Raw genomic sequence first — 288,358 nt, 5'->3', positions numbered from 1 at the left:
CAGACCCCCAGCAGCACTGAAGACAGGTTCCGAGAGAACGCAGGCTGCAGGACACGACAAGATCCCCAAGGCATACGTGGCAAGCTCAGGCAATTTATCCAGATTGGAAGCCTAAAATGAGCAGGGCTCAAGTTGCACAGTAATGGCATCGACGTTTCCTTGCATATACTCATATATCTGTGTGTCCTCCTCTTTTTCCTTGTCCAGCTGTTTTGTTTTCGCATGAGTATATGTCCTTGTCACTTTCCCATGTGTTTGTGTTGTGTTGTGAGTTGTTTGTCACCTTTTGGACACCTTTGAGGGTGTTTTCTAGGTGTTTTTATGTGTTTGTGATTACCTGCCATTGTTTCCTATGCAGTTCGAGTTCGGTTCGTCGAACGTTCGACGAGCCGAACTCGAACGGGACCTCCGTTCGGCGAACCGACCTCGAGCCGAACCGGGACCGGTTCGCTCATCTCTAGTAACGTGTGTCGCAGGTGCTTGCATAGACAACTGTGATCTCAGGATTATGAAGCATACGAGCCACCTCCTCTGCTGGATTTATCGTGCCAGAACCGATAAACCTTGTGATGAGCCGACTTGTTGATGAGCCTATATTTTGCCTGGACGTCCACCTCTTGGCTTCTGAATGAATGGATTGACTTAATTTCATATTCATCCTCATAACTTTATAATTGATGAGCTGGATGATGACTTTTTCTCTATTGTTGGGAAAGTTATAAACAGTATGACACCATGGTCATTGAGACAGGACATGATGTCATTGGATTGATGTAGACAGGAGGACTCTACTGAGATAGATGAGACTACATGCATGATTACTATCATGTTACATGTTATGTATGGGTTAAATAAGTCACATCTTGCTTTATCACAGCAGTTATTTGCCTGGTATATTATTTTCCGGTGTGGTAAAAGTGTTGATTGAACATTGTCACCCATGCAATTGAAGCCTTAAGGCCCCGTCACACACAGATAAATCTTTGGCAGATCTGTGGTTGCAGTGAAAATGTGGCGCCCCTGACCTGGTCAGGCACCACTGAGTACTGCACCCATGCTGGGGACAGTACAAAACAGGTAATCCAGAAGGCTGACCGAGGTGTGACTACACAGGCGCATAGTGATCAGGTCTCACACATGTACCTTTGGGAGGACCCCTGGGGATCCCAGGAGGGGGCGAAGCCTCCATCTCCACTCAAGGGGTGTGGTAGAGAGCCTGGTTGCTAGGTGGCGTAGGCAGGCACAAAGGGAAAAGAGGAAGGAGGAGGAAAGGGGAGTCTGAAGCAGAGTGTGGAGGAGTGAGGAGCATGGAAGTGGAGCTCAGATAGGAGCAGCAGCGCAGGTCCCACGAGTGAGCCGGTTTAGTGTGCAGCTCAGGGAAAGCAGACGTGAGGAGCAGACCCTGGAGCTGTTGCAGTCTAACAGCGTCCGCGCAGTGACTACTGACAGGGGAGAACGGTCACCTAGTGGTGCCGTCCGAAATCCACACAAGGCTACAGAGAGAGCAACGGAGTGGAGAGTAAGAGGACTGCTAGGGAGGTACCAGGCCTGCAGGGGTAACAGGTCCCAGTGCAGGGATAGATTCACCTTTCCCTTGCCAAACCTGCTTGAGGGGGCACTTTACACCCCCAAGACAACACCACAGAGTCCGCAGCCACGTAGCAAAGCGAGGGCCCATAGTTCACAGGAGGCAAGCAGCCGGAGTGACCTGGTCCAGGCTACAAGCAAACGGGCCGAAACGAGGGGAGCAGCAACTTCCCTGGGTGACCCCCATAGGGACTGCAAGTCGGGGTTACCACAAACAACAGAGGGCTAAGGAAGGCGAGTCAGTAGCCACCCTCATAAGTCAGCCTGAAGGACGCCTGGTTCCAGCCTGGTTCATCCCAGCTACGCCCGGGTTACTCACCCTGCCATCAACAGTGAGTAAAACCCCTGAAAGACATTCTGCTTGTGTTGAGTTATTCTGCGCCTTGTGGTTCCACACACTTACACAGGGCCCTGGGGCTTGCCTCACTCTCAGGAGGCTATCACAACTGACTGCACCCACCATCAGCCCCAGGCATCCCTTAATCTGCAGTGGCGGTCTCCACTGACCGCAATTCTGAGAGTGGCGTCACGACAATCCTAAAAGAAGGTTTCCTACCTGTGACCAGACTGTTCCATCCACGTGGAGTCCCTGAAGGTAATGCACCGACACAACACTTGTGGGGCTTCACAAAATCATGGACATATTGTTCCATTTGTACACAGCCACAAACCTGGCACTGATTGTCCACAATTTCACTGCAACCACAGATCTGCCGCAGATGTCTCTGTGTGTGACAGGGCCTTTAGTTGATAGTAATATATTTTCAGTAAGAAATACTAGGAAATACTAGTTAGCTTTGTCTTGAGCCTGGACTCTGAGGCCCAAGGCTTTAAGTTCGTAATTGCTACATGATGAATATAAAATAAATAGTTAAAGATCAGCCTGATGTGTCGTGTCCTCTGCACATGGTTGAGAATATTGCAAATACATCTAGTATCAAATTCATTACCATGTGCCGTATTAGAGACAATTAGTCACCATGACAGCTTGAAAAATTCCAGCTGGACCCAAGAGAGTGGGAGAAGTATATACTTTGGTAGTAGTAATATGTCATGCAGTATTTCTCTAGCACTCCACCAGCATGGAGCCATCCTTCATAGAAATGAGTAATCTGTGGACTTGATTAGAAAGCAGCTTGTAGGATATCACCTCCTGATATAATTTCTGCTTGCACAATATTTTCACATATACATTTCTTAAAGCACATTTCTTGAGATAAAAAATAAAAAATGGAGTCTTTAAGAATGCATTTTCTAATGCAGAACTGGAACTAGCACTGGAAATCTAAAGGCCACTTTACACACAGCGACATCACTAGCGATGTCGCTGGTGCAAGCACCCGCCCCCATCGGTTGTGCGTCACGGGCAAATCGCTTCCCGTGGTGCACAACATCGCTAACACCCGTCACACATACTTACCTTCCTAGTGACGTCACTGTAGCCGGCGAACCGCCTCCTTTCTAAGGGGGCGGTTCATGCGGCGTCACTAAGCGGCCACCCAATAGAAGCGGAGGGGCGGAGATGAGCGGCCGTAACATCCCGCCCACCTCCTTCCTCATTGCCAGCGGCCGCAGGTACGGTGTTATTCGTCGTTCCTGCGGTATCACACGTAGTGATGTGTGCTGCCGCAGGAACAACGGACAACCTGTGTCCTGCAACAGCAACGATATTTGGGATTAGAATGACGTGTCAACGATCAACGATTACGTGAGTAATTTTGATCGTTAGCAGTCGTTCGTGTGTTTCACACGCAACGACGTCGCTAACGAGGCCGGTTGTGCGTTACGAATTCTGTGACCCCAACGATATCTCGTTAGCGATGTTGTTGCGTGTAAAGCCCCCTTTAGTCTTAAGGCTGCTTTACACGCTGTGTGCGTCACGGGCAAATCGCTGCCCGTGGCGGACAATATCGGTATTGCGCGTCATACGCACATACCTTACTAACGACGTCGCTGTGGCCGGCGAACAACCTCTTTTCTAAGGGTGAGGTTCGTGCGGCGCCACAGCGACGTCACACAGCGGGCCACCAATAGAAGCGGATGGGCGGGGAGCAGCGCATTATCGACACTCCCACCTCGTTGCCGGAGGACGCAGGAACGCTATTGTTCATCATTCCCGCGGTGTCACACGTAGCGATGTGTGCTGTCTCAGGAACGACAAACAACCAGCGTCCAAGAAGATCAATGATATTTGGGAATAGAACAACGTGTCAACAATCAATGATATTTGAGGTTCCTCGGATCATTAGCGGTCGCTCGTAAGAGTCACACGCAACGATGTCGCTAACGATGCCGGTTGTGCGTCACGAATTCCGTGAGCCCAGCGATATCTCGTTAGCGATGTCGTTGCGTGTAACGGTGCCTTTAGGCCATGTGAGTATTAGGTGAGTTTTTTACCTCAACATTTGTAAGACAAAATCAGGAGGGGTAAAAAATTTAGAAGTAGTGTTCGTGTTTCTATTATACTTTTTCTCTGATTGTTCCACTCCTGGTCATATCTTACATTAACTGAGATACAAAACTCTCTAAATACTCGTGTGCAGTGCACGAGGCGCTATAGAAACATGAGCACCACTTCTGTATTTATTACCCACTCCTGGTTCTAGCTTAGAGATACTGAGGGGAAAAACTCACCAAATACTCAATGTCTGCTTGTAGCCTAATTGAAACATGGGCACCACTTCTGTATTTATTACGCACTCCTGGTTTTGGATTACAAATTCTGAGGTAAAAAACTCACCAAATTCTCAATGTATGCATGTGGCCTTATCGAAACACAGAACCACTTCTGTATTTATTACCCCCTCCTTGTTTTGGCTTACAAATACTGAGGTAAAAACCCACCAAATACTCATTGTGTGCACGTGGCCTTATAGAGACACGAGCACCACTTCTGTATTTTTTTACCGACTCCTGGTTTTGGCTTATAAATACTGAAGTAAAAACCCACCAAATACTCACCATGTGTATGTGTGATGCCCTGGCAAAACCAGGTAGTCACAGATAGGCCCCCGCATAACACCATCCCTCACCTAGGTGACATACAGCCTAGTGACCCCCCCTTTAGGGAAAGATAGGTATACCAGTGGGCGGGAATAGGTGGCTGGACACGCCCACCCCGGGGTCTAGACAGCCCGGGGCGGGAAAACAAGCAGATAGTTTCTGTAGTTCAAGTTGAGAGGAGTGTGGGCTGGAGCTAGGTGTAGCTCCAGCAGAGGAAGTTCAAGTTGAAAAGTGCCAGTGTTAGAACCCTGGTGCCTTTGGCTAGGTGGCAGAAGGTGGTCTCCGTCAGCAGGAGATGGGAAGATGGCTCAGCAGAGGTGGACCGGGACAGGTTTGTAGCCCGCCGATACCGACATGGAGAACTGACCCGGAAACCGTAGCACAGAGGGGGTACTCGGAACCCTGAAGCCAGGACCGAAACCAGCAGCCTAGCTAATTAACCGACTGAGGGCAGGATTATAGGTCCTGTCCCACCCAAATTCCCTACAAGAAGACAACAGCCCACCGATAAGGATAGGGCCACCGCCAGGGCCCATAGATCCCACGGGCCAGCGTCTGCGGGCACAGCTCCTTAGGCCACAACCAGCCGGGAGCGGACTCCTAAGTTCCAGACCAGGCAGTCCACCATACACAAAACAAGTGCAGAGGAAAAGGACAGTGACCACCAGCCCGGGTGGGGGACCTGAATGCAACCGGCCGCGGCGGCCGGCCACCAGCACCTTGGTTTACCAAAAGACTCGTGTGATTCATTTACTGTGAGTAACCAAACATTCCCCTGCTTGCTCGGGCGCGCCGGCCCTTGCCGTCGCTATACCCTGCACAAAGACACTGGGCCCCGGGGCAACCATCCCTACCCAAGGAGGGGTTAACATCCAGCTGCCACTACATCTCTCCCCGGGTGCCCCACAACAGCAGCGGTGGTGTCCTACCTCACCACACACCGTGGGTGGTGTCTCGAACTTAATACGGCCTAGCCTGTACATCTACGTCCACCCTTTTTATTCGGCGTGTCCGCGAGACCCCTGGGTCCGGAGGATCCCTCGAGCCACAGACACACACAGTGGGTCCGGACCCGAGCAGTGGCGGCTGCTGGCACAGGGGCGGCACACACCGAAACTTGGCGTCACAAACAGGATTCAAACCCATCCACCTACCTGGTGGAAGTGCGCCTTGAATTGGACAGTCAGTGGTGATCAGTTGAGAAATTTTCAGAAGTCGCCATTTTTGCCGCCATTTTTAGGCGCGAAAACTGCAGCCCAGCGTCTTCTTCACCGAGAAAGGGCGCAAAGCTAAAGCCCCGCCCCCTGGGAACACGACCGGAAGGTGAACCCTGAGGTCGTACAACGAAACTAACGAGCCGCTCGAGAGAGTGCCGGCAAGAGACCAAGGGGGAGAAGCGGAAAGATGTCCGCGCCTAACCCCGATGGTGGAGTGGTGCCGGCCGCTGGAGCGGCGGCGCCTGCAGATGTGGCAGATGACGGAAATGTGATGGCTCCTGCTTTGGTCGCAGGAGTGGGGGGAGCCGTGGCTCCGGCAGTCACCCACTTAATGCCGATCTCCTTGTCCTACGTGCCCAGTGCTGCCTGGCTACCCCAGTATGATGGGAAACCTGATGCCCTGCAGGTATTCAAGAAGAAAATATGTACTAAAATATGTACTATTCTTGATTTGTATGCCATGACTGGCAAGCAGCGCGCATCTGTGGTACTCGGGCAGCTGACCGGCGCCGCTGAGCAGGAGGTGGAGACTCGGGCGGACGCTGATCGGGTCTCGGTAATCGCCATTATTGACAAACTACAGGTTGCTTTTGAAACCCGTACCGAAGCGGAGTTGCAGATGCATTTCTATAACTGCCGACAGCGCCCGCAGGACAGTATCTGAGACTACGCCTTGAGACTGCAGACAGCCCTACGCACTCTGAAGCAGGTGGACCCTATTAGTGAGACTGAGAGCAACAAAATGCTGGTAGAGCAGTTCCTGCAGGGGCATGGGTCCGCTGAAGATCGTAAACAGCTACGGCTGTGGTCTCTAGAACACTCGGACTTGAGCTTTGCAGTTCTAAAAGACCGGGCCATTAAAGCACTACAGATGGTCGATGCTGGTGCCCCCGACCCGCCATCCTGGCCGTCTGACACCACTCCCGTCTTGGTAGCAGCCCCTTTGTTGGCCCTGCCGGCCCCCCACAGCGGCGGCCGGAACTCTGAAGGACCTGTCGTCGCAAGTCCAGCGCCTGAGTGATGACGTCGCCAGGATCCTCGCCACCTTACAGCTACCATCAAAAGCCAAGCCAGCGGAGAAGATACAGCACGCCGACAGCCCGGAAGATGTCCCTTGGATGCAACGGAGGAGGAACAATGACAAACGGTATGGACCACCCGTCTGCTACAAGTGCAACAAGACTGGTCACTACTCCCGCCGGTGTCCTTTAAACGAGCAACCCCTGCGGCCAAGGGCCAATCCTCAGGAATAGATCCTCAAGGCCCAGCTGATTGGCGTGATCGATACGTTGGAGGTCGCCCCATCATCTCCCTTGCTGTGGACGGTATCCCAACCTTCGCCCTTCTTGACACCGGTTCGCAGGTAACGACTATACCCTATATACTGTACAAACGTTATTGGTCTGACAGTGAGCTCACCCCCCCGGATGCCAGTTTGACCATCATTGCGGCCAACAGCCTCCCTATGACCCAAGTGGGGTTTAAGGAGGTGACCTTGAAGGTGGGGCGAGTGGAGCTGAAACATCAAGGACTGATTGTAGTATAGAATGATCCCAGAGACCGCAACCCAAAAATGGTCCTAGGGAGCAACGTGATTGAGAAGTGCTGCACCTATTGCAGCAACTGTCTGCCACAGCAGGAGGAGGCCAGCAGAGGGCTCTGCAACATGAGATCCAGGCTCTCCTTCAGCGGCAGCAGGTGAACATGTCAAGTGGAGAGATTGGTGGCGTGCGAGTGACGGATGTAGCGCTTCTAGAGGTGCCTCCGCGAATTGAGATGATGATTTGGTGTCGGGCAGCAGTGGGTCCTCGTGGACAGGATTAGCCGGCAGTGGTGGAGCCTCTGCCTTCTGAGCATTGGCCCACAGTAATGGCAGCCAGAGGGGGTGATTGATGTCAAGAAAGGAAGAGTGCCCGTGAGAGCGATGAACTGCGGAAAGAAAGAGGTTAGGCTACCCCGTTACTACACCATTGCTAAATTATGCACTGTAGATGCAGACGTCATCCACGTAGCCACCTCCACTATCACCGCATCCCAGCCAGGCAGTGATACCCCACCAGAACATGTAGGCACCAAATCCACACATGCACATCACAAGGGAGGGATGTACCAGGTAGTGCAAGAGTATGAGCAGGTATTTAGTAAACACCCGTTAGATTTTGGGCGGATCAAAGGGGTCCAGCATCATATTCCCACTGGCACACATCCACCTATCAAAGAGAGGTACAGGCCGATTCTACCTGCACATTATCAGTGCGCCAAAGACATGTTGAGGAACATGAAGGAGGCAGGGGTCATCCGTGATAGTTGCAGTCCCTGGGCAGCTCCGTTGGTCCTGGTGAAGAAGAAGGACAGCACCATGAGAATGTGTGTGGATTACCGGAAGATTAACCAGATAATGCTAATTATTTCTCTACCCTTGATCTCACTAGTGGAAACTGGCAGGTGTCGGTTGCGGAAGAAGATCGCGAGAAGACTGCGTTTGCTACCCCGATGGGTTTCTGCGAGTTCAACAGCATGCCTTTTGGGTTGTGTAACGCCCCAGGAACCTTCCAGAGGCTCATGGAGTGCTGCTTGGGACACCGCAACTTTGAGACAGTCCTACTGTACCTGGATGACGTTATCGTCTACTCTAAGGGGTACTTTGCACGTTGCGACATCGCTAGCATCGGCTAGCGATGCCAAGCGCGATAGTACCCGCCCCCGTTGCACATGCGATATCTTGTGATAGCTGCCGTAGCGAACATTATCACTACGGCAGCTTCACAGGCACTTACCTGCCCTGCGACGTCGCTCTGGCCGGCAACCCGCCTCCTTCCTACGGGGGCGGGTTGTTTGGCGTCACAGCGACGTCACACGGCAGGCGGCCAATAGAAGCGTAGGGGCGGAGATAAGCGGGACGTAAACATCCCGCCCATCTCCTTCCTTCCGCATAGCCGGTGGAGGCAGGTAAGATGTTCCTCGCTCCTGTGGCTTCACACACAGCGATGTGTGCTGCTGCAGGAACGAGGAACAACATCGTATCTCCTATTGGTGCGACATTATGAAAATGACCGACGCTACACAGATCACCGATTTACGACGCTTTTGCGATCGTTTATCGGCACATCTAGGCTTTACACGTTACGACGTCGTTACTGGCGCCGGATGTGCGTCACTTTCGATTTGACCCCGACGATATCGCAGTAGCGATGTCGCAACGTGCAAAGTACCCCTAAGACGTATGAGGCCCATCTAGAACACCTCGCTGAAATGTTTGAAGCCCTCTCCAAATACAAGATGAAATTGAAACCCTCTAAGTGCCATCTGCTGAAGCCCAGAGTGCAGTACCTCGGGCATGTGGTGAGTACCGAAGGTGTGGCCCCGGATCCTGAGAAGATCACAGCCATCCAGAGTTGGCCGCAGCCTACCACAGTTAGAGAAGTGAGGCAGTTCCTGGGCTTGGTGGGTTAGTACCGTCGCTTCATCAAGGAATACACCAAGATGGCAGCCCCCATGCAAGACCTCCTAGTGGGGCAGACTAAGACTGGCAGAACTCCATTCGCCTGGGGTGAAAAGCACGAAGAATCCTTTCAGTAATTTGAAGTTGGCCCTAACCAGAGAAGAAATTCTGGCCTACCCCGACTATGGCCTCCTGTTCATCCTCTATACCGTCGCCAGCAATGTGGGCCTGGGTATTGTCCTGTCCCAGATGCAAGATGGCAGGGAAAAGGTAATTGCTTATGCAAGCAGGACGCTCCGGCCAACAGAAAGGAAAACCGAAAATTACAGCTCCTTCAAATTGTAGTTCTTGGCACTTGTCTAGGCGATAACGGAGAGGTTTAAGCATTACCTGGCATCAGCAAGGTTCACATACGGACAACAACCCTCTGACGCACTTGGACACGGCAAAGCTGGGGGCCCTGGAACAATGTTGTGTAGCCCGGCTAGCCAACTATGACTTCACTATCAAGTACAGAGCCGGCCGCAAGAATACCAATGCGGATGCCTTGTCCCGGATGCTGCACCTACCTGATGGAGGGTTGGATGAAGATGAGCTGGAATAAATTGAGCTACCCGCGTTCCATCAGCCAAAGGACGAAAAACCTTATGTTGGCCAGCAGCAGGCAAACTTTGACCCGTTACCCCGCCATGGGTGGCAAGAAGCCCAAGATCAGGAGCCCGTGGTCCGGCTAGTCAAGATGATGATTTCCCTTTTCCAAGATGCTTCCAGATTAGCGCCTACTGCCCCCTCAGAAGCACAGTGGCTATGGATAGAAAGTGACCGCCTATATTTGCAGCAGGGCAAGCTGTACAGGGTGCTAATCAACCCATAGACGCACGAGAAGATCTACCAGCTTGTGGTGCCACAGGCATACGTACCTGTGGTCCTCAAGGCTTATCATGACGGCGCTGGACATTTTGGCTAGAAGAAGTTGGAGATGCTGTTGAGAGAACGCTTCTATTAGAGCGGGATGAGGGAGTCCATAGAGGTTTGGTGCAGAGAGTGTGGTCCCTGTGCGCTGAGAAGACAGGAGAAGACAGGACGAAACCAGTCAGAAGGCCCCGTTACAGCCGATTGTCACCCGTCAGCTGTTGGAGCTCGTCACCTTGGACCATGTCAAGCTCACACCTAGCCGGAGCGGCTACATGAACGCCCTGACCATCTGACCATCGTAGACCATTATTCCAGGTTCATGGTGGTGGTTCCCATTAAAGATTTAACAGTCCGCACTACAGCAAGGGTCTTCCAGGCATACTTCTTCCGGCCACATGGTTACCCGGAGAAGGTGCTTACAGATCAGGGCCCTGCCTTCAAAGCAGAGATTTTCCAAGAGTTCTGCAACTTGTATGGGTGCAAGAAGATCCGGACCACGCCCTATCATGCTCAGACTAACGGAATGTGGGAGAAAATGAATCACTTGGTCCTCAATCTCTTCAAAACTTTGTCCCTGGAAGAAAGAGACTTGTGGCCTGAGAAGCTGCCTGACCTGATGGACATGTACAATAATATCCCCTGCAGCTGCACTAAGTGCACGCCTGCATACCTGATGAGGGCCCGGCCCGGAAAGTTACCGGTGGTTCTAGAATTGGACGTTGAAATACCTGAAACCATTCCCCCCACTGCCAATTGGGACGCCAAGCACCAGAAACAGTACCGGCAGATTCAGGAATATGTACAGAGGAACCTGCACAAGAGCAGAGAGAAGCAGGAGCAGCGTTTTAACAGACGAGCCTGGGCTGCCCCCTTTGGATCCGGAAATACGGTACTGAATAGAGATGAGCGATGTTTGAGACGAACGATTCGCCAATTTCATGTTCATGTTTCATGTGATTTTGGGGGGTGTTCGAGTCGTTCGACGAACTCGAACAATTTGCTAAAAGTTCGTTAGTTCGAGTTACGTTCGAGAACGGTTCGCTCACCAAAAGCATGTCTTTTCACAGTAAGTATGAGCGCACGTTGCGTATCTGCATGCGTCCTGCGTCCCCAGCACAATCCCTCTCTCTTTCCTACTCACCGATCACGGGCGCCTCGCTGCACGGCTGTCACAAATCTCCAGCGGCTTTTCCTCTTTTGAAAATGGCTGCCGCTTCATTATTCAATCAGGTATTCTGTGCCTTCCCCGCCCACCGGCGCCCATGATTGGTTGCAGTCAGACATGCTCCCACGATGAGTGACAGCTGTCTGACTGCAACCAATCACAGCCGCTGGTGGGCGGGTCTATATCGTTATAGGGAGCCCACCACCCCAACAATATCACCCAGCAGCCGTCAGGAATTGCCGCATCCATTAGATGCGACAGTCCCGGGACTCTACACAGCTCATCCCGAATTGCCTGGTGCGGTGGCAATCGAGGTAATAACGGGGTTAATCATGACAAGCGTCTCCCCGAGACACCTTACATGATTAACCTGCAAGTGAAAGTAAAGAAACACACACAGCGAAAAATCCTTTATTTGGAATAAAAGACAAAAAAAACCCTCATTTACCTTTTTATTAATCCCCAAAGAACAATCCAGGTCCAAAGTAATCCACACGACACTGTCAGCTCTGCTACATGAAGATGACAGGGAGCCCCGTAGAACACGAGCGCTTTGTGTACTCTCCACACAGCACCTGAAGTTAACCGCGCTGTCAGGGACTTCACTCTGCAATACAGACGTCAAGATAACCAAATCTTAATATGTTTCCCATTAGAGGCAGTGGCTCAATGTGTAGAGCTACTGCCTAGGAAGCATTAGTTCATGAGTTCAAGTCCCGGCTGCCCCGGTAAAGAATTTAATTTATTTTAAATTATAATTATTATTTATTTAGAATTATAATTTAACTTAATTTAATTTAATTATGCATTGAGGGGAGGAGCCAAACATCAGCTGTGAGCCGCGGGCCACACCTCTAAAATCGAAGCAGTTCACGGAATGAGGCTGCATTGCTTTCTCCTCGCTCTCTCCTCTCTCTCTTCTCTCTCTCTTCTCTCTCTCTCTCTTTCTCTCTCTTGTTTTCTCTTTCTCTTGTTCTCTCTCTCTCTTGTTCTCTCTCTTTCTCTCTCTCTTTCTCTCTCTTTCTCTCTTTTTCTCTCTCTCCTATCTCTCTTCTCTCCTCCCTCTCTTCTCTCTCTTTCTCTCTCTCTTTCTCCCTCTCTTATTCTCTCTCTCTTGTTTTCTCTCTCTCTTTCTCTCTTTTTCTCTCTTTCTCTCTCTCTCCTCTCTCTCTTCTCTCTCTCTCTCTCCCTCTCTCTTCTCTCTCCTCTCTCTCTTCTCTCCTCTTCTCTCCTCTTCTCTCTCTCTCTCTCCCTCTCTCTCTTCTCTCCTCTTCTCTCCTCTTCTCTCTCTCTTCTCTCTCTCTCTCGTCTCTCTCTCTCCCTCTCTCTCTTCTCTTTTCTCTCTCTTTTCTCTCTCTCAGACCTGGCGATGATCAGCTGATGCTGTCACCTGACGGAATCAGCTGACACTAAAAGTCGAGCGGTGAGGCCGGCTTTTTAACGCCCGGCCGGCTAAACTATCAGCTGCTGCTGTCGGACAGGAGTCTGCACAGAAGTGTGTAGTTTTGGGGGGTTTTTTGCACTGATGCATCAGCTGATTGTATAAAAGCCATTTATACAATCAGCTGCTGTGTCATGTGATTCAGGCCCTTGAACCTGACACATCATCTGATAGCTTTGCCTTCCAGCAAACCGATCAGATGATATTGGATCCGGATTGGACGGCGCGGACCCTTGACCCAGGATTACGGCGGAGGGGGGTTCTTTATTTCAATAAAGATGGAGTCACTAATTGTGTTGTGTTTTATTTATAATAAAAATATTTTTCTGTGTGTTGTGTTTTTTTTTATCTGTATATGATAGTTTGATGGTTCCTTGATGTCCTGATGAAGGGGATAGTCAGTCCCTGAAACGCGTTGACCTGACTCGTATTATAAATAAAGAAATGGAATAATCAACATTTGTCATCTGGTGATAATGCGGCACACTATCCATCTCTCTCCTGATTATAGTACGTCCAATGTAGGTCACCATCTTGTATATGCAGGTATCAGACCATTAAATGTCAATCTCTGGCAACTGCATTCAAAGAGCACGAACAGGTAAGCGAGCCATATTACTCGTTCTGTAGCTGTCATGATGGTACTCCTATAAAGACCAGCCTTTAACTAGCATTGAAAGGGAACTGTGATTTTTACTACATATACGGCAATAATGTGGTATTGCATTATATAATATAAGCGATCAAATTATCACAGGTTCAAGTCTCTAAAGGGACTAAAAAAAAAAGTAAAAAAACACTTTGAACATTTAAAAAAAATCTACAAAATTTAATCACCCACTTTTATTCCTCATGAAAAATAAACAAGTATACAAAATAGACATCCATAAATATAAAATTAATTAAGACAATTAGTGACCATATAAAACCCCCAAAAACATTACAATGTCGGGCCTGAGAGTTTTAAGGTGTCCCAACACTGCAAAAAAAATGCAATAATATCTTATCCCAAAATTGTATCAATTGTATCAATAAAAATATCTGCTTGCCACGCAAAATCCAAGCTCCTCGCATTGCTCCATCAAAATGGACATCATTATGGGTCTAGGAACTTGCCAACACAAAGGAAAAATGTTCTTTACAAAATTTATATTTTTTCTTCCCACCAATTAAGGGGAACCTTTAATGATGAAAACAGCATCTGATGGCAGAATTTTAGAGAGTAGGAGAAGCTGATCACACTGATGTAAATTTTTGTGGGAAAAGTTTAATTAAATTTGCATTTTATTAATTGAAGTGTCTAGTTTTTGTATAAGCCAGCAGGCTGTGATTGACTGATTTCAGTGATTGACAGTCTTCCATGTATGACTGTGCATCCGGAGATAGCTGTCAATCGCTCATAAGGATCACCCACATACAAACACCAGAGATTTCAATGAATAAAATGCAACTTAAGCTGGATTCACGTGATGGTATTGTGCCGCCCCTGCAGCGGACCGAACCGCTCGGATTCGGGGGTGGTGATTTCTCGTGGCTCGAGGGTCTCCGGACCCGGGGGCAAGGGGCCACACTCAAATGGAAACGGGGGTATTTACAGGGGATTGGTATAGTTCGTGACGCCACTCGTGGTGTACGGTAATCGGGAGTACCGCCGCTGCCGTTGGGAGTACTCGGAGTGATGGCGTGGGGCAGCAAGATGACGTTACCCTCCACGGGTACGGGAAGGACCCAAGACTCTGGATGGTGGTGTGGGGTGCAAGGGGAGCGCAGGCTCTCTGGTTACAGGGGTCAGTCGGGTACTCATTCAGCAAGAAAGCAGCGCTGACAACAGGGTAAACCAAGTCTCTGACTGCCGCTGTCTCCTGAGGGGAGCTCGTCCGGGTCCCGTCCCCTGCAGCACTGCCTGGTGGTCCGTGGCCTGCCTCCTGGCACAAAATTTAGATTGTCCGTTGTGGCCTGGTAGCTTGGAGCTTTCCGGGCCCCGCTCCCCACTGTGGCTAAGTGAAGGAGCCTGCTCTCAGGAACTCACGCTTGGGATTTCAGTGGGCCGCTTGCTAGGAAAGCCCTATCCTCCTCGTTGCACTAGTGCCCCCGATCTCTGAGCTTCGTGGGAACAGTCCATAAAGGCCCTGTCCTCATTAGGTTAATTGCTGGGTCGCCTGAAGCTTCTCCCTGACCTAGGGTCCGTGTACCTCTAAGTGCCTTCAGTCCCGGACCGGTGATAGGACCAGGCTGCTGACCGTCCTCCTTGACGGGTTCCAGGCACCTAGCCTCAATCCCCTACGACCGGGGGTCCGACTCCTCTAGGTGCAGACCACCATGTGCGACCTAGTCTGCTTCTCCCCTGGGTGCTCCAACTCCCAGCTTCCTCAGAGCTCCTCACAGCTCGAGGGTTACTACTCGACTACTCTGACACCTCCCACCTCCCTGCCTGACCCCTAGGTGGGCAGCTCTATTCCTGCTTAAGCAGCCCACTGGTGTGCCTGACAGGTGTGGTGCAAGGTGTATCTAGGATTTGTGAATGCTGGTGGAGGCAGTACTGCAGGATAGAGACCCAGACCCATGGGGGGTTTGAGCCCTGCACGGAGAGTGCAGATTGTGCAGAACCCTGTGACGACCCGAATAGTCTAGGGCGTCACAGTATGGCAAGTGCATCGGATGCAATATGCTAATGACCCTCAGCTCCCACTGTGCTGTCAGTGTGAGCTGAGTGTCATCCTCCGATCAGATCACAACTGCGGATTAGAGGGAGGGGTTAATCCCCCATCTCCTCCATTGTCAGTCTGTGCGTATATTGCACTGCACTCAGATGTCATCTGAGTGCAGTCTGATGTTTCACTTGCACCCATAGACTTGTATGGGTGCGAGTGACAAGACTCTCGCTGACAATCAAAGCATACTGTGACTTTTCCCTCATCCAGAATCTGGATGAGAAAAAAACTGACCATCTCCTCTCCCTCATTGACTAACATTGGACCGAGTGCAATGCGAGAATTTCTCGCATTGCACTCGTCCGAGTAATACGCTCGTGTGAGCGTACCCTTACACTGAATCTTTTTCGACAATCGAATATACTATTCTGCTCTCCTTCCCCTGAATACCATGCTGTCCATAAATTGGACTGCATGTACAACTTGACAGGTTCCCTTGAAATATATATTTACAAAATATAGACAGGTTTAGTATCACTTTAATCCTACCAATCTGGAAAATCATAATGTGTTACAAATCCACTATTTACTATGTCATAGGGAAACCCAGTCAGTGACAGCTCAGCTGCCGAGTAGATGGCAGGGGTGTGCTGCGCTATCAGTATTGTGAATGGGATAAGTCAAACAGACTGGGGTGTGCTGACTATCCTCATGCTATTCATAGTTTCATAGTTTTTAAGGTTGAAGGGAGACTCTAAGTCCATCTAGTTCAACCCGTAGCCTAACATGTTGATCCAGAGGAAGGCAAAAAAAACACCAATGTGTCAAATAAGCTCCAATGGGGAAAAAAATTCCTTCCTGACTCCAGATCCGGCAATCAGACTAGTTCCCTGGATCAATACCCTGTCATAAAATCTAATATACATAACTGGTAATATTATATTTTTCAAGAAAGGCATCCAGGCTCTGCTTAAATGTTAGTAGTGAATCACTCATTACAACATCATGCGGCAGAGAGTTCCATAGTCTCACTGCTCGTACAGTAAAGAATCCTCGTCTGTGGTTATGATTAAACCTTCTTTCCTCAAGACGTAGCGGATGCCCCTGTGTTACAGTCGCAGGCCTAGGTGTAAAGAGATCTTTGGAAAGGTCTCTGTACTGTCCCCTCATATGTTTATACATTGTGATTAGATCCCCCCTAAGCCTTTGTTTTTCCAAACTAAATAACCCCAAGTTTAATAACCTGTCTTGGTGTTGCAGCCCACCCATTCCTCTAATAATCTTGGTCGCTCTTCTATCTACCTGTAAAATTATGCTATTTATAACCTTCTATACTTTTGCTATCAAGAAAAGCATCCATTCCTCTCTTAAATTCATTCAGTGAGTTGGCCATCACCACTTCCTCAGGAAGAGAGTTCCAGAGCCTCACTGCTCTTACCGTGAAGAACCCTCTTCTATGCTGATGTAGGAATTTTCTTTCCTCCAATCGAAGAGAATGCCCCCTTGTTCTTGTCATAGTTCTTGGTACAAACAGATCATGGGAGAGATCTCTATATGGCCCTCTGATATATTTGTACATGTTTATTAGGTGTCCCCTAAGTCTTCTCTTTTCTAGAGTAAATAGACCTAATTTTGATAACCTTTCCATGTATTGTAATGCACCCATTCCATTTATTATTTTAGTAGCCCGCCTCTGAACCCTTTCAAGTTCAGTAATGTCTTTCTTGAGCACCGGCGCCCAAAATTGCACACAATACTCCAAGTGTGGTCTGACGAATGATTTGTACAGAGGGAGAATGATGTTTTCATCTCATGCCCCCAGACCTCTTCTAATGCATCCCATCACCCTATTTGCTTTGTTGGCTGCTGCCTGACACTGGGCACTCAAATTTAGCTTCTTATTGACTAAGATGCCTAAGTCTTTTTCCATGTCTGATTTCCCCAGCAGTTTCCCATTTAGTAAGTAATCGTAGCATCTGTTTCTCCTTCCCAATTGCATAACCTTACACTTATCTGTGTTAAACCTCATTTGCCATTTTTCAGCCCAATTCTCCAATTTACTCAAATCCATCTGTAGTTGCAAACTGTCCTCCTTTGTTTTAACTACCTTACATAGTTTTGTATCATCTGCAAATACTGATATTTTACTCTGTAAACCATCCACCAGATCATTAATAAATATATTAAATAGTAGGGGGCCCAATACAGACCCCTGTGGCACCCCACTAGTAACCCTGGCCCAATCTGAGTATGCGCCATTAATAATAACTCTTTGTTTTCTACCACGAAGCCAGCTACCTACCCATCTACACACATTTTCCCCGAGCCCAAGCTTTCTCATTTTACTTAGCAGTCTTTTATGTGGGACAGTGTCAAATGCTTTACCGAAGTCGAGATAAATGACATCCAATGATTCTCCTCGGTCCATGTGAGAGCTTACATCCTCATAGAAGCTGATCAGGTTAGTTTGACAGGAGCGATCCTTCATAAATCCATGTTGATATGGAGTTAAACAATTATTAACATTGAGACATTCCATAATAGTATCCCTTAAAAACCCTTCAAACCTTTTACCCACAACAGATGTTAAGCTTACCGGCCTATAGTTTCCAGGTTCCCTTTTACACCCTTTTTTGAATATTGGTACCACATTTGCTAGCCGCCAATCCAGTGGAACAGACCCAGTTTCTATAGAGTCTTTAAATATAAGGAATAGAGGCCTGTCTATCACATTACTTAACTCCCTTAATACCCGAGGGTGAATGCCATCAGGGCCTGGTGATTTGTCAATTTTAATGTTACTAAGTCGGTTCAGCACTTCTTCCTGGGTTAGGCAGGTCATACTTAATGAAGCGTTTACATGATCACTCTGCATTTCCCGTGGCATATGCTTTTCCTGTGTGAACACAGTTGAGAAAAAAGTATTTAAAACATTTGCTTTTCCCACATCGCTTTCTATGATTTTACCCTCATTGTTCTTTAAAGGGCCAACACCATCAATTTTAATCTTTTTTCTGTTTATATAATTAAAGAATAGTTTGGGATTTGTTTTGCTTTCCTTAGCAATAAGTCTCTCAGTTTCTACTTTTGCTAAATGTATTTGTTTTTTACACATTTTATTTTTTTCTCTATATATTTTTAATGCTTCCTCGCTGCCTTCTTGTTTTAGCTTTTTAAATGCCTTTTTCTTATTATTCATTGCCCCTTTTACATCCTTATTTAGCCACATTGGTTTTCTCCTGTTCCTAGCCCTTTTATTTCTGTATGGTATGGCTTGCTCGCAGTGGGTGTTTAATACCGATTTAAAAATTTCCCACTTATTTTCTGTGCTCCCATTTTTGAGGACATTGTCCCAATCAATTTGGCGAAGGTCTTCTCTAAGCTGATCAAACTTTGCTTTCCTGAAATTCAGCGTTTTTGTAACCCCCCTCCAAGGCACCTTACTGAAGGACAAGTGGAATTGTATTATATTGTGGTCACTATTCCCGAGGTGCCCATCCACTCGTACGTCTGTTATTCTATCTGGCCTGTTGCTTAAAATTAAGTCCAGAAGGGCTGCCCCTCTAGTTGGGCCCGGCACAAGTTGGGACAGATAATTATCCTTAGTTACTGACAGAAACCGGTTTCCTTTCTGAGATACGCAGGTTTCAGTTTCCCAGTCTATATCGTGGCAGTTGAAGTCCCCCATAATAATCACGTCATTGTGATTTGCTGCTTTGTCTATTTGTTTCAATAATACATTTTCAGTAGTTTCTGTTATATTTGGTGGCTTATAACAAACCCCTATGAGGATTTTATTAGTTTTCCCTCCTTGTATCTCCACCCATAGAGACTCCACCTCTTCATTTCCCTCTTGAATATCTTCTCTTAGTCTGGGCTTTAAACTGGACTTTATATATAGACAGACTGCACCCCCTTTCCTTTTTTTACGATCCCTCCTAAACAATTCATATCCTTGCAGGTTAGCCGCCCAGTCATAACTGTCATCTAACCATGTCTCAGTTATTCCTACTATGTCGTATTTTTCCTCATACATTACCAGCTCCAGTTCCTCCATCTTATTGGTCAGGCTTCTTGCATTGGTCAGCATGCAGGAAAGAAGTTTTGCTCCCCTTTTCTTTGCTTCCTTCTTAGTACCCTGTCTTGGGTCCTCTTTACGGCATCTAGTATCCTTGATTAGTTTGTCCTTCTGCTGCATGTTCTTGTCTGCTGTTTTTTCTCCCATCCCCTCTTCTTCTAGTTTAAAGCCCTCCTGATGAGTGTGGCAAGCCTTCTGGCGAACGTGTGTTTCCCAGGTTTTGTGAGGTGTATCCCGTCTCTTGTGAGAAGTCCATCGTAGAGGTAATTCACTCCATGGTCCAAGAATCCAAATCCTTGCTGCCTGCACCATCGTCGTAGCCAGTTGTTCAAATCTAGTATCCTATTCCATCTTCTGACACCATGGCCATCGACTGGGAGGATTGATGAGAAAACAACCTGTACGTTCCGTTCCTTTATTTTCTTCCCCAGAATTTCAAAGTCTTCACAAATAGTTGGTAGATCATTTCTTGCCATGTCGTTTGTTCCTACATGTATCAATAGGAACGGGTATTCGTCCTTGGATCCGAGGATAGTTGGTATCCTGTTGGCCACATCCTTGATTTTTGCTCCCGGGAGGCAGCATACTTCTCGTGCGGTTATGTCCGGCCTGTAGATAGTTGCCTCCATGCCTCTTAGTAGTGAGTCGCCCATAACTACCACTCTTCTTTTCTTTCTGGACGCACTGCTTGTTGCTCCTGAGTGTTTTTGAGTGTCTTTTGTTTCTGCTTTTGTTGACAAAGTAACTTCTTTTGATGATACTGTGTCTTCTCCTGAGCTGTGCCATTTTCGTTCTCCAGCATGAGGGCTTCATATTGGTTGCTAAGCTGTGTGGGTGGTGAGGACCACTTGATACGCTGGCTTCTTTTGGTCACATGTGTCCACTTTTCAGCCTCTGTATGTGTTCTGAAGCTTTTCTCACTTTCCATATCCTGAATGGTTGCTTCTGCCTCGTCCAAGAAGTCCTCATGTTCTTTAATTAACTTCAAAGTTGCTATTCTTTCTTCCAGTCCCTGCACCTTTTCCTCTAAGAGGGCAACAAGTTTGCACTTTTGACAGGTGAAGTTGGATTTTTTGTGCGGCAGATCCGTAAACATGTAGCATGTGTTGCAGGTGACCATGTGAATTTTCTTCTCTTCCATATTGCTGATGTAGCGTATAATAGGCGAAAGGTTTATTCAAGATTGACCTGCAGTCAAAACAGGCCTGGCCTGCTGGGCTTCCTAACCCGTTTGGGGTAATTGCCTGGCGATTCAGCAGGTTTACAGTAGTCAGGTGATTGCCAGTCATAGCTTTGCTCAATGGCGTGCTTTTGTGTTATGTCATTCTAATCTCTTGCTGCCTGACCTCGGGCCCTTGCCATTGACTATTCATTTGCCTAGCCTTTTTTGTTTCTATCCATTAACATTTTGCACTTCTGATCTGGACTGTGACCAGGTTTTTCTTTTGCCTTGCCCCTCTGCCTTTGATGTATACTCTTTGTTTTTGAGCTCACATTTCTTGACTCCCCGCCACACATGTCTATGAATAGTGACTAACCAGCGTAACAGTACGGACATTTTTACAGCATAATGAACTCCATAAAAAAATCTAAACAACAATTGCAGAATTGCTTTTTTCTGCACAATATAACGGCACTTGTATAGTGTTATTCAAAACTACAACTCATCATGGAAAAAGGCCCTCCTGTGGTGACGTGTCCAGAAAAATATAAATGTTATGGCTCTTGGAAGAAGGGGGAATGGCTCAGTGAGAAAGACGTTAATAATCCATTTGGAATCGTTTTTTTTACATATGAAAAAAATATTCATGGGGGTTTTTCAAAGCTTCTTTTATTAACGTCTGTGTGAAAAATGGACATCATTCAGATGGCACACACAGCATCCAAATGCCATCAGTTTTTTTTTCATGGACCCAATGATTTGATGCTTGAATTTGATCTGCAAATCGGATCAAAGGGGATATGATTGTGTTTTTTGGGGTGGGCTGGCTGGGTGTTGGGAAACCAGTCTGAAAAAAACAGATGTGAGCAGCTGCAATGACTATTAATGGTAAGAACAGAAGCACAGCACTACGTGACACATGGACGTCTGAATGAAGCCTAAAGGGTGCTTTACACGCTGCGACATCGCTAACGATATATTGTCGGGGTCACGTCGTTAGTGACGCACATCCGGCGCCGTTAGCGACATCGCAGCGTGTGAAACCAAGGAGCGACGATCAACGAGCGCAAAAACGTGAAAAATCGTTGCTCGTTGACACGTCGGTCCCTTTCCAAATATCGTTGCTGCTGCAGGTACGATGTTGTTTGTCGTTCCTGCGGCAGCACACATCGCTATGTGTTACGCCGCAGGAACGACAAACATCTCCTTACCTGCGTCCACCGGCAATGAGGAAGGAAGGAGGTGGGCGGGATGTTCCTTCCGCTCATCTCCGCCCCTCCTCTGCTATTGGACGGCTGCCGTGTGACGTCGCTGTGACGCCGCACGAACCGCTCCCTTAGAAAGGAGGCGGATCGCCAGCCAGAGCGACGTCGCAGGGAAAGTAAGTCCATGTGACGGGTGTTAGCGATGTTGTGTGCCACGGGCAGCGATTTGCCCATGACGCACAACCGACGGGGGCGGGTACGCTCGCTAGGATATCGGTACCGATATTGCAGCGTGCAAGGTACCCTTAAGGCTACCAGTAGCATGTGGCATTGGTATGAATTGCCATTGTTTTACAATTTGGTTATTTAGCCACATAGTCTAAACTGTATAAATAACCTATAAAACAATGTGTCTACAGCACGCAATTCTCAACCATGCTGCAATCTCGTACAACGCGTATAGGCAACTAATATAACTCTACAAAATACCACTTTCAAGTGAGCCATAGGAATCATTAGGGCAGTGCCACAAATGATCTTGTATCTGAGAAATCCAAATCTGCCAAATGCGATCAATCAGAAAAACTCTCCTGTTACTGGGAAGGGAAGAGTTGGTTGGTATTTCATGTGCTGGAAAGTGCAATACTGAATACTTCCCACTGAACTTGATGGCTTCTTATACACTTTTCTCAGTGACTGAAAGGAAATAAATAACCTGATTGATGTCCCCTGTATTCTGGTGCCTACAGTTATCATAGGCCTCATTTACATTAATAAAAAGTTAACATGAAAAGGTCACAGGTAACACAAAATATACAGAAATAGATTGATTGGCCTGTATATGCCAGCCTTTAAACACAACATAGTCACGGAAATTAGAACATAATGCTGTCTGAAGTTTCAGCTCTGCAGCTGCAATATTTGGAAAGTCCACATCATAAATCTTACCTTTTCAATTCATTTTTCTAGGTAGCAAACTGTGATGTTTGGTAAATATTTTGTCATATGTTGGACGGGTGCTGTCAAGTCAGAATGCAATGTACAGTGACAGCAAGGTGCCTGCCACAATAAAGTAACAAGCAACGTTCCTTCTACTACTTAAATAAGCAATTATAGATAGTTCTCTGTACTTTTACTTGCAGTGGCAACAGGAAAAGAACTGCAGATTATTGATGGGCGCACGCGGACTGTAAAAGTCTGGATCTGCACGGTTTCAAATGTACCCGAGTGCCGGACCCAAGTGACTTGTGGTCACAGTTGGAGGACTGTGAGAACCTCCTGCTGTTATTACAAATCACCTGTGTGACATCACCGCTGATCGCGTGGCTCTCACTCAGTCTCTGCCTAAACTTCACGGCAGGCGGTCATGTTCTATGGCCGTTCGGTTTCAATTCAAATATAGCAGAGCTGGAATCATCATGGAATCTCATGTGGATTGCGTTGGACCTGAAGGGATATTATAGGGTTAATAAAGTGGTGAAAGAGTGGGTTTTTTGTCTTTTATTTCAAATAAAAGATTTTTTCGGTCTTTGTGTTTTTCTCTTTTCACTTACAGATTGGTAATGGTCAGGTCTCATAGATGCCTCCCATTGCTAATCTAGGGCTTAGTTGCAGCTGTGAGCTGACATTAACCCCTAATAACCCCAATTGCCTTCACACCAGAGCAATAGGGAAGAGCCAGGAAAAGTGCCGGGCTTGTCACATCTAATGGATGCAACATTCTTGGGCGGATGCAGGTTGCTATTTTTAGGCTGATTGTGGCCCAATAAGCATGGGTTTCCCCAGCCTGAGAATACCAGCCCCCAGCTGTCAGGAGGGACCGCTCATTGGGGAGGACCGCATGTTGTTTTTTTAAATTATTTATTAAAATAATTAAAAAAAAATAGCCATATGTGGTTTCTCCTATTGTGATATACAGCCAAGATAAGTACATGGCTGGGGGCTGCAGCCTGCAGCCGTATGTTTTATCTGTGCTGGGTATCATAATATGGGGGGACCCTGCGCCAAATGTTTTATTTATTTATTTGTTTTTATACCACAATAGTGACCCGCAGACAGCGCCTGTTATTGGTTGCTTTCAGACGCTGCCACACAGGCTGGGGGTGTGTCTGACTGCAACCAATCAAAGATGCCAGGATGGCCGGTGGGCAGTGAAAGCAGTGCAAATGGATGAGCAATAATGAGCAGCCCCGGAAGTGAATGAGCGGCCTGGAAGCAGCCACACCAGAACCTCGGTAAGTATAAAGCACTTGCTCCAATCCCCCTATCCTTTCTACCACCGTTTTTAACTCCCAGATTCTGGTCCCCATAGACTGATATGGGGACCGGCGATCGGCCAGATAACTGGGACTAATCCTATGCCAGAATCAGGATTTTTTTTAATCCGGACAGACCCGCTGATTCCGGTTATCTGCAAGTCCGCCCATCACTACTGCAGGTGCAAAGCGAACTTATAGGCAATATTTCATGAGTCTGATTTTAGATGTATTATTGAAAGGGAACCTGTCAGCTGATACATGCTGACCAATCCATGGGCAGCATGGATTGGGCACCATATAGTTTTGTGACCAGCTCTAGTATTTCATGGAGCTCGTTGGATGTCACAACTCTCTACAACTCTATAAAAGCCTCATTTTGGCCTCGTCCTGGCTCTCGTAAACTTGTATTGAGAGCTTGTGACTTAACTTCTAACTTCCGGACAGTCAGAAGTTTTGGACACAAGATGGCGCCACGGGAACAGAGCCGTGTCGCTAAAAGGTGAAACTGCCTAAGGCTTCTGCCACACTCACGTGAAATTCACGCACGTGCCGAGAGACACGTATTTTCCCTGCGTGTTGCGTGCAGGTAAGTATGTGTCTCTGGTACGTGCGTGACACGTGTGTTCTACGTGTGCTATCCGCGATAGCACACGTAGAATCGGTAATTATTATACTCACCTGGTCCTTCCTGCTGTCCGCGCTGCTGTCCGTGGTGCTGATCCTCGGTCTCCAGCCCTCCCGTCTCCCCGCTGCTGCTGCTGCCAGGCAGTGAAGTGAATATTCAATGAGAATAATGAGCGGCGGTCGGCAGCAAGAGGCAGCAGCGGCAGAGACAGGAGGGCTGGAGAAGGTGAGTTAATGTTTTGTTTTTTTTTCACTGACATGTGTGTTTTCTCCGGCGCGTGTCACACGGGACCGCATCCACACTACACCCGTGTGGTACGGGTGCAGGCCGTGTGACACCCGTGCTGCCGGTGAAAAAACGGACATGTCAGCGCTTTGAAAATCGCACACACGTACAAACGCACACGGACACACGTTCCGTGTGGTTTTACGTGTGTGTGCCTGCTACCATAGGGTGGCATTGCTGTACGTGTCCCCGTGTCTCCGGTACGTGTAAAAAATGCCAAACACGTACCGGAGGCACGGATGTGTGGCACTAGCCAAAGGGTGAGTAAAAGACATGGAAAAGAGAACTTAGATTAATAACACCACTCCGGCACTAAAATAAAAAAAACTGTGAAGGCTTCTCCCTACCCGCTGCCCTGGAGTGACATGTGTCGGCCTATACACATAAATAGGCAGATATTTATCAATCCAAGGCAGCGACTAGTCTACAAACATACCCAGCTGAGATCAAACAGCCAGTGCCTCATACATGCTGTCCATGTATCAGCTGTCAGGTTCCCTTTAAAGGAAAACGTAGAGACTGTATACAAGGGGCTACACTATTGCTTTCCATGCCTATGGTCGAAAGCAATCCTCATTACATATCAACCTCATTACATATCAGGGAGACATTCTTTCCTAAAATAAATGTTGCCATTTACGTAGGCCCTGCTTATAGTAAAGTGGCTGTCCACTTCAAACAAACACTTAAAGTGAATCTGTCATCAGTATTCAAATACCCCCCAAACTGTTTATATGGGACATAGCTATTTCAAGTCCAGCAACACCTTTACATGGCCAGTCTGTTCCTCCTTTTCTGAGAAATTAGCATTTGTGTTCATACGTAAATGAGGCTGTAAATATGAAGCTTCTGTCACTCCAGCTCTATTCTCCACCTAGTGCTGCTTCCTCCTGCTTGCATGATGGCTTCTTTACATGAAGTCATGCACCATAGATGCTGTCACTCAAGCAGGAAAATGTGGCACTGCACAGGAAATAGAGCTGGAGTGACGGATACTTCAGATCTACAGATCGCTCTTAAGATTCGTTGCATATCAATTGAAAGGCTGATGATTCAGCAATGAATGAATGGACGCTCTATGTAGAGATATTGCTGGACTTGTCTTTGAAAGAGCTACAAGTGTGACGCCCTGGCAAAACCAGGTAGTCACAAATAGGCCCCTGCATAACACCTTGCCTCACTAGGAAACACACAGCCAACCAGTAATCCCTAGTCACCCCCTTTAGGGAAAGACGGACACACCAGTGGGCGTGACCAGGCGGTTGGGACATGCCCACCCAGGAGTCCAGACAGCCCGGGGTGGGAAAACAGATGAGGCAGTTTGTCATAGAGTTCAGTTTGGAGAGGAGTGTGGGCTGGTGCTAGGGGTAGCTCCAGCAGTCAAGTCCAAGTTGAACAGTGCCAGGGTAGGAGCCCTGGTGTCTTGGCTAGGAGGCAGACGGTGGTGTCCTTCAACAGGGGATGGGAAGACGGCTCGGTGGAACCGAGGTGGACCGGGCCAGGATTGTAACACGCCGGTACCGACACGGGGAACCGACCCGGAAACCGTAGCACAAAGTGGGGTACTCGGACCCTGAAGTCAGGAACCATAAACAAGGGGAACTGGTTAATTAACCGATTGAGGCCAGGACATGAGGTCCTTTCCCACCCAGAGTCCCTCATAGAAGACAACAGCCCACCGATTAGGGATAAGAGATCACGGCCAGGGCCCATAGATCACACGGGCCCGCGTCTGCGGGCACGCTCCTTAGGCCACATCCAGCCGGGAGTGGACTCCTGAGTTTTATACTGAGAAAGTCCACCTTACACAACGGTGCAGCCGGGTGGGGGGACCAGAACGCAACCGGCCGTGGCACCGGCCACCACCGCCTTAGTTTACCAGAGACTTGTATGTTTTACTAACAGTGAGTACACCAGCACCCCCTGCGGTCGTCATCTTCCCTGCACCAGAGCCACCGGGTCCCGGGGCCACCATCCCTGCCCACGGAGGGGTTAATAACTTGCTGCACAACATCTCCCCCAGGTGCCCCGTAACAGCAGCGGTGGTGTCCCACCTCACCACACACCGTGGGTGGTGTCACGAACCTATTACGGCCTAGCCCGTACATCTACGTCCCCCATTTTATTCGGCGTGTCCACGAGACCCCCGGATCCGGAGATCCTCGAGCCACTACCCCTGAAGGTCCGGATCCGAGCAGCGTTGGCTGCTGGCACGGGGGCGGCACACCCCGAAACTTGGCGTCACAACCAGGATAATTACCCATCCACTTACCTTCTGGAAGTGCGCCTTGTATTGGACAGTCAGCGGTGATCTGCTGCCAAATTTTCGGAAGTCACCATTTTGGTCACCATTTTGGCGCGAAAAACTACAGCCCAGCGTCTTCTTCCCGCAGAAAGGGCACAAAAGCCGAAGCCCCGCCCCCTGGGAACGCGGACGGAAAGCGAAGCTGGAAGTCGCAAAACGAAACTAGCAGGCCTGAAAGAAGAGTGCCGGCAAAAGACCGAGGGGGAGGACTGAGCGGCATGTAACTAGCGCTGTGAAGTGCAGGGACGCCAGGACTATGAAGAAACCCGTTCCTGGACACCAACGCGGCAGGATGTGTCGGAAGATCCAGGCCCAAGCCCACTTCATGCTGGCGAAGTGGACGTCAGAGATGAAGGGCCTGGCTGCAGCTGTCCGGGCGCTCGAAGTGTAGATGATCTTGGAGGAGCGGGTAAGCAGTGACCCACGCCCCTATGTTCCCCAGGAACCGGCCATCCTGGTTGAGGGACCCAGCCTGCTCCCGTCCACCACGCCATCTCCCTCGTTGCCCGTGTCCGCAGCCAACGCCCCGACCGACCCGCTGCCCCAGTCCGTGGCAGCGGAGCCCGTACCATCTACAGGGGAGGATCCAGCTGCTGGGCCCCAGGCCTTACCGCCGCCATCGCTCCGGCACCGCTGACGACATCCCATCTGGCCCCGAGCCTGGACGCAGCGGTGATGACGACGGCTACGGCAATCCGCCCAGCCGCAACGGAGGCAGCACTGATGCTCCCAGATACCTTGTCCCGGCTGAAGACCAGTGGCAAGGTGCTCGCGGAAGGGAGGCGCAGGCTGTTGAGCATGGGATCCCACGGCAGTGTGTGAGGTCGGTTGTAGCCAGCGCCATGGGTTCCCCAGGAAGTCTGGCTCCTGAGCGGGAAGGAAAGCACAGAAACCGTGCCCCAGGCTTGGAGCGGCAGCAACAGCAGCTGCGTAATGAGATTGCTGCCCGAAGAAAGTGTAAAGCGAATATGCATGTCCACACTTATAAGTGTTAGGTAGTGGTTCCCGGCTACCAACAAGTTGAGGTTCCCCATTGGGACCGTCTAATTTACCGTTTGCCATTAAAAAGTTTGAAAACCAAAGACAATGGCTGAGAACTTGCAGGCCAACCCATAAACTTTTGGGCCTTGAAAATAGTCCCCAGACCGACCTTTTCACCAAGCCGCAGTATCTGGAGAGGCTAATTGGAGGACGGGCCTGCGGTAGAGTAGGCCGAGGCCCTGTCACCAATGAAACTGGTGACTACCCTCCGGGTCAGGGGTCCCCTGGATGTGGGGCCCTTGAAAGGACTGCCGGGTAAGGAACTTTTTACCCGTCCTGTTTGGTCAGCTCCCGGACCTAGCCTGGACTTGGGCAAGGGGTGACAACCTGTGTTTTAGAGGTGGCACCAGGGCTAGGTTGTTTTGGGTGGGGAAAGTGAAAACGACCCGGTCCGTCACGTCTCGGTTATGTATGTGCAACGTTTAAGTAACATGCCTCCCATAAGGGAAGAAAAACAAAAATATTCTTGAAATGTAAATATGTTATTATATTTGTAAAATGTTTACCCGTTTTACCTCTTTGCAGTAAGAAAAAAAAATAAACCGGTGGTAGTCGGACAGCCCGCGGATTGTCTGTGTTTACCAAGGGGGAGTGTGACGCCCTGGAAAAAAGAGGTAGTCACAAATAGGCCCCTGCGTAACACCTTCCCTCACTAGGAAACACACAGCCAACCAGTAAACCCTAGTCACCCCCCTTAGGGAAAGACGGACACACCAGTGGGCGTGAGCAGGCGAGTGGGACACACCCACCCAGGGGTCCAGATAGCCCGGCGCAGGAAAACAGATAAGGCAGTTTGTCTTAGAGTTCAGTTTGGAGAGGAGTGTGGGCTGGAGCTACGGGTAGCTCCAGCAGTCAAGTCCAAGTTGAACGGTGCCAGGGAAGGAGCCCTGGTGCCTTGGCTAGGAGGCAGACGGTGGTCTCCGTCAACAGAAGACAGGAAGACGGCTCGGTGGAACCGAGGTGGACCGGGCCAGGGTTGTAGCCCGCCGGTACCAACACGGGGAACCGACCTGGAAACTGTAGCACACAGGGGGGTACTCGGACCCTGAAGTCAGGAACTAGAAACAAGTGGAACTGGTTAATTAACCGATTGAGGCCAGGACTAGAGGTCCTTTCCCACCCAAAGTCCCTCTGTTACGGGGGCTGTCGGATAATAAGGGAATGGAAGGCTATCCGACAGTCAGGGTCCACCGTGCAGAGTTCTGCTGCAGAGTAGGGCAGAGGATAGGGGAAACCTGTACCACCAAAGCACACACTGTCACCAAGGCCAATAGCGGTGTATACTGTTTAAGTCACAGCGACTACCTTATTAGCATAACATAGGAGTGGAGATGCAAAAGAGTGAGGAATACAACATAAAAGTTCAAAGAAGTCTCACACTCTGTGAGCGTGAAAGCACCTGTCTCAGTTAACAGTCACAGAGACTAAGTGTAGTGTGTGCAATATGGCACCTACCTATGTCCGCTCCACTTGTGGTGCAAGGATACGGACAGCAGCAATGCTGCTAGCTTAAAACTCCTGCCTATGACCGCTCCCCTAGTGTGCGAGGATACGGACTGCTGCAGGAGGCAACGTAGTGGAGCATTACCCTAGAAGGCAACGACCACCTAACCTACCTATGTCTGCTCCACTAAGATGCGAGGACACGGACAACAGTATGCTGAAAGGTACAGGAGTGCTACCCTACCGATAGCGCTCACCTCAGAGTAGAACCACAAGGCCCAGTCAGACCATGTGCAGCAAGCACCTGCCTATGTCCGCTCCACTAAGGTGCGAGGATACGGACCACAGCATAAGCTGCAAGGTACAAGAGCGTTACCCTACCGATAACGCTCACCTAGATAGACAATAGGTGCCGCAAGTGACATGCACAGAGCGTCTACTCCTATGCAGGAACCAAGAGGACTGAGCGTCGAGCAGCGTGCGTCAGGGTCTTATATAGACTCTGTGCCTCATCCAAGATGGAGGACACCAGCCAATCCGCTGCGAGAATCGTCAGCAATGATGTCACGCTGGCCTATCACAAAGCAAAGCGTCATAAGCATATGACCAGCGGCCAATCGGCTGAGAATGTGTCAGAGACATGTGACCTCGTGTCAGCAATGATGTCACCCGCACATTTGCAGTGGCTCCAAGATAGGACTTAGTCTCCAGCGCTCGCACATGCTCAGTAGCATAGAATCAGAACATAGTCTCCAGCGCCACACAGACCTGGGACGAAGATATAGCATAGCCAGACCACAGCAAAGGATAAGGAGACACGCAGATCCCCAGAAACGGGAACCGTAACACCCTCATAGAAGACAACAGCCCACCGATTAGGGATAAGAGGTCACCCACCGCCAGGACCCATAGATCCCACGGGCCAGCGTCTGCGGGCATGGCTCCTTAGGCCACATCCAGCCGGGAGTGGACTCCTGAGTTTTATACTGGGAAACTCCAACTTACACAACGGTGCAGGAAAAGGATAGAGACCACCAGCCGGGTGGGGGGACCAGAACGCAACCGGCCGCAGCACCGGCCACCACCACCTTGGTTTACCAGAGACTTGTGTGTTTTACTAACAGTGAGTACACCAGCACCCACTGCAGTCGTCATCTCCCCTGCACCAGTGCCACCGGGTCCCGGGGCCACCATCCCTGCCCATGGAGGGGTTAACAACTTGCTGCACAACATCTCCCCCGGGTGCCCTGTAACAGCAGCGGTGGTGTCCCACCTCACCACACACCATGGTTGGCGTCACGAACCTATTACGGCCTAGCCCTAAATCTATATCCCCCATATAGGGCATGTCAGTGTTTTACTGAATGCACCCTGACTGCTGTGCCCTGGTAGTAAGGGGTTAAGTTCCCTCTCATGTCCGATTCTCCCTCCTCCCCTTCCAGGGGTGTTATCCAATGGGAATGTTCCCATGATCCCACTCTTTCCCCTATAAATATTCCCCCTCTTCCTGGTTCCGGTCTCTCCTCACCTTGTGAGATCCGGACACTGCTGTCATTCCCGGTGAGAGATGGCTGACATGCTGGACAAGGCTGTCAGGGACAGAATCAGGATGGAGGGTGACGCGTGGCTTGCTGCTATTACAGGTGAGCAGCGTTCCCCTCCTCCTGAGGCTCAGACGCAAACTCCGGCCGGCAGGCGGCCTGCTCGTCTAAGCCGCCCGCCTGAGCATCTGAGTCACACATTGCGCACGTGTGTCGCCCTGGACAAGCCAGGGGACACAGGTAACAACACACACACACCCCCACCCCCAGCAGTTCACAGCAGACATCCCCAAAGTGACCTGCTTTCTGCCTCAGACTGACACACCAGGTGGGCGGAGTGAGGAGATGGGGACGCCCACCCTGGAGTGAGCTGACGAGAGGCAGGAAACAAGCCCAGTCTAGTCCTAGGAGAGGAAGAGTGAAGGTCTGCAGAGAGGCAGACAGAGCCAGGGGCCTAGGTTGGAGCCTAGGGCCTCGTAGAGAGAGTCCGGCAGACGCTAGGTGCCGTCTGCAGGGAGCCGGGGAGACAGCTGGTGGAACCGCAGGTAGCCGGGGCTGGGAAGTGGCCCCCCGGTACGGAGTCGGGGAGCCAGCTGGAAGCCGGAGTGCAGGAGAGGGGTGCACGGAGGTGGAAGAAAGGACTTACACCATCAAACTGGGTCAGGGGAGAAACAACAACCGCAGCCGTCTGAGGGTACCCGTCCATCCAGCCGAGTGTTTTACTAAGAACTGTGTCAGTGTCTCAGGCTGAGTGAGTACCACAGTGCCGCAAGGCACAGCGCTGCCCCCGCGTCCCTGCACCCACCAGGCCCTGCATCTAACCCCATCACCGGGCCCCGGGATCACCAACCCCTACCCACGGAGGGGCAACCCAACATCTCGCTGCCACACACCATCGTTCCCGGGCCTATAGAGCAGCGGTGGTGAAATCACCACAACCGTGGGTGGCGCCACGGACAATAAACTATCCCCACACCAAACAACCCCCTTTCACTCACGGGCGAGGAGTGCCGCTCGAGAACCCCCGGGATCCGGCCCATAGCTCGAGCCACCACTGAGCAGCAGCCGCCGGACCTGAGCAGAAGGGGTGAGCGTAGTGTGCTGACACCCTCCTCCCCGCCCGCGACACACGCGCGCGGGGCGGGTGCGCGCCCCACGTGCGCGCGAATCACGTGCGCGCCGTGCACGTTCCCCCACTCAGTAACGCCCACACGCCCGACCACAGTAATACACGCGGCGGCCGCAGGCCTCTCCTGTCCTACAGGCAAAGCGGCGCCGCTGTAATTAATAAATCAAATCCCTGCGCTCCGGAGGCAAGGCTTAACCCCATCCTTGCTGCTTCAGCCCAACACTCCACATGTATTAGCGCCCCCACACACGGCCATGGGAGGAAATAATAGCTGCAGATCCTCCTCAGCAGAGGAGTCTGCTATTAGTGTGCCATCATCTACTCTCTTACCTCTCCTGCCACACTGCACTAATGGAGAAGCAGGCAGGGTGGGGGCAGCTGCTCCCTCAACTACATGTTATCTCCCCAGTTGTCTCTTTAACACTTGGACATGAGTGGGGGAATGACTTTGCCCCCTGCGGTGGCAGCAGTGATGGCTCTGTCTCCTGCAGCAGCTGCAGTGATGGCTTTGCCGCTTGCTGCACCTGCAGCTACTGTTGGGATGGCTTTGCATCCTGTTGCTCCGCAGGTGCTGGCATTGCCCCTGGCGGCACCAGAGGGGATAGCCTTGCCTCACGCATCACATACAGTGTCGGCCTTGCCCCTGGAGCTGCAGAACCTACCCAGGGTCCTCCCTGTCCACGATGCAGCGGATGCTGGAAGCACGGCCCATGGTAGGCGACGCCTGGGCGCGGAAACCGCTCCGCTGCCTCTGACTCCTCTGACTCCTCACATTCCCGCAGCCTATATAGACGCAGGCGATCCAGTAGGGATCGCGATCGCCGCTCTGCCTATTCTTAGCGACGGTCCACATCCTCTCGCGGAAGCCGTCGGTCTCAGTCATCAGGATGGCGTTCGCCATCAACCACGGCTGATTCATCCGACGACTCCAGGACATCCAGCTGGCACTCTCGTCGCAGATCACGCCGCCAGAGAGATGCCGAACCCTATGTGGTTCAACCACATGCCACTGGATCGGTAGCGGCTCAACATATATCGGTGAATCCCACAGATGCTCCAGCGGTCGGTGAGTACAATTATTCTGGGGCTTGGGGAGGTGCCGATACTACAGCTATGTCATTAAAAGCTCTGTTAGCCCATTTAAATACCCCGAATAATAAAAAAAAATTAAAAAAAATCATTCTAGGTTAACCCTTTATTAATCTGAAATCAACCTGAAAAGAGATACGAGCCCGCTCCTAGGGCTGATATACATAATGATACATTCTTTCGCGGTATCCCCCCCCCCCCTTAGGCTCTCACCTTGACCCAGAGACTGTAAAAAAAAAAAAAAAAAACCCCAGGGTTGCTATTAAAACTATTAATAATTGGCTGCAAGCCTTTTTTCGTGTTAGGGTGTGCATGGGTCAGAAACATCCTGACCGTTGTCCTGAGCTTTTTATATATGTTGACTCCATATATAACGCGTACAAGGCGCACAGCGGGCTGCGTGGTGGCGTTATGACGAAGATTTCAGGCGTCGTCTGGCCCATCAACCGCACTTAGGGTGGGGGGGGTTAAAGCTACAGACTCCTGGTTGCGCTAAAGTCCCCTTTCATGTCGCGGCCCCTGGCAGCTCTGCCGGTTCCAATTCAGTGGCCGTGCGTAGACCCAGCGGCACTGCCGATTCTTTGGTCTCTGTAGATGTTAGCTTGAATGCTCTACCTGCGGAGGCCCTTTGGCAAAATTGCCAACAAAGTCGTCAAATTCACCTGAAAATCGAGACACCAGTGAGCGTATCAGAGACGGGGCCGTGGCTTGATCGGTACCTCAATAAAGAGGCGGCAACTCAGCTGCGCTTCAGCTTCACTTTTGGATTCTTTACCTCCTTTTTAACCTTAACAGACAACCCGTTTTTGTCCGGAATCTAAAGTCGGCGACGGAACTCCATGAGGTTTTGCTTGATAAACTAAACAGCGAGTTAGATAAACGCAGGTTTAAGGGACCATTTAAGGTGATACCTTTTTACAACTTTCGGGTGTCTCCGTTTGGGGTCATTCCTAAGAAGGAAACAGGAAAATTCCGTCTAATTCATCACCTGTCTCACCCGAAAGGTTCATTCGTCAACGATGGTATACTTGAATTGGACACGTCAGTCACGTAGGTCTCTTTTGACAAAGCTGTGGGTTAAGTTTAGCAAGCGGGTCCGGGGGCGCTGATGGCCAAGTCAGATATTGTGTCAGCTTTTCGCCTCTTCCCGGTCCACCCTGATTGCTACCAGTTGTTGGGATGTTTTGTAGACGGTTGTTATGACTACGATACGTGCCTTCCTATGAGATGCTCAATCTCTTGTTCCTATTTTGAGCTATTTAGTTCTTTTTTGGAATAGGTTGTACAAGTTGAATCCAGTTCTCAATCTGTTACTCATTATCTTGATGACTTCTTTTTGCAGGCCCCCAAGATTCCACTCACTGCCACTTTCTATTACATACGTTTTGCAGCTTGACGTCCAGATTCAGTGTCCCATTGTCAAAGGAAAAAAACAGTCTGTCCTTTGCCGGTCCTTTCTTTTCTTGGTATTGAGATAGATTCAAACGCGATGGTTTTTTCGTCTCCCAGATGACAAGGTATTGAAACTGCGCTCACTGATCATGGGGTTTTGTTCGGTCCGTAGAGTGACCCTCCGTCAGATGCAATCTTTCTTGGGCCTTCTAGTATTGCCTGTCTCGTCATGCCAATGCGTCGAGTTTTTCCTGGAGGTTATCACTGGCTACAAAAGGCGTTTGACTTCCCCATCTCCGTACCAGGATTACATTCCGCCTATGGGATGATTTGTTCATTTGGAACGATTTTCTATCCAGGTACAATAGGCAAACTTGTTGCTAGGATAACTTTGTCTCCAATGAAGAGCTATCACTCTTTTCCGACGCATCTGGATCGTTGGGTTTTGGTGTTATTTCCGGTGTTCAATGGTGTGCTGAGCATTGGCCCCAATCTTGGCACGCCAATGGTCTCGTGTCCAATCTAACTCTCCTCGATTTATTCCCCATTGTGACAGCTGTCCCGATCTCGGGCCCGTCCTTCAGAAATAAACGGATTTTATTCTGGACTGACAACACGAGGGTGGTGCACGCAAAAAATCACCTGACTTCATCCTCTTTGCCAGTTATAAAATTACTAAAATTTTTGTGCTTCAAGTTTTGAGCTCAATATTTGGTTCAGGGCTCGCTATGTGCCTGGCGGGTGCAACACTATCGCCGACTCACTTTATCGTTTTCAATATCAGAAGTTCCGACAGCTCTGTCCTTGCGCCCAAACAGAGGGAATATCAAGCCCACACAGCATATGGGATCTGTTGGAATGCAGCTGATGCCGTTGGTGACGTCTTCAGGGGCCCCGGCTGGCTTACGGTAAGGCATGGGCGGAATGGTTAGTGTTTTCGCAGCAAATTACACTGTTTTGGATGTTACCTGCCAGTACCTGTATCACCTGTACTGGCTGTCGGGGCTTGCTTTCCATTTCAAACTACGAGGTTGGCTGGACATTACTAAATTTTTTATAATCCAACAAGCAGTTAAGGCGTGGGGCAGGGGGCAGCCTAGAAGGGAGCGCAGAAGGCCAGTTTCTTTTAGCCTTCTTCCTTGTATCATCGGACACATCTCCGCCGTTTGTCCTCCTCCTTTCGAGTCTGCTCTTTTCTCTGCTTCTTTTGCTATAGCCTTTTTGGCGCGTTGCACATTGGTGAGTTGCTTTCTCCTGTTGGAGGCACCCATGGGGGCCTTCGGCACGACGACATCACATCGGGTAATGGGGCTTTAAGGATAAGAATTCGGCAATCTAAGACTGATCAAACCGGGAATGGCTGCTGGATATTTTTGTTTCTATTCCTGGCCCAGTGTGCCCTGTTAGACTGATCCGTAACTACATCGCTTTGCACCATGGTAACTCTTCATTCTAGTCCATGAAGACGGTTCCCCCTCTGACGAGATTCCAATTCTTAGCGGTTTTCGTAAATGTTTAACGTTTCTGGGTCTGCCCGCCAGCGAGTTTGGTACTCACTCCTTTGGATAGGGGGCGGTGACTGAGGCCGCTTGGGCGGGATTGCTCAATGCATAGGCCGGTGGTGTTCCGCATGTTTTGCGAAATGTATTAGTCCGGAATTATTGCTTCTTTAATCAATGATTTACACAGGTTTGCCTTATTGTATACGTGTCACTAACAGTTTTTTCCTTTTAGGAGCAGCTAAGTCTGTAATTTGGTTACTGGGCCACTCCTATATTTGGCTTTCGTGGCTTCGAGGTGAATTGGAGAGGCATCAGGGGTCTCATATGGGCTCAAGTTATACCTGAAGTTGTGGAGATTGCCAGGTCTGCCTTAACTCCAGTGGTCCTCGTCATTCCCGCCGGGTGAAATGACCTCGGTTCCCGCCGCAAGATGGTATTGAGCAGGCTTTGTTCTTTATGGGTGGGGGTCGGAGCACAGTCTAGGGCCTCTGCTCCTCCGTGGCGGTTTTGAGCCAAATAGTTGTTCGATTACAAAAGCTAAAGTGCGCCGGAAGTCCGGCCTGGCACAAAGTTTCGTTTGAAAGTATTGATTAATAATGGTTAATTGTGCTGTGACCGACCTCCATCCACAATAAAAGATGAGAGTTGTTTAATTTTGATAAAGCTCTCCTAATAAAGTTTGGATTTTGGTTAATTTGGTCTCGGAGTGGTTAATCGGACATGGGAGGGTCTTGTTTGCGGGGTGTGGGTCTCAGCAGTCTTTTATTCGGCGTGTCCGTGAGACTCTCAGGTCCGGAGACCTTCGAGCCACCACCCCTGACGGTCCGGATCCGAGCAGCGTCGGCTGCTGGCACGGGGGCGGCACACATGCACATATATATAGTTTGAGGGGGGAAATCCGGCTGACAAATTTCCTTTAAGATTAAGGCTGTGTGCGCACGCTGCGTTCTGCCGTGACAAATATTCTGCAGCGTTTTGTCACTGCATGCGTGTTTCAAAATGCAGCCGAAAAGCTGCGTTTTGGATGCAATGCGAATGCCGAATGGATGCAGAATTCATGCGTTCTGGATGCTTGCTCTACCATAGACAGAGTGGGAAAAGCATCCAAAACGCACAAAAGAATTGACATATTGCTTTTTAGAACGCAGAGATTTTGTCAAACATTTGGCATCCAAAACGCTGCATTCTAAAACGCAACGTTCGCGTGGATTTTCCTAAATTCTTATTGACTTTGCTGGGGACGCAGAACGCATGCGTTTACGCTGCAGTTTAAAACGCTGCGTAAATGCATGAAAAAAACGCAACGTGCGCACACAGCCTAAAAAGGAAACCTGCATATTGAGAAAACCAAATCACTTAAGCCCCGATTCATCAAACTTTTTGAGTAAAAAGATTTGAAACGTTGGAACTTTTTTGTGCAACGCGAGGGCCAATATTCCTGCTATCGCACCACCCAAGAATACCCCAAAACCCCAGGAAAATCTACTTTGGATGGAGTTTTCCTAAACTCTTTTTTGATGTGGTTAAAGGGATTGTACCAGTATAATGGGGACTGCCAGAAAAAGTGACCTTGGCATGAGCTTGAATTACAAAAAATGGCTTCCGTGAATTCAGTTGGCACTGTACGATACTTTATCTTCTCCGCAGCGGTATTAGGACCAGCCATCTGCTTCCCTCAACGACTTCAGTACACAAGCAAACCTTGTAATGAAAAGCAGTTGTCCAAACGACACAGTCCGTTACTCATGTTAAAATGTATAACGTATATTTATAGTCAAAGACCTAAAGGTCCACTAGTTAAAAGAGCGACCTCAGTGTGCGTACCCAGAGATTATCACATAACGGATATGTCAGCCTCTCTTTACACTTTTCTGTCCAGATGTAGTTTTTCTTCCCCTTGTGATCAGCCCAGGACAAGTGATCCCTGCATGAGAAGGTCTGCAGATTGTATTTGTTGGGATCAATACTTGAATGCACATAGCTCTATAAACACGAGCCCTCAGCATGTAGAATAAATGAGCAAATATTGATTTTCCTTCAGCATGTTGGGGTGTTTGCAACTCCTTCACATCAGTCCATGGTTTCTGCTTTGTAAAAACAGATCCTTTTTATCAAAACATTTACCCTGCTGGCTGGTGCTAAACCTGCGCTCTACAGCAATCGCTGCCTCGGAATTGTTTTCACTAGCAAACCACCAGCCAGGACTATTATGCTTTGCTCTAGCGGCCTCTGCTGGATAAGCTGGAATTCAACAGTTTATTTTATACTGCAATACTATACTAATCTTTATTTTTCTAGCACCAACATATTTTGCAGTAATTTATAATTCAGTGTGTACGTGTACATATAGAATCATATACAGAAACACGTGACACTCCAGCAGGCCTAAACTGGCAATTTCCCAAGCCGGGCATATGCCCAGTGGGCCAGTGCACTCCACTACAAAGTGGGCCACTGGCCATTTAAAACCTCTACTTGTTTTCACAGCTTTGCTACTGCGCATACAGTGTTGCTTCTTTGTGTGACATTGATGAGTACCAGCATGAGGACCGTCGCATTGTGGGCAAAGTGCCCACTCCTCCTATACAGTAGACACTGGTGAGACTATAGAGTCTTCTTCTCCATCTTCCTGTCTATCTCCCTGGTCTAGATGAGCCTGTATATGAAAAACATTTTTTCTATACAGCAGTGGCAGCCTGCTATAAAATGTATATAGACGGTTGTATATAGATTATAGGTAGCTGCAACTGCTGTATATACATTATAGGAGGCTGAAACTGCTGTATATACTATTTATAGGGGGCTGTGACTGCTGACAGCTTCCTATAAAATGTATATTTACTTATTTTACTCACTTATATAGCACTACTAATTCAACAGTACTTTATAGACAAGATCATCACTGTCCCTATTGGGGCTCATAATCTAACTTCCTTATCAGTATGTCTTTGGCGTGTGGGCAGAAACCAGAGTACCCGCATGAAAGCCACGAAAACATGGGGAGAACATACTAACTCCTTGCAGATGTTGTCCTCGGTGGGATTTAAACCCAGAACCCCAGCGGTGCAAAGGCGCATTTTTCCTCCCAAAAATTTTGGGAGGAAAATGAAGGGTGCATCTTATAAGCCGAATGTAGCTTACCGAAGGGTGGTGGAGAATGGTCACAGGAGGCAGGGGCAATGCTGCGGGCTGTACACTGTGCTGTGGGCAGTGTGATGCAGGCTGTGCAGTGTGTTGCGGGTCATGTGCTCGTGCTCGCTGCGGGCGGTGAGGCAGGGGCCATCCCAAAATGTCAGCGGTGTGGGCTTTAAATAATGGCATCTGGAGTTGGCACGTGCCTTTATGGAGCTTTTTGCTCGAGATCTCATCTGCGTATGGGCCGCCTCCGGACCATTGATCTCCCAGCAGCGCACATAAGAAAAATGGCGCCCGGAGGTGGCATGTGCACAGATGAGATTTTGGCTTGTCATGTACCGCCCGTAGCATCACCCTACTCCACCACCACCCCTGCCTCCTGTGACCCTGCTCCACCACCGCTGGTGCCCCCCATGGTAAAACACCATCAGTTTATAAAACTGACCCTTTTTTTACTTTTTTTTTTCTCTAAATTTGGGGTGCATCTTATAAAACGAACATTAAAGTATATATAGCAGTCAGTGTGTCCTATAAAATGTATGTACAGCAGTTGTGGCCTCTTATACAAAGTATATACAGTAGTCGCAGGCTCCAATAATGTATATGCAGCAGTCACAGCTCCTATACTATATGCAGCAGTCACAGCCTCTTGTATATATAGCTGTGAAAGCCTCCTATTGTCACGCTTGGAATGAGAGAAGTCTGATTACATGGCGTGACAGTTGCGATCAGACCTATGGATGTGTGGCACACTACAAAAACACTATGTACAAATGGGGCACTGAGGACACTTTAACAACGCTAGGCATTGGCACTTTGGAGGGGACGATGGGAAACCTTCTGCACTCAACTGCAGCTGTACCTTGCACTTCCTAGTTAGCCCTATACAGGTTGTTTCAACCTATCACTGAGCAGGATACCTTGAACCCTAGCAAGCCCTACAATTAACCCTGGCTTGTGAGCTGGCCGGTGAAGAACACTAGTCCCATCACTGCACTAATACAACATGAAGAACATGGGAGACAAATGGGGAAAAATTATACAAACACCAAATCCTTGGCTCCAGCCAGACTCCGAGGCAGCAGAGGGATTGGCTCAAGTCAGAACTCCAACAGCTTCAACTGCTGTATAAATATTAAAGGATGCTACAACTGCTGTATATACAGTGCCTACAAGTAGTATTCAACCCCCTGCAGATTTAGCAGGTTTGATAAGATGCAAATAAGTTAGAGCCTGCAAACTTCAAACAAGAGCAGGATTTATTAACAGATGTACTATATAGTACATTGCAGAGTCAGATAGCATTAGGCACCCTCATGTAGTATACAGCCCCTATATACCACAGTGCAGAGCCAGATAGCATTAGGCACCCTCATATAGTACACAACACCTATATAGCACAGTGCAGAGCCAGATAACATTAGGTATCCTCATGTAGTACACAGACCTATATAGTACAGTGCAGACCCAGACAGCACAGTGCAGAGCCAGATAGCAGTAGGCACCCTCATGTAGAATACAGTGATTAATACTCAGTGGCGTAACTAGAGTTTGATGGGCCCTGGTGAAAAATTTGGACCGGGCCCCCCCTCCACGTACACCGACACTTAGGGTACGGAATAATGACACTGACACTTGGGATACAGGATAATGATGCTGACACTTGGCTCTTACCCTCAGCACCCAGGTTTCCCATGATCTGAAATCCATCTTGTCCTCAGCACCCAGCTTCCCCATATCAGAGCATGGGATAGCTGGGTGCTGAGAAATGTACAGCAGAGCATAGGAAAGCTGAGTGCTGAGGGAAAGAGCCTTTTTCCCTCAGGACAAAACATTTCCATCCCATACTTGTATCTTTGTCCCCCCTCGTATATACAGTTAGGTCCAGAAATATTTGCACAGTGACACAATTTTCGCGAGTTGGGCTCTGCATGCCACCACATTGGATTTGAAATGAAACCTCTACAACAGAATTCAAGTGCAGATTGTAATGTTTAATTTGAAGGTTTGAACAAAAATATCTGATAGAAATTGTAGGAATTGTACACATTTCTTTACAAACACTCCACATTTTAGGAGGTCAAAAGTAATTGGACAAATAAACCAAATCCAAACAAAATATTTTTATTTTCAATATTTTGTTGCGAATCCTTTGGAGGCAATCACTGCCTTAAGTCTGGAACCCATGGACATCACCAAACGCTGGGTTTCCTCCTTCTTAATGCTTTGCCAGGCCTTTACAGCCGCAGCCTTCAGGTCTTGCTTGTTTGTGGGTCTTTCTGTCTTAAGTCTGGATTTGAGCAAGTGAAATGCATGCTCAATTGGGTTAAGATCTGGTGATTGACTTGGCCATTGCAGAATGTTCCACTTTTTTGCACTCATGAACTCCTGGGTAGCTTTGGCTGTATGCTTGGGGTCATTGTCCATCTGTACTATGAAGCGCCGTCCGATCAACTTTGCGGCATTTGGCTGAATCTGGGCTGAAAGTATATCCCTGTACACTTCAGAATTCATCCGGCTACTCTTGTCTGCTGTTATGTCATCAATAAACACAAGTGACCCAGTGCCATTGAAAGCCATGCATGCCCATGCCATCATGTTGCCTCCACCATGTTTTACAGAGGATGTGGTGTGCCTTGGATCATGTGCCGTTCCCTTTCCTCTCCAAACTTTTTTCTTCCCATCATTCTGGTACAGGTTGATCTTTGTCTCATCTGTCCATAGAATACTTTTCCAGAACTGAGCTAGCTTCATGAGGTGTTTTTCAGCAAATTTAACTCTGACCTGTCTATTTTTGGAATTGATGAATGGTTTGCATCTAGATGTGAACCCTTTGTATTTACTTTCATGGAGTCTTCTCTTTACTGTTGACTTAGAGACAGATACACCTACTTCACTGAGAGTGTTCTGGACTTCAGTTGATGTTGTGAACGGGTTCTTCTTCACCAAAGAAAGTATGCGTCGATCATCCACCACTGTTGTCATCCGTGGACGCCCAGGCCTTTTTGAGTTCCCAAGCTCACCAGTCAATTCCTTTTTTCTCAGAATGTACCCGACTGTTGATTTTGCTACTCCAAGCATGTCTGCTATCTCTCTGATGGATTTTTCTTTTTTTTCAGCCTCAGGATGTTCTGCTTCACCTCAATTGAGAGTTCCTTAGACCGCATGTTGTCTGGTCACAGCAACAGCTTCCAAATGCAAAACCACACACCTGTAATCAACCCCAGACCTTTTAACTACTTCATTGATTACAGGTTAACGAGGGAGACGCCTTCAGAGTTAATTGCAGCCTTTAGAGTCCCTTGTCCAATTACTTTTGGTCCCTTGAAAAAGAGGAGGCTATGCATTACAGAGCTATGATTCCTAAACCCTTTCTCCGATTTGGATGTGAAAACTCTCATATTGCAGCTGGGAGTGTGCACTTTCAGCCCATATTATATATATAATTGTATTTCTGAACATGTTTTTGTAAACAGCTAAAATAACAAAACTTGTGTCACTGTCCAAATATTCCTGGCCCTGACTGTAGTTCTCCAAATACTATAATGGCCCCCACATAGCCTTCCGTATAATATAAAGGGTCTCACATAACCCTTGATATATTAGAATGCACCCCCATAGTTCTCCATGTATTACAATGCATTTCCCCAAAGTTCTCCATGTATTATAATTCACCCCATAGTTCTCCATATATTATACTGCACCACATAGTCCTCCATATATTATACTGCACAACATAGGCCTCCAGTTTTATAACACACACCCATAGTCCATGTATAAGGTAGCCTCCATATTCCTCCATATATTATAATGTAGCCCCCATAGTCCTAAATGTATTATAATGTAGCGCCATAAATCATATTGTATTATGCAGCCCCATACTCCTCCATGTATAATGCACCCCTATATTCCATGTATAAGGTGTCCTTCATTTTATATTATGCAGCCCCATACTCCTCCATGTATAATGCACCCCTAGTCCATGTATAAGGTGTCCTTCATGTTTATTACGTAGTCCCATAGACCTCCATGTATCATGCAGCTAGCACCCCCAGGCCTCCATGTGTCATGCAGCCAGCAAAATAAAAAAACAAGTACCTCTCTTCTCCTTCCGACCCCTGCGACCGCGGTAGTTACTCCCCTGCCCCCATATCTCACACACCCTGCTCCCCATACAGCCTGCACCCCCCAGATCACACACTACACCCCCATATGTCACACACCCTGCTCCCCATACAGCCTGCACCCCCCAGATCACACACACTACACCCCCATATTTCACACACCCTGCTCCCCATACAGCCTGCACCCCCCAGATCACACACACTACACCCCCATATCTCACACACCCTGCTCCCCATACAGCCTGCACCCCCCAGATCACACACACTACACCCCCATATCTCACACACCCTGCTCCCCATACAGCCTGCACCCCCCAGATCACACACACTACACCCCCATATCTCACACACCCTGCTCCCCATACAGCCTGCACCCCCCAGATCACACACACTACACCCCCATATCTCACACACCCTGCTCCCCATACAGCCTGCACCCCCCAGAATACATACACTACACCCCCATATCTCACACACCCTGCTCCCCATACAGCCTGCACCGCCCAGATCACACACACTACACCCCCATATGTCACACACCCTGCTCCCCATACAGCCTGCACCCCCCAGATCACATACACTACACCCCCATATCTCACACACCCTGCTCCCCATACAGCCTGCACCCCCATATCATACACACTACACCCCCACATCTCACACAGCTTGCACCCCCCAGATCACACACACTACACCCCCATATCTCACACACCCTGCCCACATATCTCACCCTGCCTGTACCCCAACTTACCCCTCTCAAACACTCTGCACCCCTTCACATCCTTCTGTCACAGTCTGCAGCCCTCATATGCCACTCACCCTGCAGCCCCCTTCCCCTCATGTCCCCTCTTTTCTTATTACCAGTCATGTGTCCAAATCTCCGTCAGGATTCAGCATCTCTTGCTTTCTGCCGGCAATCCTGTGTCTCCCCCCACACAGTCACATGGGTGTGACATCATTGCAGGTCCTGCAGGATGGATTATTCCATCTTCTGTATAGGTCAGGAGAAAGGGCTGGTGGGCCTCTTCAGGTCAAGGGCCCCTCTACTGACACTGGGCTCCCCTGACTCACAGGCCGGCCACTACACAGCGGCACTACACATAGGGGCCCGGCAGCCGGCTCTGCCCGGGGGGGGGGCGGTGACAGCATGGCCACCGGGCCCCCCTGAGTAGCGGTGCGCCACTCCTGCCACCGTGAGTGGGCCCCCCCGGCAGCTCAGGGCCCCGGCATTTGACCGGGTTTGCCGGGTGCTGGCGCCGGCCCTGGCCACAGCCCACTATAATATATCCAGCAGTCACAGCGTTCTATAATATATATACAGCAGTTACAGTCTCCTATAATGTATATACAGCAGTTGCAGTGTCTTACAAAATTAATATGCAGTAATTGTAGCCTCCTATTAAATGAATATACAGCAGTCGCAGCCTCCTATAAAATGTGTGTATATATAGCAGTCACAGCCTCCTATCTATATATATAATTGCCTTATTCTGTCTGTCTGTCTGTCTGTCTGTCTTGCTCCAAAATTGTGTCCTTACGGTGACACAAAGCTGATTGGCCGCTGAGCTCGCCATGACCCCGCCCCCCCGCACGGATTGGCGGCTCGCCTCGCCTCGGCTCCGCCCCCCCTAGGATTGGTCGCTCGCCTCGGCCTGGCCCCGCCCTCCGCATGGATTGCCCGCTCGCCTCGGCCCCTCCGCACGCATCGCCAGACATAACCTTGCGCTGCTGGGATCGTGACGGAGCCGGTGAACGCTGGTAACCATTATACACATCGGGTAACTAAGGTCCCTTGGTTACCCGTTACCAGTGTACACCGGCTCCTTCACGATCCCAGCAGCGCCAGACATAACCTTGCGATGCTCTGATCGTGACGGAGCCGGTGAACGCTGGTAACCATTATACACATCGGGTAACTAAGGTCCCTTGGTTACCCGATGTGTATCATAGTTACCAGTGTACACCGGCTCCTTCACGATCCCAGCAGCGCCAGACATAACCTTGCGATGCTGGGATCTTGACGGAGCCGGTGAACGCTGGTAACCATTATACACATCGGGTAACTAAGGTCCCTTAGTTACCCGATGTGTATCATAGTTACCAGCGTACACCGGCTCCCGGTACACATGTGCAGGGAGCCGGCATTATACTCCTCTCCCCCCAGGACTACTCCTCCTATTATAGTCCTCCTAATATACTCCTCTCTGAGTATAATAGGAGAACTATTATAGCATGGGGGATGGAGCACGATGGGGTGCGCAGCATGGGGGATGTAGCACGATGAGGGGTGCGCAGCATGGGGGATAGAGCACGATGGGGAGTGCGCAGCATGGGGGATGTAGCACGATGGGGGGGGTGCGCAGCATGGGGGATGTAGCACGATGGGGAGTGCGCAGCATGGGGGATGGAGCACGATGGGGAGTGTGCAGCATGGGGGATGGAGCACGATGGGGGGTGCGCAGCATGGGGGATGGAGCACGATGGGGGGTGCGCAACATGGGGAAAGAAGCACGATGGGGAGTGTGCAGCATGGAGGATGGCGCACAATGGGGAGTGCACAGCATGGGGGATAGAGCACGATGGGGAGTGCGCAGCATGGAGGATGGAGCACGATGGGGGTGCGCAGCATGGGGGATGGAGCACGATGGGGAGTGCGCAGCATGGGGGATGGAGCACGATGGGGGGTGCGCAGCATGGGGGATGGAGCACGATGAGGGGGTGCGCAGCATGGGGGATGGAGCACGATGGGGGGTGCGCAGCATGGGGGATGGAGCACAATGGGGGGTGCGCAGCATGGGGGATGGAGCACGATGGGGGGTGCGCAGCATGGGGGATGGAGCACAATGGGGGGTGCGCAGCATGGGGGATGGAGCACGATGGGGGGTGCACAGCATGGGGGATGGAGCACGATGGGGAGTGCGCAGCATGGAGGATGGAGCACGATGGGGAGTGCGCAGCATGGAGGATGGAGCACGATGGGGAGTGCGCAGCAAGGGGGATGGATCACGATGGGGGTGCGCAGCATCGGGGATGGAGCACGATGGGGAGTGCGCAGCATGGGGGATGGAGCACAATGGGGGGTGCGCAGCATCGGGGATGGAGCACGATGGGGAATGCGCAGCATAGGGGATGGAGCACGATGGGGGTTGGGCAGCATAGGGGATGGAGCACGATGAGGGGTGCGCAGCATGGGGGATGGAGCACGATGGGGGGTGCGCAGCATGGGGGATGGAGCACGATGGGGGGTGCGCAGCATGGGGGATGGAGCACGATGGGGGGTGCGCAGCATGGGGGATGGAGCACAATGGGGGGTGCGCAGCATGGGGGATGGAGCACGATGGGGGGTGCACAGCATGGGGGATGGAGCACGATGGGGAGTGCGCAGCATGGAGGATGGAGCACGATGGGGAGTGCGCAGCATGGAGGATGGAGCACGATGGGGAGTGCGCAGCATGGGGGATGGATCACGATGGGGGTGCGCAGCATCGGGGATGGAGCACGATGGGGAGTGCGCAGCATGGGGGATGGAGCACAATGGGGGGTGCGCAGCATCGGGGATGGAGCACGATGGGGAATGCGCAGCATAGGGGATGGAGCACGATGGGGGTTGGGCAGCATAGGGGATGGAGCATGATGGGGGTTGGGCAGCATGGGGGATGGGGCACGATGGGGGATGCGCAGCGTGGGGGATGGAGCACGATGGGAGGTGCACACCTCCCCCCAACACACACACACACAACACACCACACACACACTGGGAACCTCAAACACCGCCCTACACAGACACCCACACACACAAACAACGCCGCACACACACAACACCCAACACACAAACACCGCGGCATACATAAATATACGCACATACCGCACAACACACACATTGCACAAAACATACCTCCCCCCAAAACACACCACACCCACACAAACCGCGCAACACACACACACAACGCGACAGACACACAGCGCTCCACAAACAACGCAACACACGCAACACACATACAACACCGCTCTCACCCCCCGCCACACCCAGACAACACCCAGAACATGTACAGCGCCCTACACAAACACTTGGTAACTACACACAACAACATCTATATATATATATATATATATATATATATATAACAAAAATCATACATGAACTACACAATACGTAAATTCTAGAATACCCGATGCGTAGAATCGGGCCACCTTCTAGTAATATATAAATGTTTCATGGCTTTTAGACAGCCAATGAACATGTAGGGATTGCCTGCCATACACGGTAATGCTTTAGCCATGTTGGATACTGACATTACTGTGATTGGCCGGTCGCATAGCGTCATTGGGTCTTATATAGGACCCGGTGACATGATCCTCGGCACACTGTCCTCTGGAAATAGTTCAGGGAGAGTTGATCTAGAATCAGAGCTTAGATTACAGTTGGCATATAGGCAGTGTTCAATTGCTAGTGCAGTGATTGTATACCACTGCTGCGGCATTAAAATAAAAGTTATTTTCAGGGCTACATACTGTCCTTTTTCTAGTAAAACCACTGTTACCTGCATTCAGTGTAAGGATAGCTGGTGGAGGAAGGATAATTTTGGATTAGAGGCATATAGGCAGTTTATAGCCTTACAGTCTTTCTATAGGTATGTTGCTGCTGCAACCTAAAAACAAAAGTACTTTTCAGGGCTTCATGTGTTCTTGTCCCTATTAATACCGGAACATTTTCATTCATATATTATATACCTAATTTTAAATAGAGCAACATCTGCGGTAATGGACAGGAAAGTGGGTGTGCTACTGATAGTGCATGCAAAGACCAAGATCATGGGACAGGTGAACCTATGCCTGCTGCAGAAGAACAAAAAACCCGCTAATCCACGAGACCTAGATCCTGTTCCACTTTGTAGGTGGTGTGGGACACTACTCTTGAAGACAGAACATGACAAACAGGTGGTTAGCTGGATGGCTGGTAATGCTTCCACTATGTTTCCCAGCACCACCCTTTCTTCCACATGGTCTAGTCTCACTAGCCAAGAGTCTGGACTAGATAGTCCTCAAGCTGATCCTCCTTTCTCCCACCATGGCGAGACAAGTGATCCCACATTCGGACACTCAAAGGAGCTCTTTACATTTGTGTGTAGTGATACCCAAATATTTCAGCAGCCATGGTCACAAGAAGACGACATTGGTGAACGGCAATTAGCGTCTCAAGAGGTAGATGATGATGAGACACAGTTGCCAGCAAGTGATGTTAAGTCAACACATCAGGATGACCAGAGTGTGAAAGTGGAAGGCGAGGTGGTGGACGATGAATTCACTGACCCAACCTTTGAAGGTGCCATGCAGAAGCTCAGAGGTGGAGATATCCGCAGCATTGCAACAGCCTGGATGAGGCAGTGGGGTGGACAGAGGGAGAAGGGGGACAACTTTTCCTCCGAGCACCCACAAGTTCCCAGGCAAAGAGTTAGGCGTTCCCCAGTCTGGAGCTTTTTTTTAGAAAAGTGAGCGGCAGCCATCCCTCGGTATGCGGTCCCTAGCTGCCACTGTTTTCCCAGTGTGCAGTCCCTGCATTTCATCAGCATGTATCCCATAACATCACCTACGCCCTGACCAACGCAATTACTGGGAAGGTCCACTTAACAACTGACATGTGGACAAGTGCTTGTTGCCAGGGACACTACATTTCGTTGATGGCAAACTGGGTGAACCTTGTGGAGGCTTGGACCAAGTCGAACTCTGGGACATTATATGTACTACCAACGCCAAGGATTGCGGGCCCTAGTTCCACCAGGGTATCCTACACCTCCTACATTAGTTCCTATACCCCCTCCTCCTCCATCTCCAAATTATCATCATGGAGCACGTCATCCATATAATTAGCAAGCTGGAAGCACTGCAGCACTGCCTCGGTGAAGTGGCAACAGGTTCTGCTTCTCTTTAGGTGACAAACAGCACACTGCTGCAGAGTTGTGGATAGCTATAACAGACCAGACAGATGTGTGGCTCTTGCTGCTGAACCTATAACCAGGGATGATCGTGTGTTAAAATGTGGCGCCCTGGACTAGCCAGGTCGTCACAGATAACACTCAAACACCCCCACCCCCCATTAGACAGTGACACCAGCCAGACAAAAACCCTTGTTGCCTCCCTCCAGTGTCTGATGTCCACACCAGGTGGGGCGGAGCCAAGCGGTTGGCCCCACCCACCGAGGAGTTCACAGGCCTGGAGGCGGGAAAAAAACAGTTTAGTCCAGGAGGTGGAAGTGAGAGGAGTAAACACTTGGGTGTCTGGGTTTGTGGCCCAGGCACTGACAGCAAGGTTGGCAGACGGTGGTGGCCGTCTGCAGGAGTGGTGAAGGAACGCGGAACCATAGGACCGGGGTCGGGCGTTGGCCCGCCGGTACCGACCGGGGAGCGAAGTGAAGCCAGAACACACAGGCAGGGCCATCGGACCCCGACCAGGCTTGGAGCCGCCGACAATAGTCAAATCCGAATGTGACCGGAACCCCAGGGGTTTCCTAACAACCAAAGACCCGATAGAAGGCAACAGCCCACAACGTGAGGGTATACAGCTACCGCCTAAGGCTAGAGACCCAAGGGCCAGCGCCTGTGGGCAAACGGGCTCCTCCGCCATCCATCCACCGGGGAGCAGACTACCGTTGGGGATCCATAGTAGTCAATCAGTTACATCAAGGTGCAGGGAAAGACAGCCGCCATCACCTGTCCGGGGAGAGACACTGCAACCGGCTGCGGGACCCGTCCATCCAGCCGTTTGGTTTACCGAGGACTTTGTGCATCTCTTACTGAGTGAATACACCCGTGCCATCCGGCACTGCGCCGCACTGTCCCTGCAACCCTGCACCTCACCAACCCAGCCTCCTCGTCACATCACCGGGCCCCGGGACCACCGACCCCTACCCACGGAGGGGGAAAACAACATCCCAGCTGCTCCCTACCATCGCTCCCGGGATCCCCGTCACCAGCAGCGGTGGTGCCCATCTTCACCACGACCCGTGGGTGGCGTCACGGACTAAATCCCCCAAACCAACCACCCTTTTCATTCATGGGCGAGGAGCGCCGCTTGAGTCCCCGGAACCGGCCCACCACTCGAGCCACCGAGCAGCAGCAGCAGCGCCGGACCCGAGCGTTAGCGAGCGAACGCAGCGGCGGCGTCATCCCCGCCCGCGACAAAAATTGCCATAACCTGGTGGCGGCTCTGAAGCTTGGCAAGCTCAAACATGTACCATGTCTGCCCCACATGCTCAACTTAGTGGTTCAGCAGTTTCTGAAATTCTACCCAGATTTGCCTGAGGTCCTTGTAAAGGTAAGCGACTTGTGCATAAATTTCAGTAAGTCAACTACAGCTGTGCCAGTCTGGCAGTGCTGCAGCAGCACTTGCAAGTGGCAGGTCACCGACTAATGTGCAACGTGACAACACACTAGAAATCCACATTACACATGTTGGCAATGCTTTGAGAGCAGCAGAGGGCAATTACCATATGCCCGTCAGTATTCCAGTCAGCTCCTGCACATAAGAACTGATAAATGGGCATAAATGTCTGACATATGTGAGGTTCTACAAATCTTTGAGAATCAACCAAGGTGGTGAGTGGTGATGACACCATAATCAGTGTAATCATCTTGCTTTTGTGTCTACTCAAACACTTGCTGCTCACAATTAGAGGAAGATTTGCATTTGGACCAGGTGACGATGGAGGAAGAAATTACACAAGGTGATACTACCCAACTCAGCCTTATCTCATCTTCAAATGGGAAATTGGGTCATAATGAAGAGGAGGAGGCTGAGGAGGAGGAGGAATAGGAGATGGTTGCCTGCGCTACACAGTGTAGTACATACACCAGCTTCAACCAGTCTGTTCAGAATGGATGGCCTGAAGAGAAGGAGCAGGAGGCGGAGAGGGAGGAGGATGAGATGGAGAGTCATCCTCCTAGTGGGGACAGGAAAGTATTGCCTGGCACACATGGCTGACTTAATGTCTCACTGCCTTTCAAATGATGCTCGCAATATATGCATGTTGGCCAATACTGAATACTGGTTGTTCACTCCCATGCTACAAGGAGAACTTTCCATATCTCCTTCCTGTGATGGAGAGGGTTTCTAAAATGGTGCAATACCAGAAGGCCCTATTCAAACAATTTGTACAAAAATTAACATCTGACAATGCTGACGGCAGAGGTCATAATTCCTTGGCCAACCAAGGAGAGATGAGTGAGACAACAGGGGCAGGGGAACACTACCAAATGCCTGGAACAGTTACATTAGACCCTCCCACAGTGCAGGTTCTGATATGCGAGGTAGTCTGACAAAGAGGGAAAATTTGGGGAAGATGGCAAAGGAGTACTTAACCAACCATAACAGTGTCTTCCATGATTCCTTTGCCATTAACGTTTTGTCAGAGTAGTTTTTTAGTGCGACCAAGGTCATAATAACTGTTAGGCGCATCCGCCTATCAATTGAAAATGCTGACAGGCTGACTCTTATCAAAATGATCTCCTCAGCCCCACCAGATGACAGCAGTTTAACCTAAAGACAATTCAAATGATCCTTTTTTTTCTAGTGTATTCCCATGTACCCCTTCCCCCCAAAAAAAAGATTATACGGTTCATGGTTTCTTCTTTTTCTTGTCTTCCTCCTCGTCCTGCACAATATCAACAGGGTCAATATATGGCCCTTGTTCAAAATTTTTAGAGGGTCATCAGGCAGCCCTCGCTCAAAATTTTAAAAAGATAAACAGGTGGCCCTCACTCAAACTTTTTAAAGGGTGTGTATGATGCATTCATTTAAAATGTTTTCAAGATGTGTGTGAGGCCTACCTCTACAATTCTCTTACATATATTGGGGTATACCCCCTAGGGATAAATGTTTTTCAGCCCTTGCAACAAGTGCACAGGCTTTACTAGTTTAGGAATCCCACTCCGTAAAAATGGGGAAATGGGAAGACACATTTTGATTTAATTAGTAAGGGAAGTGGGGGTGTTCAATCCTCCTCCCTCACAACATCCAGAGTTGAAGAATGGATTTATTCTCTGCATGTATCATTCACCTGTCCTTTTATTAATGCTGCATTTACACATCCATGTGTCACACTCCTAGTATGAATCATGATACATGGACTGTCCGCGGGTCCTATGATCTGAACTTGAATGCCTCATATATGCAGAAGTTGGGGTCAAGAGACCTGCAGCCAGTCATGGATGTGTGAATGTTGAATTAGAATTGGATGCATGCACATTTCTTCAGAAGTTTAAGAAAACTGCAAAATATTCAATGGATAAGATGACAGAAGTGCAAAGTAGAAGTTAAAGACCTTGGATACTCCCTTGAAACTATGAGACTGTGTTCAAACATTGCATAGCCACTCCATCCATGACCTCTGAGATCCGGTGATGTCACGTCAACTTCCAGTTGACCTAACATCACCAAAGCGGGCCCTAGTCTCTGTGAGTGACTGGGCTGTGGGCGGAGTTTCACCGCTCATCACAGCCCAACATCTCGCGCACTCTCTACTTTGCTGCAGAGTGCAGCAATCAGGAGAGATGCTGGGCTGTGACAAGCAGTGAAACTCCGCCCACAGCCAAGTCACTCAGGGAGACTGGGGCCAGCCTCAGTGATGTCGGGTCAACTGGAAGTTGACGTGACATTACCGGATCTCAAAGGTCACGGAGCCCGGGGGTCACTTGATGGGGATGAGCGGACCGCAATAGCGCCGCTCAGAGGCAGAAAGTACTACATAAGGAATTTGACAAAAGCCTTCCCTATGAGTTTTACAGTGATGTGGCCACTAATGCTTAGTTGTCAACCACCCCTTTTAGATCTCTGGTGTGGCGCACGGAGGAGCATGTAACTCGTCAGATGCTCTTGATTCATGAAGAGGTGTGTGCCATGAATCAGCAGCATCTGGCTCCATCACACCCCTCAGCAAGATGAATGAGAAAATCTTGGTCTTGATAAATCTTGGCCTGCATCTTTCCCTCTGTAATTTTTGGGGAGCAGATAGTCTGTTACATTTAAGTTCAAGCAAACTGGATGTGATTTGAAAACTCATGCCCTCTATGCATGTAAAGATGCATATAAGCGTCTAAGGCAGACCTGGGCAAGGGGCGGCCCGCGGGCCACATCCGGCCCGCCTACTCTCTGTGACCGGCCCGCCTGGCTCAGGGCGTCCTTGCTGGCCGGTCACTGATGAGGGCAATCTGACCTGTTGTCCGGAGCTCCAGGCTCCGGGAGGCCCGTGGTCAGATTGCCCTCATCACACGCTGCGTGCCGGGTAGGAAACAGAGGACAGATCCTGCAGCTCCGCACAGTCAGTGGAACGCAGGAATCTCTCCTCTGTTCCCTGCGGCAGCTTTCTCTGTGACACACGCGCGCCCTGATATCATCAGTACGGTGCGCGTGTGTCATTTGAAAAGTTCCCGCCCGGCAGCAGAAGACGCTGCAGCAGCCGGGGCCGCACGGAGAGAAGCAGCGGCTCCTAGGAATACAGCGTCGGTGCAGCCTGGGCATCTGAAAGAGAAGCCGCTCAGCGGGGAACTCGTACGGAGGTGCCTGAGGAGGGGACAATAAGAAGACAGGTGAGTGGTTACTAGTAACCTGCGGGGGCAATGGGGGGGTAACTGTTGATAAATATTTGGGGTGTAGGGGTGCAGTATATGGGAATGTAGTTTTACAGGTGTGGTATATGGAGGGAGGGTGTAGTGGTGTACTATATAGTGGTGTAGTGGTGTAGTATAATACAGGTGTATATAGGGGTGTAGTGGTGTAGTATAATACAGGTGTATATAGGGGTGTAGTGGTGTAGTATATTACAGGTGTATATAGGGGTGTAGTGGTGTAGTATAATACAGGTGTATATAGGGGTGTAGTATAATACAGGTGTATAAAGGGGTGTAGTATAATACAGGTGTGGTATATGGGGGGGTGTAGTGGTGTACTATATAGTGGTGTAGTGGTGTAGTATATTACAGGTGTATATAGTGGTGTAGTATAATACAGGTGTATATAGGGGTGTAGTATATCACAGGTGTATATAGGGGTGTAGTGGTGTAGTATAATACAGGTGTAAATAGGGGTGTAGTGGTGTAGTATAATACAGATGTATATAGGGGTGTAGGGGTGTAGTATAATACAGGTGTATATAGGGGTGTAGTGGTGTAGTATAATACAGGTGTATATAGGGGTGTAGTATAATACAGGTGTATATAGGGGTGTAGGGGTGTAGTATATGGGAATGTAGTTTTACAGGTGTGGTATATGGGGGGTGTAGTGGTGTACTATATAGTGGTGTAGTATAATACAGGTGTATAGGGGTGTAGTGGTGTAGTATAATACAGGTGTATATAGGGGTGTAGTGGTGTAGTATATTACAGGTGTATATAGTGGTGTAGTGGTGTAGTATAATACAGGTGTATATAGGGGTGTAGTGGTGTAGTATAATACAGGTGTGGTATATGGGGGGTGTAGTGGTGTACTATATAGTGGTGTAGTGGTGTAGTATATTACAGGTGTATATAGTGGTGTAGTATAATACAGGTGTATATAGGGGTGTAATGGTGTAGTATAATACAGGTGTATATAGTGGTGTAGTATAATACAGGTGTATATAGTGGTGTAGTGGTGTAGTATAATACAGGTGTATATAGGGGTGTAGTATATTACAGGTGTATATAGGGGTGTAGTATAATACAGGTGTAAATAGGGGTGTAGTGGTGTAGTATAATACAGGTGTAAATAGGGGTGTAGTGGTGTAGTATAATACAGGTGTATATAGTGGTGTAGTATAATACAGGTGTATATAGTGGTGTAGTGGTGTAGTATAATACAGGTGTATATAGGGGTGTAATGGTGTAGTATAATACAGGTGTATATAGTGGTGTAGTATAATACAGGTGTATATAGTGGTGTAGTATAATACAGGTGTATATAGGGGGTGTAGTATATTACAGGTGTATATAGGGTGTAGTATAATACAGGTGTAAATAGGGGTGTAGTGGTGTAGTATAATACAGGTGTATATAGGGGTGTAGTGGTGTAGTATATTACAGGTGTATATAGTGGTGTAGTGGTGTAGTATAATACAGGTGTATATAGGGGTGTAGTGGTGTAGTATAATACAGGTGTATATATAGTGGTGTAGTATAATACAGGTGTATATAGTGGTGTAGTGGTGTAGTATAATACAGGTGTAAATAGGGGTGTAGTGGTGTAAGTATAATACAGGTGTATATAGGGGTGTAGTGGTGTAGTATATTACAGGTGTATATAGTGGTGTAGTGGTGTAGTATAATACAGGTGTATATAGGGGGTGTAGTGGTGTAGTATAATACAGGTGTATATAGTGGTGTAGTATAATACAGGTGTATATAGTGGTGTAGTGGTGTAGTATAATACAGGTGTATATAAGGGGTGTAATGGTGTAGTATAATACAGGTGTATATAGTGGTGTAGTATAATACAGGTGTATATAGTGGTGTAGTATAATACAGGTGTATATAGGGGTGTAGTATATTACAGGTGTATATAGGGGTGTAGTATAATACAGGTGTATATAGGGGTGTAGTGGTGTAGTATAATACAGGTGTATATAGGGGTGTAGTGGTGTAGTATATTACAGGTGTATATAGTGGTGTAGTGGTGTAGTATAATACAGGTGTATATAGGGGTGTAGTGGTGTAGTATAATACAGGTGTATATAGGGGTGTAATGGTGTAGTATAATACAGGTGTATATAGGGGTGTAGTGGTGTAGTATATTACAGGTGTATATAGTGGTGTAGTGGTGTAGTATAATACAGGTGTATATAGGGGTGTAGTGGTGTAGTATAATACAGGTGTATATAGTGGGTGTAGTATAATACAGGTGTATATAGTGGTGTAGTGGTGTAGTATAATACAGGTGTATATAGGGGTGTAATGGTGTAGTATAATACAGGTGTATATAGTGGTGTAGTATAATACAGGTGTATATAGTGGTGTAGTGGTGTAGTATAATACAGGTGTATATAGGGGTGTAGTATATTACAGGTGTATATAGGGGTGTAGTATAATACAGGTGTATATAGGGGTGTAGTGGTGTAGTATAATACAGGTGTATATAGGGGTGTAGTGGTGTAGTATATTACAGGTGTATATAGTGGTGTAGTGGTGTAGTATAATACAGGTGTATATAGGGGTGTAGTGGTGTAGTATAATACAGGTGTATATAGGGGTGTAATGGTGTAGTATAATACAGGTGTATATAGGGGTGTAGTGGTGTAGTATATTACAGGTGTATATAGTGGTGTAGTGGTGTAGTATAATACAGGTGTATATAGGGGTGTAGTATAATACAGGTGTAAATAGGGGTGTAGTGGTGTAGTATAATACAGATGTATATAGGGGTGTAGGGTGTAGTATAATACAGGTGTATATAGGGGTGTAGTGGTGTAGTATAATACAGGTGTATATAGGGGTGTAGTATAATACAGGTGTATATAGGAATGTAGGGGTGTAGTATATGGGAATGTAGTTTTACAGGTGTGGTATATGGGGGGGTGTAGTGGTGTACTATATAGTGGTGTAGTATAATACAGGTGTATATAGGGGTGTAGTGGGTGTAGTATAATACAGGTGTATATAGGGGTGTAGTGGTGTAGTATATTACAGGTGTATATAGTGGTGTAGTGGTGTAGTATAATACAGGTGTATATAGGGGTGTAGTGGTGTAGTATAATACAGGTGTGGTATATGGGGGGGTGTAGTGGTGTACTATATAGTGGTGTAGTGGTGTAGTATATTACAGGTGTATATAGTGGTGTAGTATAATACAGGTGTATATAGGGGTGTAATGGTGTAGTATAATACAGGTGTATATAGTGGTGTAGTATAATACAGGTGTATATAGTGGTGTAGTGGTGTAGTATAATACAGGTGTATATAGGGGTGTAGTATATTACAGGTGTAATAGGGGTGTAGTATAATACAGGTGTAAATAGGGGTGTAGTGGTGTAGTATAATACAGGTGTAAATAGGGGTGTAGGGGTGTAGTATAATACAGGTGTATATAGTTGGTGTAGTATTAATACAGGTGTATATAGTGGTGTAGTATAATACAGGTGTATATAGGGGTGTAATGGGTATGTAGTATAATACAGGTGTATATAGTGGTGTAGTATAATACAGGTGTATATAGTGGTGTAGTATAATACAGGTGTATATAGGGGTGTAGTATATTACAGGTGTATATAGGGGTGTAGTATAATACAGGTGTAAATAGGGGTGTAGTGGTGTAGTATAATACAGGTGTATATAGGGGTTGTAGTGGTGTAGTATATTACAGGTGTATATAGTGGTGTAGTGATGTAGTATAATACAGGTGTATATAGGGGTGTAGTGGGTAGTATAATACAGGTGTATATAGTGGTGTAGTATAATACAGGTGTATATAGTGGTGTAGTGGTGTAGTATAATACAGGTGTATATAGGGGTGTAATGGTGTGTAGTATAATACAGGTGTATATAGTTGGTGTAGTATAATACAGGTGTATATAGTGGTGTAGTATAATACAGGTGTATATAGGGGTGTAGTATATTACAGGTGTATATAGGGGGTGTAGTATAATACAGGTGTATATAGGGGTGTAGTGGTGTAGTATAATACAGGTGTATATAGGAGGTGTAGTGGTGTAGTATATTACAGGTGTATATAGTGGTGTAGTGGTGTAGTATAATACAGGTGTATATAGGGGTGTAGTGGTGTAGTATAATACAGGTGTATATAGGGGTGAAATGGTGTAGTATAATACAGGTGTATATAGGGGGTGTAGTGGTGTAGTATATTACAGGTGTATATAGTGGTGTAGTGGTGTAGTATAATACAGGTGTATATAGGGGTGTAGTGGTGTAGTATAATACAGGTGTATATAGTGGTGTAGTATAATACAGGTGTATATAGTGGTGTAGTGGTGTAGTATTAATACAGGTGTATATAGGGGTGTATGGTGTAGTATAATACAGGTGTATATAGTGGTGTAGTATAATACAGGTGTATATAGTGGTGTAGTGGTGTAGTATAATACAGGTGTATATAGGGGTGTAGTATATTACAGGTGTATATAGGGGTTGTAGTATAATACAGGTGTATATAGGGGTGTAATGGTGTAGTATAATACAGGTGTATATAGGGGTGTAGTATATCACAGGTGTATATAGGGGTGTAGTATAATACAGGTGTATATAGGGGTGTAGTGGTGTAGTATAATACAGGTGTATATAGGGGTGTAGTGGTGTAGTATATTACAGGTGTATATAGTGGTGTAGTGGTGTAGTATAATACAGGTGTATATAGGGGTGTAGTGGTGTAGTATAATACAGGTGTATATAGGGGTGTAATGGTGTAGTATAATACAGGTGTATATAGGGTGTAGTGGTGTAGTATATTACAGGTGTATATAGTGGTGTCGTGGTGTAGTATAATACAGGTGTATATAGGGGTGTAGTGGTGTAGTATAATACAGGTGTATATAGTGGTGTAGTATAATACAGGTGTATATAGTGGTGTAGTGGTGTAGTATAATACAGGTGTATATAGGGGTGTAATGGTGTAGTATAATACAGGTGTATATAGTGGTGTAGTATAATACAGGTGTATATAGTGGTGTAGTGGTGTAGTGTAATACAGGTGTATATAGGGGTGTAGTATATTACAGGTGTATATAGGGGTGTAGTATAATACAGGTGTATATAGGGGTGTAGTGGTGTAGTATATTACAGGTGTATATAGTGGTGTAGTGGTGTAGTATAATACAGGTGTATATAGGGGTGTAGTGGTGTAGTATAATACAGGTGTATATAGGGGTGTAATGGTGTAGTATAATACAGGTGTATATAGGGGTGTAGTGGTGTAGTATATTACAGGTGTATATAGTGGTGTAGTGGTGTAGTATAATACAGGTGTATATAGGGGTGTAGTGGTGTAGTATAATACAGGTGTATATAGTGGTGTAGTATAATACAGGTGTATATAGTGGTGTAGTGGTGTAGTATAATACAGGTGTATATAGGGGTGTAATGGTGTAGTATAATACAGGTGTATATAGTGGTGTAGTATAATACAGGTGTATATAGTGGTGTAGTGGTGTAGTATAATACAGGTGTATATAGGGGTGTAGTATATTACAGGTGTATATAGGGGTGTAGTATAATACAGGTGTATATAGGGGTGTAGTGGTGTAGTATAATACAGGTGTATATAGGGGTGTAGTGGTGTAGTATATTACAGGTGTATATAGTGGTGTAGTATAATACAGGTGTATATAGGGGTGTAGTGGTGTAGTATAATACAGGTGTATATAGGGGTGTAGTGGTGTAGTATAATACAGGTGTATATAGGGGTGTAGTGGTGTAGTATATTACAGGTGTATATAGTGGTGTAGTGGTGTAGTATAATACAGGTGTATATAGGGGTGTAGTGGTGTAGTATAATACAGGTGTATATAGGGGTGTAATGGTGTAGTATAATACAGGTGTATATAGTGGTGTAGTATAATACAGGTGTATATAGGGGTGTAGTGGTGTAGTATAATACAGGTGTAAATAGGGGTGTAGTGGTGTAGTATAATACAGATGTATATAGGGGTGTAGGGGTGTAGTATAATACAGGTGTATATAGGGGTGTAATGGTGTAGTATAATAAAGGTGTATATAGTGGTGTAGTATAATACAGGTGTATATACGGGTGTAGTGGTGTAGTATAATATAGATGTATATAGGGGTGTAGGGGTGTAGTATAATACAGGTGTATATAGGGGTGTAGTGGTGTAGTATAATACAGGTGTATATAGGGGTGTAGTATAATACAGGTGTATATAGGGGTGTAGGGGTGTAGTATATGGGAATGTAGTTTTACAGGTGTGGTATATGGGGGGTGTAGTGGTGTACTATATAGTGGTGTAGTATAATACAGGTGTATATAGAGGTGTAGTGGTGTAGTATAATACAGTTGTATATAGGGGTGTAGTGGTGTAGTATGTTACAGGTGTATATAGTGGTGTAGTATAATACAGGTGTATATAGGGGTGTAGTGGTGTAGTATAATACAGGTGTGGTATATGGGGGGTGTAGTGGTGTACTATATAGTGGTGTAGTGGTGTAGTATATTACAGGTGTATATAGTGGTGTAGTATAATACAGGTGTATATAGGGGTGTAATGGTGTAGTATAATACAGGTGTATATAGTGGTGTAGTATAATACAGGTGTATATAGTGGTGTAGTGGTGTAGTATAATACAGGTGTATATAGGGGTGTAGTATATTACAGGTGTATATAGGGGTGTATTATAATACAGGTGTAAATAGGGGTGTAGTGGTGTAGTATAATACAGGTGTAAATAGGGGTGTAGTGGTGTAGTATAATACAGGTGTATATACGGGTGTAGTGGTGTAGTATAATACAGGTGTATATAGGGGTGTAGGGGTGTAGTATAATACAGGTGTATATAGGGGTGTAGTGGTGTAGTATAATACAGGTGTATATACGGGTGTAGTGGTGTAGTATAATACAGGTGTATATACGGGTGTAGTGGTATATTATAATACAGGTGTAAATAGGGGTGTAGTGGTGTAGTATAATACAGGTGTATATAGGGGTGTAGGGGTGTAGTATAATACAGGTGTATATAGGGATGTAGTGGTGTAGTATAATACAGGTGTATATAGGGGTGTAGTATAATACAGGTGTATATAGGGGTGTAGTGGTGTAGTATAATACAGGTGTATATAGGGGTGTAGGGGTGTAGTATAATACAGGTGTATATTGGGGTGTAGTATAATGTATAATACAGGTGTATATAGGGGTTTAGTATAATACAGGTGTATATAGGGGTGTAGTGGTGTAGTATATAGTGGTATATTATATAGAGGTGTAGTTTATTACAGGTGTAGTGTATAGGGATGCATATTACAGGTGTAGTATGTGGTGGGTGTAGTGATGTAGTATATGGGGATTGTGTGTATGTATGTATACATTGTGTGTATGTGTATATATATTATATACACACAGTATATATGCGTGTGTATATATAATATATATATATATATAGACAGAGAGTAGAACCGAGTTAATTATATTTGTCCGGTCCTCTAAAACCATCCCAAATTCTCATGCGGCCCCATGGGAAAATTAATTGCCCACCCCTGGTCTAAGGGGAGCCTGAAACAGTATATGTAAACATGCTAGCAATTCTGCACGACAATTCATATTAACCAAAATATCGCATCATATCTGCAACAAAAATGCACCATAAGGTGAAAACACAAACAAAATGCATTTTTGTGCATTTTGGAGCAGAGAATAATGCAAGCTGGGCCATTTTAGCAGCTTTATTGTCTTTCTCCGAAACCAATTGAGCATTCTATTGGCTGTGTGTTTGGAATCATGTATTGCTGAAATGTCCACCCTCGTTTCAGCTTCATCATCCTTGTAGATGGCATCAGATTTTTATCAAGAATGTCTTGGTGCATTTGTCCATCCTTCCTTCAATAATATGAAGTCTGCCAGTGCCATCAGCTGAAAAACAGTGCCACACTATGATGTTCCCACCTCCAAACTTCAATGTTGGTATGGTGATTTTGGGGTGATATGCAGTTGTGACGCCCTGGCCTATCAGGTCGTCACAGGGTATTGTGCAATCTGCCCTTCTGCATGATATCCACCTCCTCCTTGGTTACGGGTCCCTGACCTTTGGTGTTGCTACCAGTGGACAGCCTGAAGGGAATGGGGTTGGCCACTTGGGGGGTTGATTAAGGGGAGGTCAGGAGTGTCAGGAGACAGTGAGTTGAGGAGAGACTCTCAAGAGGAGAGGTCACAAGTGAGTTGTGAAGTGACTCTCGAGAGGAGAGGTCAGGAGCTGGGCTCTTTTAAACTACTAGGTGGCAGACGTTGGTCTGGGCCTGGTAGGAGCTGGACCCCGGTCGCAGGGGATCGTGACAAGGGGCACGGACTGTCGAGGAGGGCAGCCGGCGGCCTTGTGCCATCACCGGACAGGGGCCAGGGCACAATGGGTTACGTGGACCCTAGGCCAGGAAGTAGCTTCAGGCGTCCTGGTATTTCACCCGACGAGGACGGAGCCTTTAAGATCCGTTCTCCACCCGCTCCAAAATCGAGGTACTAGCGCAACGAGGGGCAGAGGACTTTCCCACTGCATAGTCCAGAAAATCCCAAGCGTGAACCCTGAGAGCAAGCTCACTCCGTTAGCCATACGGGTGAGTGGGACCCGTTTAGTTTTAAGCTAAAAGGGACCAACTACAGATAGGAGGTGCCAAGATCCAGGCGTGCTCTCTCCCTGCTGCAGTGGCATCAAGAACTTTTGATTTATCACGGTTGTCAGCGTTATTGGACTGAGTAAGTACGCAATTTACCCTTACCGGCCTGACGGCACCTCCCCGCCACTATCACCGAGTCCCAGGGTATCCCCCCTACCCGTGGAGAGGTTCAACACCTAGCTGCCCACACCATCGCCACCGAGTTCTCCCAGCTGCAGCGGTAGTACCCTTACCACACACCACGGGTGGCGTCACGAACTTTCCACACCATCCCCTGTACATAGCCCCCCTTTATTTGAGTGGCCGCACGACCTCCGGGTCTGGAGACCCCTCGAGCCACCGCGGATCCGGATCCAAGCAGCCTTAGCAGCAGCTAACGTGGGGGCGGCACACAATGCCTTTTGGTCACCAAATATGGTGTATTACTGCATCCAAAGGGTTAAATTTTGGTCTCATCTCACCAGATTATATTCTCCCAGTATTTCACAGGCTTTTCTAACTGTTGATGATCAAACGTTAAACGCACTGAACATGCTTTTGTTCAGCAGTGGAGTCTTGCATGGTGAGTGTGCATACAGGCCATGAAGGCTGAGTGTATTACTTACTGTTTTCTGTTAAACAATTGTACCTATTGAATCAAAGTCTTCTGTAGCTCTCCACAGGTGGTTCTTGGCTCTTAAACAACTCCTCTGATAATTATATTCGCTACGGTGTCTGAAATATTGTGGGGAGCACCTAGTCGTGACAGGTTTATGGTGAAATGATGTTCTTTCTACTTTCAGAAGATGGTCCCAACAGTGCTTACTGCCACCTTTAGTAGTTTGGAAATTCTGCTGTAACCAATGCCATCTCTATGTTTTGCAAAGGTTGCAAAGGTCTTGAGACAGCTCACTGGTTTTATCCATCATGAGATATTTCTTGTGTGGCACCTTGATATTATTTTTCACTATGTGGCACAATTGCTTTCTAATTACTAATAGATTTCAATGACTTTCCATTGCTTTTTGCATCTCTCTTTCTTCATGTGTTTAGTACTTTTACCCTCTGTTATTTTTCATTATTACATATAATTAAATTTATGACTTCTATAGTTTGATTACTTTGCCTGTGGTAATTGGATTGGTTGTTACCGAAACTTGGTGAGAAATTCATGTCAATAGCATCTTTTGAAATGTATTTACTTAGAAAATTGGTGGTTTCAATACTTAGGGGTACTTTGCACCGAGCGATGCCGAGCGCGATAGTACCACCCCGTCGCACATGCGATATCTTGTGATAGCTGCCGTAGCGAACATTATCGCTACGGCAGCTTCACACGCACTTACCTGCCCTGCGACGTCGCTCTGGCCGGCAACCCGCCTCCTTCCTAAGGGGGCGGGTCGTTCGGCGTCACAGCGACGTTACACGGCAGGCGGCCAATAGAAGCGGAGGGGCGGAGATGAGCAGGACATAAACATCCCGCCCACCTCCTTCCTTCCGTATAGCTGGTGGAGGCAGGTAAGGAGATGTTCTTCGCTCCTGCGGCTTCACACACAGCGATGTGTGCTGCCGCAGGAACGAGGAACAACATCGTATCTCCTATTGGTGCGACATTATGAAAATGACAGACGCTACACAGATCACCGATTTTCGCCGCTTTTGCGATCATTTATCGGCGCATCTAGTCTTTACACGTTGCGACGTAGTTACCGGCGTCACTTTCGATTTGACCCCGACGATATCGCAGAAGCGATGTCGCAGCGTGCAAAGTACCCCTTAGTCACCCGCTGTAGCTACTTTAGATAGGTATCTTATCCATGACTTGTTTTCTGGCTATAGTATGCTTACTCTATGGGTTAATAAAGAGAACGTGACTGTTACCGCTCAGATAATGGCAGTCTGTATTGTACACAGTCCTGTCTGGTATGTGATCACATAGCACAATTTAGATTTACAGCCACAACTACATTCTTAATACGTAAGGTAAGCAGAAGCACTGCAAGCACACCAACAGATGAGGAATGCCTGGACGCAGACAGATGTTCTCGTGTGTTACGTCAATGACCTTCATGCAGCAGAGCTGTGTACACTTTATCAGGCATAATTTACTTTCTTACAAACCGTGTATTTTGTCTGGTCCCAGGCTTTTTCGGAGTAACAGAGACAATATAAAACAAGGCTCAATGAAAAAAGTAAATTCAGACTCAACCTTGAGAAGTATTTATTAAATCGCCAGCTATTAAAGGGGTTAGAAAAATATTAGGATTTGGGCACAACTTGATCATAGCTCAATATTAAGACTAATTTGTTTAGTACAGTGCTTAGTTTGTAGTCATACCTACTTTCTTATATCCCTTATTTTATATTGACAACATCTTATTAAAATCCAGATTACAAAGCCATTCAACTTGTTAGCTTAGGAAGAGGAGTGTAACTCAAAAAGTCCAACTATTTACAGTTCATGCTTAAAAGCGTTTGCGAGTGTTGACATTACATGGAGTCTTCTATCTATTTCATGATCCAGATGATTATATAGAAGAACACAGTATTTCATGTGTTTGGTTACATGATAGCATGCGGTTGCCATACCCATACATAGGTTATGTTTAAATCACAGATCCAATCATTTGTATAGGTGCTGAGATCCTCATAGGAGTAGCTTAGCTATGTGTAATTTCCTAGTGATGTCCTCCGGAGCATTCCTTGCGCAGCTATTCTCAGCAGGTGGTTGGAAGGTACGTAGCCCCTTCGTCCTTTTACTTCCACCAAGCTCCACTCTGGATTTCCATCCTTGTCATGTGGTTGCAGAACTGTCACTGGCTCCCCCTCGGTAATGCTGACCTCGTACTGGTGGCGAGCCGTAAATGTATACCCTGCAACAATCTAAAGGAAGAATATTGAATAATAATTAAAATTTGGTGATAATGGATATTTTGTACAATTGTTAAACACATTCTTGTCTTATTACATGTAGATATTGTTGGAAAATAATAAATTACTATTGTCTTCGATGACTCTAAAAATACAAAGAACATCCAGTTGTAATCAAAATTATTCAAAAGGGTTTATTTATTTTATTCCCTTATATGTCACCATTAATTTCACAGCAAGGACATCATCGCTGTCCCCATTGGGGCTCACAATATAAATTCCCTATCAGTATGTCTTTACAGTATAGGAGGAAACCGACACAAACACGGGGAGAACATACAAACTTCTTGCAGATGTTGTCCTTGTTGGGATTTGGACCAAGGACCCCAGCTCTTCAAAGTAATAGTTCTAACCACTGAGCCACCATGCTGTCCTTGCTTATTGGTAACAACTACAAACTTTCTGCTGTTTGCAATAAACCAATAAAAAAAGGACAATTTAAATAGCTCGATACTAATAAGGCAAGCGGTTTCCTGAAACGGTTATTCCCATCTCCAAGACCCTATCCCAATATATAGTAGGCATAATAATAGCAATAATAATATTAGCACATAACTCCAATTAGAATTGTAGTATAGTTCTCCTGATTAGCTATGTCTCTTACCTCATGTGCAGGCATTGCAGCTTAGGTATCCATGATTATGTCCATTCATATAGTGACAGTCAATTAGTTGCTTGTGGTCATAACCATAGGTACCTAAGCTGCAATGCCCTGCACATGAACTAAGAAACATGGTTATATCAGGACAACTATACTACATTCCCTTCATAATCAGTACAGGGCCCTAATTTAAACAAAAACCCTCCTGTCACGATGCCTCTCCAGTGACATTGATGCTGTTATTTCTGGAGGGTGACGTCACTTTGTTGTGTCACATGCCAGCCCCAGTCATTACTATTCCATCAGAGTGGAACGGCACCGGTACAGGAGGTGAGTACCCATTGTTTTCATTTTAATGGGTCCTGAATTTATTAAGCTGGAGTTGGACAACCCATGTGATCACTTATCGAAAGAATAGGCTATCAATATGAGATCGCTGGGAGTCCGACACACGTCACCCTTACAATCATCTGTGAGGGGGGAACACCGCAGCACAGAACATTTTTTAGTGGCCGTGGCAAGGTACTGCTTTTTATCTCCCATTCTCCACTGTGAATTTAACCCAGGGCCACAATTTGATACCACCAGCCCTGCCAAGGGCTTAGCCTGTTGTGCCCAGTGCCGATATTCGCAGTCATAGACCACTCCAGCCGGCAATCCAATGGCTTCCACTGATGTCATGTCAACCGAGCAGCGGCTTCTCCTCTGCTCTATTTTCAGGGCGTGACTGCCAACATCATGCTGATTAACAGCTACCTACCTAACTGTGTGGGTTCAGCTGTCAATCGGCATCACGTCAGCAGTCACACCCTGTCAACAGAGCAGCCTGAAAGAGGAAGAGTGGCTGGGAGGAAAGAAAGCAACAGAATCACAAGAAGGAGCAGTCTTTGACTGAGCTGGCACCGAGTAGAACAGGCAGGTAGTTAGCATGTTTTTGGTATGTAGCATGTACTTAGTGTGAACATATGCTAAAAGTACATATAGTGTGGCTATATTAGGATATAAATAAATCACAGAAAAAGAAATGGTTTTACCAACACCAGGCAAATTAGGAATGCACTAATATGATGCACAGACTTACATGATAAAGGTGGGGCAGCACAAGTGAATACTACGTATGAAACAACCACTCTCAACTAGTGGCATAACTGGACTGCATTGAGCCCTGATGCAAAATTTGGACCTGACATTCTCCTTCCTGCAGCATGTTGGTCAGATGTATAGGCCCTTATAGGGTTCTAAATCCTATAAGAGTACACCCCTCACAGTTTTGGAAATATTTTATCATATCTTTTCCTGGGACAACATTGAAGATATGATATTTTGACACAATGTAAATTAGTTAGCATACAGCTTGTATAACAGTGTAACATGTTGGAATACTGCCCTGCAGCCCAATTTCCAAAGGCAAAGGATCAGTATGTCACAGTACATGTTGGTATTTCTGGTTCCCTTAATGAACTGTAGCTCCCCACGGTTGGCAGCACCCATGCAGCCCCAAACCATGACACTCCCACCACCATGTTTGACTGTAGGCAAGACACACTTGTTTTTGTACTCCTCATCTAGTTACCACCACACACGCTTTCACCATCTGAACCAAATAAGTTTTTTTTTATCTCATCAGACTTTAGGGCATGGTTCCAGTAATTCATATCCTTAGTTTGATTGTCTTCAGCAAACTGTTTGCAGGCTTTCTTGTGCATCCTCTTTAGAAAATGCTTCCTTCAGGGATGACAGCTGTGCAGACCAATTTGATGCAGTGTATGATCTGAGCATTGACAGGTTGACCCACCACCCCTGTAACCTATGCAGCAATGTGGGCAGCACTCATACATCTATTTTGAAAAGACAACCTCTTGTTATGATACTGAGCACGTGCACTCAACTCCTTTGGTTGATCATCGTGAGGCCTGTTCTGAGCGGAACCTGTCTTGTTAAACCGCTGTATGGTCTTGGCCACCGTGCTGCAGATAAGTTTCAGGGTGCTGGCAAACTTCTTATAGTCTTATAACCTAAGTCATCTTTATGTAAAGCAACATTCCCCATAAATTTGCAAAGACAGGATTGGGTTTATGTTGTGTTTTTCCTGTATTTCCCCTTCTAGCTATGTTGCCTTTTTTGTCATTAAAGAGAACCTGTTACCAGGTTAAAAGTGGCTGGCTTTACTCTAATTTTATTCTGGTTGCTCTGTTGAGTATGTAAGTATTTAAAAAAAAAAATCTAAAACTTTTCAATCAATGCTAATTTTATGTTTTTTTGAAAGGGAAATTCAGTCACAGGATTCTCGGGGGGGGGGGGAGGGGTGAGGGGGGAGTGTCTTTAGGCTGCATTGTTACCCATGAGCAATGCTTACTTGGTAAAGACCATTTAAGATAGCCCTGAGTAAAAAGTCTCATATCTCTGGATGGCGGATTTAAAAAAAGTAAATAAATAACACGTCATGCTCAGCAAGAAGTAGGAATAAAATAGAGAAAAAAAGGGTCTGCCTACTTTAAAAGCTTGTGTGGAGACAGTCATGCAAACTAATTTCATGCAGTGTACAGTGTATGGTCTGCGCACTGACAGGCTGACCCTTCACCCCTGTAACCTCTCCAGCATTGCTGGCAGCACTCGTATGTCTTTTTTTAAAAGACAATCTCTGGATATGGCGCCGAGCTTGTGCACTCAGCTTCTTTGGTTAACCATGATGAGGCCTGTTCTAACTGAAACCTGTCTGTCACAATGACTTTCGGATACCAGGGAATCGGGGCTTCTAAGCTGTCCCTCAAGATAGGGGACTCTATGCTATTGCTAATATCAGGGATACTCCTGATGGTGGAGAGGCCTCAGTCTTCTTCATGGCCCCGCTCCTGACCAGGGAGTGTGTTGAAAACCACAGATATAGATAGACAAGGGAAAAAACAAAACTCTGTCACACAACATGCACACACAAAGGTAAAGACAATAAGAGATTCGGGAGGAAAAACAAAAGCAGGAGGGAAGTACAAAACAACAGGTGTAAACTCTATAACCGCTCCAAGCAATAGGCACAACTTAGGCACAACTTTCACCAGAGAGTCTGGGACACCATACCTCACACACCAACATAGAATAAACTATAGCTGGCATGGGTAGAAGGATCCCATCAGCATAAATAGGAGAATAATCTGTCTTTGAATCCATTGGTAGATACTTCGGCCGGAAGGAGCAACATTTCCATAAAAAGATTGACCTCTTTGAAGCGAGACATACATCAGATGCACCTGAACGACGTGTGGCGCAGTATGCATCCTACGGGTAGGGACTACACCTTTTATTCCACCCCTCATGATTCGTACAGCCGAATAGATCTATTCCTGGTGAGTCAGTGTGTTTTGGCCTGGAGACCGAATCCCACGATCGGTAGTATAGTTTGGTCTGATCACGCCCCGGTCTTTTTGGCCATTGTTCCCCCGGATGGGAGGAAGCGGGAGTGGACATGGAGACTCAACGATAATTTACTCAAAGACGTAATTTGTATGACTGACATCAGGGAGACGGTAGATGTCTTCATGTCCACTCACGAAACGGACTCCACTCCGATGCCTATACAGTGGGAGGCGCTCAAGTGTGTCATAAGAGGGGTGCTGATAAAGCACGGGGCGCGTATCAAAAAAATAAGGAATATTCGCATTAAAGAACTGTTGGACAGGATCCATAAGTTGGAAACAGCACACAAAAATAGGCAGTTGAGGGTAACTCTAGCAGAACTCACAAAATGCAGAGAGGAACAGTGCTGAATCAAAGATTTCTCAGATATCGGAATCATTATAAGCGCTTTCTCTACCAGCATTCTAATAAATGCGGCAGATCATTGTCCAACCTTCTACATCCCCGTAATCTCACAACATTTATACCTAGCTTGCGGAAACGGGGAGGAGGGAGGGCGAGCAACCCGACGAAGGTCTTGGAGGAATTGAGGGGTTTCTACTCGGAACTGTATAACATCCAAGGGAGGTTCTCTGACATGTCGTCACAGGCTTTGACTGAGCGTATTAAGGAATATATGATGGACACAGCTGCGCCAACTCTGAAAAATGAGGAAGGGCAACAACTGGAAAACAGGTTCTCAGAGGAGGAAGTGGGAGAAGTAATTAGGAATACCCCAAATGGGAAGAGTCCGGGTCCAGACGGATTTTCTCCTACATTTTATAAAACATTTCGGGAATTGCTTACCCCATTTATGACTAAGGTATTTAATGCAATTTCACCAGAGACTCCCTTTGCGACTCAGTCACTGGAGGCACATGTCACGGTCCTTCCGAAACCTGGCAAAGACCCCATGTTAGTGTCTAATTATAGACCAATATCTTTACTCAATGTAGATATAAAGTTATTCTCCAAGATCTTGGCTAACAGGCTGGCTCCCCTTCTCCCCTCCATCATCGACACAGATCAAGTAGGATTCATACAGGGTAGGGAGGCGCGGGACAATGTCAATAAAACTTTACTGCTTATAGCACACGCTATAAGCACGAATCAGCCCCTGGGAATACTATCAGTAGACGCAGAAAAAGCGTTTGATCGAGTACAGTGGGACTTCTTGAGGGCAGCATTAGAACACATAGGGATAGGTCCGGGATTTTTGAATAAAGTAATGGCCCTTTATACATGTCCATCGGCAAGGATAAAGGCAAATGGCTCCTTATCACAATCTATACAAATAAGAAATGGAACAAGGCAAGGGTGCCCTCTTTCTCCGCTATTATATGTAATTACAATGGAACATCTTGCCAACGCAATCAGGAGAAATCCCAATGTGCACGGTATAGAAGTAGGGGGGAAAACATACAAGACGGCGCTATATGCGGACGACTTGTTGATATACGTGTCTCAGCCACATATATCTTTCCCCTCCCTGATAGCGGAGTTTGAGAGATTTGGGGACTTAAGTAATTTCAAAGTTAATTGTTCAAAAACTGAAGCCTTAAATATCACGCTGCAGCCTCAAGAGGTTTCACTGGCTCAAAGTAACTTCCCATTTAAATGGCAATCCCAGACACTGAAATATCTAGGCATTAATGTCCCTGCAGATCTGGAATTATTGTATTCAAAGAACTATTTACCGCTACTGACACGAACAATCAAAGAGCTTAGGTCATATCATAAAAAACCCTTATCCTGGTTTGGCCGTATAAATACATTTAAAATGGACATCCTTCCACGGTTTTTATATATATTTCAAGCAGTCCCGCTTCTTCCACCCTCCGGGTTTTTTCGGACACTCAGGTCCGCCCTAACTCAATTTATATGGGGACACTCTAGGGCTAGAATAAAATATTATACACTTACTAAACATATCACTGCAGGGGGCGCAGGACTCCCAGATGTACGCAGATATCATCGAGCGGCACTGATGGTTCGAATGTTTGACTGGCATTTTAACGACCAAAATAAGAAATGGGTCAAACTTGAACAGGAAAGCTCATCAATTCCGCTAAAGTATCTACCATGGGTTGGGTCCAGGGAGGGGGTGAGACTGTCTGCGGCAAGTCTTTTTATTAAGGCTACGCTGAGGATTTGGGACCAGGTTAAACAAAACGGCGGATTGGTGGGTTGCCCTTTTCTCCTTGCTCCTATTATATCCAACCCAGAATTCCCCCCGGGAGTCGGTCGGTCCAAATTTCTGAGATGGAGAGCACAACACGATGGTAGGATTTATCATACCCTTAGGGGGTCTAAATTAAGATCCTTTGAGGATATGCACACCATGGAACCCCCCCAGACATTATCCTGGATAGAATATAGACAACTCTATTCATTCGTTACCTCTAAGACACAGGGAAAGGATGGAATATCAGAGGGCTTGGCCTTACCCTTTGAAAAATTATTTATGCAGGGTACCATACCCGCACATTTGATGTCACTTATATATAAGTTGATTGGACAGGCAGACCCCTCTGCGGGCTCGGATCCATCATATATGATCAAGTGGGTGGAAGACATGGAAACGACATTTACAGATACAGAAAAACAGAAAGCTTACATATTTACACATAAATTGTCGATTGCAGGGTACACCAAAGAAAAAAACTATAAGATCCTAACAAGATGGTATCAGTATCCGGTTAGGCTGCATAGAATCTTTCCTTCGGTTTTCCGAGATGTGCTGGCGATGTGGAACAACAAGAGGCACAATGATACATATATGGTGGGACTGTGCTAAAGTCAAGTCATTCTGGGAGGCAATCTTTCAAAAATACACAAAAATAACAGGGAAAGGAACACCACAGACCCCACAAATAGCCTTGATGTCAATGCTTCCCGGCTCAATTAAAGCTCAAAAGGGGGATATACTGCGGTTTTGTCTGGCAGCAGCTAGAGCTGTGATTCCAAGACATTGGAGAACGCAGGAGGCCCCGTCTTTGCGGGAATGGGCACAGGAATTTGAGCACATACATCATATGGAGGAACTAATGGCAGAGGCAGAGGGACACACTGAAAGATATCTGAGAATTTGGACGCCATGGATAATATTTAAAAGTTCAGACGATTACCATACGTTATTTTGAAGGCTCAATAGGTGCAGTATGAGGAGAGATAGTAGAAGGGCTAGGGCAGGACCTGTGGATGGCCCCTCACCGCCCTCCTAACCCTTAAAGGGTTCCCCCCTTTTCCTTCCCTGATTCTTCAGCTTTCTTTTCTATTTCATGCTTGACTATTTATTTCTCTTCTTTGTTCATCTCTTTAGGTTGTTTTTCTTATTATTTTCTTTAAATTTTCATGTTTATCTTCATTTTCCTTTAAACTTACTGATTAAGACACAATGAGTAGAGCTAGGATGGGGCTCAAGGTTATACGGGAAGTTTAGTTATCGAGTCCTCGTCAATGAAGAGAGGAACAGTGGACATGAGGAATATATTGTTATTATTACAGTGTTTGAACGATTCTCAGTCATCAGGGGTCACATGTTATGGGAATGTTATCCAAATTGTGGTAACATACGCAGTGATCCCTTTATAACCTTGTTTGTTTGTATGTTTTTACTATGCTTCTCTTATTTTTCTTTTCTATTCAATAAAGAAAGATTATACATAAATAGGAGAGGAGCAGATGTGATAGGTCTCCCCACAACATGTGATTAACCCCTTCACGACCATGGACGGAAAGATCCGTCCTTGTGCCCTGGGCCTTAACGACCAAGGACGGATCTTTCAGTCATGGCGGAATCGCGGCACCGGAGCCTCCGGTGACTGCGATCGGTTAACATAAACCGCAGATTCGGGGAGGAGGGGACCTGTACCTGACCTCAGGAGGGGTGGTGCCTCCTCCCCGGACCTACGGAGGCTGTGATTGGCTGACGAACGCCGCTCAACCAATCACAGCCACTGTAATGTTCCAGCCACTTAAAGTGACTGAAACATTGAAATCCAGCCCTGGCCAGTGCAGCTATAGCACTGGCCATTGGCTGGAGCTGGGTGACCTCACTGCATCACCCTCCCCCAGCTCCAATAACTCTGATTGGAGAGATCGGCCTTGTGACCGATTTCTCCAATCACAGTGTACCTGTTGCCCCAGTCATCGTCCCTGCAGCACGCCAGCACAGTGAGTGTACACAGTGCAATGGCAGGGCGACAAGCTCCGGTCCCATGCTGTTATGAGACCGGAGCATGGGACCCGGAAGTTGCCGCGCTGCCATTGCACTGTATGAAACCGGCCTCCCGATCCGCCGCCGCCGCTGCCCTCCGCCGTGATCTGCCACCCGCATCCCCACCCCTCGTATCTGCTGCCCGCACCCTCACCCCCACACCTCCCGATCCGCCGCTGCCCTCCGCCGCGATCTGCCACCCGCACCCTCACCCCCACACCTCCCGATCCGCCGCTGCCCTCCGCCGCGATCTGCCACCCGCACCCTCACCCCCACACCTCCCGATCCGCCGCCGCTGCCCTCCGCCGCGATCTGCCACCCGCACCCTCAGCCCCACACCTCCCGATCCGCTGCCCTCCGCCGCGATCTGCCACCCGCACCCCCACCCCTCGTATCTGCTGTCCTCACACTCACCCCCACACCTCCCGATCCGCCGCTGCCCTCCGCCGCGATCTGCCACCCGCACCCCCACCCCTCGTATCTGCTGCCCGCACACTCACCCCCACACCTCCCGATCCGCCGCCGCCGCCCTCCATCTGCCACAGTGCCACCGGTCCCCCCCGATCTGCTGCCCGCCCCCTTTCCCTCGTGATCGGCTGCTCGTCCCCTCACCGCCGTGATGTGCGCTCCCTCCCCTGTCACCGCCGTGATGTGCGCTCCCTCCCCTGTCACCGCCGTGATGTGCGCTCCCTCCCCTGTCACCGCCGTGATGTCCGCTCCCTCCCCTGTCACCGCCGTGATGTGGGCTCCCTCCCCTGTCACCGCCGTGATGTGCGCTCCCTCCCCTGTCACCGCCGTGATGTGCGCTCCCTCCCCTGTCACCGTCGTGATGTGCGCTCCCTCCCCTGTCACCGCCGTGATGTGCGCTCCCTCCCCTGTCACCGCCGTGATGTGCGCTCCCTCCCCTGTCACCGCCGTGATGTGCGCTCCCTCCCCTGTCACCGCCGTGATGTGCGCTCCCTCCCCTGTCACCGCCGTGATGTGCGCTCCCTCCCCTGTCACAGCCGTGATGTGCGCTCCCTCCCCTGTCACCGCTGTGATGTGCGCTCCCTCCCCTGTCACCGACGTGATGTGCGCTCCCTCCCCTGTCACCGCCGTGATGTGCGCTCCCTCACCTGTCACCGCCGTGATGTGCGCTCCCTCACCTGTCACCGCCGTGATCTGTGCTCCCTCACCTGTCACCGCCGTGATCTGTGCTCCCTCACCTGTCACCCCGTGATCTGTGCTCCCTCACCTGTCACCCCCGTGATCTGCTGTCCGCTTTCCCTCACCTCTCACCCCCGTGATCTGTGCTCTGCTTACCTGTCTCCTCCGTGATCTGCGCTCCCTCCCCCACCTCTCACCCTCCCCGATCTGCTGCCTCCTTCATCTCCTGTGATCCAGCTACCTAGATCCATCCTGTAGGGTAACTATCCCCAATCTCACCTCCCACTCCCCTTCCCACCCATCCCCCCCATCCCCCCATCCTCTGCCGCTCCTGCATCCACTGCGCCCTCTCCCATCTGCCCCCACCCTATCCCAGCCGCCGTCTCACAATCACAGATGCTCCCTTTATATGCCGCTGCCGCCCCATCTGTCCCCCCCCCCCCATCTGCCGCTGTTTTTTTTTCTATGCCATGGGGGTCTAGTTTCCAAAATGGGGTCACATGTGGGGGAGCTCCACTGTTTCGGCACCTCAGGGGGTCTCCAAACGCAACATGGAATACGCTAATTATCCCAGACAATTTTGCGTTTGAAACGTCAAATGACGCTCCTTGCCTTCCGAGCCCTGCTGTGCGCCCAAACATTTTATTTCCACCACATATGAGGTGTCTGTGTACTCAGGAGAAATTGCACAATACATTTTATGGTGCAATTTTTCCCGATACCCTTGTGAAAAAAAAAGCTACCTGGTTGAAGTAACAATTTTGTGGTAAAAAAAATGTTTTTTATTTTCACAGCTCAACTCTATTAACTTTTGTGAAGCCCCCAGAGGCTCAAAGTGCTCAATAAACATCTAGATAAATTCCATGAGGGGTCTAGTTTCCAAAATGGGGTCACATGTGGGGGAGCTCCACTGTTTCGGCACCTCAGGGGCTCTCCAAACGCAACATGGTGCGGCTAACGATTCCAGCTAATTTTCTGTTCAAAAAAGTCAAATGGCGCTCCTTCCCTTCCGAGTCCTGCTGTGCGCCCAAACAGTGGTTTTTCGCCACATATGAGATATCTGCATGTTCAGTAGAAATTGCCCAACAAATTTTGGGGGTTCATTTAATCCTGCTACCCTTGTGAATATGCAATATTTGAGGCTAAATTAACATTTTTGTTGCAAAAAGTAAAATGTTCATTTTTTCCTTCCACATTGCTTTAGTTACTGTGAAGCACCTGAAGGGTTAATAACCTTCTTGAATGTGGTTTTGAGTAGCCTGAGGGGTGCCGTTTTTGGAATGGTGTCACTTTTGGGTGTTCTGTGTCATGTAGACCTTTCAAAATCGCTTCAAATGTGATGTGGTCCCTAAAAAAAGTGGCTTTGTAAATTTTGTTGTAAAAATGAGAAATTGCTCATAAACTTTGAACCCCTATAACTTCCTTAAATTTTTATTTTTTTTTTCCCAAAATTGTTCTGATGTAAAGTAGACATGTGGGAAATGTTATTTATTAATTATTTTGTGTCATATGTCTCGTTGGTTTTAGAGCATAAAAATTCAAAGTTTGAAAATTACAAAATTTTCTAAATTTTCGCGAAATTTCCGTTTTTTTCACAAAGAAACGCAAAAAATATCGGCCTAAATTTACCACTAACATGAAGCCCAATATGTCACGAAAAAACATTCTCAGAATCATCGGGATCCGCTGAAGCGTTCCAGAGTTATAACCTCATAAAGTGACACTGGTCAGAATTGCAAAAAATGGCCTGGTCTTTAGGGTCAAAATAGGCTTGGGGCTGAAGGGGTTAAAGGTGCAAGCAGAATAGCAAAGACTATCTGTTGCTAGCTTGTCTATGTGTACCTCTAGAAATCGAATATTTTATTAAGTTAAATAGCAGTCAAATAGTAGCCAACAATACAAAAACACAGTGCTATGTAGGATAAAAACACACAGAGGATGCCTTAAGTGGAATAGTGCAAGGGGTACTATATAGGGTAGGCCTAAAATTAGGTAGGCCAGAGTACATACAGGAATATGGACTGACTCTCCCTATACTATTTCCTGCCTATTAGCGGAGGTTTTTACACCATCATTTTTTGGGTGCCCCTGCTCCTCCTCGACTCTCCCTTATATGCCCCTGCTAATCACATGAAATGGCATCCACCACCATAGAAACTGGAAACAAAGTGCTAAAGCGCGTAAAATTAGTCACAGTCCTAGATCATAAATTTTAAACACACTTAAATGGAACACAGTATATAAAAACTGTCCCAGGCTATTGTGACTCTAAAGATACTCAAACTACACAATGATAGAACCAAATCATGGCCTCAGGAAGTACTTATCCATTGGAGTCTTCAGATTCAGTCTCTACCAAATCCCGACACGTTTCCACTCTTTTTTTGGGGAGTTCATCAGGGGATATCACATAGGGCTCAAAAATAGACCCCTCAATGCTGGATAATCTCAATAGATAAACTGGTGCTAGATTTACGCTCCAGTGAAGCCTGCTTTCATCACTTCATCTAGAGAAAGTGTCAGGTATACCACATGGGGAAGCGTCTTACCTCCACATGGATCATGCTATTAGATCATGTGGACTGTCCAGCACTGTGTATGGATAGGATATCATATAGTAAATCCCAAACTCTGGTCAATTTACATATGCACCGAAATATATCTCTAATATAAACTTTGTTTGCAATTTAACTGTACCTAATGACTCTGGGCTTAAACTCCACCTGGATATTTAAAATGACATGGTAGTCAATGCAATTATTTATTTAGTTGCGCACTAAATCTATAATATGTGATTCAGAGCACATACACTGCCATTGTTCTGTTTTAACAGGACTATGTGCTGCCGAAAATGATGATCCATTGGGCAAACCAAAAGATCCTTAATCCCAATGAGCAAGTGATTTCCTCGCTTGTTGGGTGATCTGCTGCCTGTTTACACTACATGATTATTGTAAATCGAACCTTCATAGGAACACTAGTTGACAATAATCATTCAGTGTATATGCAATTTAAGAATGGGAAGATAGCACGAATATGCTTTCTATGCATGACTCAGTATTATCACCCTTCTATGTACAGTACATTACATTAGGCACAGTAAAGACATGTATGAAGGTAAGGAATAGCCTGAAGACACATTCCTTTTCTAAGTTTGTAAAGTAGAAACTATACAAAAAAGCAAGTATTTACTGCAAAACCAACAAGACACAAAACAACAACAAGCTGAGCAAAAAATGACTTATAATACATGTCTTATGTACATAATACTCTTTATGACTAGTCTCCAGTCATGACCCTGGAATTGTTGACTCTGGTCTTTCCATACTCCACCCCTCCTTTCCCAATTCTTATCTAAAATGACTGCACAGACACCAATTCTTCTTTGGATAATTTTGGCCATAGCAGCCATTTATTAAACAGAAATATATAACAAATAAAAACATTGCAATATGGTAGGGTCCTTGAAGATACAAACCCTGGTGATTCCTACCAACCGAACCATAAACACCAACTTGCCCCCAACCGTTACCCACACTGGCTCAGGAGCACCAAACGGTAAGGGTTAATCCTCTGTTAACCCAAACCACCCACAGGGACCCCGACATACCCCGTCGGGAATCCCCACAAAATCACCAGGTGACCAGCCATTCTGCCAATGAGGGGATCCATACCCAGATGGATTCCCCGAACCAATTTTTTAACCAACTTCAAGGACCCACCAATAAAAACCGCCACAACGAGGGCACCTTGATAACCTTCAAGTGCCTGAGACGCCCCGCAACCGCAGCGCCCTCTCGATACCTCCTTGCAGGCCGAGGGTCCATAAATCAATCCCCACCGCATTTAAGTGCACCCCGTCTGCCAACCAGAATTCCTCATCCGTCCTTTCCAACTCAACGTGCCTTATCGCAACTCCCCCATTACGAGTAACAAACTTCAAAATTGCCCTATTCACTTTTGCCCGCGCCTTGTTCAACCTATCGACCAACCGCGCTTTTCGCCAACACCTTCTCGCCACCATCTCGGACCAAACTATAGTTAGCCGTGGAAATGACACCCATAACCGCAATAAATCATGCTTGATGTCTTTTATCAAAATTCGAAAAGGACGCCCCCCCAGATCATTTCCCCCGACATGTAAGACCAAAACGTCGGGAGGCCTGTCTAAACGGGCATACCTATTCACCTCTTGCAATACCCTGTTCCACCCCAAACCCCTAACCCCCCAACCAACGTAGAAAAGCCATATCCCTTTCAAAACCTAGTTGTCTCCCGTTTCTTCTTGCATCCGCTCGCTGGGCTCCCCAGTATACATAGGAATGGCCCAGGATCCAAACCAGATACGGGGGGGGGGGGGTATTTCTGTAATACAAAATGTACAAACAAACAACCATTCAGTTTCCTTATTCCCCAACTTGACAAACACCCAGTCCACCCCCCCCCTCGCAGCCGCAGAACCCCCCACTCAATTACCGACGACCGCCTGTGGACGGACATACAACTTAAAACGCTGCGACTTCCACCTACCAATCCGCTTCACGGTCTCTTCTGGCAAACCACACATAGCGGCCTCTGTCGCTGCCCCAATGCGAAAAGAATGTGACGCAAACGACCTCGGATCTAACCCCAAAGACTTCAAACATGCCCTAAAAACACTTACAAATTGGTATCTAGATGAAAAAGACCCGTCCTCATGACACAACAAGGGGCCATTGACCTGCGGGCGAATCCTTCCAAAGTTCCCGAAACACTTGAGCAGGCACATCTCCGATGCCATAACCACACCCAAGCGAACTCGCCTACCCACACCTCTTTGATCTGTCTTCGATCTCCGAATACAGAATTCGATCCCGCCTTCCACGGCAATAATATCACCACGACCCAGGCCCCCGGGAGAAGTCTTACTGGGCGATACCAATTCCCCAATCCGCAACGCCCCAAAAAACGCCAAGGAAAACGCTAACCGGAACAAACTCACCTCAAACTGCGATATACAAACCCCCCGCAATGCCCTACCCAACTGCTCCAATAAGCTAAATGATACAGGCCGTCTACCATCCAGCGGCTTGCATCGTTTCCGAAATCCCTTCAAAGCCTGAACCACCCAAAAGCTCTTAGTCAAATCCTGTAAACCCCGCAACCGAAAACCAAATGCTAATCCCGCCATAAAGCGATTCACCTTCGCCAATGACCATCCTGTAACCGCTGCCTCCCCCAACCTTTCCAACAGTACTCCCAACTGATCTCCCTCAGCAGACCCACAACCCTGCAACCACTGCTCCCACAGACTCCACGCTGCCTGATACGCCGTCCATGTGGTACCCGACAGGGACGCCCGAATCAGTGGTCCTACTGCCTGAAGACCACGTTCCAAAGCTGTACCGGACACTCCAAGCCGCTAGCCTCTGCCTCTGGCGCGCAAACCCGGAACCGATCCCACTGAAAACGAGAGAGGGAATCGGCTATTAGGTTCTGAACACCTGGCACATGAGCTGCCGTAACGTACGCATTGATTTGCAAGCAAACCAGAACCAGCTCCCGTAACACCCAAATAACTGGAGGAGATGATGCTGAAAACTTGTTAATGACCAGCACTACCCCCATATTGTCACAATTAAAGCGAATCTTCTTGTTCGCCAACTGTTCCCTCCACAGATGAAGCACCACCAATATCGGAAACATTTCCAAAAGCGCCACGTTCCTCGTCAAGCCTTCATCAACCCACCTATCAGGCCACCGTTCCGCACACCACTGACCCTGAAAGAAAGCCCCAAAACCTGAACTGCCCGCCGCATCAGTAAACAGCTCCAAATCAAAATTGTCCTTTCCATCCTCCATCAGCAGCGAACGACCGTTGTAATGCTCCAAAAACTGTCCCCAAACTGCTAAGTCCGCTCTGTGTTCCGCCGATAAACGAACGTAATGGTGCGGAGCAAGCACCCCCGCCGTGGCACCAGCAAGTCGGCGCGAAAAAATTCGCCCCATTGGCATTACCCGACATGAAAAGTTAAGCTTTCCCAATAAAGACTGAACCTCCCTTAATTGCAATTTCTTCACACGCCGTGCCCTTGCCACTTCGTCTTTTAGCCCGTTGACCTTTTCCTCAGGAAGCCGAACTTCCCAAGCCACGTAATCAATCACAATACCAAGAAAACTTATGCAAGTCGTCGGCCCCGTCGTTTTCTCAGGTGCTAAAGGCACCCCAAAATAAGCCGAAACCCACTCCATTGCCGCTAAAATCCTGGCACACTGCGCCGAGTCAGCCGGACCTACACACAAAAAATCATCCAGGTAATGTACCACTGATGACCAACCTGAAACGTCCCGAACAACCCATTCCAAAAACGAACTAAAAGTCTCGAAAAATGCGCACGAAATCAAACACCCCATGGGCAAACAACAATCTACAAAATAGCCACCCTCCCAACAACAACCCAGTAGCCTAACACAATCCGGATGCACCGGCAATAGCCGAAAAGCTGATTCAATATCAGTCTTAGCCAACAGCGCCCCCCTCCCACATCTCTTTACCCACTTTGTAGCCTCATCGAATGACGTATATACCACTGAGCACAGCTCAGCGGGTATTCCATCATTCACCGACCTGCCTCTTGGATAAGACAAATGGTGAATAAGCCGGAATTTCCCTGGTTCCTTTTTCGGCACCACCCCCAACGGCGACACCACCAAGTCGGGAAAAGGAAGGGCCCGGAACGGGCCCGCCATTCTCCCCAACGCCACCTCCTTCCTTAATTTTTCCGCCACAACCGCCGCATGCTGGTATGCAGAAACGAGATTCCTGGTTGCCCCCGAAACCTCAAAAACGGGGGCAGGAATCCTGAAACCCTCCCCAAAACCCAACCGCAAAACTTCCGCCTTTTCCCGATCTGGGTACCTATTTAGGTACGGAAGCATCGCGACTAACTTCACTGGCGTCAGACCCTTGGGTATGAGAGCCGCCGGGCTTGGGTTTCCCCTTCCTGAAGCATTTGGACGCTCCGTGGGATGTCCCGTTACAATGGGTGCATAGGTGCTTAAAACGGCACGTGGCCCCAAACTTACACTGCCCGTCGTTGAATTGCCAGCATATACCTGGCTTCTGCGATCCCGCCTGACCCTGCTGACTACTGGTCCCTTGATTTCCCGACTGGCCGGAAGTCCCGGCCCCGCCTTGAAAGGGCTGGCCATACCTAGCCGGTGCCATGACCCGCAACCATAACCCTATATCTTTTTGATCCCATCGTATAGATGGGCGTACGGCCTTCCTCTGACAAAATTGTTCGTCATACCGAAGCCACGTCTGCCCCCCGTACACCCTGTAGGCCTCACCTATCGAATCCATGTAACAAAATAGATGAGAACAATTCTCCGGCGCCTTTTCGCCTATCACACTCGCCAAAATAGCGAAGGCTTGCAACCAATTGGTAAACGTCTGAGGGATCAAGCGCCACCGCCGCTTTTCCTCATCCTCTTTCTTACTATCCTCCTTTTTTCCTTTATCCAAATTTAAGTTTGCCAAAGGAAGGAGGGAGAAGATCTCGACATATTCGTCCTTCCAGATCTTTTCCCTCACCTCCTTCTTAAGGTGCGAACCTAAGGGGCCCTCAAAGCATACATAAACCTCCCCACGCGCCCTATCATCTAAATGAATCCTGTCCTCCTTATTCTTTTCCGTCTGGACCGACACCGAAACCGGGGAAGAAATACCCGCAACCACGGACTCACTAACCCCCAGAATGGGCGGATTAACCCACGCCCCCACCGGCGCCGGGGGTTCCCTTGGACCCCCAATTCGCTCCAGCAACGAACGCACGCAACCTAACAGCTCTCCCAGCTCCCCACCCCCCGACGCATACCCACCAACACCGAACGGTACCCCTGGACTTAACCCCGTCTGATCTACCCCTCCCCCTTCGTTCCGATCCCGGTTAAGCTGAGGAGACAGACACGACACAGAAGCATACTCACCGGGCTGCACTAGGGAAGAGGCCCCGCCAGCCGGACCGCCCGATTCCTGACGTCCATCCACACGATCCGCAGCTTCTCGGCTCCTCCCACCGGATTCCCCGCTGTTAGCCCTTGCCGCCGCAAGGCCGGAAGACACCTCTGACCCTGTAATATGGGCCTGACGTCCGTCCTGCCAGCTGTCCGCCCCAGAGAGCTGCCTGCGTTCCTCCACACCTTGCCAGTGCAGCTCTCCAGTGCTCCTCCAGGGGGCCCCATCTTCAATCCGGGCCTCTACTGCTGTAGGCCCTGCACTCCAGGCCTGGTGCACCACAGATCCCAGCATCCGCGCTCCGCCCCCTCTGCTGGGGCCCGCCCGCTCCTCCATTCTGTCCTGCTGACAGGGCTCAGGGCGCATGGCAGGCACATCGCCCACACGCCCCGCCGCAGCGCCGACATCCATCGCTGACCAGGCGGTAGCAGACCCCGCCTCCAGCTCCAGCAGAGGCCTGCTGACCGCCGCTGGGCCCAGCCGCACAGTAGAATTCCTCCCAGGCCGGGGCGCACTGGACTTCTTTGCTCGCGGTGCCCGGCCTGGAGGGTCCCTGGAGGGGCTTCTGCAGCGACGCTGGGCCCGGGGAGGCATGTCAGGAGAAAACCGCTGCGGCGGTTTAGACCTACGGGAGCGCCGCTCCTGCAGGGGGGAAGACCCTGCCGCCTCCAGCCTCCCGCCGATGATCCCTGCCACAGTATACTGCAGCCAGCCAGGGGGATGATCGCCGGCCGCCGCTCTAAGCTGCTCCAGGAGCTGATCCACCGATGCCATAGCAGGTGAGGTAGGGGTACAGGGACTGTCACTTCTGTCCCCAAGAGCGGGAAATGTGCCGCTCCTCCCCTTGATCATTGTTTAATTTTAAAAAAACGGGCTCGCTCTCCCCCTCCCCTCATGACACCTTGACCTCCCCACCAATCAAGTGTCATGAGGGCCTCCGCAAATGCCCCGGTGGGAGGGGGGGCAATGCTCCGTCCCTTCTTGACTGTCAGCAAAAGCCTTTTACTGTTGTTCAGAAAGTACAAAGGCATACACTGAGGGCATACATTGAATTCACAGGACCCATAGCAAAAGTTTTAATTGAACACCCCACCTTCCCCCCAAAAAATACATTAAGTCTAGATGAAGTAGGCTTGGTAACCGTGCATAGGTGCAGTCATAATAGGTTATACTTGCCAACCTTTACCGAAAGGGAGAGGGACATGTGTAGCAGCACTTGCAGTAATTGCGCCCCTAGTAAAGTCTTTTAGTATTCTCACCCATCCCTATACCCTTTTCAAGGGCCATAGAGTACGATGCTCCCAAAATGCTCCCGCACACATAGTATGACACCCCTCAGTGAATTCCCCCCACACACAAATTGCTCCTATAGTATGTCTCACACATACATGCAGTAGAAAAAAACTGCCCCAGCAAATGATGATAATGTCCCAATACAGTATGATGACCTCACTGTACCCTCACAGTGCCATATTTTATTGCTGCCAGGGTCCACAAAACAGTATGACATCCCCTGTAACCCTCAAAAAATTAAACTACCTCCAATAGCCACCCAACACAGTAAAATCCCCCTAGATTGCCCCATACACAGTATTATGTTCCCTAGTTCCCTCATAAAAAAAATTGAGGGCCCCCACAGTCATCCCACTTACAGTATAATGGCCCCCACACAGTTTGATGGCCCACAAAGTATCCACTCACAGTATAATGTATTACACAGTTCCCCCACACAGTATAATGCCCCCCCCCCCCCAAACAGTATGATATCCTCCACTATAGCCATTCACACTGTTTGAAGGCTCCACAGTCTCTTCCCACACATTGTGATAGTCTGCACAATCCTCCGGCGGCCAGTATAGTAGCCATCACACATTATGATAGGCCTTTCACAGTATGATGCACCCCCCAGTACAATATGATGGCTTCCCCAGGCAGTATAACATCCTCCCTGCTAATGACATCATAGCGCCTGCTGCACTGAGACTCAGATGACTTCCTTTTCCAACTCAACAGTATCTGTATCCTGAGCATCCAGACACCTCAATTGAACCACCAGACAGATGTCTTGGAGTGGTGCAAGGCTCACTAGACTCACTGACTCCAAAGTGCCTTTTGTTAGTGGTACACCACTACTAATCACTTACTGTTAAGTGATTAGAATGAATTATCTTGTTACAATAGGATGAGATATATTAGGCATCCAAAGAAGTGTTATATTGGATGAAATAAAAAGGCTAAACATAAAGGGTTCCTTTACATTGCACAACCTGTGTTAGAAAACAACTATGGTACTTATTGACTGAGTCTGATGAGACCTGAATGGCCCATGATAGATTGTTCTGTGAGCATAGAACATAATTGTTCTCGGTAGTAAATGTCCTGTTTACACAGGACGATGTGTTGCCGAGAAAAATAATTTTTACGCAAGCTTGGTGGTCTGTTTACACTTCCTAATTCTTGGGAAATGAGCATTCCTAGGAATTTAAAAGATAGGAAAGGCTTTGGCTATGACCAAATTACCCGTAATGGCCACACAACTGGGTGAGAGCAGGTGAAGCAACCAAACCTCATTAATGAATGTGAGGAGCTAAGACTAGTCGGTTGAGTCCAATGTCATGGAAGAGCAACAGGAGAACAAATTGCTAAAAATATTAATACAGGTTTTTATAGAAAGGTGTCAGAACACAAAGTACGTCACAGCTTATTACTTATGGGGCTGCAAACTCACCGACAAGTCCCAGTGCCCATGCTGACCCCCATGGCTAGCATTAAACAATTGCAACAGACACATGAATATCAAAATTAGACTATGGTACAGTGGAAGACGGTAGCTAGATGAATCACAAAAAAAAAAAAAAATAGGAAAAATGTCAGAAGAGCATTTTTCTTCATCATGCATCACAAAAAAAGCTAAAAAATAATTATCAAAAAGTTCTACATATCCCAAAATGGCACCAATAAATACCACAGCTCGTTAAGGAAAAAAACAAGCTCACATACAGTTCTATAAATGAAAAATATATACACTTTTGTTAATTTTTCATGCAAAAGTAAAATCAAGTAAAATGTAATAAAATTATATAAATGGATAGCACTGTAATTGCATTGACCTAAAACTATAAAACTATATCATAACATCCTACACGATGCATAAGAAAAGAAAAAAAACAATATTACAATTGCTGGATTTTTCTCATCCAACCTCACAAAAATAACATAAAAAGTGATCAAAAAGTCATAGTTGTTGAAAAACCGTTGAAACTATAGCTTGTCCAGAAAAAAATTAGTAAAAAGGTATGGATCCCATAATATAACTAACCCCATTCCCCCTAATATGCACAGTGTTTGTGTGTGTTTTTATATATATATATATATATATATATATATATATATATATATATATATATATATATATATTGCAGGGAGGTTAGTAAAACATACAAAAAGATATAACTTATGCATTATCTCAGGAGAGGGGCCTCTGCAGGACAGGTCAGACCACTGTATAGGAGTTAAAAGTGAGTAGCAGAAGGCCATATGGAGTAGTTTGCTCCAAATCTATTCATGGTAGTCTAAAGCCTGCTTTACACGCTGCAATGTATCTTACAATGTGTCGGCGAGGTCACGTCGTCAGTGACGCACATCCGGCATCGTAAGGTACATTGCAGTGTGTGACAGGTACGTGCGATTGCGATTGAACAGTAAAAATGTTCATCGCATACACATCGTACCTTTCTCTAGAATTGCACGTCAGATTGTTCATCGTACCCGGGGTAGCACACATCGCAGTGTGTGACACCCCGGGAACGATGAACAGATCTTACCTACGTCCTGCAGCTCCCGGCGCACAATGCGGAAGGAAGGAGGTGGGCGGGATGTTTACGGCCCGCCCAGCTCCGCCCCTCCGCTTCTATTGGCCGGCTGCCGCGTGACAGCGATGTGACGCCGAACGTCCCTCCCACTCCAGGAAGTGGACGTTCGCCGCCCACATAGAGGTCGTATGGAAGGTAAGTACATGTGACGGGGGTTAATCGTTTGTGTGGCACGTTCACCAAATTGAACGTGCCACACATACGATGGGGGCGTTGCAAATCGCATACGATATCGTATGCGAAATTGCAACATGTAAAGCAGGCTTAATGATTGGAGTTGACATGGCATGGAATGGTGTATGGCTGACAAATCTAAACCTGCTGGTGCTTGTCTTGTATAGCACACAACAACAGTACCACCAAGGTAGCAGAAGTCCATGGACTGTCACCTGTATTGAACAAAATACAGGAGGTGAAATAAGTATTGAGAACATCACCAATTTTCTAAGTAAATATATTTCTAAAAGTGCTATTGACATGAATTTCTCACCAGATGTCGATAACAACCCATCCAATCCATATAGGCAAATAAATCAACCCATAAATGTCATAAATGAAGTTAAGTCTAATAATGAGACATGAAACAGGGAAAAAATATTGAACACGCTTACTAAAATGTATTTAATGCTTCATACAAAAGCTTTTGTTGATGATAACAGCTTCAAGACACCTCCTGTATGCAGAAACTAGTCCCATGCATTACTCCAGTATGATTTTAGCCCATTCTTTCACACAAATGTCGCGGGCGGAGGGGTCGGGAACGCCGCCTGGGGGGGTTCGCTGGCGCTCGGGTCCGGTGCTTTTGCTCCTCGGTGGCTCGAGTACGGGGCCGGACCTGGGGCTCGAGCAGCGCCTCCTCGCCCACGAGTGAAAAGGGGGAGGTTTGTGGTGGGATGTCGGTTGTGACGCCACCCATGGGTCGTGGTGATGGTGGGCACCACCGCTTCTGGTAACAGGGGATCCCAGGAGCGATGGCGGAGAGCAGCTGAGGTGTTGACCCCTCCGTGGGTAGGGGCTGTAGGTCCCGGGGCCCCTGTTGGGGAGAAGGGAGGAGGTATGGGTGCAGGTGCCGATGCGGGGAGGCAGCGTGGCGCGGGTGCAACGTTGCGGTGCAGCGCGGTGCCGAATGGCACTGTTGTACTCACTCAGACACAGAAGGACAGAGTCTCTGGTAAATCAAATAATAACGAATAACGTTTGGAACACCATTCTAAGTCTGAACTGGGTGCAAAAAACCTAACAAAACATCACTATGGGGAGATAAGGTATGCACACCAGTGACTATGTAAGGGGAATACATGGAATAGCAGAAACTGCTGTGTGAATACTGACTTGAAAAATCCAATAGCTATATGAAAGAGTGAAAATGTGAAAAATGGAATCTGCGTTACTGCCATGAACATATGAATCAAGAGAAATTTAGCTACTGAATTGATCAATGCAATAGAGCCCCAACACTACGCCAAAGTATTTCTCTACGTTGGGGTCCCTAGCTTGTGTGTGTCCTTTTTTAGGTTTTTTGCACCCAGTTCAGACTTAGAATGGTGTTCCAAACGTTATTCGTTATTGTTAGTAGTTTTTCGTTTGTGAACCCTCCCCACCACACCTATTGCCAATCCATATAATACACATAAATAGCCAGGGTCTCAGCTTCCCATACACGGTAAGTTTTTTAACTGCATGAGAGGACACACACAAGTTAGGGACCCCAACGTAGAGAAATACTTTGGCGTAGTGTTGGGGCTCTATTGCATTGATCAATTCAGTAGCTAAATTTCTCTTGATTCATATGTTCATGGCAGTAATGCAGATTCCATTTTTCACATTTTCACTCTTTCATATAGCTATTGGATTTTTCAAGTCAGTATTCACACAGCAGTTTCTGCTATTCCATGTATTCCCCTTACATAGTCACTGGTGTGCATACCTTATCTCCCCATAGTGATGTTTTTTTAGGTTTTTTGCACCCAGTTCAGACTTAGAATGGTGTTCCAAACGTTATTCGTTATTGTTAGTAGTTTTTCGTTTGTGAACCCTCCCCACCACACCTATTGCCAATCCATATAATACAGATAAATAGCCAGGGTCTCAGCTTCCCATACACGGTAAGTTTTTTAACTGCATGAGAGGACACACACAAGCTAGGGACCCCAACGTAGAGAAATACTTTGGCGTAGTGTTGGGGCTCTATTGCATTGATCAATTCAGTAGCTAAATTTCTCTTGATTCATATGTTCATGGCAGTAATGCAGATTCCATTTTTCACATTTTCACTCTTTCATATAGCTATTGGATTTTTCAAGTCAGTATTCACACAGCAGTTTCTGCTATTCCATGTATTCCCCTTACATAGTCACTGGTGTGCATACCTTATCTCCCCATAGTGATGTTTTTTTAGGTTTTTTGCACCCAGTTCAGACTTAGAATGGTGTTCCAAACGTTATTCGTTATTGTTAGTAGTTTTTCGTTTGTGAACCCTCCCCACCACACCTATTGCCAATCCATATAATACACATAAATAGCCAGGGTCTCAGCTTCCCATACACGGTAAGTTTTTTAACTGCATGAGAGGACACACACAAGCTAGGGACCCCAACGTAGAGAAATACTTTGGCGTAGTGTTGGGGCTCTATTGCATTGATCAATTCAGTAGCTAAATTTCTCTTGATTCATATGTTCATGGCAGTAATGCAGATTCCATTTTTCACATTTTCACTCTTTCATATAGCTATTGGATTTTTCAAGTCAGTATTCACACAGCAGTTTCTGCTATTTCATGTATTCCCCTTACATAGTCACTGGTGTGCATACCTTATCTCCCCATAGTGATGTTTTTTAGGTTTTTTGCACCCAGTTCAGACTTAGAATGGTGTTCCAAACGTTATTCGTTATTGTTAGTAGTTTTTCGTTTGTGAACCCTCCCCACCACACCTATTGCCAATCCATATAATACACATAAATAGCCAGGGTCTCAGCTTCCCATACACGGTAAGTTTTTTAACTGCATGAGAGGACACACACAAGCTAGGGACCCCAACGTAGAGAAATACTTTGGCGTAGTGTTGGGGCTCTATTGCATTGATCAATTCAGTAGCTAAATTTCTCTTGATTCATATGTTCATGGCAGTAATGCAGATTCCATTTTTCACATTTTCACTCTTTCATATAGCTATTGGATTTTTCAAGTCAGTATTCACACAGCAGTTTCTGCTATTCCATGTATTCCCCTTACATAGTCACTGGTGTGCATACCTTATCTGGTAAATCAAATGGCTGAATGGACAGGGCCCGCAGCCGGCTGCGGTTTTCTCACTCTCCCCGTACGGGTTGATGGTGGCTGTCGTTTCCTGCACCTGTATGTGTGTTTGACTCCTATGGCTTCCCACGGGTAGTCCGCTCCCCAGCGTGTACGTGTCGGGAGAACCCGTTTTGCCCGCAGGTGCTGGCCCTTGGATCTCTGGCCCTTGTCGGTGGCTCTTATCCGGACGGGTTGGGCTGTTGCCTTCTGACGGGACTTGGTTGGGAAAGAACCCCTGAGGTCCAGACTGCAATCAGAGAATTTGACCTTTACGGCGGCTCCTAGCCTAGTCGGGGTCTGAGTACCCTGCCTTGGTGCTTGGCTTCAATCGGCTCCCCGGTTCGGTAGCGGCGGGCCACCGCCCGACCCCGGTCCTACGGTTCCGCTGACCTCCACCAACTCCTGCAGTCGGCCACCACCGTCTGCCGACCTTGCTGATTGTGCCTGGGCTCCGACCCAGACACCACACAGACTTTCCTCCTCTCACTTCCACCTCTCCACTTCAACTCCAAAACTAAACTGACTACTTTTCCTGCCTCCAGGCCTGTGAACTCCTTGGTGGGCGGGGTCAACCGCCTGGCTCCGCCCCACCTGGTGTGGACATCAAGCCTGGAGGGAGGCAACAAGGGTTTTGTTTGGCTGGTGTACCTAACCAGGGGAGGGGGTGTGTGTGTGGTGTTAGTGTACTGTGACCCCTGGGGGTCCAGGGCATCACACAAACAGTCTTCAACTCCTGAAGGTTCTGTCTGCTTTTTCTATGAACCCTGAGGTTTTGTTCCTGCCATAAATTTTCGATTCGATTCAGGTCAGCTGGGTGAAACATTTTAGAAGCTTTTTTTTCTCTGAAACCAATTGAAAGTTTCCTTGGCTGTGTGTTTGGATCACTGTCTTGCTTAAATCTCCACCCTTGTTTCATCTTCCTCATCATTGGTAGATTGCAAAAGACTTTTATCAAAATTTTCCCAGTACATTTGTCCATTCATCCTTCCTTCAATTATATGAAGTTTGTTAGAGGCATATGATGAAAAACAGCCCCACACAATGTTCCCATGTTGGTATGGTGTATGGTGTTTTTGGGGTGATATGCAGTGCCTTTTGGTCTCCAAACATGGTGTGTATTATGGAATCTAAAGAGTTCAAATTTCGTCTCATCTGATCACATTATTTTCTCCCAGTATTTCACAGGCTTGTCAAAAATGTGGTTGAATAAACTTTAAACACGCTTGAACAAGCTTTTGTTCAGCAATGGAGTCTTGAGTGTGAGCATTCATACAAGACATGGAGGTTTAGGGCATTACTTATTGTTTTCTTTGAAACAATTTTACCTGCTAATTCAAGGTCTTTCTGTAGCTCTCCACAGGTGATCATTGGCTCTTGGACAACTCTTCTGATAATTCTTTTCCCTCCTCTGTCTGATATACTGCAGGTTGCATCAGGTTATGGCCAGTTTATGGTTGAAATTATGTTCTTTCCAGTTCCGAATTATGGCCTCAACAGTGCTCACTGCAGTAGTTTAGAAATTCTGTAACCAACGCCATCAGTATGTTTTGTTTTGCACCTCTTTTTCTTCATGTGTACTTTTAACCTTTGTCATTTCTCATTATTACACATAACTTAATTTATAGACTTCTATAGTTTGATTTCTTTGCCTGTGTGGATTGGATGGGTTGTTACTGACATCTGGTGAGAAATTCATGTCAATTGCACTTTTAGAAAAATATTTTTACTTAGAAAATTGGTTACACGTTCAATACATATTTCCGCTGTATGTAATTGCATTGGCTCATGTTTGTAATGTGTTGAGCTTTACCTTTTCTTGAATTTGATTCTGTTTTCCAATTTTTCTCTAAATATATTCAATACGGTATCACCACATGCTTGCAAAAACCTAAAACAGGCTGCAATATACATCACAACCACTGGGTGGCCACATATAAACATATGTGTTTTTGTGCTTTGTTTTTTAAAGCTGGTGATCTGGCACCAAACATAGATTATGTGGCATCAAAAGGAAATCTGAAGAAAGGGACATCTGTACATCTAGCTTCAGACATACAAGATGATGGCAACTAACCATGAAAATAGATTCCTGATATATTTTACCCTCTTGTGTAGAATCAGCTCACCTGGAAGTCAGTATTGATATCCTGGGCTGGTGATGACGTTGGGTACGGGCATACAGGTGATCCAATGGAGTGTCTCCTTGTTTCTGAATTCCTCACTACCTGTAGGGAATTTTGCATACATCTTGAACTTTGGGAACGTGTTGGACTGTTTGCTTCTTGGTAAGGCTGTAGTTTGTCGCATGCAACATATCCCCTTGATCCTGTTGTAAAAAATAAACGAAAAAGAATAAATAATGAAACTGCCCTAATCAAAGTGTGATTTCTGGCCAATAGCTGAATATTATAGGCATCAAAAACTGTAATAAAAAAAACATTATAAAAAAATCCTGTCATTTTTTTTTTTACTTATATATGGTGCTACTGAATTGCTGATTTTAAAGTATTAAGGTTTCCATTCAATGACCATAGTTGACAAAAAAAAAAGAAATATTATATATATATATATATATATATATATATATATATATAAATTACACGTGAGAACTTGGTATCTAATGTAAATAGAAAATTGCATAACCTTTCATCAGGATGTAAACAGCTTTATTTCCTGAGTCTGGAATACCCATTTAAAAGGGAATCTGTCACCAGATTTTTGTTACTCAAACTGACAGCAGCGTAATGCTGAGGCGGAAAGTCTGATTACAGCAATGTATCTCTTATTGGGATGCTTATTGTGGTTTTGAGAAAATCCCAGCTATATCTGATATAGTGCTACCAGTTCTCTATAAGTTAAGTTTTGTATAACCCCGCTTACACCACTAATTGACAGCTTTCTCACTCTGAATAGGCTGAAAGCTGCAAAGCCAATCAGTTGTGGGGGCAGGGTTATACAAAATTCATCAATATGGAGGAATACAGTGCAAAAAAAGACTTTTGAAGCAAAATGAAGCACAAATAATGCTGAAAATGATTTAATACTGTACTTGGTCCATCGATATTTACACTCATTTGGCTGAGCCTGGTACTGCAGCTTAACCATGTCAAGTTCAATCCTATTACATTCTATAGGCAGTGCTGCAGTATAAGACACAGATAGGATGTCAGGGTCCCTTTACTATAATACCAGTCATAGCCCTTCTCTTTGCCAACTGGTGAGATCCATGGGGTGAGACTGACTTCTATCATATACTAATGACTTTTATTTTGGTAAAACCAGATGTTTGCCAGTCTAAGTGGTACGGCAGCTATAATATCTGATAAAACAATACTTATCAGATTGTGCTGGGACACGCCCAATTGTGTATTTTTCGTTTCTAGGAAGAATAACTGAGGAACAGCCCAATGTAGAACACTAAGAAAAGGTACCTAAGGCCTAAGACACAGGCATGAAAATCAGACAGTGGAGTGCGATAAAACATCGCATTCCCCTCGGACCAATATTTGCCTATGGGTCAGCACACATGAGCGATTATTTTCTCGGCCCCAATCGGACCGAGAAAACAATCGCAGCATGCTGCAATTGTAATGCAAGACTATTTCTCTCGCACCTATTCAAGTCTATGGGGCGAGAGAAAAATCGCACTGCACTCGCGGTACACCGGTGTAATGCGAGTGTAGTGCGAGAATGGCAATAGCCGGCTACGGAGAAGAGAGGGAGATAAATCCCTCCCTCCCCCCTCAGCACCGGCCCTCCCCTCCTCAGTGCCGACCCTTCTCCCGCAACTGAGGTCCGATCGCACGATCGGACCTCAGTCACAGTGACACTCGTATGACACTCGGCTCCTGAGAGTTATTATCTCATGAATAGGCTCATCAGAAAGGATGACAGGTCTGCTTCAAGTGATGGTAATCTAAAGCCTGCTTTACACGTTGCAATTTCGCATACGATATCGTTTGCGATTTGCAACGCCCCCATCGTATGTGCAGCACGTTCAATTTGTTGAACGTGCTGCACATACGATTAACCCCCATCACACATACTTACCTACCATACGACCTCGATGTGGGTGGCAAACGTCCACTTCCTGGAGTGGGAGGGACGTTCGGCGTCACATCGACATCACGAGGCAGCCGGCCAATAGAAGCGGAGGGGCGGAGCTCAGCGGGACGTAAACATCCCACCCACCTCCTTCCTTCCGCATTGTGGGCCGGGAGCCGCAGGAGGCAGGTGAGATCTGTTAATCGTTCCCGGGGTGTCACACTCTGCAATGTGCGCTACCCCGGGTACGATGAACAATCTGACGTTCAATTCGTCAGGAATGAACGACGTGCATGCGATGAACGGTTTTTCGTTCAATCGCAATTGCACGTACCTGTCACACACTGCAATGTACCTTACGATGCCGGATGTGCGTCACTTACAACGTGACCCCGCCGACACATCGCAAGATATCTTGTAGCGTGTAAAGCGGGCTTTAAACATTGTGATTGTGACCAAAAAGTGTTTACGACTGTATACCTATTCATACCAACTGGAATACAAAGCGGATATATTTTTATTTTTAGAAGTGCTGATATTTCAAAATTCACCCATCTTAGATGCCAAATAAGGAGAATGTGGATTGTCTCCATGGGCCATGAAAAATGACAGTAAAAATGTCAGCGGGCCATGATGACACGCTTGTCACATGCAGTACTTGTGATGACCTTTATTGAAATCATTGGCTTATAAATCAAAGACTAGAGCCAGATCTGCTTGACCTTCTCTTGTGTGAGCTCTTTGTTTCATCTGACAGGTATCTATCCGAGTTAGGGGTCTATTAATGGCAGTGTAAAAATATACTTGAAAAGAGCGGTCAGAGGAGGATTAGTGGTGGGACAAATATAAAGGCCACAACTGGTCATTTCATCTATATTATCAAAGTTCATATTAGATAGCGTTTATGTTAACTATTTCAAGACTGCATGCTTATGACAAGGACACCACTACAGCTTTGGGAATAATATACCCAAAAAGTAGCTTTATTCTTCTTCCAATGTGTGATGCCTCGCAACAAAACTTCATTTTTTTCTGTTTTATACACAGTAGGGGCGAATAAAACATTTTCATATTAGGGGTTATTCTAGTGATGAGCGGGCACTACAATGCTTGGGTGCTTGATGATGGGCGAACACTACCATGCTCGGTTGCTCAGTACTCAAACTTCTAATGATGAGCAAGTACTACCATACTCAGGTGATTGGTACTCGTAACTTCTAGTTATGAGCAAGCACTACCATGCTCAGGTGCTCGGTACTCATGACTTATGAGCAAGCACTTCCATGCTCGGGTGCTCGGTACTCATGACTTATGAGCAAGCACTTCCATGCTCGGGTGCTCGGTACTCATGACTTATGAGCAAGCACTACCATGCTCAGTTGCTCAGTACTCATAACTTATGAGCAAGCACTACCATGCTCAGGACTCATAACATATGAGCGAGCACTACCATGCTCGGGTGCTCGGTACTTGTAACTTCTAGTGATGAGCGAGCACTACCATGCTTGGGTGCTCAGTACTCATAGCTTATGAGTGAGCACTACCATGCTTGGGTGCTCAGTACTCATAGCTTATGAGCGAGCACTACCATGCTCGGGAACTTGGTACTCGGAACAAGCAGTTGGATGCTCGGATGGGCCGACTCGAGTATCTAAGTATAATGGAAGTCAATAGGGAACTCGAGTATTTTTCTGGAAGAATTCCTGGAAAAATTCACAAGTTCCCTATTGACTTCCTTTGTTCTTGGGTATTAAATTTAAAGTCAGTCCCATCAGAGCATCCAATTGCTTGTTACGAGTACTGCGCACCCAAGCATATCAGCGCTCGCTCATCACTAGTTGATTCCTGTGTAATGCAGAGACAATAGTGTAGTTTGCCAAAAGGAGGCTCATAAATACCGAAGTTTGTAAAAGTTGTGACATGTCCAGAGCTGAGACACATTCCGAGCAATGTGAGGTGTCATCCAGTACATTGTGTAGAGTGTGAAGGAGAGTGGTCCATACTCAGTTCTGAGCCCTGCTGCTATTCTTAGGTCAGGAGGCTTCCTTGTGTGACAGACCATTTTTTAATATGTTACATATACAGGTATTAAATAAAAACAAATCTGGAAACTCCAATTAAGGACACATTCCCATCTCCAATTGAAACCTCCTTTATGGATTTATGGATTCCATCATTATTTTTCGCACAAAACACAAATACCATGACCGAAACCTAACAGACCCCATTATAGTCAATGGGGTCCATCAAGTTCTGTTTGTGTCTGTTAGGCTATGGATCAGTCCTCTACATGATTTCCTATAGTGAAACAGAAATGAACACATTCTAGGTAAATACCTATTTCCGTTTACAGATTAATACATTTACCAAAAAAAGGAGAAATTTCACTTTAATTGCAATTTCTACTTTTTATTCACTTCTCTTATTATTGGTAATTAAAGTCATTTTTTATCAGTAATTAAAGTGAAATATGCTTAATTTTTCCCACTTCTGCATTTTACCCTAGTTTTAGTAAATAAATAATGTTGATGTAATTTGTAATATGTTGTTCACCTAATTTTTATACCTTACAAGGACCAGATTTTTTTATTATAGTTGCCTGATAAGTAAACCCATAGAATTTAAAGTGGGCATACTTAGTTTTTCTCCTGACGACATGCTTAAATGGATAGGATAGCTGTAGTTTTTTATTGTATGGTTTACCATGCAGTGGTCACAAAATTAACGTTGTGAATAAAATGGCTTTTAAAAAAGGTGTCAAAAATAACCCTCCAAAAAAATCTGTAATGTGCCCACGGGACAACGTACCAGCGGATTTTGCGCAGGTTTACCGCAGCTGCTCCCTGGAATCGGCAGCTATCCACTGCTGCGGTATTTCTTGGAGTTGTTGCGGTAAACCTGCGGAAATAGTGCGGATTTCGTGCAGAATTCCTGTGGAATACCCGGTCTCTATCTCCATAGTGGAGAAGCAGGAATTCCGCAGATATATCCGCAGGAATAATTGACATGCAGTTCCGTGCGGCTGCGCGAAATCCGCAGCATTTTACGCAGCCGCAATGACCGCAGGAGTGTCTGTGCTTAGTAGAACCTGCGGATTTATCTAGAAAATCCAGATAAATCCGTGCGTTTTCCATGGCAAAATCCGCGGGTACGTTGTTCCATGGGCACATAGCCTAAAGGGTTCTTTACACGCCGCGACATCACTAGCGATCTCGTTAGCAATGTAACACGCCAGATCGCAGATAAGATTTGCAGAGATCGCACATAGGTCAATTTTTAGCGCCGGTCACATGTGCGATCTCGGCAAATCGGATGTGCGATCTGGCGTGTTACATCGCTAACGAGATCGCTAGCGATGTCGCAGCATGTAAAGCACCCTTAAGAGTTCATTTACTGACCCATAGAAATACACATAGCCTTCAGTCTCCTGCACTGGTGGACTGGACACAGAGAGAAAAGGGCCCCAGTGTAAGAACAATACGTGGGCCTTTGCAATCCAAGAGCTCATCAAAATACACAATTCCACCTGCTTTGGAGGTGGTTATGGGCCCCTTCACCTCTCGGGCCCCTGTACAGTTGCACAGGTTGCACCAATGATATGTCCATCCCTGGTCTCCAGCTGTTCCATAGTGACCTTCTAGGTGAGATTTGATCATTTACAGTAGGGGGACATACTATATCTTTTTTAATTATTAGGCTGTATATAATGGCTTAACTTCAGATACACTCTAAAATCTTTATTTGAACTGTACCTCCAGTGTCAACCAGCCACCTGTATTTGCTTCCACTGGCATCTGCAAATTGGATGACAGCCACCACGTCACCACGACTGAGTGTGAGTTCCATTTCACGGGAGCCTTTCACATCCCTCATCACCTGGAAGAGCTTATTAGGACTATAACTTTTCAATAATTGCTGAATTTGACGTTCAATGGTTGGAATTTGCTCCTAATATGGGTGAAAGCAGAATTGGTGCAATTTAATATACGTCCTATATTATATTCCTATTAATGATAGACTAATAAAAAGACATTGATGTAATTATAAGATTTGTATATTGTTAGTTTGATAATCAATTCAAGGACACATAAGTTTGTTCAGGATTTTAATCACCGTATTTTATATTTAAATGAACTTATTCATGTTAAGTAGGGTTTTGTACTTTAGCAGGTGAACGAAGGCGACATGTCTAGATGAGTGTATTAAAAAAAGGTGTACATTATAACTTTATATTATATTGTTGCTTAAACGGAAGAAGTATACAACTGTATAGTCATATATTCACCTAAATTTGAAATTATTATCTCTAATATAGCACTTAATTGTGACACAAAGCTAGTCTTAAAGGGTGATTTCCATCTTCACAGATGACGGTTGACATGGAATGAACAAATTGGTGAAATATTACATTTATCTTTTTCTATTCGTCAAGAATGTCCTCTTTTACATCCTGGATGAAGAATGATGCTCAACTTGTCTCTTCAGAATTTCCCATAAATGTTCAGTTGGGTTCAGATCAGGAGACATACTTGGCCACAGAATCATTTTTACCCTGTTCTTCAAATATACAACAGTGGCCTTAAATGTGTGTTTTGGAATAATTTCATGTTGAAAAAGTGCACGTCTACCAAGGACACAGAGTAATTGTATTTATCCTCTCTTTCAATAAAAGGCAGTACATCTGTGAAATCAAGATACCAGCAATGAAATGTAGCTCCCCACATCAACAGCACTCCTGCAACCCCACATAAGGACACTGCCTCCACCATGTTTCACTTTAAGCACCATGCATTTTTCTTTGTACTCGTCACCTTTGCGACACCATACAGTTTTGAAGTCAGCACCACTTCCAAAAACATTTTTTCCCAGTGCACAATTCCCAGTAGTCCTCATATTTTTCAACATAGGCCATTGCAAATTGCAGACGGTTATTTTGTGCATGGGCTTTACAAGAAAATAACCATGTATAGATTGTATAATAGTGTAAATTTGGTGTGCCCTCTAAATAACTCAACACTTAACCTTAATGTAAGAAATGCTGGCAACAAAAGTGAATACACCCTTTAGCGAAAATAACCAAATTGTACCCAGTCATTTTCCTTTCCTGGTGTCATGGGACTCATTAGTGTTTCAAAGTCTAAGGTGTGAATGGGGAGCAGGTGTGTTAAATTTAATGTTATCACTCACACACTTAAACTGGTCACTGAAAGTTCAACATGGCATCTCATGGAAAAGAATTCTCTAAGGATGTGAAAAAAAAATTGTTGCTTTACATAAAGATGGCCAAGGCTATAAGAAGATTGACAACACCCTCAAACTGAATTGTAGCATTGTGGTCAAGAGCATACAGTGGTTTAAGACAGGTTCCACTCAGAACAGGCCTCACCATGGTCGACCAAAAGACCATGCTCAATGCCATATCCAATGGTTGTATTTTCAAAATAGACATACAAGTGCTGACAGCATTGTTACAGAGGTTAAAAAGGTGGAGGTGTCAGTCTGTCAATGTTCAAACCATATGCCACACACTGTATCAAACTGGTCTGCACAGTTGGCATCCCAGAAGGAAGCCTCTTCTAAAGATGATGCACAAGAAAGCCCGCAAAGTTTGCTGAAGACAAGCAGACTAAAGACATGGTGTTATGCACCGGAGGCATCCTCCCTCACAAGTCAGACTCCGGGCACCCTCTGCCTCTGACCTTGCCGGAGATTCCCTCTGTGGCTGCGGCCACTGCTCCACCTAGGCACCAATCTCAAAGTCTGGCTCAAGCTCGTGACGTTCTGCTGGCGACTCTGTCGCCAGAGTCTAAGTGCAGAAAACGGGCCACTGTGCATGCACGTGACATGGCACCTTCTGATTGGCTGACTGACGTCAGCTGTCCTGATGACGTCAGCTGTCCTGATGATGTGGCATCCCTGGATTGTCTGGTGGACAACACCCATACTGACTGAGTGTGAGCTTAGTCTGGGTGGTGCTTAGGCTATATATGGACGCCGCCGTTGCCAGACGGCGCTCAGTCTTTTACAGCCTTATGGCATGAGGGTGTCAGACAGGTCGCTTGAATTTGTGTCTTTAGTATCGGTGTGTGCACTGGTTAAGTATGCTGTGCACTGCATATAGGCAGGTCGCTTGAATTTGTGTCTATAGTATCGGGGTGTGCGCTTGTTAAGCGTGCTGTGCAACGCATACAGGCAGGTCGCCTGAATTTCCATTACTTTTCTGTTAGTGCTTCTGCAGTCTGTGTGCAATTAACACAGAATCTAGTGCGCTCATTAATACTAAGCTTAACTTTAATCTGCTGTTGTGCGTTCTGCTCTCAGGGCTCTTAGCAGCAATATTCCATCCATAGCATGGTGGACCCCGGGTTGCAATTAGGATTTCTCACTCCTTCCTTCCTAAAGGCCGCTTAACACGCTGCAATATCGTGACTGATATCACTAGCGTGCGTACCCACCCCCATCGGTTGTGCGACACGGGCAAATCGCTGCAGCAGCGTCACTGAACCACCGCCCAATAGAAGCGGAGGGGCGGAGATGAGCGGGACGTAACATCCCGCCCACCTCCTTCCTTCCTCATTGCGGGCGGACGCAGGTAAGGTGAGGTTCCTCATTCCTGCGGTGTCACACATAGCAATGTGTGCTGCCGCAGCAGCGAGGAGCTACATCGCTAGCTGCAGCAGCAGCGATAATCGAGAATATATGGTGGCATGTCACCGATGAGCGATTTTGAACGTTTTTGCGACGATTCAAAATCGCTCATAGGTGTCACACACGCAACGACATTGCTAAAGCGGTCGGATGTGCGTCACAAATTCCGTGACCCGAACGAGATCGTTTGAGCGATGTCGCAGCGTGTAAAGCGGCCTTAAGCGTCAACCCCCGTAACACATGGATTACTGGAACCATGTCCTGCGGTCTTATGAGACCAATATAAACTTATATGATTCAGATGGTATCAAGCATGTGTGGCGGTAACCAGGTGAGGAGTACAAAGACAACTGTGTCTTGCCTATAGTCAAGCATGGTGGTGGGAGTGTGAAGATTTAGGGCTCCATGAATACTACTGGCTGTGGGGAGCTACAGTTCATTGAGGAAACCATGAATGCCAACATGTCCTGTGACATACTGAGACAGAGCATGATACCCTCTCTTTGTAAACTGGGCAGCAGGGCAATTTTCAATATTATAATGATTCCAAGAATGACCACTGCTTTGATAAAAAAAACTGAGGGTAAAGGTACTAGACTGGCCAAGGATGTCTCTAGAGTCCAGACCCAAATTTTATTGAGCATTTATGGGGAATTCTCAACCTGAAGGTGGAGAAGCGCTAACATCCACTAGCTTTGTGATGTCGTCATGGAGTTAAAGAGAATTCCAGTGGCTCCTGTGAAACTCTAGTAAACTCCTTGCCCAAGAGAGTAAAGGCAGTGCTTGAAAATAATGGTGGCTACACAAAATATTGACACTTTGGGCACAATTTGGCCATTATCACTTAGGGGTATACTCACTTTTTTTTGCCAGCAGTTTAGTCATTAATAGCTGTGTGTTGAGTTATTTAGAGTGCACACTATTATATAAATTGTACACAAACTAATTTATATTGTATCAAAGTGTCATATCTTCAGTATTGTCTTATGAGAAGATATAATAAAGCATTTACTAAAATATTCGTTTCTGATATGTAAGATATATATAAACTGTATACAGTCAAAAGTGGATAGTGACAGTAAAGGCATTTAAACCAAATATAGTTGAGAAAAAAACAAGTGATTGTCCCATGTAGCCCATCCTTCATAATGCTCAGTTTCTGTGGTGGTTACTGAATATGGTATGTAAGGTTTCTGTTGTGATGGCCTTTATCATCCCCTCTGGGCTCCCATTGATCACTACACAAGTAGAGCTTTGGTGATCTATATGTCGGAGAAGAAGCTCAAATAGCTTAGCAGGTAAGTCTAGCTTGGGTCGTAAGTGTGCACCAGTTTTTTGGTAGAATTTTGGCATTTAAGCAAAGCACTGTGGATTTTCTATGAATGACATATACTAACCACAATATATATATATATATATACAGTGGAACCTCGCTTAACGAGTAACCCAGTTAGTGAGTATTTTGCTATACAAGCAAAGGTTACTGTAAATTTGTAACTCAATTTACGAGCAAGCTTTGCGTACAAGCAAAATACTCACCGCACACACTTCCGTTTCCGTACATCCTCCGCGCTCTGACCCGCTCTTGCAGTCCACACAAACACATAGAAACACACACAAGCACGCACAAACACGCACGCACACACACATATTATGCTCACCTTACCTTCCGTTCCATCGCCGGCCTCATGGTTCTTGTAGTTCACCGGTACAGGATGTGTATTGGGTAACCTTTGCGACGATGGAGGAACTTCCGCTGTCAGCCACTACTCAAAGGCAGCGCACTGGCCAATCAGAGGCAAGCGGCTCCTGCCTTTGACGTCAGTGCTCTGGCAGCGGAGGTTCCTCCCTCGTCGCGATGGTTACTCGATACACATCCTGTACCGGTGAACTGCAAGATCCAGGAGGCCGGCGATGGAACGGAAGGTAAGGTGAGCATAATATGTGTGTGTTTGTGCATGTTAGTGTGTGTTAGTGCGTCTTAGTGCGTCTTAGTGCGTGTTAGTGCGTGTTAGTGCGTGTTAGTGCGTGTTAGTGTGTGTTAGTGCGTCTTAGTGCGTGTTAGTGCGTGTTAGTGCGTGTTTGGAATGGCACAACAGGGGACCAGGATGGGACATTTAACATGTTGTGGAATGAATTGTCTGCATTGCAATGATTTCCTATGGGAAATCTTGCTTTGCTGAACGAGTAACTTTGTTTACAAGCACAGTCCCAGAACGGATTGTTCTCGTTAACAAAGGTTCCACTGTATATATATTAAAAAAAAAAATCACCAAAAAAAGTGAAGCCATTATTATCATTTAAAAATAGCGCCCCATCCCACATTACACCAGTAAAAGTAATCAGTCCCTTAAATCAGAAGATTTACCTGTGGTATTGGCACTGGCAATTGCTCATCAAATTTTTTTGTGAATTCACTGAGCTGTGAAATTGAATAGAGGATACAGTCTTCAACCCATTTGCTAAATTGTGGTTCCGGAGCTGTACTGCACTGCATCTATAGGGGAAGAATATAATGCATTCATTGTAATCAGTGAAAATAATATAAATGCTGTTTAAAAAAAATAAAAGATCACGAGCACAAATATGAAATCTTAAATATAAATCATTTTTGTAACTTACTAGTATACTTTTCTGGCTTCACATGAGTCTTTTTGGTTTAACTATTTGCTGTATATGTGTGGTCCTTTCGTTTAGCTATAAATTAATATTTTTTTCTGTATTGTTTTTTTTTTTTTGCAAATATGTTGCGAAAGGTATGACCTAGAGAGCTGTAACTGTAACTGTAACCTTTGGAAGCGCTAGACTTAACCATGAGATAAAATTTGGTGCAGATCCGTCAAGTCGTTTGGGCCGTGCATACAGACAGTAGAAATACATTTTTATGTATCTTAGCCAGTCATTTGTCACTTTGAAACTGAAACACTGCCACCATGTGGTTTAATGACCACATGACATGCTGGCATTTATTTGCGTGCGCCAATATAGTGGCGCTTAAAGAGATTATCCTCTACTTTCACATTGATGGCCTAGGGTCCTCCACCCGACACTCCCGCCGATCAGCTATTATCAGTCCTGGCGGCAGCAGCAGGCAGACGTAAATGATCCATTCAGGAGCTGCCTCATTTGGGAACTGCACATCCGTCTTCCATTTAAATCAATAGGGGGATATGCAGTACCCATCCACTATCAGAAGATGGGGTAACTCTGGAACTGGCCATTTCCGTCCCCCTGCTACCACTGCTGTCACTGAGAACAGCTGATCGGCAGGGCTGAAGGGTGTCAGACCCCATCCGATCAGACATTGATGACCTATCCTAATGAAAGACCATCAATATAAAAGTAGTGGCCAACCTCTTTAAAAGGGAATCTGTCATCAGGTTTTTGCTATGTAATCTGAAGACAGCAAGAGACAGATGCTGACACACGGAGTTCAACCACGTCATTTATTAGCCTGCATAGTGTTGTTTTCTTAGAGTGAAGGTTTTATCACCTGGGATTATCATTGCCTGAACCACACTAGTCCGAACACACTGCCTCCCCCTCTGATTAGCACCGCTCTGTCTATAGACTTTATACATGCAGTACCTAATGTAGGCGGGTTAACTTTTTCAGCTCTGCTGCATGAGTAACTCTAAAAGCTCTGATTGTGTCACAACTGCTGAACCCAGTAATCTAAGTGATATATCATTGGATTCAGGGTCACTTTGCCTACATTATACTGCTTTCAGATGAGGTGGCAAAAACCTACTAAGGCGTCGCTCACATGAGCGGTATTTTGCCACAGGGCCAGATCTAGTACAAATGCGTTTCAGCTCAATTCACCTCCAATGGAGTCGTGGCGGAATGCGGTGACATGCGGCCGCATGCAACCACATGTGACCGCATCCCGCTGTGACTCCATTGGCAGTGAATTGAGCTGAAACGCATTTGTACAGCATCCGGCCCTGCGGCAAAATACCGCTGATGTGAGCGGCGCCTTACAGATTCCCATTAACCTAAAATTGTTTAGGGAGGGAGAACAATGGAAGTGGGAGATTGATGCATTGCCATCTACTCACCAGTGTCGTGGAGAGAAGCTCCTGCTACAGTCACAGTTAGTGCCCACAACAAAGCGCTTTACAGAAATGTACAACGTGAAATGGGTGCTACCAAGCAATGGAAAGGTCGGAATGGCGGCTGTGCTCAAATTAGTATTTTGAACATAGGTTTCCTTTAACAAAGCTATTCTTCACTAGAGGTGAGCGAACCCCAGGTTCGGTGTTTGGTTTTCAGTCGAACATGGACTTTTTTTTAAAAAAAAAAAACAGAGATTGGGTTCGGCGTTTGGGTGCTTTAGGTATAAACTTTACTAGCGCGAGCATCGCTGTGCTCAGGTACGCTCAGTGCACGGCCCAGTGCGAGACACTTGCAGTGATTGACAGGCTCGCATTGGGGGTAAAACAGCATTATCAGATGTATTGTGCAACATCCCGCCAAAAAAGGAAAAACCTTGCCCGACCCCAGAAGTGATCTGTTTATGGCTAGCTGCATGTGAGCGGAGCCGCAAACTGCCAATAAGTGACTTCCAATGTGGTTCAGGCCAAGTCCGAACCCATGGAGGTACGGTCTGGCTCCACATGCCAAACCCAACTTCCACAGGTTTACTCATCTCTAATCTTGACACCAAAACCCCCCGCACAAGTGACTTTTTACTATCTATATGATATTTATTTTCTTATAAATTACTAGTATTTTCCCCTCCCTAACTCTTTCTTTGCCCTATTCTACTTCCCTCCCCCTGTTCCCTTCCTTTTTATTTCCACTCATCCTTCCTGCTTCACTCTTTTCCATTATTCTACCTTACTTTTCCTTAATTGTCCCTCTTTTCTTGTCTATCTATTCTGTCCCATCTTTCTTCCTCCCAGTTATCCATCCATCCTCTCTCTCAACAATACTTATTCTTCTCTCCTCCATTTTTCCCTCACCGTCTCTTTCCCCCTGTCTGTCTCACTAATACCTTCCTCCCTTACTTCTTTTTCTCCCATCCTTCCTACCTACCACTGTCACTAACAATCTCCGTCCCCTTTCCTTTCTTTCTTTTCCCCTCCTGCATTCTCTTATCCATTCTTGTTTTTCCTTTTTTCTATATTTTTTCCATTTCTTGAAATCAGCTAACAATCGAGCTGTATATGATGCCCAGTGGAATGAATGGACAATACATGCAATACACAGAAAAGCCAGTCCTTCAGAATGAGAGCTGGTCATTGTGATGGCTCGTCTAAGCTATGCCTACACTACCCATTCATTTTTAGTCTTTGGTGGTCTTGCAAACACATTATTGCCTGATATACTACAAATATATATACTGTATATATATATATATATATATATATATATACATACATACAGTGAGTGAAATAAGTATTGAACAAGTCACCAATTTTCAATTAAGTATATTTCTAAAGGTACTATTGACATGAATTGCTCATCAGATATCAAGAACAACCCATCCAATCCACACAGGCAAATAAATAAAACCATAGATGTTGTCACGCTCCCCGGGTCCTCACCCCCGCTCCCCGGCTCACCTGCCACGCTCCCCGCTCTCCAGCCTCCGGTGCCCGTCCTTCCCAGGCCCCCTGGTGCCCGATTCCGGCGCCCGACGGCTTCCCAGGACCTGGCCGGCTCCCCTGCGTCCTCCTCTCAGCCTCCTTCCCTGGCTTCTGGCACCCGGGCGGCGCGCATGCGCATTAGGGCGCGCGCGCGGTCACTGACCCTTTCTTAAAGGGCCAGCGTCCATTAACAGGAAATGAGGTTGAACAGGTACAGGGTATAAAGGGGGTTATTGTCCAAGGGGGCGGGGCCTGATCTTCGTGTTTTCCAAGCTAGGAGTCAGGTCTCCTTGTATCTTCTTGCCATACTCACGTATCTCTCTTCTAGAGCTGATCCTGCCTCGCCATCCGGTCCTGCTGAATCCGGAACCCCGCACTCTGTCCGTCTGCCATCTGACAGTCCGTACCATCTCGGATCCCTGCGGTGACCCGTCATCTTGCTCCAAAAGGTTCCGGACCCCGCCTGACATCATCTCGGCTTCCGAACCTGAGCTACGTCACCCGGACTATCATCCGTGACTCCGTGGTCCCAGGGACTTCTTCGTTACGCTCTCTTGCACGGACTGTTCTACTGCCCATACTGCTTCAGCTACCGGACTCCTTACCACCATCTTAGAGTTCGGCCCAGTGGATCCACCTCCTGGGTCTGCCCGACCGCCTGGCCCTGACAGTAAGATCAGGCCATGGATCCCGCTGCAGCACTAGCGGCCTTGCAAGAGGAACTCCAACGCCAGCGTGAAGTCCAGACCCGCATGCTGAACTTTATGACTTCCGTGGACACCCGCCTGACCACGCTACAAGCGGCAGTCACGTCTTCAACATCCCAAGCCGCCACTAGTCAAGCCACGTCCCCCGCTTCCGTGGCTGTCTCTTCGGATGCTTCCAGACTGCGTTTGGCCTCACCACCCCGGTACGCCGGAGATCCCAAGACCTGCAGGGGGTTTATAAACCAATGCTCCCTCCATTTCACGCAGCTGCCACATCTGTTTGCCTCCGACCAAGCCAAGGTCGCCTTCATCATGTCTCACCTGGAGGGCGAGGCACTGGCGTGGATGAACCCGTTGTGGGAGAAGGAGGATCCTATGACCAAGGTTCTTCAAGAGTTCCTGTAGGCCTTTCGCAGCACCTTTGACGAGCCGGGACGCGCCTCTGCGTCTGCTTCATCCCTTCTCCGATTACGTCAAGGAACACTGACGGTGGGCCAATACGCCATCCGTTTCCGCACTTTGGCTTCAGAACTCGGGTGGAATAATGAGGCCCTAACAGCCGCCTTCTGGGAAGGACTCTCGAGTCGCATCAAAGATGAGTTGGCGGGTCGTGACGTGCCCTCCACCCTAGATGCCCTGATTGCCCTAGCAACTCGAGTGGACATTCGTTTTCAGGAGCGCTCCAAAGAGCTGTCTCGTGAGAGACGTCCGGTACGGCATTCCTCTCCTCCACAGAAGCCCTCCGTACCTCAGTCATCAACAGCTGGGATTCCCGTCCACGAGCCCATGCAGATCGACCGAGTACGACAGTCTGAACAACGTCGAGCAGAGCGGCTCGCCAAGGGTCTCTGCTTTTACTGCGGAGAGGGAACACACCTCCTACGCTCCTGTCCAGAAAGGCCGGGAAACTCCAAAGCCTAGGGTTGGTAGGAGAGGCCACCCTAGGTGCTGGGACTCTCTCAGACCCGGTTATGTGGACTGTGCAAGTGTCAACGGGAGAGACGCGGTTTACGGCTGAGGCATACCTCGACTCTGGAGCAGCAGGCAATTTCATCCAGCTGGCCACTGTGGACAAGTACCAGCTGCCTGTTACTCTACTCGAGAAGCCCCTAGTGATTGCCTCGGTGGATGGGAGACCCCTATCTGATACCATCTCCTGGGTCACCAGACCGGTCGAACTGCGTATCGGTGCCCTGCACACCGAGAACATCGCTCTCTACGTCCTTCCACACATGTCCCATCAAATCCTGCTGGGACTTCCCTGGTTGCGGACACACGAACCATCAGTCAGCTGGGGTACTGGCGAAATCACCCGATGGGGTCCTGCTTGTCATGAGAAGTGTCTGAAGTCCATACAACCTATCCGACGACCTCCGGTTCCAGAGAACCTACCGGAACTGCCCTCGGCCTATTGGTCCTTCGCAGACGTCTTTGACAAGAAGGAGTCTGAGGTACTTCCGCCACACCGTCCCTACGATTGTGCCATCGACCTGCTCCCAGGAACAACACCACCTCGAGGACGGATATATCCGTTGTCTCCAGCCGAAACCAGGGCCATGTCTACCTACATCACAGAGAGCCTGGCAAAGGGATTCATCCGGAGATCCTCCTCTCCTGCGGGAGCAGGCTTCTTCTTCGTTAAGAAGAAAGAGGGTGACCTACGCCCATGCATCGACTACCGGGGTCTGAATCAGATCACCGTCAAAAACAAGTACCCTCTGCCGCTCATCCCCGAATTGTTCGACCGGCTCAGAGGAGCCCGTGTGTTCACCAAGCTGGATCTGCGGGGTGCCTACAACCTAGTTCGTATCCGCTCTGGGGACGAATGGAAGACCGCGTTTAATACTCGCGATGGGCACTATGAATACTGCGTGATGCCCTTCGGCTTGTGTAACGCACCAGCAGTCTTCCAAGAATTGGTGAACGACATATTCCGGGACCTCCTCTACATCTGTGTAGTAGTTTATCTGGATGACATCCTTATCTTCTCTCCGGACCTCCAGACCCACAGAGAGAACGTACAGCTGGTTCTACAAAGACTGAGAGAGAATCGTCTCTACGCCAAATATGAGAAGTGTGTCTTTGAGCAGTCTTCTCTTCCTTTCCTGGGATACATCATCTCGGGTACTGGACTGCAAATGGATCCAAAGAAGGTCTCCTCCATACTCAACTGGCCTCCCCCTTCTGGACTGAAGGCAATCCAACGGTTCCTGGGATTCGCCAACTACTACCGCCAGTTTATCCCTCACTTCTCTGCCCTGACTGCTCCTCTCTCCGCTTTGACCAAAAAGGAGGCTAATCCAAAGGACTGGTCACCTGCGGCCGACGCCGCGTTTTGCTCACTGAAGCGAGCATTTGCCTCCGCTCCTGTACTCCACCGTCCGGAGTTAAACCGCCAGTTCACCTTGGAGGTGGATGCCTCCTCCTCGGGAGCCGGAGCAGTGCTCATGCAGAAGTCCTCCTCCGGCAAGATGGTGACTTGCGGTTTTTTCTCCAAGAGCTTCTCAGCACCTGAACGTAATTACACCATCGGTGACCGAGAACTATTGGCGGTCAAACTGGCTCTGGAGGAGTGGCGCTACCTCCTGGAAGGAGCAGTGTACCCCGTGATTATCTACACGGACCACAAGAACCTGGAATACTTGCGGTCCGCTCAGCGACTGAACCCACGGCAAGCCAGGTGGTCCTTATTCTTTGCCAGGTTTGACTTCCAGCTCCATTTCCGACCCGCGGACAAGAATGTACGCGCTGATGCCTTGTCTAGGTCTTTCATGCCCATGGAGCAGGAGGAAGAGACTACCCAACCTATCATCTCTCCTAGCAAGATTATTCCGGTGGCCCCTGTCACCCTGGCCCAGATACCGCCCGGGAAGACCTATGTCTCTGAGACAGACAGGCAAAAAGTGTTACACTGGGGTCATGCCTCAAAAACAGCCGGTCATGCAGGCCAGAAGAGAACATTTTGCCAATTTCATATAGTTGGCAGAACATTTAAAATAGGTGGCCATTCACATTATGTCAAAAGTCTGATTACCTGCAGGTCCAAAATGGTGGTGTATGTAATATTCTGCCCTTGTCAATATTTTTATATTGGCAAAACTATTCGAAATTTGTTTATAAGATTTAGAGAGCATAGAAATTCCATCTCTAGCGGAATAGGCGCTACAAGATTAATCAATCATATAAAAGAAGTCCATAATTCTGACCCCAATGTATTGTCATTTATAGGCATTGATCTAGTTAAAACTCCAGCCAGAGGTGGGGATACGCACAAACTTCTGCTCAGAAAGGAGGCAGAATATATTATGAAGTTTAATGCTTTGGGTCCATTAGGACTAAATGATAAAAATGAGTTGAGCGTATTCTTGGGATAATTTTTCTAGATTCCAGCTATATGTGAAATTATTGTATGTCTTTATATGTTTGTACATGCTTATTTTGCACTCCATTCAGTAGTAATACTGCAGTTTGATTTTAAACTCGTTTTAATCACTGCTGACATCAACCACCTGTATTATGTGGATATAATGGATGTGATGTCAGCTCAGTTCAGACCAGCTGAAGCACCAGACAGGTGCGAAACGGCCGCCGTCGTCTTTGGACGTGTGTAGCGTCCACTCCCTCCCCTCCACTCCATGCACTTGTAACCTGCACGAATAAAACAACAAAACTTGCACAAGCAGCAACTGGTGAGTGCCTGATGTTTTCTCCTTTTTTATCAACCTATCATCTCTCCTAGCAAGATTATTCCGGTGGCCCCTGTCACCCTGGCCCAGATACCGCCCGGGAAGACCTATGTCTCTGAGACAGACAGGCAAAAAGTGTTACACTGGGGTCATGCCTCAAAAACAGCCGGTCATGCAGGCCAGAAGAGAACATGGGGTGCGATTGTACGCCATTACTGGTGGCCATCCCTTCGCACGGACGTCGCTGCTTTTGTCTCTGCCTGCTCCTCTTGTGCCAGGAACAAGACGCCCAAACACCTGCCCTATGGCCGTCTTCTGCCTCTGCCGATACCCTCAGTTCCGTGGCAACACATAGCGATGGATTTTATTACGGACTTGCCATTATCCTCCGGACACACAGTCATATGGGTCGTGGTGGACCGGTTCTCCAAAATGGCTCACTTCGTCCCTATGGCTGGACTGCCCTCTGCTCAGGAACTCGCGGAAGCCTATATACATCACATCTTCCGCTTGCATGGCTTTCCATCCCACATCGTGTCCGACAGAGGAACTCAGTTCACCTCCCGCTTCTGGAGGGCGCTCTGCAAACATCTGGGAGTGACTCTGGACTTTTCTTCTGCTTACCATCCTCAGTCTAATGGCCAAGTGGAGAGGGTCAATCAAATCTTGACCTCCTTCTTACGTCACTATGTCAACGCCCATCACGACGACTGGTCCACGCTTCTGCCTTGGGCTGAATTCTCACATAACCACCACATCAGTGAGTCATCCTCCAAATCTCCCTTCCATGTCGTTTACGGACTTCAGCCCTCCGTCCCATTGCCTATATCCCCTTCTTCGGATGTCCCTGCGGCTGATACTGTAGCCCGTGACTTCGCTACCATTTGGGACTCTGTCAAGGCGTCCCTTGGACGCGCTTCCCAGCGGATGAAGAAACACGCTGACAAGAGGCGTCTGGACCCTCCGCGTTTCTCTCCTGGTGACCTGGTCTGGCTTGCTTCCCAGTACATCCGGTTGAAGATTCCATCCTACAAGCTGGGTCCTCGCTACATCGGGCCGTTTAAGGTCCTCCGCAAGATCAATGAGGTCTCCTACAAGCTACAGCTCCCGGCCACGATGAGGATACCCAACTCGTTCCACGTCTCCCTGCTCAAACCGGTTGTCCTTGGTCCCTTCTCCGCTACTGCCAGTCCGGCTCCTCCACCTATTGCCGATGACGACATCTATGCGGTAAGGGATATCGTGGCCATGAAGACCGTACGGGGTCGACAGTTCTTCCTGGTGGACTGGGAAGGGTATGGTCCTGAGGATAGGTCCTGGGAGCCCAGGGAGAACGTGGGCACTCCTCTTATCCGTGCCTTCATGTCCCGGTTGCGGGGAGGGGGGCGTGGGGGGGGGGTACTGTCACGCTCCCCGGGTCCTCACCCCCGCTCCCCGGCTCACCTGCCACGCTCCCCGCTCTCCAGCCTCCGGTGCCCGTCCTTCCCAGGCCCCCTGGTGCCCGATTCCGGCGCCCGACGGCTTCCCAGGACCTGGCCGGCTCCCCTGCGTCCTCCTCTCAGCCTCCTTCCCTGGCTTCTGGCACCCGGGCGGCGCGCATGCGCATTAGGGCGCGCGCGCGGTCACTGACCCTTTCTTAAAGGGCCAGCGTCCATTAACAGGAAATGAGGTTGAACAGGTACAGGGTATAAAGGGGGTTATTGTCCAAGGGGGCGGGGCCTGATCTTCGTGTTTTCCAAGCTAGGAGTCAGGTCTCCTTGTATCTTCTTGCCATACTCACGTATCTCTCTTCTAGAGCTGATCCTGCCTCGCCATCCGGTCCTGCTGAATCCGGAACCCCGCACGCTGTCCGTCTGCCATCTGACAGTCCGTACCATCTCGGATCCCTGCGGTGACCCGTCATCTTGCTCCAAAAGGTTCCGGACCCCGCCTGACATCATCTCGGCTTCCGAACCTGAGCTACGTCACCCGGACTATCATCCGTGACTCCGTGGTCCCAGGGACTTCTTCGTTACGCTCTCTTGCACGGACTGTTCTACTGCCCATACTGCTTCAGCTACCGGACTCCTTACCACCATCTTAGAGTTCGGCCCAGTGGATCCACCTCCTGGGTCTGCCCGACCGCCTGGCCCTGACAGATGTCTATAAATTAAGTTATGTGTAGTAATGAAAAGTGACACAGGGAACAAGTATTGAACATGCTTACTCAAATTATTTAATACTTCGCATAAAACCCTTTGTTGGTGATGACAGCTTCAAGCCTCCCATATGGAGAAATTAATCACATGCATTGCTCATGTGTGATTTTAGTCTATTGTTCCACACAAACACTGAAGGCTTTGTGGGTTACTTTAATAAACGCTGAGCTTTAGTTCCTTTTATCATTTTTTGCATTGGATTCAGGTCAGGTGATTTGGTGGACCATTCTGACAGCTTTATTTTCTCTTTCTAAAACCAATTTAGAGAGCTTCCTTGGCTGTGTGTTTGGGATGATTGTCATGCTGAAATGTCCATCTTCATCATCCTGGACATTTGTTTATTCACCCTTCCATCAATTATATGAAGTTTGCCAGTGCCGTATGCTGAAAAACAGCCCCGCACCATGACGTTCCCAACTTCAAACTTCATTGTTGGTGTTTTTGAGGTGCTATGCAGTGCCCTTTTGCCTACAAACATGGTGTGTATCATGGTATAAAGAGGGTTCAGTTTTGGTCTCATCTGACTATGTTCTCCCAGTATTTTGCAGCCTTGTCTAAATGTAGGTGAGCAAACTTGAAATGGGCTCAGACATGCTTTTTATTCAACAATAGAGTATTGCATGGTGAGCGTGCTTACAGGTCATGGAGGTTAAGTGCATTACTTATTGTTTTCTTTGAAACAATTGTACCTGGTGATCCCATCTAAAGCTGGTGTCACACATAACGACGACGACAACGACGTCGCTGCTACGTCACCATTTTCTGTGACGTTGCAGCGACGTCCCGTCGCTGTCGCTGTGTGTGACATCCAGCAACGACCTGGCCCCTGCTGTGAGGTCGCCGGTCGTTGCTGAATGTCCAGCTTCATTTTTTGGTCGTCACTCTCCCGCTGTGACACACACATCGCTGTGTGTGACAGCGAGAGAGCGACGAAATGAAGCGATCAGGAGCCGGCACTGGCAGCTGCGGTAAGCTGTAACCAGCTTAAACATCGGGTAACCAAGTGAAGACCTTTCCCTAGTTACCCGATGTTTACGCTGGTTACCAGCCTCCGCTCTTGCTGCCAGTGCCGGCTCCTGCACTGTGACATGTGGCTGCAGTACGCATCGGGTAATTAACCCGATGTGTGCTGCAGGAGAGCAAGGAGCCAGCGCTAAGCAGTGCGCGCGGCTCCCTGCTCTCTGCACTGTGACATGTAGCTGCAGCACACATCGGGTTAATTAACCCGATGTGTGCTGCAGGAGAGCAAGGAGCCAGCGCTAAGCGCGGCTCCCTGCTCTCTGAACTGTGACATGTAGCTGCAGCACACATCGGGTTAATTAACCCGATGTGTGCTGCAGGAGAGCAAGGAGCCAGCGCTAAGCGCGGCTCCCGGCTCTCTGAACATGTAGCACAGCGACCTTATGATCGCTGCTTCTGCTGTGTTTGACAGCTAAGCAGCGATCATAACAGCGACTTACAAGGTCGCTGTTACGTCACCGAAAATGGTGACGTAACAGCGACGTCGTTGTCGCTGTCGTTTAGTGTGACACCAGCTTAAGTATTTCTGTAGCTCTCCACAGGTGGTCTTTGGCTCTTGGACAACTCTTCTGATAATTTTTTTCACTTCTCTGTCTGAAATTTTGCCGCAAGCGCCTGCTCATGACTAGTTTATAGTGAAACTATGTTTTCTCCACTTCCGGATTATGGCCTCATCTATGCACACTTGAACCTTCGGTAGTTTAGAAATTCCTCTGCAACCAATCCCATCATATGTTTTGCAACAATAAGTTTGCAAAGATCTTAACACAACTCACTGGTTTTACCCATCATGAGTTGTTTCTTGCATAATGAGACAACTTGTCATAGGCTATAAGTTGAACCAGCTGATTATATTTTTCACTAAGTGGCAGGATTGCTTTCTAATTACTGACAGATTGCAGTTGGTGTCATGACTTTCCATGGTTTTTGCATCTTTCTTTCTTCATGGGTTTAATACTTTTTCACTGTGTCATTTCTCAGTATTACACATAACAGCTATGGTTTGATTTTTTTTACCAGTGTGTATTCAATGGTGTCTTACTGAAATCTGGTGGAAATTTCATGTCAATAGTATTTTTAGAAAGTATACTCATGCGTGTTTAAAGTTTGGTCAACAACATTTAAACAAGCCTGTGAAATACTGGGAGTATATAGTCTGGTCAGATGAGACCAAAATTGAACTGTTTAGATGCCATAATACACACCATATTTGGAGGCCAAAAGGCACCACATATCATCCCAAAAACACCATACCAATAGTGACGTTTGGAGGTGGGAACCTCATGGTGTGAGGCTGGTTTTCATCATTCGGCACTGGCAAACTTCATATAATTGAAGGAAGGATGTATGGACAAATATACTGAGACAATTTTGATAAAAAGGTTTGCAGTTTATCAGAATGGTGAAGATGAAATGACGGTGGACTTTTAAGCAAGACAATGATCCCAAACACACAGCCAAAGAAACTCTCAAATAGTTTCAGAGAAAGAAAAAAAATAAAGTTGCTAGAATGTTACAGCAAGCTGACCTGAATCCAATAGAAAATCTATGTAAGGAACAAACCTCAGAGTTCATAGAAAGAGACAACAGAACCTTCAGGATTTGAAGAGTGTTTGTGTGAAAGAATGGACCAAAATCACGCCTAAGTAATGCATGCAACATCAACGAATGTTTTTGTATGAAGTATTAAATAAATTTCACTAAGCGTGGTCATTTTTTAATTTATTTGACTGTGTGGAGTGGATGAGTTGTTACCAACATCTGATGACAAATTCATGTCAATAGCACCTTTAGAAATATATTTCCTTAGAAAATTGGTAATGTGTTCAATACTTATTTCACCTGCTGTATAAAACATTAGAACTTGTATGGGGGTTTTTTATTATTATTATTATTATTTTATTTTTTTTATTTATTTTTTTACCTGAGAAGAATGTTCTTCTGCTGCAAAACATCCTTGAACAGACAAATCTTTCTGCACAGCAATGAAACTGAGGAAAATGTTGTGAAGCAACTGATAGGACAGCTGGATGCACCTTGGCAGCTCAGACAGCAACATGGAATGAATGGTCTTGTAGTTGTTTACAATGTCCTCTTCTTCCCATGTCATCTTTCCAGTTTCACTGTGTCTCTCTTCTAGGTTCTCATAGTCTAAAAGTTTGTCCATTCTCTTCCGGATCAGGTTCCTGGGTCCTTTTAAATACTCGGAAAGATTACTCAGAGGCTGCAGGACCATTATTTGCAGTCTACTTTTCTGCAAGAAGTAGGTGATATCAGAATTTAAAGAAGAAGATATACAGAAGAATAGACCAAATCATGTTTTCATATGCAACAATTACCATATAAAAGCACCAGTAAGTGAAGCTACTAAAAATAGGACATTATAATACTGTGGTGCTGAGCTCAGAGCTTCGCAGATCGATATGGGGTGGACAACTTTGGAGGAGTGGAGGAGGACATGCAGAGTAGAGCTAGTTTCCGCAGACTTGGAAGAGTGGCCAGACTCATTCTATTGCATGGCCCATGCCAACTGCTAGGAATCTAAAAGGTGGGAAACCCTGGCCTGGTGGTGTGGATATTATGTGTAGGAATATTGTGCTGTATGATTAGGGATGATCGAATACCCCATTATCCGCCGGATACCGAAAAGTGGCGAATATATTCGCTCATCCCTATGTATGCTGCAATGCAGTCTCTTCGGTGAGATTTTTGTGGACTGAAAAGGAGATGGAAATCGGAGACTGTAGTACTGCTTTTTTATTACACTTTGTTAAGTCAATCTTTGCAACGTTTGCGCTAATATGCCTTCTATACACTGCTCTGCATTTTTTCTGCTGTCCGTGCAATTGGACAGTAAAGTTGAATTGCGTGCACTTAAACCATAACCATTGTTTACATTTCTATAGCATAAATCAATAGTACACATCACATAAAAATAAGCACCTTTGTAATATATCTCATCACCGAAATGTGTATCTTTCTCCTACTGGACGTATCATTTATTCTTCAAATTCTCAACTCATGGTTAAGATTTGTATTCAGTGAAGATAGATTACTAAGACAGGAGATAGTTATTGCTCCGGTGCATGTATCATTACATAGTTTGAAATTAACAAGTCAATTGATACCCATGTTGCGTTGGAGAAGCATAGAAACAATATACTGTACATATTACTCTTCTGTAGTTCTGGGAAGACCCAGATTGTAAAAGTCCGGATCCGCGCGGGTTCAAAAGGACCCGAGCACCGACTCCTGGCCTGGAGTTCTCAGGGAACTCCAAGAAATGATCCGGCAATTGGGATAATTTCGATAGAATAAAAGGAAAAATAAAGAAAAAAAGGGGAAAGCAGATGCCTTATACTTTGAGTCTACGCACAGCTGTAACATTGCTTCTGGGCCGATCATACTACTTCCGAAGCCACTCATTATCCTTCATATATATGCACTACTTCCCTCGTCCATCGGCAGTCACAGCGTATGTGATTGGTTGCAGTTAGACCGAGCTCCCACCCTGTATTACAAAGTGTCTGACTGCTTTCAATCACAGGCGCTGTGTGTATCCCTGTCATGGCGTAAAAATAAATAAACAGTGCCTGTGATTGAAAGCAGTCAGACACGCTGTCACACAGGGTGGTGGTGCGGTCTGACTGCAACTAATTACAGACTGCCGTTTGACGGGGAAAGCAATGCATATGTATGATCAATAATGAGTGGCACAAAAGCAGTGTTACAGCAGCGCAGGAGATTCGGTAAGTATAATGTGCTTGCTCTAATCCCCCTATTACCATTTTAAAGCGCATAATTCGGATCCCCATAGACTTATATGAGGGTTGGCATACGGCCAGATATCCGGGATCATTTCCAGGCAGGAACAGTTTTGTTTTGTTTATTTATTTTTTTAAATCCGGTTGGACATGCCGAACCCACATATCTGCAGGTCCACCCATCAGTAATCTTCTGTCATCAAACCTGAATTCCAAACTCAGAATTTGCACTGTTCAGAACTAATAATAAAACCATAAAACCTTTTGCCTCCCACTGTGAGATTTACACCTACATCTCAACTATATGTAACCTTTAATTGGTAATCTAAATATAACTTCAATTTTGAAAGACCACCTAAATTTGGCAGCTGAGAGCCCGGCATCTAAGTGCGTAGTGGCTTTAGCTGGCCCGCTATGTAATCATGAAAACAATCTGGCAAATCTGTACCCCTGAGCTTTTTGGGTCTTTGAAGGGTAGATAATTTAAGTTTGTGCTGAGAACTACCTCACACAAATGAAGACATAAGAGAGTAAGGTTATGTGCGCACAGTGCGTTTTTCGCGGCGTTTTTGGTCTTAAAACTGCATGACTTTGCTTCCCCAGCAAAGTCTATGAGTTTTCATTTTTGCTGTCCGCACACAACTTTTTTTTTTTATGCTGCGTTTTTGAGCTTGAAAAAAAAAAATGGACATGTCAATTCTTTCCTGCGTTTTTCTGCGTTTTCCGCCCATGCAATGCATTGGAAAAACGCAGCAAAACGCAGAGATCAAAAACGCAGCAAAACACAGCCAAAAACGCACCAAATCGCGGTAAAAACACATGCGGTTTTTGACGCGTTTTCTCAACGCGGGTGCGTTTTTATCGGCCAAAAACGCAGCGTCAAAAAAACGCAGTGTGCGCACATAGCCTTAATGTTGTGAAGAAGGATTTAGAGATAGGTACTGCACTGTGTTGCACAGTATAGCTAAATTTTGGCAATGATATCACCTTAATTAGGTTTATGCATCCCAACACTGATAAAGTTTGTTTCCTCCGTAGATTAAACTTCAGTGTACGGTGTAGAAAAAAACCCAAAACAAAAATAATTGCTGATATGTGGTAGTAGCCAAATATAAAAAAGCAATGTAAAACTGATACTGCTATAATTGCACTGACTCAAGGAATAGAGCCATCTAATATACCGCACGTGAACGTCGTTTAAAAAAAAATGAAACCAATTATTTACCTGCTGTTGATTTATTCATTCTTCCTCCCAAAGATCACAGTAAAGCTCGGCTCACATTTATCCTGTGCTCTACGCTGAATGCTTACACCTGGGTTTGTGTGTAAATCTCTGAAATACATGATTCAGACAAAACCCCTCACAGAAGATTCCCTGTAATTCGACAGAGGGAGTCATCTTGGACTGTGTCTGCCTATGAACCAGCGGTGTCCATCTTTTCATTGGTGCATAAAAGTGCAGTCAACCAGTTTTGTGCACTTCTAAGATGGACAACCATGAACAGATGGAGAGTTAAGGCGGCGTTACACGAAATGATTTATCGCGATCGCACCCGCCCTCGTCGTTTGTGCGTCACGGGCAATTCATTGCCCGTGTCGCACAAAGTGATTAACCCCTGTCACACGTACTTACCTCCCTAACGACGTCGCTGTGGGCGGCGAACATCCTTTTCCTGAAGTGGGAGGGACGTTCGGCGTCACAGTGACGTCACACAGTGGCCGCCCAATAGAAGCGGAGGGGCGGAGATGAGCGGGACGTGACATCCCGCCAACCTCCTTCCTTCCGCATTGCCGGTGGGACACAGGTAAGTTGTTGTTAGTCGTTCCCAGGGTGTCACATGTAGCGATGTGTGCTGCCACGGGAACGACGAACAACCAGTGCGCAGAAGGAGGAACGACATTATGAAAATGAACAACTTGTCAACGAGCAACAATAAGGTGAGTATTTTTGCTCGTTAACAGTCGTTCGGAGGTGTCACACGGTACGACATCTCTAACGATGCCAGATGTGTGTCACGAATTCCGTGACCCCGACGACATATCGCCCGATATATCGTACCGTGTAACGCCGCCTTAACTCTGCTTCCTCATTATAGTGAATGACTTCCTAGGGGATTTCATCTGAATCACGCCATTCTGAGATTTAGATGGATAAATGTGATCTAAAATGTTATGTAAAATGTTCCCAAAAAAAAAAAAGCTTCATCTCAATCTACAAAAAAAAACAAGTCCCCAATCAGATCCGTCATCTGTCAATGGAAATATGGGGAATTTTCATGTTACTGGTAACACAAAGGCAATGGAAAGGTGCTATGGCTCCCCCCAAAATAAATCCAGCAAAACCTGCGCTCCCGAGTTCAAATGCCCCCCTCTGTCTAAGCTCTACAATGTGCCTAAACCACATTTAGCATCCATGTTTGGCATTACTGTAGTATGGAGAGCCTGCTTAATTTACAATGTGCATGTCTTCAGAAGCACAAGCTGTGTACAATGTACGGGCACTACAATGGCCGAGTTGCAATTTTCACTGAGCAACATTCATTGCTGCTTGTTATTGTAAAACAACCATGGAGTCAAACTTTTCACTACACCTGTAGATAAATTCCCAGAGGGGTGTAATTTCCAAAACAGGGTTTCTGCTTTTCTGGCACTTAAGGGCTCTGTATATGAAGTCTGAAAACTATTCTAGGAAAATCTGTGCTCCAAGAGTCGAATAGTGCTCCTTCCCTCCCGAGTATCGCCATGTGGCAAAACAGTACTAGAGAGATACATAAGGGGTATTGCAACGTTTTGCTGACATTGTGTGACATATTTTAGTGACAGTTTTACCCATTTCCTTATATGAAAATCTGGGACTAAAACCAAATTTTTGTGGTAAAAATGAAATTATTTTTCCTTCACTGCCCAATGGTATAAAATTATCTGACACATCTATAGTGTTAATATGATCACTGCACCCCTAGATTCATTGAGTGGTGTAGTTTACAAAATGGGATCCCTTATGGGGGGTTCTGTTGTTCTGGCACCTCAGGGGCTCTGCTAATGCAACATGGCACCTGCAAACCAGAACAGCCAACTCTAGACTATAATATGGCTTTCTTCCCCTTCTGAGCTGTGCACTGCTTGAAAAGTAGTTTCTGAGGACAAGTGTGAAACTGATCTACTCAGAGAAAAATAGACCTGACTGTTTGTTGTAAGATTTCTCCTATTAACCATTTTAAAAATTAAAAATTTGGTGTTAAAACAATATTTTAGTGAAAAAAATGTAATTATTTTTTCTTCACCACCCAATTGTATAAAATTCTGCGAATCACTTGTGGTGTTAATTTGCTCTCTGCACCCCTAGGTGAAATCATTGAGGCGTGTAGTTTGTAAAATGGCATAACGTACGGGGAGCTCTGCTGTCTCTGCTAGCACCTCAGGGGCTCTGCCAATGTGATATGGCACCCTCAGACCTTTCCTTCAATGTGGCGCTCCTTCCATTCTGAGCTTTGCACTATGCCTCAACAGTTATTTTCAACCATAAATGTGGTATTGACTTCTCGCGGAAAAATTGCATAACAAATTGTATCATTCGTTTTTTTCTCCTACCCCTTTTGAAAATTAAAAACTAGGGGCTAAAGCAACATTTTTATTGGAAAACATGATAATGTTACATTTACTCAGCACAATATTATGCAATTCTGTGAATCACCTCAGGGTTTAAAAAGCTACTCCACTAAATGAATTCCGCGAGACAAGTAGTTTCTAAAATGGGGTCACATGTGAGAGTTCTGCTGTTTTGGCATGTCAGGGGCTTTTCATATGTGACATGGCGTACGCAACCTATTCCAGCCAAATTGGCGCTCTGAAATGTAAATGGTGCTCCTTCCCTTTTGAGCCTTGCCGTGCACTAAAACTGTAGTTTTCCCCCACATATGGGGCATTGTTGTACTCGGGAGAAACTGCACAACAAATTGTATGGTCCAATTTCTCCAGTTACCCTTGTGAAATTAAAAAGTGTAGGGCTCATGCTACATTTTTCAGAGAAAAAAAATCATTTTTTCATTTATAAAATTCTGTGACACACCCATGAGTTTAAGGTGGTCACCACACCTCTATATAAATTCCGTGATGGGTGTTGTTTCTAACATGGGGTAATTCGTGGGGTTTCCACTGTTTAACCACATCAGGGGCTATCCAAACACAACATGGCATCTGCTAACAATTCCAGCCAATTTTGCACTCCAAGTCAAATGGAGCTCTTTCCCTTCCAAGCCCTGCTGTGTATCTAAGCAATAGTTTTCCCTCACATATAAGGTACTGTAGTACCGTGGAGATATTGCATAATAAATTGTATGGACTATTTTCTTTGGTTACCCTTGCAAAAATGAAAAATTCTGGCTAATGCAACATTTTTGTGGAAAAATGTCATTTTTTCATTTTCACATTTCAACAAAATAATATTCTGTAAAGCACCTGTGGGTTCAAGGTGGTCACCACACCTCTTGGTAAAGTCCTTCAGTGGTGTAGTTTCTAAAATGGGGTCACTTGAAAGGGTTTTCAATGTTTAGGCACATCATGGGCTCTACAAACATGATATGGTGTCCGAATTCCACATTATTTGGAACTCCAAAAGTCAAATGGTGTTTCTTCCCTTCTGAGTCCTGCTGTGTGGCCAAACAGTAGTTTTCCACCACATATGAGTATCGGCGTACTCACGAGAAATTGAATAACAAATTGTAGGGTCCATTTTCTCCTGTTACCCTCATGAAAATCAAAAATATGGGGCTAAAGCAATATTTTTGTAAGAAAAAGTAAAAAATTTACATTTTTTTCCTTCCACATTGCTTTAATTCCTGGGCTAATAAACTTCATCAATGTGGTTTTGAGAACTTTGAAAAGTACAGGTTTTAAAACAGTGTCACTTTTGGGTTATTTTTCTCATATAGGTCACTCAAAGTTACTTCAAACATGATGTGGGCCCTTAAAAATTGGCTTTGTAAATTTAGTTGGAAAAATGAGAAATTGCTGATAAACTATCTTTTAACCCTTCTAACTTAATAAAAACAATGTGTTTCAAAAATGATGCTGATGTAAAGTAGACATGTGGCGAATGTTTTTTATTAACGATTATGTGTAATATAACTATCTGGTTTAAAGGGCATAAAAATTAAAAGTTCCAAAATTTTTTCATAAGTAAACGCAAATAATATTTACCAAAATTTACCACTAGCAAGAAGTACAACGTGTCATGAAGAAACAACCTCAGAATCACTGGGATCCGTTGCAGAGTTCCAGAGTTAAGGGGGCTTTACACGCTACGATATCGTTAATGTTTTATTGTCGGGGTCACGTTGTTAGTGACGCACATCCGGCGTCATTAACGATATCGCAGCGTATGATACTTACCAGCGACCTTAAGCGACCTCAAAAATGGTGAAAATCGTTCCCCATGGAGAGGTCGTCCCAAACTCAAAAATCGGTAAGGGTTGTTTATCCATGTTGTTCATCGCTCATGCGGCTGTACACATCGCTGTGTGTGACACCGCAGGAAAGAGGAACGTCTCCGTACCTGCCGCCGGCCACAATGCAGAAGGAAGGAGGTGGGCGGGATGTTACGTCCCGCTCATCTCCACCCCTCCGCTTTGATTGGCCGGCCGCTTAGTGACGTCGCAGTGACGTCGCGGTGACCCCGAACGCACCTCCCCCTTGAAGGAGGGATTGTTCGTCAGTCACAGCGACGACGCCGACCAGGTAAGTGCGTGTGACACTGCCGTAGTGATAATGTTCACTGCGGCAGCGATCACACGATATAGCATGTGCGATGGGGGCGGGTACTTACACGCTCGATATCGCTAGAAATTGCTAGCGATATCGCTACCATGTAAAGCCCCCTTTATTATCACATAAAGTGACACTGGTCAGAACTGAAAGAATTTGTCCAGGTCAGAAAGGCAAAAATTGGGTCTGGCAGAAGGTTAGCTTCATAAAAGGAAGTGGGCAAAGACTCACCCTTGCACACTTGCAAAAAAAACCTCTAGAAGTTCGAGTTGGGGAATCTTTTGATATCTAGCATACAATTCCAGTGGGAGCCATCTTTACCGGAGATCATGTCACTCAGGGCAATGTTAATTTGATCTAGGGTGATGTCAACCAAGCATGAAAATATTATCATAATGGATATAGCAGAGCCAGTTTAGTTACTGTGATTGATAATAGGACAAATTAAGGGAAGAGCTAAATCGTGTAGATTGGGACAATATCATGGTAACTGAGGATACCGAACATAAATGGGGTAAGTTTAAGGATATACTACTAGAGTCCTGTAAAAAACGTATATCATCTGGTAATAAAATGTTCAGGAATAAAAATAAACCACTATAGATAAATAAGACAGTACAAAGTATAATAAAACAAAAACAAAGGGGATTTAAAATCTTGAAGGCTAAGAATACAGAAATAGCATTTCAGGAGTATAAAGTTCTCAGTAGGAAATGTAAAAAAGAAATCAAGCTAGCAAAATTAGCTACTGAAACAAAAATACATTAAATAAACCCCCTAAATATTTTATAAATACGTCAATGCCAAAAGGAAAAAAAGGATGATATTGGCCCCATAAATGATTTTAACAGGATAATTATAGAGGACAAAGTAAAGGCTGAGAAATTAAACAGGCAATTTTCATTGGTGTTCCCCAAGGAACTGACTGTTCCAGGGAACATTCAACAAAACATAATTCAAAGTCCCCCTGACATAACTAATTTAACACAAGAAGAAGTGTACCTGCATCTGTGTAAATTATATGTTGACAAAACCCTCGGGCCACATGGCATTCATCCACGGATATTGAGGGAATTAAGTTCAGCAATTTACAGGCTGCTGTATTTTATCTTCTTAGAGTCTCTTGTAACAGGATTGGTACTATAGGATTGGAGGATTGCTGACATGGTACCAATATTTAATAAAGGTAAGAGAATGGAACAAGGCAACTACCATCCGGTGAGTCTGAAATCAGTGGTGTGCAAAGTTTTTAAGGGAATTTTATGAGATGACATGCAACAATATATTACAGAGAATAATATAATAACTAGCATGGATTCATGCAAGATAACGTGTCTAACCAATATGATGTTTTTTTTGAGGAGGTAACTGCAAATCTGGATATTGGTAATGAAGCTGATGTGATTTATTTGGATAAATTGATATTAGTGGGCTATCGTGCTTCCTAAACAGTGTGAACAGAAGGAAAAGACAGGCTTATAAATGAAACAGAAAACCAAATAACTTAAATAAAACTAAATAACTTATAAAGGTAAGTTTGATTTCTAATTAAAAATAAATAAGGAAATCCAAAGTGTAAAAAATTGTAGAGTGGATATAAACTAAAATTGTATTAAAACATTAGGACAGAGGGAACATCCTTTAAGGAATGTAATCCAACACCACTAATATAGCCTGATCAGACAGTCATGAACACACCACTTACTTTAATGTGTCTGTGCACTCATGAAGGTGGTGAGTCCATTTGCTCGCAGGTGTGGTCAGTGTGTGGTACAGGACTGTCTCCGTAGGTAATAGGGATGCTTGTCCTGCTGTCCTGTCATCCAGAGTCTTTAGAGAAGCGTCGGCACATGTTGCACAGGAGAACGCAAGCGGCGTCTCGACTGGGTGAAAGAGCTGCGTACTTTGAAAACCTGTGACGTCACGTACTAGAGCGGGCTCACTACTTTGCCTGGCCAGGCGCAATGCAACATCACTGTCCTTGTAATTTAAAATCCAATACAGGATCAGCCTAAGAGGGACTCTTGGAGGTCGGGGTTATGACAGGCTTCTATGTGCACTCTCCACCAGGAACATGGGGGAGATTCATCTCCCAAATTAGATTTAAGCCACATTTCAATAACTTGTTCAGGGTGTTGCCCTTCAGCTCTTTTAGGTAGGCATATAAGTCTAATATTTTTGAGGCAAAATTGTTTTTCAAGATCATCCGTTTTTTTACTCTATGCATCAGCTGACCCAGCCACCTTGTTTAGTTTGGCCACCATACGGAAAAGTTTGTCCTCCATATATGATTCTCTGGATTCCTCTTCAGAGATATGGTGACTTAAAGCATGTACATTTTGAGGTAAAAGTCCAACATCCAACCATACCTTCTCAATTTTCCCTGTCAGTGAGCACTTACAAACTGAGATGGCCTGTAGTAACTGCTCTGAGACCTGGTGTAGAGTTAGGTCTTACTGCCCTTCCTCCATCTCATCCTCCAACATTTGCCCTCTCTGGTGAACCAGGGTTTTTGTGGCTGAAACACCACCCCTTAATGTTCTGGTATTGTCCAGCTGGTCTTCGAAAGCAAATTGCTTGAATTTATCAGCTGCAGTAGAGCTTCTATTGTTTCTCATTGTAGCAGAAACTTGACCGTAACTTGGAGGACAATATATGGTAGAGTCCTCAGATTATCTATCAAGACTACATCAGCGCACAACATCTCTACCATCTGTCTGCGTAGGGTATGTGACTAGGGTTTGTTTTCAGCACATAAAGTGTGCAAAGGATGATTGCTACAGCGCATGAGGTATAACTGCTCAGAGCCAATGTCCCTGTGTCCAGAAAATGGCGCCTGTTCACTTTATGAGGGATGGGCCTTCGAAGTTGCAAGTGTCAGAGAGTCCCACTTTAGGTCCATAAAGTAGTGTCCCTAGCCCTGTCTGATTACTGTACAAAGTCACATTTCAGGGATTAGAAAGATAGTGGCCGCAGCTGTAGCAACCTGATGGCACTAGGACCCAGCTGCAATCTCTCAACCTAGCAGGTCTCCACCAGGGTAAATGGAGACATGATGTCTACACTTTATCATGAGGCTGACTCCAGAGTATGCAAGTATAATCAGCTGGGAGACAGTAGCTTGGAGAAGCCTCACCTGTAATTCCCTCCGCTGCACACACTCCTTTTCAGGCGAGAAACCAAGATGGCTTCCTCTCCTATACGTGCCCAGCCAGATTTTTTCGGTGATTAACAGGTTGGTGCCTGAAAATTGATGACCCACAATCGCCCAGCCAATCCACTTTATTATTTATTTTATTATTGTCTTCTATAAAGGGGAACCATGTGTGCAACTCAACTTAGCAAGCAATTTGCTCTCCCTTAACTTAATGGCCGAACCTGAGATCTAGATACTTACAAAAACTGGGAAAATGCTGTTGCAGAGTTCTAGAGTATAGCCATTCATTGGGTGGATTGATCCTTGCAGGTACTCCATAGGATACGTCTGAGGCTGGATAACAAAATATGCCTTGAAACAGGAAGAAGAAGATGTGAGTAAATAATGAACCATGGCAAGAATAATTATTATTAACTATAACATCATATAAAAAACATAATCATAGCCCAACAAGGTAGGGTAAATATCAGAGGTGTATATATACATATATCCATAGCTGAGTCTTTTTTGTGTCATCCCTGACAAATGTGCTCAAATGTATTGATTATTTTGTCTGTTACCGGCCCTTCTAATACAGAAGTAAATGGATTAATATTGTTTTATTCACTTGAACAGCGCCATTAATGCCATAGTGCGTTACTGACGTGACCGGCTTGACACAAGGTACAAAGAATGAGCAGGTATATAACAATCATATGTAATCATTACCTCCACATTCCTCACATATAATATGAGGGTTTCTTCCATTCGGCTAACAGCAGCAGCCAGGGTATGAAATCTCTCAGCCAGCTTGTCAAACTCCTTGTCTTTTCTCTGTCACAAAAAACAATAACATTTGATTGTTTGGTTCGCAGCCGTGGGCAGTAACATGGGTTTGTTTTTTTTAGATTGAAGGATTGAACATGGCACCGATTTTTCTAAGTAAATATATTTCTAAAAGGGCTATAGACATGAATGTATCACCAGATGTCAGTAACAATCCATCCAATGCTCATAGGCAAAGAAATCAAACCATAGAAGTCCATAAATTTAGTAATATGTAGAGATGAGCAGCTCCGTTTGGCAGGTTCAGCCGGCCTTTAGATAAAGTTTGGTTTCGGACCCGGAATTGACTTGAACCCCAATGGAAGTCACTAATTGAGCAGTTTGGGTCTCAATCCACATGTAGCTAGCCATAAACAGATCACTATCATGGGAGGGTGGCTGGGTTTTTCCATTTTTTTAGGTGCACACTACATTTGATCACGCTGTTGTTACCCCAGTGCGAGCAGTTCAAACCCTGCAAGCGGCTCACATTGGGCTGAGTGATGCTCACGTGAGTGGTCTGCATGCTTAAAGCCCCAGAACTCTGAACCTGAACTCTGATTTTTTGTAAAGTCTGTGTTTGGTCCGAACACCAAACATAGGTGTTTTACATAGAAATAAAGTCCTTTTATTTTTCTTTTAATCACACACTATACATATTTTAATTTATGGTTTTACATATTGTGTCTTGCATGTTGTCCCATCACATGGTGTGTTTGGGGCCTCATTCTAATCACTTTGAGGGCGTAGTGTCTTTATAAGTCGGTCCCCCAGCATCATGTTATAATTCCATTGGTGCTGAAGAAGAAGCTTGGAAAACTTCAAAACGCGTCCTCAATAAACCATATCTGTTCAGGTTTGTGTATCTTGTCCTATTCTTATGACCTCCACAGCAGCGCGGGCAGACCATATTTTCTCTACCCTTCTACTTCACTACAAATGGTTTTTGGCCCCTGGATTCTGCAGCAGCTGTCATATATAATACGTTTTATGTTTCGTGGTCACCACAACCAAACAAGGTAAGCAAGATATCCCTGCACTTCATTGCAGTTAATTGGATAAGACCCTATTGCACTTTTTTGTTTCCTATATGTTATTGTCACCTTGGTAGTGAGATGGCTTTTTATAGGCCATCAGTTGAACCAGTTGATATTATTTCTCACTACGTGGCAGGATTGCTTTCTAATTATTTATGTGAGCTGGTGTCCTGACTTTCCATGGCTTTTTAGACCTCTCTTCAAGTGCTCAATATTTTTTCCTGGTGTCATTTTTTATCATTATTACACATCACTGAATTTATGGGCATCTATGGTTTGTTTTCGTTGCCTGTGTGGATTGGATGGGTTGTTATCAACATATACTGTAGTGAAATTCATGTCAATAGCACCTTTGGAAATAAATATACTCAGAAAATTGTTGACATGTTCAATAATTTCACCCACTGCGGATATGTATATATATATATATATATGTATAGACCAAAAGTTTGGACACACCTCATTCAAAGAGTTTCCTTTATTGTCATGACTCTGAAAATTGTAGATTCACATTGAAGGCATCAAAACTATGAATTAACACATGTGGAATGAAATACTTAACAAAAATGTGTGAAACAACTGAAAATATGTCTTATATTCTAGGTTCTTCAAAGTAGCCACCTTTTGCTTTGATTACTGCTTTGCACGCTCTTGGCATTCTCTTAATGAGCTTCAAGAGGTAGTCACCGGAAATGGTCTTCCAACAGTCTTGAAGTAGGTCCCAAAGATGCTTAGCACTTGTTGGCCCTTTTGCCTTCACTCTGCGGTCCAGCTCACCCCAAACCATCTCGATTGGGTTCAGGTCGGGTGACAGTGGAGGCTATGTCATCTGGCGTAGCACTCCATCACTCTCCTTAGTCAAATAGCCCTTACACAGCCTGGAGGTGTGTTTGGGGTCATTGTCCTGTTGAAAAATAAATGATGGTCCAACTAAATGCAAACCGGATGGAATAGCATGCCACTGCAAGATGCTGTGGTAGGCATGCTGGTTTAGTATGCCTTCAATTTTGAATAAATCCCCAACAGTGTAAGCAGCAAAGCACCCCCACACCATCACACCTCCTCCTCCATGCTTCACGGTGGGAACCAGGCATGTAGAGTCCATACGTTCAACTTTTCTACAACGACACGGTGATTGGATCCAAAGATCTCAAATTTTGACTCATCAGACCAAAGCACAGATTTCCACTGGTCTAATGTCCATTCGTTGTGTTCTTTAGCCCAAACAAGTCTCTTCTGCTTGTTGCCTGTCCTTAGCAGTGGTTTCCTAGCAGCTATTTTACCATGAAGGCCTACTGCACAGTCTCCTCTTAAGAACACAAACCAGCAGTGTAGGATACATTCTTACATTTTCATAGATTATGATATTACATGTACAATAATTTCAATTAGAAACCAGGACTATATCAAATCAGGGCATAAATCGTATAATATATAGTGAGACAAAAAGGAGAACAGACGATCAAAGCCCAATAAAGATGAAGATCAAATTTATACAAAAAGTGATTTTTTATTATTAGCAAGTGTTCTCACAAGTATTTCAGTGGACACAAATTATGCATCATATATATCATATAAAACTCAAATTTATACAGCGGAGTTGTGTGGTTGTGACCACCAATAGCATATCCTGTTATAATATATAGCCTCTAGTCATAGTATCTATATTAGTGTGATAGAGGGTATGTTTATTCAAAAATATCCAGCATATGTGTCTATATATATACTAATAGTCGCTATAGAATTAACTTTTACAAATAGCCAGCAGGGGTCACTATGTTTCGAAATTACCCAATGGCCGATAGCCAAAAGGGAACCTCTGCGTCATAAGCTGGATATTGAGATCATGCAAACCTCTAATCAGCGATACCTTACTAGACATCAAGGCTAATAGACAATCCCATATATTGTGGCATACTATAAACACCAAAACAGTCTCCTCTTAATAGTTATTCTAGAGATGAGAAGGTATGGCCAAACGTTTGGTCTGTACTGTATATATATATATATATATATATATATATATATATATATATAAAATGTAAATACCACTTGTGATATCTAGGTCAAATTAGTATTTGGTGTGAGCAGACCTTAGCTCCAAAACAGCAGCAAAACATAAATTCTTGTAGGTGCACTTCCACACAGTATTTGAAGTTATTGAGCAGGGAGATTATTCAAAACACCTTGAGGAACTAACCACAAATCATCTGTAGATGTCATCTTGCATGAATCATTCTACATCTTTATGTAATCTCAAACAGACTCAATGATATTGCTATAATGACTCTGTGTGAGCCATACTTCAGTATTTAGGGCTTCAAGAATTGGTCACTGTTGAGGACTACAGATTCAGTGGTCAGTCAAGGAAAAAATGTACTGCAGCTAAAAGACACATCATGCCTACTTCCCTTTGTAATTGGAAGATATCCAGCAGTAGCATGAGCTCAGATGTGGCATTAACTAATGCACATTCTTTTCAGAGAAGTCTGTTCAGAAGTGGTCTGCTTGGAAGGATTGCGACAAAATACAATATGTCTGACATGGACACAAGGCCAAAATAATCATCTATGCCTGAAAACATAGGAACTGGGGTGTACAGAAATTGAAGCAGGTGCTCTGAAGTGAAGGGTGAAAATGTGAATTATATAGCTGTGAGAGAAGACAGTTTAACTGAGGGGCTGGAGAGCAGTACAATAATAAGTGTATGCAGGCAACAGTGAAGCATGGTGGAGGTTCATTACAAATTTGGGGCTGCATTTCAGCAAATGATGTTAAGGAGTTGGTAAGGTTTAATGCAGTCTTCAATGCTGAGAAATACAGGCAGATACTGATCCATCATGCTATACAATCAGAGAGGCGTCTGGCTCCAAATTTAGTCTGTAACTGGGCAATGACTTAAAAATGATAAGTCAAGAATTATTTTCAGAATAAAGAAGTCCTGGATATGGTGCCCAAAGAGCCCTGTCTCAACATCATCAAGTTTATGTGGGATTTCATGACGAGACAGAAGGATTTGCGCAAGTCTACTTCCACAGAAGATCTGTGGTTAGTTGTCCAAGATGTTTGGAACAACCTCATTGTTGAACTCAATAAAAAAACTGTGTGCAAGTGAACCTAGAAGAAGTTCTCCAAGATGTTTGTAGAAACTCTGTGCAAGTGGACAGTGAAGAATGGTCACACAAAATATTGATTTGATTTAGATTTCTGTTTTATTCATTCACAATTGATTTAATAAACTGTTATCACTTCTATTTCTGAAATCATTCTTACATTGCAGCATTGTTTACACACCTACCTACAGCTTTTGCACAGTACTTTATAGGACTGTTTATTATGCCTCTCCCTCATCAATGTGAAAAGAAGATCATCATAAGCATATCAGCAAAAAATCATGCAGATTTCCATGGTTATTTTCACATGTTTAGAATTCTGTCAGGACTTAAGCCCACTTTACACGTTGCAATTAGTTGTACAATCGCATTTGCGATGTGACACGCCCAGGTTGCATACGGGATCTATGAGATTTCACGTTGGTCGTTCATTTACTGTCACACGAGCGTTAGTAGTCTATGTTAAATTGGTCAATTGTGTGTGCGATCCTTTAGATCATGTGTTCTGTGACGTATGCATTGGGCACCTTTTTTTTTTTTTTTTTTATTTATTGACTTGCCAAGCGTGTGTAATGTGTAGGGATGCGTTTTTACTATGTCATCTGCCATTCAGCTCTGCTACATGGCCGCTAACAGCAGACACAGACAGCCATGTAGCAGAGCTGAATGGCAGATGACAGCAGACACAGACAGAGCCGCACGGTCAGAATGAACTCAGGTGAACTTCACCCGACTTCATTGTGATGCTGCGGCTCTGTCTGTGTCGCGTCCTGATTAGCGGTCACCAGTGAAGACTCACCGGTGACCGCTAATCTCCTGAGTAACTGAAGTTACCAGCCCTCTCTCATATACTCACCAATCCCCGATCCCCGGCGCTGCACGGCTTTCTCACTGCTCCGGCGGCTTTTACTGTTTTGAAAAAGCCGGCCGCCCATTAAACAATTTCGTATTCCCTGCTTTCCCCGCCCACCAGCGCCTATGATTGGTTACAGTGAGACACGCCCCCACTCTGAGTGACAGGTGTCACACTGCACCCAATCACAGCAGCCGGTGGGCGTGTCTATACTGTGTAGTGAAATAAATAATTAAATAATTTAAAAAAACGGCGTGCGGTTCCCCCCATTTTTAAAACCAGCCAGATAAAGCCATACGGCTGAAGGCTGGTATTCTCAGGATGGGGAGCTCCACGTTATGGGGAGCCCCCCACCCTAACAATATCAGCCAACAGCCTCCCAGAATTGCCGCATACATTAGATGCGACAGTTCTGGGACTGTACCCGGCTCTTCCCGATTTACCCTGGTGCGTTGGCAAATCGGGGTAATAAGGAGTTATTGGCAGCCCATAGCTGCCAATAAGTCCTAGATTAATCATGTCAGGCGTCTATGAGACACCCTCCATGATTAATCTGTAAGTTACAGTTAATAAACACACACCCGAAAAAATCCTTTATTAGAAATAAAAACACACACATATACCCTGGTTCACCACTTTAATCAGCCCCAAAAAGCCCTCCTTGTCCGGCGTAATCCAGGATGATCCAGCGTCGCTTCCACCGCAGCTGCATGGAGGTGACCGGAGCCGCAGCAGACACAGCCGCTCCGGTCACCTCCACACAGCAAATGAACACAGCCGCGCGATCAGCTGCTGTCACTGAGGTTACCCGCGGCCACCGCTGCATCCACCGGTGGCCGCGGGTAACCTCAGTGACAGCAGCTGATCGCACGGCTGTCTTCATTTGCTGCATGGAGGTGACCGGAGCGGCTGTGTCTGCTGCGGCTCCGGTCACCTCCATGCAGCTGCGGTGGAAGCGACGCTGGATCATCCTGGATTACGCCGGACATGGAGGGCTTTTTGGGGCTGATTAAAGTGGTGAACCAGGGTATATGTGTGTGTTTTTATTTCTAATAAAGGATTTTTTCGGGTGTGTGTTTATTAACTGTAACTTACAGATTAATCATGGAAGGTGTCTCATAGACGCCTGACATGATTAATCTAGGACTTATTGGCAGCTATGGGCTGCCAATAACTCCTTATTACCCCGATTTGCCAACGCACCAGGGTAAATCGGGAAGAGCCGGGTACAGTCCCAGAACTGTCGCATCTAATGTATGCGGCAATTCTGGGCGGCTGTTGGCTGATATTGTTAGGGTGGGGGGCTCCCCATAACGTGGAGCTCCCCATCCTGAGAATACCAGCCTTCAGCCGTATGGCTTTATCTGGCTGGTTTTAAAAATGGGGGGAACCGCACGCCGTTTTTTTTAATTATTTAATTATTTATTTCACTACACAGTATAGACACGCCCACCGGCTGCTGTGATTGGGTGCAGTGTGACACCTGTCACTCAGAGTGGGGGCGTGTCTCACTGTAACCAATCATAGGCGCTGGTGGGCGGGGAAAGCAGGGAATACGAAATTGTTTAATGGGCGGCCGGCTTTTTCAAAACAGTAAAAGCCGCCGGAGCAGTGTGAATGCCGTGCAGCGCCAGGGATCGGGGATCGGTGAGTATATGAGAGAGGGGGATAGACTGACATGGACTGAGAGTGAGGGACAGAGATAGTGACGGACTGACAGAGATTAGTGCATGACAGACATTGTGAGGCGCTTCAGAACGCAGCTTTTCAGCTGCGCTCTGAAGCAGACCTTTTTTAAGCTGCGGTGCAGAGCGCACACCTGCGCACATAGCATCAGACAACAAAATCGTATGAGGGATGTCACACGTTACAATTGACTAGGTTCTTGCAACAAAACGCTCAATTCTAGAGAATGATACGATGTGTTTGCGATCAACGGTTTTGCGTTCAATCCTGATCGCATGTAGCTGTCACACGCAGATACGTCACAAACGATGCCGGATGTGCGTCACTTACAACTTGACCCCAACGACGGATTGTGAGATATATTGAAGCGTGTGTAGCGGGCTTTAGGCACAGATTCCAACAGCGTTTTTTTTTTGCAATACTAGCAATGGTTTTGAATGGTAGCATTTTTTTCTAAAAAAAAAATCTCTAAAATACAACTTGCCTAATAATTCTGCACACAGTGTAATATAATCTAATATTCAATCAATGGGAAAGTGGCTGTTACATTGTTATAATTACAGTATATGTGTCCACCCTTCTATGCCGATTATGTATTTACTTCTATATGTTTTTTTAATTAGTCAAACAATTAAGAGGTCTTACCTTGGGTACTATCCCAGTCTCTTGCTTTAAGAAAAGACTCATACGTTGAGACTTCTTAGATATAGTATGAGTGTTCAAAGTTGAGAACTTTTCTTTTATTGTCCTTTGGTCAAACTGCAGATACTTTTTGGCTGTTCCAAGAAAAAAAGAGAATAATGATTTGTACATAATATTTGCTCTTATAATTCAGTCACAGCTTTGGTAAATGGAACCTAGGACAAAAGAGAAGCAAGGAATGGAGACACAAGTCCTCAAGTTGAGCTATATTAAACTTAAAATTCGTATTCTTGGTAAGATTCTAAGAAGATTCTAATCGCTCCTGTTACCACTCGTACTCATTCAACTGAATGAGCTGCTTCTGTAAGATAGCGTTTAGCATAGCTATGGAGGGCAGCAGTCACGATTGTGTTGACCATATCACATTGTGTTTCTCATGTTACATCTGTGTGACATGATTCAAATGGCGATGCTGCACAAGGCCCCCTTCACACGTACGTGTCTCCGGTACGTGCTAGGTCCGTGCCCGCATGTACCGGAGACACGGGCACACGTAAACCCATTAAAATCAATGGGTTTATGTGCACGCACGTGTGCAGCCATTGGCCCGTGCCTCCGTGTGGAGCACACGTGAGCCCGTGTGCTCCACACGGATGCATGTCCGTGTTTCTCCGGCAGCACGGGTGTCACGCGGCCCGCACACGTACCACACGGAAGTAGTGTGGATCCGGGCCCACGTGACACGCGCCGGAGAAACACACAAGTCATTTTAAAAATAAAAAAAACACAAGCTCACCTCCACCAGCCCTGCAGTCTCCGTCCCCCAGTAAATTTGAACAACGCATCATCTTCACTGGGGGCCGGAAGCAGCATCAGCGGGGCGTGGCCTGTGCCGGACGCTGTCATTCAGCACCACAGCTCCGGAAGAAAAAGGTAAGGCGGGGCTTTCCGTTCTCCGTGTATTATTACGTATAACACACGGAGAACACACGTAGTGCCATAAACACGGCACATGGAGGGGAACACGCACCTTTAACACGTCCGTGAAACACGTGCGTGATTTTCACGGATGTGTGAAAGGGGCCTAAGAAAGTGAGAGTAAACCTGCCAATCAATCAGCTTCTACAGAGCCAGCTGACTCTCCCAGGCTTGGGAGTGCCTCTCACTTTCCTTGGAATCTGCTACATTTTTAGATTCAATAGTGCAAACTTTAGATATGTGTTCACTGTTCACTACATTGTACCACCTTCAAGTTTAATCCGAAAATATCATTCCAGATCTAGAAACATTTAAGTCTTTGACTACAAAGTTTGGCAAAGTGTGGCCTGTGGGCCACATCTGGCCATCTAGCTGTTCCAGGTCCGGCCTGAGGAACAAGACAGCTGGAGGGCATAAAACAGTTGCCTTCAGGCTGCACCATGCCCTCCCCTCCCAATGTCACCACTATTTGCGTCCACAGGATGCAGACAGCGGTGACACAATAGTGGAGAAGGATGCTGCTGTCTCCGTGTTCCACCAATCAGTGCAATCATGTGGACGTCACATCATCACGTGTGCTGTGCAGAGTGGAGCGTCAGTGCACCAGAGGCCGGAGTAGAGCGCCGAAGAAATGGGAGCAAGGTATATGGGATGCTTTCATGTATGTAGGAGGCTATGTGGAGCTCATAATGTATTAAGGAGACTGTGGGGGTTCATACTGTATATAGGAGGCTATGTGGGACCTGACACTGTATATAGAGGGGCAATGTGGGGACTCAAACTGTATATAGAAGGTCTATGTGGTGGCTTACACTGCATATAGAAGGGCTATGTGAGGGCTCACATTGTATATAGAGGGGATATGTGGGACTTGCATTGTATATAGAGGGGCTATGTGGAGGCTCATACTGTATATAGGGGCTATATGGGGGCTCATTGTATGTAGAGGCTCTGTAGGGCCTCATACTATTTATAGGGGGCTGTTTGGGGGCTCATACGGTATTTAGGGGGCTGTGTGGAGACTTATCCTGCATGTAGGGAGCTATGTGAGGGCTCATGCTGTATATACGGCGGGCTATGTGTTGGCTCATACTGTATATAGGGGAAAGTCGGCATACTTAATTCTGCTCAATATTAAGTAATCCAATTACTTAATAATTGATGCACAGCCCTGTGTGAGCCGCGTGCAGTGTTTGATCAGCTCACTTTTGGGGTAAAATCATTGTGTTAAGATGTAGTGTGCACACACACAAAAAAGAAAAAATTGGCATAAGCCCGCCCACCCTCTCCCGGAAGAGTTTTGCTTATGAACCATAAGCAAAACACTTCCAGGGCAGAGTGGGTGGGGTTTTGCAAATCTTTTGGTTTTTGGTTTTGTATGTGCACAAAACCATCTTCTTAACACACTGATTTTACCCCAAACGTGAGCTGATCAAAACACTGCATGCGGCTCACACAGGGCTGTGCATCACTCATACCCAAGCACAACGCTGCTCGCTTGAGAGGTTCGTACTCACTCAAATTCCGAACCTTAACCTTGCTTTTTTGAAGTTGAACTCCTAACCTTGAGCCTAAGGTTCGCTCATTTCTCATACACTTATATGGGGACCGTCATCCGGCCAGATATCCGGAATCAATTACGGGCCAGATTATTTTTTTTTAAATCCGGTTAGACCCACTGATCCCAGGTATGTGCGAGTCCGTCCATCACTAATCACCATACATGTCTGACTGTCTGCCGAAACGGTCAACATCTGCGGTTTTGGCTGCTGTTAGTGTAATGTGAATGGGAGGCCTTTAAATTAAAACTATATAGTTAAACATTTCTCACCAACTTCTTTGCGTCTCTTGTTTTCATTGATGTTGACATTGACCTCCTTCATGGTGTTGTGCGCTCTCTGCATTGAAGCTTGTGAGTCTTTGTCCTGTGCTTCTTTTCTCATGATATTCTCTAGTAACAATGGATATTTGGTGATACGTTGCACAGGCTTAACAAGGTAGAAGCTGAGATCTGCGTATTGGGATGATGACTGACTCCTTTGTGCGAAGAAAGGAATGATGGTAGATTATATCATGGTGCACCGATAAAATGGTAGAATTACAAACCTTTGGCTTCCAGAACAGGTATAAAACAAACATTGTTACCCATTAAAAAAAATACATATTTGAGCAGATACAATCATTTTCTAAAGATGTCATACAAAGGACAATAATTAAAAAAATAAATGTGCATGACCAATTACTGAGAAACTGTAGCGCTGGCGTTCCTGTACCCCTTGCTCCCTTCCTCGCAGGGACACACACTTACTGCCGTGGCCAACTCTCACCACGCTACCTGGCTTCTCCGCAGTCCTCCACATGGGTGCTTCCTGCTTCTCCCTCCCGGTGAGTTCTCCTAGGGCCTGCGTGTGCCCCACTGCCCTTCTCCTAAAGGGCCAGCACGTCATTCCCTAGAAGTGCCTCTCAGCCTATCCCTGAGAGGCACTGAGTACTTAAGGCAGTCTCCCACTAGGGAAGATGCCTGATCAACATGTTCAGTTAGTTAGTGGTTCTGTACTCTTGCGAGCTAGTTGTCAGGTCCCTTTGTCCAGTGTGCTTCCGTTACAGTGTACAGTGTTCTTGCCTGTCTCCCGGTCCCATTGGTACCCTGTGTCTGTCCACCCTGGCTGTGCCACCAGCCTCAGCTACTCCAGAGGTCCGTACCATAATACAGACTGTGTGTCTACCTGGCCATGCCATCTGCCTCACTTGTCCTGATGGCCCTGTAGCACGTGTGAGTGTATCCGTCTATATTGGCCAGCCTCAGCCATCCTGGCTGCACTTGCTTCTCCAGTGACTTTGCATGCACCTGTGTCCTTGCTCTGGGGCTCAGCTGCCACAGTCCTGGTCACTGCTCTGGGAGTGGTACCTGACCTCCGCTTCGTGCTGGGCGCTTAGTCAAGCCCCCTCCACTAAAGGGTAAGCTCGGGGTCCCCCTGTGGTCCAGTGGGTCCACTCCTGCTTGCCGCATTACCATCTCTGGCGATGAGCGCTACAGTAACAACGTGAACTATGTGGTAATTGTGTTATCTATCAAAAGGTTCATGGCCACAGAGTGTGCAGTAATCATCATATGGCCTTTGCTTTCACAACCAGCTGTTCAGCACAGGGAAAATATAATGGGTTATTCTCCAAATAACAAGTTATTTCCTATACTGTACATAGTATAGGGAATATCTTACTGATTGCTGGGGATCTGATCCCTGGGACCTCCATCAATCCTGAGGATGAGGCACTGGAACCAGCTCTAGCATCCTAACCTGAGTGGAGCAGAGGTGCATATGCTTATCTCTTCTGCATTTCTTCCCTGTAGAAATGCTGTAAATAGCAGAACACTGTGTTTTGCTTTCTCAGGCAGTCACTTAGACAATGAATAGAGCAGAGTTTAAAGCATGTGCACCTCCGCTCCTGCAGATGCTGGTTCCTGCGGTCAGGATTAATGGGGGTTCCCAGCAATCAGTAAGTTGTGTGCTATACTGTGGAAAGGGGATGAGTAAATATTTTGGGAATAATACTGTAAGTGAATGGAGAAGTGGTATATAGTAATTTCATGGGAAATTGGGTGGCTTGGAGTGTCACTGATCAGGGAAGATCTGTGAAGAAGAACCATTACTTAAAGTGGAAATGTCATCAGGTTATACTGAAAATGTACTCTTCTATTAGAGACCAGTAATCATCAAGGAATACATTTTGCACATAGTTTATAAGTAGTTTATAAATCCAGTGTATTCATAAAGACAGTGCTTGCCCTACGTCTTCTTGAATTGTCTGCTGGTTAGCAATGAATGGTAGGGTTAACATCCGCACTGTCGTAGAAGAACTGGAAGCAGATCTTATAAAGTGATTTTACTTAACACGTTTCGGAGTGGAAACTCCTTCATCAGGATAGTCACCATTACATACTTTTACCTTCTGGAATAGGCCTATAGCAAAAGAGGAAAGTATGTAATGGTGATCATCCTGATGAAGAAGTTTCCACTCCGAAACACATTGAATAAAATCACTTTTAGGATCTGCTTTCACTTCTTCCACAGCAATGTGGATGTTAACCCTTACCATTCATTGTTACTATTTATTTCCCAGGGACTGCAGCAGCCGTGTTCACACTTTTTCAGTGGTTGCGTTTCACAAAACCCCTCCAGGTGAGCAATTCCTGTTTATCACACAGTTAAGACTCTATTGAGCATTCATAATTGACTGCTGTGCATCCGCATAAAAAGCAATGAGTCAATGACTGCTGATAGCTGATGACAGATCCTATTTACGTAGCATTACAACTTCATGTAGTTCTCATAGCAGTTGGAAGATCCCCCATTCCAATGTGAGAAGTAGATGGCATACCCTAGCACCAGGACCAACACATATACCTACAGTAAATGATAACAGGCATACAAACAACCATAATCATACATGAGCTCTAGATATACTTACAATATGGAACTCAGTGCCTCTCGGATTAGTTCAGTTACATGTATCTCTTGGTAATGCTGAAGCAGTGACGTGGATCTGGAATATGTATAACAATACACACTATACACAGTTTCCATATCTTTGCTGAATTCCTGAAAGAGACTTCCTAAAAAAAATCAGAATGGATCCGGGGAATATACATTATTTTATATATTAATATGTAATAATCTCACAAGTTCTACAATATAATGTATTATTTCATTTTTCACCTTACCAATACGAATAAGCTGGTTTGATTGGTCATTTTCTGTGTCTTTTAGTTCACGTAGAAATGATTCGTGGACTAAATGGATTTCATCAAGATTGGAGAAAAGACTTTTCACATCGATACCAGGAATCTGAAAGATCAAAGACCTAAGTATGTCCCATTCATTTTGGTATCATTGGGCTAAACATTACTTTCATCGAACATTTCTTCTTTTTACTGACTAACTCTAGGGAGCTTTATCTAAAGGGGAATTCCAACTGCAATATACAAAGAAATAATTTCCACTGTATGTTACAGAATGATAATTGATAACTGATAATTAAGTAAAAAATGTGTTCTATTCCCATGGATATACAGTATATCCTCTCTGGACCTGACATCACCTCCCTACTAGCCAGAAACCCACAATGTCGGTCTGCTATTTCATCCATTTTCTCTGCTCGATTCTTAAAATTGAGCATGGACAAAACAGAATTCATTGTCTTTCCTCCTCATCACTCAACTTCCCCTCCTGACATATCCATCAATGTCAATGGTTGCTCACTTTCCCCAGTGCCACGTGCTCGCTGCCTGTGAGTAACTTTAGACTCTGCTCTATCCTTCAAGCCACACATCCAAGCCCTCTTCACCTCCTGCCATCTTCAACTCAAAAATATTTCCCGGATCCATACATTCCTTTCCCAAGAAGCTGCAAAAAACCTAGTACATGCCCTTATTATCTCCCGCCTGGATTACTGCAACCTCCTGCTCTGTGGCATCCCTTCTAACAGTCTTGCACGCCTACAATCTATTCTAAACTATGCTGCCCGGCTAATCCACCTGTCCCCCCGCTACTCCCCGACCTCTCCTCTCTACCAATCTCTTCACTGGCTTCCCATTGCCCAATGACTCCAGTTCAAAACCCTAACCATGACCTACAAAGCCATCTACAACCTGTCTCCTCCCTACATCTCTGACCTAGTCTCCCGGTACTTACCTGCACATAACCTTCGATCCTCACAAGATCTCCTTCTTTACTCCCCCTCTCATCTCCTCTTCCCACCATCGCATCCAAGATTTCTCCCATGCCTCCCCCATACTCTGGAATGCTCTGCCTCAACACATCAGACCCTCACCTACCTTGACAAGCTTCAAAAGGAACCTGAAGGCCCACCTCTTCTGACAAGCCTACAACCTGCCATAACCCTCAGTCTGATACAGCGCCGCACAATCAGCTCTACCCTAACCTACTGTATCCTCACCTATCCCTTGTAGACTGTGAGCCCTCGCGAGCAGGGACCTCTATCCTCCTGTACCTGTCTGTGTCTTGCATTGTTTATGTCGCGGGCGGAGGAGGGGACGCCGCGCTCTCCCACTGCTCGGGTCCGGCTGCCGCTGCGGCTGCTGCTGCTCGGTGGCTCGAGCGATGGGCCGGATCCCGGGGACTCGAGCGGCGCTCCTCGCCCGTGAGTGAAAGGGGATTGGGTTTTGGGATAGTTTATTGTCCGTGACGCCACCCACGGTTGTGGTGATTTGTTGACACCACCGCTGCTCTGTATGGGGATCCCTGGAGTGATGGTATGGAGCAGCTAGGTGTTAGTCCTCCCCTCGGTGGGTAGGGGGTTGGTTGTCCCGGGGCCCAGTGATGAGGAGGGTGATGCAGGGCTTGGTGGGGTGCAGGGACGCGGGGGCAGCGCTGTGCCTTGCGGCACTGTGGTACTCACTCAGCCTGAGACGATGACACAGTTCTCGGTAAAACACACTATGGGGAGATAAGGTATGCACACCAGTGACTATGTAAGGGGAATACATGAAATGTGTGAATACTGACTTGAAAAATCCAATAGCTATATGCAAGAGTGAAAATGTGAAAAATGGAATCTGCATTACTGCCATGAACATATGAATCAAGAGAAATTTAGCTACTGAATTGATCAATGCAATAGAGCAGTTAGTAGTTAGTAGTTTTTCGTTTGTAAACCCTCCCCAACCACACCTATTGCCAATCCATATCATACGCATAAATAGCCTGGGTCTCAGCTTCCCATACACGGTAAGTTTTTTAACTGCATGAGAGGACACACACAAGCTAGGGACCCCAACGTAGAGAAATACTTTGGCGTAGTGTTGGGGCTCTATTGCATTGATCAATTCAGTAGCTAAATTTCTCTTGATTCATATGTTCATGGCAGTAATGCAGATTCCATTTTTTACATTTTCACTCTTGCATATAGCTATTGGATTTTTCAAGTCAGTATTCACACAGCAGTTTCTGCTATTTCATGTATTCCCCTTACATAGTCACTGGTGTGCATACCTTATCTCCCCATAGTGATTTTTTTTAGGTTTTTGCACCCAGTTCGGACTTAGAATGGTGTTCCAAACGTTATTCGTTATTGTTAGTAGTTTTTCGTTTGTGAACCCTCACCAACCACACCTATTGCCAATCCATATCATACGCATAAATAGCCTGGGTCTCAGCTTCCCATACACGGTAAGTTTTTTAACTGCATGAGAGGACACACACAAGCTAGGGACCCCAACGTAGAGAAATACTTTGGCGTAGTGTTGGGGCTCTATTGCATTGATCAATTCAGTAGCTAAATTTCTCTTAATTCATATGTTCATGGCAGTAATGCAGATTCCATTTTTCACATTTTCACTCTTGCATATAGCTATTGGATTTTTCAAGTCAGTAGTCACACAGCAGTTTCTGCTATTTCATGTATTCCCCTTACATAGTCACTGGTGTGCATACCTTATCTCCCCATAGTGATGTTTTTTTAGGTTTTTGCACCCAGTTCGGACTTAGAATGGTGTTCCAAACGTTATTCGTTATTCTCGGTAAAACACACGGCTGGAAAGACGGTTCCCACGAACGGCTGCACTTGCTTTTCCCCAGTAGTTGACGGTGACGGTCCCTTTTCCTGCACCTAAGATGATGATGGTTTCAATGGGTTCCCACCGGTAACCCGCTCCCCGGCTTGGATATGGGCCAGAGGAGCCCTACTTTGCCCGCAGGCGCTGGCCCTGAGAAACTGGTGCCCTGGCGGTGGCGGTGTCTCTCTGTAATGGTTGGACTGTTGCCTTCAATCGGTACTTGCTTGTTGGGAGACCCAGAGGTCCCCTTCACTAATGGATTTGGCAAATTCACGGCGACTCCTAGCCTTGCCGGGATCCGAAAGGTCCCTGCCACTGGTGCTGACTGTTCTTCGTATACCGCTCCGGTACCGCCGGGCCACCACCCGTCCGCGGTCCTTTCGGCAACCTCCAAACAGCCACCCCTGCAGACAGTCACCGCCGTCTGCTGACCTTGCTGTCTCTGTCTGGGGCACACACCCGGACCAGCTTCAGGCTTTCTTAACTGTTCCTTTTTCTGTCACTACTCTCCTGTCCTCCTTTACCACTTCCTTCTACTTCACTCCCCTGGCTTGAACTCTTCCTCAGACTCTAGTCTGGCTTCAACTGCCTGGTTCTCCCGCCTCCAGGGCTGTGAACTCCTCGGTGGGCGGAGCCAACCGCCTGGCCCACCCCCTGGTGTGGACATCAGCCCCTGGAGGAAGGCAACAAGGATTTTAGGTTAGCCTTGGTGTTCCTAACTGGGGTGTAGGGTGTGGTGGTGTTATGACCTGTGACCCCTGGCTTGCCCAGGGCGTCACATTCCCCCTTAGCAAAATGCAGACCGTCCGCGGGCTGCCCGTCCAACACTGGTTTTATTTTCTGGAAAGATATAAAAGGTAAACACAATACAATTTATGACATCATCCCACATCGGGAGGTTCGGTACTTAAACGTTGCAAACGGTAACATTAAAACAGTTGCGGCTGCCGCTCTCTCCCACCCAAGCACCCTGGCCCTGATGCTGCCCCTAAAAACCAGGCAGCACCCCTTGACCCCAGTCCAGCACAAGTTACCCGAGCGGGATCTGTCCTTCCCCTCTAGAGGGTAGCCACCGGTTCCTGTGGTGGCTGGGCCCCAGCCTGCTCCACTGCGGGCCCTCCCTCCAACCTGCCTCTCCGGAGGCGGTAACGGTAGCTGCAACAACAGATTTATTTACAAGCCACTTAACGTTTGTGGTTGCCCTGCGAGTTCTCGGGCCTGTTCATAGAAGTTTCTAAGCAAACAACTTTTTGAAGGGTCCCCACGGGGACAACGGTGCCGGCAACGGCCGGTTTCCAATCACGGTAGACAATCAGGTAAATCTTCGGTTATCATTCTCATTTTTGCAAAACTTTTTCAAACACACTTTAAACACACATGTTTTCTTCCCCCTCCCCCCCTTTTAAAGAACGGTTTCCCTGTACCTAAGTGGGGGCCTACCTAGGTTGGGACGGGTGGACCTCCGGGATCCGGTGTCAGTGGGGCTAGGCAGTGGGGCAGAGGGAACAATCAGTTCCTCCTCCCTGCTATCGTGTGGGGCAGGCGGAGGCATAGGGGAGCTGGGCACAGGTTCATCCCTGGGCACTGGCACTGGTTCTGGCTCACGGTTGACCGCTTCCACCACTTCATCCACAGGTTGTGGGAACAGTATCACTGGAAGAATCACCACGCCATTCTGTGTAGGCCAGTCTGCTGGGAAGTCACCCATCACAGTGTGGATCACCTCTTTTGCCTTCTCTGCTGGTGGAGGAACTGGTGCTTCAGCCGTCGCCCTCAATGCTGGTGGGCACCTTTTCAGATGGTCCCGGGAAACCGTGACCAAAGTGCCCCTTTGGTCACGACTGATCTGGTAGGCCTTTCCATCTTCCCATCCTGTGGGTTGTATGACGTATGGGATTTGTTCCCATTGATCATCCAGCTTGTGGGTCTTCCTCTTCCGCTTTAACACCACATCTCCAGGCTGGAAAGGGCCTGCGGATGCCGTCTGGTTGAAGCGCCGCTACTGTTGTTCTCGACTCCGACTTAAATTCTTCTCCACATACTCCTGAATCTGTCGGTACTGCACCCTCCGCCGGGTGTCCCATTCAGCCATCGAGGGGAGTGTCTCTGGGGCTTCCAGTCCCATTTCCAGGTCCACCGGCAGTCGGCCGGGACGAGCCCTCATCAGATATGCTGGGGTACACTTCGTTGAGCTCGATGGGATATTGTTGTACATGTCGACCAAGTCAGGCAGCTTCTCCGGCCACAGGTTCCGCTCTTCCAGCGGCAGCGTCTTGAGGAGGCCAAGGACCAAATGGTTAATCTTCTCACACATACCGTTGGTCTGGGCGTGGTGAGGCGTGGTCCGGATCTTCTTGCAGCCGTACAGCTGACAGAACTCATGGAACACCTCCGCTTCAAAGGCTGGACCTTGGTCAGTAAGCACCTTCTCAGGGTACCCATGGGGTCGACAGAAGTAAGCTTGGAACGCTCTAGCGGCGGTACGGCCGGTTAGGTCTTTGACCGGGACAACCACCATGAACCGGGAGTAATGATCTACTATGGTCAGAGCGTAAGTGTACCCACTTCGGCTGGGGGTGAGCTTTACATGGTCCAAGGCGACCAGCTCCAGCGGCTGATGTGTAATGATCGGGTGGAGGGGTGCCTTCTGGCTAGCTTCGTCCTTCCTTCTCAGCGTACAAGGACCGCACTCTCGGCACCAGGCCTCCACAGACTCCAGCATCCCACTCCAATAGAACCGCTCGCTCAACAGCATCTCCAGCTTCTTCCACCCAAAGTGTCCGGCACCATCATGGTATGCCTGCAGAACAGTGGGTACATCAGCTTGAGGGATAACCAACTGGCGGATTCTCTCATGAGTCTTCGGGTTGATCAGCTCACGGTACAACTTCCCTTGATGTAGACACAGCCGGGTCCGTTCCTTCCACAAGCGTTGAGCTTCAGCTGGGGCGGCAGGGTCTATCCCAGCAGCGCCTTGCTCCACCAGGGTCTTGACTAGGCGGACAGCGGGCGCCTGGTTTTGAGCTTCCTGCCACTCCTGACTGGGCAGTGGATCCAGGTTCACCCGTTGTTGGTGGATATGTACCTTCTTAGTTGGTGGCTGGTGAAATGCAGGCAACTCGATCTCTTCGAGGTCGTCATACTCGCACCCTCCTTCTGACAAGTGGGGCATCCGAGAGAGTGCATCAGCATTAATGTTGACACGACCGGCCCTGTATTTGATAGTGAAGTTATAGTTGGCTAGCCTGGCCACCCACCGCTGCTCCAACGCGCCCAACTTGGCCGTGTCCAGGTGAGTCAATGGATTATTATCCGTGAAAGCGGTGAACTTTGCTGCGGCCAGGTAGTGGCGGAACCGCTCAGTGATAGCCCATACCAGCGCCAGGAGCTCGAGCTTGAAGGAGCTGTAATTCTCAGGGTTCCTTTCAGTCGGCCGGAGTTTTCGGCTAGCATAGGCAATCACTTTCTCTTTTCCATCCTGGACCTGGGACAGGACTGCCCCCAAACCCACATTGCTGGCGTCTGTGTAGAGGATGAATGGGCAGCCGTAGTCAGGGTACGCTAGGACCTCTTCTCCAGTCAAGGCCGCTTTCAGCTGGCGGAAGAATTCCTCATGCCTGTCCTCCCACACCAGTGGGGCTCCGATGGCTCTACCACCTTTGGTCTGTCCCACGAGGAGGTCTTGCATGGGAGCAGCCATCTTCGTGTACCCCTTGATGAAGCGTCGGTAGTACCCCACCAGACCCAAAAACTGCCTTAATTCCCTCACGGTGGTTGGTCTTGGCCAATCCTGGATGGCAGTGATCTTCTCAGGGTCGGGGGCGACACCTTCCGCACTCACCACATGCCCCAAGTACTGCACTCTGGGTTTCAGCAGGTGACACTTAGAGGGCTTCAACTTCATCCCGTATTTGGCAAGGGACGCGAACACCTCGGCTAGGTGCTCCAGATGGGCTTCATACGTCTGAGAGTACACAATCACATCATCCAGGTATAACAGGACGGTCTCGAAGTTTAGATGTCCCAGACAGCACTCCATCAGCCGTTGGAAGGTTCCAGGGGCATTGCACAGCCCAAATGGCATACTATTGAATTCACAGAGCCCCATTGGGGTGGTGAAGGCGGTTTTCTCCCGGTCCTCCGGGGCCACTGCTGCCACTTGCCAGTACCCACTGGTGAGGTATAGGGTAGAGAAGTAATTTGCGGTTCTCAGTGCGGCCAAAGACTCTTCAATACGGGGCAGTGGGTAGGCATCTTTATGCGTTATCTGATTAATCTTCCGGTAGTCCACACACATCCGCATGGTACCATCCTTCTTCTTGACCAGTACCAACGGAGCGGCCCAGGGACTACAGCTGTCCCGAATAACCCCTGCCTCCTTCATATTCCTCAACATATCTTTGGCACACTGGTAATGTGCAGGGGGAATGGGCAGGGGGAATGGGCCTGTACCTCTCTTTGATAGGGGGGTGTTCACCGGTGGGGATGTGGTGTTGGACCCCTTTGATCTGCCCAAAGTCTAGTGGATGTTTGCTGAAAACTTGTTCATACTCCCGCACCACCCTGTATACCCCTGCTTTGTGATGTGTAGGGGTATCATCAGTGCCCACGTGTAGCTGTTGGTGCCACTCATTTACCTCCCCTTGCAGCGGGGAAGTGCTGGTAGTAGGTGGGGAGACGGAGGGACTGGCTTCATGGATGGTGTGGGGATCTAGGGTGAGTAGCTTGGCAATGGTGGCATACCGGGGAAGCCTGACTTCTTCCTCCCCACAGTTCAACACCCTCACGGGCACTCTCCCCTTCTTCACGTCTACCACCCCTCGGGCGGCCATTACAGTGGGCCAGTGCTCGGAGGGTATGGGCTCCATCATGGCAGGGTAGTCACGCCCCTGAGGCCCTACTGCTGCCCTACACCAAATCATCATCTCACTCCCAGGGGGCACAACCAACGGAGCAACATCCATCACTCTCACTCCACCAATCTCTCCTCCCGTGGAGTTTACATGCTGGCGGTACATCAAGGCTCGGATCTCACGCTGCACAGCTCTCTGTCAGCTCCCCGCCGCCGTGGCGGCCAGCTGTTGCAGTAGGGCCAACACATCACCCATACAGTGCTCCATCACATTGGTTCCTAGCACTATCTTCGGGTTATGATCACTGGGTTCACTCATGATCACAATCATACCCTGGTGTTGCAGTTCAGCTTGCCCCACTGTCATAGCCACCTGTTTATACCCCACTTGGGTCAATGGGAGTCCAATAGCAGCAATTAGTGTTATACTAGTATCTGGGGGTGCCAGCTCGTCTATCCCCCAATACCGTATGGTGGTTACCTGTGATCCAGTGTCCAAGAGAGCCATCACCGGTATGCCGTCCACAGCCACGTGGATGATGGGCCGGGCCCTGATATACCGGTCCCGCCAGTCTGGGGGGCCACGGGGTTCTACTCCTGAGGATTGGCCCGGGGCCCCAGGGGTTGCTCGTTTAACGGGCACTGTCGGAAGTAATGCCCAGGCTTACGGCACTTGTAGCAGGTTGGAGGTCTGCTCCGCTGGTTGTTAGCACTTCTCCACTGCATCGAGGGAACATCCTCAGGGCTGTCGGCAAGCTGTATCTGTGCTGGAGGCTGGGATCTGGTCAAAGGTTGGAGTGCAGCGAGAATCTTGGCGAGGTCTCCGTCCATGCGACGGACCTGGGCTGCCAGTTCCTCCATCGTGCTGCTTGGGGCTGTAGGTATTGGAGAGGTTGGTAGGGCAGGGGCCACCACAACGGGGGCCGTCTCAATGGGCCACGGGGCTGGCTCCAAGATTTCTGAAGCTGGGGGCTGCAGTGCTTTAATGGCCCGTTCCTTTAACACAGAAAAGTCCACATCAGGGTGTTCTAGGGCCCACAGCCGGAGTTGTTTGCGATCCTCAGGGGACCTCATGCCCTGCACAAATTGCTCTACTAACATCTTGTTGCTGTCCGCCTCATTGATAGGATTCACCCGCTTTAGCGTGCGGAGGGCGGTTTGCAGACGTAAAGCATAGTCCCGAATGCTATCCACAGACCGTTGCCGGCACTGGTAAAACTGCATCCTCAGCTCAGCTTCAGTACGGGTCTCAAAGGCAGTCTGTAGCTTCTCAAAGATGGTGGCTACAGAGAACCGGTCCCCCTCGGCCCAGGTCTCCGCCTCCTGCTCAGCCGCGCCGGTTAACTGGCCCAGCACTACCGCTGCACGTTGCTTATCGGTCAGGGGGTACAGTTCTAGCAACGGGTTAAGCTTTTTCCGGAAGACCTGTAAAGCATCAGGTTTCCCGTCATACTGCGGTAGCCAGGTAGCTCCGGGCGAATAGGGCAATGAGAACGGCATCACCTGAGCGAGCGCGGGGGCCGCGGCACCTCCCGCCAGCGCGGCTGGGGCCAGGGCAGGCCCATTCCTATCCACGGGTGCCACTGCGGCTGCGACCACCGCTCCTCCAGCGGCTCCGTCGGGCGCAGACATCTTGTTTCCGTCCCCCTTAGCCTCTTTCCGGCCCCTCCTCTATCGGGGCGGGGTTTTGTCCTTCGCGCCTCTACTACTCGAGAAGACGCTCGAGCGGGAACTTTTCGCGCCAAAGATGGTGACTTCTGAAATTTTCCGGCCGGATACCTCCGGTGGTCACAAGGCGCACCTCTACCCAACGGCAGAGCGGTAAGATCCTGTTCGTGACGCCAAGTTGTCGCGGGCGGAGGAGGGGACGCCGCGCTCTCCCACTGCTCGGGTCCGGCTGCGGCTGCTGCGGCCTGCTGCTGCTGCTGCTGCTCGGTGGCTCGAGCGATGGGCCGGATCCCGGGGACTCGAGCGGCGCTCCTCGCCCGTGAGTGAAAGGGGATTGGGTTTTGGGATAGTTTATTGTCCGTGACGCCACCCACGGTTGTGGTGATTTGTTGACACCACCGCTGCTCTGTATGGGGATCCCGGGAGTGATGGTATGGAGCAGCTAGATGTTAGTCCTCCCCTCCGTGGGTAGGGGGTTGGTTGTCCCGGGGCCCAGTGATGAGGAGGGTGATGCAGGGCTTGGTGGGGTGCAGGGACGCGGGGGCAGCGCTGTGCCTTGCGGCACTGTGGTACTCACTCAGCCTGAGACGATGACACAGTTCTCGGTAAAACACATGGCTGGAAAGACGGTTCCCACGGATGGCTGCACTTGCTTTTCCCCAATAGTTGACGGTGACGGTCCCTTTTCCTGCACCTAAGATGATGATGGTTTCGATGGGCTCCCACCGGTAACCCGCTCCCCGGCTTGGATATGGGCCAGAGGATCCCTACTTTGCCCGCAGGCGCTGGCCCTGAGAAACTGGTGCCCTGGCGGTGGCGGTGTCTCTCTGTAACGGTTGGACTGTTGCCTTCAATCGGGACTTGCTTGTTGGGAGACCCAGAGGTCCCCTTCACTAACGGATTTGGCAAATTCACGGCGACTCCTAGCCTTGCCGGGATCCGAAAGGCCCCTGCCACTGGTGCTGACTGTTCTTCGTATACCGCTCTGGTACCGCCGGGCCACCACCCGTCCGCGGTCCTTTCGGCAACCTCCAAACAGCCACCCCTGCAGACAGTCACCGCCGTCTGCTGACCTTGCTGTCTCTGTCCGGGGCACACACCCGGACCAGCTTCAGGCTTTCTTAACTGTTCCTTTTTCTGTCACTACTCTCCTGTCCTCCTTTACCACTTCCTTCTACTTCACTCCCCTGGCTTGAACTCTTCCTCAGACTCTAGTCTGGCTTCAACTGCCTGGTTCTCCTGCCTCCAGGGCTGTGAACTCCTTGGTGGGTGGAGCCAACCGCCTGGCCCACCCCCTGGTGTGGACATCAGCCCCTGGAGGAAGGCAACAAGGATTTTAGGTTAGCCTTGGTGTTCCTAACTGGGGTGTAGGGTGTGGTGGTGTTATGACCTGTGACCCCTGGCTTGCCCAGGGCGTCACATTTATGATTATTGTACTTGTCCCTATTATGTATACCCCTTTCACATGTAAAGCGCCATGGAATTGATGGCGCTATAATAATAAATATTTTTTATATATATATATATATATATATATATATATATATACATATATATATATATATATATATATATATATATATATGTATATATATATATATATATACACACTGTATACTGTATGTGTCTATATTACATTATGGTAACCTAATATTATGCTACTAGCAGAGGTGAGGTTGGGGAGATCGTGGTTCTCCCAGAAGATACCAGTCGAGTATAGAGACTTTTCGGCAATGTTCCATGGGAGAAACATTTGCAAATAGCTTTCTTGAAGAAGGTAATGAACTATTGTACAAGTAACACCCTGGAAGTCAACGTCTGTTTCTTGAAACTCAACCAGATGTAAGGTGGATTTACCACTGATTTTACCACGGATTTGCTGCAGAAAATGTTTCTAACATTTGTGCAGTCAATCCCCAGCAAAACCAATAGGTATAAAAAAATGCTGTGCGTTATTTTATACCTGCAGATTTACCCGTGGATTTTCCTCTAGGGAATTAATGTGCATGTCACTTCTTTTCCACAGGTACCTGCGTTTTTTTCCATAGATAATGGTAAAAAACCGCAAGTACCAACCCACGGAAAAATCGCAGCAAAACCGCATTATTACCGCGGTTTTTGCCACAGGTGCGGTATTCTGTCACAGTGTGCGGATTTTTCTTAAGAAAAATCTATTTTCTAGTGCACACATAGCCTTAGGCCCTATGAGGACTAGAAAATGGAATTTTCTTAAGAAAATGCCACACCCTCTGAAAGATTACCACACCTGCGGCAAAAAAAACGCTGCACACCACACCTGAAAACCGCATGCGGTTTTACCACAGTTTGCCGCGGTTTTGCTGCGGGTTGGTACCTGTGTTTTTATGCCTTCAATGCAATAAAGCACGTTGAAAAAAAAAAATGTGTGTTGTCATTTCCTTATTCATAGATAGATAAATCAATAGATACATAATGGATATACAGTATAGATAGATAGATAATGGATAGATAGATAGATAGATAGATAGATAGATAATGGATAGATAGATAGATAGATAGATAGATAGATAGTGGATAGATAGATAGATAATGGATAGATAGATAGATAGATAGATAGATAGATAGATAGATAGATAGATAGTGGATAGATAGATAGATAGATAGTGGATAGATAGTGGATAGATAGATAGATAGAAAGATAGATAGATAGATAGATAGATATTACAGCTTTTATTTCTGATGCATGTGTTTTAACCCCCAACAGTATTTCTCATACAGCAGTGACCCTGCGGGTCCTTGGGTCTGAGTTCTCGCAGGCTCACTGCTGGTCGGTGACATCACCCTATTACTGCTTGTGAGGCCGTGAAGTTCTCGTGAGCGGTAATGTGTTCACATCACCGACCGTGAGAAATGACCTGTAGTTAACCCTGCAGCCTCGTTCATGGAACGATGCTGCATTGAGTACTAGCTCTCAGACGCCTCTGGAGCAGTATGCAAGCGTCGTGGGACCTCGTGTGGATTACGCCGGACCTGGAGGGGTATTTGGGGTTTTAATAAAGTGGTGAAAGAGGGTGGGTGTTTTTTGTCTTTTATTCCAAGTAAAGGATTTTTTTGGGTATATGTGTTTATTTACTTTCACTTACAGGTTAATCATGGGGGGTGTCTCAGACACCTGCCATGATTAACCTGGGACTTAGTAGCAGCTATGGACTGCCATTAACTCCTTATTACCCTGATTGCCACCGCATCACGGCAATCGGGATGAACCAGGTAGAGTCCCGGGACTGTCGCATCTAATGGATGCAGCAATTACGAGTGGCTGCTTGCTGATATTTTTAAGCTCGGGGATTCCCCATAATGTGGAGCTGCCCATCCTGAGAATACCAGCCCTCAGCCGTGTGGCTTTATCTTGGCTGGTATCAAAATTGGGGGGACCGCACGCCGTTTTTTTAAAATTATTTATTGAATTAATTTTCTGCACGATAAAGACCCGCCCACCAGCGGCTGTGATTGGTTGCAGTGTGACAGCTGTCACTCAGTGTGGGGGCGTGTTTGCCTGCAACCAATCACAGCCACCGGTGAGTGGTGGAAGCAGTGAATATTAAATGGAATAATGAAAGGCCAGCATTTTCAAAAGAGGAGAAGCCGCTGGAGCAGTGTGACAGCTGCCCGGTGATGGGTAAGTATGAAGCGTTTGCTCCTACCCTTCTGTGCCCGATTCTGGTCCCCATAGACTTTATATGGCGAGCAGTATCTTGCCAAATACCAGCCCTCCGAACGTACGTTGCTGTTTTCTATGTGTCTGTGCATTATATATGTATGTGTCTGTGTGTGAGTGTGATATGTGTGTATTTACTCTCTGCTCTATTTTCTCTTCCTCTCCTAGTGACATCACTTCCTTGCAAAACATAGGGAAGTGATGAACCTTATGTCCCAAAAAAAGTGAAATACAGCAGGAATAACGCAGGAAAACGCAATTAAACACACATATTTTCCTACCTGCGTTATTCCCTGCGGTATTTCATGATTACATTACAGTCAATGGCGTAAAATAACGCAGGTACCTGCAGAAAAGAAGTGACGTGCAATTCTTTTTCTCAAGAAATTCTTCAAAAAGAATGTTCTTGAGAAAAAAATCGCGATGTGGGCACAGCTATTTTTTTCCATAGGTTTTGCTGGGGAATGTCTGCAGAAAGGTACAACCATTTTCTCAAGAAATTTCTGCAGCAAAAATGCAAAAAAAAAAAAGGGTAAAACCGCAGTGTGTGAACATAGCCTAAGGGGCACTTTGCACACTATGACATCGCAAACCGATGCTGCGATGCCGAGCGCGATAGTCCCCACCCCCGTTGCAGCTGTGATATCATGGTGATAGCTGGCGTAGCGAACATTATCGCTACGCCAGTTTCACATGCACTCACCTGCCCTGCGACGTCGCTCTGGTCGGCGACCCGCCTCCTTATTAAGGGGGCGGGTCGTGCGGCATCATAGCGACATCACACGGCAGGCGGCCAATAGAAGCGGAGGGGCGGAGATGAGCGGGACGTAAAAATCCCGCCCACCTCCGTCCTTCCGCATAGGCGGCGTGAGCTGCAGGACGCAGGTAGGAGACATTCCTCGCTCCTGTGACTTCTCACACAGAGATGTGTGCTGCCGCAGGAAAGAGGAACAACATCGTAACATCGGTCATTCCCAATTCATGGAAATGACCAAGGTTACATCGATGATACGATTACGATGCTTTTGCGCTCGTTAATCGTATCAAAAATGCTTTACACACTACGATATCGCCTGCGACGCTGGATGTGCGTCACTTTCAATTTGACCCCACCGACATCGCACCTGTGATATCGTAGTGTGCAAAGTGCCACTAAATGTGCAAGTGCCATAGACTTCACTAGACATGTCAAAATAGAGCCAGGCTGAGCTTCCACGTGTTATAGATGCCGGGTTTTCAGGAAATGAGCAGTCCAGATTCTCAAAATCTAATGTTATCTCATATATGTGACAGAACTATGGACAGACAGTGGAATTCCCTCTAAATGGTGTTGAATGTGCTGCTCCTTTATTAGTTGGGGCATTAAGTTACCCATGAAGGGTCATACACATTTTGCGGAATGCGCAGATATCATTGGATTGGATGTTCTAGTGTATAGGGGCCTCCTGATATTCTCTCCATATTAGATGTCAAGAAAGCGTGGATCGGCTATTTTGGATATGAATCTGACCAATCAGAGAGGTTGCCTGAGCCTATTCTCTTCTCTTGAATGGAATATATATGCAGGTTTAGTGTGGAGAAATAATTGTAACTCACATACCTTCTCCAGTTTGGGTTTAATTTCTGAAGTAAGAAGACGCAGGTCTGTAACATAAGACAATTCTGTGGAAATCAGCTCTTCAACAGCAGGTTGGTCAATTCTCCTCAATCCCTCCACCTCATCGTATATGTGCTCTTCATCATAGGGGATATTCTGATATATTCCATTATCGGAACACCCATCAATATCTCTCTGTGTATCAGGCGTATCCATGTCATCAAAGCACCTGCACAACAAACAAGCCTCCAAATAAAATATCCATGGGAAAGGCAGGGTATAGGCATCATATGGTATAAACAGCAAGAATGAAAAAAGAATAATGATAAAATATGGCACCATGGATAGTGATGCGAGAATGTTTCTGACCCTTTACAATTTATACCCAGCAAATGTGCTCCCCAGCAAATGTGCTCCCCAGCAAATGTGACAAATGGTCTTGTTCGGAATATACAGTATATATGTACGTTATTGGTATGTGGACTGTGTGGACACTAACAAGTCGTAAGTCATATGACCAGCTGCTTAGATGTGAAGTGCTGCAGCGCTACAGTATGTCCATTATGGTTTACTATGCTTTTGAATTGCTGCAAACCTTTATACATATTTTTGGTTTAACCATAGTTCGCTATGACAGCTGCTCTATATTGCTAGAGGTCAGCTGCCCCTGGGCTGCTATGGATGTGCTGCAACACTCATTAATGGAGATGTTAGACAGTTTTAGGCTTTTCCAAAGCCAGTAAAAGGTGGAGATATATGGAATCAAGTATATGAGAAGGTATACAGAGCTGTTTGGCCACTCCATGCACTGAACACTTGTGCTTGGTTTGAACAGTCATTTTGTGCTGACAGACTGTGACGGCTGGTGGGTGTAGACCCACTGCACCACTGGCTGGGCTTACCCTGAATGGGGCAAGACTAAACGGCTAACTGGTATTCACTAGAGCCTCAGATGATGAGGATAGGCTGGGCTGCAGGTAGTCGTCAGGTACCACTCCAGGGCAGTCCCTGGGACCCGCAACAGCTGACTGACGGGTAAAGGCAGGAGTATGAGGTACAGAGGAAACATGCTGAGCCAAAGTCAAATGATCTGTGGTCAGAGCAGGTAGCACAAAGTCAGAAAACAGAGCCGACATCAGGAGCGGAGAGGTCAGACGAAAACAATGGAGCAAACTGGGTCAAAGACTGCAGAGATGATACAGCAAACACCTAGACAGAATACTAGACACAGTACCAGGAACCAAGTGCAGGTACCATGGGGAGGGAAAGGCTGCTTGATATATCCCTTGCTAGCAGGGAATTAGACAATGAAGGTAAACCCTGCAGGACACATCAGGGTTAAATTCTTGCAAAATCTGTCCGCTTCTCCCTATGGCCAGCTTGAGACAGCATAAGAATGCAGCAGGACTAGGAGTGCTACAAATAGGGATTTCAGCACACAGGCCTGAGGTTCTGAGGAGTGAGTAGGCCGGCACTGTGAATGCTCTTGGTTTACTGGCGTGATACAGACTACTTTTAAAGGCATCTGTCAGCAGGTTTTTCCTATGTAATCTGAGCGCATCATGATATAGGGCTGTTGATTCAATAAAATCAGTGTTTTATTGGCAGGAGGTTTTTCACTACAGGACTAGGTGTCTTGTGCCTCCTACTCAACAGTAGTGGCCAAGAAGATTTTAACGCCTGGGCCACTACGGTCCTGTACAAAACAGTTTTAGAAATCAGCTTCTCATCCTTGATTTGATAGGCTGGTTACATTTCGATTATAGCCCTGTACATTGTATAAGTGACATAATTGTCACATTTTGACTCTGCAAGGTCACAACTGAAAGTGTAATGTGAATAATGTGTACAATATACATCACCTAACAGTCAAATACTACTTTTCAGGGTATGTTCATATCCGCGTAGAAAAATCCCGCCCCGCTTTCATCCAGAAAAGTGGGGTGAGTGAAATCCGTCTGGTATTCCATATGTCATTTAAGTGCTATGTGAGGGTTTATTGCTTTCCTACCTAGAATCCATATGACATGGATCCCATCCGTATGACGTGCGTTTTTTTTCTCAGCAACTAGTATTCTACAATCATTTACAGGACCATTTACAGTGTTCTCTGCTACAGAAAAACAGACAAAAACAGAAAAACGAATTGTCGAATCAACCATACGCAGCATGTTGCGATTTTTTTCCTCAGGCTGAAGATATTGGTGCAATGCAATCCGATTTCATTTTGCGCATTTATACGCAGATGTGAGCGAATCCTAAGGCAAATCTTCAAGCTTAGGACTTACCACGGATCAAGACAACTCGACGGCTCTTCAGTGTCAGCGTCAATCACAAATACAGAATCATCATTTTGCTGTTTAGCAAAGGTATTCGCTTCATTTACACTATCGTCATCGGATTCTGATTCATGTCCATCCGAGGTCAGGATAGAGGACGAACAATCATCAAAACTCCTTTCAGTACTTGACTGTGAGCTTAATGAATAGGCAGGAGACCTGTGAATGTAAAGAATGAGAGTATCATAGCGCTATTGGATATAAACCTTTTTGTTTTAAAGGGTAATTCCCATCTCCAAAATCCTATCCTAATGTGTAGTAGGTGTAATAATAATAATATTAGCAAATACCTTCAATTAGAAATGTAGTATAGTTCTTACCTCATGTGCAGGGCATTGCAGCTTAGGTATCTATGGTTATGACCACTCAGAGTGAAAATTAGTTATGTGTGGTTGTAACCATTGATACCTAAACAGCAATGCTCTGCATATGAGGTAAGTGACAGCTGCATAAGGAGGATTATACTACATTCCTAATTGGAGGTATTTGCTAGTATTATTACATCTATTACATGTTGGGTTAGGATCTTAGAGATGGGAATACCCCTTTAAAGATTGTTTTATTGATTTTACATACAATATATATTTTTTTTTATATATATATATATATATATATATATATATATATATATGTATATATATTCTACCAGCTTTTGGGTGTGAATATCTCTCAATAAGTGACTTTTTGATTTTGACATTAATTCATCATAATTTGCTCCTTTTTTCAAGGTGTCCTTTATGGTTTAGTTAGTTTTTCAATTTTTTTACATCAATGTGGCTTTTACAGATGGTTTAGACCAGGGGTCTCGTCTCAAATTCTGCTGGGTAGAAGGGCCACACAGAAAAAAAATTATTTGGTGGGCCGCTTTCAGCAACGTTTTTAGAGATAGCATATATTTTCTATACACCTTTTGGACCACTTTTTTTTATAACATTTTTCACTTGTTTATTATAAGAAATGTGCACTTTATAATTTCAGTTTATATATATATATATATATATATATATATATATATAAAAAAAAGTATTTTTAATGGGAAAAAAAAATCATTCCTTATTTTCAATTTTATTTTTTACATTTTATCCCCTTCTTCTAAGTAATATTGTTTTACAATTACCACCCTAGTAATTTTGGGCAATATTTTGTAGTAATATTTCCATCCTGGTCCTCATCTTTTAGTAATGTCCCCATCCTGTAGTAATGTCACCATCCTGTTGTAATGTGCCCATATTGTCCCCTGTGGTAATGTGCCCATATTGTCCCCTGTGGTAATGTGCCCATATTGTCCCCTGTGGTAATGTGACAATATTGTGCCCTGTGGTAATGTGCCCATATTGTCCCCTTGTAGTAATGTGCCCATATTGTCCCCTGTGGTAATGTGCCTATATTTCCCCCTTGTACTAATGTGCCCATATTGTCCCCTTGCAGTAATGTGCCCACCCTATTGTAATATCCTCTTTTATGACATTGTTCACATACAAAAAAAAAAAAATTCTTCTCACCTGTTCTCCATTCCCTCAGTGTACTCTTACCTGCTTCTTGTAACCCACAGGCACCTAGATCCCGTGACGATTGCTGTCCGGTACACGGGGCTGCCTTCCTACGGGGAATGATTTGCAGCACTGCTCTCCTCACATCTTTTTTAATGGCAGCCGCCAGCCAATCAGAATATACCCATGTTGGCCTCTGATTGGCCGGCGGCAGCTGCCATTAGTAAAGATGTGTAGAGACGTGCTTCTCGGCATGGTGCCACAAATTATACTCACCTGAAGGAAAGCACTGACAGTGCTGGCCCCGTGTACCGAGCTGCAATAGTCACAGGGTCTAGGTGTCTGCGGGCTGCAAGAAGCAGCCTCTGGGGCTGCATGCGGCCTGTGAGCCTTGTGTTTGAGACCTTTGGTTTAGACTGTTAGACAGATTCATCTTATGTGGGCGTCACATGAGACGATCTATCATGCGATATGTCGTCAGGGTCACGGTTTTCGTGACGCACATCCGGCATCGTTTGGGACATCGTTGCGTGTGACACCTCTGAGCGACTCTGAACGTTCGCAAATCGGTTACAAATCGTGTATCATTGACACGTCGTTCATTTTTAAAAAGTCGTTTATTCTTCTTTGCGCCGGTTGTTCATCGTACCCGGGGTAGCACACATCGCTCCGTGTGACACCCTGGGAACGATGAACACAGCTTACCTGCGTCCCGCCGGCAATGCTGAAGGAAGGAGGTGGGCGGGATGCTTACGTCCCGCTCATCTCCGCCCCTCTGCTTCTATTGGCCGGCCGATGTGTGACGTAGCTGTGACGCCGAACGTCCCACCCCCTTCAGGAAGTGGATGTTCGCCGCCCACAGTGACGTCGCTCAGCAGGTAAGTGCGTTTGACGGGGGTTTAACGACTTTGTGTGCCACGGGCAACTAATTGCCCGTGACGCACGAACGACGGGGGCGGGTGCGATTGCTCGTGCGATCGCACGATAGATCGTCTCGTGTGAAGCTTGCATTATGTGACTTTTTTAAACAGTTGTAAAAACTGCCACAATGCTACTCCAATTTCCACCTGGAGTGAGTTTCTGCATGTCATTTTGCCAAATGTGCACCTTTCCCTACTAAAAAGTCGAAACTCTGCCCACTTTGCCTGAGATGACCGGGGCTGGCGACACATGCCAAAATTCGCAAAATTGGTGAAAGCTCCTTCATGAACCAGGTCTACAATGTGAGCAACAGAGAATATTTTTGAATTCTCATTTTGATTACTAAATTCTCAAGAGGACTATGAGAAAGAATATGGAAACCTTCTAGTGAATGTATTTTACATAAAAGCATGTATTTTTGGCTAAAAATAATTTGTACTATTGGGTTTCATTATCATTTTTGCAACGTTTTCTGCATCTGACAATACCAGCAATAATGTCATCATAGATCAATAAACTATTACTAAATATATGATTTTATTAGAGACAGCAAAAAGGATACAGAGACTTTAGAAGGCAAATAAGGTACATTTTCAATAAAGCCCAAATTCAAAAATAAATTTTAGCTGACAAATTCATGATATGCATAAAAAGGTATCCATAAAATGTAACCCCTTCACCCTCAGCCTGTTTTCACCTTCATGACTGGGTCAATTTTTGGAATTCTGACCAGTGTCACTTTGACAGTTAATAATAACTCCGGAACATTTTAACGGATCCCGGTGATTCTGAGATTGTTTTTGTGTAATATTGTACTTCACATTAGTGGTAAATTTAGGACAGGATTTATTTGTGAAAATATAGAAAATTTGGCAAAAATGTTGAAAATTTTGCAATTTTCAAACTTTACATTTTTTGTTTTTAAACCACAGAGTTATGTTGAACAAAATAGTTAATAAGTCACATTTCCCTTATGTCTAATTTACATCAGAGCAAAAAAATAGAAATGTAGCCCTGCACCACTGGGTTTTACCTTACAGGGGTCTCACAAGCAAGTGGAATAGGGCTCCAAACATCAACAGCTGAGGAGTGCTCGTCCTACAAAGTGGCAGACGTCCAGAGAGTGTTCATATAGAATGTAGAAGAAAAGGACTGCACAATCTGATAGCCAAGTAAAGCTTCTTTATTCCGTAAGGTGCACCATAAAAAGCAGGGAGGAAGCTGGGCACAGGCTCCTCAAAGGGAAGACGGCTGTTTCGCGTCTGGGTACGCTTCGACTGGTCCACGTCGAAGCGTACACAGACGCGAAACGGCCGTCGTCCCTTTGAGGAGCCTGCGCCGAGCACCTTCCCTGCTTTTTATGCTGCACCTTACGGAATAAAGAAGTTTCACTTGGCTATCAGATTGTGCGGTCCTTTTCTTCTACATTCTATATGAACACTCTAATTTACATCAGCGCAATTTTTTGAAATATTTATTTTTTTGTTAGGAAATTAGAAGGGTTGAAAGTTTATCAGCAATTCCTCATTTTTCCAACAATATTTACAAAACATTTTTTTAGGGACCACATCATATTTGAAGTGACTTTGAGGGGCCTATATGACAGCAAACATCTCAAAGTGACACCATTCTAAACACTGCACCACTCAAAGTACTCAAAACCACATCCAAGAAGTTTATTAATCCTTCAAGTGCATCACAGGAAACAAGAGCAATGTAGAAGGAAAAAACTGAAATTTTAATTTTTCCAACAAAAAAATGTTGCCCAAAATGTTGCATTTTCACAAGGGTAACAAGAGAAATGTACCATACAATTTGTTGTGCAATTTCTCCTGAGTACAGAAATACCACATATGTGGTGGAAAACTACTGTTTGGGTGAACAGCCAGGCTCGGAAGGGAAGGAGCGCCATTTGACTTTTGGAATGCAAAATTGTCTGGAATCGGTAGCAGATGGCATGTCGCGTTTGGAGAATCCCTGATGTGCCTAAACAGTAGAAACCACCCACAAGTTACCCCATTTTGGAAACTAGACCCCACAAGGAAATTATCTAAATGTGTGGTGAGCACCTTGAATCCCCAGGGGCTTCAAATTTTATAATGTTGAGCCGTGAAAATAAAAAAAAATCATATTTTTTCCACCAAAATGTTGTTTTAGACCAAATTTTGTATTTTCACAAGGGTAACAGAAGAAAATAGACAATACAATTTGTTATGCAAATTCTTCTGAGTACACCGATACCCCATATGTGATAGAAATCTACTGTTTGGAGGAACGGCAGAGCTCAGAAGGAAAGGAATTCCATTTTGGCTGAAATAGATTACCGATACCATTTCACATTTGAAGAGCCCCTGACATACCAAAACAGCAGAAACCCCCATAAGTTACCCCATTTTGGAAACTACATCTCTCTAAGAATTTCTCTGCACATGTAGTGACTATTTTGACTCAATGGGTCTTTTCTAGAAACAAGCAGCAATATTCATTGCTGAGTGAAAATTGCAAATCTGCCATTGTAGTGCCCAGTACATTGAAGTGCCTGTACATTGTGCACAACTTGTGCTTTTAGCAGCCTATAAATTAAGTGGGCTCTCCTCACTAAAGAAATGCCAAACATGTGGACGCTAAATGTGATTTAGCCATCTTGTGGACCTGAGGTAATAGGGGAGCATTTGTATTTGGGAGCGCAAATTTTGCTGGATTTCTTTTTGGGGAGAGTCATAGTGCTTTCAGTGCTTTCCCAGAGCCTACTGTTAAGTGAAAGCCCCCTATATTACCATTAGTAGATGACAGACCTTAGTGGGGACTTGTACATTTGTGGGTTGAGTTGAATGCTATTGGTGGCAATTTGGAGTACAAAACATTTTGGATCAGTTCACATTTATCTTGTGCTCTATGCTGAGCACTAACATTAGGATTTCCATCTACATCTCCTAAATACATGATTCAGGTGAAACTTTCACTAATGAGGCAGCAGAGTTATTCTGAACTCCGTTTGGCCTCTGTTCAGTGCTGTCCTTCTTTTCAAAAGTGAACAACACTGTTGATGACCACACTTTAGTGGACGGCTAAAAAGATGGGTAAAAAGATGGACATCGCCGGATCACAGGCCAGATGGGAGGTCAATGTGACTCCCTCTGCCCCATTACAGTGAATTTTGGTTATTTTTGTCTGAACGACGTTTTTGCAGAGATTTACTCGTAATCCCAGGTGTAAGTACTCAGCGTACAGCGCAGGATGAATGTGAGCTGCGCCTTACTGCGATGCTTGGAAGGCAAAATCAACAAATAAACAGCTGTTAAAGAATTGTCTTTATTACTGTTTTTTATGCCGTTCACCGTACGATGTAAATGATATGGCGACTTTATTTCTCAGGTCAGTAAAATTACAGTTATCCCAGATTTATATAGTATTTTTTTAGGTTTGGCATCTATCACACTAAAAAAAATGTTTCTCTTTACAAAATAAAGGTTTTTTGCATCATCAAATTCTGAAGGCTATAGTTTTTTACTTTTCTGCTGACAGAGTTATGTGAGGACTTGTTTTTTGTGGGAAGAGTTGGAGCTTGTATTGGCCACATAATATTGCTCGCTTTCTATTCCACTTTTTTTTAGGCTGAATCAATAAAAGCAACTCGGGGGGGGGATTTAATGCCATTCACAGTGTCATAAAAATGATGACAGTTTTATTTCTTGGATCAGTAATAATACAGCAATGACAAATTTATATTGCTTTTTTGTTATGTTTTGCCACGTTTATACCATAAAAACAATTTTATAGAAAACAAAAATGTTTTTGTAGTGCTGTATTCTGAAAATTATAGCTTTTTTTTTACTTTTTTGGCTGATAGAGCTGTAAGGCAGCTTGTTTTTGCGGACAAGATGACGTTTTCAGAGGTACAATTTTTACTGACATATGGACTTTTTGATCACGTTTTATTCCACTTTTTTTGTCAGCTGTATAATGAAAAGACAGTTTTGCTACTTTTTTTTTTTTTTTACAGTATTCATTGAAGGGGTTAAAGTTAAAGAGAACCTGTCAGGTGCAATATGCACCCAGAACCATGAGCAGTTCTGGGTGTATATTGCTAAACCCTGCCTAACCGTCCCTGTACCTAGTAGCATAGCTAAAGGGATCTTTAGAAAAAGTATTTCTAAAGATCCCTTATGATATGCTAATGAGCGCAGGGACTAGTCGCAAGGGCATTAGTTCCTGCACTCATTCGGCCCTCTCAGCATGTTAGCACGCCCACAGGGGTTCAATGCCAGTGGCCCAGCGTAATCATCGGCAGTTACGTGCGTACCTTTATCCATTGCACCGTCTCAGACGCCAAGCTCAGGGTCAGTGCTCATGGATCAGAAATCACCGTCCTTCTGGTCATGCCCACTAGGCCCCTCTGAAGCTGGGACATGAACAGGACAGGAAGGATGAAACATTCTGATCCATGTGCACTGACCCTAAGCCCAGTGTTCGGAGACAGTGCAACGGACCAGGTACGCGCGATACTGCCAATAATGACGCTGGGCCATTAGCATTGAATCGCATGTTAGGACGCCCCTGTGGGTGTGCTAACATGGTGAGAGGGCCGAATGAGCGCAGGAACTAATGCCCTTGCGACTAGTCCCTGGCCTCATTAGCATATCATAAAGGATCTTTAGAAATACTTTTTCTAAAGATCCCTTTATCTATGCTAGAGTATACAGGGATGGTTAGGCAGGGATTAGCAATATGCACTCAGAACTGCTCTTGGTTCTGGGTGTATATTGCACCTGACAGGTTCCCTTTAACTTTTATTGATTTGATCTCTGGTATAATGTATTGCAATACAGAAGCATTGCAATACATTATATCGGTCAGTTTTACACTGACACAATGGTCTTAGACCCTGTTCCTGACATTGTCTAAGATGCTTGCTATAGCTGGCTAACCTAGAGGGCGCCCTCCCTCTTCCAGCTCCTAAATGCTGCAATCGCTATTGATCAGGGCATTTAGGAGATTAAACAACCAGGGCCGGCGCGGGGACTATCCCTGGCTGTGACAGGCGGAGCTTGGCTATAAATTACATAAATTTACATCATAGGATAGGTTGTGACTAGTGATGGGCCGACCCGGACTGTAAAAGTCCGGATCCGGGCGGTTTCACATGTACCCAAAATTAAAAAAAAAAAAAATAAGAATGATGCAAGGACTTATCGAGGCTCTGGCAAAGTGGTATACTGCTCCTGCGGCATCTCCTTCACTTCCTGTGCCACTCATAATTGCTCATCAATATGCACTGCTTTAGTCGCCCACCGGCCGTCCTAGCGTCTGTGATTGGTTGCAGTAAGACGCACCCCCAGACTGTTACAGCATCTGATTGCAACCAGTCACAGATGCTGTCTGAGGGTCAGTATCGTTATATAAAAATAAATAAAAACAATTGGTGTAGGGTCCCATTGACTTATATGGGGACTGGAATCCAGCCTGGAACCGGAATTTAAAAAACCGGATTACCGGAATCTGCCAGTTATCTGCGAGTTCGCTCATCACTAGTCGTGATCCTTTATCCGACAATGATATAAACTGAAGTCAAAGTCCGTGAAGGAGTTAATCACTGATTTTTATTGACCTAAAAACACTAATCAAAAAGGGGTATTTTCGTGTTATTATATTGCTTTTGGTTAATTAGACAGCATGCGAATAAGCAAACCCGCCTGCGATCCGGTCCGGGGGTATTTTATGGCCTAGGGATTTTCCTCCACAGCATCTTACTTATATGCGCTAGCACTTTAGGTAAATATGGTTTCCTTAATTAAATATCGGTGTACATGTCTTTATCCTCCCCTGTTCGTATGGTACTTGTAAATTAGAGAATTGCTCTCTTCATATTTTACCATGTTTTGTAACATCTGACCATACCATCAATATTTGGAAACCTCTTTTTCCTATTAATTGGCCACTTGTCCCCCCTTCCCCACTCTCCAGTGGTTGTTTTTAGATATTTTACATAGTGCTTGTTTGTGTACTCAATAAAATTGTCTGTTTTTTTGCACAAATTACTCTTGCCCTCTTGTTTTCAATCAGTTAGTATTCATTGTACTAGGTTACTTTCCTGCTAGATTTTCATCTTTTCTCCTCTAGGAACCAGGGAAGCTAAACTTCTGTCCTGTCAATATTCCCCTTGTGCTCAAATACTCCCATCTTCCCTGGACTTATGCTGATGATATTATTCAGTTCATTCTAGCTCTGGATGCAAGCAGGTGGCTTGTACTCAGTGGTATCGTTGCTGAAGCTTTGCTGAACTTCTGCCTGAGTCATCTGTGGATAACTAGTTCATGCACTTTTCCCACGTGTCTTCTTTCTGTCTTCTTTTAGTGATTAGTGGGGTTGACAAAGAGCTCATTCCACAAATTCCCTATTTACGGTCCAGGACTAGATATATCTAGGGTCAGGTATCTGGCTTGGGGCATAGGTGAGGATCCTATCTAGGGTGGTGAGGGACCCCAGGGACAAGCTATAGGTTCAGTCAAGGGTCACCATCTCCCCCTTCCATAGACGCAGGGATCCCCTTTCCTTACGCCACTCGCTTCTTATGTCCCTGTACCTAGTGTGATAGCGGTAAACTTTCCAGAAAAAACAATGACAGTTAAATGTATTGCAGCAGAGCTTATGCTGAGATTTATAAGACTACGAATACTACAATTCAATTCAATTGTCACTCATGGAGGAGTGCCTGTCCTGCCAGGAAAAAGGAAGTAAGAGGACTGCAAGGTGACTGTGCAACGAGACTGTGCAAGGAGACTGTGCAAGGAGACTGTGCAAGGAGACTGAGCAAGGAGACTGAGCAAGGAGACTGAGCAAAGAGACTGAGCAAAGAGACTGAGCAAGGAGACTGAGCAAGGAGACTGAGCAAAGAGACTGTGCAAGGAGACTGTGCAAGGAGACTGTGCAAAGAGACTGAGCAAAGAGACTGAGCAAGGAGACTGTGCAAGGAGACTGTGCAAGGAGACTGAGCAAGGAGACTGAGGAAGGAGACTGTGCAAGGAGACTGTGCAAGGAGACTATGCAAGGAGACTGAGCAAGGAGACCGAGCAAGGAGACCGAGCAAGGAGACTGTGCAAGGAGACTGAGCAAGGAGACTGTGCAAGGAGACTGTGCAAGGAGACTGTGCAAGGAGACTGAGCAACGAGACTGTGCAAGGAGACTGAGCAAGGAGACTGTGCAAGGAGACTGTGCAAGGAGACTGTGCAAGGAGACTGAGCAAGGAGACTGTGCAAGGAGACTGAGCAAGGAGACTGAGCAAGGAGACTGTGCAAGGAGACTGAGCAAGGAGACTGAGCAAGGAGACTGTGCAAGGAGACTGATCAAGGACACTGTGCAAGGAGACTGTGCAAGGAGACTGAGCAAGGAGACTGTGCAAGGAGACTGTGCAAGGAGACCGAGCAAGGAGACTATGCAAGGAGACTATGCAAGGAGACTGTTTGGCTCTGAGCTGCTGAAAAGAAATTAAAGAATACCCTTTAAGTAAATGTGCCTCTGTGTGATATCTTCTGTTCTAAATTCATGCTGCTTTTTGCATAACATAACACAGTTCTTGCTTTTTTAATCAAGACAGTTACAATTAGTTTTAGATTGGAGTCATTAGATGAACGTTACTTATTATGTCTAAGGAAGTGACTTGTTTGGGTTTTGTTTGCTGAAATATATATTAGCGTATGCCTTCTACTGAGTGTATGAATCCGGAAGCTGTTTCTCCGGAGTTCTCTCTGCAGAAGGCAATAGGCTGTGCTTACCCAGCAGGAAGGTTTCTGTACCGCAATGTCCTCTGTTATTACCACCATAAAATAAAATCTTTCCTGTCCCTAAATTTTCAAACACCGAAACAATTATAGTTCCTGATTAGTCTAACACTTTAGAAAGAACAAAGCGGATCATAGATTTGTCATTGTAGGCAACAAATCCACGCTCTTCAGCATAACAGCAGTGTTTGTTGATTCAGCAACATGCATATAACATCACAAGGTTCTTATGTCAGCCCTAAAAACACTCCACCTTTTCTCTACTTTTTTGTTTTAATGTTATAATTTACAAACTTTAAGAAAGATTTCACTGCTAATGCTGCTTTCTAAAACTATGAGCAAATTATTATGCAAATTGCCTCTTCAGAGAGAAATAATAATATTTATTCACTTATATAGCGCCATCCATTCCACAGCGCTTTACATACATTGGTAACACAGTCACTATTGGGGCTCACAATCTAAATTTCCTATCTGTATAGGGTGCTTTACACGCTGCGACGATATATCGTCGGGGTGACGTCATTAGTGACGCACATCCGGCGCCGGTAGCGACATCGCAGCGTGTGACACCAATGAGCGACAATCAACGAGCGCAAAAACGTGAAAAATCGTTGCTCGTTGACACATCGTTCATTTCCTTAATGTTGTTGCGGCTGCAGGTACGATGTTGTTCGGCGTTCCTGCAGCAGCACACATCGCTATGTGTGACACCGCAGGAACGACGAACATCTCCTTACCTGCATCCACCGGCAATGTGGAAGGAAGAAGGTGGGCGGCATGTTCCGGCCGCTCATCTCCGCCCCTCCTCTGCTATTGAACGGCTGTCTTGTGACGTCACTGTGACGCCACACGAACCGCCCCCTTAGAAAGGAGGCGGATCGCCGGCCAGAGCGACGTCGCAGGGATGGTAAGTCCGTGTGACGGGTGTTAGCGATGTTGTGCGCCACGGGCAGCGATTTGCCCATGACGCAAAACAGACGGGGGCGGGTACACTTGCTAGCGATATCAATTTCGCAGCATGTCAAGTACACTTAAGTCTTTGGAGTGTGGGAGGAAACAGGAGAATGTGGAAGAAACCCACACAAAGACAGGTAGAACATACTAACTCCTTGCAGATGTTGTCCTCGGTGGGATTTGAACCCAGGATCCCAGCATTGCAAGACTGCAGTGCTAACCACTGAGACACCATGTCGAAAGAAGACTTGAACTCTACTGTCACCTAGTGGAAGAAGCAATCCTAAAAGTCAATACTGACCCTTTAACAAAAGCCTTGTCATATGACTTAGGACAAAAGCCAAATCAGAATCTCAATATGCAGACACAATGTTGATCTGATTTGGCTTTATGACAAACCTCTGATAGGTGGCATTAGCGTTCAAGTCATTTTCCTTTCTGAAGAGACAATTTGCATACTTAAAGGGGTATTCCCATCTCAAGAATCCAATCCTAATATGTACTTATACTTATTTTTAGGTGTAATAATAATAATATTAGCAAATACTTCTGATTAGAAATGTAGTATCGTTCTTCTGATTCACCATGTCGCTTACCTGATGTTCAGTGCATTGCAGTACCTTAGGTATCCATGGTTAGGACCATGCATATAGTCATAGTTATTTAGTTGCTCGTGGTCATAATAATGGATACCTAAGGTCCTGCAATGCCCTGCACATGAGGTAAGCGACATAGTCAGTCCGGAGAACTATACAACATTTCTAATTGAGGTCCTTACTAATATTATTACATCTAATACATATTAGCATAGGATCTTGGAGATAGGAATACCCCTTTAATAAGGAGCAATGCATGGCTTATGAGTCTCCTTACACCTGCATTTCATGCATGTCACTCTCAACAAAGAGATACTTTTATTCAAACATCCATTTTAGAACATAGAAAGGTGACCATTCCTGAGTTTAGACCTGACGGCCCCCAGCTCCTACGACTTGAATCCAGGCCAGCCCTCCTTCCTTGCCCCTTGTGTTGTTGTTAGATCTCCATGTTTTCGATGTTTAGGACAGCCTGAGCCAAACACCCTGGAGGAAGCTGCCATAAGCCCATACGCTAACAGAACTTTAAATCCCACTTGGAACCCTTGACTTAATATTGAGATTCGAGCCCTTCAATTGTTTAACACTGCTATAGATACTTATACACATTGTACAATCACATCTCAACACATTTTAGAAAAAAGGAGATCTTGGAACTGCTGACTTTGTCCCCTGTATACTTCCATAGTACAAAGATCATGTAACGTAACACATACATAACATTGTGATCACAAGAATAATTCTGGGTTCTTCAGTTCTGTTTTACAAACACAACTCATCGTTTTGGCTAGCTTGACCACAAATGACACGAAAACGTGAATAACAAAACAAACCTCTCTATAGAAATCTTCCATACTGTGGTAGGAAAACACTAATTTACAATTGTATATCTGTAACCTCACCAATCCTTAGGAAAGTGTCCTTACTTTTCGGTGCTGTACAGGAAAGTTATATCGCATCCTTGTGAAAACAAAAACAATAGATGTTCTTCTACTGAAATAGCATTTAGCATCAAATTTATCATTTACACAAGGGGTAATAGGAGAAAATTGACCCCAAATTTGTTATGCATTTTCTTCCTGAACACAATGATACCCCATATGTGGTCAAAAATTAATGTTTGGGCACATGCAGAACTTGGTAAGCAAAGAGCGCTATATCATTTTTGCAATACAACTTTGGTCACCATGTTACATATGCAAAGCCCCTGAGGTGCCAAAAAGGCAGAAAAACCGCAAAAGTGACCCAACTATACAATTTATACTGTACCTCTCAATGAATTCATCTATGGTTGCAGGGACTATTTTGTAACATCCATGCCATGTCTTTTTTTCTTTTTCCAGTTCTAGTGCCCATACGTTCTGCCCAGATTGTGCTTTTTGCACTCCGAAGCTCTCACCTGAGCTCCAGAGTTCAGCCCAGCCTGTCTGCCGCTGTCATGAACTGAACCGCAATCGCCGGGGAATCAGTTGTCTCTCGCGGTTCAGTCCTGCAAACCCCGAGTTCAGTCCAGGCTGCACTCCGGAGCTCAGGTGAGAGCTCCGAAGTTCAATGCAGGTAACCGCAGCCAGGCCTGGTATCACTGGCAGTTTCTCCGGTAGCCAGTCTGACATTGGGGAATATGAAGTAAGTACTCAGCAGAGATCACAGGATAAATGTGAACTGAGCCTTATTCTGATTTTTCGGAGAATAGTTGTTATTTTTGCGCAGTTCACCATGCAATATTAGTGATAGTACAGATTTATTAGGCAGGGGCGGTGCGATTACAGCTATACCAGATTTATATTGAAGTTTTTTTACTTTTCCTATTTTCATACAGTAAAAATTCTTTTTCTATATAAATAGTTTTTTGTTGCAATATTTTGAGAAAGCTCTAACTTTTTTTTTTATGAATGAGCCATATTAGGGCTTGCTTTGTTGCAGGATTTGTGTGCACTTTTTTGTGTTTTTTACTTTTATACTTTTTTTTAGTTGTTCACTTAGTCCCACTGTAGAACATTAATGTTTTTTATTTTTTTCTCGATGAGTTGAAGAGTTTTTTTTAAGTGCAACAATTTTTTGATCGCTTTTTATTCAAATTTTTCAAACGCAGAATGAATAGAAACCAAAAATTCAGTAATTGTTTTTCTTTCTTTTCTGCACACTTCACTGAGCGGTAAAAGTGATATGACCAATTTATTCTTTGGGTCAGAACGGTTACATCAATCCCAGACACATCGATTTTTTTATCCTTTGCGACTTTTACACAATAAAACTAATATTTTACTAAAATTAATGTTTTTGTATTACCATGCTCTGAGAGTTGTAACTTTTTTTATGAATGAGCCATATTAGGGCTTGTTTTTTTTGCAGGAGTTATGTGCATTTTTTTGTGTTTTTTACTTTTATACATTTTTTTTTAGTTGTTTACTTAGTCCCACTGTAGAACATGAATGTTTTTTTTAGTGGTATCACTGGTATAATGCATTGCTGTGCTCCTGTGCTGCAGCAAATGAAACCTGTTAGTGTCTCACTAAGGCCGAAGTCACACTTGCGAGTGACTTGCGAGTCTTGCATCGCATCATCCAGCATGGCCTGCCGCTTTCCGGACAGGAGCAGGTCAGCTGCATGTATTTCTATGCAGCTGAGACGCTCCAGTCCAGACAGCGGCAGGCCATGCCGGGTAATGTGAGACTCGCGCAGGATCTAACAGGCCACCAGAATCTACCTTGCAATGACCGGCATCTGCAATTATGCAGGCTGATCCTGCCAAAGGGGGTCTTTTAAACCCCTTTTAACCTCTTAGATACCGCTGTCACGATTGATAGCCGTATTTAAAGGGTTAATTGGCCTCAATCAGTTCCAAAACAGGTTGAGGCCGACGCCCGCAGGTCCTAGCTGTCATGTACAGTTGTCACCTGCGGGATTTTCAGCTGCGGGAGGGGGTGGGGGGGCTATTTACTTATTCCTGATTGCTGTTTTAAAACAGCAATGATTGAATAATGTCCCTTAACTACCACTGTTGTCATGCATATCTGTGATCGTTAAGGGGTTACAGGGGATATTTGGGACTTTGTAAAAAAATGTATGTGCCTAAGCACTAAAAGGCAGGTAGTTGACCATGATATCCCTTGGCCTGCATGATGGTTGATTGTGTCAGCAACCGTGTATGATCTCCTGAGGAATCCTAAAATTGAAAGAGTGAAATGTGTAAGGACCGAGACCCTGGAATTGAATGGAACAGGTATTTTTTTGAGGGGGATATTTAATCCGCATTCTGCTCTAAGGAATTTATGTACAGCAGAAGTAGAAAGTTAGTACCTTTTCTAACAACATTATATATTAACTAGAAGGTGGCCCGATTCTACGCATCGGGTATTCTAGAATTTACGTATTGTGTAGTTCATGTATGATTTTTGTTATATATATATATATATATATATATATATATATATATATATATATATATAGATGTTGTTGTGTGTAGTTACCAAGTGTTTGCGTAGGGCGCTGTACATGTTCTGGGTGTTGTCTGGGTGTGACGGGGGTGAGAGAGGTGTTGTATGTGTGTTGCGTGTGTTGCGTTGTTTGTGGAGCGCTGTGTGTCTGTAGCGTTGTGTGTGTGTTGCGCGGTTTGTGTGTGTGTGGTGTGTTTTGGGGGGAGCTATGTTTTGTGCAATGTGTGTGTTGTGCGGTATGTGCGTATATTTGTGTGTGCAGCGTTGTCTGTGTGTGTGGGTGTCTGTGTAGGGCAGTTGTTTGTGGTTCCCAGTGTGTGTGTGTGGTGTGTTGTGCAGTGCGCGCGCGTGTGTGTGTTGTGTTGGGGGGAGGTGTGCACTTCCCATAGTGCTCCATCCCCCTTGCAGCGCACTCCCCATCGTGCTCCATCCCCCATGCAGCGCACTACCCATCGTACTCCATCCCCTATGCTGCGCACCCCCCATCGTGCTCCATCTCCCATGCTGCGCACTCCCAAACGTGCTCCATCCGCCATGCTGCGCACTCCCAAACGTGCTCCATCCGCCATGCTGCGCACTCCCAAACGTGCTCCATCCGCCATACTCCGCACTCCCCATCGTGCTCCATCCCCCATGCAGCGCACTCCCCATTGTGCTCCATCCCCTATGCTGCGCACCCCCCATCGTGCTCCATCTCCCATGCTGCGCACTCCCAAACGTGCTCCATCCGCCATGCTGCGCACTCCCAAACGTGGTCCATCCGCCATGCTGCGCACTCCCAAACGTGCTCCATCCGCCATACTCCGCACTCCCCATTGTGCTGCATCCCCCATGCTGCGCACTCCCAAACATGCTCCATCCGCCATGCAGCGCACTCCCAAACGTGCTCCATCCACCATTCTGTGCACTCCCAAACGTGCTCCATCCGCCATGCTGCGCACTCCCAAACGTGGTCCATCCGCCATGCTGCGCACTCCCAAACGTGCTCCATCCGCCATGCTGCGCACTCCCAAACGTGCTCCATCCCCCATGCTGCGCACCCCCCATCGTGCTCCATACCCCATGCTGCACCAGCATCAGCCTCTCTACCCGCAGCATCAGCCTCTCTGCCCGCAGCATCAGCCTCTCTCCTCCCAGCATCAGCCTCTCTACCTGCAGCATCAGCCTCTCTCATCCCAGCATCAGCCTCTCTGTCCCCAGCATCAGCCTCTCTCATCCCAGCATCAGCCTCTCTCATCCCAGAATCAGCCTCTCTCCTCCCAGCATCAGCCTCTCTGTCCCCAGCATCAGCCTCTCTGTCCCCAGCATCAGCCTCTCTGTCCCCAGCATCAGCCTCTCTCCTCCCAGCATCAGCCTCTCTGTCCCCAGCATCAGCCTCTCTCATCCCAGCATCAGCCTCTCTCATTCCAGCATCAGCCTCTCTCCTCCCAGCATCAGCCTCTCTGTCCCCAGCATCAGTCTCTCTCATCCCAGCATCAGCCTCTCTCCTCCCAGCATCAGCCTCTCTGTCCCCAGCATCAGCCTCTCTCCTCCCAGCATCAGCCTCTCTGTCCCCAGCATCAGCCTCTCTCCTCCCAGCATCAGCCTCTCTCATCCCAGCATCAGCCTCTCTCCTCCCAGCATCAGCCTTTTCTGTCCCCAGCTGATGCCTTTTCGGTCCCCAGCATCAGCCTCTCTCCTCCCAGCCTACCCCAGCCTCAGCCTCCCCCAGCATCAGCCTCTCTCCTCTCAGCCTCCCCATCCCAGCCTTCCCCAGGATCAGCCTCTCTCCTTCCAGCCTCCTCCAGCACGCCATGCTCCTCTGCCGACACTCACAGATCCGATCACATACACTCACACACACCCACACACACCCGATCGCATACACTCACACACACCCGATCGCATACACTCACACACACCCGATCGCATACACTCACACACACACACATTGACGATATTGCACATACGCGCTCATACTCACAACATCCGGAGATACCACATGCTTCTGGCCATGTGATCCTCCGGCAGGTCCTGGAAGCTCACAGCACAATATCGCCGCCGAGAAGCAAGCGATATCCCAGGATGTTGTGAGTATGTGGATGCGATGTGATGTGTGTGTGAGAGTGAGTGTGATCTGATGTGTGTGTGTGCTGTTATGTGTGTGCGTGTGTGTATTTTCCGCCGCTGCAGGACCTTGATGCGCTGGTAACTATGCTACCATGGTTACCAGCGCATCTCGTCCCCCGCTCGCACAGGAGCCCACACCAGCATACGCCGGCCAGCCCCAGCAATGCGAGGGTATGTGTCGGCTGGTTTGGCGGCGTACGCTGATGTGGGCTCCCAGGGGTACAGTACTCACCTGGTAGTCGTGGCTTCGTGACCGTATCGGTTCGGGGAATGCGTGGGGGGGCGGGGCCAGAGCTAGCGTGCATTGCGTGAGGGGGGCGGGGTGTGGCCGAGTTGCCAATGCCTGCAGGGTGCCGGGCGAGAGGCCAATCTGGGGGGGCGGAGCCTGGGCGAGCGGCCAATCCGTGTGGGGGGGCGGGGCCATGGCGAGCCCAGCGGCGAATCAGCTTTGTGTCACCGTAAGGACACAATTTTGGAGCAAGACAGACAGACAGACAGAATAAGGCAATTATATATATAGATAATTTTTCTAATGTTTATCTTTGTAACAAACAGGGCATATTAGGGATATGGCCCTCACAGACTCCTGATCTGAACGTCATTGAAAATCTGTGGCTAGACCTTAAAAGAGCAGTGCATGCAAAATGACCCAGGAATCTCACAGAACAGGAAGAATGGATGAATCCCTCAAACAATAACTGAAAGACTATTGGATGTGTACAAAAAGCATTTACAAGCTGTGGCACATTTGGGGGTGTTACTAGGTACTAATCATGCAGGGTGCCCAAACCTTTGCATCTGCCTATTTTCCTTTTTTTGGTAATTTAAAAATCTAAAAAGATAATTTATTTGTTTCCTAAAATACAAAGGAAATGTGTCACCTTTAATGTCATGCCTTTTAGAGATCATTTCACCTTAAAATTGCTTAACTCTTCACAATAACAGTAATTTTGACTTGGGCGAAGTTGATCCTCGTCCCTGCGGCAGCACACATCGCTATGTGTGATGCCGCAGGAACAAGGAACCTCACCTTACCTGCCACACACCAGCAATGAGGAAGGAAGAAGGTGGGCGGGATGTTCGTCCCGCTCATCTCCGCCCCTCCGCTTTGATTGGGCGGCCGCTTAGTGACGTCGCTGTGACGCCGAGCGAACTGTTCCCTTAGAAAGGAGGCGGTTCGCCGGTCACAGCGACGTCGCCGAGCAGGTAAGTACGTGTGATGCTGCTGTAGCGATAATGTTCGCTACGGCAGCGATCTTCACATATCGGCATAACGATAGGGGCGGGTGCTATCACGCTCGCCATCGCTAGCATCGGCTAGCGATCTCGTAGCGTGTAAAGCCACCCTTAGTCATAGTCACAGTAGAATTATAACGGCTGTCTTGTTATACAGTCAGAAATCTGTCATGGAATGTTAGGACAGATACCCATGAGCATGTGCAGTAAGAAGCTATGCTTCCCCCTTCATGTGTAGTAAGATGTGCTCTCATTGGCTATTCAAATATGAAACAAGAGATACCATGGATATAAATGTAAGAAGAGGCTGCTCACACTGCTGTCCATCATGTTATTCCAACCTAATACTGGAGATAACAGGGGTGCTAATTTAAGAAGGGGCCGTACTCACTGATGTCCATCATATCTATCTGATCTAATACTGGATATACCAAAAGTGTAGAAGTAGGAAGAGGCCCTTGACTCTGCTGTCCACTATTGCTTTCTAAACTAACACTGGAGATATTAGGGGAGCTTAGGGAAGAAGAAGCTGCTCACACTGCTGTCCACCATGTGTTTTTTTACTTAATACTGGAGAAACCAAGGATGCTGAGGTAAGAAGAGGCTGCTCACACTGCTGTCCACCTCATCTTTCCTATGTAATACTAGAGATAGCAACAGTGCTGAGGTTAAAAGCTGCTAACACCGCTGTCCACCATGTATTTCTAAGTGCTGAGTAGTTGCTGTATGTGCAGCCTCCTACTGTATATGCTAATAGGCACCTCTCCTATTAATATTATCAAACAGGTTTCTCTCATTGTATTATGTTGATTTATTAGCTCCCTAGACAAAGCAAATGTGATTGGCTAATTACAGATATTAAGGAATTTATATATGATTACATTTTCTTTATTTTTTTTCTATTCTAGGAGAACAGATTTAAATAGAGTTCACATATCTTTCATTTATATATGTATAATGACTAAGGTGGCCTCTTACCGACGAGACGAGTTGTTCATAGAAGAGTTACTGCTCTTTAACCGGCTTTTAATGGCTTGTTTCCCATTGTTTGTCAAATTAGAAACGTTTACGTAGTCATTGTAAGAATAATTCTCTGACGACACATTGTTCCTTGATGATAAATAGCTGGGTGATTTAAGAGAGTCCCTGTTACTCTGATTTAGGTTGTCTTGGACTTTGTAAGACTGGTTACTGCGTGTAGAAAGTCTGTCTTCAAATCTGTGAAACAGAGTGGAACAAAATTAAAAAACAATGCAATAAACTACATCTCTTCAGAAACAAATTCATTACAGCATAATTGGTTGTAGACATTACCAATATTAAAGAGGGTCTCTGGTGAAAACAAGTTATCGCCTATCCAGGAGATAGAGGATAACCTCTTGATTGTCAGTATAGGGCACTTATATCTCTTTAAATGAAGCAGCGTTGTGCATACTTAACTGATTAAGTACAGGATTGGAATCAAAGTGTTTTATCTGCACTGCCGTTGAACACTTCTGCAAAGAAGAATCCAGGACACACCTACGGTCACAGGCGGAGGACCATGGGAACCTCCAGCTGTGACCGCAACTTACCTGACTGACGTCACCACTGATCACGCGGCTCAGTCATTCTCTGCCTGGAGCTCACAGTGGGCAGTCATGTTCTATGGTGCTCACTGTGAATTCAGATGTAGCAGAGCTGGAAGCGTTGTGGGATCTCGAAGTGTAGATTACTTCAGACCTGGGTGCTTTTGGGGTTAATAAAGTGATGAAAGAGGGTGGGGGTTTTTTTGTCTTTTATTTCAATAAAGAATTTTTTTTCAGTGTTTGTGTTTATTTCTAGTGATGAGCGAGCATGCTTGTCACTACTCGGTACTCGCACGAGTATCGCTGTACTCGGGCTGCTCGGCGGGGACCGAGTAATCTCGCGATACTCGTGCTGTACTCGTGGTCTTCATTTCTGCATGTTGGCGCTCTTTTGAGAGCCAGCCCTCATGCAGGGATTGGCTGGCAGACCACTGCAATGCCACAGCCCTGTTAGTTGTGGAATTGCAGTGATTGGCCGGCCTGCACAGCGTGACCGAGCCTTTATACCGGCCGGCGCGCTGTGCTCTGCTCACAACTATCCAGACAGTCAGTGCAGGGAGAGTGTCGCTGATTCAGGGAAAGCTTTGCGGCCCTTTATAGTTAGTTCCGGAGCAGGGCTGCAAACAGTGTGACCAGAAGTCCTTCTCAGGACTATTCTAGTTGTATACAGGCAGGCAGGGTATAGCCAGGTCGGAGTACAGTAGCAGAGTCCTTCTCAGGACTATTGTTGCTATATACAGGCAGGGTATAGCCAGGTCGGAATACAGGCTAGTGACCAGAAGAGTCCTTGTCAGGACTATTGTAGCAGTATACAGGCAGGCAGGCAGGGTATATAGCCATTCCTAGTGGTGACCGTATACCAGCCTTCATCATATCTGGGGCTGGTGTACACAGTGTAAAACAGTCCAGATAGTGTCAGACTTCTCAGTAATTGTCGCTCCTAAAAACCAGTTAGGTTCTTATTGCGTCCGTGCTTGCATTTAAAAACAGCACGTGTGTGGCAGTCGGTGGCAGGGTACAGGTGCGCGTTTTGCACAAACTATTATATAACGCACAAGTCTAGTGTATAATACACGTCAGTCAGCAGTGTCTGATAGTGTCAGACTTCTCAGTAATTGTCGCTCCTAAAAACCAGTTAGGTTCTTATTGCGTCCGTGCTTGCATTTAAAAACAGCACGTGTGTGGCAGTCGGTGGCAGCGTACAGGTGCGCGTTTTGCACAAACTATTATATAACGCACAAGTCTAGTGTATAATACACGTCAGTCAGCAGTGTCTGATAGTGTCAGACTTCTCAGTAATTGTCGCTCCTAAAAACCAGTTAGGTTCTTATTGCGTCCGTGCTTGCATTTAAAAACAGCACGTGTGTGGCAGTCGGTGGCAGGGTACAGGTGCGCGTTTTGCACAAACTATTATATAACGCACAAGTCTAGTGTATAATACACGTCAGTCAGCAGTGGCTGATAGTGTCAGACTTCTCAGTAATTGTCGCTCCTAAAAACCAGTTAGGTTCTTATTGCGTCCGTGCTTGCATTTAAAAACAGCACGTGTGTGGCAGTCGGTGGCAGGGTACAGGTGCGCGTTTTGCACAAACTATATATAACGCACAAGTCTAGTGTATAATACACGTCAGTCAGCAGTGTCTGATAGTGTCAGACTTCTCAGTAATTGTCGCTCCTAAAAACCAGTTAGGTTCTTATTGCGTCCGTGCTTGCATTTAAAAACAGCACGTGTGTGGCAGTCGGTGGCAGCGTACAGGTGCGCGTTTTGCACAAACTATTATATAACGCACAAGTCTAGTGTATAATACACGTCAGTCAGCAGTGTCTGATAGTGTCAGACTTCTCAGTAATTGTCGCTCCTAAAAACCAGTTAGGTTCTTATTGCGTCCGTGCTTGCATTTAAAAACAGCACGTGTGTGGCAGTCGGTGGCAGGGTACAGGTGCGCGTTTTGCACAAACTATTATATAACGCACAAGTCTAGTGTATAATACACGTCAGTCAGCAGTGTCTGATAGTGTCAGACTTCTCAGTAATTGTCGCTCCTAAAAACCAGTTAGGTTCTTATTGCGTCCGTGCTTGCATTTAAAAACAGCACGTGTGTGGCAGTCGGTGGCAGGGTACAGGTGCGCGTTTTGCACAAACTATTATATAACGCACAAGTCTAGTGTATAATACACGTCAGTCAGCAGTGTCTGATAGTGTCAGACTTCTCAGTAATTGTCGCTCCTAAAAACCAGTTAGGTTCTTATTGCGTCCGTGCTTGCATTTAAAAACAGCACGTGTGTGGCAGTCGGTGGCAGCGTCAGGCTCCATATTGTCCCTGGATAGAGACGTGCATGATGGCCTGTAAACATGAAGTGCCCATTGTAAGGAAGTGGGTCTATTGTAGTATAGCCCTTAGGCAGGGCAGCCAAAAATTGGGAGGCTCCATATTGTCCCTGGATAGAGACGTGCATGATGGCCTGTAAACATGAAGTGCCCATTGTAAGGAAGTGGGTCTATTGTAGTATAGCCCTTAGGCAGGGCAGCCAAAAATTGGGAGGCTCCACATTGTCCCTGGATAGAGATGTGCATGAGGGCCTCAAAACATTGTTCCCATTGCAAAGGAGCGGGTCTCCTGTCGTTGTAATGCCCATTCAGAAAGAATGGGCGAAAAAATTTACCACTGGGGGTATACCTGAAACAACGGCTTAACTATTGTAACGGTCACCATGATGGCGCATGAGGAGAAGGAGGAGCAGTCCAGCGATTAGCCAAAGTCCAGAAGTGTGTTACCATGGGTGAGTGGAGGTACATGGCAAATTCCCGTTACAAACTTTAAATTCCGCTGTAATTTGCTGTTGGTGTGTGTGGTGAAGTCTGGCCAAATACAACCCTTGTTCATCTTGATCAGAGTCAGCCTGTCAGCATTTACAGTTGACAGGCGGGTGCGTTTATCTGTAATGATTCCTCCTGCGGCACTAAAAACACGCTCTGACAAAACGCTAGCGGCAGGGCAGGCCAGGACTTCCAAGGCGTAGAGAGCCAATTCATGCCACGTGTCCAGCTTGGATACACATTAATTGTAAGGCACAGAGGAATGTCGGAGTACAGTTGTTTGATCTGCAAGGTACTCCTTGAGCATCTGGGCAAACTTAGGATTTCTTGTGGCACTACCCCTCACCTCAGGGGCTGTGGTATGTGAGGGGCTGAGAAAACTGTCCCACATCTTAAAGACTGTTCCCCTACCTCTGGCGGATTGGACTTGTGCCCCTCTCGGCTGTACGCCTTGGTTGTCCACTGATTCCTGACCTATGCCGCTAGCGTTTTGTGAGGGGAATGCTTTGCCTACTTCCGTGACTATGGCCTTCTGGAACTGCTGCATTTTGCCTGACCTCTCCGCCTCGGGAATAAGAGACATAAAGTTGTCCTTTTAGCGTGGGTCTAACAGTGTTACCAACCAGTAATGATTGTCGGCCAAGATGTTCTTAACGCGAGGGTCACGAGACAGGCAGCTTACCATAAAGTCAGCCATGTGTGCCAGACTCTTAACAGCCATCACTTCAGTATCCTGACCAACACGATGACTGAACATGCTGTCCTCCTCCTCCTCCTCCTCCTCATCATCTACCCTGTCCTCTGGCCAGCCACGCTGAACCGAGGATATGACTGCATGTCATATCCTCAATTTGGCCAGAGAGTTGCTCCATGTCTTCATCCTCCTCCTCGTCATAGTCCTCCACTGCACGTTGTGATGAGACGAGGCTGGGCTGTGTGTTATCATCACCCACACCCACTACTGTTTCTTGCTCAAACTCATCGCGCTCCGCCTGCAATGCATCATGGTTGTTTTTTGAGCAGAGACCATTTTAGAAGGCAGAGAAGCGGTATGGTGACGCTAATAATGTCGTCATCGCCGCTCACCATCTTGGTGGAGTCCTCAAAGTTTTGGCGGATGGTGCATAGGTCGGACATCCCTCTCCACTCCTCAGGTGTTATGTGTGGAGTTTGACTCATTTCCCGACGGCTTAGGTGATGCAGGTACTCAACAACTGCCCTCTTCTGCTCACATATCCTGACCAACATGTGCAGAGTTGAATTCCAAAGCGTGGGGACATCACACACCAGTCTGTGTGCCGGAAGATGCAAACGGCGTCTTAAGCCGGCAAGGCCGGCTGAAGCAGTAGGTGACTTTCGAAAATGTGCAGACAGGCGGCGAACTTTTATCAGCAGATCAGACAGCTCTGAGTATGACTTTAGAAACCGCTGAACCACGAGGTTGAGCACATGGGCCACGCATGGAACATGTGTCAGCTGGCCTCGCCTCAAAGCCGCCACCAGGTTCCGGCCATTGTCACACACGACCTTTCCTGGCTTTAGGTTCAGAGTTGTGAGCCAGTGATCTGCCTGCTGTTTCAGAGCTGTCCACACCTCTTCTGCATTGTGGGGTTTGTCACCTATGCAGATTAGCTTCAGCACTGCCTGTTGCCGCTTCGCCGAGGCAGTGCTGCAGTGCTTCTGTGTCGCCCTGGACAAGCCAGGGGCCACAGAGCACAACACTTAAACACCCCACACTCCCTGCAGGCATATCATAGTCAAAACACAAAATCCTAGTTGCCTTCCCCAGGGGCTGTTGTCCACACCAGGGTGTGGAGCCAGGCGGTTGGTCTCCACCCACCGAGGAGGAGGGAAAACACAGGCAGTGAGAGTTAAGCTAAGGAAGTGGAAGGAGGAAAGTAGTAGAGAGGAGAAAAGTGACAGCAAAGAGCCTGAAGTTGGTCCGGGTGTGTGGACCGGACAGGACAGCAAGGTTGGCAGGATGTGGTGACCGTCTGCAGTTGAGGCCGATTGGAGTCTGCCGTAAGGACCGTGGACGGGTGGTGACCCGGCCGTACCGGACCGGTATACAAAGAGAAGCCAGCACCATTGGCAGAGGACTTTCGGATCCCGGCAAGGCTTGGTGTCGCCGTGAATTTGCCAAATCCGTTAGTGAAGGGAACCTCAGGGTTTCTAAACAGCCAAGTCCAGATAGAAGGCAACCGTACAACCGTGAAGGGGAGACACCGCCACCGCCAAGGGCAACCATCTCCCAGGGCCAGCGCCTGTGGGCAAAAGGGGCTCCTCCGGCCCATATCCAGGTCGGGGAGCGGGTTACCGTTGGGAAACCATCACTACCAACACTTAACTTAGGTGCAGGGAGAGACAGTCATCACTAACCTGCAGGGAGGAACAACCGCAGCCGTCCGAGTGACCCGTCCATCCAGCCACTTGTTTTACCGTGAACTGTGTCATCATCATTGGGCTGAGTGAGTACCTCCATGCCGTGCGGCACAGCGCTGCCCCTGCGACCCTGCACCTCATCAGGCCCCGCAACCCGCCTGTCATCCATCTCTACCCCATCACCAGGCCCCGGGACAACCAACCCCCCTACCCACGGAGGGGAGAAATAACAACAAAGCTGCTCCCTGTCACAGGCTCCCGGGATCCCCGTCCAGAGCAGCGGTGGTGTCCACACAATCACCACAACCGTGGGTGGCGTCACGGACAATATCCCCAAAACCCAAACCACCCCTTTTCACTCACGGGCGAGTAGCGCCGCTCGAGTCCCCGGGATCCGGCCATCGCTCGAGCCAACGAGCGATAGCAGCAGCCGTAGAGCAGCGTCAGCCGGACCCGAGCAGTGGGAGAGCGCACCGTCCCCTCCTCCGCCCGCGACACTTCCAGCTTGGGACTGGTGTGGAGGGTAAAGTGGATGAGGATGCGCAGGAGGAGGAGGAGGCTGAGGAGCATGACATTCCGGAGCTGTAGAGTGTGTGTGAAACCCTGACTGAGGTAGGGCCTGCAAAACTTGGTGTGTGAAGGACGTGTTCTGTCCCTCGCTCAGACTGGGTCCCAGCTTGCACAATATTAACCCAGTGTGACGTCAACGAGATGTAGCGGCCTTGCCCACATGCACTTGTCCACGTGTCTGTGGTTAGGTGGACTTTGGCTGAAACAGCGTTGTTCAGGGCACGTGTGATGTTTTGTGACACGTGGTGGTTATGCAATGCGGGGACGGCACACAAGGAGAAATAGTGGCGGCTGTGGACCGAGTAACGTGGGACAGCTGCCACCATCATGTCGCGGAATGCTTCTGTCTCAACCAGCCTAAAAGGCAACATTTCCAGCGCAAGCAGTCGCGAAATGTTAGCATTTAGAACTGTGGCATGTGGGGTGTTGGCAGTGTATTTGCGCCTGCGTTCAAAGGTTTGCTGAATGGATAACTTAACGCTGCGCTGGGACAAGGACGTGCTTGATGATGGTGTTCTTTCTGCGTAGGCAACTGCAGGTGCAGGAGTGGAGGAGGCTTGTTCTCAGGCAGCATGGACAGGGGATTGGCTCGCATGCACAACCAGCGAAGACGTAGCAGTGACATCAGCAAGCACTGCTCCTCGACTCTGTTGTACTTCCCACAAAGTCGGGTGCTTGGCTGACATGTGCCTGATCATGCTGGTGGTGGTCAGGCTGCTAGTTTTGGTACCCCTGCTGATGCTGGCATGGCAGGTGTTGCAAATGGCCTTTTTAGAATCATCTGGAGCCAACTTAAAAAACTGCCAGTGTCAGAGTTCCGGGTTTTCCAGTTTTCTTTTGAAAGAGCTTGCCCTTTGTTAACATGGAGTTTTCTGTTCTGTTGCCCTACTTCCTGTCCATCTGTTTAAAAGCCGCCCCTAAAGCTTAGTCCAGTGCCTGAGTATACTGCTTCCTGTGTGCTCCTGCCCTGCTGCTTTTGGTTCCTGATTGTTATTCGGATCCTCTTGGAAAACAACCGACACCGACTCTGGACTTCATCTGGTATCATCTAGCTGTGCCCGGACTCCGTTTGCCGTCTTTGGTCGGCACTTCTGCCCGGTTCCTTCCGTTTAATACCACTCTGGACTCACATCACGTACGGACATTTTTGGACTTACCTATTGCCCTTTTGTGTCCCGGCTGCTGCGCATTTAGGGCTTCTGGGGTGATTGCCAGACAGTCCCTGTATAGGGGTTCGCTCTTGGTGGTCTCCCTGGGGGAGTCCGGTGCGCGGTCCCGGGAATTCCCTTTCGCTCCGTCCCTGGAAGGTATTTCCTGTATTTATGTTCTACTGTGTTTTTGTTCCGTTTATGTACATATTTGCTGGTTGCATATTATAAACGTCTTGCACCAAGAACTCGTCTCTGGTTGTCATTGCCCTAACGCAATCGAAATCCTCAATACATACAATAGTATTACAGCCAGACTCGGGAAGACCTAACATTTGTACAGGCACCTTGTGTCGTGTTGTTCCGGGGAACAGTTGCCTGACGTCTGCCTGGGGCCACCACTCTGCTTCTTACTGCCTGTTGGGATGCTAGGCCTCCCTCCCCCTGTGCACTGCTGTCCTCGCTCTGCATATCCTCCTGCCAGGTTGGGTCAGTTACTGGATCATCCACCACGTCGTCTTCCTCTTCCGCACCCTGCTCCTCCTCCTGACTTCCTGACAATTGTGTCTCATCATCGTCCACCCCTTGTTGAGACACGTTGCCAACTTCGTGAGAACGTGGCTGCTCAAATATTTGGGCATCTGTACATACAATCTCGTCATGGCCCACTTCAACAGGAGCTGGCGAGAGGCCAGAATTTGTGAATGGAAACGTGAACGAACAGCTCTTCCGAGTGTACAAGTGTGGGATCAGTAATGTCCGTGGACGTGTACTCGGCCTGGTGGTAGGAAGGAGGATCAGGTTCTGAAATGTGCGGTGCAGTATCACGGCTACTGACACTTGACCGTGTGGAAGACAGAGTGTTTGTGGTGGTGCCAATCTGACTAGAAGCATTATCCGCTATCCAACTAACAACCTGTTGACACTGGTCTTGGTTCAAGAGCGGTGTACTGCTGCGGTCCCCAAGAATTTGGGACAGGACGTGCGAGCGACTAGATGTGGCCCTTTGTTGTGGCGAAATTAGAGCTTGCACACAACCTCGGTCTCTGCCTGCACCACCATCACGTCCACTTCCTTGTTCGTTGACAACGCCCTTGCGCATTTTGCAATGCTGTGCTGATGTGTATTATTCACTAGACTTGTGCGTTATATCCAAGTTTTTGCAAAACTCACACAAATGCAGCGGAAAGCTGCCACCAACAGGCACACACGTGCGGTTTTTAAATGCAAGCACGGAGGCTCTAAGAACCTAACAGGTCTCTATCCAGGGACAACGTGGAGCCTCCCAATTTTTGGCTGCCCTGCCTAAGGGCTATACTACAATACACCCACTTCCTTCCAATGGGCACTTCAGGTTTACAGGCCCTCATGCACGTCTCTATCCAGGGACAACGTGGAGCCTCCCAATTTTTGGCTGCCCTGCCTAAGGGCTATACTACAATAGACCCACTTCCTTCCAATGGGCACTTCAGGTTTACAGGCCCTCATGCACGTCTCTATCCAGGGACAACGTGGAGCCTCCCAATTTTTGGCTGCCCTGCCTAAGGGCTATACTACAATAGACCCACTTCCTTCCAATGGGCACTTCAGGTTTACAGGCCCTCATGCACGTCTCTATCCAGGGACAACGTGGAGCCTCCCAATTTTTGGCTGCCCTGCCTAAGGGCTATACTACAATAGACCCACTTCCTTCCAATGGGCACTTCAGGTTTACAGGCCCTCATGCACGTCTCTATCCAGGGACAACGTGGAGCCTCCCAATTTTTGGCTGCCCTGCCTAAGGGCTATACTACAATAGACCCACTTCCTTCCAATGGGCACTTCAGGTTTACAGGCCCTCATGCACGTCTCTATCCAGGGACAACGTGGAGCCTCCCAATTTTTGGCTGCCCTGCCTAAGGGCTATACTACAATAGACCCACTTCCTTCCAATGGGCACTTCAGGTTTACAGGCCCTCATGCACGTCTCTATCCAGGGACAACGTGGAGCCTCCCAATTTTTGGCTGCCCTGCCTAAGGGCTATACTACAATAGACCCACTTCCTTCCAATGGGCACTTCAGGTTTACAGGCCCTCATGCACGTCTCTATCCAGGGACAACGTGGAGCCTCCCAATTTTTGGCTGCCCTGCCTAAGGGCTATACTACAATAGACCCACTTCCTTCCAATGGGCACTTCAGGTTTACAGGCCCTCATGCACGTCTCTATCCAGGGACAACGTGGAGCCTCCCAATTTTTGGCTGCCCTGCCTAAGGGCTATACTACAATAGACCCACTTCCTTCCAATGGGCACTTCAGGTTTACAGGCCCTCATGCACGTCTGTATGCAGGGGCATTGGTGAACCTCACAATTTTGGACTGCCCTGGCAAAGGAAAATACTACAAAGACTCACTTCCTCAAAATGGGCACATTAGACTCAAGAGGCCTTCATGTACGTCTCTTCTCAGGGACATCGGAGTGCCACACAATGTTTTCACGTAAAATCTTTCATGTATTAATCTCAAAAAGTAACATACACCAGCTCTATCTCACTATTGCGTATGTGCCCTTAACATTTCTGCCATGAAAAATCATTTTGGGGTCATTTTGGAAGGTTTTCTGGTGAGTCCGTAAAAATGGCGTGAAACGCGGACAAAATTGTTCACAGCTGTGACTTTTCAGTGATAAATGCTTCAAGGGGTCTTCCCCATGCTGTTGCCATGTCATTTGAGCACTCTTCTGAGACTTTTGTGCCATTTTTAGGGTTTCTCCATGCTGCCGGGGGGTCATTTCACAAAAATACTCGGGTCTCCCATAGGATAACATTGGGCTCGTTGCTCGGCCCGAGTACACGAGTATCTTGGGATGCTCGGCCCGAGCTTCGAGCACCCGAGCTTTTTAGTACTCGCTCATCACTATTTATTTCTTTTCACTTACAAATTAGTAATGAGGGGGGACTTATAGACGCCTTCTATTACTAATCTAGTGCTTAGTGGCAGCCGTAAGCTGAGATTAACCCTTTATTACCCCGATTGCCAGAACTCCAGGGCAATCAGGAAGAGCCGGATAAAGTGTTGGGACTGTCACATCTAATGGATGCGACAATCTTGGGCGGCTGCAGGCTGCTATTTGTAGGCTAGGGGGGCCCCCAATAAGCATGGGTCTCCCCAGTCTGAGAATACCAGCCCCAAGCTGTTGGGCTTTATCTTGGTTGGGTATCAAAATTGGGGGGGATCACACTCCGTTTTTTTTTTAAATTATTTACTTAAATAATTAAAAAAACAAACAGTGGCATGTGGTTCCTCTTATTTTGGTACACAGCCAAGATAAGCGCACAGCTGGGGGCTGCAGCCTGTACCCATATGCTTTATATGTGCTGGTATCAATACAGAGGGGACCCTATCACATTTTTATTCCAACTAATCACAGATGCTGTCTCAGGGTGGGGGTGTGGTCCAATGGCATCCAATCAGAGACGCCAGTGGCCGGAGAAAGCAGTGAATATGAATGAGAGATAATTATCGGACCCGGAAGTAGCACTGGAGCAGCGGGGACTCAGTAAGTATGTACTGCTTTAACCCTTTTGTTTTTTTTTTTTTTTTTTTTTTTACAGTTGCCAATTACAGCCATGCCAATACTTGATATGGTTGTAATGGGCAGGGAGAGGATGATTTTTGCCATCTGAACATTTACTGATCGTTAGCAAGATCGACAACTTTTGCGGTAGATGATTGGATGTCTGACCCCGATCCGAACCAGCCAACTATTGAACGATTTTAACATTTTCCGATCCTTGACGATCAGGATTGCTCATCTCTAGATAGGAGTGGTAAGATGCGTGTCCATAAGTATGTTGTTTGCATATATGTAGTCACATGCCAACAAGACATGAGCGGTCTCACTCAATACAAATGAGCTGAGCAAGGTCAGGGATGTCTAGTTAGAATGTGGCCGAAAGTATACAAATTGCATACATGCAGTTACATGCCAACAAAACATAATTGGTCTCAATACAATTGAGATCAGCAAGCCCAGACATGTCTAGTCAAAATGTGGTTAGAAGTGTACAAATTTTATACATGCGGACACATGACAACAAGACATGAGCAGTTTCACTCAATACAAATGAGCTGAGCAAGGCCAGACATGTCTAGTCAGAATGTGGCTGGAAGTATACAAATTGTATACATGCGGTCACATGACAACAAGACATGACCGATCTCAATACAAATGAGCTGAGCAAGGCCAGACATGTCTAGTCAGAACGTGGCCGAAAGTATACAAATTGTATACATACGGTCACATGACAACAAGACATGACCAGTCTCATAGACTGACTGCAGACTTGCATCACAAGACTGGACAATCCCTTTAGATACTCATCTGAACTTAAGTCTAATTAGAAGACCCATTTAAACTGAGTCATTTGATAGCAGCATGCTTCCTGTATGGTTATACTTTATAATTATTCCTGTTTTAGCATCATGTACGTTTAGCATTTTGGGCAGTGTTGTTCTAAGCGATGGGAAATTAATGATGATTGCACAATGTCTTGAAGAACTAATTTCCATAAAAATGCATAGGAAGCCACATCAATCTGCATTATTAAATAACATATTAAATAATATTCAGAAATTCAGAGTGAATGACGGCAATAACCGTAATGTCAGTTTAGTCAGTATGCAGATATGATGTAGTTAGTGAATAGCTTGGCTCTACATGTATAAAATGCTATCATTATCTGTAAAGACAGATATAAATAATCCTGAATACTGGAGCTGGAATTTTTACTGTGGGTAGGGCTGAATATAACTGATGCCTTGTGCTACTTAGTGCAGGCCAACAATAAGGGCCTATGAGGCTGAGTCATAACAACAGGATATTGTTATAGCAGAAAACAAATAAAAAGCCTTCATGACTGGCTAGCGAATACAGTTCTAAATGTTCCGGAATCACGTGCAAAGCCTGAATCTATTCAAAATACAGAGAGAAAGAACATTTCTATTTCTAGTATAAAATCATTTGCCGTTTGTGGTGAAATTAATTACGGAATCTTTAATTGTGAAAGACTTCTGGATGGAATCAGCATCTTTAAGAGAATCACCTGATATCCTCCTGTAAGACGTGGAAAGTATTCCCAATGCTTCTAAGTACCCCATACTTAGGGCTCATTTAGACGGCCATTTTTCGCATTTGTGTTCTGTGTTTTCAGTGATAGAATACGCGCCCATTATAGGCTATGGGGCTGTTCATATTTCCCTATTTTTTGCAGACAGTGTGTTTGTGCAAAAATTAAGGAGACGTCTGTTTCTTACTGGCATCACGGATGAAAAGTATCAATACAAGTCTATGGGTCAGGGAAAACTGAGACATTCGTAAAATACAGATGAAACTTGGATCAAAAACACTTATGACACTCAAACCATATTTTTTTGTGCAAGTGAAAAAACATGGATATGTGAATGAGGCCTTCAATAGTATCAATGTATGCCAACAATGTGATCACATCTGTGCTAGGGTCACATTTATTCTATGTATTTATTTTTTATTTATTTCTATGTATTTATTCTCAACTGAAAGAATAGGTCCAATTATGCTAATAACACTCTGATCAGGCTCAGATCAGAGTTTGATCAAAGTGTGATCCAATTTTCTCAGATGTGATGAAGATGGAAACCAAATTTCTTTATCTTTTTCATTCTGTCAGTCTGAAAATTGGACCGCAATCAGATGTCATCTGAGTGTGGTACGTTTTTTTTCACGGACCCATTGATTTGCATGACTCATTGTGATCTGTTTTATGGATGCAAGTCATGAATGCTGCAAAATCCGACTTCTGCACAGCCCCATAGAAAAGCATAATAATTTTCGATATAAGTGTAATCTGACAAAATATCGTGTCACACTTGGACTAAAAAAAAGGGTTGTGTGACTCTAGCTTAAATGTGGAGCAGGAGCACAATACTAGTTCACTCTGGAGATAAGACATGTGCCACTTGATAAGTGTACACGTAGCCCCATGCTAAGTGTACATGTAGGTTTGTAAGTTGAGAAGCAGAGACCTACTTTATATGTCGACACCCCTCCAAATTAGCTCAGGAGCTATAGCCACACCCATTATAATCATATGCAAAAAAAAAATCCAGAAAAATGCCATGGAAAGTATGGGCCATATTGAGGTATTGTCAAGTTTCTCTCTTTGTGGAATGCATGGCAGCTCTTAACAAAGCTACCAGAAACAGGCAGTGCGCAAGCCACTCACTCCCTCTAGCAGATCACAGGAGGCACTCTGGCCTTCACCCTTTCTTCCCTATACAAGGGATCTTGACTTATACAGGGACCCCTGGATTCAGTCCACGGAGTGGCTGCTGGCTGGTGGAGAGGGTTTTGCAGAGAATGGTCAGAAAGCTGAGACAATACCAAGAGTTCAGGTACTGGAACAAAATTATCAGGCAGTAAAAGACAAGTCAACACGAAGGGGTAAGGGACTGGAACCAAATCATGAGGTTGGTGGAGAGGGCTTTGCAGAGAAGGGTCAGAAAGCTGAAACAATACCAAGAGGTCAGGTACTGGAACAAAATCATCAGGCAGTAAAAGCCAAGTTAATATCAAGAGATAAGGGACTGAAACCAAATTTTCAGACAGTAAAAGACAAGTAAAATAATGATTGTCCTAGGACAATAGTAAGCGCTTAACCCAATAATTGCTTATGATTCTGCAGCTGGTTACACAGGCAAAAACACCCCAAAAAATTGCCCAAATAGAGTTTATAAGGAATACATTGGAGATTTTACCGTAGGGGGAAAAAATCTCATGAACCAGCGCTGAATAATAAGGCACTAATAAACAAAACACTATTTTATTACAAAAAATCTAATGCATACTACTGAACAACCATTAACCACAATAAAACCTCAGTATACAATAGGACTACACTGTCGTGAAGCCCCGGCCGGTGGCGGTCACGATAGCAGATCAAAAAAATCCTACTGGAGGCTTAATCCAATAAAATGAAATAAAAATGTTCGAGAATAAAAATAACATATATATTTTTAGAGGCCGGTAGGTAGAAATACCGGTAGGTGGAAAACAATCCTCCTATTTCAGGATACCTGTATCAAGACAAGGACAATATTCTGTGCTTAGTTGGATTCTCACACGCTGCACTCACGATCCCTGATTGAGGCTGGGTGAACCGCGCTCCTAGTATAGGATATAACGGTGAATATGCCAGCGCACTGGGGACCCGTTACAGATCCCCAGTGTGTATTACCTGACGCTAATGTCGATCAGGAGGGTACCGTGGTATGTGGTCCTTGCGTGGAACAAAGTTTTCCTCCTAGCTGATGGAAACAGCTGATGCCGGGTCCCGATGCACAGAGGATTGCGTCCAGACACCCGGGTGCCAGATGAAAGTCGCAGCAGAACCAGTGCAGGAGACTCCGGTGTCCGGACAACCGGCTCCGCTCGGGGCAGTGATCGAGAACAAACCGAGCCCGGCCAATATCCCCAAACCGGGGCCTGCCGCCACCACAGCCGCCGGGACCGGAGCTGGGATACCGGGGAGAGATCCGGGGGGAACGGCGGGCGAGCGACTTTCATCTGGCACCCGGGTGTCTGGACGCAATCCTCTGTGCATCGGGACCCGGCATCAGCTGTTTCCATCAGCTAGGAGGAAAACTTTGTTCCACGCAAGGACCACATACCACGGTACCCTCCTGATCGACATTAGCGTCAGGTAATACACACTGGGGATCTGTAACGGGCCCCCAGTGCGCTGGCATATTCACCGTTATATCCTATACTAGGAGCGCGGTTCACCCAGCCTCAATCAGGGATCGTGAGTGCAGCGTGTGAGAATCCAACTAAGCACAGAATATTGTCCTTGTCTTGATACAGGTATCCTGAAATAGGAGGATTGTTTTCCACCTACCGGTATTTCTACCTACCGGCCTCTAAAAATATATATGTTATTTTTATTCTCGAACATTTTTATTTCATTTTATTGGATTAAGCCTCCAGTAGGATTTTTTTGATCTGCTATCGTGACCGCCACCGGCCGGGGCTTCACGACAGTGTAGTCCTATTGTATACTGAGGTTTTATTGTGGTTAATGGTTGTTCAGTAGTATGCATTAGATTTTTTGTAATAAAATAGTGTTTTGTTTATTAGTGCCTTATTATTCAGCGCTGGTTCATGAGATTTTTTCCCCCTACGGTAAAATCTCCAATGTATTCCTAGTAAAAGACAAGTCAATACCAAGAGGTAAGGGACTGGAACCAAATCATGAGGTGGTAGAGTAGTCAAAACATGATCTGGTCAGAAAAGGAATTAAATTAACATAGCAACATCAGACAAATGGGAGTGAGAGGGTAAGAGGGAAAAAAATGGCAACTAAAAGGCAGAAAGCTAGGGATGTAAATACTGTGAGCCCCTCGAAAGGCTCACAGAAGGGAGTTAATAAAATAACCAAGTTAGGGGAGCTAAGCCCCAAGCTCCCTGGCTCAACAACACCATGAATCCAAGAAAATAAACATAAGCTGCTGCACTGGCACTCAGCTTCATCTGCAATCGAGGCACAATGCTGCTCGGCAACTGAACCAGAGGGATGTAGTACAGATGTGGATGTAACTCTACCTCCATCTGGACAATTAGCACAAGGCTTACTGGGAAATTATGGATCCAACGTTCTGATCAGGTTGTTGGCATTGATACCAGTAGCCGAAAATTAAAGGAATTGTCCACTACTTGGACAATCGCTTCTCATTCCACATGTTTGCCTCTGTTAAAATAAAAAAGCTCAAACTCACCTCCGCTGCCGGCGCCGATCTAGTGGTGTCAGTAATTGCTCTCCTGAAGTTTTCGGGAGGTTGTTAAGTCACATGAGTCCTGCACCTAATCAGCACCGGATGCACTGTCCCAGATTTCAGACGTATGTATAACTAAGAGGGAGTGAGTGGCCAGCCGCAGCTCTCACCTACTGTTGATTACTTATATGTCCGAAGGCAGGGACAGTGATTATTTGAATCAGTTTTTAGCAGATAGCAGCTCATCATGATTCCTGATTCATGTCCATGTTCCATGCTGGATCTTTCCTGCTTGTTGCCCTATGAAGTTGAAGTCACTCTGACTTGACCCATGCAAGGTCTCCCACAGCTCCGGAATCTGAACGCCCAGCTTGGTGAGCTGACACACCCTATCCTTTCTCTTATATTCTCAAAAAAAAACCCATTCAGATCCATTCGGAAACCTTTGACACACAAGATTTAAGACCCTAGGAAGTTTAGTTTTTGAACCAGAAAAACACATTTTTCAAGTTTAGCAAACAAACAATTGTCTCTGAATGTTGAAGAACATTGCATACATGTGGGATGAATGACTCACAATCTGGTGGAAAAAAAAACAAGATGTCATCCCAAAAGATAACCACATATAGACCACTTATAGCTTGGATAAAGTCATTAAAGCACCACTCCAGCGGGTTGTTTTTCAGCTCTGGAGTGTGCTTTAAATTAAGTCCTCTGTCTCCTATCATATACCTTCTGGTGTCTTCATCCATTTTATGCGTCACTCTGGTCCTGTGGCATAAACTTGTGCGTGCAACTTCTGATAGGTCCCAAATCACCGGAAATCGTCAGGAGAACAGGTGAGAGAAGATGAAGCCACCGGAAAGTGAGTATTTGACAGTGGGTAATCGACTTAGATTTAAAGCACCACTCCAGCGATGCAATAAAAGAAAAAATAATGGAATGATACTATAACAAAATTTTGAAAGCAACTGAGGCATTATTTAGCCCGGAAGGTATTGTGACCCTCAGGTGTATTAAAAGCTTATTTCCTCTCATCTCCTTTTCCCAAGAAACGATTATGGAGATCAGGGATGAGTGGCAGAAGATACCAATTCTTTACAATAATTTTGCTAAGTTCCCAGGAGTCAATACATGGTCTTAAACCACCATCTTTTTTTCATCAACAGTAACGAAACCCTGTATAACTGGTGACATGGACAATCTGATGACCCCTTTGGAGTACTTTACACGTTGCGACATCGCTAGCATCGGCTAAAAATTACAGCAATAATACCTAAAATATAACTTTTAATAATTCCTCTAAAAATAGGGAAGGGTTCACCTTGCCTATGCATAAAATTCAGAATATTGCGAGATCCTCTACAGAACCTGGGGAACTGGCAAATCCTTTAACCACACAAAAACACCTACAGTATGATTGGTGCTGGAAGTTATATTTTAGGTATTATTGCTGTAATTTTTGGTTCCTTCTACTATATATACCATACCAGTGGCTGCATTATATCGCTAGCATCGGCTAGCGATGCCGAGCGCGATAGTACCTGCCCCCGTCGCACATGCGATATGTGGTGATTGCTGCCATAGCGAACATTATCGCTACAGCAGCTTCACACGCACATACCTCCTCGGTGACATCGCTGTGACTGCCGAACTATCCCTCCTTCAAGGGGGAGGTGCATTCGGCGTCACAGCGACGTCACTGCGACGTCATTAATCGGCCGGCCAATAGAAGGGGAGGGGCGGAGATGAGCGGGACATAACATCCCGCCCACCTTCTCCCTTCCGCATTGCCGTCGGGACGCAGGTAAGGAGATGTTTGTCGCTCCTGCGGATTTCCACACAGCGATGTGTGCTGCCGCAGGAGCGACAAACAACTTCATACCTGCGGTCGACCCGACATTATGAAAATGAACGACGATACACAGATCACCATTTTTCAAAGCTTTTGCGATCGTTTATCGGCGCATCTAGGATTTACACGTTGCGAGGTCGTTACCGGCGCCGGATGTGCATCACTAACGACGTGACCCCGACGATATTTTGGAAGCGATGTCGCAACGTGTAAAGCCCCCCTTTATGTATATTGTTATATAATGTTAATAATTTTTCATGGCCTGATGTTCAGGACCGAAAAGATAATTTATATTACCCTTGGGAAAGTGGGAGTTTGGTACCAGATCAATTGAACACTCAAAGTCTGTATGAGTGTAATTTTTTAGATTCAAACACAGAAAAAAAGATTAGCAAAATCTCTAAGCATTTCAGGTACACCACTGGGCCAAGATTCTGACAGATAAGGATATCAGGAATCTAGAAAATAATATCGCCCTGGTGTCTATCAATATAATGGTTATATTTACAGACCAAGGAATGTGGTCCGTAAATATGGCAGTTATCATGGGCAGGCATGTATCTAATAACCAAACTATCTACAGCAGCCACATTGATCCAGATTTTGTTGCTTGCATTCTAGAGCATCAAGAGGTAGGGAAAAGACCCACAAACCGCCCTTCAGAATAGATGACTATAGGTAGAGCCAGAAATGCAGGTACAACTTTACCTAAAGGATAAAATATTTTTACGGTCACCTGAAAAGTGGTCTGATAATTTCACCATAGGAAATAGTCAGTAGCTAAGGCCTGAAAAGATTCATGATATTGAATGTGATCTGCAAGGTCCTGAACCAACTGTATCAGACCCTGCATTTGATTGATTTCAGCTTGCGATCGATCCTTTTTTTTTTGGCCTGTTATACTCTCAACTTAAAATATTTGTGGTAGCCTGGGAGCTCTTAATAGAGCTTCCACAGAAAGGCTTTGTGCTAGCCACTTTATCAAGCATATCCTTACCCTTTAACCCCTATACAGAGATTTTTACTCATGGAGTGGTTCCTAGTTAGTAGAGTAGGTCAGAAGAGGATGGTCAGAAAGCTGACTTAATACCAAGAGATAAGGGTCTGAAACAAAATTGTCAGGCTGTAGCATAGTCAAAAAACAAGTCAAGGATGGAAAAGGGAATCAAACTAGTAAAGCCATAGCAGATAAATGGGAGTGAACCAGGATAAGAGAACTTATAACTGGCAGTAGAGGCAGGGATCCAAGGGTTTAAAGGACTTGTCCACTACTAGGACAACCCCTTCTTATTTGCTATGTTTGGCCCTGTTCGAGTGGTGTCGGCACTTGCATTCCAAGGACTTATGTGAGGTTGTTGCGTTATGCGAACCCTGTACCCAATCACTACTATCTTTCCACTCCCTGCCTTCGGATGTATATGTAATTAACAGGAAGTGAGTGGCAACCTCAGCTTTCCCTTCCTGTTGATTACTCCTATGTCCAAAGACAGGGAGAGGAAAGACAGTGGTGTTTTTGTGCTGGGCTTATATGATGTAACAACCTCATGTGAGCGCTGAGAACATGAGTGCAAACAGCACTGAAATCAAGTTAACATGGGAGGTGAGTATAGTCTTTTTTATTTTAATGGGGGCAAATACAGGGTATGAGAAGGGGTTGTCCTAGTAGTAGACAACCCCTTTAAATAGCTGATAAAGGTTTCATGGTTAATAAGATGACCAAGTTTAAGCATTAACAACCACAGCTCCTGGCCTGGACAGCACCACAAGTTCCAGAATATCAAGACAAACTGCTGAACTGTTGACCAGCATTGCCTACAACTCCAATAGAGGCACGGCACTACTCAGCAACAAAAGCAGAGGGAGCAAGTCAGCAATTGGATGTAACAGGAGCTCAAGTACATATTTTAAAAGAAAAACAATGACGGGAAGCCAACATTGCCACAAGTTAGTGTTATTTCTGATCTGCTGGTTTGCTCCAGGCAAATATTACATTGAATGATTATAGTGAATGAACATTATGAAAGCTCATTTCATGATAAGCGTGCAATGCAAATAAGCTGCCAATCGCAGAAAGAAGTAGCTAAATGCTCGCTCATAAGATGAAATGTTCAATTAGTTTGACCCAAAGTTACTTGTTTTCAACAGTGCAATGTAGCTGCACTGCTGAGAACAATTAAAGCCGATGTGCACTGAACGGTCTAATACAGATTGTTCAGTGCACATTTGAAGTGTAAACAGGCTACTAAATGAAAGCCGTTCAACAAACATGTTGCCGGCCAGCAGTCATTTAACGCTGCGCATCGAGTAATCTAAATGCATCTTTAGAGCCAGTGGCATAATTAAAGTACGATGGGTCCCAGTGACAAGTTTGGGCCTTTTCCCCCGCATGTTGGTCAGATGTATGGGCCATTGTAGCATTCTAAATCCTAAGACATACTAGTTGCCCCCTCTTCATTTTGTCGCAATGTCCCCATCCTTTACTAATGTCATTGTCGGCCACTTCCTGATAAACATGTCACATATACTAGTAAATACTGTATGTCCTCCATCCTGATAAGTTTGTCTCCATCCTAATATATATGTCCCCCATCCTGGGATATATGTCCCTATTTTGGTATATATATATCATATGTAAAGCACCAGGGAATTATTGGCACCATAATAATAATGATGATAATAATAATAATAATAATAATAATAATAATAATAATAATGTCCCCATCCTGTGTCCATCCTGGCCAGGGCCGTATTTGCCACTAGGCACCCGTGGTCCCGTGCCTAGGGCGGCACGTTGCGGGGGGCGGCACTTTCTGGCAGCAAAAAAAAAAAAAAAATATATGTATAAATTTTTTTTTTTTTTTTTTTTTTTTACATCCCCGCCCCCCGTCCCTCCCTCCGTTACACTCGGCTGTGTTCCGGGGGCGGGGGTGGAGGACAGGCGCACTTCTGCTGTCTATTTAAATACATGGCGGGCGCCAGGCATAGTGAGCTGACTAACCCCGGAAGTTCCATGGCCTGCACTTCCGGGGTCAGAGGCGCGCGCGACAGTCAGCTCACTGCCCCATGCTGCAGCGTCCAATCCTGCAGATGACACACGCCGCGGAGGAGGACGCGTCTGCAGCTGGAGCAAGCCAGAAGAGGAGGCAGCCAGAGCAGGGCGGCGAGCACAGGAGCAGGTAAGGCAGAGCCTAGAATGTATGGGCTCCTTACAGGTTAGTTGATGATCGTTGCAAATTGCGATGCCTCTTTTTGTCCACTGTAATCATGCAAGGGGAGGCTGGGGGGAGAGAGGCTGAGGCTGGGGGAGGCTGGGAAGAGAGAGAGGCTGGGGGGAGGCTGGGAAGAGAGGGAGGCTGGGAAGAGAGAGAGGCTGGGGGGAGGCTGGGAAGAGAGAGAGAGGCTGAGGCTGGGAAGAGAGAGGCTGGGAAGAGAGAGGCTGAGGGGAGGTTGGGAAGAGAGAGAGGCTGAGGCTGGGAAGAGAGAGAGACTGAGACTGGGGGGAGGCTGGGAAGAGAGAGGCTGAGGCTGGGGGGAGGCTGGGAAGAAAGAGAGGCTGAGGCTGGGGGGAGGCTGGGAAGAGAGAGAGGCTGGGAAGAGAAAGAGACTGAGGCTGGGGGGAGTCTGGGAAGAGAGGGAGGCTGAGGCTGGGGGGAGAGAGGCTGAGGCTGGGGGGGAGGCTGGGGGGAGAGAGAGGCTAAGGCTGGGGGGAGAGAGAGGCTGAGGCTGGGGGGAGAGAGAAGCTGAAGCTGGGGGGGAGGCTGGGAGAAGAGAGGCTGATTCTGGGGGAGGCTGGGAGGGGGAGGCTGATGCTGAGGGAGGCTGATGCTGAGGGAGGCGGAGGCTGGGAGGGGGAGGGGGAGGCTTGGAGGAGGGAAGCTGATGCTGAGGGAGACTTGGAGGAGGGAGGCTAAGGGAGGAGGGAGGCTGAGGCTGGGGGAGGAGGGAGGCTGAGGCTAGGGGAGGCTGATGCTGGGGGAGGCTGGGAGGAGAGAGGCTGATGCTGGGAGGGTGAGGCTTGGAGGAGGGAAGCTGATGCTGAGGGAGGCTGATGCTGAGGGAGGAGGGAGGCTGATGCTGAGGGAGGAGGGAGGCTGATGCTGGGGGAGGCTGGGAGGAGAGAGGCTGATGCTGGGGGAAGCTGGGAGGGTGAGGCTTGGAGGAGGGAAGCTGATGCTGAGGGAGGCTTGGAGGAGGGAGGCTGATGCTGAGGGAGGAGGGAGGCTGATGCTGGTGGAGGCTGGGAGGAGGAAGGCTGATGCTGGGGGAGGCTGGGAGGAGGGAGGCTGATGCTGGGGGAGGCTGGGAGGAGGGAGGCTGAGGCTGGGAGGAGGGAGGCTGGGAGGAGAGAGGCTGTTGCTGGGGGAGGCTGGGAGGGGGAAGGTGAGGCTTGGAGGAGGGAGGCTGATGCTGAGGGAGGCTGGGAGGAGGGAGGCTGATGCTTGGGGAGGCTGGGAGGGGGAGGGGGAGGCTGATGAGGAGGGAGGCTGATGAGGAGGGAGGCTGATGCTGAGGGAGGCTGATGCTGAGGGAGGCTGATGCTGGGGGAGGCTGGGAGGAGGGAGGCTGATGCTGGGGGAGGCTGGGAGGAGGGTGGCTGATGCTGGGGGAGGCTGGGAGGAGGGAGGCTGATGCTGAGGGAGGAGGGAGGCTGATGCTGGGGGAGGCTGGGAGGAGAGAGGCTGATGCTGGGGGAAGCTGGGAGGGTGAGGCTTGGAGGAGGGAAGCTGATGCTGAGGGAGGCTTGGAGGAGGGAGGCTGATACTGAGGGAGGAGGGAGACTGATGCTGGCGGAGGCTGGGAGGAGGAAGGCTGATGCTGGGGGAGGCTGGGAGGAGGGAGGCTGATGCTGGGGGAGGCTGGGAGGAGGGAGGCTGAGGCTGGGGGAGGCTGGGAGGCTGAGGCTGGGGGAGGCTGGGAGGAGAGAGGCTGATGCTGGGGGAGGCTGGGAGGGGGAAGGTGAGGCTTGGAGGAGGGAGGCTGATGCTGAGGGAGGCTGGGAGGAGGGAGGCTGATGCTTGGGGAGGCTGGGAGGGGGAGGGGGAGGCTTGGAGGAGGGAGGCTGATGAGGAGGGAGGCTGATGCTGAGGGAGGCTGATGCTGAGGGAGGCTGATGCTGGGGGAGGCTGATGCTGGGGGAGGCTGGGAGAAGGGAGGCTGATGCTGGGGGAGGCTGGGAGGAGGGAGGCTGATGCTGGGGGAGGCTGGGAGGAGGGAGGCTGATGCTGGGGGAGGCTGGGAGGAGGGAGGCTGATGCTGGGAGCAGGGAGGCTGATGCTGGGGGAGGCTGGGAGGAGAGAGGCTGATGCTGGAGGAGGCTCATGCTGGGGGAGGCTGGGAGGAGAGAGAGGCTCATGCTGGGGGAGGCTGGGAGGAGAGAGGCTGATGCTGGAGGAGGCTCGTGCTGGGAGGAGAGAGGCTGATGCTGGGGTAAGCTGGGAGCAGGGAGGTTGATGCTGAGGGAGGCTGGGGGGAGAGAGGCTGATGCTGGGGGAGGCTGGGGGGAGAGAGGCTGATGCTGGGGGAGAGGCTGCTGCTGGAGGCGGGGGGAGAGGCTGCTGCTGGGGGAATGGGAGAGAGGGGCCAATGCTAGTGACAGAGGACAAGGGTTGAGGGATAGAGCAATGACAATATCGATGGGGGGGAGTGTAAGGACTCAGAATGAGAGGGGGGCAGCATTGGGAGCTCATTATGGAGTGGAACAATGGAGGGGGAGTCAATATCAAGAGTGGGGTAGTGTGTGTGTGTGTGTGTGTGGGTCTCAGCATAAGCGCTAGTGTGGTGGTCTTAGTATGATGAATGGGGCAGCATGGAGGTGTCATTATGGAAAAGAGGAAGGCAGCATTAGGAGCTCATGGAGAGGGGCAGCATGCATGGGGCACTGTGAGGAGGGAGCAGCATGCATGGGGCACTGTGAGGAGGGGGCAGCATGCACGGGACACTGTGAGGAGAGGGCAGCATGCATGGGACACTGTGAGGAGGGGGCAGCATGCACGGGACACTGTGAGGAGAGGGCAGCATGCATGGGACACTGTGAGGAGGGGGCAGCATGCATGGGACACTGTGAGGAGGGGGCAGCATGCATGGGACACTGTGAGGAGGGGGCAGCATGCATGGGACACTGTGAGGAGAGGGCAGCATGCATGGGACACTGTGAGGAGGGGGCAGCATGCATGGGACATTGTGAGGAGGGGGCAGCATGCATGGGACATTGTGAGGAGGGGGCAGCATGCATTGGACATTGTGAGGAGGGGGCAGCATGCATGGGACACTGTGAGGAGGGGGCAGCATGCATGGGACACTGTGAGGAGGGGGCAGCATGCATGGGACATTGTGAGGAGGGGGCAGCATGCATGGGACATTGTGAGGAGGGGGCAGCATGCACGGGACACTGTGAGGAGAGGGCAGCATGCATGGGACACTGTGAGGAGGGGGCAGCATGCATGGGACACTGTGAGGAGGGGGCAGCATGCATGGGACACTGTGAGGAGGGGGCAGCATGCATGGGACACTGTGAGGAGGGGGCAACATGCATGGGACATTGTGAGGAGGGGGCAGCATGCATGGGACATTGTGAGGAGAGGGCAGCATGCATGGGACATTGTGAGGAGGGGGCAGCATGCATGGGACATTGTGAGGAGGGGGCAGCATGCATGGGACATTGTGAGGAGGGGGCAGCATGCATGGGACATTGTGAGGAGAGGGCAGCATGCATGGGACATTGTGAGGAGGGGGCAGCATGCATGGGACACTGTGAGGAGGGGGCAGCATGCATGGGACACTGTGAGGAGGGAGCAGCATGCATGGGACATTGTGAGGAGGGGGCAGCATGCATGGGACATTGTGAGGAGGGGGCAGCATGCATGGGACATTGTGAGGAGAGGGCAGCATGCATGGGACATTGTGAGGAGGGGGCAGCATGCATGGGACATTGTGAGGAGGGGGCAGCATGCATGGGACATTGTTAGGAGGGGGCAGCATGCATGGGACATTGTGAGGAGGGGGCAGCATGATGTGAGGACAATGTGCAGATCATATTTCATAATTGAGGAAGGTGCCCGTGGTGATCCCCATTGGGGGGGGGGGGGGGGTTAGTGCCCTTCGTTTCTCATTGATACTTTTTAGGCTATGTGCGCACGTTGCGCAAATACATGCAGTTACGCTGCGCTTTGTAGCGCAGCGTAACTGCATGCGTCCTGCGTCCCCTGCACAGTCTATGGAGATTGTGCAGGGGCCGTGCGCACATGGCGCTTTAGAGCACAGCGCTTCGGCTACTGCCGAAGCGCTGCGTAAAAAAGTGACATGTCACTTCTTTCCTGCGCTTTGCCGGCAGCTCCTGCTCTGTCTATGGCAGGAGCTGCAGGCAGAGCGCATGGAATCGGCGCTCACTACGGACATTTTCTGCAGCGATTAGAAGCGCACATAGCCTTAAAGTGTTTTACAGAGTAGATCTACCTTAAACAGATGTCGTGTGCGAAAACTCAGTTTTACGTTGTCAATAAGGGGCGCGACCACTTAAAGTGCCTAGGGCAGCACGAAGGCAAAATACAGCCCTGATCCTGGCATATATATATCCCCATTCTGGTGTATATGTGTCCATCCTGGTATATTTGTGCCTATCCTGGTATATTTCATAAGTAAGGATGGTTGACCTCGGGAGATCAACATCGAACACCGCAGAGACACCATCACGTGTTTCTCAATGCAGTGACACTAGAACAAGGCCCCCTGGGAAAATATGCAAAACAAGAATGCCGCGGAGACACCATCACATGTTTCTCATCGCTGGCAGGAAACTAGCCAGGTCTTTCACCGGGAAGGAACAAACTGCAAGCGTTGAGAAACATGTGATGTTGTCTCCGCGGCATTCTTGTTTTGTATATTTTCCCAGGGGGCCTTGTTCTAGTGTCACTGCATTGAGAAACACTCAAGAAATAACGTCTGGAACACCATTCTGAGTCTGAACTGAGTGCAAAAACCTAAAAAAATTTACACTATATGGAGAGAAGGTATGCACACCAGTAACTATGTAAGGGGAATATATGAAAAGCATGCTTTTCATATATTCCCCTTACCTAGTCACTGGTGTGCATACCTTCTCTCCATATAGTGTAAATTTTTTTAGGTTTTTGCACCCAGTTCAGACTCAGAATGGTGTTCCAGACGTTATTTCTTGAGTGATTTGTAGTCTTTCGTTTGTGAACCTTGCCCCACCCACACCTATTGCCAGTTCACATTATACGCATATACTGTATAGCCTGGGTCTCAGCTTCACATACATGGTAAGTTTTTTAACTGCATGAGAGGACACACACAAGCTAGGGACCCCAACGTAGAGAAATACTTTGGCGTAGTGTTGGGGCTCTGTTGCATTGATCAATTCAATAGCTAAATTTCTCTTTATTCATATGTTCATGGCAGTAATGCAGATTACATTTTTCATATTTTCATTCTTACATTTAGCTATTGGATTTTTCATGTCAGTATTCACACAGCAGTTTCTGCTTTTCATATATTCCCCTTACATAGTCACTGGTGTGCATACCTTCTCTCCATATTGCGTTGAGAAATACGTGATGGTGTCTCCGCGGTGTTAGATGTTGATCTCCCCGAGGTCCACCATCCTTACTTATGTAGTCTTCTACTAGGCATTGCTCCCACTAGCCAGTTTCCTACTCCACACTGATGAGAGGCAAATACCCCGAAACAGCTGTCAGTGGATGGATACCATGTTTGGCATTGCCGGTCTCCTTGACTGGAGGCTGCCCTTCCCATGGTTGTTCCTTCCCGGTGAATGACATGGCTAGTTTCCTGCCAGCATTGAGAAAGATGTGATGGTGTCTCAGCGGCATTCTTGTTTTACATATTTTCTCAGGGGGCCTTGTTCTAGTGTCACTGCGTTGAGAAACACGTGATGGTGTCTCCGCGGTGTTGGATGTTGATCTCCTCGAGGTCAACCATCCTTACTTATGTAGTCTTCTACTAGGCATTGCTCCCACTAGCCAGTTTCCTACTCCACACTGATGAGGGGCAAATACCCTGAAACAGCTGTTTGTGGATGGATACCATGTTTGGCATAGGCGGTCTCCTTGACTGGAGGCTGCCCTTCCCGTGGTTATTCCTTCCTGGTGAAAGACCTGGCTAGTTCTTGCCAGCGTTGAGAAACATGTGATGGTGTCTCCGCGGCATTCTTGTTTTGCATATCCTGGTATATTTGCCCCTATCCTGGGCTCATCCTGGTATATATGTCCCCATCCTGGTCTATATCTCCCCCCATCTTGATATGCACAGTAGGGAAAAAAAGTATTTAGTCAGCCACCAATTGTGCAAGTTCTACTACCTAAAAAGATGAGAGAGGCCAGTAATTGACATCATAGGTAGACCACAACTATGAGAGACAAAAAGGGAGAACAAATCCAGAAAATCACCTTGTCTGATTTGGCAAGATTCTTTTTATTTTATTTATTTTTTATTTATTTATTTTTTTTAAATTATGGTGGAAAATAAGTATTTAGTCACCAAAAAACATGTCCTCCACTCATTACCTGTAGTAATGGCATAGAAGACATCTGTCCATAACCTCAAACAGTCACACTCCAAACTCCACTATGATGAAGACCAAAGAGCTGTCGAAGGACATCAGAAACAAAACTGTATCCCTGCACCAGGCTGGGAAAACATAAAGGGAAGCGGTCACCTAGAATATGCGTTCTGACCTATTAGCAGACGCATGTGTGCCCTAATTACACCTCCCGACCCATCCCTGTGTTATAAAATTGTATAATATGAAAGTAATAAAAAACGTTTTATTACCTTCATATTTCGTATGTAAATAGCAGGGAATGTGGTCACAGGGGCGGCGCCTTGCCCTATGGACGTCTGCATATTTCCGTGGTATCACGCCCCTGTGGGCGTGATACCATGGAGCGAGGTCCCCATCGCTCATTCTATCCTGCGCGCATTGCAGCAGGCTTCACTTCCGTGTTCTCCTTGTCAGTTTCAGACGCGCACTGCGCATGCGCAGTGCGCCTCTAAAGCCGGGAATTGAACACCTGGAAACGAAGCCTGCTGCAATGCGCGCAGGATAGAATGAGCGACGGGGACCTCGCTCTCATGGTATCACGCCCACAGGGGCGTGATACCACGGAAATATGCAGATGTCCATAGGGCAAGGCGCCGCCCCTGTGACCACATTCCCTGCTATTTACATACGAAATCTGAAGGTAATTAAACGTTTTTTATTACTTTCATATTATACAATTTTATAACACAGGGATCCACCAAAGATCTCATCCCATGGGGACAAAATAATCACAAGAACGGTGAGCAAAAATCCCAGAACCACACAGGGGGAACTAGTGAATGTAGTGAATGACCTGCATAGAGCTGGGACCACCGTCACAAAGGCTACCATCAGTAACACACTACACCGCCACAGACTCGGGTCCTGCAGTGCCAGACGTGTTCCCCTGCTTAAGCCAGTACATATAGAGGAGAGAAAAAAACCCACAGGGTAAGGAGTCGTATGTTTAGTGTAATTTCGGACAAATAAGTGACCATAATACTTCATAAATATCTGCAACCCAATTAGAAAACATATTACTAACTTGACAAGTCTCTATACTGCATATGCACAAAAAAGAAAGAAAAGAAACTGCGACCTAACGTCCTGATTGCAAGTGAAAAAACATACACTTTATTGATCAAAATGTGAACATACTATGTTCATTAAAATCAATATATACAAAAAAGGAGTCCCAAGACATACTGCAATGATAGTATAATATGGCCATATAAAGTGCTATTAATAGACAGACAGATGGTAGGCATAAATTACAACAGAAGCTTATCAAAATACAGTACAACAATCAATAAGAGTTAGGATGTCACATTAGTCAGTAATCCACACACAATTAACTGCTATGCTTTTTCTCAAAATCAGGATATCACATAGGTCCTTAGTCTTATTACCCAATGTAGACCTCCTAGAACAATAATGATTTTATCATAAGAGCATTAACTGCCACTATTGTGTGCTTATTGATAGCCAAAAATATATTTATATGACTAGCAATCATAATATTTATATTATAGAAACACACAACAACGCTTCAAATCTGTATACGCTAAATCAAACAATGACTACCATCTGACCACAATGCTGGCATACAGTGTGGACAACCCCACCTCAGAGGGTTAATTCAATTAGTGTTGATGAAGGCGGAAGCCGAAACGTACATCGGGCAGGAGGAGCTCCCACCGTACTGCTCTTGGAAAACATCTATGCACGGTATGCTATCTTGTGACAGCGTGATGGTGAGATTTTAACCTGCAGTGGATGTTCACGATCAGGTTTAATATCTTCTTCGTTAGCTATTACTGTGACTGATATGTAGATGTATCCTGTCATAGCAGGGTGCATTTAGTCACTGTACTGCAGACAACACTAATTTAATTAACCCTCTGAGGTGAGGTTGTCCACACTGTATGTCCAGGCCTGTCTGAAGTTTGCTAGAGAGCATTTGGATTATCCAGAAGAGTATTGGGAGACTGTCATATGGTCTGATGAAACCACAGTAGAACTGTTTGGTAGAAATACAACTCGTTGTGTTTGGAGAAGAAATAATGCTGAGTTGCATCCAAAGAACACCATACCTACTGTGAAACATAGGGGTGGCAACATCATGCTTTGGAGCCGTTTCTCTGGAAAGGGACCAGGACGACTGATCCATGAACATGAAAGAATGAATGAGGCCTGTATTGTGAGATTTTGAGTGCAAAACTCCTTTCATCAGCAAGGGCATTGAAGATGAAACGTGGCACACCGCCAAGGCAACAAAGGAGTGGCTTCATAAGAAGCATATGAAGGTCCTGGAGCGGCCTAGCCATTTTCCAGATCTCAACCCCATAGAAAACTTTTGGAGGGAGTTGAAAGTCTGTGTTGCCCAGCGACAGGCCCAAAACATCACTTCTCTAGAAGACATCTGCATGGAGGAATGAGCCAACATACCAACAGTGTGTGCCAACCTTGAGAAGACTTACAGAAAACGTTTGGCCTCTGTCATTGCCAACAAAGGATGTATAACAAAATATTGAGATGTACTTTTGCTATTGACCAAATACTTATTTTCCACCATAATTTTCAAAAAACATCTTGCCAAATCAGACAAGGTGATTTTCTGGATTTGTTTTTCTCATTTTGTCTCTCATAGTTGTTGTCTACCAATGATGTCAATTACAGGCCTCTCTCATCCTTCTAAGTGGGAGAACTTGCACAACTGGTGGCTGACTACCGTATTTTTTGCTTTATAAGACGCACGTTTGTCCCCCCAAATTTTGGGGGAAAGTAGGGTGTGTGTTATATATATATATATATATATATATATATATATATATATATATACACATACTACAGAGTCCAGGGGAGGTGGGGGCACCTCTGGAGTGCTGCTGGGGGCTGGTAAAATCTGTAGGAGGCAGTGTTAGATCTCCTGCTCCCGCTCATATAATATGCACTGCCGCTGTCCATCACCGTGGTGCTGAAACTGCACCGCGGTGATGGGCTGGGGCAACGGCGCATATTATATCTGCCTGCGCCCCCCTTTGAGGGCACATGCCCTCCTTGTGTTAGATATCGCCCCCATGCTGCTGCCCATAGTAAAATAAAAAAAACTCTTTACTTACCTCCTCCAGCGCTGATCTCCCAGTGTTTCCCCGGTCTCCTGCTGCTGCTGTGATCAGGCACGCAGAGATGATATCACTCTGCTGTGCCGATCACATGACCAGCACCGAGACACAGGAAGTGCAGGAGCTCAGCAGCACGGAGAGAGACACGACGGAGGACAGCACTGGAGAAGGTAAGGAAAGATTGTTTTATTTTATTATGGGCAGCAGCATGGGGGCGATATCTAACACAGGGGGAGGTGTGCCATCCATAGGGAGCCATATCTAACACAGGGGGAGGTGTGCCATCCATAGGGAGCCATATCTAACACAGGGGGAGGTGTGCCATCCATAGGGGGCCATATCTAACACAGGGGGAGGCATTCCATCCATAGGGGGCCATATCTAACACAGGGGAGGTGTGCCATCCATAGGGGGCCATATCTAACACAGGAGGACGTGTGCCATCCATAGGGGGCCATGGGCAGCACAGGGGGATGTGTGCCATCCATAGGGGGCCATGGGCAGCACAGAGGGACGTGTGCCATCCATAGGAGACCTGTGCCAGCTGTAGGAGACGTGTGCCATCTATAGGAGACCTGTGCCAGCAATAGGGGACGTGTTCCAGCTCAGGGGGACGTGTGCCATAAATAGGGGACGTGTTCCATCAATAGGAGACATGTGCCAGCAATAGGGGATGTGTGCCAGTAATAGGGGACGTGTGCCATCAATGAGGGACATGTGGCATCACTGGGGGACGATATCCAGATTAAGGGGGCTAATTTTAGGATGGGGGGGCTATGAGGGACATATACCCTATATGATTTGTTAGATAGACACTGGCATTACAAGATGGACCCCATTTAACATTAAAAAAAAAAAAAATCTCTTTTCCTTCACCAAATTTGGGGGTGCGTCTTATAATCAGGTGAGTCTTATAAAGCAAAAAATATGGTAAATACTTTTTTCCCCACTGTATGCAAGCAGGGCCCTCACCCCTCTTGGTTTCTGTTTATTTGTTTTACTATGTAATGTCTGATATTGTCTGTATATGTCCCCTTTGAATTGTAAAGTGCTGTGGGATATATTGGCGCTATATAAATTATTATTAATATTATTATTATTATTCATCCCTTTTCTGGGCTACATCCTGGTATATATAGTCCCCATCCTGAGCTTATCCTGGTATACAGTTAGGTACATAAATATTTGGACAGTGACACAAGTTTTGGCATTTTAGCTGTTCACAAAAAAAATCTTCAAAATAAAGTTATATGCTCAATATGGCTTAATGTGCAGACACTTTAATTTGAGGGTATTCACATCCTAATTGGAGTAATAGTTTAGGAATTACAGCTCTTTAACCCCTTCAGCCCCGGGGCACTTTCCGTTTTTGCGTTTTTGTTTTTTGCTCCCCTTCTTCCGAGAGCCGTAACTTTTTTATTTTTCCGTCAATCTTGCCATATGAGGGCTTGTTTTTTGCGGGACAAGTTGTACTTTTAAATGAAAGCATAAGTTTTACCATATGGTGTACTGGAAAGCAGCAAAAAAATTCCAAGTGTGGAAAAATTGCAAAAAAAGTGTGATGGCACAATAGTTTTTGGGATGTTTTATTCACGGTGTTCACTATATGGTAAAACTGATGTGTGGGTATGATACCTGAGGTCGGTGCGAGTTTGTAGACACCAAACATGTATAGGTTTACTTGTATCTAAGGGGTTAAAAAAAATTCACAAGTTTGTCCAATAAAAGTGGCGCACGTTTTGCGCCATTTTCCAAAACACGTAGCGTTCTTATTTTTTGGGATCTATGGCTCAGTGACGGCTTATTTTTTGCGTCTCGAGCTGATGTTTCTAATGGTAGCATTTTTGCGCAGATGCTACGTTTTGATCGCCTGTTATTGCATTTTGCGTAAAACTTGCGGCGACCAAAAAACGTAATTTTGGCGTTTGGAATTTTTTTGCCACTACGCCGTTTACCAATCAGATTAATTGATTTTATATTTTGATAGATCGGGCATTTCTGAACGCGGCGATACCAAATATGTGTATATTTATTTATTTTTTAACCCTTTAATTTTCAATGGGGGGAAAGGGGGGTGATTTGAACTTTTAGGTTTTTTGTTTTTTTTTTAATTTTTTAAAACTTTTTTTTTACTTTTTTTATTTTATTTTACTAGTCCCCCTAGGGGGCTATAGCGATCAGCAATCCGATTGCTGATCGCTATCTGCTGATCACAGCTATACCGCTGTAATCAGCAGATTCAGTCACTTTCTTTCTTCCTCTGCTCCGTGCCGAGGAAGAATGAAAGTGAAACTTCTTAGCACCAGGCGTCATCACATGACCCTGTGCTACGATGGCAACCCCCGAACGTCACGTGATCACTCACGTGACGTCCGGAGGGGGCGGCGGTAAGAAAAAAAGATGGCCGCGCGCATATAGATCTCGCTGCCAGACTTTGGCAGCGAGATCTAAGGGGTTAATGTTCCGGGTGGAATGCGATTCCACTCGGAACATGTAGGCACACATGTCAGCTGTTGAAAACAGCTGATATGTGTGCCGATCCACGCCGCCTGCCCGCGGCAGGGGGCGGGGATTACCGGGACACGATCCATGACGGAAAGATCCGTCCATGGTCGTGAAGGGGTTAATATGTAGGTGCCTCTTTACAGGAACCAAAAGTAATTAAACAATTATCTCAAAAGCCCTTTAATGGGCTGCATGGGTTATTTCCTCATCAATTAAGCTGGTAAAAGGTCTGGAGCTGATTCCAGGTGTGGCATTTGCATTTGGAAACTGTTCCTGTTATCACACAACATGTAGTCAAAGAAGCTCTCAATGGATGAGCAACACCATGATTAGGTTGAAAAAAAGAAGAAATCCACCAGAGAGATAGCAGAAATATTAGGAGTGGCCAAATCAACAGTTAGGTACATTCTGAATAAAAAGCAAACTGGTGAGTTTAGAAATTCAAAGAAGTCTGGAAGTTCATGGAAGTCAATAGTGGTGCACGATCATAGAATAATCTCCATGGTGAAGAAAAACCCCTTCACAACATCCAGCAAAGTGAAGAACACTCTCTAGGAGTTAGGTGTTTCAGTATCTAAGTCTACCATAAAGTGAAGAGTTCATGAGAACAAATACAGAAGATCTCACCACTAAAGATGCCAGCCCAGTTCTGGAAATGCATTGTTTGGACAGATGAAACAAAGAGCAGCCTGTACCAGAGTGATGGGAGCAAGAAAGTATGGAGGTGGCATGGAGCAGCTCAAGATCCAAAGCACACCACATCCTCTGTAAAACATGGTGGAGGCAGTGTAATGGCCGGGCATGCATGGCTTCCAATGGCTCTGGGTGACTAGTGATTATTGATGATGTGACTGAAGACAGAAGCAGACGGATGAATTCTGAAGTGTACATGGCTATACTTTCTGCTCAGATTCAGCCAAATACAGCTAGGCTGATTGGACCATGCTTCACAGTAGAGATGGACAATATCCCAAAACATACTGCAAAAGGAAATCAGGAGTTTAAAGCAAAGAAGTGGAATATTCTGCAATCACTGAGTCAATCACCAGATCTCAATCCCTTCAATAATATCACATGCTTAAAACAAAACTTAAGACAGAAAGACTCACAAACAAGCAACAACTAAAGTCAGCTGCAGTAAAGGCCAGCAAAACACCACAAAAGAGGAAACCCAGCGTTTGGTGATGTCCATGGTTTCCAGACTTCAGGCAGTCATTGCATGCAAATGGTTTTCTACTTCTCTACATTAAAACTGAACATTTTATTCAGGGTAAAGCTACTTTGTTCAATTACTTTTGAGCCCCAGAAATGAGATGGCTTTGTAGAAAAATGGTTGCAATTCCTAAACATTTCTCAGGATATTTTTGTTTAACCCCTTTAATTAAACCTGAAAGTCTACACTTCAATTTAATCTCAGTTGTTTCATTATAACTAAAAAAATAATGGCATGCAGAGGCAAAATCATGAAGATTCGGTAACTGTCCAAATATTTCTGACCCTAACTGTATATGTCCTTATCCTGGGCCCTTTCCTGGTGTATACAGTCCACATTCTGTCTCAACGTATTAAATAAAAAATCCTCTACTCACCTTCCTCAGCTCAGATGGCGCACAGCGTCCTCTGTAACCAGCGTGCACTGTCTAGCAGCTGACATCGTGACAGCTGAGTGCGCACCATGGTGCATGACGTCATTGTTATGCGCCCCCAGTCACAGTACTGCCGACGTCAGCTGGCAACCAGTAGCTTGTATTGCTATGCAGTGACCCGACAGGTGTCTGTACTGCAAAGCATTTCACCTGGATGTGTACCCTCGGACACACATCCAGCTGAAGCATGCACTGGGGTCGGCGGGCCCCTGTGGCCCTGGGCCAGGTCACGACCACTTGGAACAGCGATCGTTACGCCCCTGCTTAGAACAGTGATTTGAAAGTGTCTAGAATCGGGTGCCATGTACTGGTTGCTGCAAATAGAACACAAGGCTGCAATGTTCCTGAAAACATGCTCCACCAAGAAAGCTACAGTGTCCTTCAAAATGATTGTTGGAGATTAAGAGCAAACCGATTTTGCTAAACTATGCAGCCATCAGTAATGAATTTACACTCAATTTCATCCATTTCCCAGTCGATGAGATTTTCATGACAGAGGGGGCTATGGGCAACATTATAATCATGCATGGAGATCTCTGTAGTCTCTACACTTGAAACAGGTTGTCTACAAAGACCACAAATCAATCTGACCACAAATGTCACAGACCGCTGCCACCGAGTATTCCACTGAGCAGAAAAATCATCTTTTCCATCATGTTTACAAAAAAGAACTTGATTCTTGTACAGAAATGAAAAATAATGCAGATTTAAAAAAAAAAACAAAAACTAAAAAGTGGAAGAATGAGGAAGGTCAAAATTCAAAGCATAGAATATTTAAAGCACCACTCCAGCGATTTTTCTTTTAACCACTGGAGTGGTGCTTTAAACCTACGTCCCCTACCCCCTGTCGAATACTCACTTCAAGCATTTTCATCCTTTTTTTGCATCATTCCGGTCCCACGGCACCATCTTGTAATCTAACTTCTGACTGGCCAGAAGTCAGAAGTTACGCCATAAGCTCTCAATTCAAGTCTATGAAGGCCAAGATGAGGCCAGAATGAGGCTCTAATAGACATGTATTCAGAGTCACAAATTGCCAGACAGGAGCGGCGGTGAAAACTGATGAGGATGCCATTGGGTGAGTATAAGACAGGGCAGGGAACTTAGATTTAAATCACCACTCCAGCAGTAAAATAAAAATCAAATGCTCGAGTGGTGCTTTAAGCACTGGATTTTAATAGTTTTGTACTCTTAACATTGAAAGTAGACACAAGTCCATCAAGGTCACACTATAGTATAGATTGTGAGGCAGTGACAGGTGTCATATATGAAGGTTGCTATGTTTCCCCCAGAATGTGCTTGGAGACCTTGTGAGACCTGCTGGAGTGTGTTGTATTCACAGTCATCGCTGTGGGTGCAACATGAAATTAAAAGAGTATGAACTTGGTCATCAAACTATGAGACCAAGTATATTGTTTATGTAAGCTGGTTGGGGCTTTTATTTTTGAAGAGATCAGTAGTGGAACGGATCTCTCTCTCCAGTCCGGGTCTCACAACAGGCTCATGTCTGGGGAATTGCATTTAATCTTGAAGTACACTGCAAGAAGAGTCTCAGATGGGATCCAGGCTACTGGAGCAGCAGATGCTGGGTGAGCTGGCTGTGTGGAGTATCAAAGGCCAGTACTGAAAGACCTGGATTCTGTAAGTGGACCCCTGCACCCGAGAGTCCTACAGCAGTGCAGGAGTGTAACAAATACCTGAAGCAAGACCCTGCAACCTAGATTCCTACAGTGGTGCAGCTGTTGACCATGACATTGGTGAGACTGTACTTAAAAGAACCGGCTGTGATCCGGAAAGACATTCCAGGACTGTGGAAAAGAGTGTTATTTGTGTTTAGTCAATAAAACACTGTTTGGTGTGAACAAGCTCCTGGGTCACTGCCTCACTTTTCCTGGCTATAGAAGGCCGCTGCCTCACAACATATACTTTTCAGTGAATGATGATTCAGAAAATCTATCAATCCCATCATAGACTACCTAGTGATCAATTAAGTAACTTTACTGTAATTTATTTCTCGGTCCTGATCACACAAAAGTTTAAAACTGACTCTGTTGTAAAATAAATCAGTACTGTAATTCACAGTATATACATACTGAGGGTTTATACTGTGTATATACATCTCATCATGAAATATGATCTTATCATGAAAATATATACACCATTTGACAAAATGACATATGAGACACCTCTTAATCACTGAGTTGAGGTTTTTCATTTAGTCCTATTACTAAAGGTGTATAAAATCCAGCCTCTAGCCATATACTGTAGTCTGCCTGTATAAACATTTGTGAAAGAATAGCTCATTCTGAACAAATAGGCTTTGTGCCTGTTAGAGAGGGTAAACACATGCAGACTGATCCAACCCACTATCTAACTAAAAATACCAAAATCCCCTTCGCTTTTCTTGGCACGGTATTGAGAAGGCTTTTGACCGTGTGAACTGGTCTTACCTGAGAGCTATTTTAGAAAAAAATATGCTATATATTCCCAGTATACCAATAGTTATGCACATATTAGAAAATAAAGTCACCGTGCCAGGTGAATTCTAAATAAAAATGAATACATCCAAGGATAACTTCTCCAACCTGCTGTCTTCCTTCTGTGGCGCCCTGGACAAGCCAGGGGCCACAGAGAACAACACACACACACCCCCATCAAATCACAGCATACATCACCAGTGAAACTTGATTCCTTTCCTCGGGCTCAGACAGACACACCAGGTGGGCGGAGTCAGGAGATGGAGACGCCCACCCAGGAGTTTAGCTGGCCTGAGGCAGGAAGCAGGCAGTCAAGTCCAGGCAGAGAAGGAGTGAGGAGGTCTGCAGTGAGACAAAAGCAGAAAGGGGCCTAGGTTGGAGCCTAGGACCCTCATGTAGAGAGTGAGGCAGACGGTAGTGGCCGTCTGCAGGGAGCCGGGCAGACAGTTGGTGGAACCGTAGGTAGCCGGGGCTGGGCGGTGGCCCACCAGTACCGAACCGGGGAGCCAGCTGGAAACCGGAGCGTAGGAGGAGCTTGCACGGAGGTGAAAGAAAGGACTTACACTACCAACCTGGGGTCAGGGGAAAAACACCGCAGCCGCCTGTGGGACCCGTCCATCCAGCCGTTTGTTTAAGCAGAGACTCTGTGTGAATTACTGGCTGAGTGAGTACCACCGTGCCGTGCGGCACAGCGCTGCCCCCGCGACCCTGCACCTCACCAGGCCCTGTAACCCGCCTGCCATTCATCCCTACCCCATCACCGGGCCCCGGGACAACCAACCCCCTACCCACGGAGGGGAGAACTAACAACCAAGCTGCTCCCTGTCACCGCTCCCGGGATCCCCGTCCAGAGCAGCGGTGGTGTCACCAAAATCACCACAACCGTGGGTGGCGTCACGGACAATAATCAAAACCCCCACAATCAAAATCCCCTTTTCACTCACGGGCGAGGAGCGCCGCTCGAGTCCCCGGGATCCGGCCCACCGCTTGAGCCACCACCGAGCAGCAGCAGCCGCAGCGGCAGCCGGACCCGAGCAGTGGGAGAGCGCAGCGTCCCCTCCTCCGCCCGCGACACTTCTACCGATGGAAACACATCCAGAAAATTAAACAGATCCCATAAATTCAATTACGGTACATTGAAAAGATAAGTTCACCTACACTACGACTGAATTTGTGGACAACGTGACAGTCAGGCCCACACAATCCCTCTGTTGAAGTACTTCATACATTTGACTGTTTTTGAAAAGCCTCAAGAGGGTTGTCCACTACTATATATTGATGACCAATCTTTTGGAGAGGTCATCAATACCAGATGGGATGGAGAAAAACACCCGGCACCACCACCGATCAAGTGTTTGTGGTGTCGACCAGATAAACTCCTTTGCGTAGCGTAACTATACAGCTCCATAAACTGCAGAGTGGCCACAGTCCGGTATTGCATATCCAACCCTATTCAAATGAATAATATATAGATCCGCTTCACAACTGAGCACCTCTTTTTGGCAGCAGGAACAGCTGATTTGTGGGATTCTGGGTGTAGCACCCATATGGATCTGATATGGATGACCTATCCTGAAGACAGGCCATCAGTATAAAGTGCTGGACAGCCCCTTTAGATTTCAAGTTTATCTCAGTTACTTAGAAATTTTACATTTTCAGTATATCACAAAAGTGATTACACCCTTCACATTTTTGTAAATATTGTATATCTTTTCATGGGACAGCACTGAATATATGACACTTTGATGCAATGTAAAGTAGTCAGTGTACAGCTTGTATAACAGTGTCAATTTAGTGTGCCTTCTAAATAACAAAACAAACAGTCATTAAGGTCTAAACCACTGGCAACAAAAGTGAGCACAACCTTAACCCTAGAACGTGCTAGCAATTCAATCTACCATAGAAAACAAATGACCTAGCAGGCCTGCGAGGCCCCAGGTATGTGTTCTAGGATTAAGTGAAAATGGCCAAATTGTGCCCAATTAACAATTTTCCTCCCCAGTGTCATGTGAGTCATTAGTGTTACAAGGTCTCAGGTGTGAATAAAGGTGTGGTAAATTTGGTGTTATCACTCACACACTCTCTCATACTGGTCAATAAAAGTTCAACATGACACCTCATGGCAAATAATTCTCTGAGAATCTGAAAAAAAGGATTGTTGTTCTACATAAAGATGGACTAGGCTATAAGAAGACTGCCATCACCTTGAAACTGGGTTGAAGCACAGTGGCCAAGACCATACAGCGGCTTAACAAGACAGGTTCCACTCAGCTCGCCATAGTCAACCAAGAGGTTGAGTGCACAAGCTCACCATCATATCCAGAGGTTGTCTTTTCAAAATAGACATTTGAGTGCTGCCATCACTGCTGTAGAGGTTACAGGGGTGATGGGTCCGCCTGTCAGTGCTCAGACCATACCTTGCACACTACATCAAATTGGTCTTCATGGCTGTAATTCCTGAAGTAAGGCTATTCTAAAGATGATGGGCAAGATAGCCCACAAACAGTTTGCTGAAGACAAGCAGACTAAGAACATGGATTACTGGAATCATGTCCTGTGGTCTGATGAGACCAAGATAAAATGATTTGGTTCACATGTGCGTGTGTGGCGGCAACCAGGTGAGGATTGCAAAGACAAGTGTGTTTTGCTTACAGTCAAGCATGGGGGTTGAAGTGTCATAATTTAGGGCTTCATGAGTAGGAAACCACAGTTCATTGAGGAAACCATGAAAGCCAATATGTACTGTGACATACTGAAGCAGAGCATGATCCCCTCCCTTCGAAAACTATGCCACAGGGCTTTATTCCAACATAACGACCCCAAACACTTCTCCAAGACGACCAGTGCCTTATTAAAGAAACTAAGGGTAAAGGTGCTGGACTGGCAAAGCATGCCAGCAAACTTAAACCCTATTAAGCATCTGTGGGGTTTCCTGAAACAGAAGGTGGAGGAGCACAAGGTTTCTAACATCCACCAGCTCCGTGATGTCGTCATGGAGGAGTGGCAGAGGATTCCAGTGGCTCCTGTGAAGCTCAATTGAACTCAATGCCCAAGAGAGTTAAGGTAGTGCTTGAAAATAATGGTGGCCACACAAAATATGTACGCTTTATGCAATCTGACCATTTCACTTAAGGGTGTTCTCACTTCTGTTACCAGTGGTTTAGACATTTTTGGCTGTGTGCTGAGTTATTTAAAGGGCACAACAATTTTACCGTTACACAAGTTTTACACTGACTACTTTACATTGTATCAAAGTGTCATATTTTCAATGTTGTCCCATGAAAAAATATAAGAAAGTATTTACAAAGATTTGAGGGGTGTATTCACTTTAGTGATATACTGTATATGTAAGGCTGTCTTTGAGCAGCTTTTTCCTTATCTTGGACAATACCTTTCATTTTAGTACAATATTACAGCATATGATACATTTTTTATGGTGATTTTCACTGTATTGTTTTTTTCAGGGGGTGAAACATTATGGCTAAATGTTAAATAAATGTTAAATTGAAACTTCAGTGGTGTACTCATTCTTGTGATATAATGTAATAGCCCCTATTTGATGGTCAAATATTTAAAACCCATTACACCCTTCTTGTTGACCCGAAGGCTTTAGTCCTTAAACTATACCCTGCTCCTGGCTCATATAAGAACCACAATAATAACTCACACTTACCTTTTTTTATCTTGGATACATAGAAACAATATGAATCCTCCTACAGCTGTTCCAATGGAATAGTCAAAGTCCTTTTTTTAACCAGATCACTTTATCACCTTGCTATGGAATGTCAAATGCCTCAGTTTTTCTCAGTTTGCTAGCCCAAAAAAAGACTAGGAGGTTTTGCCTTTCTGGATACCATTCCATATTGCAAAGCTAACCCCCTCTCCTGCAGGATAGACCTCACCTCACTCTCTCCCCTTGCTAGAATGACATTCTTATGGATCAAGGAGCTCTAAAATTGCTCCTAATAACTGACAAATTGTAAGCTCTCTCATTAGATGCTCAATTAAAGTGTGGGAAGATTTCAAGACTGCGTTGGGTCTCAAAGTTTCAACTCCACCCCTAAAGCCCATGGGGGTAATTCTCTCATGGCATAACTCCCTTGGTCCAAATTCCTCCATAAGTCCATTAAAAAGACTAGATATATAATCCCTACATCCAAGCAATGAATCCCGTCTCTTTTCATGAAACTTGTAGAACCTTTTTACAAATCATCAATTGATCTTATAGAGACCTTTTTCTGGACAGAAAACCTCCCTACTCCCCCTACAACATGTGCCCATTCTATGTCTAACATATACTTATGTTTGTTGCTCCAAACCTCCATTGCTATACCATACAATATAAAGGATCGGGAATAGGAACTGGATGATAAATTTTCAGAATCCGATGTATCTTGATTTCCTCACAGTTACTCATGATGTTTGAGCAATCACCCCCCCCCGAAACACTGTGTCTGCAAATTGGGATTCTGATCTGGCATATATCCTAGATCATATAAAAAAAGGCTTGTTAAAAGGCCACTTTTGACTTTTAGGATTGCTACTTCCAATAGGTGGCGCTAGAGTTTGTCTCCTTTCCTGGAGAGACAATTTGAAGAATTGATTTATTAACTCCCGAGTTCCAAGTATAGGACTTCAAACTTTTTTAAGAAGGCTAACCTCAGTAGCGCTGACCTCTGCTGGAAATCCTCATCCGTCTCAAGCTTCCTGTTTTACTTATGGTTTTCCTGTCCTAAATTCACAGCTTTTTGTGAGGTAGTTAAGGCAGAAATGAAATATATTTTTTTTCTCCTAAGGTTGTCTTGCTCTGGGCTCCTTCCTAAGGACTTTACCCCAGTTAAACATTGTCTGATCACCTGGCTATTAATAAGTGTGGATGAATTGCTTAAGACAGAATTCCCTTCTATGTATCTGTGGTGAGAAACAGTCCACTTAATATTACTTTTTGAAGAACTGCATTTCTGGAAATCCATCTCTAGACAGAGGCTCCCACTGTAGATGTGTAGAGTAACTGGATCTTATTTTATGAACAATAGGTAACTCACCCAGGGAACCGTCCCACTGCCACTCAGTTCTCTAATTACTACCCAAACCGGATGCAAACATACGTGAGTCTTCTCCTTTATTAGTTTTCACGTGCTTACTCCTCCAGGCTGTGTTCTGAGCATGCAATTTAAGAAAATTGCAGATTGTGGCCATCTTCCTCTCAACCTCCCCCTACTCCTCCCTATTCTCAATCACTCCTGATCTCTATTTTGGTTTCTACCATTATACCAGTTAGCTGGTTGTCTAAAGCTGGGTTCATACATAGCGACAGCGACAACGATGTCGCTGTTACGTCACCATTTTCTGTGACGCAACAGCGACGTAGTAAGTCGCTGTTATGATCGCTGCTTAGCTGTCAAACACAGCAGACGCAGCAGCGATCATAACGACACGCGTCGCTGTGGAAGCCATGCTGCACTTGGTAACTAAGGTAAATATCGGGTAACCATTACCCGATATTTACCTTGGTTACCAGCGCACACGCTTAGTGCTGGCTCCCTGCTCTCCTAGCCAGGATACACATCGGGTTAATTACCCGATGTGTACTCCGGCTACGTATGCAGGGAGCCAGCGCTAAGTGGTGTGCTCTCACGCTGCCAGTGCCGGCTCCCTGCTCACGTAGCTGGAGTACACATCAGGTAATTAACCTGATGTGTACTCCAGCTACGTGTGCAGGGAGCAGGGAGCCGGCACTGGCAGCGTGAGAGCGCGGTGCTAGTAACTAATGTAAATATCGGGTAACCAAGGAAAGGGCTTCTTGGTTACCTGATGTTTACCGTGGTTACAGCTTACTGCAGGCTGCCAGACGCCGGCTCCTGCTCCCTGCTCGCTTCAGTTCGTCGCTCTCTCGCTATCACACACAGCGATGTGTGCTTCACAGCGTGAGAGCGACAAGCAAAAAATGAAGCAGGACATTCAGCAACGAGCGGCGACCTCACAGCAGGGGCCAGCTCGTTGCTGGATATCACACACAGCGACAGCGACGGGACATCGCTGCTACGTCACAGAATGGTGACGTAGCAGCGACGTCGTTGTCGCCGTCGCTGTGTGTGACACCACCTTAACTTGTACCTGTTAGATTTGTCTTCCAGCCTAATCTGTTTCCTGCCAGATTCTGGAAAAAAATGGATGGTTCTGAAGAGCTAATAGAATTTTAGCGTGGTACTGTAAACTTGTTACCTTTGTAACAAATCAGCTCAATCTTAATATTCCACAATCAACTGTGAGTGGTATTATTAAGAAATGAAAGCATTTAGGAAGCACAGGAAGTCAGCCACGGTGGGGAGACCAAGTTATAGAGGGGTCACAGAGTGCAGGGGCGCAGAGTGCATAAACGTTGCCAACCATGTGCATACCTTTTCTGGCATTAACATCAGCACTATGGATGAGTGAGCACTACCATGCTTGAATGTACAGTACTCATAATAAACAGTTGGATGCTTGGACGGGTGCGACTAGATTACCCAAGTATAATGGAAGTCAATGGGGGACCAGATCATTTTTCGAGAAGATTTTGTAGAAAAATGCTCACGTCCTCTATCGACTTTCAATATTCTGGGGTACTTGAGTAGCGCCCATCTGAGCATTCAACTGCTCCTTATGAGTACCGAGCACGGTAGTACTCACTCATCCCTAAATCGGTACCAAAACTGTGTGCCAAGAGCTCTACAACCGAGCATCTGCATGTAAGTTACATTAACAAGCACATGAGTTGCTGGAGTGGTGTAAAGCACACTCTTGATGGACTCTGGAGAAGAAGAAATAAGGTCTGTGGTGCTATGAATCATAGTTCACTATCTGGCAGTATGATGGATGAGTCTGGGTTTAGAAAACGCCAGGATAATGTTACCTGTCTGACTGCATTGTGCCTGCTGCCGAGTTTGGTGAAGTAGTAGTAGTAGTAGTAGTAGTAGTAGTAGTAGTAGTAGTAATATTAATAAAAGCTGTCAGTCTTCCATAGCTATGAGTACACAGCAGTAATAGCTGTCAGTCCTCCATTGCCCTGAGAACACAGTAGTATTCATCATAACCATGAGTACACAGTAGTAGTAGCTCTCAGTCCTTCATTGCCATGAGTGCACAGTAGTAGTAGTAGTAGTAGTAGTAGTAGTAGTAGCTGTCAGTCCTCATTAGCCCTGAGTATACAGCAGTAGTAGCTGTCAGTCCTCCATTGCTATGAATACACAGTAGTACTAGCTGTAAGTCCTTCACTACCATGAGTACACAGTAGTAGTAGCTCTCAGTCCTCCATTGCCATTAGTACACAGTACTAGTAGCTGTAAGTCCTCCATCGCCATGAGTACACAGTAGTACTAGCTGTCAGCCCTTCATTGCCATGAGTACACAATAGCAGTCAGTCCTCCATTGCCCTAGGCACACAGTAGTAGTAGCTGTTAGTCGTCCATTGCCCTGGGCACACAGTAGTAGTAGCTGTTAGTCGTCCATTGCCCTGGGCACACAGTAATAGTAGCTGTCAGTCATCCATAGCCCTGAGTACACACAGTAGTAACTGTCAGTCCTGCATTGCCATGACTACACAGTAGTAGTAGCTGTCAGTCCTTCATTGCCTTGAGTATACAGTAGTAGTAGCTGTCAGTCCTGCATTGCCTTGAATACACATTAGTAGTAGCTGTCAGTCCTCCATCCACCCAATCTTCTGGGATAATTGTCAGAATTTATTTTAAATACAGTTTAGGATATATAGATTTCACTAAAACATACAAAATTCAATGCAAAAGACACATCAGGCATATAATTAATTAGCCCTAAATAATCATAGGTGATTGATTGAGGTAGAATACCTAATCATAGTATTATTGAAATATGTAGTGGTATACTGGTAAAATAATATAATTATCAATCCGTACTGCACCAATACAAGATTACAAAAATACACTATTATTGACAATTCCTCATAATCATAAATATACAGTGGAAAACAGAAGTTTATGCACTATCTACAAAGACACATCTGCATGGTTTTCTCACTGACATGAAATCAGAATAAACTTTTCATGTTTTAGATCAATTAGGAACCAAACTTATTTATATTTGCCAAATGCCAGAATAATGAGATGGGAGTGTCCTGTTGAAGTGCAATCCATGCAGCACTAACAGCTGTCATCCACATGCTCCTTGCATCTCAGAGCTGCTTGTGTTTTTATGGAACCATGAATAAAGCATTTTGAATTTTTTAAGGAAGGTGAAGAGCCAACTTTTTTTCTTTTGCTGCAATATACAGTAGTAGCAGCTGTCAGTCCTCCATAGCCCTGAGTACACATTAGTAGTAGTAGCTGTCAGTCCTCCATAGCCCTGAGTACACATTAGTAGTAGTAGCTGTCAGTCCTCCATAGCCCTGAGTACATGGTAGTAGTAGCTGTAAGTCCTCCATAGCCCTGAGTACATAGTAGTAGTAGCTGTCAGTCCTCCATAGCCCTGAGTACATAGTAGTAGTAGCTGTCAGTCCTCCATAGCCCTGAGTACATAGTAGTAGTAGCTGTCAGTCCTCCATAGCCCTGAGCACATAGTAGTAGTAGCTGTCAGTCCTCCACAGCCCTGAGTACATAGTAGTAGCTGTCAGTCCTCCATTGCCCCGAGTACATAGTAGTAGCAGCTGTCAGTCCTCCATAGCCCTGAGAACACAGTAGTAGTAGCTTTCAGTCCTTCATAACCATGAGTACACAGTAGTAGCAGCTGTCAGTCCTCCATTGCCCTGAGTACACAGTAGTAGTAGCTGTCAGTCCTCCATTGCCCCGAGTACATAGTAGTAGTAGTTGTCAGTCCTCCATTGCCCTGAGTACATAGTAGTAGTAGCTGTCAGTCCTCCATTGCCCCGAGTACATAGTAGTAGTAGTTGTCAGTCCTCCATTGCCCTGAGTACATAGTAGTAGTAGCTGTCAGTCCTCCATTGCCCTGCGTACATAGTAGTAGTAGCTGTCAGTCCTCCATTGCCCTGAGTACACAGTAGTAGTAGCTGTCAGTCCTCCATAGCCCTGAGTACACAGTAGTAGCAGCTGTCAGTCCTCCATTTCCCTGAGAACACAGTAGTAATAGTAGCTGTCAGTACTTCATAACCATGAGTACACAGTAGTAGTAGCTGTCAGTCCTCCATAGCCCTGAGTACATAGTAGTAGTAGCTGTCAGTCCTCTATTGCCCTGAGTACATAGTAGTAGTAGCTGTCAGTCCTCCATAGCCCTGAGTACATAGTAGTAGTAGCTGTCAGTCCTCTATTGCCCTGAGTACATAGTAGTAGTAGCTGTCAGTCCTCCATTGCCCTGACTACATAGTAGTAGTAGCTGTCAGTCCTCTATTGCCCTGAGTACATAGTAGTAGTAGCTGTCAGTCCTCCATAGCCCTGAGTACATAGTAGTAGTAGCTGTCAGTCCTCCATAGCCCTGAGTACATAGTAGTAGTAGCTGTCAGTCCTCTATTGCCCTGACTACACAGTAGTAGTAGCTGTCAGTCCTCCATTGCCCCGAGTACATAGTAGTAGTAGTTGTCAGTCCTCCATTGCCCTGCGTACATAGTAGTAGTAGCTGTCAGTCCTCCATTGCCCCGAGTACATAGTAGTAGTAGTTGTCAGTCCTCCATTGCCCTGAGTACATAGTAGTAGTAGCTGTCAGTCCTCCATTGCCCTGCGTACATAGTAGTAGTAGCTGTCAGTCCTCCATTGCCCTGAGTACACAGTAGTAGTAGCTGTCAGTCCTCCATAGCCCTGAGTACACAGTAGTAGCAGCTGTCAGTCCTCCATTTCCCTGAGAACACAGTAGTAATAGTAGCTGTCAGTACTTCATAACCATGAGTACACAGTAGTAGTAGCTGTCAGTCCTCCATAGCCCTGAGTACATAGTAGTAGTAGCTGTCAGTCCTCTATTGCCCTGACTACATAGTAGTAGTAGCTGTCAGTCCTCCATTGCCCTGAGTACATAGTAGTACTAGCTGTCAGTCCTCCATTGCCCTGACTACATAGTAGTAGTAGCTGTCAGTCCTCCATTGCCCTGACTACATAGTAGTAGTAGCTGTCAGTCAGTCCTCCATTGCCCTGAGTACATAGTAGTAGTAGCTGTCAGTCCTCCATTGCCCTGAGTACATAGTAGTAGTAGCTGTCAGTCCTCCATTGCCCTGACTACATAGTAGTAGTAGCTGTCAGTCCTCCACAGCCCTGAGTACATAGTAGTAGTAGCTGTCAGTCCTCCATTGCCCTGACTACATAGTAGTAGTAGCTGTCAGTCCTCCATTGCCCTGAGTACATAGTAGTACTAGCTGTCAGTCCTCCATTGCCCTGACTACATAGTAGTAGTAGCTGTCAGTCCTCCATTGCCCTGACTACATAGTAGTAGTAGCTGTCAGTCAGTCCTCCATTGCCCTGAGTACATAGTAGTAGTAGCTGTCAGTCCTCCATTGCCCTGAGTACATAGTAGTAGTAGCTGTCAGTCCTCCATTGCCCTGAGTACATAGTAGTAGTAGCTGTCAGTCCTCCATTGCCCTGACTACATAGTAGTAGTAGCTGTCAGTCAGTCCTCCATTGCCCTGAGTACATAGTAGTAGTAGCTGTCAGTCCTCCATTGCCCTGAGTACATAGTAGTAGTAGCTGTCAGTCCTCCATTGCCCTGAGTACATAGTAGTAGTAGCTGTCAGTCCTCCATTGCCCTGAGTACACAGTAGTAGTAGCTGTCAGTCCTCCATTGCCCTGAGTACACAGTAGTAGTAGCTGTCAGTCCTCCATTGCCCTGACCACACAGTAGTAGCAGCTGTCAGTCCTCCATTGCCCTGAGTACACAGTAGTAGCAGCTGTCAGTCCTCCATTGCCCTGAGTACACAGTAGTAGTAGCTGTCAGTCCTCCATTGCCCTGACCACACAGTAGTGGCAGCTGTCAGTCCTCCATTGCCCTGAGTACACAGTAGTAGCAGCTGTCAGTCCTCCATTGCCCTGAGTACACAGTAGTAGTAGCTGTCAGTCCTCCATAGCCCTGAGTACATAGTAGTAGTAGCTGTCAGTCCTCCATTGCCCTGAGTACACAGTAGTAGTAGCTGTCAGTCCTCCATAGCCCTGAGTACATAGTAGTAGTAGCTGTCAGTCCTCCATTGCCCTGACCACACAGTAGTAGCAGCTGTCAGTCCTCCATTGCCCTGACCACACAGTAGTAGCAGCTGTCAGTCCTCCATTGCCCTGAGTACACAGTAGTAGCAGCTGTCAGTCCTCCATTGCCCTGAGTACACAGTAGTAGTAGCTGTCAGTCCTCCATAGCCCTGAGTACATAGTAGTAGTAGCTGTCAGTCCTCCATTGCCCTGAGTACACAGTAGTAGCAGCTGTCAGTCCTCCATTGCCCTGAGTACACAGTAGTAGTAGCTGTCAGTCCTCCATTGCCCTGACCACACAGTAGTAGCAGCTGTCAGTCCTCCATTGCCCTGAGTACACAGTAGTAGTAGCTGTCAGTCCTCCATTGCCCTGACTGCACAGTAATAGTAGATCTCACTTCTCCCCACCTGTCCTGGGAATGCATCTTCCACAGGTTCCTTGGTCTGATCTTGCTGGCTACACATTCTGTACTGGCCACAAGGCTCCTACATTACTGTGTATGTGCTAATGTCTGTGCCTTACAGTATCCGTCATCAGGGCAGAAGACACAGTGCACCTGCTCTCCATTACATTTCCATAGCAATGACAGCCCTGACAGTAAGCAGCCTTACCTTCATCCTGCAGAGGGCTGGGCATTGCTGGCCTGCTGTCCACTGGTTAATGATATACCCGATGCCATAGCAGCTGATCGCTACAGCAGGGACTGCCTCCCTGGCATTGTGAGCAGGGTGCTGCTGCCAGTCCTGTGCTGAGGGAGGGGACAGCTCTGATCAGCTGCACAGCTTACGTAACTGCTCATACAGACTGACCATATACTACATCTGCTGTGTGCAAGGATTCCCATACTAGAAATCAGCTCATCCTAATATTACATGGAGGCCATGGGCAGTATAGAAAGAATAGTAATGGCCAGAGAGATCTAGAAATGCATCTGAGAGATAGAATGTCTGTGTGCAATCTGTTCTATTACATTGGTATGTCTGTGTGCAATCTGTTCTATTACATTAGAATGTCTGTGTGCAATCTGTTCTATTACATTGGTATGTCTGTGTGCAATCTGTTCTATTACATTGGTATGTCTGTGTGCAATCTGTTCTATTACATTGGTATGTCTGTGTGCAATCTGTTCTATTACATTGCTATGTCTGTGTGCAATCTGTTCTATTACATTGCTATGTCTGTGTGCAATCTGTTCTATTACATTGGTATGTCTGTGTGCAATCTGTTCTATTACATTGGTATGTCTGTGTGCAATCTGTTCTATTACATTGCTATGTCTGTGTGCAATCTGTTCTATTACATTGGTATGTCTGTGTGCAATCTGTTCTATTACATTGGTATGTCTGTGTGCAATCTGTTCTATTACATTGGTATGTCTGTGTGCAATCTGTTCTATTACATTGGTTTGCTGTATACAATCTGCGTGTTCTGTTCTTGTATGTGTCAGCATATTGTGTATTCTGCTTCTTATGTGGATAGAATGGTGTCAAAGTAGTATTTTATGCTGTATATCATGTGTGGACCTGATTTATGTACTCAATTCATATACCATTTGAACCTTTTTTGGGTGCGTTTTAGCCTGTTTTTAATTTACAACAAATTCTTTTCATTTGCATTGTTATGTGCTTGCCTCTTTTGATTTTTTATGGATGTGAGCAGGATTTGTGGTTTTCGGGCGATTAATTAATTGTGACATTAACAGTTGCATACATTTTGCACAAATGTACATCATTCCTACAAACGTTATCCTCCCCTGTAATGTTGGCAGATATTTGTGCACACATTTTGCAACATTTTAGCGGAACATGGCCCCTATTCATCATTTGAGGTTATTTTGAAGTCACAAAAGACAAAAATGAACTTTTTTTTGTATTTAAATATTTGAAAAGTTATGAAAAAATTGTGTGTCGCCCGCTGCCAAGTCCCATTACCTTCAGGTGCAGGTCGCCCCAGGGACTTCGGGAGCGGCACGTGTTGGAGATTTCTTCTGGTCACGGGTAAGTTGATTTGTATTGGGATTCGTGACGCCACTCTCGGTATTGCGGTCAGGGTGACCGCCACTGCAGATTAGGGGATGCCTGGGGCTGATGGTGGGTGCAGTCAGTTGTAGTGGCCTCCCAAGAGTGAGGCAGGCCCCAGTGCCCTGTGTAGGTGTGTGGAACCACAGGTCGCAGAATGACTCACACGCACAGCAAGGTTGTCTTTCAGGGTTTTTACTCACGTTGGATGGCAGAAGGTGAGTAACCCAGGCGAAGCTGTGATGACCAGGGTGAACCAGGAATTCCTTCAGGCTGACTTGTGAGGGTGGCTACTGACTCGCCTTCTCTAGCCCTTGCGTTGTTGGGGTGACCCCGACTTGAAGTCCCTACGGAGGTCACCCAGGGAAGTTGCTGCTGCCTGTTCTCCCTTTTTTCGGCCCGTCTGCTTGTGGCCTGGACCAGGTCACTCCGGCTGCTTGCCTCTTGTGAACTATGGGCCCTCTTGTTGCTACGTGGCTCCGGACTCCGTGGTGTTTTGGTGGAAGGTATAAAGTACCCCCACCTGCATGTTGAGCAGGACAACTGAATGGGACCCTGCTCTGGGGACCTGTAACCCCGTATGGGCCTGGTACCTCCCTGGCAGTCCCCGTACTCAGCCACCGCTCTGAGCTCTAGCCTCGGGTGGTTTTCGGGCGGCACTACCAGATGACCGTTCTCCCCTATCAGTAACCACTGCACGTGTGTTGTCAGGATCGTGACAGCCTCCAGGGTCTGCTTCTTGCGACTGCTCTCCCTGAGCTGCACTAACTGACCAGCTCACTACTCCCTCCCCTCTGTGCCTGCGTATGCCACCTATCAACCAGAGTCTCTACCACACCCCTTGAGTGGAGATGGAGGCCACGCCCCCTCCTGGATTCCCCAGGGGTCCCTTCAAAGGTCAATGTGGGAGACCTGGTTACTATGCACCTGTGTAACCACATCCCGGTCAGCCTTCTGGATTACTTGTGTTGCACTGCCCCCAGCATGGGAGCAGTACTCAGTGGTGCCTGACCAGGTCAGGGGCGCCACATTTGCAGGTGTGGAAAAACACTTCAGGAAAAGGAAGGTGGGACATTTGTGCAAAAAATGTTGTTAAAAAGTTGTAACTGATTACTCAGTCAAAAACCTCTGGAAAAGCCACATAAAAATCAGAAGATTAATTGTGTTGTCCACTACTTGGACAACCCTTCTCAATTGTGGTATTCCCCTTATAAAATACCAGCAGCTTATGCCCACGAGATCCCTATACGGGTGATTTTCCCTGGTGCTGATGAAGTGCCTAGATCCTTGCTTGCCCTCAACTCACCCTGGCTAGTGAGAAGGCTGGAGAGAGCACTAGTCTCACCACTGCAATAATACAACACAAGGGAAGGGAAACAGACAGGGGGAAATAAAAACAAAAAGGAATACACTCCAAGCTCCTACAAAGCAGCAAAACACCCCAGCTGCAATTGTCACAACTCCTCAGCTTCTTCCAGAGACTGGCTCCTTCCAAAGTGGTCAGCATGAGAATGAGATTCTATAATCAGAGTCAGATGGTAACACACGTGACTATTTCTATCGAAGGGGAGTGGTCACAAAGAGCTGCACCTAAGATTGAGGCTACAAACGATAGCCAGATAGGAAAGTCTTTAACCCCTACAGCACCAAAAGAATGTAGATTCACTGAAACCCAAACTGCAGACTGCACATAATAAGTAAATCCAGAAAAATTCCCAGCAATCCGGTCCAAAAAGAGTTTTTGTATATTTTTAAAAAAACTCTCATTGGACTGGATTGCTGGAAATTTTTCTGGATTTACTGTTTAAGCCTTGCCGACTTTTCCTCCGTGCACGGTCCAGAGTTTAACAGTCTACATTGAGCAGGTGAGCCGGACAAAAACCTTTTTTCACCGGCACATAATAAGGTATTTGGATCCTCTGGTCCCAAACTCACCAGAGGACTCCCCAGAGCGGGACACACCCATGACAACCATGTACACTGTTTTGAAGAATTTGGTGTAAACATGTTAACAAACATCAAAGAAAAGTGACTTAAAAAAGCACAAATGATTATTTGTGTGTGTAGTATTAGGCTATGTTCGCACGTTGCGTTTTTTTCCGCGTTTCTGCAGCGTTTTTGGCAGCAGCGTTTTTGGGCAAAAACGCATGCGTTTTTGATTTCCAGCAAAGTCTATGGGAAAAGCAGAAATCCTGTCTGCACTTTGCTTTTTTTTCTGCAGCGTTTAATTTGCATATTTGTGGTCAAAAACCATGCTGAAAAAGAAGCAGCATGTCAGTTGTTTTTGCCATTTCTGCAGCGTTTCCTTAACATTGGAGTCAATGAGAAATGGCAAAAAGCAACCAAAATCACAATTCCTGCGTTTTTCATGCTTTTTACCTGCTTTTCCACTGCGTTTTTGGCTCCAAAAACGCATGCTTTTCTGGGCAAAAATTAATGGGTTCTAATGTTCCTTTACACACACACAATAACCGAAAATTTAAATGTAAAAAATTAATAAACTTTAGCTATTTTTCTGTTAAAATGTGCATAACCACTATTATTACATTAAAAATGATAATTTCCCATATAATTTTATTAAAAGTTAATTTTATACTTTTTTTCTCTTTTTTCATTCTTTTTGACTAATTCAACTTTATTTCTCAGTGTCTTGATCTCAAAAAAGCATCTGCAGAAACGCAGGTGAAAACGCAGGTAAAAAGCGCTAAAACGCACTAAAAACGCGGTAAAAACGCATGCGTTTTTAGCGCTAAAAAATTGTCAAAAGCCATTTGGTCAAACACCAAGGGAAGGAAAACGTGCAGAATAAACTGCAGGTACACCGACGCAACGTGCGGACATAGCCTAAGACTGCATCCAATCTACATAGGCATGCATGGTATATTATGTTGATTACAATCTGTATGTATATACATACTTTATTATGTCATGTACAGTGCTGGACAGCACTGGTATATTATGCTGTGTACAGGTTTTACAACAGTCTCGGCGATATAGTTCTGTCATATTGGGCAAATCAGCTGTGAAATGTATCAGAAAACAAATCAGGAGCATCAAGAATGTGTTGCTGGAATGGCCGGGAATTCCCAATTCATCATGTTTTGCCAGGTCACTAGCTAGGGACCCCAACGTAGAGAAATACTTTGGCGTAGTGTTGGGGCTCTGTTGCATTGATCAATTCAATAGCTAAATTTCTCTTTATTGATATGTTCATGGCAGTAATGCAGATTCCATTTTTCATACTTTCACTCGTACATATAGCTATAGGATTTTTCATGTCAGTATTCACACAGCAGTTTCTGCTTTTCATATGAAAAAGTTTGGGCACCCCTATTAATGTTAACCTTTTTTCTTTATAACAATTTGGGTTTTTGTAACAGATATTTCAGTTTCATATATCTAATAACTGATGGACTGAGTAATATTTCTGGATTGAAATGAGGTTTATTGTACTAACAGAAAATGTGCAATCCGCATTTAAACAAAAATTTGACCAGGGCAAAAGTATGGGCACCTCAACATAAAAGTGGCATTAATATTTTGTAGATACTTCTTTTGCAAAAATAACAGCCTCTAGTCGCTTCCTGTAGCTTTTAATGAGTTCCTGGATCCTAGATGAAGGTATATTTGACCATTCCTGTTTCCAAAACAATTCCAGTTCAGTTAAGTTTGATGGTCGCCGAGCATGGACAGCACACTTCAAATCATCCCACAGATGTTCAATGATATTCAGGTCTGGGGACTGGGATGGCCATTCCAGAACATTGTAATTGTTCCTCTGCATGAATGCCTGAGTAGATTTGGAGCGGTGTTTTGGATCATTGTCTTGCTGAAATATCCATCCCCTGCGTAACTTCAACTTCGTCACTGATTCTTGCACATTATTGTCAAGAATCTGCTGATACTGAGTTGAATCCATGCAACCCTCAACTTTAATAAGATTCCCGGTGCCGGCATTGGCCACACAGCCCCAAAGCATGATGGAACCTCCACCAAATTTTACTGTGGGTAGCAAGTGCTTTTCTTGGAATGCCGTGTTTTTTTGACTCCATTCATAACGCCTTTTTGTATGACCAAACAACTCAATCTTTGTTTCATCAGTCCACAGGACCTTCTTCCAAAATGTAACTGGCTTGTCCAAATGTGCTTTTGCATACCACAGGCGACTCTGTTTGTGGCGTGCTTGCAGAAACGTCTTCTTTCGCATCACTCTCCCATACAGCTTCTTCTTGTGCAAAGTGTGCTGTATTGTTGACCAATGCACATTGACACCATCTGCAGCAAGATGATGCTGCAGGTCTTTGGAGGTGGTCTGTGGATTGTCCTTGACTGTTCTCACCATTCTTCTTCTATGCCTTTCTGATATTTTTCTTGACCTGCTACTTCTGGGCTTAACAAGAATTGTACCTGTGTTCTTCCATTTCCTTACTATGTTCCTCACAGTGGAAACTGACAGTTTAAATCTCTGAGACAACTTTTTGTATCCTTCCCCTGAGCAACTATGTTGAATAATCTTTGTTTTCAGATTATTTGAGAGTTGTTTTGAGGAGCCCATGATGCCACTCTTCATAGGAGATTCAAATCGGAGAACAACTTGCAAGTGGCCACCTTAAATACCTTTTCTCATGATTGGATACACCTGCCTATGAAGTTCAAAGCTCAATGAGGTTACAAAACCAATTTAGTGCTTTAGTAAGTCAGTAAAAAGTAGTTAGGAGTGTTCAAATCAAGAAATTGATAAGGGTGCCCATACTTTTGCACCGGTCAAATTTTATTTAAATGCGGATTGCACATTTTCTGTTAGTACAATAAACCTCATTTCAATACAGAAATATTACTGAGTCCATCAGTTATTAGATATATGAAACTGAAATAGCTGTTGCAAAAACCCAAATTGTCATAAAGAAAAAAGGTTAACATTAATAGGGGTGCCCAAACTTTTTCATATGACTGTATTCCCCTTACATAGTCACTGGTGTGCATACCTTCTCTCCATATAGTGTAGATTTTTAGGTTTTTGCACCCAGTTCAGACTCAGAATGGTGTTCCAGACGTTATTTCTTGATTGATTTGTAGTCTTTCATTTGTGAACCCAGCACCACCACACCTATTGCCAGTCCACATTATACGCATATATAGCCTGGGTGTCAGCTTCCCATACACGGTAAGTTTTTTAACTGCATGAGAGGACACACACAAGCTAGGGACCCCAACGTAGAGAAATACTTTGGCGTAGTGTTGGGGCTCTGTTGCATTGATCAATTCAATAGCTAAATTTCTCTTGATTCATATGTTCATGGCAGTTATGCAGATTCCATTTTTTCACATTTTCACTCTTGCATATAGCTATTGGATTTTTCATGTCAGTATTCACACAGCAGTTTCTGCTTTTCATATATTCCCCTTACATACTCACTGGTGTGCATACCTTCTCTGCATATAGTGTAGACTTTTTTAGGTTTTTGCACCCAGTTCAGACTCAGAATGGTGTTACAGACGTTATTTCTTGATTGCCAGAAGTTGTGACTTTTGGCGCTTTTACGCTAGCTTCACCAACATTTTAGAAACAAAGTGAGCCTTGGCATGGTGGAGGCATGGCCAAGCACAACCAAATAAATTATCATAATATATGCTGCCAAAGTAGCAATAAATGTCCTCCAGTCCCTGCAGCTGAAAGTTAATTTTTTATTGTTATTATTATTATTATTATTATTATTATTATTATTATTATTATGGTGTATCTAACTCCATCTGACCCTTCATCAAGACTGGAGTACAAAACATCAGTATTGATAGTCCGTGCCCAAGTAGAAATATTTACCGTATATGTATTGCTCTCTGTGTGCAGCTTTTTCATTTTCCTGGACAATACCTTTCATTTTAGTCTGGATTTATATACAGCGTATGATACATTTTTTTATGGTGATTTTCACTATATTGGTTTTTGGGGAGGCGGGGGAAGGGAATTAAACATTGAGGCTAAATGTTATTGAAATGCTATAGTGAAAAACATGACTGTCTACACATTAAGGTCACAATTGATCATTTGCTGCTTGTCACTTTTTTGTCTTGTGGTATTTGTTGTTTTTCTTTGCATCAAATTCTTCAAAATAGTGCAAATGGTTAATGAACTTTGAGCAAAATAAAAAAAAATGCTCAAGACTTTATCCTGTTCTTTTACTTTTTTGCACAAAAAGTTGCATTTCCTGTAGCAAAAATCAGACCTGCATAAAAATGAGAAGAAGACCCTGGTGGACCTATCTAGGCTTGCACAAAATTGATCCTCTTACAGATCGTTTATCCATCAAGTTGCCATCACTCGAGATCGAACTGAAGGGAATTAAAAAAAAACCACAAAACATAAAATTCACTACAGAACAAGACTTAACTACATTTGTACAAAAAAAATGCTGCCTTTTAAAAAGCCACAATTGATGAATGAGCTTGAAAGCCCAAATTCCTTACAGAATGAAAAAAAAGAAATATATATATGTGTATATATATATATATATATATATATATATACATATATACTACAGTTCAAAAGTTTAGGGTCACTTAGATACTTCCTTATTTTTGAAAGGAAAGCACATTTTTTTTCAATGGAGCTAACATTGAATTAAGAATACCCTATAAAGTGGTAAATAACTATTCTAGCTTCAAACATCTGTTTTTTAATGCAATATCTACATAGGAGTATAGTAGGCCTTTTCCAACAACCACCACTCAAGTGTTCTAATGGCACATTATGTTTACTGTGTTTGGATGGTTAGAAATCCCTTGAAAAACCTTGTGCAAGTATGTTAGCACAGCTGAAAACAGTTTTGTTGATTAGAGAAGTTATAAAACTGACCTTCCTTTGAGCTAGTTGAGGATCTGAAGCATTACATTTGTTGGTTTCATTAAACTCTCAAAATGGCCAGAAAAAGAGAACTTTCATGTGAAACTCGACAGTCTATTCTTGTTCTTAAAAATGAAGGATATTCCATGCAAGAAATTGAAAAGAAACTGAAGATTTCCTACAACGGTGTGTACTACTCCTTTCAGAGGAGAGCACAAAAAGGCTCTAACCAGAGTAGAAAGAGAAGTTGGAGGCCTCCCTGTAAAACTGAGCAACAAGACAAGTACATTAGAGTCTCTAGTTTGAGAAATCGACCCCTCACAGGTCCTCAACTGGTAGGTTCATTAAATAGTACCCGCAAAATGCCAGTGTCAACGTCTACAGTGAAGAGGCGACTCCGGTATGCTGGCCTTCAGGTCAGAGTGGCAAAGAAAAAGCCATATCTGAGACTGGCTAATAAAAGGAAAAGATTAATATGGGCAAAAGAACACAGACATTGGACAGAGGAAGATTGGAAAAAAAGTGTTATGGACAGTGAATCAAAGTTTGAGGTGTTTGGACCACACAGAAGAACATTTGTGAGAAGCAGAACAACTGAAAAGATGCTGGATGAGTGCCTGACTCCATATGCCAAGCATGGTGGAGGTAATGTGATGGTATGGGGTTGCTTTGATGCTGGCACAGTGGGAGATTTGTACAAGGTAAAAGGGATTTTGTATTAGGAAGGCTATCACTCCATTTTGCAATGCCATGCCATACCCTGTGGACAGCGCTTGATTGGAGCCAATCTCATCCTACAACAGGACAATGACCCAAAGCACACCTCCAAATTATGCATGAACTATTTAGGGAAGAAGCAGGCAGCTGGTATTCTATCTGTAATGGAGTGGCCAGCCCAGTCACCAGATCTCAACCCTATTGAGCTGTAGTGGGAGCAGTTTGACCATATGGTACGCAAAAACTGCCCATCAAGCCAATCCAACTTGTGGGAGGGTCTTCTGGAAGCATGGGGTGAAATATCTCCAGATTACCTCAGCAAATTAACAGCTAGAATGCCAAAGGTCTGGAAAGCTGAAATTGCTGCAAAGGGAACATTCTTTGACAAAAGCAAAGTTTGAAGTAGAAAATTAGTTTTTCAAGTAAAAATCATTATTTGTACCCTCGTCAATGTCTGGACTATATTTTATATTCATTATGCAACTCATTTGCTAAATAAAAGTATGATTTTTCATGGAAAAGACAAAATTGTCTGGGTGACCCCAAACTTTTGAACTGTAGTGTGTATATATATTGTGATAACACGCTCCGGGATCGCCTTTGCTGGGTTCAAAGGGCACGTATTCACCTCAGGCAGACAGCCGAATTCAAGGTGTAACTGACGCTTGGTCAGGTTTATTGCAGTGAAGCATAAACAAAAGAAAAAAAAACACCAACAAAATAAACCCTTGCCTGTCCGGCGCTAACTATACAGGATGATATCCTAACTACCAACTGGAGGGCTTCTCCCTTCCAGCTAAACCATACAGACATCAAGCATTGCTCCAACTTACGAGTGTCTCCTACACAGACAGGCTTACTGTGTTGCCCAGATGGAGCCCCTCCCCCAACTTCCCAGATTCCTTTTACCTCCGTCCTTCACATCCCATTAATCCATTAGTAGCCAGGTGATCCTGACCAGGCTAAGTCACATAGGACCGATACCGGGGTGAGATATACCTGCCCTCATCCACTAATCCCACATGAGTCTCACATACCCCCCCCCCTCTACTCAGACCACTGCAGCTGAGCAACGGTACCCACAAAACAGTGCACACGAGACAGGGCGTCAGCATTCCCCATCCGCACCCCCGGGCGGTGCTCCACTGTAAAACGGTAGGCCTGAAGTGCAAGAAACCACCGGGTCACTCGGCCATTCCGTTCCCTATTCAAGTGCATCCACTTGAGAGGGGCATGGTCAGTGATCAGCCGGAACTTCCTTCCAATCAAGTAATATTTAAGGGACTCTAGAGCCCACTTAATGGCTAAGCATTCTTTTTCCACTATGGCATAGTTGCGTTAATGCTTATTAAGTTTCCGACTAAGATAAAGGACCGGATGTTCCTCTCCGTCCTTCAGTTGTGACAATACAGCCCCTATACCGGCATCAGAAGCGTCCGTTTGGACCACGAACTCGCTGCGGAAGTCAGGAGTCATTAGCACAGGTTGAGAGCAAAGAGCTAGTTTTAAGTTATGGAAGGCTTCTTCGGCTGCCGAGGTCCATTTGATCATGACAGAGTCTTTCCCTTTGGTAAGGTCCGTCAGGGGAACAGCGGTAGCCGCAAAATTGGGAATGAACCGTCGGTAGTAGCCGGCTATTCCCAAAAAAGCTCTCACCTGCTTCTTGTTGACTGGTTGCGGCCAGTTCTGAATGGCTTGTATCTTGTCAATCTGGGGTTTAACAATTCCCCTTCCAATTACGTATCCCAAATACCGGGCTTCTTCCAACCCGATATGACATTTCTTGGGGTTTGCTGCTAGACCCGCCTCCCGCAGGTCCTTAATCACGGCCTGTAGTTTCTGGAGGTGCGTCTCCCAGTCCAGGCTGTATATGACTATGTCATCCAAATACGCAGAAGCATACTGCCTATGGGGCCTCAGGACTCGGTCCATCAACCTTTGAAAGGTTGCCGGAGCCCCGTGTAGTCCAAACGGCATATACACATACTGGTATAAACCTTCCGGTGTAGAAAACGCAGTTTTCTCTTTAGCGGCCTCTGTTAGCGGGATCTGCCAATAGCCCTTCGTTAAGTCTAGGGTCATGATATACCGGGCTTTTCCAAGCCGATCTATTAATTCATCGACCCGTGGCATAGGGTATGCATCAAATTTGGAGACCACATTTAATCTCCTGAAGTCATTGCAGAATCGAATGGAGCCGTCTGGTTTCGGTATTAACACAATCGGACTCGACCAGGCACTATGCGATTCCTTGATTACACCTAACTCTAACATTGTCTTCACTTCTCGGGAGACAGCTTCCCGCCGAGCTTCCGGTATTCGGTAGGGCTTTACCTGAACTGTTACCCCAGGCTCTGTTATGATGTCATGTTTAATGAGAGTGGTCTGCCCGGGCTTTTCCGAGAAAAACTCGTGATTGTTGATTACAAACTGCTTGACGTCTGTCTGTTGCCGCTCCGACATAGTCTCCGCAGTCCCGACCTCCGGTATGGTCTGCTTGCAGACCGGAAGGGCCAGACCTGCTGATAGAGCTGGACGGTCATTCCAGGGTTTTATCAGATTCACGTGATAAATCTGTTCAGGCTTCCTTTTACCAGCCTGGTACACTTTGTAGTTTACCTCACCCACCCGTTCCATAATTTCAAAGGGGCCTTGCCACTTTGCCAGAAATTTGCTTTCTGCCGTGGGGACCAGGATCAACACCCTATCTCCGGGTGCAAAAGTACGGATCTTGGCCCCCCTATCATAAATCCTTTTCTGTGCTCCTTGAGCCTGTATCATATGCTCTTTAACGATGGGCATCACAGCCGCAATATGGTCCTGCATTTGGGTTACATGGTCTATTACGCTTTTGAACGGGGTGACCTGTCCCTCCCAGGTTTCTTTAGCGACATCTAACAGTCCACGGGGACGTCGGGCGTACAGAAGCTCGAAAGGAGAGAACTCGGTGGAAGACTGGGGCACCTCCCGGATGGCAAAAAGCAAATACGGGAGTAAGTAGTCCCAGTTCTTCCCGTCCTTGTCTATCGCCTTACGGAGCATCTGTTTCAAAGTTTTGTTAAACCGTTCGACCAGTCCGTCCGTTTGAGGGTGATACACGGAGGTGCGTAACTGTGCTATTTGTAACAGCCTGCAGAGTTCTTTCATTACTTTGGACATAAAGGGGGTTCCTTGGTCTGTGAGTATTTGTTTTGGGACACCAACCCGACTAAACACATGGGCCAGCTCCTTGGCAATGGTCTTGGTGGCCGTGTTACGCAAAGGGATGGCCTCGGGGTAACGAGTGGCATAATCCAAGATGACAAGGATGTGCTGGTGTCCTCGTGCAGACTTGGGGAGGGGTCCAACTAAATCCATCCCAATTCTCTCAAATGGGATCTCGATGATAGGCAGAGGTACTAAGGGGCTACAGAAACGGGGCCTAGGTGCAGACAATTGGCAGTCAGGACAAGACTCACAATAGGTGCGAATATCGTGATGCATGCCTGGCCAAACAAAACAGTGTAATATCCTTTCGGCAGTTTTCTGGACCTCCAGGTGTCCCCCCATCACGTGTCCGTGTGCCAGGTCCAGCACTCTCCGCCTGTAGGCTCTCGGCACAACCAATCATTGTACTGTGTCATCCCCCTTCTTCTCTATCTGATAGAGAAAGTCATTCTCCAATGCCATGTAGGGGTAAGACAGCCTAGTACCTGCATCCACCTGCACCCCGTTTATCATTTTAACATTTTTTATAGCCTGAGAAAGGGTAGGATCTCTCATTTGCTCACTTTGGAAGTCATCTTTCTGGACTTCCAAATTCAGCCAAGAGGAAGGGGGACAGCCACCCGTGTCCGCCTCTGCCCCGGGTTCATCGGAATCACCCGCCAGAACTGAAAAGGGGAACTGGGGGTTGTTCTCAGAGGATTCCATCTCTGACTCCTCTTGTGGGGCATCCTCTAGTGGCTCCGGGCCCACACAAGGTGTGGGAGAAGGACCATCTGTGCGGCTACCCTGGGGTACTAATTGGTTCTCCCACAACTGCCAGAAGTGGGGAAAATCCCTGCCCAAAATTATATCATGCGATAATGCTGGTACTAGTCCCACCTTATGATGCACAGACCCATAGGGCGTAGTAATGCAGGAGAGCATTGTGAGGTACGAGCAGGTGTCTCCATGCACACATGTCACAGAAAATTTATCTGACGGTCCCATCGGGACTGCTACCAGACTGGCCTTTACCAGAGTCACCACACTTCCCGAGTCTAATAGTGCAACAACAGTATTGCCATCAATGGACACTTCACACAGGTGTTTTTTCATATCGCCTTGACATGCCGCAATACACACTACCCGTGCAACCATAGCCATGTGTTTTTCAAAGTCTGTGACATCGCACTGCATCGGTTCTGCAGTTACTGGACAGTTTGCAGCAATGTGGCCCACCTCCTGGCAGCGGAAACACCTCACGGGCCCCTTGCTAAGACCATAGTTTGGCACCTTAGCGCTCACAGGGCCAGCAGTCCTGTTTTCCTCCTCCACTGCCTTAGGATATTTTCCTCCTCCCCATGACCCTGGAACAGTCTTACCAGATCCTCGTCGAGAAGGGGAAGAGCGAGGATGTGTAGCATCGTCCATAAGTCCTTCTGCCAAGGAATAACGCTCCACTAGATCCACTAGCTGATCCGCTGTCGTGGGGTTTCCATGGCTTACCCACTTTCTCAGAGATGGCGGTAGAGCTCTTAGGTACTTCTCGAGGACAATTCTTTGTATCATCTCTGGCGCTGTCAAAACCTCGGGCTGTAGCCATTTCTTGGTCAAGTGAATAAGGTCGAACATCTGTGACCGTGGTGGTTTATCGGGCTGATAAGTCCATTGGTGAACTCTCTGTGCTCGCACGGCCGTCGTCACTCCCAGCCGGGCAAGGATCTCGGCTTTTAGTTTATCAAAGTCATGCGCTGCTTCAGGCTCGAGATCAAAGTAGGCCTTTTGGGCCTCACCTGCCAAAAACGGGGCAAGCAAGCCTGCCCATCGCTCCTTTGGCCACTTTTTCCGCTCCGCCGTCCGTTCAAACGTGGTCAGGTAAGCTTCCACATCGTCCTCTGTGGTTAATTTCTGCCAGCACCGACTCACATGAATCACCCTCTGGTCAGCCTCCGCATTACTCTCAGGTACGGTCGCCAGACGCTGCGCCACCTGCTGCAAAAGTTGGCGGTCTCTAACCGTCGATTCCACCAGTTCCTTCAACTGTGCCAACATCAAGCGATTAGCTTCTTGCTGCACAGCTGCGGATTGTACCAGCGCTTTCACCACGTCATCCATTATGATGCGCTTTAACGTGCTGCCCGCGTTCTCCACCACAATGTGATAACACGCTCCGGGATCGCCTTTGCTGGGTTCAAAGGGCACATATTCACCTCAGGCAGACAGCCGAATTCAAGGTGTAACTGACGCTTGGTCAGGTTTATTGCAGTGAAGCATAAACAAAAGAAAAAAAAACACCAACAAAATAAACCCTTGCCTGTCCGGCGCTAACTATACAGGATGATATCCTAACTACCAACTGGAGGGCTTCTCCCTTCCAGCTAAACCATTCAGACATCAAGCATTGCTCCAACTTACGAGTGTCTCCTACACAGACAGGCTTACTGTGTTGCCCAGATGGAGCCCCTCCCCCAACTTCCCAGATTCCTTTTACCTCCGTCCTTCACATCCCATTAATCCATTAGTAGCCAGGTGATCCTGACCAGGCTAAGTCACATAGGACCGATACCGGGGTGAGATATACCTGCCCTCATCCACTAATCCCACATGAGTCTCACAATATATATACAGTATATGCACACACACACACACACACACACACACACATTTTATATATATATATATATATATATATATATATATATATATATATATATATATATACAGACCAAAGGTTTGGACATACCTCCTCATTCAAAGAGTTTTCTGTATTTTCATGACTCTAAAAATTATAGATTCACATTGAAGGCACCAAAACTATGAATTAAAGCATGCGGAATGAAATACTTAAAAAAGTGTGAAATAACTGAAAATATGTTTTATATTCCAGATTCTTCAAAGTAGCCATCTTTTGCTTTCATTACTACTTTGCACACTCTTGGCATTCTCTTGATGAGCTTCAAGAGATAGTCACCGGAAATGGTTTTCCAACAGTCTTGAAGGAGTTCCCAGAGATGCTTAGCACTTGTTGGCCCTTTTGCCTTCACTCTGCGGTCCAGCTCACCCCAAACCATCTCGGTTGGGTTCAGGTCTGGTGACTGTGGAGACCAGGTCATCTGGCGTAGCACGCCATCACTCTCCTTCTTAGTCAAATAGCCTTTACAGAGCCTGGAGGTGTGTTTGAGGTCAATGTCCTGTTGAAAAATAAATTATGGTCCAACTAAACGCAAACCGGATGGAATAGCACACAGCTGCAAGATGATGTGGTAGGCATGCTGGTTCTGTATGCCTTCAATTTTGAATAAATCCCCAACAGTGTCAGCAGCAAAGCACCCCCACACCATCACACCTTCTCCTCCATGCTTCACGGTGGGAACCAGCCATGTAGAGTCCATCCGTTCACCTTTTCTACAAAGACACGGTGGTTGGATCCAAAGATCTCAAATTTGGACTCATCAGACCAAAGCACAGATTTCCAATGGTCTAATGTCCATTCCTTGTGTTCTCTAGCCCAAACAAGTCTCTTCTGCTTGTTGCCTGTCCTTAGCAGTGGTTTCCTAGCAGCTATTTTACTATGAAGGCCTGCTGCACAAAGTCTCCTCTTAATAGTTGTTCAAGAGATGAGAAGTTGTGTACAAACTTTTGCTCTGTACTGTATATGAATACATGTAAAGTAAACTTAAAAAGTGTCTCAAACTACATGAGTGGCAGATTAAAATAGGCTAAAAAATGAGATAAATAAAGGCACAGATGTTACAATGATCCTTGCCCATTGCTTTCTGCTCCTATTGACCACTATTCAGAGTACCTCAGCAGAGTATCTGGTTTTTCCACCCTCACATTTTAATCTTTCAGAGGCTGGCACAGATCAGTGCTTGGAATATACTGTATCATTATGCAGCACTCCACAGCAACCAGTGCCAGCAGGCAGGCCTTTCACTTTCGGAACAAACAAGTAGACATATACAGTATCTTGGTTGCACAATGCAACTGCTCAAAGATTAGTGGTATCCAATCTCCAGATATTTGTCACCAACTAAGGCTAAAAATATGTGATAAAATAAAAGGAAGTTATACTCACCAACCCCTCTGATGCCAGGCAGATTGCTCCAGAGTTCTCCACTGGGACAGAAAGCGATGATCAAAGATTCCGTACATTGGTCACAAAACATCCATCTGATGCATATCTGATCTGACATCTTGACCGCCAGAGCCTAAAGGTCCAGTCACACTAAGCAACTTACCAGCGATCCCAACAACGATAGGGATCGCTGGTAAGTTGCTAGGAGGTTGCTGGTGAGCTGTCACACTGCGACGCTCCAGCGATCCCACCAGCAACCTGACCTGGCAGGGATCGCTGGAGCGTGGCTACACGAGTTGCTGGTGAGCTCACCAGCAACCAGTGACCAGCCCCCAGTCTCCTAGTTACAGCACACATCAGGTTAATTAACCCGATGTGTGCTGCAGCTAAATGTGCACAGAGCAGGGAGCAGCGCACACTGAGCGCTGGCTCCTTGCTCTCCTAGTTACAGCACACATCGGGTTAATTGCCTGATGTGTGCTGCAGCTAAATGTGCACAGAGCAGGGAGCAGCGCACACTGAGCGCTGGCTCCTTGCTCTCCTAGTTACAGCACACATCGGGTTAATTACCCGATGTATGCTGCAGCTAAATGTGCACAGAGCAGGGAGCAGCGCACACTGAGCGCTGGCTCCTTGCTCTCCTAGTTACAGCACACATCGGGTTAATTGCCTGATGTGTGCTGCAGCTACATGTGCACAGAGCAGGAGCCGGCAGCACAGGCAGTGAGAGCGGAGGAGCCTGGTATCAAAGGTAAATATCGGGTAACCAAGGACAGGGCTTCTTGGTTACCCGATGTTTACATTGGTTACCAGCCTCCGCAGAAGCCGGCTCCCTGCTCACTGCACATTAGTTGTTGCTGTCTCGCTGTCACACACAGCGATCTGTGCTTCACAGCAGGACAGCAACAACTAAAAAATGGCCCAGGACATTCAGCAACAACCAGCGACCTCACAGCAGGGGCCAGGTTGTTGCTGGATGTCACACACAGCAACATCGCTAGCAACGTCACAAAAGTTGTTCGTTACCAGCGATGTTGCTAGCGATGTTGCTTAGTGTGACGGGGCCTTAAGGTCTGGTGGCCGAAGAAAGGGATGTCATCTCTTCCTGTCCTGGCAGAGACCGTCACAGAAAACTGCGCTCGAGTGAGGGGGTTAGAGCAGGTGAGTATTATGTCATCACAACATAACACTTTTTAGCTAAGTCGGACAATCCCTTTAACTATTCTACTGACTTAAAAGGTAGATGTTTATTTCAATCAAGTTTATTACAGTAATATTAATCTAATAACTCTGAAATAGGCTGGAGCTACATGGCAGCTTTCGCTATATGACATGCTGCTGCTACATAGCCCCACAATGACTACAATGGAAGTCAAAGTGGTCAGACTTTGAAATCCTCACAGCGTGCAGAGTGCACACTTGTCAAGATTCTCCGGTGTTGGGTGGTCATGTGACTGTAAGTATGCAATTTGCATACTTTTGGCTACATTCCAACTAGATGTGTCTGGTCTCGCTCAATACACTTGTTTTAAGTTAGGCCACAAAAGTCTCGTCAGAACCTTACCGTATGAATGCAAATCACATACTTGTGGTCACACCCTTACCTGCTCCCAGCATCAAGAGAAACTTGACAGTGCGCACACTGCGCACTCTGAGGACTCCCAAGTGTGTAGTCAGATAGAGTGACTGCATGCTTGCGAATGCTCATAGCAAACAGTGTGTGCAATGTCAGGATTCTGTGGTGTCGATGCTGGGAGCAGGCGGGTGCGTGACCGCAAGTATGCAATTTGTATACACAGAGCGACTGCAGGCTTGCACCCCAAGGCTGAACAGCTTCTTTAAGATCTTTTACAAAATTTCAAGCTTGCAAAAGCTACACCTTTAAGAAAAGCAATATGCACATGTACCCTTTTTTTTTTGTTTTGAAGCAGAAGACATTTCAGGAATGACGACTGTTTTTCATGAAATGTATTTTTCTGAAGGTTTTTTTTCCTACTTTTGAGGTGGCCTTGCTAGGGACCTTTTTTTCTACATTCTAAATATAAAAACATTGTGGCTTCCAAGTGGAAGCCGCCAGAAGAATGGGCAAGTCACTTTTTTTCACCACTTTACAACTATTGAAGCCTGAAGCAGGTAAAATGAGTAATAAAAGTCGAAACATATGCTCAAGCAAGTTGTTTTGACAATGCAATGTAGATGTACCATATTTTTTACTTTTTTATAGCTCTCTGCCTGAAATTGACGTCATGTGCACATGCCCCAAGTTAAGGTCCTACACAAAAATGCAGCCTTTTAAAGTTGATGCAAAGTGGATGGAATATATAGAACGCAATGAAAAAATACAACTAACATAATTTACATAATAGGTGCAGAAATGCTGCAGAAAATCAGCAGCATCAAAAACTCAGCAAATATTCATTGTAGGAACATAGCCTAAAGCGGGCTTCACACGCTGCGATCTCGCTAGCGAGATCGCAAGTGATCGTACCCGCCCCCGTCGGTTGTGCAACACGGGCAAATCGCTGCCCGTTGCGCACAACATTGCTTACCACCGTCACACGGACTTACCTGTCCTGTGACGTCGCTCTGGCCGGTGATCCGCCTCCTTTCTAAGGGGGCGGTTCGTGCAGTGTCACAGCGACGTCACACGACAGGCGTCCAATATAAGCGGAGAAGCTGAGATGAGCGGGACGTAACATCCCGCCCACCTCCTTCCTTCCGCATTGCCGGTGGAGGCAGGTAAGGAGATGTTCCTCGCTCCTGCGGTGTCACACATAGCGATGTGTGCTGCCGCAGGAACGACGAACAACATCGCTAATTAGAAGAAAACAATTTTTTGTTTTAGGATGACCTCTCCGCGGCAAACGATTTTTGCCGCTTTTGCAATCGCTTTAGGTTGCACATAAGTGTCATATGCTGCGATATTGTTAATGACGCCAGATGTGCGTCACAAACATGACCCGACGATAATTCATTAACGATATCATAGCGTGTAAAGCCCACTTAACACCTGGAGGAACTGTTTGGGAAAAAATGCTACCTGCTTTTTCATGAGGTCAGCAAACTAGAAAAATGTATATATGTGCTCTATGAAACAAAATATGGGTTATAGTTATATCCTATGTTACCATATAATGACAGCACGCTGTGTGTTGTGCCCCAAACACTTCAAATATATAAACCTACACTCAGTGGCGTAGCTAGGGTTTCAGCTCAGGGGGGGCAAAACATCTGAGTGGGCCCCTTACCAGGTAACTATGATAACTATGATGGCGCAGACTAATCGTGGGTATAGTGGAACCTCGGCAGATGACACTGATATTACCGCTATATGGTGACTATATAGTGGTAGATATCGGTGCTGCAGCACATACAAGAGATCACAGTGCAGTTATAGATGGTGACTTACTGCTGACGTTCATTCAGATGGAGTTGTTCACCTTTTCCATCTGGCCCAGACCGACATGACAACTTCTTCCAGCCACAACTCATCTACAGAAATTACCACAAAGACACTTGACTCCTCACACTTCCGGCCCCGTACCCCATCTAATCCCAACCTGCAAAAACTCCTCATCCTGCCGTCACCCCAATACTGAGCCGCTGCTGCCGTGTGTGTCCCTATTACTGCACCTGCTGTGTGCACAAAAAACGACTCTTACTGCCACACATAGTAATACCACCACTGTGCCCCCACATAATGCCCCCACTGTGCCCCCACATAGTAATGCCCCCACATAGTAATGCCTCCACATAATAATGCCACCACTGTGCCTCCACATAATAATGCCCCCACATAGTAATGCCTCCACATAATAATGCCACCACTGTGCCCTTCACATAATAATGCCACCACTGTGCCTCCACGTAATAATGCCACCACTGTGCCCCCCACATAATAATGCCCCCACTGTGCCTCCACATAATAATGCCACCACTCTGCCCCCACATAATAATGCCACCACTGTGCCCCCACATAATAATGCCACCACTGTGCCTCCACATAATAATGCCACCACTGTGCCTCCACATAATAATGCCATCACTGTGCCCCCACATAGTAATGCCTCCACATAATAATGCCACCACTGTGCCTCCACATAATAATGTCCCCACATAGTAATGCCTCCACATAATAATGCCACCACTGTGCCCTTCACATAATAATGCCACCACTGTGCCTCCACGTAATAATGCCACCACTGTGCACCCACATAATAATGCCACCACTGTGCCTCCACATAATAATGTCACCACTGTGCCCCCACATAGTAATGCCTCCACATAATAATGCCACCACTGTGCCTCCACATAATAATGCCCCCACATAGTAATGCCTCCACATAATAATGCCACCACTGTGCCCTTCACATAATAATGCCACCACTGTGCCTCCACGTAATAATGCCACCACTGTGCCCCCCACATATTAATGCCACCACTGTGCCCTTCACATAATAATGCCACCACTGTGCCTCCTCATAGTAATACCACCACTGTGCGCTCCACATAATAATGCCACCACTGTGCCCCCACATATTAATGCCCCCACTGTGCCCTCCACATAATAATGCCACCACTGTGCCTCCACATAATAATGCCACCACTGTGCCCCCACATAGTAATGCCACCACTGTGCCCCCACAAAATAATGCCCCCACTGTGCCTCCACATAATAATGCCACCACTGTGCACACACATAGTAATGCCTCCACATAATAATGCCACCACTGTGCCTCCACATAATAATGCCCCCACATAGTAATGCCTCCACATAATAATGCCACCACTGTGCCCTTCACATAATAATGCCACCACTGTGCCTCCACATAATAATGCCACCACTGTGCCTCCACATAATAATGCCACCACTGTGCCCCCACATAGTAATGCCACCACTGTGCCCCCACATAATGCTCCCACTGTGCCCCCACATAGTAATGCCACTACTGTGCCCCCACATAATGCCCCCACTGTGCCCCCTCATAGTAATGCCACCACTGTGCCCCCACATAGTAATGCCACCACTGTGCCCCCACAAAATAATGCCCCCACTGTGCCTCCACATAATAATGCCACCACTGTGCACCCACATAGTAATGCCTCCACATAATAATGCCACCACTGTGCCTCCACATAATAATGCCCCCACATAGTAATGCCTCCACATAATAATGCCACCACTGTGCCCTTCACATAATAATGCCACCACTGTGCCTCCACATAATAATGCCACCACTGTGCCTCCACATAATAATGCCACCACTGTGCCCCCACATAGTAATGCCACCACTGTGCCCCCACATAATGCTCCCACTGTGCCCCCACATAGTAATGCCACTACTGTGCCCCCACATAATGCCCCCACTGTGCCCCCTCATAGTAATGCCACCACTGTGCCCCCACATAATAATGCCAACACTGTGCCTCCACATAATAATGCCACCACTGTGCCTCCACATAATAATGCCACCACTGTGCCCCCACATAGTAATGCCTCCACATAATAATGCCACCACTGTGCCTCCACATAATAATGCCCCCACATAGTAATGCCTCCACATAATAATGCCACCACTGTGCCCTTCACATAATAATGCCACCACTGTGCCTCCACGTAATAATGCCACCACTGTGCCCCCCACATAATAATGCCCCCACTGTGCCTCCACATAATAATGCCACCACTCTGCCCCCACATAATAATGCCACCACTGTGCCCCCACATAATAATGCCACCACTGTGCCTCCACATAATAATGCCACCACTGTGCCTCCACATAATAATGCCATCACTGTGCCCCCACATAGTAATGCCTCCACATAATAATGCCACCACTGTGCCTCCACATAATAATGTCCCCACATAGTAATGCCTCCACATAATAATGCCACCACTGTGCCCTTCACATAATAATGCCACCACTGTGCCTCCACGTAATAATGCCACCACTGTGCACCCACATAATAATGCCACCACTGTGCCTCCACATAATAATGTCACCACTGTGCCCCCACATAGTAATGCCTCCACATAATAATGCCACCACTGTGCCTCCACATAATAATGCCCCCACATAGTAATGCCTCCACATAATAATGCCACCACTGTGCCCTTCACATAATAATGCCACCACTGTGCCTCCACGTAATAATGCCACCACTGTCCCCCCCACATATTAATGCCACCACTGTGCCCTTCACATAATAATGCCACCACTGTGCCTACTCATAGTAATACCACCACTGTGCGCTCCACATAATAATGCCACCACTGTGCCCCCACATATTAATGCCCCCACTGTGCCCTCCACATAATAATGCCACCACTGTGCCTCTACATAATAATGCCACCACTGTGCCCCCACATAGTAATGCCACCACTGTGCCCCCACAAAATAATGCCCCCACTGTGCCTCCACATAATAATGCCACCACTGTGCACCCACATAGTAATGCCTCCACATAATAATGCCACCACTGTGCCTCCACATAATAATGCCCCCACATAGTAATGCCTCCACATAATAATGCCACCACTGTGCCCTTCACATAATAATGCCACCACTGTGCCTCCACGTAATAATGCCACCACTGTGCCCCCCACATAATAATGCCCCCACTGTGCCTCCACATAATAATGCCACCACTCTGCCCCCACATAATAATGCCACCACTGTGCCCCCACATAATAATGCCACCACTGTGCCTCCACATAATAATGCCACCACTGTGCCTCCACATAATAATGCCACCACTGTGCCCCCACATAGTAATGCCTCCACATAAAAATGCCACCACTGTGCCTCCACATAATAATGCCCCCACATAGTAATGCCTCCACATAATAATGCCACCACTGTGCCCTTCACATAATAATGCCACCACTGTGCCTCCACGTAATAATGCCACCACTGTGCCCCCACATAATAATGCCACCACTGTGCCTCCACATAATAATGCCACCACTATGCCCCCACATAGTAATGCCTCCACATAATAATGCCACCACTGTGCCTCCACATAATAATGCCCCCACATAGTAATGCCTCCACATAATAATGCCACCACTGTGCCCTTCACATAATAATGCCACCACTGTGCCTCCATGTAATAATGTCACAACTGTGCCCCCCACATATTAATGCCACCACTGTGCCCTTCACATAATAATGCCACCACTGTGCCTCCACATAGTAATACCACCACTGTGCGCTCCACATAATAATGCCACCACTGTGCCCCCACATATTAATGCCCCCACTGTGCCCTCCACATAATAATGCCACCACTGTGCCCCCACATAGTAATGCCACCGCTGTGCCCCCACATAATAATGCCCCCACTGTGCCTCCACATAATAATGCCACCACTGTGCCTCCACATAATAATGCCACCACTGTGCCCCCACATAGTAATGCCACCACTGTGCCCCCACATAATAATGCCCCCACTGTGCCCCCACATAATAATGCCCCCACTGTGCCTCCACATAATAATGCCACTACTGTGCCCCCACATAATGCCACCACTGTGCCCCCACATAATAATGCCACCACTGTGCCCCCACATAATAATGCCACTACTGTGCCCCCACATAATGCCCCCACTGTGCCCCCACATAGTAATGCCACCGTGCCTCCACATAATAATGCCACCAATGTGCCCCCACATAATAATGCCACCACTGTGCCCCCACATATTAATGCCACCACTGTGCCTCCACATATTAATGCCACCACTGTGCCCCCCACATATTAATGCCACCACTGTGCCCCCCACATATTAATGCCACCACTGTGCCTCCCACATAATAATGCCACCACTGTGCCCCCCACATAATAATGCCACCACTGTGCCTCCCACATAATAATGCCACCACTGTGCCCCCCACATATTAATGCCACCACTGTGCCCCCACATAATAATGCCACCACTGTGCCTCCCACATAATAATGCCCCCACTGTGCCCCCCACATATTAATGCCACCACTGTGCCCCCACATAATAATGCCACCACTGTGCCCCCCACATATTAATGCCACCACTGTGCCCTTTACATGGTAAAATGCCTCATTTGTACACATACACACATACACAATCCTATACACACATACACAATCCTATACACACAGACACAATCCTATACACACAGACACAATCCTATACACACAGACACAATCCTATACACACAGACACAATCCTATACACAGACACAATCCTATAGACACAGACACAATCCTATACACACAGACACAATCCTATACACACAGACACAATCCTATACACTCAGACACAATCCGATACACTCAGACACAATCCTATACACACAGACACAATCCTATACACACAGACACAATCCGATACACTCAGACACAATCCGATACACTCAGACACAATCCTATACACTCAGACACAATCCTATACACACAGACACAATCCTATACACACAGACACAATCCTATACACACAGACACACACTGACATGCTGGGGGGCTTTTTACTTTTGATGATTGGAGGACACTTCTTCTCTCTTGTGCGGCCACAGACTTTGATGGTAAATCCCTCTAGGCTAAAGGACCTGTGGTGACGTCACGCCCATGTGATCAGAAGGGGCGGGGCCTCAGCAACGCGGCTGATAACAGAAAGAAACTCCAGGTGTCCTGGAGTTCTTTATCATAGAAGCGGGAACCGAGGTAAGACCTCCAGATGTGTGGTGCAGGGGGGCGCAGGGGGGAGGTGAGGGGCGAAGCCTGCATGATTATAGTGGACGGGAAAAACATGGCCACGCCCACTAACAAAGCTGGTCACGCCTACTACACAGGCAGCTCCTAACCACTGGGATCTTGCCTGATGCTCCTCGGCTGGATGGAGGCCACGCGCGCTGCATGACGTCATTATAACACACATGGCCGCACAGTGAGCGGCCGAGTCTCCTCTACTATACGGCGGTCAGCACTGTCTGCGCCTGTCAGTGTGCCCGGCCACATCATAGTATAAGAGTCACGGCCGCACGCAATTCACTGTGCGCAGCCATGTGTGTTATAATGACATTATGCAGCAGGCGGCCGGCCCTCTAATAATAGCTGGGAGAGCAGCCTGGGGGGCAATTGCCTCCCCGCCCCTACCTGGCGCTGTGCGATGACGTCACCACGCTGTGTCCTGCGTGTGCGCTGTCATCAGCAGCAGTGCAGGGAGATCATGTCTCCTCCGCACTGCCACAGAGGTTACTATATCGGCGCGCTGTGCACGCTGATATAGGTAATGGTATTGCAGCTCCAGGTGGGCCCCCTCTGAGCATGGGGCCCGGGGCGGCGGCACCCTCTGCCCCCCTGCTAGCTACGCTACTGCCTACACTTAAAGGGAACCTGTCAGGTGCAGTATCCACCCAGAGCCATGAGCAGTTCTGGGTGCATATTGCTAATCTCTGCCTAACCGACCCTGTATACACTAGCATAGATAAGGAGATCTTTAGAAAGAGTGTTTCTAAAGATCCTTCATTATATGATAATAAGGCCAGAGACTAGACGCAATGGCATTAGTTCCCTTGGCTAGTCGGCCCCCTTAGCATGAAAGCACGCCCCTGTGAGCATGCTAACATGCTAACAAATGCGCACCATTAGAGGTATGGTCGGGCTCATCTCTGCTGCCACCGCTGGTTTTCGGCTCGGTGTGCATGATCAGAACAACTCCAGACCTCTGGTCTTGCGCAGTACACCAGTTTGAAGGCCAGGACGCATACACCGGGCTTCATAGTTCATATGACTGAAAGTCTGGGACTTCTTATCATGCGCACTGAGCTGAAATCCAGAGTGGTGAGGTGGAAGCAGAGAGAAGGGAGATAAGCCATGCCTCTGATGCTGAGAATTCATTAGCATGTTAGCACGCCCACAGGGGCATGCTTACATGCTAAGGGGGCTGACTAGCCAAGGAAAGTAACGCCCTTGGGACTAGTCACTGGCCTCATTAGCATATGATAAAAGATCTTTAGAAATACTCTTTCTAAAGATCTCTTTATCTATGCTAATAGTTACAGGGCCGGTTAGGCAGGGATTAGCAATATGCACCCAGAACTGCTCATGGTTCTGGGTGCATATTGCACTTGACAGGTTCCCTTTAATATATGTTATTATTACTTGACCATTATCAAAGTGGGAAAAACATATAACTTACAAAAATTATTTACAAGCCTATCCAAATGATACCTATATGATAATTCAATTAGTTAGGCTAAAGCTAATAACTGTATTTGACAATATAGGTGAGTTTTTCCTAGGTAAAATGTTATGCAGTGTATTTATTTGCCATAAACACATTAAAATTAGATCCAAAACGCAAGAAATTCTTATTTATTTTATTAGGGACTTTCAGGGCACACAACAGAGTCACTGTAAACATTTTTCTGGAGCCTGAAAAACTCCCTTTAAATCTCCCATAATTCCAGGAAACTATACTTGTAAAAACAATGTACTAAACAAGTCCAACTAAACATGAATGGCACTTTCCCTGTATGATCTGATGCCAGAAAACATGCAGCACTGTACTGCAACTAGGATAAGTGACCACATTCTACATTACTATTTTCTGCAGGTTTTATTATATAAAGATCCTCATCATTTATGCTTACAGCATAATATTGAGGAATTAGTGATGATCAAGTACTACCATGCTCGGGTGCTTGGTGCTCGTAACAAGCAATTTGACACTCGGACGGGCTCGACTCATGTACAGAGTATAATGATACTCAATGGTGAACAAGCATTTTTCTGGAAGATTTTCCCCATAGACTTTCATTATACGCGGTACACAACTCAAGCCTGTCAGAGCGTCAAAATGCTTGTTCTGAGTACCAAGCACCCAAGCATTGTAGTGATTGCTCATCACTAGAAGTTATGAGTACCGAGCACCCGAGGATCGTAGTGCTCGCTCATCTCTAAAACTTCCGTGTACAGAGCACCCAATCATGGTAGTGCTCGCTCATCACCAGAAGTTACCAGTACCGAGCACTCGAGCATGGTAGTTCCTAGTCATCACTAGAACTTACGTGTACAGAGCATCCAAGCATGGTAGTGAAATTCTCATCAGCAGAAGTTACAAGTACTGAACACCTGAGCATAGTAGTGCCTGTTCATCACTATAAGTAATGTGTACAGAGCACCCAAGCATGGTAGTGCTCGCTTATCACTAGTAGTTATGAGTACCGAGCACCTGAGCATGGTAATGCTCGCTCATCATTAGAAGTTACAAATACCGAGCACCTGAGAATGGTAGCGCGCACTCATCACTAGAAGTTACTTGCACACAGCACCCAAGCATCCTAGTGCTCGCTCATCAATAGAAGTTACAAGTACAGAGCATCTGGGCATGGTAGTGCCCACTCATCACTAGAAGGTACAAGTACTGAGCACATGAGCATGGTAGTGCTCGCTCATCACTAGAAGTTACGAGTATAGAACACCCAAGCATCCTAGTGCTCGCTCATCACTAGAAGTTACAAGTACAGAGCATCTGAGCATGGTAGTTCCCACTCATCACTAGAAGGTATTCGTACAGAGCACCCAAGCATGGTAGTGCTCACTCATCACTAGAAGTTACAAGTACCAAGCATCCAAGCATGGTAGTGCTTGCTCATCACTAGAAGTTATGAGTACCAAGCACCCAAGCATGGTAGTGCTCGCTCATCACTAGAAGTTAAGAGTACTGAGCACACGAGGATGGTAGTTCTCACTCATCACTAAAAGTTACAAGTACAGAGTACCTGAGCAGGTTAGTACCCACTGATCACTAGAAGTTACAAGTACCGAGCACCCAAGCATCGTAGTGCTCGCTCATCACTATAAGCAATATAACATCATAGTAAGTGACCACATAAAGTGGTATTTATCCTAATCACTTACCTCCTCATTAGATTCTGGATCTCCAATATTTTGTTTGTAGCCATGATCTACCATAGCAAGCTGCTAATGATGTCTGAGGACACTTAAGTATATGACTAAAGGAGGTGACACATTTCTTCCTCATTCTAATGGACTGACACAACTTGCTGGGCTGCATTTTCTGTCCAACACAAATTGTTATGGACCTTTGAGGAGGAGTAAATATGGATGCCAAAGATTAGAAAATGATAGGTATGCAGGTTTATGTAAGGTTAGTAATAGAATACAGTGCAGATTAAGACCCCGATATTCATTCTTCTAATTTAGGCCAAAGTTTCCAATATTGGCAGGCTTGGCTGACAGTCTTACTGTATGTATATAGGGGCCTTCGACTCTCACCCAATTCCTCCTCCAACAGATGATGTCAAGTGAAATAAGGATCTGGCATGTGCGGTTTCAGACTGCTGGTCCTTTTGTTCTCTGTGAGATGGTAGTTGGGCAGAGAGTCTCACAAAGGGAACACTGAAGGGCTCCTGTGTATAGGGGAGTTGGGAGAAATAGCTTCCGGACAAGTGGTTGACCAGAGCATCATTTGACTGACACATACCTTATTTGTATGAGGGCCTTTGTCTTACCAGAGGAGACAAATTTCCCAGTCTCATAGGTTACAGTTTTGATGTTTTGTCTATAAGGTGAGACTGTGACACCGCCAGTGTACCACAGGCTAAACAACAGGTTTTATCATCACTGAGGGCACACAGGCAAAGGATTTTGTAACTGAAACCGATTACCTGAGTGAACTGAATTCCACGGTTTCACTGATTGTGAAACAGTTTTCTTCTAATTACCTCTGTTCCAAAATTATGCCTACTAGTAGTAATGCTACTCATTTTCTCTTCAATCAGCTGGGTGTATACCACTGAACTTCTTAGTGGACCTGTCTGTGTTTTGATTGCCCAATGTCAAAGGATAAAAAAGAAATGCCCACATAAGATGTTTTATGCCCAGTTGGTTGAAGACAAAATTAGCAACATTCTAACCATATTTTTAAAGTGGAGGGGCACAGAATAAAATAAACTATGTTTCAGAATTTGTAGAAAAATGGAAATTGTTGGAAGTGCTTAGTTTAAGTTAAATAAATCCAGGCAAAAGGCCTATTTTAGATCCACATTCCAATGATACCGACAAAGTAGACATGGACAGATAACAGTGCTCAAAGTTTCAATCTTTTACAGATCTTTATAATAAGTACCTGTCCATTGAAATGAAGAAAGTAGTCAGCAGGTTATGTAATAGGTAATCTATTGTTCTCTCATATCTTCGGAGAACACTCAGATGATTAACACGTACATCCACCCAAAACCTTATTATTCCTGGATGTGCAAGTTTCCCAGGTCAGTTGGTTTAAAGGTATACTGTAGATACGAGTTCTTTTAACTGCGACTATAGAAAAATGAATCTTCAGATTGTTATGTCTGAAAACAATATCCCTATAGAGATTAATGGAGGAATAACACTAAAGAACAACATGCTGTGGCATTCTCTAGAAACAATCTAAGGCTATGTGCGCACGTTGCGTATTTGCATGCAGTTACGCTGCGATCTGCACCGCAGTGTAACTGCATGCGTCCCCAGCATAATCTATGAAGTTTATGCAGGAGACGTGCGCACGTGGCGTATTAGAGCGCAGCGATTCGGCTGCTGCCCGAAGCACGCATTCTAAGAAGTGACATGTCACTTATTCCGTGCGCTCTGCATGCATCCCCCGCTCTGTGTAGGGGAGGGGATGCACTCAGAGCGCATGAAATCGGCTTTTTTTTTTTTCATTACGGACTCTTTCTGCAGCGATTTGAAGCGCACACGTGCTGTTCAAATCGCTGCATAAATTTCTGCAGGGACAGAACGCTACGTGCGCACATAGCCTAACCCTGTGCCACGTAGGTAATTACCCATTATCATGGGATTTTCCATTCACTTCTCCTATGACGTGGCTGCTTAGAAAAAAAATATAGTTTTCTCTGCAAAACTTCATCATGAAGTCAGATAAATCAGATGATATCCTTAACTTGTCAGATGGCATACTATTCAATTATTTTATAGACAGTTATTATACCCTATTGTCAACCCACATTAGCATGTCAGTATAGCTTATTTTATTCATTTGACACGGGAGTGTGGGGGTAACTGAACCAGGGACCTCCAAGTTGGCCCTCAGACTAGGGACCCTGCGCTGTCTCTTATCCCAGAGGTAATGGTCGCTAGGTCTGGACCGCCAGCATGACCCTAACTCCTGTCCGAACCCTGATCTAACACCCCCTCCCCTGCTCCCCCTGGACTGGAGAGCAGTGAAGGTAAAACAGCTGATGCCCATGTCAGGCTGAAGAACTTGGAGACCTCAGGTTGCTTGTCAGACTCTGCGGTGTGAACAGGGACCAACGCCGCCATGACATCCAGCGAGTGTAAAGCCAAACATTGCATGACATCATTAGAAAAAGCCAGAGAAGGGCATACCAAATATGGTAGCTTCAGCACTGTTACAAGTTAGTAGAATCACAGTAGGTAGCATACAGGACCCATGTACAGTATGCCCATACGCCCCTGAGGTCTCATCTGGACTTAATAAAACACCATGCATCCCTCCATCCCTCTAGTCCAGTGGTTCCCAAACTCCAGTCCTCATGGCCCCCAACTGGGAGTTCCTTAGTATTGCACAAGTGATGCCTTGAGTATAATTCCATCATCTGTTCAATGGTAAGGAAATCCTGAAAACATGACAAGTTGAGGGCCGTAAGATCTGGAGCTTGGAAACACTGCTCTAATCAATACCAGTAAGACATAAATATACATAGATTTCATAATAACTTGTTTACTGAGTTGAAAAAAAGTTCAATAAGTTCAGCCTATTTTTATATTTACTAACCCAAGCTGATCCAGACGAAGGCCAAAAACCTACTTTAATGGCATAAATCTAATTCCCCAGAAGGTAGAAAAATAAAGACAAGGCAGCAGTAGGTATAATCAAAAGAATTATAAAAACTAAGTTACAAAACCAGGAATGATCTAGAATAGGCTACATCATCAATATAGGAACCAAGGGTGATATCAAAGTCAAAGAAAGTAACCAGAACAGTACTCGAGATCTGTATAGTACATGAGGCAAGGGAATAATATGGCCTCATAGCAAAAAACCTGGAACTGACCTTATTTCCCACACTGAGCTCCCCCATGGATATACTATGAAACTGGAAGTAATATAGGCCTAAATATCAAGACGGTCAGTGGAACAGTCTGTGCTTATCTGTACTATTACACTACAGGAGGAATATATAATGGATTATACTAAAAGCATTAAGGCTGGCACAGCTGGCCAAATATCTTACTGCCAGTGGAGGAAGACGAGAGGAATACTATATAACAGCATTTTACCTACAATATAGCTCGGGACATAGCTAGAATCTCATAACAGATGAGAAAATCTGCAGCACATTAAGAATAATTTAATGCCATGCATTGCATTGTACAGAAGAAAAATGTTAGGTATGAGCCCTGCCCTAGCATTATTACACATGCTTTGATCTAAAAATGTTATTATAATGTGTGGTTTTAATACCTGAATAATAATACCATATAGAACTGAATAATACCACTACAGAGTGTGTTAATTATGTCAACATACTGACCAAAAAACTCCACCTGACAGGTATTTCCCAAAACCCAATGGCAGCTTCACTTGGGTTAATATGCAATGCGTGCCTTAGTGTCTCTAGATATATATTGTTATCTATAGCAAGTCCTTATATCAAGTCTCTATTTGCAAGTGTACCTATGGTCTTACAAAGCTAACAAAGACACAACTCACTAAAATCTCATATTTTATCAGATATGAACTAAATCCTATAATCTTTACCAAAGTGGTACCTGCTCAAGAGGCCCTTCACACACAGTGGCTAACAAAGTGCCCCCACATATAGTGCTCATTACAAGTGTCGCGAGCGGAGGGGACGCGCTCGCCACGCTCGGGTCCAGGGCTTCTGCTGCTGCTGCTCGGTGGCTCGAGCGGTGGACCGGACCCGGGGACTCGAGCAGCGCTCCTCACCCGTGAGTGAAAAGGGCATGGTTTGGTTAGGGAGATTGTTCGTGACACCACCCACGGGTCGTGGTGATAATGACACCACCGCTGCTGGTAATGGGGATCCCGGGAGAGGTGGTAGGGTGCAGCTGAGATGTTGTCCCCTCCGTGGGCAGGGGTTGGTGATCCCGGGGCCCGATGGTGTAACGGGGAGGCTGGATGGCTGGGGTGCAGGGTTGCAGGGACAGCGCGGCGCGGTGCCTGATGGCACTGGTGTACTCACTCAGACAATCACTGACAAAGTCTCTGGTAAACCAAAACGGCCGGATGGACGGGTCCCGCAGCCGGCTGCACTGTTGTTGTTGTGCTCTCCCTGGACGGCTGATGGTGGCTGTCTTTCCCTGCACCTTTGAAAATGTTCTTGACTCCTGTGGTTGCCCACCGGTAGTCCGCTCCCTGGCGTATATCTGCCGTAGGAGCCTGTTTTGCCCGCAGATGCTGGCTCTTGGATCTCTAGCCTGTGGCGGTGGCTGTATATTCTCTCTGGGTGGACGGTTGCCTTCAATCGGGACTTTAGTAATTGAGAAACCCCTGGGGTTCCTGTCACATTCGGATTTGACTATTGACGGCGGCTCCAAGCCTGGTCGGGGTCCGATGGCCCTGCCTGTGTGCTTAGCTTCACTCCGTTCCCCGGTCCGGTACCGGCGGGCCGACACCGGTCCTTACGGCTCTGCGGAGTTCCACTAACTCCTGCAGACAGCCACCACCGTCTGCCAACCTTGCTGTTAGTGTCTGGGCTCCAACCCAGACACCCAAGTGTTCACTCCTCTCACTTTCACCTTCAAACTCTAACTGACACTTTTCCCGCCTCCAGGCCTGTGAACTCCTCGGTGGGTGGGGCCAACCGCCTGGCTCCGCCCCACCTGGTGTGGACATCAGACCCCGGAGGGAGGCAACAAGGGTTTTGTGTTTGGCTGCTGTAACTGCTTAGGGTGGGGGTGTGTGTGTGTTGGTATGTCTGTGACTACCTGGCTAGTCCAGGGCGTCACACAAGGTTCCTCTCCATGAACAATGTCCAACCAAAGAGTGGATTATCAGAGAGTGCCACCACCCCAGACTTGTGACCCACATCTACCAAACATTTATGACATAACATAGGAATATGTTATTTCCAAGAGAACCTGTCAACAGGTTTTTATATATGGAAGTAGTGGTATGGCTGTATAGGCACTTGACCTCCATGAAAACTGGTACATTTTTTCTAGTGAAATCTAGCACAGACTGGTAGTGAATTAGTGTTGTGTCGATGTACCTGGACTGCTTCTTCTAAGTGCACTGACATGCTTCTAGACTGATTTCTGTATGGCTTCTACAGATATTGATTGGCACCTCATATCTACAAGAAAATATATCATTTTAATATGGGCGCAGGCACCTTTACGGCCATACCAATACTTCCATGTATTTACATGCATAGAAATTGCAAACAATTTGTGATTTGTCAATGCATGAAAAAAACAGGCCCAAACAATGGCTCCAATAACTTGTGGTGATCTCAGGCCTCAATTTCTTGTTCTCATACCCGCACCACCACAGGCTGTTTAACAACCTAAATGCTGAGCTCAAAAGTGATCACAGCATTTAAGGGGTGCTCCCTCTGCCACCACACAATGCGATCACAGGAGCCTGATTGTTGCCATGGCAACCCGAGATCAAATGATGACCTCTGGGTCTGCCAACTATGGTGGCCTGTTAGACCATGGCAGGAGCCATGGCAGGTGTTCTGTCAGTGTCACACTGACAGGTATAATATACTGCAATGTATGTGCATTGCAATACATTATACCAGCTATCAGAGTAATAAAAGTTAATGTCCCATATAGGGGCTAAGTATAAAAGTGGCAAAAAATAAATAAAAAAATCAGAAAGTTAAAAACAGAAAAAAAACAATTATGCTAATAAATATGTATGGTTAGGTTAAAACAAAACTAACGCAACACACGTTCTTTGACAAAGCTAATACAATAACATGTGTTGCGTTTGAAACATGTTACTTTTACCTTGATGGACTCAATTTTTTAAGAATTTTTTAAATAAACCTGGAGTTTTTATGGAGCTGGATTTTTCCCTTGCTTCCCGTGCTTATCCATGTGTTTCCATGCTCCATTGCACACTCAGAGCAAAACATCAAACAGGTGAGCTGGAATACTTTTCTCTTTTGGATTACAATAAGGCACCCCTGCTACCAACAATTGGATCAAGCAGCCCTAATTTCACAGGTTCTATCAATTCTTCACTCAGAACTGTCCAAAATGTCGGACAAATTGACCAAAGAGCTATCAAAAGAAATAAAGGAATTGGGATTTAGAACGTTTGATCTAGAAGACAATTAGGAATCTACTGCTTCCCCTCTCATCACCCACAGAAAAGAGATGGAACTTATCCATGATGAAGTCAGCTCCCCCAACAAGCTAGATTTATAAAATGAAGCCCGCAGCTTAAACATTTAATTTCTACGTTATTAAGGAACTCCACCGCACCCTATGCGCTCACACCATTTGAACAAAGATGATAAACCAACATCACATAGACACCTGTCAAGTCCAATATGCAGCTAGAGCCACGAGCAGTTCTGGGTGCATATTGCTAATCCCTGCCTAGCAGTCCCTGTATACACTAGCATAGATAAAGAGATTTTTAGAAAAAAATATTTCTAAAGATCTTTTATCGTATGCTAATGAGCGAGGGGACTAGTCCCCTGGGCGTTAGTTTCCCTTGCATGTTGGCTCCATTAGTATGCCCCTGTAGGTGTGCTAACATGCTAATGAACGCGTAGCGTCAGAGGATGATCTCACTCACCTCTCCGGCTGCCATCGCGTCTGACGGGGGATTTCGGTTCAGTCCGCATGACCTCAGAGTTTGGGTCATGGGCACTACTTCAGTTTGAAGCCAGGACGCGTACATCCGGCTTCAGAGACAAAATTATCACTATACCATAGATAAATTCCCACGGGGATGTAATATCCAAAATGTGGTCACTTGAGTATTTTTTTTATTTCCGGCACTAGGGGCTCTGCAAATGGAGTCCACAAAGTATTCTAGGAAAATCTGCTCCAAAAGTCAAATGATGCTTATTCCCTTCTGAGCCCAGCCATGCGCCCCAAACAGAAGTTTTCCATCACATTTGGAGTATGTGTACTCATAAAAAAATTGCACAACAAATTGTATGATCCATTTTCTCCTGTTATCCTTGCGAAAATGAAAAATTTGGGGTTAAAGCATCATTTTTGTGGTAAAAATGTTTTTCATTTTCATGGCTTAATGTTGTAAAATTTTGTGAAGCATCTGTGCGTTTAGGGTGCTCTACACGCAGCTAGATACATTTCTTAAGGGGTGTAGTTCCCACTACATGGTGACTTGTGGGAGTTTCTACTATTTAGGCAAATCAAGGGCTCTGCAAATGTGACATGGCGTCCACTATCTATTCTAGCCCATTTTGCGCTACAAAATTCAAATAGTCCATCTTCCCTTCCAAGCTCTTTCGTGTACAAAAGCACTAGTTTTCTACCACAAATGGGGTATCCCTGTACACAAGAGAAATGTCACAACAAATTGTATGGTCCATTTTTTAATGTCGCCCTTGTGAAGATGAAAAAAATTGGGGTTAACACAACATTTTTGTGGTAAAAATGTAGTTTTTCATTTTTGCAGCTCAACATTATAAAATTTAGTGAGCACCTATGGGTTCAAGGTGCTCACAACACATCTAAATAAATTCATTGAAGGGTGTAGTTTACAAAATAGGGTCTCTTTTGGAGGGTTTCAACTGTTTAGGCAAGTCAGGGGCTCTGCAACCATATCATGGCATTCGTTATGGATTCCAGACAATTTTGCGTTCCAAAATTCAAATAGTGCTCCTTCCCTTCCGGGCTCTGTCATGTACCCAAACAGTAGTTTTCCACCACATATGGGGTATCAGCGTACTCAGTAGAAATTGTGCAACAAATTGTATGGTGCGTATTCTACTATAACTCTTGTAAAAATGAAAAAATTGTGATTAAATCAATATTTTGTGGGAAAAGTAAAATTTAATTTTTTTTTCCACATTCCTTTAGTTCCTGTGAATGTGGTTTTGAGCACTTTGAGTGGTGCAATTTTTAGAATGGTGTAGCTTTGGGTATTTTCTGTCACATAGGCCCCTCAAAGTCACGTCAAATATGATGTGATCACTCAAAAAATTGGTTTTGTAAATTTTGTTGGAAAATTCTGAAATTACTGATATACTTTTAACCATTATAACTTTTTACCAAAAAAAATGCTTTCAAAATTATGCTGACGTGAAGTAAATATGTGGTAAATGTTATTTATTAATAATTTTGTGTGATCTAACCATCTGGTTTAAGGGCATATACCCCTATCATGAAGTACAATGAATGAAAAAAAAACAAAAAAAACCAATCCCAGAATCACTGGGGCATCTTGAAGCTTTCTAGAGTTATTACCTCATAAAGTGTCACTGCTCAGAATTGTAAAATTTAGCTTGGTCAGGAAGGTGAAAACAGTCTTGGGGTGAGAGGGTTAAATCCAGCAAAAAGGTAAGTAGGAAAGTTTTTAAATATATGATAAAAATAACAAAAAACACAAAAGTTCAAATCACCCCCCTTTTGCCCCATTGAAAATCAAAACATTGTATGTACCGCAAAAACAGTATCAGTAAAAACGTCAGCTCAGGGCACAATAAATAAGCCATACGCAACCGCAGATGCTGAAAAATAAATACCTTATGGGTCTGGGAAAATGGAGACAAAAGCAAAAAAAATGTCTTATAAATTCACACATTTTGTTTTTACACTTCAATAAAAAAAACTATACATGTTTGGTATCTACGTACTCATACTGTCCTGGGGAGTCATAATGCCAGGTCAGTTCTACTGTTTAGTGAAATGGTAAATAAAAAAAAAAACCAATTGTGGAATCGCACTTTTTTCCATTTTCACAACAGTTGGAATTTTTTCCTCTTTTCCAGTACAGTATATGGTAAAATGAATGGTGTCATTGAAGAGTACTGTGGCGCCCCAGGACCTGGTCGCCACAACAGCATTGCCCCTCCAAGGGTGATGCTGAGCCTGGAGGTAATTGGGAGGTCTATTGGCCAGTAGGTACCAACATCCAACACCATCCTCTCTCAGGCCAGCAGGGGGAGCTCTGAACCTGGAGTTCCAGGGAGCATTCCTCAAGTCTGACCTGAGGGAGGAGTTAGTGGTCAGTAGTAGAGTAGTGCTGTCTTGTGGAACTGGGGCCTGGAGCTGGAATAGCTTGGCCCAGTGAAGCAAGATTTGCAGAGAGGCACAGAAGAGACTCAGACATCGGAGTCTGTGGTTGCCAGGGTATAAAATCCTTCCCTGGTGGCCAAATCCGGAGGGCAGGAGAGCTGCAAGCCCCCTGGCCCATCAGCAATCTGAAGGTACAGCTGCATTCCAAGGGCCCGGTGTGGACTCCAGCAGAGAAGCACCCGAGAGGGCCCGCGCAGCCTACCACACAGAAAAAGGGACAAACCACCGGTCCCAGCAGCAAGAGGGCCATTGCTAAATTCAGAGTGCAGGGTCCTGTAGAAGAAAAGAAAGATCAGGGAGTAGGCCTCATACTCAACTGGCCAAAGAGATCACCCCCAGGCACTTCCAGGCCGGCCGGATCATCTGTACCACCTGTGACGGTCTCCCTGGACTAAACTGTTGCCAATTAAAGAGGAGAAGGTAAAGAGACTACTGTTTGTGCCTGTTTCTTTCACTGCCTGTCGGCCCTGCACCATATTATTCACACAACATCCCACCATAGACACTCACGAGCACCAACTGTTGCCCCGGGGCACTGCTCCACCTGTGGGGAGCAGTACCACCATAGCTGCCAGTCCATCAGCCCCGGAGGCCTCTTACAGCAGCGGCGGCTTAATAGCCGCAAACCACAGGTGGCGTCATGACAACCATAAACTTTATTCACCAGCCATATTTAATTGACACCCACCAGGGCCACGGAGTCGGGCCCCGCCACCACTGATGACCCCCGGACTAGTCCGGCCCAGCACCGGGTGTCCCATAGCCCTGGAGTGGGCGAGTCAGTACAACTTGTTCTGTAAAAAAAACAAGCCCTCATATGGCTATATTGATGGAAAATAATAAAGTTATGGCTCTTGGAAGAAGGGGAGGAAAAAAATGAAAACAAAAAAACGGAAAATGGCTGTGGCGTGAAGAGGTTAAAAGAGATGAATGATTCAGCCTTCATCTGCAGAGAAAGATTCGGGCTCGGCGTGTGACCCCACATCAAAGGCAGGAAAATGACTCATGATGTGCATAGCTTGTCATGGGTTATAAAGGGATTAAGAGATCTCTAGTATCTAAAACATATTGAAAGAAAAACAGAAAGATGCTTCAGCATAGCGTTAGGGACCCAGTTACGAGATATGCAGTGAAGGGGCAACTGGGCAGATATACAAAAGGCCATTTATATATGCTAAATATCTAATTTTTCTCAGATTTTCCTTAGCAGTAAAGCAGGTCCATGTTCACACATTCATGGTTTCCATAGTTTAGCATTATCAGAGTGCAAACTGTCTTTTTTTGTATTTTAAATCATATTGGGGTCATCTAGTTTTAGGCTATGTGCGCACTTTGCGTAATTTCATGCGTTTACGCTGCGTATAGCACTGCAGCGTAAATGCATGCGTCCTGCGTCACCAGCACAATCAATGAAGATTGTGCATGACCCATCCGCACATTGCGTTTGAGAGCGCAGCGATTTGCATGCTGAAATTTTGATCCAAATCGCACCGCTCAAAAAAGCAACATGTCGCTTATGTCATGTGCTTTGGATGCTGCTCCCACTCTGTCTATAGGAGAGGCAGCATCCCGAGCGCATGAAATCGCCATCTATTCTGCAGACACACTGCATCCATTACGCAGTGTTTCTGCAGCGATTTGAAGCGCACATGCACTGCCAAATTGCTTCAGATTTTTTCAGCATGGACACTGTGAAGATGTAATTTACCCTCTCACTGTATATGCTGTACAGATTCCTATTTCAAGCTGGGTTCATTGTCTTATTTGAACTACTTCTGTGTACATTTCTATTGTTGTAGGTAATCACCCCCCTAAAATGCAAGGTTATATCCTCTTGAGGCACTTCCATCCCTGGGAGTAGGGGGAGGTGGGCCTAGAGTCCAACTAGTGTAAACTCTGCTTACCTGGGAGATTCAGGCAGAGTGAGCTGAAACTTGAAGGGAGCAGGAGCTCCAGCCTGGGTGGCTGTGGACACGGACGGAGCTAGGCCTGTGTGGCGGCCCGTGGGATTGTGTGGAACTCTTTGGACTACTGTAAGGATGATTGCTTTGTAATCCGGTCCGAGGATTGTCGGGAAGGGCCCCCGAATCTGTTTTACGTGGACTTATCGTGTGCTGTTCTTGCATTCCTGTTAATAAACCTGTTGGATCGTCCCTCGGCCTCGTCCATCCTTTGCTCTGTTGTACACCCCCGTCACAAACTGGTTGGCAGCGGCGGGATCAGAGCAGAAGAAATGGAGGACAACAGCCAATCGACGTCTGAAACCAGAACCTCAGGATACAGGAACTGGACTGTGGCGAGTCTACAAACAAAGGCCCGTGAATTAGGTGTCGGCTACAAAGGACTCTCTAAGGAGCAACTAATTGAGGCATTGGAACACGCTTGCCTGCAAGATGGCACCGAGGAACAATTTCCACAGCAAGGGGAGCAAAGACGGGAGCCGGAGGTGAATACCCAAAAAAGTCAATGGGTTGTGTGGTACAAGGAAAAGATGGCACTGCTTGGAGATGAGGCCACCATAGAAGATAAGAGGGAGGCCATGCGTGGAGCTGAAGAGAAGGAGCGCAGGATGGAGGAGATGGCATTGCTGGATAAGCAGCTCGCTGTGGAAGCCGCGAGAGGTTCCAGACAGACTGTAACCCCAGCACCCATCATGAGGGAACTTCCCAGAGTGTCCCGCAAAGACTTCAAGCAGTTTAATGAGGCTGCTGGTGACATTGAGGGCTTCTTCCAGGACTTTGAGCATCAGTGTCGATTAATGGAAGTCCCAGAAAGGGAGCGCGTTCGGCATCTGGTTGGGCTCTTAGAGGGTGGAGCTGCTGCAGCCTATAGAGCTATGGACCATCGGTGGAACTGTGAGTATGCGGATATTAAACAGACTATTCTAGAACATTATGCTGTAACGCCAGACACTTACAGGACTCAGTTCCGTACTCTAGCATGTGATGAGGAAGTGTCCTTCAAGATGTATGCCCACAAACTCAAACATCTGTGGCATCGTTGGTTGGAGGCAGAGGAGGCCTTAACCTTGGAGACCGTCCTCCAGGTCCTCCTAAAAGAGCAGTTTTACTTCAAGTGCCCCGCTGAGATCCGGGAATGGGTGCGTGAGAGAAAACCAGCGACAGTGGAGGAAGCTGCTGCTCTAGCTGATGAGGTGCTCACCATCAAGCCTCAGTGGAGGGTTCTGTTGGAGGATGGAGAGACGCCTAACAGCTCCACAACACCGGAGGCCCCCAGTTATTCTGTCCCCATTGTTCCCCGTTCCTCTAAGCCACCACATGTTGATACCCGTGTTAATGTGCCTCCAGTTGCTTCTACTGCACTTTCTGGAATACGCCGGGGAGAGGAAGTAACAGAGCGCAGCTATTATGTTTTGTAGGCATCCCGGGCATTTGCAGGCCTCATGCCCAGCCAGGCCATGGAGGAATCATCCTCAAACCCCTACAGCACCTTCAGGTGGGAGCCGGCCTCCAAGTTCCCCTACCCCTTACCCAAGAGGACGCCTTGGATGGAGGGAGACCCAGCTCAGATGCTATCAATGTGGACAGCCAGGGCATCGGCAAGTCTCCTGCCCAGCTGTTCAAATGAGGACTGATCCTGCGCCCAATCGGATTGTTAATTATTTACAGCCCAGCGCCATGGAGAAAGATGTGGCACCGCTATGTGAGGACTGGCCTAGTGACTCAGCCCATGTTGCACCACCAGGAGTTTACGGGGTGCGACCTGCAGTTATGACGACTTCTGCTCATCGAGGTAAGCACTTGCAGGAGGTTGTGCTGGATGGACAGAGACTTGTTGGATTTTGTGACTCGGGTGCTTTCCTCACACTGGCTGATCCCCGAGTGGTTCGGCCTGAGGCAATCCATAGAGGACCTGGGATTGTCATTGAACTGGCTGGTGGACAATGGAGGACTATTCCCACAGCCACTGTGGATCTGAGCTTTGGTTTTGGGGTCAGGCGATGTGTGGTTGGGGTGATGGGTGGTCTGCCTGCAGCTGTTCTCCTGGGCAATGATGTGGGAGAGCTACGATGCCAATTCGTGGCTGCATGAAGCCACATGTAAGTAACGCTCTGCCTGTGTGTACTTAACCAGTGACCTGTAGAGGTCCCTAGTACGTACACAAGTTGGGAGGGGGAGGGATTGTGAAGATGTAATTTACCCTCTCACTGTATATGCTGTACAGATTCCTATTTCAAGCTGGGTTCATTGTCTTATTTGAACTACTTCTGTGTACATTTCTATTGTTGTAGGTAATCACCCCCCTAAAATGCAAGGTTATATCCTCTTGAGGCACTTCCATCCCTGGGAGTAGGGGGAGGTGGGCCTAGAGTCCAACTAGTGTAAACTCTGCTTACCTGGGAGATTCAGGCAGAGTGAGCTGAAACTTGAAGGGAGCAGGAGCTCCAGCCTGGGTGGCTGTGGACACGGACGGAGCTAGGCCTGTGTGGCGGCCCGTGGGATTGTGTGGAACTCTTTGGACTACTGTAAGGACGATTGCTTTGTAATCCGGTCCGAGGATTGTCGGGAAGGGCCCCCGAATCTGTTTTACGTGGACTTATCGTGTGCTGTTCTTGCATTCCTGTTAATAAACCTGTTGGATCGTCCCTCGGCCTCGTCCATCCTTTGCTCTGTTGTACACCCCCGTCACAGACACTACGCAACGTGCACACATAGCCTTAAGCTTTTGAAACTTGTGCATACTGCAAGCTGTGAGGATTTTCAGGTGCTTGGAATGGCAGGAGCATGACTGCATGTATGTGGTTTGCATATTTGCAGTCATCTGCCAACTATATGGGCGCAACTTCCCTCAATGTAAGTGTATTGAGGAAGGCTGGATACAGCCTAGTCGGTATGAGGCCGGAAGTATACAAATCACATACTTGTGTTGCGGGCGGAGGAGAGGACGCCGCGCTCTCCCACTGCTGCTCGGGTCCGGCCGCCGCGGCTGCTGCGGCCGCTGCTGCTCGGTGGCTCGAGCGATGGGCCGGATCCCGGGGACTCTAGTGGCGCTCCTCGCCCGTGAGTGAAATGGGAATTTTGGGTGTAGGGATTGGTTATTGTCCGTGACGCCACCCACGGTTGTGGTGATTTGTTGACACCACCGCTGCTCTGTATGGGGATCCCGGGAAGGATGGTATGGAGCAGCCAGTTGTTGTGTTGCCCCTCCGTGGGTAGGGGTTGGTGATCCCGGGGCCCAGTGATGAGGTGGGTGATGCAGTGCTTGGTGGGGTGCAGGGACGCGGGGGCAGCGCTGTGCCTTGCGGCACTGTGGTACTCGCTCAGCCTGAGACGTTGACACAGTTTTCGGTAAAACACACGGCTGGAAAGACGGTTCCCACGGACGGCTGCACTTGCTATCCCCAGTAGGTGACGGTGATGTCCCTCTTCCTGCACCTAATGTTTCTGTGTTGGTAGCGATGGGTTCCCACCGGTAACCCGCTCCCCGGCTTGGATATGGGCCGGAGGAGCCCTACTTTGCCCGCAGGCGCTGGCCCTGAGAAACTGGTGCCCTGGCGGTGGCGGTGTCTCTCTGCAATGGTCGGACTGTTACCTTCAATCGGGACTTGGTTGTTTGGAGACAGACGTCTCCTTCACTGACGGATTTGGCAAATTATGGCGACTCCTAGCCTTGCCGGGATCCGAGAGGCCCCTGCCCTGGTGCTGACTGTTTTTCGTATACTGCTCCAGACCGCCGGGCCACTACCCGTCCGCGGTCCTTCCAGCAACCTCCGAGCAGTCACCCCTCCAGACTATCACCGCCGTCTGCTGACCTTGCTGTCACTGTCCTGGCACACAGCCGGACCCACTTCAGGCTTTACTACTGTCACTTCAGCTTCTCTCTTTAGCTGTACTACAACTTCACTTCTACTTTACTTCACTTTCCTAAACTTGAACTCCACTGTTTACTCCTTCACTTAGCTCCTCACTCAAGCTCCCCCTGAGCTAATCTGCCTGGTTCTTCCCGCCTCCAGGGCTGTGTAATCCTCGGTGGGCAGAGCCAACCGCCTGGCCCACCCCCTGGTGTGAACATCAGCCCCTAGAGGAAGGCAACAAGGATTTTGGTAGCCTTGGTGTTCCTAACTGGGGTGTAGGGTGTGGTGGTGTGATGACCTGTGACCCCTGGCTTGCCCAGGGCGTCACATTCCCCCTTAGCAAAATGCAGACCGTCCGCGGGCTGCCCGTCCAACACCGGTTTTATTTTCTGTAAAAGAATAAAAAGGTAAACGGTAACATTTAAAGCATAATATCATCCCACAACGGGAGGCACATTTCTTAAACGTTGCAAAACGGTTTACGGTTACGGTTTCCGCTCTCTCCCACCCAAGCAACCTGGCCCTGATGCTGCCCCTAAAACCCAGGCAGCACCCCTTGACCCAAGTCCAGAACAAGTCACCCGAGCGGGATCTGTCCTTCCCCTCCAGAAGGTAGCCACCGGTTCTGGGCCCCAGCCTGCTCTGCTGAGGGCCCTCCCTCCAACCTGCCTCTCCGGAGGCGGCAACTGAGGAAACGGTAACGGTAAAACAACTTATTTACAAGCCACTAACGTTTGTGGTTGCCCTGCAAGTTCACGGGCTTGTCCATGGAAAGTCCTCCATGCAACACTTTTTAAACGGTCCCTACGGGGACAACGGTGCCGGCAACGGCCGGTTTCCTCAATCACAGTTAATCAGGTTACTCCATCAGTTGATTACTTCATTTTTACAAACTTTTTCAAACTTTTCAAACAAACTCAACTGACTGGTGGTCCCAACGGGGACTGGACAACGGTGCTCCACTGCCCTTACTCATATTCTTCTGCTGAGGCGGACCCATCCTTTGCCACCAGCATATCAAACATGCACTGACATGCCTGCTGTGACAGGGGTACCCGGTACCCATTTCCACCGGTACGCGGGGTATGGTCAACCACGGGGTCTCCTACATAGCGGGAACGCTCACTTGCCTCTTCAAACTCAACAGCGGACCCGGGGCTGGGGCAGGAGTCGTCATCTCTTGTTCCTGCGTCAGGCGGGTTGCCGCCAGCTGTCGCAGCCTCCTGGCCTCCAGCATCCAGCATTTCAGACCCTTCTGCGGTAGCACGGAGCAGCAGATTAGGCGAGCTTACACTGAGGCGCCCCATAAATAACGGCAAGGGTGATGCATAGGCCGAGACTAGGCCGGGCCCCTCAGCCGCAGCGGCCGGTCCAGGTAGGACATAGGGACGTGGGTCACCAGTCGACTCTGCTACATCCATTCCCCCTCCGTACCTCGGGGCAGTCGTAGTCAGCATCTCCACCTCGCTGGTCCACTGCTCCATCATCTGGAGGATTTGTTCCTGCTGACGCTGGTGGAACTGAATCACCCGGGTCCTCATCCAGGCCACGGTCTCGGGCTCAGGGTCTGGCACAGTCTCTACTGGGACGTCTGGCACCATGCTGTTAAGGGGCCGCGGTTCTAGCGGTTCCCCCTGGTGTACTTCAGGGACGTCCCGGACGTCTGCAGCCGGCTGGTCCGCCGGAGCGGCTGGGCAGGGTATCGCTACCGGTTGGGCAGGTAGCGGGCCTAATGGCGGAGCGGCAGCAGCTATCACGGGTAGCGGGGAGAGAGGCAGGGTGAGCGGAAGCTGGCCGGGACCCTCAGCTTCAATGGCCGATCCCTCAGGAATACAGGGGCGTGGGTCACTTACCCGCCCCTCCAAATCCTCTTCCACCTCGCGTCTCCACATAGCAGCCACCACGTCCGCCATATCGGTCTCCCACTCCTCCAGGAGGAGTTGCATATGGGCCTGCAGACAATTACTCAGCGGGACGGTCCGGTCCCTCAACCACGTCGCCATGCCGGGCACGGGGGCTTCCTCGTTGGGAGTTGGGTTGTACATCTTGGCAATCGTGCCTTCCAGGAACCCGATATTGCTGCAGAGTCCTGGCGTCTCTGCTTTTATAGCTGCGTTCACATGCAGCCAGCCGCCATTGCATCCCCCTTAGCTTCTTTCCGGCCCCTCCTCTATTGGGGCGGAGTCTTGGCCTTCGCGCCTCTGCTACTCGAGAAGACACTCGAGCGGGAACTTTTCGCGCCAAAGATGGCGACTTCCGAATTTTTCAGCCGGATACCTCCGGCGGTCACAAGGCGCACCTCTACCCAACGGCAGAGCGGTAAGATCCTGTTCGTGACACCAAGTTGTCGCGGGCGGAGGAGAGGACGCCGCGCTCTCCCACTGCTGCTCGGGTCCGGCCGCCGCGGCTGCTGCGGCCTGCTGCTGCTCGGTGGTTCGAGCGATGGGCCGGATCCCGGGGACTCTAGCGGCGCTCCTCGCCCGTGAGTGAAAGGGGAATTTTGGGTGTAGGGATTGGTTATTGTCCGTGACGCCACCCACGGTTGTGGTGATTTGTTGACACCACCGCTGCTCTGTATGGGGATCCCGGGAAGGATGGTATGGAGCAGCCAGTTGTTGTGTTGCCCCTTCGTGGGTAGGGGTTGGTGATCCCGGGGCCCAGTGATGAGGTGGGTGATGCAGGGCTTGGTGGGGTGCAGGGACGCGGGGCAGCGCTGTGCCTTGCGGCACTGTGGTACTCGCTCAGCCTGAGACGTTGACACAGTTTTTGGTAAAACACACGGCTGGAAAGACGGTTCCCACGGACGGCTGCACTTGCTATCCTCAGTAGGTGACGGTGATGTCCCTCTTCCTGCACCTAATATTTCTGTGTTGGTAGCGATGGGTTCCCACCGGTAACCCGCTCCCCGGCTTGGATATGGGCCGGAGGAGCCCTACTTTGCCCACAGGCGCTGGCCCTGAGAAACTGGTGCCCTGGCGGTGGCGATGTCTCTCTGCAATGGTCGGACTGTTGCCTTCAATCGGGACTTGGTTGTTTGGAGACAGACGTCTCTTTCACTGACGGATTTGGCAAATTATGGCGACTCCTAGCCTTGCCGGGATCCGAGAGGCCCCTGCCATGGTGCTGACTGTTCTTCGTATACTGCTCCAGACCGCCGGGCCACTACCCGTCCGCGGTCCTTCCAGCAACCTCCGAGCAGTCACCCCTCCAGACTATCACCGCCGTCTGCTGACCTTGCTGTCACTGTCCTGGCACACAGCCGGACCCACTTCAGGCTTTACTACTGTCACTTCAGCTTCTCTCTTTAGCTGTACTACAACTTCACTTCTACTTTACTTCACTTTCCTAAACTTGAACTCCACTGTTTACTCCTTCACTTAGCTCCTCACTCAAGCTCCCCCTGAGCTAATCTGCCTGGTTCTTCCCGCCTCCAGGGCTGTGTACTCCTCGGTGGGCGGAGCCAACCGCCTGGCCCACCCCCTGGTGTGAACATCAGCCCCTGGAGGAAGGCAACAAGGATTTTGGTAGCCTTGGTGTTCCTAACTGGGGTGTAGGGTGTGGTGATGTGATGACCTGTGACCCCTGGCTTGCCCAGGGCGTCACACTTGCAGTCACATCACCATCCACTTTTGGCGCTAGAGGATCCTCATGACATATACTTAAAACTGGGAATTCACGTCTTCAGTCACATGGAGTGACTGCAGACTTGTAGCTTAAGACCGGACAACCCCTTTAATGGTTGATGTGGAATCGTGCCCAACTATCACACAACCACTGCATGGAGATAATATAGCCATATCTTTTAGGCCTCAATCCCATATCCAGGTTTGTTCATGTACACATAAAATGGACTGAGGGTCATCAGTGTTTTGGATCAATATTTGGCCAATGTTAGTATTTACTATCAGTTTTTGGTTAGTAATTTTCACGTATGGATAAATACAGTACATTAAAAAATTACAAAGCTTCTCCTGAGTCCTGTACATAGCAATGTTAATCACGGACAGCACATGGACTATTCACTGATGCCATTTGTGTGCTGTATGTGATTTTCACGGACCCCTAGGCTTATACAGTACTTTTCATCAGTGCTATTGGTAAAAAATGGATATGTCTTCATGATACTTATACACATGGTCTGCAAGAAAACACAGACCTGTGAACAACCTCATAGTCTATAATGTATATTTTCTATAGATGAAAATTATAGAGAGAACGCTATGTGAAATACGGACGTCTGAATGAGGCTCTACTTTTTTAGCATCAAGTCTCAGCAGCAATCGGGGAACCTGACCGCTGCCCATTACTCAAATTGCAATAATAAATCTAGATAATCCTTGAGTCGAAAAGCAAAATGGGTCGATGTAGTATACCTGCTATTAGGATCACTGAAATGAGTAGGCATGTAATAAACTGTTATTGACAAAGACATCTAGCTTTATTGCCGCCATATGTATATACAGGCGTTTAATGATATGTCTTTTTCTCATTTTGAGGAAAGCAATTTGAGCTTTGTCCAATAAAGGTTTCCACTAATCAAATCCCAGCTATTAAAGTAAATAATGAATTAGAGAATGATAAGTTTACTGGTTCTTTTTGCACTACCACAGCTTTGCTGACCACAAACCTACTCGTCTACTTGATCAAGAAAAAAGAAAAGAAAAGAAAATGATGGACTATATTAATTACAGTTGTTCTTTATTAAGCAGCAAATCAGAAATCAATTCTTTTAATATGGTAAAAACGGCAGAGCTGCGGCTAGGCTTTCCTTCACCCAGAACAAAGGCTCTGTTTACAGCCCTAGCCCTGTATCAAATTACCCTGGACGATTTTCAGTTTTGCATTAATAATTATTGATTATGTAATCATTTATTTTTAATACAAAATTAAATGCTGTGTTTAATGTTTATTTTTATTTTTCTGCAGTCACTGGGTGCTGCCATTTTTATTTGCTGGCCTGAGCATGACACGCAGCAAATAAGGATGTCCCAGGTCAAAGAAGACTGCGGACAGTGTCCAACTACTCATTTACTGTGGCTGTCTATGGTGTGGACTGGGCATGCTTCCTGGGCTGTCCAGGTCACAGCTATGGAGAGAGCCATGTGCCATCTTATTGCAACCCATAGCTGTGCACAGAGGTGCGATTTTCCATCACTTCTCACGCAGTTGTTGTAGCTGTTCTGTTTTGTCACAAGTCAGCTTATGGGATCACCAGTGAGGTCCTCTGAATTAGGCCTCTTCAGACCTAATCAAGATCGAGCGCTCGGAGAAAAAGACCTGCATTCATGTGAGCATGATCAATTTTCTGTTTATTCAGCTAAGGTACAGTTTATTTATACCATTTACAGATCAATGTGATATTGCAAAAAAGGCTTCTAGCTGGACTTTACAAGTTGCTCATATGACCTTTAAGTTTTAGCAAAACAAAAATGTAGAGTCATGCATATGAGATAAGAAGAAGATAAGAAGAACATTTAGAGACAATAATAATCCTTGAGCTTGTCTCTAATTCTGAAGGCTCCATGATTATTATGAACTACCACCAGATATACTTACTAAATTTCAATAAAATATCTTTAATAAAGAAATAGAGAAACTATTAACCCTTCTATATCAATTTCCCCCTTTTGTAAAAGGTATAACCTTCACTACAGGGTCAGTAGGCGTCCAAACAGGAGCTGCTGGCTCATGGGCCTAGTACCCATGAGGGGTCTTACTACCACTTCACCCATCCACCCTCAGTGTGGACACCTACTTCCAGGCAGCAGAGGCCATTTAGGGTCCGTAGTAAACTACAGAGGGTCCAATACTGGAACTCTTAGCACATACATTATTCAGTAGTTTAGGTAATGCATATATCAATGCTTTTACAGCTATATAAAGCAATAGACAGAACAACAATATTTGCAGTGTTTTATGAGCTAACCACGTATTGTTCATTTGTTTTCCGGTCATACCTGAGATACAGCTACCCCGCTCCCTCCTAAAAGTCCGTCTAATAAATGATGATGTACAGCCCTCAATACCCTTCTGATATACTGTCTCATTGTTCTTGGTTAAGTCATGTGTATGTATATAGAAACAGTTATTGTCTTTTCCACAATTTCCAACACCATTGTATTGAAGACTGAACCATAATCCATCATGGAGAATGGGGCCCGAATGAGGAATCTTAGTCTTTATTTTGGCTATTATGCCCTTGTCTGAATCGTATTCCATCCACCACGAGTATCCATCGGGCCGTGTGATATTTAGCTGGAACCAGGGTTTAGTGACCCATCCAACTATAGTCAATGTAGCAGATAAGTCACGAGGTACATCTTCTCCCAAAAATCTAGATTGAGTCCAGGTTTCATTGTGTATACAGTCTGGTACCAATACCTCCTGTGGTTCCAGAGGTAAGGCTAAATAAGGCATAGTCTTTGAAGGAATAGGACTGTGTGTGCAGATCCAACAGTCTTTTGGTTTTTCTCCTTCCATGTCCTCAGTAAGAGAAATATGGTGGCGAATGAGTTTATTATCCCAGTCCGTATTTAAAGGTTCACTCAGTGTCTTTGTTTGTTGCAGCAACCCTGCTACACCTAACAGGATAATTAGCAAAACTCATTCTGCCGGTGGAGTGACCTTTTTACAGTGACTGGCGTGGATCCAGGTGGGCTTTCCCTCAAGTTTCACTGAGGTGGATGTGGTCAGCTGGACTTGGAATGGGCCATCAAAGCGTGGATCTAGGCTCCTTCTCACGTGTCTGCGCACGACCACCCAATCACCTGGATTCAGCTGATGCACATCTGCACTTGCATTGGGATCTGGAATGGATGAAAAGACATGTTTATGCACCACATTAAGTCTTTCCTGTAAGGCCTGGACGTAGGCTGTCATAGTGCCGTGTTGCATCTGTAACACTTGTGGAAAGTAGAGACCTGTTTTTGGGGCACTACCAAAAAGGACTTCAAAAGGAGACAAGCCTGTCTTCCTATTTGGAGTGTGTCTGACTGAAAAGAGTGCCAGGGATAAGCACTCTACCCAATTCTTTCCTGTCTCTGCCATGGCCTTTTGAATTTTTAGTTTAAGTGTCCCGTTTAATCTCTCTACTTTTCCACTGCTCTGCGGATGATAAGGGGTATGGAATGCCTGCTCTATTCCCAGGGCCTGCATAATGTCCCTCATTATTTCTCCAGTGAAGTGTGTACCCCTGTCACTTTCTATGGCTTCTGGGATGCCATACCGACAGACTAGTTCCTTCATCAGTTTTTCTGCAGTTGTTTTAGCATTTGCACATTTTACTGGATAGGCCTCAACCCATCCTGAGAAGAGATCTACACATACCAGGACGTATTCATACACTCCTACCTTGGGTAGTTGTATGTAGTCTATTTGCAGTCGTTGAAACGGGTAGAGCGGTCTGGGTGTTGCTTTCTTAGGGACTTTTACTGTTTTACCTGGGTTGTGTTGTGCGCAGATAATGCAGGATTGTACGTGTTTGGAGGCTACATAACTGAAGCCAGGAGCGATCCAGAAGGTATTCACCTGGTTACACATGTTACTTTTTGAGGCGTGAGTGGGGCCATGTGTTGCTTGTGCCATCATAGGGAACAGGGACCTTGGTGAACACAACCTATCCTTCCCTTCCCATACTCCATTTGAGTTCAGCCCAGCTCCCATTTTCTCCCAATGTTCCTTCTCTGTTTGGGCAGCCTGATGCTGGAGGCATTTCAGGACATCCAGAATCACTGTGGCTGGGATTTGCTGGCTCCCTGCCACTATCCTCTGATCCCTAGGCCTCTTTGCCGCTGCTTTCACAGCCGCATCCGCCCTTCTGTTGCCCGCTACCTCCAGTGAGTCACTTTTTGTGTGTGCTTTCACCTTAATGATGCCAACCTGGACTGGTAACATTAGTGCCTCCATTAACCGTTTTACCAATTCTGCATTTTTAATAGGCTTACCAGCTGACGTAAGAAAAGCTCTACTTCTCCAGATAGGGCCAAAATCATGACAGATACCAAATCCATAATTTGAGTCTGAATAAACATTAATTTTCCTACCTGATCCCGCTCTACACGTCTCAATGAGCGCTGTTAGCTCCGCCTCCTGCGTGGACATGTGCGGCGGGAGTGGTTCAGCTCGGATTACCTCATGTGTGGATACTACTGCATATCCAGTGTAGAATCTCCCATCCAGGTGATATCTGGAGCCATCTACAAAAAAACTCAAAATCTGCATTAGTAATAGGTGTATCATAGACATGTGGAAAACCTGCTGTCTCCTGACTCATCAGCTCTATGCAGTCATGTTTGTGCGTCATGTCAAAGTATTCATCCTCACTTGCTACCATTGTCACCAATTCCCCCTTTTCTGAATCTACTGGCAAAAGGGTGGCTGGATTCAGAACATTACACCTCTTGAGGGAGACATACTCAGGAATCAGAAGGGCACATTCAAGTCTGAGCTGTCTGGCCATAGACAGGTGTTTCGGTTGGACTTGCACAAGTATAACATGGATGTCATGCGGGGAGTAAATTGCTAAGGGAAATATCAATGTGATCTCGCAAGCTTTCCCCAGCAGTACTGCAGCAGCTGCTACAGCACGGACACACGTGGGAGACCCTCTGACAACTGGGTCCAGTCGTGCTGAGTAGTTTAAGGGAATGAAAGGAATCAATAGCTTCCTGAGCGAGGTCAAAGGGGTCAGATGACAGACAATCATAGAGGGGTTGCATCATTTGCGAGGCAGACCTTATCCAAGGCCTACAGTATGACACTAAGTCCAAAAAGGTGCGCAGTTGCCGGTGGAACCTGGGTAAGGAGAGATTTTGGACTGCTTGTTTTCTCTCCTCAGTCAGGTGTCTTGTACCTTCAGAGATACAGTGACCCAAAAATGTTACCTTTTGCTTACAGTACTGTAATTTTTCACGTGAAACTTTGCAACTATTCTCTGCCAGAAAACACAGCAAAGAAATTGTGGCTTCCTTGCAGGACATCTGGTCTGGACAGCAGAGCAAAATGTCATCCACGTACTGCAATAGCGTAACCTGTGGATGAGGCGGTTGCCACAGTTCCAGAATTCCTGCCATAGCTGTAGAATAAATGGTAGGTGAATTCATTCCTCCTTGCGGGAGGACTGTCCACATGTACTGTTTCCCCTCATGTGTGAAGGCAAAAAGATACTGACAGTCAGGGTGTAGAGGCACAGAGAAAAATGCATTTGCCAAATCAATTACTGTAAAACATTTGGAGGTCCCTGGGATTTGTGACAGTAATGTATGTGGGTTTGGATCAATGGATGTTACACTCTCAGTGACAGCATTGACAGCTCTCAAATCATTCACCATTCTGTATGTATCAGGGGAACCTTTGGGCCCTTTTTTCTTGATTGGAAACAAGGGAATGTTACAGGGTGAGTGTGAGGCAAATCCCGGGATATGAAGATGAATTATGACTTCCAGTCATAATCGCTCATCACTCCCTGGCAGTGCCCCCCTCCCTTCTTGTCCTCAATGTCCAGCATCTGTGAAGGTGTCACATCCCATGGCCATCTCCTATGATATGGAAATGAGATGATGTGGGAACAATGGACACAGGAGGACTCCCTGCCGTGACCCTGTGGTAGGAGCTGCTATCTAATTAGCAAGCTTGGAAGTATCCAGACAGAACGACTCCAGTAAAAAATGGTTCATATCTCGCAAGCCATATTTCCGATAAATATGGCAACCATAAAAATGGTGTCTCCGCATGCGGACGATGCTGGCACACCCTTTTTATGGGAGCGGGAGCTTGGGAAATACCCCAGGCGTGATATCAGCCAATGGGGAACTAGTAGACAAGTCATGAGTCCTCTCATTCTGTAGCTAAATTCATAACTGTCACAATGAGAGCATTGGCGTCCGCCTACGACGCTCCCAGGCAAAGTTATGGCCCATATTCCATGTTGTGGATTGTCCATAACTCAAGCCAGGGGTGGAGCAGTGCTCCCTCTGAGGTCACGAAGGTAGGAGGGGACCTGGATTTGCCCAGGTTGATAACCCTACTTCGGCCATTTTCCAGCGTTCTTTCGCTGGGGGTCACGTGTAGGAAACATCTGTGGGAGTTCCTGGAAACCTGGCCTACAGCGCCCCCCTGTGGCCAGACGCACAAGGTAACTGCGGGAACTGTGTATGCCTGTTTGTAAACCATGCTTTATCTGTAACTGTACTCTGACATATGTATATTCTGTAGATTCCCTATTGTATATATTGTAGTTTCTAGTGTGCTTTAGGCTGATTAAATTATATAATTAATCTTGGGCTGTTCTGTTATCTCGATCTTGAATCCCACGTCTGTGTGTTCGGCTAATAGTTACCGTGAAGCGGTTGGTGGCAGCGAGTTGTGCCAAGGATTATTGTGGGGAGGCCAGTGAGATTCGGGGAGGTTTTATATATTCCGCCCGCGGAGGTCGGGGGAATATATACCCTACTCTCACCGGGGACCCTTCAATAATCGGCATAAGTAGTATAGCGGCCTCCTTGCTTATTGTTGGGCAATTCCATAATTGGCCTGACTATAAGAGGGGCGCTAGAGAGCGCGTCACGTGCTCTGTCTGTCGGTCGGGAGGTATAAAGGAGGGGTGACCCCCACTTGTTACCCCCCGATTGTGACGTACTGGTAGCCAGCGCGGGGGATTTCTGAGTGACCCCCCCGGTGGTTTGTGACATATTGGTGGCATAGCGGTGGGATCGAGATAATAGTGTGTGTGAGTGTGAGACCCATACTCCCAGACACTAAAGACTGCCTGCAGCAGCTGTGGCTGCTGGGGTCTTCAGACTAGCTCAACACTAGAGTGTCAGAGTGCAGATACTGTAAGGTGTGTGGAGGCATCAGGTGTCAGTTCTGTGTCAGTGACCAAAAGTCTGCAAGAATGGCTGATGGCACCAGGAGCAGAGCTAGGCAACTGGCCAATGCTAAAGCAGGAGCCGAAGAGAGGGAGGACGGTGCTGTGGACAGTAATGAGGAGGTTGCCCACGAGTCCTCCAGGAGCTCGACGCCAGAAAACCGTTCTGCAGAGGACAGCGCACAACCTGGCAATTATGGACAAGATGAGGAGCAGCTCACCCAAGGGTCCTCAACGAGCCAGATGCCAGCCCTCCGCTCTGCAATGGACAGTGAATCACCTGGCTCTGCAGCGTGCCGCAGATCACCACTTGCCAATCCCTCCGGCCTGAGAGGTGCAGAGGCCCTCCTTCAAGCTGCCTTGGCCAGGCTTATGGCTGGAGACCGGGATACCTACGAGATACTCATGGCCGAGCGTGGGCGACAGGCAGCGCGTGACGCTGAGGCTGCGGAGCGGCAAGCAGCGCGTGACGCTGAGGCTGCGGAACGGCAAGCAGCGCGTGAGGCTGTGGAGCGGCAGGCAGCGCGTGAAGAGCGAGAGCGACAGGCAGACCGTGACTACCAGCTGCAGCTAGCTCAGCTCCGGTCCTCATCAGCCACATGTGACCTTCAAAACACCAAACTTCCAAAGGTCCGTGTTGAGGACTTCCCAGTGCTGGAGAAGGATGGAGACTTGGACTCTTTCCTGACTGCTTTTGAACGGACTTGCTTGCAGCACCATCTGGACAAGGATCAGTGGGCCAAATACCTGACCCCCCGTCTAAGGGGTAAGGCCCTGGATATCCTTGGGGACTTGCCTGCTGAGGCAGATCAGGGCTACGACACCATCAAGCGGGCCCTGATCCAACAGTACAACCTCACTCCAGAGTCCTACCGCAAGAAGTTCCGGACCCTGCAAAAGGGACCAAAGGACTCCTGGGCTGACCACCGGCGGGCACTTGCCCGAGCTGCCGACCACTGGACCCAAGGCCTGCAGCTTTCCACCGGACCGGAGATCCTGGACTTGTTCATCACGGAGCAACTCTTGTGGAACTGCCCTGAGGATCTCCGCCAGTTCATCCGAGACCAGAAGCCAAAGGGGTCCACGGCTACAGCTGCCCTGGCCGATGACTACACCAACAATCGGGCTCCTGAGGCCAGGAGAGCAGCCACCAGCAGCACCTGGAGAGGGGGTAAGATGAACTCTGCGACTGCCCCACCTGCCCCTAGACTGCAGGGGGTGTCCCCCTCAACTCCCCTCTCCAGGCCCGTGGCAGAACCAAGACGGTGCCACCAGTGCAACTTACCTGGACACTTCAAGGCCATGTGCCCTCAGCGTCCCAAGGCCCCGGCTCCGTCCCCGTCCCAAGGGCCGCCCAAGGTGTATTGTGTGGGTGGGGGTGGTGGTAGGTCCCTGGACAGCTTCCAACCTGTCACCGTCGGCCGGTCTGTGACCATAGGACTGCGAGACAGCGCCTCGGAGGTGACTCTGGTGCGGCCTGGGATGGTGTCCCCCCAAGACTTGATCCCTGGAAAAACCCTCGCTGTCTCCGGGATTGGAGGCATTGACCCGGCGCTGCCTGTTGCTGACATTTATGTGGACTGGGGCGCAGGGCGAGGGGTGAGGGAGGTGGGGGTAACTGATCGGATCCCTGCAAACGTGCTACTTGGGACAGATTTGGGGCAGATAACCTCCCAGTTTGGGCCCCCCCCAAGGGCTGAACCTTCAGCCCGTACTGACATGACTCCTAACAATGTTAATGTGTTATCTATGAATGATGTAAGGGAGGAGGGAGTGAACTCTGATATTTCTGCTTGCATAGACACCATAGACACACACTCAGCTGCAGCTGTGACAGGGGAGGGGGTCAGAGAAAGGTGTGACAATGCCTCTACAAGTAACCAGCCAGTGAGCTGGGATCTGTTGCCCTCTGCAGGGATAAGCAGAGAGCAGGGTGCTGCAGGGGGAGGACCAGTGTGTGGGGTGGGGGCTACCACAGCAAATGTGGGGTCCCCAGAGATTTCACAGCGGGGTTCTGTTGCTGCAGGAGGGGAACAGGCAGGTGAGATTGGGGCCGGTCCAGGAGCGGAAGTGCTCCCAGGTAAGATCTCGGTGCATGGTTCCCCCACAACCGGGGTGTCAGGAAGCCAGGTCGGTCTGCCTGAACCGGCGACTTGGTCAGGAACGGAGGAGGAGCAGGCACGACCAACGGTCGCAGCGGCTGTGGCCGCTGTCACCCGCAGTGGGAGTGCTGGAAGCCAAGGGGCCTCCCGGAGGTCCGATAGCTCTTCCCCTTCTGACCAAGTGGCAGCCGAGTCAGGTGGAGGCCAGGACACAGGTCCCGGGGTACTGACCGAAGATGTGACAGTCTCGTCGATTCTGGCCACATCTAGTCAGGGGTTTCAGGCAGCGTTAGAAGCTGACGACAGCCTGAAAGCTCTAAAGGAGCAGGCGGCACAGCCTCCCTCGGACTCGGACCCGGAGCGAGTGGTCTGGGACCAAGGACGGCTGTACCGGGTCACGGTCCAGCAGGGTTCACCGGAGGCGTGGCCCAGGGACCGACAGTTGGTGGTACCCTATCCGTTCCGGACGGAGTTGTTGCGGATCGCACATGAGATTCCGATGGCCGGACACCTAGGGATCGCTAAGACCAAGGCCAGGTTAAACCAGCATTTCTACTGGCCAAAAATGGGGGCCGATGTGGTTGCCTACTGCCGTTCGTGTGAAACCTGTCAGAGAGTGGGGAAGGCGGGGCCACACCCCAAAGCCCCACTGGTATCTCTGCCAATCATCGATGAGCCTTTCAGGAGGGTGGCTGTGGATCTGGTCGGCCCGCTGGCCATCCCCAGCAGCTCCGGGAAACGCTTCATAACTAACGGTAGTGGACTATGCCACCCGGTACCCAGAAGCAGTGGCCTTGTCGTCCATTCGGGCTGACAAGGTGGCCACCGCATTGCTGGAGATTTTCTCCCGAGTGGGTTTTCCCCAGGAAATGCTCACTGACCGGGGGACCCAATTCATGTCCCAGCTGATGGAGGCCCTCTGTAAGCAAGTCCAGGCTCTGGTGAAAGAGGCTTGGGAAGGGGATTTGGCCACCCCTGGAGTGTCGGTTATCGAGTATGTCATGCGCTTCCGGGACAAAATGCAGGCCTTGACGCAACTGGTACACGACAATATGGCTCAAGCCCAGGCCGATCAGAAGCGTTGGTACGACCAGAACGCTTGTGAGAGGACCTACCAAGTGGGTCAAAAGGTGTGGGTACTGGTCCCCGTACCACAGGACAAGCTTCAGGCAGCCTGGGAAGGCCCATACCTCGTGTACCAGCAGCTCAACCCTGTGACGTACCTGGTCACCCTGGACCCTGCCCGTGGAAGGCGGAAGCCCTTCCATGTGAACATGATGAAGGCACATCATGAGCGGGAGGCATGTGCGCTCCCCGTGTGCAACCTGCCCGAGGAGGGAGAAGCGGAAACCCTCTTGGATATGCTAGCCCAGGTTAGGGCAGGCGGATCCATTGAGGATGTGGAGGTTGGCCACCAGCTCTTGGAGGACCAACGGTCCCAGCTGTGGGCCACCCTACTCCCCTTCCGGGGGTTGTTTACCAACCAGCCTGGAAGGACTGACTTGGCTGTCCATCACGTGGACACTGGGGATCATCCCCCGATCCGGCGTTCAGCATATCGGGTCTCCCTGGAGGTGCAGCAACACATGCGCCAGGAGATTGACGAGATGCTGAAGCTGGGGGTGATCCAGGCATCCAACAGCGCTTGGGCCTCGCCTGTAGTCCTCGTCCCTAAGAAGGACCGAACCACTCGGTTCTGCGTGGACTACAGGGGGCTCAATGCTGTCACGGTCGCCGATGCGTACCCAATGCCACGCATCGATGACCTGCTCGATCAGTTGGCCGGGGCTCAGTACCTGACCATCATGGACCTGAGCCGGGGATATTGGCAGATCCCCCTGACTCGCAAGGCCAGGGAACGCTCTGCCTTTATTACCCCATTTGGACTATACGAGTCCACGGTGATGCCATTCGGGATGAGGAATGCCCCTGCCACTTTCCAGCGGATGGTCAACACCCTGCTCAAGGGACTTGAAGGGTACGCGGCCGCGTACCTGGATGACATTGCCGTCTTCAGTCCCACCTGGGAGGACCACCTAGAGCATCTAGCACAGGTGCTCAGGCGGATCCACCGGGCAGGTTTGACCATCAAGCCGGGAAAGTGTCAGCTGGCCATGAGCGAGGTCCAGTACCTCGGTCACCGGGTAGGCGGGAGAACACTGAAGCCCGAGCCTGAGAAAGTGGAGGCCATCGCATCCTGGCCCACCCCCAGGACCAAGAAGCAGGTGATGTCCTTCTTGGGGACCGCCGGGTACTATAGGAGGTTTGTTCCACGCTATAGTAGCCTGGCAAAGCCCTTGACGGACCTCACCAAGAAGAAGCTGCCCTCTGCAGTCGATTGGACAATGGACTGCGAGACAGCCTTCCAGGCCCTAAAGGACGCCCTGTCCAGCCCGCCCGTGCTACAGGCAGCCGACTTCACGCGGCCGTTTGTAGTACAGACCGACGCCAGTGACTTCGGCCTCGGTGCGGTGCTCAGCCAGGTGGACTCTGCGAGCCAAGAGCACCCAGTCTTGTACCTGAGCAGGAAGCTGTTACCAAGGGAAGTGGCCTATTCCACGATGGAGAAGGAGTGCCTGGCCATAGTGTGGGCCCTGCAGCGTCTGCAACCCTATCTATACGGGCGCCACTTCATCGTGGAGACGGACCACAATCCCCTCAGCTGGTTGCACACCGTCTCTGGGACGAATGGGCGATTGTTGCGATGGAGCCTTGCGCTCCAGCAATACAACTTCACCATTCGCCACAAAAGGGGCCGTGACCACGGTAACGCAGACGGGCTGTAACGACAAGGAGAGGTCGCGGACGGGCGCACGGGGGAACACCGGAGTGTGCTGCCCCCTAGCGCCCTCAAAAGGGGGGAGGTGTGAGGCAAATCCCGGGATATGAAGATGAATTATGACTTCCAGTCATAATCGCTCATCACTCCCTGGCAGTGCCCCCCTCCCTTCTTGTCCTCAATGTCCAGCATCTGTGAAGGTGTCACATCCCATGGCCATCTCCTATGATATGGAAATGAGATGATGTGGGAACAATGGACACAGGAGGACTCCCTGCCGTGACCCTGTGGTAGGAGCTGCTATCTAATTAGCAAGCTTGGAAGTATCCAGACAGAACGACTCCAGTAAAAAATGGTTCATATCTCGCAAGCCATATTTCCGATAAATATGGCAACCATAAAAATGGTGTCTCCGCATGCGGACGATGCTGGCACACCCTTTTTATGGGAGCGGGAGCTTGGGAAATACCCCAGGCGTGATATCAGCCAATGGGGAACTAGTAGACAAGTCATGAGTCCTCTCATTCTGTAGCTAAATTCATAACTGTCACAATGAGAGCATTGGCGTCCGCCTACGACGCTCCCAGGCAAAGTTATGGCCCATATTCCATGTTGTGGATTGTCCATAACTCAAGCCAGGGGTGGAGCAGTGCTCCCTCTGAGGTCACGAAGGTAGGAGGGGACCTGGATTTGCCCAGGTTGATAACCCTACTTCGGCCATTTTCCAGCGTTCTTTCGCTGGGGGTCACGTGTAGGAAACATCTGTGGGAGTTCCTGGAAACCTGGCCTACAGCGCCCCCCTGTGGCCAGACGCACAAGGTAACTGCGGGAACTGTGTATGCCTGTTTGTAAACCATGCTTTATCTGTAACTGTACTCTGACATATGTATATTCTGTAGATTCCCTATTGTATATATTGTAGTTTCTAGTGTGCTTTAGGCTGATTAAATTATATAATTAATCTTGGGCTGTTCTGTTATCTCGATCTTGAATCCCACGTCTGTGTGTTCGGCTAATAGTTACCGTGAAGCGGTTGGTGGCAGCGAGTTGTGCCAAGGATTATTGTGGGGAGGCCAGTGAGATTCGGGGAGGTTTTATATATTCCGCCCGCGGAGGTCGGGGGAATATATACCCTACTCTCACCGGGGACCCTTCAATAATCGGCATAAGTAGTATAGCGGCCTCCTTGCTTATTGTTGGGCAATTCCATAATTGGCCTGACTATAAGAGGGGCGCTAGAGAGCGCGTCACGTGCTCTGTCTGTCGGTCGGGAGGTATAAAGGAGGGGTGACCCCCACTTGTTACCCCCCGATTGTGACGTACTGGTAGCCAGCGCGGGGGATTTCTGAGTGACCCCCCCGGTGGTTTGTGACAGTGAGGACCTTTGTACTAGAGCCCCTGCTTGCACATATTCTCTTATCTCTGGTCAGGGCCATTGATTTGGCTGGGCTTAAGGCTACATGCGCACGCTGCTTTTTTTCCTGCTTTTTTGCTGCTTTTTTGGCTGCAGTTTTGTCAGCTGAACTTTCTGACATCTGACTTCCCAGCAAAGTCTATGAGAAGTCAGATTTGTCATGCGCATGTTGCAGTTTATTTGTCAGCGTTTTTTTTGTCAAACGTTTGTGACAAAAAAAATGCAGCATGTTCATTCTTCCTGCGTTTTTGTCAACATTTGTCACCCATTGAAATCAATGAGGGCATCAAAAACGCAGGAAAAATGCATGCTAATCAAAAGTGGTGCATTTTACCTGCCTTTTACCTGCGTTTTTGCTAGCAAAAACGCAGGTGATTTGTCAGGAAGTGAGGTCAGGCAAGTGGTCCCGTCCCGTCCCGTCCTCCATGTGTTCCCCGAAGTACCGCTGTCCCCAGGGGAGATGATGTGGAGGACGGGGACTATCAGCAGCGGCAGCAGCGAGAGGGGGATGGACATTGGCAGCTGAAAACATTGATTTTTATCTCTCTCTGCTGCCGCCGCTGATAGTCCCGTCCTCCATGTGTTCCCCGAAGTACCACTGTCCCCAGCATGCACGCACAGGGGAGATGATGTGGAGGACGGGACTATCAGCAGCGGCGGCAGCGAGAGGGAAAAATCAATGTTTTCAGCTGCCAATGTCCATCCCCCTCTCGCTGCCGCCGCTGATAGTCCCGTCCTCCACGTGTTCCCTGACGTACCGCTGTCCCCAGCGTGCACGCACAGGGGAGATGATGGACCCCTCTCACCGCCACCGCCGCCGCCGCTGAAAGTCCCGTCCTCCACGCTCCTGTGTCAGCTCCACGCTCCTGTGTCAGCTCCACGCTCCTGTGTCAGCTCCACGCTCCTGTGTCAGCTCCACGCTCCTGTCAGCTGCACGCAGTAGCGCGATCAGCTGAGCTGTCACTGAGGTTACTCGCGGCCACCGCTGGATTCAGCGGTGGCCGCGGGTAACCTCAGTGACAGCAGCTGATCGCGCGGCTGTCTTCATTACCTGCGTGGAGGTGACCGGAGCGGCTGTGTCTGCTGCAGCTCCGGTCACCTGCATGCAGCAGAGCTGGACGCGACGCTGGAGCATCCTGGATTACGCCGGACATGGAGGGCTTTGTCGGGGTTAATAAATTGGTAATGAGGGAATGTGTTTGTGTTTTTTATTTCTAATAAAGAATTTTTCGGTTGTGTGTGTGTTTATTTACTGTAATTTACAGATTAATCATGGA

At 46.8% G+C, this 288,358-nt stretch overlaps 1 protein-coding gene across 1 annotated transcript; it reads right to left on the bottom strand.

The window, feature by feature from the left end:
- Positions 1 to 65,223: 65,223 nt before the first annotated feature.
- Positions 65,224 to 254,806, bottom strand: ARHGEF37 (Rho guanine nucleotide exchange factor 37). Its single transcript, XM_075344636.1, has 15 exons — positions 254,727 to 254,806; positions 177,401 to 177,640; positions 157,848 to 158,057; positions 155,563 to 155,788; positions 140,893 to 141,016; positions 140,640 to 140,784; positions 138,001 to 138,206; positions 135,195 to 135,325; positions 127,765 to 127,869; positions 127,297 to 127,407; positions 116,297 to 116,626; positions 103,536 to 103,664; positions 98,272 to 98,467; positions 92,602 to 92,801; positions 65,224 to 65,902 (listed from the first exon to the last, which is right to left on the bottom strand). Exons 1-15 carry the CDS (start codon positions 254,768 to 254,770, stop codon positions 65,684 to 65,686), a joined length of 2,616 nt encoding a protein of 871 aa, XP_075200751.1. The 5' UTR covers positions 254,771 to 254,806; the 3' UTR covers positions 65,224 to 65,683.
- Positions 254,807 to 288,358: the final 33,552 nt, after the last annotated feature.

The sequence above is a fragment of the Anomaloglossus baeobatrachus genome, chromosome 4 (assembly GCF_048569485.1).
Source record: "Anomaloglossus baeobatrachus isolate aAnoBae1 chromosome 4, aAnoBae1.hap1, whole genome shotgun sequence".
Taxonomy (NCBI): domain Eukaryota; kingdom Metazoa; phylum Chordata; class Amphibia; order Anura; family Aromobatidae; genus Anomaloglossus; species Anomaloglossus baeobatrachus.
The sequence above is the reverse complement of the archived record's forward strand: the minus strand, read 5'-3'. Positions and strand labels throughout refer to the sequence as shown.

Excerpts from the sequence above, each read along its gene's own strand:
- ARHGEF37 (XM_075344636.1), bottom strand. The coding sequence starts at position 254,770 with ATGGCTACAAACAAAATATTGGAGATCCAGAATCTAATGAGGAG. Across the intron at positions 103,665-116,296 it reads CAGAAGAACATTCTTCTCAG|ATGCAGTGCAGTACAGCTCC; the intron begins GTAAAAAAATAA and ends CTTCCCCTATAG. Across the intron at positions 98,468-103,535 it reads TGCCAGTGCCAATACCACAG|GAGCAAATTCCAACCATTGA; the intron begins GTAAATCTTCTG and ends CACCCATATTAG.